Consider the following 288358-nt stretch of genomic DNA (forward strand, 5'->3'; position numbering starts at 1 on the left):
CTCATCTAAATTGGACAGTAGAAGATTGGAAAAACGTTGCCTGGTCTAATGAGTCTCGATTTCTGCTGCGACATTCGGATGGTAGGGTCAGAATTTGGCGTCAACAACATGAAAGCATGGATCCATCCTGCCTTGTATCAACGGTTCAGGCTGGTGGTGGTGGTGTCATGATGTGGGGAATATTTTCTTGGCACTCTTTGGGCCCCTTGGTACCAATTGAGCATCGTTGCAACGCCACAGCCTACCTGAGTATTGTTGCTGACCATGTCCATCCCTTTATGACCACAATGTACCCAACATCTGATGGCTACTTTCAGCAGGATAATGCGCCATGTCATAAAGCTGGAATCATCTCAGACTGGTTTCTTGAACATGACAATGAGTTCATTGTACTCAAATGGCCTCCACAGTCACCAGATCTCAATCCAATAGAGCATCTTTGGGATGTGGTGGAACGGGAGATTCTCATCATGGATGTGCAGCCGACAAATCTGCGGCAACTGTGTGATGCCATCATGTCAATATGGACCAAAATCTCTGAGGAATGCTTCCAGCACCTTGTTGAATCTATGCCACGAAGAATTGAGGCAGTTCTGAAGGCAAAAGGGGGTCCAACCCGTTACTAGCATGGTGTACCTAATAAAGTGTCCGGTGAGTGTATATATGACATGTCCCAGCGGCCTCCCTTTACTAATAAAATGCCCCTAGCGGCCTCCCTTTACTAATTAAATGCCCCTAGCGGCCTCCCTTTACTAATTAAATGCCCCTAGCGGCCTCTCTTTACTAATTAAATGCCCCTAGAGGCCTCCCTTTACTAATTAAAAGCCCTTAGTGGCCTCCCTTTACTAATTAAAAGCCCCTAGCGGCCTGCTTTTCCTAAAAAAAAGCCCCTAGTGAGCTCTCTTTACTAATTAAAAGCCCCTAGCGGCCTCCCTTTCTTAATAAAAACCCCCCAGGGCCTCCCTTTCTCAATAAAAAGCCCCTAGGGCCTCCCTTTACTAATTAAAAGACCCTAGCGGCCTCCCTTTACTAATTAAAAGGCCTTGCGGCCTCCCTTTACTAATTAAAAGACCCTCGTGGCCTTCCTTTACTAATTACAAGGCCCTAGCAGCCTCCCTTTACTAATAAAAGGCCCTAGCGGCCTCCCTTTACTAATTAAAAGGCCCTAGCGGCCTCCCTTTCCCAATAAAAAGCCCCTAGGGCCTCCCTTTACTAATCAAAAGGCCCTAGCGGCCTCCCTTTACCAATAAAAAGCCCCTAGGGCCTCCCTTTACTAATTAAAAGGCCCTAGCAGCCTCCCTTTACTAATTTAAATGCCCTAGCGGCCTCCCTTTACTAATAAAAGGCCCTAGCGGCCTCCCTTTACTAATTAAAAGGTCCTAGCGGCCTCCCTTTCCCAATAAAAAGCCCCTAGGGCCTCCTTTTAGTAATTAAAAGACCGTAGAGGCCTCCCTTTACTAATTAAAAGGCCCGGACCGGTTCAGAAATGCTGCGCAGCCTGTGCAGCAGACATTGTGATGTGCCGCTGCCCGGGCCCCTTAAAGGGAACAGTGCTGGACAGTTGGCTCTCCACAATCCTTGATCTGAACTAGCAAAGGTTAAAGGGGGTGTCCCACAAAGCAAGTGAGGCCTTATCCAGGGGATAGGGCCTAAGTTGCTGATCGGTGGGGGTCTCAGTGATAGGAACCCCATGGATCATGAGAACGGGGATCAGATGTACCCACATCGCACCCTTAACGTACCCCGAGATGACGGGAGCAGCTGTTCGCGCATCCACAGACTGCCACATTCTTCTTTATGGAATGGAGAGGATCGCTGAGCGTCATACTCGGCAGTCCCTGTCATCCCCATAGAGATGAACGGGCAGCCTTGTACACGTGCGATCGGTTGATCCGGTCATTTTGGGGTGTGGTGGGGGTACAGTGCATTCTCCTGATCCATGGAGGTCCATCACAGCGATCAGCAAGTTAGTGGATAGGGCCTAACATGCTTCATAGGAAAACCCCTTTAAGGTTCTCACACATTCAGAGCTTTGCCCCTCTCACCTGGAGCCTGTATCAGACAATAATAAAAACCCTGTGTGGACTATCCTCCATTGCTGGTTTAAAATTTGTATTGCTACCTCTCTTCTGTATTTGTAATTTTTGGCTTACATTTTTGACTTTCATTCTGTGTTTATGATTCTGTACTTTATATGCTATCTGGGTTATTACCAGATTTGTAAATATTACCTTTGTGTTGTTTGATTGTTTTGTTATGTATCCACACTTTGGCACAGGGAGAGACTGGCTTCATGGCTGTCTTGTATCGCCTAGGATAAGCAGAGGCAAACAGGCAGGGCAATTGGGAAAATAGAGTTTTAAGCTTCACGGTCCTGTCTGTTGTCCAAAAGTCCAGTGTACCCATTTTATTATGTCTGTATTGCTCACTAGCATTTATTTACAAGAAGGAACATTTGGACATAAAGGAAAAATGGCTGAACATACAAGAGTTAGATCCCGAACCAATCTCATATTCATGGGCATGAAGGGTAAAAAAAGGAATATTTTCATTACAAAAAAAGACAAATAATAGATATTGTTTGTGTAATAATAAGTTATACATTTTTCCAATACATTTGCTGTATCAGTGCTTTACAACAAGCAAAATCTCTGCTTGTTGTTTGCTTGTTGTCATGCAACAGGAAGCCTCATCGTTTACTTCCTGTAGATAAACACGTGTCCATTGGTCATGTGATCTCACACAGGAACATGGCTCGTTATAACACACACTGTAATCAAGGCTGTGTGATGCTAACATGGAGCGGTGTTTATATAGAGGAAGTAAACATAGAAGTTTCCTATAGAATGACAGCAAGCAGAGTTCTAGAAAAAAGTAAGAAATTGATACAGAAAGTATATTGGAAAATGTTATAACTGTTAAGTGCACAACCAATATTAATTATTTGCAGTAATGTACTAAAAGTGGACAACCCCTGTAAGTATTTACTCAATGTACTTGGCTGAAGTTATGGTCATTTATACGGTTAATTTGTTATTTTGGCGTAGAAATACAAATAAACTACTTTTATGTTGACACATTTATCTGAATATATCAGCCATGAGATTTTATGTGTACCAATTCCATTACCATTTTTTAAAAATCTGAAGTAACACGGCTTTGCTAATTATATGATGTAAAAAACATGGTTATTCCCTGCTGTGCTGATTTCCTCTACAAACTGCATTGTGGAATGTAAGTGACATGTGTGCTCAATATATTCTCGCTATGCAAAGAAATCTGTTCTAATCAATTTCATTTGGCTGTATTTGGCTCTCTTGGATGCGTTCAACAATTTTTAGGTGAAGGATTTCTAAAAACAGTGTTGACATCATTGTTTCATAGGTTTCCACATGTAGCACATTAGATCCATGATGAAATGTTTCCCAAATACCTCAACGAGTGGATTATACCTTCCAGTGTTACATGCGTCACATAAGTAGAAAAAAAAGTATCGATTTTCGACTTTTGTTTTATAGAGTGTGCAGCATCCTGTTGACCAGTCAAGGATTTTCTAGAGGAAATAACAGACTTCTCTAAAACACCAAATAAAGGGGATATTTATTAAACTTTCCATCAGAACGCACCTCATTAACTTCTAATCAGCTTAGGGCCTAAAAACTCCCTCAACAATCTTCTTTCCTAAAAATGGAGCCACGACACCAAGTGATCTTAAACCAGCGCCTTGTAGCAGTTACAGGCCTCTGAAGTCCTCAGGTGCAAAGCCTGGCAAAACACGTTCGGTAATTTACTACATGAGCGTTTTGGCAAACATGCTCATGTTTCCATGGTGATGGCTATAAGACTGTGGTGCACCTCAGTTCTCACATTCAGTGAAAATACAGCATTTCTTCCTCTTTTTTGTGACATTCATTTGCTATAGCCGAGTGATTTAGCCTTGTCACAGGCATTTCAAATCAAATTTCCAAGCTCAGCCTTTCATGTCACAAGGAGCAGCGGACGGAGACCCTTAAGATGCAATTTCAAAGATGATTCATTCACCAAGCTGAGGCATTTTGCATGTCAGTTCCACAGATGGAAGGGTTAATGTGTGGCAGCCTAATTTAACTAATTACAGAGGAGAAATTATAATGGCTTCTTAAATTGGCTGCCGAGAGCTCAAGAGATTTATTATAAATGCACAGCTAATCTCGGTTTTCTAGGAGTTTTACATGATTTGCATTTTAAGTTTTTATATACTTGGTATAGCTGGCAATATCTCATCACATTCAGGATGCTTGGCTCTTACAATATGAATGCCTGCTATGTTGACAGCCCTAAGCAAATATTTACTGAGTGTATGGAAAGGGTGGTTCTATTAAATGGAGTTGGGCACCCGTGTTTAGCTATAACAGCCCCAAATCTTCATGGCATGTCTTCCAAAATAGTTTGGAGCATGTTTGTGAGATTTGTGCTGATTTAGCCATTCAAGCCTTTGAGAGCTTAGACATAAATGTAGAATATGAATTTCTAGCTTCAAGCTCTTTATTTCTTCCAGAGACATTTAATGGTCAGAAGTTAGGACTATAGTGGGAGTGGAGGGGCATCTAGAGGGCCGTGCTACACGCGGGTGCAGATTACAGTGCAGTTCTAGGCAGGATCAGGTATAGAACTGCCTAGAATTGCCCTCCATAGTCATGCGGTTAGGACTATGGTGGGTGTGGAGGGGCATGGAGTGGTATGTGCCAAGTGCTGGAAAAGGCCATAGCATAACACTACACAATACGGCACCTGGTGTAGACTTGCCAGGCCTCCACACCCACCATAGTCCTGAGGTTAGGAGCCTCTTCATATATCCAGAATGACAAAAGGGGTGGGGGTGGGGGTGGGGTGGGGGAAACATGATGAGCCAGCGCTTTATAAATCTCCTGTGCTGACCTAAAAGGATTTTCCAAACCTAGACATTCATGGCTTATCCACAGCATATTAAGTACAACGGAAGATACAAGTCATGGCACTCACCAACTGTGCAAATCCTACTTTATCAAGTGCTTGGGTAATACATTCAGTGTGAAACAGTTATACAGAGTGTCAGGATTCAGAGTCTGTGGACCTTTTGGAACACCGCAGGAGATGGTACTAGCTGACACGTGGGACCGGAGTCTAAGTGGCCCCTGGTCTTCACCAGAGTCCTCCGCAAAGCTGAATGGTTTTGCTATGGCGGGGTGACACCAGGTCGTTCCACAGGTGCGACTAGGCCCGCGTGGCAGCCAAGGTAGCAATACAGGAGATAGTCTGTACCCGGGGTGACAGCGGGAAAACAGCACAGGAAGGCACTAGAGATGGGCGAATCGATTTTAACGGATCGCAATTCGGTTAGAATTTCAGGAAAACTTCGATTCATCACAAATCCGCAGTTTATGGTAAATCGTGGGAACAAAGTTTTTTTCCCCTCCTTTATTACCAAAATAGGCTCAAGCACAACATGTTACATGGGGCAGAGAACTCTGGGAAGAAGAAAGGAACACCCTCGATCACATGTGCAGAACTGTAAGCCAATCAGCGACTGGCAGGCTTATGTGATGTCACACAGACTATAAAAGAGGCAGCCATTTTGTAATCTCGGCACTTCATACCCCAAATAGCAATTCTTTTTTGCTGCTGAAGTGAATAGGAAGAATTCTGTGTAAAATCCACATACTTTCTGTATTGATTTCTGCTTCAATCCCAGAGTGTCCTTTTTTTGGGATCTTTATACCCCAAATAGCAGTTCTTTTTTGTTGCTGAAGTGAAGAGGAAGAATTCTGTGTAAAATCCACATACTTTCTGTAGTGATTTCTGCTTCGATCCCAGGGTGTCCATTTTGGGGGATCTGTTTACCCCCAAATAGCAGTTCTATTTTGTTGCTGAAGTGAATAGGAAGAAATCTGTGTAAAATCCACATACTGTTTTGGATCCACTACTGTTTGTTTTTGGCTTCAGCAATACTGATGGATTATTGACTGATGGAAAGCAGACACTGACAGTTGAAAAGAAGGGCAAAATGATCAGTGCCGTCAATGCAAAATTACTGCTGACACCCTCTCCACTCATTTGGGGGGTTTCTACATTCATCTGCTTTCAACAGAAAAGGTTCTGTCGTAATTTATGGAATCATCTGATGTCAGGGTAAAAAGAGTGCACTCTTTGATGTTATAGTGGGATCTTGGCCCTCAGCTCAGTCCTTTTGAGCTGGCACAGACATTACCTTGTGTGGCTGAGTTCCCGCTTCATTTATTTGGTGAAGTTGGCCTCTGTAAGTGCCCATGGAATTGAAGAGTGAAGCGATTCTAAGAGCGGCGGCTGTCATGTGCGTGTCATACAAAAACACAGCATTGTTTGAAGACCAAACGCATATTTGAGCATGGCACAACGAGTCAAATTGAATTTTTGGGAAAATTCAGCGAATCGGGTCAAACCGAATTTCAACAAATTTGCCCATTTCTAGAAGGCACACTAGGACTCACGTCACGAACACAGGAACAGACTGGCACACGGATCAGGAACACAAGATCAGGACCACTGGAACACAGGAGGAGGAACTGGAATGCAGAATACACGGGAACACACAGGAACGCTGGATACACACAGGAACGCTTGGATACACACAGGAACTCTAGGATACACAGGAGGGCTTTTTCTTCAGATGAATGGCTTGAATATCCAGTGGGGAATGATGGGAGCCGCTGGATTAAATACCGACCCGGAAGTGGACAGCGCCAATCACCTGTGCACTGGCCCTTTAAATCTCAGAGCTTCGCCGCGCATGCACCCTATGGAGCGGAGCCTAGTCCCAACGGGAACAGCAGGAGCGTGGAGAGGTGAGTCCAGAGCTGGGGCAGCGGGGCTAGCACAGGGGACACAGGGGCACCCTCGATCTGTGACATGGATTGCGGGGGTGCCCATGACAGTACCTCCCCCCTCCTTCGGCCTCCCCCTCCTCTTCTTGGTCCCAAGAAACCTCTGGAGGAGAGTCCGATCCAAAATGTTCTCTTCGGGGTCCCAGGATCTCTCCTCAGGCCCTAACCCCTTCTAGAATAAAAAGAACAACTTACCCCTCACGATCTTCATGTCCAGAACCTCCTTAACCTCATAGACATCTGGGGAATCCGCCTCAGGAGCAGGAGATTGCTGGGAGAAGCGGTTCAAGATGACTGGCTTCAAGAAGGAGACATGGAAGGAGTTCGGGATGCGCATTGATGGAGGAAGGCGGAGCTTGTAGGCTACTTGATTGAGGTGCTTGATTACCTCAAATGGACCAAGGAACTGGGAACCAAGTTTGTAGCTGGCTATCTTAAGCCGGACATATTTGGAGGACAACCACATTGACATTTGACCATTTGATTGAGGGTGGCAGAAGAAAAAGTAAGGTTGACTTGCAGCTGGTTACACAAGGAACGCCAGAATTTGGACACAAACTGGACTCCTCAATCGGACACGATGTGAAGTGGAAGACCATGCAGCCGGAAGATATGTTTGAGGAACAACCTGGCAAGCCATGGGGAAGACGGAAGACCTGGAAGAGGAACAAAATGAGACATTTTGGAGAACCGGTCCATCACCACCCAGATGACAGTACTGCCCAAGGAGACAGGCAGATCTGTGATAAAGTCCATTGCCACGTGGGACCACGGGCGACTGGGTATTGGCAATGGAAGTAACAGACAAGAGGCTTTGTTGCGGGCACAGGAGGAGCAGGATCCCACAAACTCCCGAACATCTGTGACCAGGTCTGGCCACCAGTAGTAGCGGGAGATGAGGGCCACAAAGCGTTGCACCCTTGGGTGCCTGGCCACACGAGAAGAATGTCCCCAGAACAGAATCCTCTTCCAGAGTGCAGGTCTAACATACATCTTGCCGGGAGGTAGCTGCCAAAGATCCACTGGAGCTGCAACAACAAGCTGGTCAGGAGAAATTATGTGCCGAGGAGCTGGTTCTTCTCCAACACCATTCAAAGCACGGCACAGTGCATCAGCCTTGATATTCTTGTCAGCCCGCCAAAAATGGATCAGCAGGTCGAAGCAAGAGAAAAACAATGACCACCAGGTTTGCCTTGGATTCAGGCGCTGAGCTGTCTAGAGGTACAGTAATTCTTGTGTACTGCCATTCTTCCAGAGCAAGTTTGATGGCTCTCTGGAAGTATGGCGGAACAGCTCTCTGTCCCCAATTGAATAATTCCTCTCAGCGGAAGATGAAAAGGTTTGTTCGTGTCAGGCCTAGTGAGCACAGGAGCCTAGGCAAAAGCGGACTTCAACTTGGATAAGGCCACTTCAGCAGCAGGAGACCAGACACGGGGATTGGCACCCTTCTTGGTAAATGCCACGATAGGAGACATCAGAGTAGAGAAATGCTCAATAAACTGATGGTAATGGTTTGCAAAACCCAGGATCCTCTGTATGGCTCGAAGGCCTTCTTGGCGTGGCCGCTGAAGAACTGCAGACAGTTTCGCTGGGTTTTTTCCAACTTGGCGTAGAGGTGATTGGCACGAAGTCGACCAAGAACTTGTCGTACGTGTGCCTGGTGGGACTCAAGGTCTGGAGAACACACTAAGATGTCATCTAGGTGGACCATGACACACGTATAGAGAAGGTCCCGAAAAATGTCTCCTAAAAGACAGCAGGGACATTACAGTCCAAAGGGCATCACCCAATATTCAAAGTGCCCGTCGCCCTTGCGGATCTGGAAGAGATTGTAAGCACCACGGAAATCCAGCTTGGAGAACACCCTCGAACCGCGTAGGCGATCAGAGATCAATGGCAGGGGGTAGCAGTTTTTAACCGTGATCTTGTTCAGCCCGTGATAGTCTATGCAGGGATGTAAGGAGTCATCCTTCTTGGTGACAAAGAAGAAACCTGCGCCAGCTGGAGAGGAGGACTTGCATATGAAACCCCTCTGCAGATTCTCCTTGATGTAGTCGGACATGGCAACCATCTCGGGTACAGAAAGAGGATAGAGAGGGAAGAGAGGCGCCCAGAAGGAGATCCACAAATCCAATAATAGGGACGATGTGGTGGCAAAGTCTCTGCATGTTTCTTAGAAAAAACATCTGCAAAGTCCCGGTAACAAGCTGGCAGACCCTCCAGAGACTTGGAAGACACAGAATAGGTCAGGACCGGAAGTGGTGCCACCATACATCAAGATGGCATTCAGGGCTCCAATGCAGGATCTCACCAGTCTTCCAATTGAGGACCAGAAGAAGAGCTGATGTGGAGCGAGGCAGAACATAGAAGGCCAGGTTTTCTTGGTGTAGGACTCCAACTTAAAGACGGATTGGTTCCATGCATTACTGGACCGGAAAGAAGCTGTCCGCTTACTGAGAAAATTATGAGGGGTGACTTGAGGGGAACCACTGGAATGTGATGCCGGGAGACCAGAGAGGCATCCACAAAGTTCCCCGCGGAACAAGAGTCTAGGAATGCTGAGACTTGTACGGGAGCCCTGGTACCGACACTGAGGAGCACTGGAACAGTCAGGCATGGAGAAGCTGAATTCCCACCTAAGGACGCTTCTCCCAGAAGCCCTAAGTGCTGGCGTTTCCCAGAAGTTGGGAACGGACTGGACAGGGCCCAATGAGGTGCTTGGGACTAGCAAAGTACAGGCAGAGGTTTTCTTAAGGTTTCCCAGGCATGAGCTCTGTCGACCTGCATAGATTCAACTGCAGACTGTCCGACCGGAGGCTGGAGCGGCTTTTGAAAAACCGGAGCCAACCGAAGGAGACATGGAAGCCGTACCAAAGGCCGCTCTTGCCGCAACTCTTCAGCTCGTTCCAAGAACTCCATGTCTATCTGAGTGGCAAAGGTGATAAGACCACTCAGAGTAGCGGCAGATCGCGGGCAGCCAATGCATCCTTGACCCATGAGGACTGTCCCTTTTTAAAGGTCGCAGATAAGACCGCATTGTTCCAAGAGAGTTCAGATGCCAAGGTGCGGAACCTGAAAGCGTATTTACCCACATATGAGTCTCCTTGGTGTAGGTTCAGTAGTGCTGTTTCTGCTGAGGAGGCTCGTGCTGGTTCCTCAGCCAGGACCAGAACTCAGCCAGGAACGTAGTATGGGTGGCCGTGACTGGATCGTTCCTGTCCCACAGAGGAGTAGCCCAGGTCAGGGCCTTCCCAGAGAGGAGGCTGATGATGAATGCCACCTTGGAGCACTCGGTGACAAACTGAGATGACATTAACTCTATTTGCACAGTTTGGAATTGCCATCGTATTTATCAGGCATAGATAGTCTTAGCTTAGGCTCTGGTGCCGGTGGACAGGAGTAGTCGCAGGGATAGATGCTGGAACTGCCGCAGGAGTAGTCATAGGAGCCTGATGCTGAGGCTGAAAGTCAAGCAGCCGTTGAAAGGCAGAAGCAACTTGGCCTAGAAGTTCTCCTTGGGCAGCAATCTGCTGAGACTGCAAGGCGACAACACCGGAAAGTTCAGCCAGTGTCCAATGTGGCTCCTTGGTGGGTTCCATGGCCGGATCCTTCTGTCAGGGTCCAGAGTCTGTGAACCCTCTGGACCACAGCGGGAGATGGTACTAGCCGACACCTGGGACCGGAGTCTAAGTGCCACCTCACCTAGTCTTCACCAGAGCCCGCTGCAAAACGGGATGGTCTTGCTGCGGCGGGGTACCACCAGGTCAGCAAAAACAAAAAAGGGAAAGTTGATGTGTAACTTGGATGACACAATAGTTTATTTACATAAATTCAGGACATTTAAAAATACTTCAAAAACCAGCAAAGCTGGAGTAAAGTACAAAATCAAAACTCAGAATACAATATACAAGGATCAGCTGTCGATAATGAAGCCATGTTGCTCCAAAATAATCAAATATATGATAGAGCTATCAAAGTGCAAATAGTATGTAAAGGAGCAAAAAGGGTATACTTGTAAACAGGTTGTAATACATATAGATGAAAAAGGTGAGCACAAATACAGCAAATATTTGAGGTTACATTACCCAGTAAGTCAGAAATGACAATGAATCCGAGATGGAGCGGAGAGACCCAACTGCTGGGCAGCCAATCAACCAGCATGCAGCCACTTAGCAAACAGAGGCATGTTTTCTGTAGGCATGGCTGTGATTGGCCAGGTGGGACATGTGACTCTGCTGTATAAGAGCAGGGTCACATGTCCAGGCACCATTACAGACTGGAGACAGAGCTAGGGAAAGGTGGCTGCTCTTCATAAGGTTAGACAGACAGGGACTTCTCAAACAGCATGACTGCCCTTTTCAGGGCACTTAGGTAGGAAGATGAGGCTGCTGTGATTATGGACAGGAGGAAATCTGAAAAAATTGGAATTTTTAGGGCACTGTGCAATAAGCTACTGATTACACACTGCCATATTAAATACCGTCACTGCAAAGCACAATTTGTTACATAGAAAACAAGCCCTCATACAGCTCTGCACATGGAAAAATAAAAAAAAATTATGAATTTTAGAAAGTGGGGTTAAATTCATAGTCTTAGTACAGTTTTCAGTTACAGCATCTCTCAGAAATATCTTAAAGGCACAGTCCCAGTACAGTTTTAAAGGAAACCTACCACTTCAAAATGGTCATTCTGAAACATACCTTTACCTTGGGGTATGTAAGCTGATGCTGGAGGTGGTCTTGTTAAGGCAGATAAATCTGCAGTTTCACCAAAAAATCTATTTTTACACTAATAAAATTACCCCATTTTGCGCACCTGTGCCCCTGACACAGGACGCTCGGCGCTTGGTCACGATCATAAGAATACACAGGCCTTGCATGTATGAAACTGCTCCCCCCACCCTTCCTCCCGAGAGCTGGTGACATCAACGAGCTCTCGGAAAGCACTGGCGCATGCGCACTGTATCTAATTTTGCACGGCCGTCCGCTTTGTATTGCCATTTTGGTTTCATCATCATATTCATGGTAGATGTCCTGTGATGGTCTACTGTCCACACCCTCATCTTCCAAAACAAGTTGTTGGGCATCTCAGAATTCTATGTTTGCAACTGGAGCAGGGGTACTTGGTGAACCTGAATATCGCCCACCTCACTCCTCACTAGTAAAAACCAATCCATGTGTTTGGTGCCAGAGTGCTTTGCTGTGCTTTTCCCCAAGACCTGATGCAAAAGATCCTCCTGTAGAATAGGAGGTGTTTTCATTAGCGATCTATTGGGAGCAGACATATATCTTCTGGGCACATTTGTAAACTCTGGGATCCAAAGTATTCATTATTGCTTTTCTCTGAAAATGTTTTCATTTACTGGGGGCTAAAAGGTTAAACCGGGTTACACCTCTGCGGTGATGTTGGATTTGTTCTGTAAAAGCTTACTCTTTAGCGTAAAACACATCATTGTTACAATATAACAATGAAAATCTACTGCATTTTAAAGTTAAAAAGAAACATTATTGTGTGATTATTATTCACTTTAGAATTCCTTGTCGCATTAAAGAATAACATTATGATATCATCTGGAAAGAATTCTGCATAGCAGTAAAGATACACTGAGGCTAGAAGACTGACCACATTGCAGAGAACGGTAATCCCAGCATCATTATGAGTTCACCATCTTCTTCCCGATGCATGTAAGTGCATGGCTTGTGACACAAATTCAAATGTTAAATCCCGCGCTCTGTCCGCATCCGTCGGATCATCCGACGGCCTGCCCCCCGATTTGTGTCGCTTGAAAGCCGGCGCGCCAAAATCCCCTTTAAAATGCGGCGCAAAACAGTAAACATCGGAAAATATCCGACGTTTGTGCGGTCCACGGAGTCTTCGTAAATGAGTCCCACTATGTTACATCTTAGTTCGTAATAATATGCAGACTTTAAATGTCAAATATAACAATCCATTGGTAAAAAGTGCTGAGCACATCTCTTAGGCAGCGACTTGTACATCTGTTGCCTAAGACTGACTGGCTCCTCCACTATCTCCATCACCAAGTGTTGATGCATACACAAATGTATGAACGTTAGCTTAATACAACCAACTCTAACATTTAACTGTTAACAGATGTTTTTTGCGTCCTTTTCCAATAACTTGATAAGTAAAAAGTTAGCAGGCACATATTAAAAACACATGATCTAATGGTTTTCAAAAAATAAATTACAAGCTGATACTGTAACAAAATATGTTTTACAATATTTGAAAGCATTCTGCCAAATATGTTCATGAGAGCCAACACCAGATGGACGTTTATCATCCTGATCAAGACTTCATCGTTTTAAGATCTCACATCCTAAGGAAATGCATAATAGGAAAGCACTTTACTAAAGCTAATCATATAACAATGCTTGGCAACAAAAAGCTCTCAGTCTGTATGAAATGTACAGCATGTTTGCAATAACCAATCCACCCGCATTGCCATGGAGATGTTTAATTATGCCATTTAATGTCATTGTGTATTTACAGCTGTAAATAAGCTTTTGGCAAGCAGAAATCTAGAGGCTATTACATTTTCTAATCTATGTGCAGGTGTGACAGCCTGTACTCTGTACAATGAATATCTAATTCTCAGAATATCAATCTTTGTTATCCTGTCCAATCCTGAATTTAAACCTTGTCAAACACTTTCATAGTTGGCAAAAATATTACAAGATACCAAAAAATGTCTAAATGTCATTTATGGAAAAAGTGGAGGATATTGTTACATGACTCCACCTGCAGGAGGGTTTAGAAACCATCAGGTTAGTATTAACATGAACATCCACATAAAATAAGGATACAAAATATAACATTATCTATCCAATATTCTGTGTAATGTCAATTATTTATTCATGTTATTTCAACATTCACTCGTGGAACCAGCAGACAATTTATGATATGTGGTACTATCCTCTAAGATTTCTTCATTTAGTATCAACATATAGCCATCTGGAGGAGTTCACAGAAAGTGCATTGTCCAACGATAATGCACTGTGCCGCGATTCACTAATATTGTGCACCCAATATCCTGCATGTGTCGCTTCCCCGACAGGGTTCACCATCCTTTAAGTGGTGCATGTAAGTGCATGGCTGGCGACACAATTTGAAAGTTAAATCCAGTGCTCAGTCCGAATCAGATGGATCGTCCGACGGCATGCCCCCTAATTTGTGTCGCATAGAAGCCAGCGCAGCTGTGCCAAAAAACGATAACATGCGGCACAATCCCAGAGCAGACACCTGTTAACTTCCTGTCCAAGCCGTGCAATCCCCGAAAAAGACGAACAGAAGTGTGAAGCGTGACCCTTAGTAAATGAGTGCCATAAAGATAAAAAGAGAACTATGGTAGGATCAACTCTGTTTACATAATTTGGGGCTAGTTTTTTGACATAGAGTTCCAACATCCCCATCAACTGATTCAAAAAAACTATCTAATGTACCACTGGACCATTAAATATCTATATTAGATGATATCTCTCAACAGCCAAGTATTTGATAAACACCTATGGGTTTTACATTGCAGAGAATAGCATACAAAAAGTATGAGTCCATGAGTAGAGGAAGATCATCGCAGAAGACCTGCACTGCTATTAACAAATTCAGGTAAAATTTAATGCTGAACCTCCCTACCTCTTTTCTCACATCTTAGTCTATCACCCAACCCACGCTCTTCAATCTGCCAGTGATATTAGACCTTAAATGGAACCTCCTACTCCCATCTCTAGGACTTCTCCCGAGCTTCAATTCTCTGGAATGCCCTTCCCTGGACTCTCAGACTAATACCCACCCTCCAAAGCTTCAAACGTGCTTTTAAAACCCATTTCTTCAAGCAAGCCTATCACACTAGCTAACTGCATGAAATGTCAACTGTCTCTTTACTAACCCATCCTGTGTCCTCCTCCTGTCTGTTATCCGACAAACACCAGATACATACCAAGCTCCAGACTTCTCTGCAGTCCCATTGACTTTGGACTTTGTATATAAGATGACACATTATGACTGGTTCAACCAGCAGGATTGTTGTTTATTACATTATTTTATACTGTTCCCTAAATGAGAATGGCTGGGCCATTATACAAGCTCTTATACCTCTTGTGTCACCCCCTCATCCTCATAGACTGTCAGTTCTTTTGCCATCCCCCTTATCCTCAAAGAATGTAAGCTCTTGTGAACAGGGCCTTACTTCTATTGTTACATATGACCAGGGTCGGACTGGCCCACCGGAGGATCCATCGGCCCTCCTTACCTCCGCTACGGCAGGGGCCTCCATCCCGATCTGAGGGTCCTGCAAGCAAAGTCGCAAGGGTCCACAGTGGGCGCCCAATATCTCCGCTCAGACAGGGGCCTCCATCCGAGGCCCCTGCCAGTGAGTAGTAGTACTTTACTGTGCTCATATATAGAGGATAGGAGTAGTAGTACTATGCTGTGCTCATATATACAGGATAGGAGTAGTAGTACTGTGCTGTGCTCATATATACAGGATAGGAGTAGTAGTACTGTGCTATGCTCATATATACAGGATAGGAGTAGTAGTGCTGTGCTATTCTCATATATGCAGGATAGGAGTAGTAGTACTGTGCTGTGTCCATATGTACAGGATAGGAGTAGTAGTACTGTATTGTGCTCATATATAAAGGATAGGAGTAGTAGTACTGTGCTGTGCTCATATATACAGGATAGGAGTAGTAGTACTGTGCTATGCTCATATATACAGGATAGGAGCAGTAGTACTGTGCTGTTCTCATATGTACAGGATAGGAGCAGTAGTACTGTGCTGTATCCATATATACAGGATAGGAGTAGTAGTGCTGTGCTATGCTCATATATACAGGATAGGAGTAGTAGTACTGTGCTATGCTCACATTTACAAGATAGGAGTAGTAGTACTGTGCTGTGTTGATATATACAGGAAAGGAGTAGTAGTACTGTGATGTGTCAATATATAAAGGATAGGAGTAGTAGTACTGTGCTGTGTCAATATATACAGGATAGGAGTAGTAGTGCTGTGATGTGCCCATATATACAGGATAGGAGTAGTAGTGCTGTACTGTGCCCATATATACAGGATAGGAGTAGTAGTACTGTGCTGTGTCAATATATACAGGATAGGATTATTAGTACTGTGCTGTGTCAATATATACAGGATAGGAGTAGTAGTACTGTACTGTGTCAATATATACAGGATAGGAGTAGTAGTACTGTGCTGTGCTCATATATACAGGATAGGAGTAGTAGTATGTGCTATGCTCATATATACAGGATAGGAGTAGTAGTACTGTGCTGTGCTCATATATACAGGATAGGAGTAGTAGTACTGTGCTATGCTCATATATACAGGATAGGAGTAGTAGTACTGTTCTGTGCCCATATATACAAGATAGGAGTAGTAGTACTCAGCTGTGTCGATATATACAGGATAGGAGTAGTAGTACTGTGCTGTCTCAATATATACAGGATAGGAATAGTAGTGCTGTGCTGTGCCCATATATACAGGATAGGAATAGTAGTTCTGTGCCCATTATTACAGGACAGGAGTAGTATTGCTGTGCTGTGCCCATATATAAAGGATAGGAGTAGTAGTACTGTGCTGAGCTCATATATACAGGATAGGTGTAGTAGTACTGTGCTGAGCTCATATATACAGAATAGGAGTAGTAGTACTCTGCTGAGCTCATATACACAGGATAGGTGTAGTAGTACTGTGCTGTGTCAATATATACATGATTGTAGTAGTACTGTTCTGTCCCCATATATACAAGATAGCAATAGTAGTACTGTGCTTTGTTGATATATACAGGATAGGAGTAGTAGTACTGTGCCGTGTCAATATATACAGAATAGGAGTAGCAGTGCTGTGCCCATATATACCCATATATACAGGATAAGAGTAGTAGTGCTGTGCTGTGCCCATATATACAGGATAAGAGTATTAGTACTGTGCTGAGCTCATATATACAGGATAGGTGTAGTAGTACTGTGCTGTGTCAATATATACAGGATAGTAGTAGTACTGTTCTGTCCCCATATATACAAGATAGTGGTAGTAGTACTGTGCTGTGTTGATATATACAGGATAGGAGTAGTAGTACTGTGCTGTGTAAATATATACAGGATAGGAGTAGTAGTACTGTGCTGTGCCCATATATACTGGATAGGAGTAGTAGTAGTAGTAGTACCGACGCGGCAGAAGTTGTTCGTGCCGCGTGGTCTGCAGTTCCCGCTGGAGATCTGCTGTCTCCGGTAGCGGGGACCTATGTAAGTAGGGTCCGCTGCCCTCATATAGGGCGCACCGGACTATAAGGCGCACTTTGGATTTCCAAGGAAATCCAAGGCTTTTAAGTGCGCCTTATAGTCCGGAAAATACGGTATTCATGAAGGGAGTATTTATTAGGACTTTTAATCAAAATATTTGATAAGAGGAACAGTAAATATAAGAATAATTAAGGAGAGCATTATATAAAACATAATTAATAAGTAGGAGCAATGTAAGACTGAAATGATTCATTGGAAATGATATATTATGAAAGTAAAGTTATTATGTAAAATTTAATTTATTAGGTGTATTGTAACATACTGAGGAGTCACAATGTAATATTTGATTTATTTAGAGGGCATAGCATGGTTTTTGTTATGGGGATATATTTGATATATGTGGGGAGCACAGTGTGGTCAGTTGTGTTGTGAGTGGTAAATACTATTTAGGAGCGCAGAGTGGGACATTGTTATCCAGGTGACATTATGCTGTAGTGACTGTGGTATTTTTAGTTACAGTGTGGAGATGTGCCACACAGAGATGAAAATATCTGGTGGAAAATTCTCCAGTGATAAAAAAAAAAAGGGAGAAGTTGTCCTGCAGTTCAGTACCAACAGGAGAAGACGTGTGACATGTGAGGTACTGAATCCCACTTCTGAGTCTGATAGCTGTAATTACTGGCTAACTGTCTAGACTATTTCTATAATGTCAGTGTCTAGTCTTCTTATGTGCTGCAGAGAACATACGGAGAAGGTGAAGTGTTATAGTTCGTTATTCTTATTGTTAAGTTAGTGCTAAGCACAATGCAGCCGCTGTGAACTCCTGTGAAATAACGAATATTTCTAGGTAGCAGTATGATGGGCCCCCAGAATCAATTTCTCTGGTGGGCCCCAGGCACCCCAGTCCGACCCTGCATATGACTGCTAGTATTGTTTGTAATATAGTTTCCTTGTATATGTCCCCTATGATTTGTAAAGCACTACGGAATATGATGGCGTATATAAATTAACATTATTATTTATTAAATATATAATGTATTCATGTTGTTCACAGTTTTTTTTTTTGAATATGTTTATTTGTTGTACAAATGATTTAAATGTATTAAAACACCCAAGAGCAGCTGACCAAATTTTTTTTGCTTCTTTTCATCTATTCAAATGGTCCCTTGTTCCCTTCAGAAATTTCTAGGTGGGTATATTTGCAGTCATTCAGCTACATGTTCCAGACCGGGCTGGGCCCTGCCTCCAGGCTATGCCGAGGCTATACACAGTGCAATACATCTGATAGATGAAAACGAGCTTGAACAAGTGATAAGAAGATGCTTGTTTAAGCCAAATTGTAAGAAAATTAAAATAATTAAAGTAAAAGTCCCCTAGACACCAACATTCCCTATACACATGTAATAAAGTATAAAAAAAACACAAAATAACAAATAAAAACCTCACATATTTGGTATTGCAGTGTCCGTAACAATCTGTATAATGAATCGGACAAAATTGTTCCAAAAAGTGATTAAAAAAAAAAAAGTTCTGTGCGCCAAAATGGTACCACTGAAGAGAGCAACTCAACACGTAAATATAAGCCCAAAGCCTGCTCTGTCAACCTGAGAAATACTAAAGTTGTCTCTGGAAAGATGGTAATGAGATTTTCTCTATATTAGTTTTTCCTCAGTAAAATTGCAGGAACCATAAGCATAGTGGTTCATAAAATAAAGATTGTGAAGTAAAATGCAGATAGTATCTGCACTTTACTTGACAATTCATGTTGCCCCGCTGCCCAGTAGTCCTTCAGTTGTGTTTGTCACCTGGCATTTTAGTGTATCATGATCTTTTGTAATGTTAATCATGTACAATAAAATTTATGTTTTTATTTGTATTTTTCCTTTTGGTAGTTTCTTAGTTTATACGGTTGAAAAAAGACACTTGTCCATCAAGTTCAACCAAGGAAGGGAAGGGATTGCATGAGGGATTTAGGGGAAACATTTCTATATAACATAGCCATCAATGTTATTTAGGTGTAAAAAGGCATCTAGACCCTTCTTGAAGCTCTCTGCTGTCCTGCAGATTGACAGGTCTCATAGTAAAAAAGCCCTGTCGCCTCCGGTGATTAAAACTTGATTTCTCCAAACGGAGACATTGCCCTCTCGTCTTTTGATTTGATTTAATCTGAAACAACTTACCACCATATTTTTTGTATGGACCATTCATATATTTAAATAAATTAATCATGTCCCCTCGTAGTCGTCTCTTTTCCAGACTCTAGTAATAAATCTAGTTGTTTTAATCTTTCCTCATAACTAAGACCCTCCATACCCCTTATCATTTTTGTGGCTCTACGTTGAACCCTCTCCAGCTCCAGGGTATCCTTTTTATGGACCGGTACCCAGAACTGGACAGCATATTCCAGGTGAGGTCGAACCAATGCCTTGTACAATGGTAATGTTACCTCCTTATCCCGATAGTCCATACCACGTTTGATACATGACAAGATCCGACTGGCTTTAGAGGCAGATGATTGACATTGTATGCTGTTATTCAATTTATGATCTACTAGTACCCCCAGGTCCTTCTCAACAAGGGACTCTCCCAGATTTACTCCACCAAGGACATATTTTGCCTTTGGATTATTAGCCCCCAGGTGCATAACCTTACATTTATCCACATTAAACCTCATTTGCTAAGTGGATGACCAAACCTTCAGTTTGTCCAAGTCCCCCTGCAGCCTATGAACATCCTCCATAGACTGTATTACACTACATAGCTTGGTGTCATCTGTAAAAATAGATGACACCAAGCTATTAATTCCTACCTCTATATCATTAATAAATATATTAAATAGTAGTGGGCCAAGCACAGAACCCTGAGGTACACCACTCGTAACTGGTAACCATTCCGAGTAGGAATCATTCACCACAACTCTCTGGATACGATCCTTCAGCCAGTTCTCAATCCAATTGCAAATGATTTCTGCCAAACCAATAGCCCTAATTTTACCCATCAGGCATCTATGAGGTACATTGTCGAAGAACACAATATCCACAGCAGCTTCTCCATCCAGCCATCTGCTCACCTCTTCATATAAGCAGATCAGGTTTGTTTGACAATTTCTATTCTTAGTAAACCCATGCTGGCTGTCACTTATTATATTATTTGATGTCACATACTCCAGTATATAGTCTTTTACTAACCCTTCCAATATTTTCCCTACAATGGAAGTTAAGCTTACAGGCCTGTAATTGCCTGGCGAAGTTCTAGAGCCTTTTTTATATATTGGCACCACATTTGCCTTGCGCCAGTCACTTGGCACCACACCAGAAATTACGGAATGCCTGAAGATTTTAGACAGGAGTACAGCAATAACAGAACTGAGTTCTTTAAGAACTCTGGGGTGTAACCCATCTGGTCCAGGAGCCTTGTACACATTGATTTTATTGAGCTTAGATTGGATCATGTCTACATTCAGCCAGTCTAGTATATTACAGGATGCATGACCCGCACTTGCACCACCCACGTCGTCAGAAGTTCTTTCTTCTATCGTATAAACGGAGCTAAAAAACCTATTTTTAGTATCTCCGCATTCTCTTGGTCTCCAGTCACTGATGCCCCATTTTCAGAATAAAGTAGTCCAACCTGTTCTGACCCATTTTTTTTTTGCATTGATATACTTAAAAAATGTCTTGGGATTTGTTTTTCGCCATCTGTCTTTCATTTTGTATTTTGGCTGATTTGATTTCCTTTTTACAGATTTTGGTAAGTTTTTTGTAAGTATTGAAAGCCTCAGGTGACCCGTCAGATTTATATTTTTGAAATGCCCTCTTTTTCTCATTAATTGCCCTTTTGACTGTAGCTGTAAGCCAAGCAGGGTGTAATCTAGCCCGTCTATACTTGTTACCTATTGGAATAAATTTAGAAGTATAAAAACCCAGGATAGATTTGAATTTCTCCCATTCAACATTAGTATCACCATGTGACAGAATCTGATCCCAGTTTATATATCCTGTAGTGCAGCCCTGCAATACAGCCCAACTAGTTTGCTAGTTATTCAGAGAGTTCCTCATTCTATCTTTATAGAATAGTTTTTCTATTTGATAGCCGTTTATCTGTAGGTTTGGTCTTTATAATAGAAAATGGAAAACAATGTGGGAACATTTGCTTTACCAAAGTTTCAACTAGGGTCTCATAAAGGCAGCCGCTCCTATTTACGCCTCCCTATGTCCCATGCCTCTTCTCAGCATGTCATCTGACCAGGGTGATGTCATCTAAGGTCCTGTTACATCTGCAACGTCTACCCCACGTATGTATCTGATCACATTAAATCACAGCAGCCTCCATGGAGGAAGGGGAGGAGTAGGAATCTATTGAGGCATGCTCTGAATTCATATAATTACATACATACAAGGGACTAGACATTCAAGATTTTACATGACATCACCCTGGTCACATGACATGAAGTGCCCAATGATGTAACAGAGCTCTTTCTCAATCTTTCACATAGCAACACTTTTTGTAGAAGTGAGACTTGTCAATCAGGAAGGTAGAGCAATGCAGGAACCAATGAATATATAGGGCTTCATTGAAATCACTTATTTGCAAACAAGATTAAACCTCAAAAGATGGCTCCAAGATCCCGTGCACGGCAGGCTCACCGGAAAGGTGTGTATAGAACAGCAACATAAACAAACCTCCAGCACAACGTTTATTCTGTAAATGTTAAATTCTTTATTGGAGCAGAAAATCCACTTACAAGGCACAAAATAGACTGGTTAGCTTGAAACGCATCAATCTTAAAGGACATCTTCCATCAGATCTATTGTTGGTAGACTGTCCTCAGCACACTGCAAGTAAAATGCTCTTGTTACAGGATGTTGTTTTAAGTAGCAGTCGTGAAAAAAAAAGAAAAAAGAACTTTGTAAAATATGATATGCGATATGGTCGATATCAGCTGAGTGCCTAAGGCTCATTCGCACGTTCTTTTTTCATGTATATGGCCGTTCTGGAGCTAAATAAAAGAACATCCTGCAGCAGGAGCAGGTAACATGCAGTGTGGATCTGATAGTAGATGTACTTTAATCAGTTTTTATGCTATTTTGTTAAGACTAAGACAAATAAAGTATAAATAATAGAACAGGAAACCAATAGACATAAGTATCTAGAAGTTCTGTACCAAATGTACTGAACTCAGCACATAATATTTTATTATAATATTATTAACATATAGTGTCACTTCTCCTGCCTCAATATAAAAATCAGAAGTGCATTATTAAAAATGAAATTTACACAGAACTCTATATATACACAACATTGGATTACATTATAATAGGGAAATTTCCGAGTATATAACATACTTAATAATAATAAATAATAATCTTTATTCATATAGAGCCATCAAATTCCGAAGCACTTTACTGAGTACAAACATTTATGTGGAACAATTTGAGTGAGGGCCCTGCTCGCAAGAGCTTACATTCTATGAGGATGAAGGGGTGACACAAGAGGTATACGAGCTTGTATAATGGTCCAGGCATTCTTTATAGGGGAACAGTATAAAATAATTTAATAAATAAAAATTCTGCTGAATGAACCAGCCATCAGCCGCCGTCTTATATACAAGGTCCAAGGTGAGTGTGACTGCAGAGAAGCCTACAGCTTGTTATCTATCTGGTGTTTGCCGGATAACAGACGGAAGATATAGGACATAGGATGGATTAGTAAAGGGAGAGATGACATTTAATACACTTAGCAGGTATGATAGGCCTGCCTAAAGAGATGGGTTTTAAGAGCATGTTTGAAACTTTGGTACATGAAAACTCAACATGTTATAAGCCTGCATCAATGTATGAACCTAAATTAATGTACAAGCAATATTTGGAACAATACCGGTAATAACAATTAGTTATTTTAGATTAGTTTGAGATTTTATTGATTAGATTTTAGATTATCAACTAGATTTTTTGGGGCATTTTTTTTTTTGCAGTGGATTGATGTTCAGATATATTGGAAGAAACATTAACATAATAAAAACTTTAACAAATAAAAAAAATCTCCTGAGTTTCCACATAAAGAAGAAACCTATGAGGCATCAGCGCTTAGTCATAGCTATCTGTGTCTGCAAATGATACTCTATAACTTTTCTGTGACAGATTTTTGTTGGTTATTAGCATTGTTGCTTTTCTTTAGTAAAGATCTTGTCTGGTAACAGCGTTTACGTTTCCAATCCACATAGTCCTGTGTGTCACATTTAAATTTGGATTTTTTGTTTTAAACAATGTCCATTTTTAAATTTGCGATTTAAATTTTTTAATTGCTAGTCCAGCTCATCAAAATAGATGCAGTATATAATTGTACATTATTTTGAAGATTTTTTATATCAATATGTAATTGGGTAAGTAACATCTCCTCTTGATCCACAATTAACATCAGAAGATTAAGAACAGTCTGTTTACAAAAGCGTTCCACTTTAAAACTATAACGCCTTGGTGCTGCGGGGTGTATGGAGAGAGCTCATGGGTTAAGCTCTCTCCATACACAGCAGTTGTCTGCTGTATAATACAGCTGACACCCTCCTGTTACTGACGTGGTAGATGCTGGCACCGATTGCGACAGTTAACCTGCCCGACCGCAGAACTTAACATCACATGGGCACCGGCATCTTGGATGGCCGGTTGCCGCCCCCATGACGTCATCATAAGGCGGAGATTGGTTGCCATAGCAGTCTACAGTCTCATTGAGACTTGTAGGCTTGCTATGTGTAATGATCTCTAATAGCCAGCAGATGGCAGGCTATTAGAGATGAGCAGTAAAATTGAAAGATTTAATTTTTTTAAATCTATTAAAACATAATCAAACCTATATAAATTTGGTATCCTTGTGATAGTAGCAAGCCAAAGAATAAAGAGAAAGTGTCAATTCCCTTTAAACGTAAGCCATGAGGGACCATTTTTTTAAATCAATATAAGAGTGGAAACCCACCATACCTTTATCTCTTTAACAAGAACATCCTCCAGCAAAAGCATGTCTTTTCTCAAGGTAACACAAAAACAAAAAAGGCCCAAGTCGTTGCAACGTCAACCCCTTCCCATACCGATATAACTGTACTCATAAGGTGCAGATAGTCACAGCACCATGACATACATTTACCCATGGTGATCCGAAGCAGTGCCCAGCAATACGTAAAATCAGGGCCCTCGCACTAACAGCCGGGATTCACGAGTCATTACTGGGACAATTGGCACCCTCCATGCGGGCACGGAGGGTGCGGATTATGTCTATGGCAGACATTTGGAAAATGTTAGTTATAAAGTTATTTGGGTAGTATTACCATCTTCTAGAAAAGCAGAAAATTTAGAACTTTGAACATGAAAACATTTTACAGAACTAAAACACAAAAGATAACATCCAAATAGTTCAACAAATTTGAAAAAAAACAAAAAAAACCAAACCAACCAACCTCAAAATACCCTGTATATGTTTAACCCCGTAATGACCAGGCCCCTTTTCGTATTAGAGTTTCCATTTTTCACTCTCCACCTTCAAAAATCTATGTTTTTATTTTTCCATGTAAAGAGCTGTTGAGGACTTGTTTTCTGCATAACAAATTGCACTTCAAAGTGCCGATATTTAATATTCCATGCAGTGTACTGGGAAGCGGGAAAAAATTCCAAATGCAGTGAAATTGATGAAAATATGCATTTGTACCTTTTTCTTGTGGGCTTGGATTTTACGGCTTTCACTCAGCCCCAGACAACATGTCTACTTTATTCTTTGAGTTGGGGCGATCACGGAGATACCAAATTTTGGCATCTTCTAGCGGTAATAACTTTTTTTATACTTCAGTGTACGGAGCTGTGGGTGATGTGTTTTTTTGCAATTTTTGATGACATTTTCAATGCTACTATTTTAAGAACTGTATGGCCTTTTGATCACTTTTCATTGAATTTCTTATATTTTTTTAAAATTAATTTTTTTAAAAAAGTAGCATATTCTGCTAAGGTGCTATTTTCTGCTGCAGGGTTAAACGCCAGGAATAACTATTATATTAGAGTGGACATTTTGGCAATACCTAAAACGTTTATGATTTTTAACTGATATAGCTATATATATGTATGTTTTATTTTTTCTTTACTATTACTATTATGTTTCAGACCCCCAAGGGCATTTTATGGTAGGATAAATCATTCAACCTATGCTTACACTGCCATACTACAGTGTGACAGTATATAGGGATTTTCCACATCATCTATTAAAATGTGCAAACCATACATTGTAAAAGAAGGGTTAAAACAAGATAGCCTCGGTTTAGCCTTTGTATGACCTGAGGCAATCATAGTAACCGATCGCGTCCCCTGATGGTTAACATGCGTTATTGGTGCCAGCAATATGCAGCAAACACCCACCTTGTATGGAGAGAGCTGTTCTATACTGCGGCAGCCGACGTATGACGTACTATTAAGCAACACGTTAGTAAAGGGTTAAGGGTTCCAAAGTTATAACTTCTTATAATGACACAGTGGTGATTTAAAAAACATCAGGCTTGGTCCCAAAGCCCTAAAATGCTAGGTCCTGAAGAGATTAAAAACCCCATAGCAACACAATAAGAAATAAAATGTAAAAATAATCTCCATATCTAATGTCCATTTATCTGAAAGGAGTCAGATTACATAATTCAGGGGCTACAAAACACAAAAGTTCTAAGAAGATTAGTTTATTGATAATGTCATTACCACAAAACATATCTTCAGATTAGTCAGACAACACAATAAAACTATACTTTGTTACAAAATGTAGATTTTATTTACACACAACACAGTATAATAAAAGAGTCATATCATAGATTTCATGAAAACCATAAAAAGTATTGGTGGTCTAAAACTAGAAAGATACCTAGCTTCACAAAAGCTAAATACAAGACTTACCTTTGCATAAGCTAACGGTTAGAAAGTCAACTAAATCATGGAAGTATATCAGCTACAGGTATAGAAACATTACACCTGACATGGCCAAGCTGAGGATATGCTCTCCATAGCCCAGTTCATTTTACTTCATGTAGAAGAATAGTGCAGGTTTTTCATGATGAAAACTGTCACAAGGCCTTGTTCACACAGTGCAGCTTTCTTCTACTCATTTGGGAAAAGTATACATGAATGGCTGAAAATTTCCATTCTATTATTTGATTGCAAGTTTTTTTTCACCAAACATTTGCAGCCAATTGAACATCCAAAACGAGAAAGCACGGAAAAGGGACCACACACACGTGTGCATTTCTTCCTACTCCATTCTACGAGAATCTGCTGAGCACACTTGCTAGGCAAACATTCAAATAGGTTTATATAGGCAGGGCAGGGAGTCCTCCACCTAGTGACACGTGGCTCACACATTAGTGGCCTGTACATCTAGAAGACGTGTAAGTTATATCCTGTAGAATACAGCTTATTCTGTATTGTGCAACCCAATGCTACATATGGATTATTTTCCATAGACTGAAGTAAAAAATTAAATTTTTTCACATATTTTAAGCATACATCTTCGGGATAAATAAATAGTTTCTCTGGTGCCATATTATAAATCTGTACTACACGGATCACTAATGAGTACGATTGTAAAGATTGTAGGAGCAGGAAAAAAAAAAAAAAAAAAAAAAAAAAAAAAAAAAAAGTGGTCACGCCAGATACCATATTATTAATAATTTAGGTGTTTTTTGTAGAAGACTTTTAGCAAAAACAATGGACAATGGAATATAGGGGGTTTCCACACATATATATCCTATTACGACACAAAAATGGCAAATTCAGTTCAAAGTCCCATACAATGTATCCTATGCTGTAAAACTACATTACGCTTTCCAATATGTATCCTTATTTTGGGAATAGGATGAGTCCAAAGATAGTGTAAACTAGATACATTTATTAGGCAGAATTGACAAGTTTATAAATTGTAGTAACAGGCAGTATAGAGCTTTAAAGGCCGTCTTGTCTATACATATAGTACAAGCACGTGAAGTCATTAGGGAGCACTAGAATAGATCGGCCTTTGTGTTCTCCATGTCATCCCAGACACCATGCTACTTTATGTGTACATTTTGATTTTTTTTTTTTGATTGGCAGGCTTGCAACATTCAGAATCCCTGCCAAACCATAATTGTTAATTAAACAATTCTTATGGGAGAAGATCAGAACATATGGAACTCAAAAGATTTAAAGGGCTTGTCTAGGATGGGTATATCCAGATTATATATTTTTTTTTTATTTAGGCTCAGCTTATACTTGCCTCAATCCAATGTGATGCGCTAGTCACTACCAGACCCTGTTGGTATACAGAAACAGCGTCCTGTGTTAGGCTGCAGCGTATGTGCTTTTGACGTGATGTCACCCCTGAGCCCCTGTATACTGACAAAGGAGGCAATGGACTGGAGATAAGGAAGGACCAATGTAAGTATAAGTGCTTACACCGCCAGGCCAATGGAATTAAACAACACCAGACAACTGCTTTAAAGATGTTGGTGTTCCTTTCTGAAAGGATAACATAAAATCAAAAAGTTGACTTGTGTGAACAGGGCCTTAATATTTCACAATGTGCCTAATCATTCACTTCACCAGGCATTACATTTAAGATTTTCTTTTTTCATTTACATAATCACAACATTGGCAACCAATTGAGAATATAACAAAAAAAAAAAAAAAATGTATGAAAAATCCCTGCAGTATTCTAGAAATAGTAAATACAGTACAGCACTTTTTATGTGTGGTTTATACAAATACAACATCTCAACAAATATATATTTTCTTCTAAATGTCTCTTAGACTAAAATCAAATTTATAAAAAAAAAAAAGAAAGCTAAAAACTCAATAAAAAAAACAAACCCCAAAACACTATGTAAAACCAATAAACCACAGATTAAGAACATTACAGTAAGCACTTTCATACGGTGTCAAAGGTTTGTTTTCAGGCTATATTTGACATTTCATGAAATCCATGGCATGGCTATAGCAATATTCTATGTCAGGCTGGACCCAGCATAGGATTCACATGAGAGCCTGAGCCTCTTGGTATATTAGGCAGATTGTGTGTCTTCGGGAAGGGAGTATCAAAACTGGTACACTTTGCAACCAGTTGTGGTAAATTTGCCTTATAGACTTTGTATTTGTCTTAAAAATTTCATCACATCTGTGCTTATGTAATGTGTATTTAAAAAGAAATTGGATAAAAAAAAAAAAAAAAAAAAAATCTCATTAATAAATGAACACATCTTCACCTCACTTTGCTACTCCAATGTTCTGGTTTAGATGCTGCCTGGATACCTACTGGACCTGGTGTCTAACAATACAAAGAACATTCTTGCTTAATCATTGGTACAGACAAATTTGCAGGTTTGCAGACGAATGGATATGTGGGTAACAGATTCATTTAGAATCACATCTAAGGTTGCAAAGGGGTTTTCTAGGAGAGAATTTTTTTTTTTTTGTCCAGTATGCCAAGACAATTGTGCTGCTGTGCAAAAACATACAGGGTGATCAAGCCGAGATATTCTTTACACAGCAGCTATTCCAGGGAAACTCTCTATTATTACTGAACAGTAAGAGACAGTTTTTTTTTTCAGAAAATGTTGACAGGGAAAACCATTTATTACCTTCTTATGCTGAAGTAACCTTGAATGGTCGAGGCTTAACTGCTGATTCTTCAGTAACCCTAATCCCTATCGCACTGAAGGCAATCAATAGTCTGTTTTGCAGACAACACCGCATTGCCTATTGGTCATGTATGGCAGCATATGCATACTTGGTGGCACTTTATAATAAAATAGACATCGATTTAGAACATTCATACCATAAAATAATATGACTGCTGGTGAACTCAACATTTTTGTTCTAAATTATTTTCTGTTACTTCAAAACAATAGAAATCCAGAAATGAATAGCTTCATAGACTGCTTTAAAATGACAGAACCACTTAGCTACATAATAAAAAAAGTCTATGAATTGCTATAGAATCAAGTATAGAACAAAGTTAAGTGGCAAATTGATTGCTGGGTAAAAACAATGGAATGAATATAACATCTAATTTCATAACCACAATAACCATCTCAGGCATAAATGATGTAAAACATGAATGTATAAGTTTGCACATTTTTTTGTATTGGACTGTATTTCCAAGTAGTCAGTAAAATTGGATCAGTAGAAAAACTTTTCAGTAGACCAAGGCACATCTCGGCACCAACCAGAATTTTCTCAGCATCAGGGGCCACTTCAGGTTGTCAAAACAAATGAGCAACATTGCCAAGAGAGGTCCTTCTCCGACTTTGTAACGTTGCCTTTTTCTGATCATGGCGTAGGCTCCGGATAGTGCTGTTAATCGCTGCCACACATGCTTTCCAGTCTTGGCCATTCTCCTTCAGATCAAATGCTGGGTAATTCTGCTGCAGGAAGTCTATAAAAAACAAACCAAACAGTACACTAAGACTAAAACAGCTATACTGAGGCAAAGTGAAAAGCTTTCTTTAGCCCCAGTTTGTATGTTAAGGCTCAGCCTCATTGTATAACACAGTTTTTCATGACACATAGTACTTCATGTTAGTAGTAAATTTTGGTTCATAGGTTTTGAATTTATTTATTTAAAAAAAACAAAAACCACAAAGCTAAAATTTGGCAATTTTTTGACAAATTCGTAATTTAAAATTTTTTAAAATGATCTGCTTTGGAGACTGACAGTAACTTATTTTAATGGTAAAACCAATATTGCCATCTCTAAACTCTGTTTTTTAAAACTCCTGTTATTCCTTTTTATTCCAAAATTTCTAAATTGAAATTTGTGGGATTATTTTTTTTTTAATAAGTTTGAAAAATAAAATTATTCAAGAGTAAACCCCTTAAACTATTTAAAACTGCTTTGAGAAAGATTAACCCTTTCAATGATGCATAGTAATTAAAACACAATGGAGGTGAAATTTAGAATGGTCTAATTTTGTTGGTTATGCACTCATTTAAAAAAGTACAATAAAGCCCAGAATGGGGTGGGTCAAACTAGAGTAAATTAGTACCCCAAAAAATTCACTTCTAAATAATAAAGAACAAATTACAAACAGTGATTTGAAAAAATGCTTTCTTTTATTAGTAAATCTACACGAGGAAGATGAAACTCAGAGAGTCTTAATGGTATGAACTTGGTCTCTGCATTGGTGGTCAGTCTGTGAAAAAAGAATTTGATCGTATAAGTGTCAAATAATGGTGACCTCGTGATAGTGTGGTGACGTAAACGTATTATCAAGGGCTTGATAATACGTTTACGTCACCACACTATCACGAGGTCACCATTATTTGACACTTATACGATCAAATTCTTTTTTCACAGACGTCAGTGCAGAGACCAAGTTCATACCATTAAGACTCTCTGAGTTTCATCTTCCTCGTGTAGATTTACTAATAAAAGAAAGCATTTTTTCAAATCACTGTTTGTAATTTGTTCTTTATGCACTCATTTAGCCATAGAATTTACACATTCCCAAAAGATAAAAGGATAAAACGTATCTTAAAATTTTTAATACAACGTTTCCCAAGTAAAGAGACATCCCACATGTGGACTTGTTGTATGGAAGCACAGCGGGACACAAAAGGGAAATAGGGCCATGCATCAGCCAGTTTTGTCCTATATGTAGCGGATTTTACTTTCCTCATTGGCACCCTTTTGTAGGCTATAAAATTTTTGTTTTTCCGTTTGTGGGGCCATATGATGGTATTTTTCTTGCGGGAAGTGCTGTATTTTTCAGTGATAACAATTTGGGGTTGTTATGCCCTGTTGTTGATAATTTACTAACTTTTATGGGGAGCAGAGGAGTAGAAAAGCATCAATTATGCAATTGATTTTTCCCTTTTTTTTGGTGTTCATCATATAGCCTAATAAAAGGTCTTATCTTTATTCTATGATCAGTATAATTACTGGATTACCATACTTAGATATTGTTTTTCACGTTTTACTTAAATTTGCAAAATAAAACCTAATGTGGGGGACAAAAAATATATCATTTTTGCATTGCCATCTTCCAAGTGGCATAATACTTTTGATAATACGACTGTGGAGTATAACTCTGGCCTGGTCTAATCACCAACAGTTTCATAAATCTCTCTAATGTGTCTGAACTTTCTAAAATTGTTTACTAGATCACAGATGTCACACTATTTTGCAGATCAGTAGATAAATGAGAAAACATTGTCGTCTGTCAGCTGAATGCACCTTTTTTGCCTCATGAAAGAGTTTGGTAGGTCATATGTATTATCAAGAAATGATAACTCATAATACTTTGACTATTATAAAAGACAAATAAAGCAACAACACATATACAATAACATGCAGTTCAAAAGTGGATGGATTGCATTAAAGAGTAGAACACAATACATTTACCTCTTAAAGCAGCAATTTTGTTGGAGTCTAATGGAAGGACACCACGTTCCACGTTTCCATAAACATTGCTTTTTACAAGAACTTCCTCTGGGAAGAGATGTCGGATCAAATACCTGGCAGAAAGTTCTGGACGAGACTTTCCTTTGCCAATATATATCACTGAGAACGGTAACAGCACATTTCTCCAAGGTTCACCAAAACTTTCTAAAGAGAAAAAAAAAAGTTTTAATATGTGTTGTCCAGTTTCAGCAAATAAATATTATGTATACATTTAAAATTTGTAAAATTTTCCAAAACAGATTCTGTATCAATTCCTCACGGTTTTCTAGATCCCTGCTTGCGGCCACTATACAGGAAGCTGGATTGTTTATATATAAAACAACGGTTACTGGTTTTGTGATGTCACACAGGTGCACAACACAGAGATTAATCAGAGCTGTGATAGAATGAAACATGCACCTGTGTGATACCACATGACCATGGGCTGTGGTTTATCTACAGGAAGTAGAAGCGGAGCTTGCAACTCTGAAATAGAATAGCACAATCCCTGGAAAATGTACATTTATTTAATCTCAAATCCCCAAAAATAAGTAAACAATCATTCTACATCTCAGAGTTACCTATGGGGTCTGAGGCTTTCTGTTTTGCAGACATTCCAATCCTCAGTGGTGATGCCCAGGTATCGTTCACTTTGTTATGAGCAGGTAAAGTGTTGGTCTGTGTAACATCTTGAACATCACCTGGAATATCCACCTCATTGTCCTCTTCCCGTGCATCATCAGAATCCAAGCAAATTGAATCATCCGGAACTTGAACTGTAGCTTTAGAACAAACCTACACAATCAAAAAGCAAAAAGTTAGGTCCTTTATTCACTTTAGGAAAAACTATTTCGGATGTAAACAATATATAGAATTTTTCACTCTGGGTACTGTCCTTGCCACACACTTGACTAGAGGATTGCAGACTACACATTGTGGGTAGATTCATTGGGGGAGATTTATCATCAAGTTTCTGAGGTAAAACTGTTCTAGTTGCTCATGGAAACCAATCAGAGCTCAGATTTAATTTTATAAACATATGTGGGGAAATGAAAGCGGAGCTCTGATTGGTTGCCATGAGGAACTAGAATGGTTTTAACCAAAAAGCTTATGATAAATTTCCCCCATTATGTCTTTTCCCCTAGTTTTGTGGCGCGCACACACATGCCTATATGGGCAGGCGGAGGATGTTAATCTTAATGAATCCCCTCAATTGTTTAGAGGATCCTTTCCTTTGTGGAAATAAAGGGTCATTTTTCAGCATATTTTTTCCCCTGTTGGGTGGCAAATAAGGTTAGAATTATTTTTAGTTTGTGTCACTGTCCAAAAAAGACTAAACCTTAGATCTCCTAAGCCTGACTGTCAGTTTGAATTGGTTGTATGATGATGAAAGAGGAAAACCTACTATATTTTTCTTTGATTCCAAATGCATGTATCGAATCAGGGCGTTAATATTTGTGGTGCAAGTTTTCCAGTCTTTTCCATTTTCGGCAAGATCACACTCAGGAAATATAAATGCCAGGAATTCTGCAAAAATAAATACAAATAAACAGTAGTTAAACTTATATTAAATAATATACAAATTGTGACAGAGCACCATGGGTATATGCCTGACCACCAAGAGGCTGACACTAGGTAGAAAAAGTTGTTGGCTCCACCTTGTGGGCTATACCTTCAGTCTACTTTCACACTGCCATGTGCTCACCTGGCCATACCCCGGCCGAGCACATTGTAGCGCGTTCCTTTACGCTCCACAAACTTGCGTGCGTACGGCCCCACTCGGCCAGTGTGACATGGGCTGTATGCTGATTAGTGCATGCAACAGCAGTTGGAGCAAAACATATAAAATAAACTCAAAATAAGAAAACTGAACAAACATGTCCTGAATCCACAGCAAATGCTTGGAAAACGACATAACATAAAAGGAGAGGATGGCATTTGTGTCCCCACTGCAGCAACAAGAAATGGATTTTATGGTAAATGCAGATATGCCCAGCACCATGGGATATACCAGAGCAGTCCCTTAAGGGAGGGGAACATGATGCCATGTGCACAACCTGAAGAACTTTACATCCCAGGGTGGAATTGGCAAAGGCCAGGGAACGAATTTGATAGAACTTACAGCCCTGTAAACCAAAGCGTGGCGACTCATCGTCCTATGGAGGAAAGAGGGGTGAAGAGTGCTCACCTCTCCCGGCCTTGTGTTAGCCAGGGATCCATCACATGGCCGTCTGAATGCACCCCAAGTCTTAAAGAATATTTTTGTCATCACAATGTGACGGCAGCTTAAGACTTCTGTGGTCAGTCCACTATTCCTAAACCACAGTGTGAGGATGGAACTCCAAGCATTATAATGATATATGATAAAAGGAACCCTTGCTCCTCTGTAGAACAGCAGTGCCAAACCTATCATGAATACAATGTCAGTACTGCACTTTAGTGGGGAAGAAGGGACACCATTCTCCATGACTGCGTCATTCATGATGAAGGGGGGTGGCATACCGGATGTGACGTCACCTCCACCCATGGGACTTGCCTGGCATTCTCCCATGCATGAGGGACACAATAAACATACAGGGTAGGTGGCGGCGCTCCAATTATGCCCCCACCTCATGATTGTCTGAGGGGGAGACAACGTGCTGTCACTACTAGGTACTCCTTTTGGAACAGCCCCCCTTGCTGTGTGCACATGGAATGGTGAGTGCCTTACAGTAGTGGGAGTGTCCCGAGAAGTTATAATTTTCTAATTGCACTGCCTTAACCCTCAGTCTAAATTAGTGTGGACCACTTTACTGTGCAGCGTCCAAGGGTGTTTTTGAATTCATGCATGTTATTCTACTGTTAAAGCCCTGTATGTAAAGTCCTTTAAGCGGGCCTCGGCTCCCAGTCCCTGAGGCTGAGCTAAGGAATAGGGAATGCTAGGGGCAGTGCTGACATCTTCCTCCTGACCTGGAGGTCTCCATGTATCTGAGGCTGGAATCCCTCTCTCTCTCCCCTGAGCATAGCCACGCACTTCTGATATCTACAGACCGGTAAGATCCAACTAACTTATTATATTTCAAGTGTGCAGTACTTTGATTTCACCAGCGAATATGCATCAGTGTAGGTTGTGCATTGGTTTCACTTGCTTTGAAAGGTTGGTAACCAAGCCTTTTGGGGTTTTGTTCTTTACGTATAGCAGTGACATATTGTTTGTTGGGGGGTTACACGTCTCAGATCCCCTGTGTGTGTATTTAAGTCTTATTTATTAAAAGTTATGTTTTATTACAAATTTCACCTCTTCTTATGCTGTGTTTTTGGTAAGTGAATAGTGTCTCCACCAATTTATCATTGGTGTGCTGACAGGGAATTGACACATATTGACTAGATTCCCATGATTGTTTCTTTATTGGAAGAAGTGGTCCAGAATTCATGCAGTGTTTATCACCTTTTAAGAAACCTTTCTATAAGAGGACAACCCCTTCTTGGTGGAGCTGTGCCACTCGAATCTTCTCAGTTAAGACATGTTCATTAAATGTATATATACCTCGAAGTAAACCTCACGACCGATAATGGCAATGTGGGTGACTGCATGCACATAAAAGATCTTACCACCTCCACGCACGGTACCTATGGTAGGTTCTACAAAACCTGGGAACTTGGACACAATTTCAACAATCTCCCTAATACATAAGCTTTCTCGTGGACTCAACATACACCCCTTTCCTTCTGGCTTTTGCCCCCACATATTTTTCAACCTTCACTGAGCTCCTTGTTCTACCTTCTCTAACTTTGTACTCTAATTTCTTGTTTTTTTGTGGAACCCTCTTGGGACCCCATAGAGTCATTGGGTATGCAGTATAAAATAAAAAGGATGAGTAAGTGGGCCTGGCTTGAATGTGGACTTTTTATGTATTTATTTTGGAAAAATATATTGACATTAAAGAGATCCTCCACAAAAACAAGACACACAAAACAAAAGCCCAATTTGATTAACAGTCAGTACAGCATCCAAGAGAAAGTTCTCACAATATACGAAATACAAACAATGTATAACCTGTAATCGTGAACTGTGTCATATGAACTGCAAATTGGATTTTATCTGTTTTACTCTACTTCGATAAAGCAAGAATGATAAAGATTAACAGTCAACATAACATGAAGCTATCCTTTTAGTTCTGGGTGCCTCTATTGCTTAATGTACCTCCCTTGTAGGGAGTCTCCCATTTTGGCAGCAGCCTGCCACCTGCAGAGCTTTTCCCTCCATTGCTCACAACAGGAGTCAGTAACCAATTGAAGGTGAAAATATAAGGCAATATAGGGTTCATAGTTTAAGCCTGATGTATAGATCTTTTTTTCTGTCCGAAGAGTCACTTTAACTATTCAATAATCATTCCAATGTACACTACCTCTTATTGCAGCAACCTTGTTAGCATCAAGTGCCATCAGTCCTTGAATGCTTGATCCATTGGTACCGCTCAACAATGCCTCCTTAGTGAACAATGCACGGACGAGGTAACGGGCAGCATACTTTGGCTGAGTCTTCTGTCTTGCTTTCATCAAGACACTGCCTGGGACTTTGATGTTCCGATTCGGATCTCCAAGGAACTCTGGAAACATGGCAATGGAAGTATAAAATATCACAAGCTGCAAAGACTAGAAGGCTAAACTACTAATCCAACACCACTGAAATAATGAAAAAGGTATCATGGAGTATAATGGCAGAGTATGTGATTTCTTGAGATAATCCCTGTAAAGGAGTATCAACTGTACACAGGAAATATTACAAGCTGGGGATAACAAAGCTTTATATACACTAGTCCACCTCACTACACAAAGTAGTAGTCATACATGCAATGCTGGCTCTACCTCTAGCAGCCTCCATTAGCCACATTCATTGCATACATGACCACCTCTAAATTTCTCTCCACTGTGAATTAAAATGGTGCTTGTTTCCTCATAATACAACTATCAGAGATCATAAATTCAATAGGTAATATCATATTTTCATAGAGAAACCTCTAAAGTAAAAAGAAAGAGTTATGTGTTCCAGCTACAAAATTAATGTACGGGAAAGTATTGTCACTCACCAAATATTGGAACTAGCTGAACTGAAGATGAAGGTAGTTCTTCACTGGTGATAATCTTTTGCCCTGTAATACTTGGCACCATCACTGGCTCATCCTCTGCAATAGCTACTCCAGCATTTTTCTGACTTATTGATGAACTTGCAAGAGGTGCAGTGATCATTGGAGGGGAAGAACAAGTACTTTCAGGTAAGGTTTCTATTTTTACTTCTTTATTATCTTCATCCGATACAGTAATGATGGACTGTAAAGAATGTGTAGATACAATGGTAGGTAGAGGTGGACTTGATCTGAGAAGAGTCTGCGGAGTCTCCTTTGGAAGAGATATTGAAGGAGCAGGATTAAACTTTGGTGAAATTAGATGGTGCAGTTTTCTCTCCTCATCTTGGTTTCGAGGTTGGCTTGGAGAGTTTCTCGGAGGCTGCAGAATCAGTGAATTTGGGATTCTTTGGTTAAGTTTCTGTAACCTCACATGACCTTGGGATGATGGCTGAGTACTTCTGGTTTGAAAATTTACAGGCCTCTGTGCAGCCATAGTAAAACAAAAGGTTAAAAAAAAAAAACAAAGTTTTATTTTCCATTGCATTTTTGATCTTAAAAAAATAAAATAACTTTGAAAATAACTTTGATGCTGCAGTCACGTGCTGCCCCACTCCCTCTACCTACATGTGCACAATTTAATATCATCTGTAGACAGAACAGGTAATATGACAGATCACACCTTGCACAGTCCCATTAGTATGAGATGGGTTCGCAGCAGGGGCGCAACTAGGAGAGACAGGGCCCCATAGAAGAATTCTGAATGGTGCCCCCATTTCTGCTTAAAAATATACATATTACACACGCAGTGAACCACATCGGTACTGTGGAATAAAAGGCTTGTCTTTATTTCAGCTAGGGTACATCATGTTTTTCGTAAGTATGATGTGTGGACTTACAATAAAATACACTCCCCTTTCACACCAGCCCGGGTTGCTATGGGGACGTTGATAGTATCCGTGCAATGTCTTCATGTGACGTGTCACATGATTGTGTCATGTGACTTTTAACTCCACCTACCATGGAGGATTTTGCCATCATCTAATGGAGGTGTACAAGGTAATGGAGGCTGGGTTTTCTGGTTGTCTACCTATTCCATCTTGCCTGCTCCCGGATGACCGGTGTTTGGGGGAGCATCTACATACTATGTACATATATATGTGTAATGACGTGTGTTGGTTTGAGATCTTGACTAAGACGCGATATCGTCGATCCATGTTTTTTGCTACCCGCGAGATGTACCCCAGCTGAAATAAAGACAAGCCTTTTATTGCACAGTACCGCTGTGGTTCACTATGAGCATCGCTAATTCTTCATGTGTTGCCATACACACACATACATGTTATGTAAATATCATACTGTACAACATGCAGCATAATATGTATATAAATGGTGAAAATCCTCCATTCTTCAGTATCAGGTCAGCTGACGGGGCCCCCTGATACTGCAGGCCCCACCACAGTAGTTACGCCCCTGGTTGACAGACTCACAGGAGTCAGAATGATTGCCTGGCAAAATCACTGAACCTACAGTTCACAAGGAGATATTTCATAGAAAGCAGTGGTATAGTGACATCTCTAGGGACACAGATTCATATGTAAAACACATATTGTGCCCCAGTAACAATTTTTTAGACAAATATGCAAATATGTTTTCCACAATGCAATAAGGAAAATATTGCCTTATTGAAGAAATTTTGTTTTAAGTTATGAATATCTTATTTACTAAAGGCCAAGTAAAATAGAATAGATAAAAAACTTACAGGCTTAAAATGTGGCTTCATCCGGGCATGATGCATCTCAGATACCTTTTTCTGGAGTAAATCCATCTTCTTATCCAATTTGAGGACCATTTCATACATAGCCTAAAATGACGTATTTTTACATTCAGTTGCATTTTGGTGAGCCAACACTTAAAGATAACTATGATCTGCTAAAGAAACTTGGTGTTGCATTGTAACCATGTTCACAATCAATTTTTGCATTGTTGTGATATTAAAATGTTCACTAGCTTAGAAACACTACCATTCCTTTAAACTTGGATCATAGGCTACACATTTACTTATGAATAGACCAATAGTACAGAACGGAGAAACAGACTACAGTAATAGTACAGAAACATAATACAAATACCGTATATACTTGAGTATAAGCAGAGTTTTTCAGCACTAAAATGTGCTGGAAAACATTAACTCAGCTTATACCCGAGTCTATATAAGTGTACTCACCTTCTGACGCCACCCCGGGATGTACACCGATGCTCTGGCTCCCTCTCTACGTGCGATGCTGTTGCTCGAGCTGTGACGTCAGCAGCTAGATGACATCACAGTGTGTGCCGAAGGTTGCGCACACACTAGAACGTCAGCAAGCCGTTGACATCACAGCTCGAGCGACGGCACCACACGGAAAAGGGAGCCGGAGCATCGTTGGACAGATGAGGACCTCCTGGCAGGCGTCGGAAGGCGAGTACACTTTTATTTTTCTTATAGGCTGGGCAGGGGCTGGGCTAGGACCAATGCATTTCCTACCCTTGGCTTATAGTCAAGTCAATAGTTTCTTCAGTTTTTTGTGTTAAAATTAGGTACCTCAGCTTATACTCGGGTCGGCTTATACTCAAGTATATATGGTAATGTGAAATCCTATAGTGATTTCCTTATAAAACAAGCTGGTGTAGCAACCAGTTAATAACCTGACTTTTCATCACGGTGTCAGCAGTTTTTACTATCTGGGAAAGCATCCATACATATCATTATTAATAATAATAATCATCTTTATTTCTATAGCGTGATCAAATTCCGAAGCGCTTTACAAATCATAGGGGACATATACAAAAATAATATTACATTACAGAGCACAAACATTCATATGGAACAATAGAAGTGAGAGCCCTGCTTGCAAGATACATTGGTGCATGTAAATCTGTTAATGTAACAGTGCATGTAATGACTATATACATAAATACTTGTATGTGTTTTAATACTATTATAAGCTCTCATCTCATACTGTCCTGTGCACTGTATGGCAGAAGTTACTTTGGTCAGGATGAGATGCTTTCATTTTTCTCTGAAACTTCTCTACTTATACCCCTGCTTAGATGCAACACTGTACAGTATACTGGTGCACAACTGCAGGAATATGAGAGTTTTCAGATCCTTAGGAGATGAAGTGAAAATATTTCCTGGAATACAGTTACTGATAAGTCATCAATATTTTTTATTTCAGCAAAACCCTTCAAACAATGCAAAAGCTGTGATTGTGTGGAGAAATAATGTGCTCATCCTTCGGTACCTGGCAATAGCTGAGAACTTCTGTGAGTGTAGGCATCTGTTCTCCAGTGTAAGAGACGTCTGATATGATGCTTGCCTGATGAAAAAGAAAAAAAAAAAAATGTTCAGGTCTGTTGCGGGGCACCACCATCTTTAAATTGAGTCTGCAGCTCTTAACATGTCAGAAAAAGAGGGAGAAATAGTCAGATGTGGCTTTATATTTTTGAAGAGTAAAACTGCCTCTACAAGCGTCGAGCAGCTACAATTCAGGGCGTCGAGCAGCCTCTGTGAGCTCTTGGGCTAAAGCTACTCCATGCTCGAGAATGAAGTGCCGTCCCCCAGGGATTCCATACTGCCTGTGAATGCAGTGGCACGGCCCTTGGAGGTGCAGAGTCTCTCTGCATGTTGTCGGCTAGAGGGAGATCCTGCAGTGCAGCCTACACAGGGATTTTATCAAGAAGTACCTAAGGTAAACCTTCATCTAACATCTCTACCTTACAAGGACATGGTCTCACTTTTTTTCTCCCTCCACTTGACCCTGGAGAACGATCAACCCAAGTCTATAACTGATTGGCCAGGATAAAATGCGAACACCTATGCAAAAATTGTGTAGAAGCTAACATGGGTGTATAAAATTGTCTACGCGAAACTATTGTCATTTACACCTCAAATGCTGTGCGCCACATTTATTAAAGGTTTTAGACCATTTTTAGGCAATTTTACATATGCTTGGTTATACAGTGCTGTGGCCTGCAGGAAAATGGTCCTTACGTCAAAAAATTCAATATTGTGGCACAGCAAACTAGACCAACTAATAGGTGGTGCAAAGAACAACTCTCCAGTCTTGGCTACCTTTACATGAATTGTCACGCATTGTGCGGCTGTACACACAGAAAAAAATAGATGTTCTATCGATCTTCTATCTATCTTGTGGCATCGTCCCGCCACCGTGTGCATATTGCGATTGTCGTGTGAATGAAGCCTTATACTGCACAAGAAGAATCATCCAGCATCAGACACAGTGATTAATCTGATCGCAACAACTGTCTAGTACTACTGTGCACTGGTTTAAAGACCAAAACATTAATACATCTACCCCAGTATATCCAGAAAACGAAAAGTGATCTGTGCAAAAATGCCAGGGTGGTGTCAATTCATATGGGAAGACGGCATGTTCACGGGAGTACAGAGATACATGAGATACTTGTGAAAAATCTTACCAATAGATGCAAAATAACGATAGAAAAGAGAAAACCAGACTTACATTCTCATATTCAGCCTCATAGTCATACTCTGAGTGGTTGATTTCTTCATATTCTTCACCTTGCATACCTATCTGCACACCAAGACAAAAGCGAATTCACACAGCATTAGTGCATTACAAAAAAAAATTAAAAAATGTAATGGATTAAACTAATGTGAAATAAGCTGGACAGAAGGAAAAATGGATAAATAAACAATGTAGATTCCAAGCTTGCTTGCATATGTACTTACAGGAGGGGCATCACATATATCCCCAAGATCGGGGATGAATGATTGATCAGGCAAGACACCAGACCTGCTCCTTACCAGTAGGAGCACAAGGTTTCATACATCCTGTAAGCCAATCCAGAAGTCAATCCAGAAGTCAATGCAGTGCAGAATGGAGGTATGTCCTGTACTCCTTTGACTTTTATGGGACTTTTGAATCCTGAACGTCCAAGTGGTATGGAGTCGCTCAAGTTAATGTGTTTGACTCTCCCCCTATCAGAGACCCCTATGTATATATAAGCAAATTCTTGTACATGAAAAATCCATTAATGGCCAATTTGTATTCCTTTGGATAGGAGAGATCCATAAAAAAAAGTTTCAGACTAGGTGCATGAAAACGTGTGTAGGGGCTAACGTGTTGTCACTAAAGAACCCCTTTAGATACTGTGACAATTTCATATTTTAGTATTTTCCCAACTATATACTTTTTTCTAGCCTTGCAATTATTGGGGTAAAGCGGATGCTAATGCTATAACCACTATACGTACCATCGTTTCTGACATCAAGTTGTTAACTTTCCGGCGTTTGTGTGGAATGCGAAATTCCATCTCCTCAGTGGCATTGACATCACTCTGCATGGCGAGGGGTAGACGATACGTGTCCAGCAGGAAGCAGTCACTGATTGAAGATTTGCATCTTCTAAAATGGAAGCAAAACATTGAAAGCGCCAAAATGCATAAAGGCAACTCTTCAGTATAAACTAGTGCCCAGAGATGTGCCCCTGCCATACCAGTGGGTACCCTCAGTCAGGGTGCAGCCCATGGCATGCAGAGGAAACCCAGGATGCTTGTCATGTAATTAAAGACGCGACCGCTAGTGGGCGCCACTGCCCCTAGAGGCTAGATGTGACTCTTCTGTATGGTGTGAAACAACCTCTGAGGGGGAATGGACACAATGATCCCTCGGGATGGGACCTCCCTGCCGCTCTCTTGTGTAACACGGAGTATTAGGTAGTGTCAGGCAGGGCTCAGGACGTACTATATGCAGAGGCCATTACTCCCCCTCCACCCATAGCGCACAATGTAAACAAGCTGCCCGTCCCACCCCCCGCATACACAGAACACACCGGGCGGGGTCACACCCCACATTTCACACACGGACACGAGACCACAAGCGACCGGCGCGAGCGGACACCGATCACGTATATCAGACCTGCAGCGGACGACGGCACACACCGAATCCTAATAGCTAAAGGACCTTTGCTGATGTCACGGCCACGTGATCAGTCACATGGGCGGGAGGGGCGGATCGCATTCGGCTCTGCTGTGAGCCCTGTACACTGGAGATCAAAATTAAAGATCAATTTCCTAAATGCCAAGGTCATTGTGTGGTCCTATGTGTGGTCCTCCCTATCATATGTGTAGTCCTACAGCCTAACATGAGGACAATAGCTCTATTTTAACCCTTTATAGACTTGACCCTTTTTCCATTTTTCATCTTCCACCTTAGAAATCAATCACTTTTTTTTTTTCCATGTACAGAGCTTTTCTGCATAACAAAGTGTCCCTCCTAGTGACAGTATCTAATATTCCATGCCTTGTACTGAGAAGCCAAATGTGGTGAAATTGTGTAACAAATGTATTTATGCCATTTTCTTGTGCGCTCCAAATGAAACCTCTCCATGTATTCTTTGGCTCAGTACAATCACGGAGATAACACATTTATATCGATGTTATGCTTTAATACATTTGAATTAAAAACAAATGTTTCCACTAAAACTTTTTTATACTTCAATGTACAGAGCTGTATAAGGTGAGCCAGCATTTTCATTGCTACCATTTTAAGGACTGCATGACATTTTTAACACTTTTTATAAAAAATTTCATGTGATGCAAAATGTTGAAAACGCAGTATTTTAGACATTTGGGGGCTTTTTTCTGTTATGTGGCGCATTGCCTGGAATAACTGTTACATTTTCACAGAACGGGGCTTTTGGACGCACCTAACATACTTAGCATTTTAATTGTTTATTTTTATATCAGTTCTAGGCAAAGGGGGTTTATTTGAACTACTTTTTTTTTTTTTTTTTACATTTTTCTTAAACTTTTTAAAAAAAAATTATTTTTTTTTAGGCACCCTAGGTTTTTTTCAAACCCCTGGGTGTCTGACTGCTCCTACCATATACTGTAATACTACTGCATTGTAGTACATATATGGAGAATTTGTTATAGATTGGAACAGTGTTACACATCTTCAGCAATAACAGGTTCTGGAGTTTCATAAAGACACCAGGCTAATTGTCGCTCCCCGATGAGGTGACGTCACGATCAAAGCCAAAATGGTCGCATCCACACGTCAGATTTTGACTGCCACTGGGTGGCTTTGCTTGAGGCAGTCAAAAGGTTAACAGCTGCTATCAGTGCCAGCTTTATTATAATAATTATTATTATTACAATTAGCAATTATTATCTGTTTGGTAACGAGCTTCTGGTGTTTTGCATGTAAAAAATGCAAAACACTGGGTGCTTATTACAAATAACATGCTTTTCTATTGAAGTGCATATACAATCAGGTCATCTTCTTACCTGTTTCTATGGATTGCATTTTAAACTGGGGGATATCACTTGGGGCTGTGTGTGACATTACTTGCGGAAGCTGGTGGGGACATTGTATACTAGGGGCTGTGGAGACATTATTTACTGAGGACTATGGGGACATCACTTACCGGGGGCTGAGGGACCATTACTTATTTATTATAGGGGCAATATTCATTATGTTATTTCAGTGGGGGGCATTATCTAGTGTGGTTATAATAAGGCGAGGAGTTCCTTTCAGTGGACATGATTAGAAAGGGGCCACTATGAGGGGACATTAAGTATAGGGGAATAGAGGTGACATTATTCAGTCGGGTCACATTGAAGGGGAATTAGTAGAGGCCTTATGTATTAAGAGTAGGTTGCAATTTTACATGTTAGGCCATTTGGGGAACAGTATTTTGCCTGTGTTTTCTGTAGCTGTAAAGTATAAGTACAATTGTTCTTGGTGCAAGCATGTGTGAGGGGGGGTTTGTACAGGAGTGGCCCTTAACCCAGTTCTTGCACGACCCAAGCAACACCCCATGCAAGACAGATGCAAGGAGCTGAGGAGCATATGTTGTGTGGATAGAGGAGAAGTTGTCCATAGTTCATTTTAGTGATGAAAGTAAGTTTAATTTATTTGAATCTTATGGGAAACATTATGTTCATTGAAAAACTGGGGAAAGACTGAACCCAAAGTGTGTAAAAACGTCAGTTAAAGGTGGTGAAGAAAGTGTCCTGGTTTGTGTAACCTCTCATACAGCTTCATGGCAGGGTGAATGCAAGTATGTATCAGAACCTTCTTCAACAACACGTGGTTCCTTCTTTGCATTCTTCACTGAATCAGCCAGCAATTTTAATGCAGAACAATACTACAGCACAGCAAAATGAGTCAAGTAGTTCCTTGAAAACGTTGAAATAGCTAACATAACAGAAAACCTCTGGAATATCTCTTGGGGACAAAGTTATGGTCAAGAAACCCACAACAGTCACAGAACTGTGGAAGAGACTGGAAGAAGATTTACTGTTTTTTCAGCAGAGAGCTTTGAGAGACTAGTGATGTTCTAGTGCTGCAGATGTGCTGAAGTCATTAAAAGCAAAGACCTGTACAGTTCCTACTGATTGGTGACTGTTGTAACCTTCAGAAAATGTATTTTTGAAATTTTTGTACAGTCATTCCTAATCTCTAATTACCAATTTGTTTTGCAAATAAAGGTTATATGTTGATATATTTTGGTAATTTTGTAAAACATTGGTCTAGTGGCATGGTGTATACCTTACCAATAAAACTGTATGCACCTATGTATATGTATGTACCATCCCCTGTGTATAATGTGCTGTATGTGTGTACATCGCCTGTGTATAATGTGCTGTATGCAGGGGCGGACTGGCTATTCAACCCACCGGGAACTTTCCCGGTGGGCCGACAGGTCCGGGGCCGATCTGGGGCCGGTGCCGCCGGTCTGAGGCCGGTCGGGCCGACTTACACACATGAGGACCAGGGGCGGACTGGCAGGCAGCGCAGCGCTGCTGCTACGCGCCGGGCCGGCGGCTGACAGTAGCGGCCGCAGCGCGGCCGTTGCCGGGCCAACAGGTGTACACAGTAGGCTGCCTGTCACAGTCTGCCTGTGACTTCGCTGAGGCCGGCCGCTTCACACGCTGACGCTGCTGCTACAGCGCAGCCCGTGCAATGACATCATTGCGCAGGCTGCTCAGCAGCGTGCGGAGCGTGAAGCCGTCCCGCGCTGGCACGCACAGACGTCATTTTACGGCTGTGCTGTGCTGCGCGCGGAGTGCTTGGGAGCGGCCGGAACAAGCGGAGTGGGAGTCTGAACCTCGTGCCAGTGCCAGCTAGGTAAGTTAAGTTTTTTATTTATATTTTTCACAAGCGCTGAGCCACTTGTACAGGGGGGTGGCCAATATTGATAATTACTGCCACAGTGCCACCATTATTTTTTTAAAAAATTGTGAGGTGATTACTTACTTCTTTGAAAGGGAGGGGGTATCAGAGCTGGACAGCCACAGATGAATATAATGGGGAGGGGGGGGGGTGGTGGATGGGGATTAAGACAGATGGGCACTGTCAGTGCAGGGATTATGAGTATATTGTGGGGGGGGGGGGGGATTGGGATGGATGGGCACTGTCAGTGCAGGGATTATGAGTATATTGTGTGTGGGGGGGATTAAGACGGATGGGCACTGTCAGTGCAGGGATTATGAGTATATTGTGAGGGGGGAGGATTGAGACGGATGGGCACTGTCAGTGCAGGGATTATGAGTATATTGTGGGGGGGGGGATTGGGACGGATGGGCACTGTCAGTGCAGGGATTATGAGTATATTGTGTGTGGGGGATTAAAACGGATGGGCACTGTCAGTGCAGGGATTATGAGTATATTGTGTGGGGGGGGGGGATTAAGACGGATGGGCACTGTCAGTGCAGGGATTATGAGTATATTGTGTGGGGGGGGGATTAAGACGGATGGGCACTGTCAGTGCAGGGATTATGAGTATATTGTGTGGGGGGGGGGATTAAGACGGATGGGCACTGTCAGTGCAGGGATTATGAGTATATTGTGTGTGGGGGGGATTAAAACGGATGGGCACTGTCAGTGCAGGGATTATGAGTATATTGTGTGGGGGGGGGATTAAGACGGATGGGCACTGTCAGTGCAGGGATTATGAGTATATTGTGGGGGGGGGGGGATTGGGACGGATGGGCACTGTCAGTGCAGGGATTATGAGTATATTGTGGGGGGGGGAATTGAGACGGATGGGCACTGTCAGTGCAGGGATTATGAGTATATTGTGGGGGGGGATTGAGACGGATGGGCACTGGCAGTGCAGGGATTATGAGTATATTGTGGGGGGGGATTGGGACGGTTGGGCACTGGCACTGCACAGATTATGAGTATATTTTGAGTATATCGTGGTCAGGTCAAGGGTCAGGGCAGGTGGCAAAGATCCAAGATGAAGTCCAAATCCGGGGTCAGCAACTACAGGTCCAGGCGCATGGCAACGGGAACACAGGCACATGGGACACAGCAACACGGGGGGACTCTGGTAACACAACAACATGGAGGGATTCTGGTAACACAGGAATACGGAGGGACTCTGGTAACTCAGGAACACGGAGGGACTTTGGAATCACAGATACACGGAATATCGCTGGGGAGCTTTTTCTAAGGCTGTGAGGCACAAAGATCCGGCAGGGCTTGCAGGAAGGCTTATATAGAATTTTGAGGAAATGAACAACGCCAATAAATGGCGCGCTGGCACTTTAAATTTAGAGAAGCTGGCGCGCGTGCGCACAGCTGACAGGTGTGAGACAGAAACCAGAACAGGTGAGCTGTGAGGGCGATGCGCTGGCGGGGGCAGAGGAGCAAGGGTGAGCCCACGACCCGTGATATGGGAGTTAGGATTTAGAGTATGATAAAAAGCACACCCAACTTACAGACAACCCCTAGTTACAGACAGACCCCCTCTGCCCCCTGTGACCTCTGGCGAAGCTCTCTGGATGTTACTATAGTCCCAGACTGCACTGATCAGCTGTAAGGTGTCTGTAATGAAGCTTTATTGATAATCCTTGTTCCCCATATATTACACATAATTAAATATTTATTCAGGGTGTGCTCAGTTGTGGTACAAGTGGTATGATTATTTAGGAGATCACTGTTATTCTAGTAACACTATAGTGAAAGTGACTGTGGTATTTTTAGGATCGCTTTGTGGAGATGTGATGCAAGGAGCCGACAACATCTGAGGGAGACTAATGCATCAACAAGTGAGAAGGAGGTGTCGCGTTGCAGTTCTATAGCCGTTGGAGTAGATCGTCACCTGTGAGTTACAATTCGAAATCACAATTTCGACAGTGCTGTGTAAAGGATAACAGTTTCTGCTTTACATGGAGAGAAAAGCAGAAGGAAATATTGGGGAGCATGCTGCAGTATTTCTTCAGAAAATATGGGGCAATGAAGTGCATCAGCCCTGTGGATAAATTACACAAGACTGCTGCACTCCATATCTCCATATTTTACAGCGTGCTCCCTCTCTTAAAGGACACGTGTCTCACTATAGCAGAATAGCTGCACATACTAATGTAAGAATCTCCCTAGCCCCCAGTTATTGCACTAAATTTCTAGCTTTATTGGAAAATATTGAAAAGCTTTGCCACATTGACTATCATTGTGGTCCGATCGATGGACCTAGCTTACAGCAGTCCATTTATTGTATTGTACTCATAAGGGGCAGTCTAAAGCTGTCTCAGGAGGCAGCATCAAGCCTGACATTCCCTGCCGGCATCTGGTGTGGGAGTGGCGGTCCAGGAGAAAATCTGAAAAGGGAGGGCCTTGGATGGCCCCCTTATATGTACGCTGGACCACTGTAATCTAGGTGTGTCAATCAAACCGCTATGTGCCTCAGTGTGGCACAGCTTTTTGGTATGTTTCGATAAAGCTAGAAATGTAACAGTGCCATAAGTGGGTGAGGGCTAGGGAGATTCTTACATTAGTATGTGCAGCTATATTGCTTTAGTGAGAAAGGTGTCCTTTAATTTACACAGGACTTCACCCACTCCCTCTTGGTAAAGGAATTCGATCAGGGCTTTGTGCATGTTATAAATGGAGTGGCAGCAGTCCTATATTAGGAGAAAGAACTGCAGCTGCTGTAAGGTAAAATATGGGGCTACAGGTTGCAGCATTCCTTTGGGTAGCTTCATGTTGTAAAAACAGGACTGCTGTCGTCTTATTACCCCATCATTACTCTAAAACAACTGCTACACATAGGGGGCAGTATTATAGTAGTTATATTCTTGTACATAGGGGGCAGTATTATAGTAGTTATATTCCTGTACATAGGGGGCAGTATTATAGTAGTTATATTCCTGTACATAGGAGGCAGTATTATAGTTATTCTTATCCATAGGGAGCAATATAGTGAGAGATCTTCTAGACCATCTTTGACCAATACAGCCTACAAGAAAGTCCACCAGAGAGAAACAGCCACTAGGATTTCAGAAAACTATTGGTAAGATAAATATATGGCAAAATATGCCTATTCAAAACACGCTCTACTACACAATATATAGTAGTAAAATATATTTAATTTAATAGATGGAGCGAAAAAGAAAACCCAAAGGTGGGGCCGAAAAATTACGCGAAAAGAAAAAACAGCTTTTGGCATCAGAAGCACAAAAGTGTTCTAAATTATCTGACTTATTCAAAGGCACTTCTGTAAGTGACATTCCACTAGCACAGCAGTCATCAGAAGGAGCAGTGGCAAAACAAAATGAGAGCAGCAGCTTTTTAATTCCTTTTGATACAGCACAAGAATCAAAGACTGGAGGAAAAGACGAAGCAGCGAATCGTGTACAAATGCCTTCTGCAACAAAATCATTAATAGAAGGAAGAGCAGCAATGGCCCATTCCAGTACAGAGTTTCTTCCTTCACCATGTGCAGTACAAGGAAGACAAGAAGAAACTGCAGGCTGCAGTGTGGAGTGGTCTTCTGTAACGCACACTTATAAAGAGGGGAGAGGAGGAGATTTTGAAAGCTCCAATGTTGAAGCTAAGGAACAACAACCAACAGTAGCGTTTGATCTTTTTGTTAGACCCAAGGAAAACGAGAGAGCTTTTTTTTTCCAGTTGCATCCAATACAACCTTTTGAGGATGACAGTCTACCATTTGTAGCTAAAAAGGCATTTTTAAGGAAAAATGGTTCCCAGCGTCAGTGGCTATCTTACAGCAGCTCAGCAAATGCACTCTACTGCACAATTTGCCTGGCATATAGCAAATTAAGTGAAAAGAGTGTATTTATAGATGGAATGAGAGACTGGATGCATTCATACCAACGAATCCTGGAGCATGAAAACAGTAAGCACCACACCTCTTGTGCAGAGGCTCATATGCAAACTTTGAAGCATAAGGACATTGGTGAATTACTGTTTCACACACAACAAGAGAAGAGAAGAGAGGAAATTAAAAATAACAGACAAGTGATGGAAAGAGTGATTGAAGTCATTAAACTCATTGGTAAGCGAGGATTAAGCTACAGGGGAAGTACATCTGAAGCTGCACATTCCTTATTTGATTCACTCCTAGACCATGGGAACTTTTTAGAACTAATAATACTGCTTAGTAAATATGATCCACTGTTGAAGAGACATTTAGACAAAGTCGTCAAGAAAAGTCAGCAGATACACAAAACAGGGAGTAAAGGTCGTGGAAGTGCATTGACCTTCTTATCAAAAACAATGGCAAACAATGTCATCCAGGTGATTGCCTCTTTAATTAAAAAGACAGTCGCTGAAGAAGTAAAAGAAAGTGTCATGTTTTCTGTACAGTTGGACACAACACAAGATATTTCATCAAGGGACCAGTGTTCACTTATAATTCGTTATGTTCACAAGCTAAAAGGTATCCAGGAACGTCTTCTAGCTGTTGTCAATTGCACAGACTCCACAGGAAGAGGATTCCTGGAACTTCTCAAGAATGCACTGAAGGCAAATGGTTTGGATATAAACCAGTGTGTTGGTAATGCAACTGATGGTGCTGCAAATATGCAGGGCATATACAGTGGCTTTTCAACATGGCTAAACATTGAGTCACCAGGACAAATTCATGTCTGGTGTTATAGCCATATATTAAATCTTGTAATTGGTGATGCAACCCGATCACCTATTGCTGCTACATCACTCTTTTCTCTTTTGAATCTGATTGCTGTTTTTTTTAAGGAATCTTTTAAAAGAATGGATGTATGGGATCAGATAAGTGGAAAGAGTGACACTGGTCATCACCGGAGGTTGCAAACCATTGGCGAAACACGCTGGTGGGCAAAGGATACAATAGTGACCAAAATATTTGGTTCATTTGGAAACCCAAAGAGTTCAATGTATGTTGATGTCATTCTGTCACTATACACCATTGAAAAAAGTGAACACAACTCACCTGAATTGAGGGCAAAAGCAAGAAATTTTAAAGAAGCACTTTTGCGATATGAAACGGTCATGACAGGATTCATATATTTGCGCATCTTTCAACTGACAACACCCTTATCCAAATACCTGCAAACAGTTGGAATTGATCTGCTAAAAGCACATCAAATGGTGATGGGTACTCTGGACCAGTTGAAAAAAATACAAAGAGACTTTGAAGAAATAAAAATTACAGTTTCTGGTTTCATTGTGTGGGCAACAGAGGAACTTGATCAGCGAAGTCCCACACACAATGTTGTTATAGAAGATTTCTTCCCTGCAAAAGTAGTACGGAAGAGAAAAAGATTGCCAGGAGAATCTGCATCCGAGGAACCAATAACTGATGCTTTTAAAGAGTTTGAAGTTGGTGTCCATAACAGGATATTAGACACAACCATAGAAAGTCTGAGGACAAGATTTGAAAAAAATGGTGAGTTGTTTTGGAACCTGGCTTGTCTGTCTCCTGTACAGTTTGAAGATATAAAAATCTCATTCCCTCATGATGCTCTTGAAAAGCTTAGTAAAGTACTAAAAAAATTTGATAATAATATTACAAAAGAACAACTACACTCAGAACTTGTGAGTTTGGCAAATAATTGGGACAGTTTGAAAGCCTCGCTACCTGAGGAATATATATTAAGGAAAGAAGAGGAGACACCAGGAGATGTTGACCTTACAATCAAAGAAAATTGTGAGGTGGAGTACAGCGAGAAGAAGTCTGTGTGCAAGCGATGTCAGAACTGTGCTGTGTGTGTTTATCTTACACTGGAACGCTACAACTTGTTTACTGAGGCCTATGCAAGCATAGGTCTAGCATACAAATACCTCCTAACCCTTTCAACAACTCAAGTGGCATGTGAAAGAAGTTTTTCAACATTAAAATTTATCAAGAATAGGTTGAGGAGCACTCTGAGTGCTGAACATTTAGAAGCATTTCTCCTCATGTGTGTTGAGAAAGACATTTTACAGCAGTTAGAGTCAGATGTAATTATTGATAATGTAGCATCAACAAGTACACTGCTGCGTAAGGAACTGTATCTACAGTAGAACTTTTATGTTTACCTCATATGCCAAACTTGTAAAGTTGTAAAGCCATGTGATCTTCGCATTTAGGTATTTAATGAATGTACTGTAGCATGGCTACAACTATGTTTTTGGTCAGTTTATAGTTGCACTCATTTAATTGCATACCACTTGTAGTGGCAGGTTTCTGATGGAAATACCGAGCACCAGCTCAGGGTGAGCTGGTGCCGGAGCTTATTTTTGTTAGTGTTTTAAACCGCGGTATCGCGGTTTAAAACACTTTTCAAACTTTATAGCCGGCGCAGGGAGGTACGCGCTCGGCGCTTACCATGTGCGCGGCTCTCCTTCACTTCCTATGTAGCCGCGCGCACGGTAAGCGCCGAGCGCGTACCTGCCTGCGCCGGCTATAAAGTTTAAAAAGTGTTTTAAACCGCGATACCGAGGTTTAAAACACTAACGAAAATAAGCTCCGGCACCAGCTCACCCTGACCTCACCCTGACCTGGTGCTCGGTATTTCCATCAGAAACCTGCCACTACAAGTGGTAGGTTTCCTTTAAAGAAGGGTATTTATTATGTTTTGTAAGTCAGTTTTCTTTTTCTACCCTCTTGCTACTCTTGTGGGGTGACATTGCTGGGTGCTTGGATACTATAAAAAATTTACACCAGGCTGGACCTGCTGTAGACTTAGTAATCCTGGCATTTGTTAGAAATGATCCAAGTGCAGCATGGAACTAACAGGCTACAAGTTTTTTGTTTATTTCTGTGTGCATGGCAAAGGTAAAATTAGGGTTGCACAATGCATCGAAACCTCGAAAGTATCAAGTATCACAATACTTATATGGGTATCATATTGCACTCAAAATTCTGGTGTTGGTGCAACCCTAGTATAAAGCCATGTGTTTTCTTTATTTGGGTGTAAACTGTGTATAACAATCAGTTATCCAGACATCCATGTTTTTGGCCACTTTATAATTTATTGTTTTAATTTAATAATTTAATTTAAAGAGTTGCTGTCACTTTAAGAAGTTTACAATGTTGATGGTAAGCACTGTACTTTACAATGTTTGTCCAAGTTTGCAGTAAAGTTTTTTTTGTTCTAATTCAGTCTAATGTGAGTCTCTGCTTGTGAAGCCTTAGAAGCTACTATTTAGAGATCTAAGAGTTATGACATTAGTAGCTGCAAAAACATAATTCTGACAAATCTGAATTAAAATAGATTACTTAGTCTTAAAACAGATATGATATTGTAAATCCTGAAGGTACATAAGAAGTATCAAAAGTGACAAAGTTTATTAATTCATCAAAAAGCAAAACATCCAGTTTTTATCATAACCGAGGGAAACTTTATTCACTGCTATTTTGCTAATCTTCCACCAATGACTTCTTGACCCCGCCCACCTGTGTTGACCACGCCTATCTAGGCTGGCCCCGCCTAAAATATAGGGCCACTTTTAAAAAATTTTCCAGGGCCACTTTTTTTTCCCAGTCCGCCCCTGGCTGTATGTGTGTACATCGCCTGTGTATAATGTGCTCTGTGACTTGTATTCTTGCATCACATCTCCACTCTACCACAAAAAAAATGAATTGATAATTGATTACTCACCCCTATTTCTCCATCTTCTTGCTGCAAGCTACAACCACATATAGACAGCAGGGTTACGACTTCTAAGCAAAAAAATGAAGACAAAGACATATGCTATATGACCAAAAAATATACAAATTTATTAGTATTATAATACACCACAACAAAAACAGACAAAGGTAAAAACATCTAAAAGTGTGTACAAAGCACACAAATCCAACCAAGCAAAGTGACCCAGCATATGATAGTGCTGGTCACTCTGCAAACCACCAGCTCCCCCTACCTACAGAGAGACCCCTCCTCTCCAAGAAAATGTGAAAATATATGCAAAGTACCGTGCTTACTCACAAACCAAAAAGCGGTTACATGAATATGTATGTGTATTTGACTGGGAAATCAATCCCAGTAATTCAACTGGGTAAGATGGGAAAAAGCACAGAAGAAACTGCATTGCCCTGGGTAATGATGCCAGCTCATAGAACTGGCATAAGAAGAGCAGAGCAGGAGAGGATCCAGGAGAGATAACTACTTGTCAGATGTACGCTACCTACCTGACTGAAACCATCATTGTGCACAGCGGTTATGCAACCCTGCAATGGGTGATTAGAGTAGAATTACTAGTAGAGTTATTATAATGCCATACCCACACACACACACATACATACACTCACCGGCCACTTTATTAGGTACACCATGCTAATAACGGGTTGGACCCCCTTTTGCCTTCAGAACTGCCTCAATTCTTCGTGGCATAGATTCAACAAGGTGCTGGAAGCATTCCTCAGAGAATTTGGTCCATATTGACATGATGGCATCACACAGTTGCCGCAGATTTGTCGGCTGCACATCCATGATGCGAATCTCCCGTTCCACCACATCCCAAAGATGCTCTATTGGATTGAGATCTGGTGACTGTGGAGGCCATTTGAGTACAGTGAACTCATTGTCATGTTCAAGAAACCAGTCTGAGATGATTCCAGCTTTATGACATGGCGCATTATCCTGCTGAAAGTAGCCATCAGATGTTGGGTACATTGTGGTCATAAAGGGATGGACATGGTCAGCAACAATACTCAGGTAGGCTGTGGCGTTGCAACAATGCTCAATTGGTACCAAGGGGCCCAAAAAGTGCCAAGAAAATATTCCCCACACCATGACACCACCACCACCAGCCTGAACCGTTGATACAAGGCAGGATGGATCCATGCTTTCATGTTGTTGACGCCAAATTCTGACCCTACCATCCGAATGTCGCAGCAGAAATCGAGACTCATCAGACCAGGCAACGTTTTTTTCCAATCTTCTACTGTCCAATTTCGATGAGCTTGTGCAAATTGTAGCCTCGGTTTCCTGTTCTTAGCTGAAAGGAGTGGCACCCGGTGTGGTCTTCTGCTGCTGTAGCCCATCTGCCTCAAAGTTCGATGTACTGTGCGTTCAGAGATGCTCTTCTGCCTACCTTGGTTGTAACGGGTGGCGATTTGAGTCACTGTTGCCTTTCTATCAGCTCGAACCAGTCTGCCCGTTCTCCTCTGACCTCTGGCATCAACAAGGCATTTCTGCCCACAGAACTGACGCTCACTGGATGTTTTTTCTTTTTCAGACCATTCTCTGTAAACCCTAGAGATGGTTGTGCGTGAAAATCCCAGTAGATCAGCAGTTTCTGAAATACTCAGACTAGCCCTTCTGGCACGGTGTTGCCGCCATGTGATTGGCTGATTAGAAATTAAGTGTTAACGAGCAGTTGAACAGGTGTACCTAATAAAGTGGCCGGTGAGTGTATATATATATATATATATATATATATATATATATATATATATATATATATATATATACAGTATATATATATATATATATATATATATATATATATGTGACATGTTATTTGTTTGACAGAATAAATCAATCCGGTCTTTGTTTTTCCCTTTAAAAAAAAAAAAAAAAAAAAAGTTATTAAACACAACCTATTAGATGCTTTCTTCTTTCTGCCATCTAAAGATGTGATCGAATCGTGCAGTTAGGTGATGGTATGCAGCAACCAATAAGAATCTTCCTTACTTTCCTGTACTTGGGAGATGACAGTTGGCATGTGACTGTGGTTGCAGGAAGATGACATCAAAGACCTCGAGACTTCAAGACTCAGCATCTACCCCAGGAGCAGCAACAACCCCTCAGGTAGAAGAATCCATGAGGGGAATCACTGGAGATGCAGTAATGGAGACAACATTGTAGAAAAGGTAAGGGAGCAGCCCTATGGTGGGATAGGAGACATTGGCAGTGGAAAAAGTATCACATCATGTATAGTAAGTGGTAGGTGGCACATTATGTTGTCGTGGGCACCTCAACAAACACAAGGAGGGACAACGTGAACCAAAGTACATTTATAAAGGGACACTTTTACAACATAGGGGAGTGGCATAAATAAAAGTAGGTGTGACCAAGGCTGCAGCAAAAACAGGAGTTAGTCATGTACAGTATGTGCTTGTCTCACTGGTTTTTGACCCTTTGTATTAAGTGAACATTCCTCACATTTTATAGTGTGTTTTTTTAAAATGCTTTAATCTTGTGACCAGTTTTTTGACATTTCATGTGTAATTTATTATCTACCACCTGTATTTGATATAATGTACTGAAATAAATTAAACCAACTAATAGGAGATGTAGACCAGTGGTGGAGAACCTATGGCAAAGGTGCCAGAGCTGGCACTTAGAGGCTTCTCAGTAGATGCCCAGGCCATTACCCCAGCATAGGAGTTTACCAGGAGGAATCTTTGTGCAGTCCCATGTAATATTAAGAGATGCTGCTCTCACTGCATTTTAAAGCGACACATTCTTGGCTGCTTGGGACTGCAGGACGAGTGAGGCTGGACGAGTGAACAAGGCTGGATTATCTTGTGTAACTTACAGGATTTATACATTTACCCCATTATGTCTAGTCTCTACTCATACTTACTGCTATAATCAATTACTACATCACATGAATGTAACTTTGGGGTGTTGCCCTGTCAGCATTTGTTCTTTTCTTATATCATGTATTACTATTTGCATTATTTGGGTACACTCATGCTTTATAATCTGTGGTGTGGACTGCCTTGGTGAGCCTGGTTATAAACAGCCGGCTCAAGAAGCTTTCAGAGAAGTGATCACATCAGGGGCACATTAAGATTGCCATGGGAGCGGCATTGTACGAATATTATAGCCCCTTTAAATTGTGAATTCTTTTCCTACATACTAGAATCAAGCTTCTTGGGGAATGGAGGATGTGTCCCTTCTGCCTGCTATGTATGAGGATATCATGGGTGAAGGCACTTCCCAGTATAGAATTGGTGGGTATTTTGGGTGGCCATGGGCCCCCCAGAAGGCTTTGGCCCGGGTCTACTGCCCAAACCGACTATATTACAATCCACTACTGGATCTCATATTACAGATCCCTGCAGGATGGTAGTTAGCATCATATCAGCTGTTGGAAAGTGACAGGACTTCTCTCTTATATTTATTTTGTAGGCCAGTAAATTGCACTTTTGGGGATCTTCATTTAACTGTATTTCTTCAACTGGCTAACACCATACAAACCTTTTGTTCTTGTGAAGTTTTATTATTCTCACCAAATTTAATTAATTTGCTATTATCTTCTTTTCAGCTGTTGAAAACTGACAGGACTTCTCTGTTATGTATTTTGTAGGCCAGTAAATTGCACTTTTGAGGATCTTCCTTTAGCTATTGACTTGAGGGAAGGAATCAAAGTAACAGGAGCAGACCCCCCAATATGGTAAGAATATTGAAAGGTTTCAATTCAATACAATTGTAATCTGTTGAATACAAAAATTGCAATCATCATGTATTAGAAAACTTGACGTCTTCTGATTGAGATTGCATTTTTTTTTACTAACCAAATGAAAAGTTTTGATTTAGTTAGATAAGTGCAATAAGACACAGAGTGAAATCTTAGACCAAGCACCTCTGTCAGGATCATTGGTAGTGGATTCTCTCTACAAAGTAAGCCGACACCTGGGGTTCTGGAGTCTAAGTGGTACCCGGTTTTCACCAAAGTCCGCTGCAAAGCAGGTTGGACTTGTTGCGGCATGGTACCATCAGTTTGTTCCACAGGCGCGACTTGTCCACGGTGGTGGCCAAGACAAAGTACAGAATCGTAAGGCAAGGAGGCCGAGAACGGCAGCACATGATCATAGTCGGGACCTAGCCGAAAGTCAGGACGGGCAACATAGGAGCGAGGTCAGGAACGGAATCAAGGTCACAACGGGAAATCAGGATAATCGCACAGGGCATCAGACAAGCTTTCTCTAAGGCTATGAGGCACAAAGATCTGGCAAGGGACACAGGATGCTGGGCTTTTAAATTTTACAGAGCTGGCACATGCGCTCCCTAGGACACGGGGACGTGCGTGCCGGAGCACTGGCACAGCGGAGACTGGCGCTGGAGCCGGTAAGGGTAAGTTGGCGTGCAGGTTGGCTCTAGGACACACGTAGATACACAGGTGCGCTCGCAACCCAGGATATGGGTCGCAGGCGCACCCGTGACAATCTCCTTGTGGCCAAGATTCCAAACAGTGGCGATTTAATTGAGGCACATAGTAAGGTTCGAACCCAAAATTTTATTGCAATATTGTTCCTATGTCATGGCTGTCTCACAGTAATATTAGCAGTGAAGGTTCAGGTCAAAGACCAGACTTTGCTGCATTATTGTAAAATAAAAAAGTATCATCTATTTTGTAGAATTTCATGGACATTGCGGACCTGTAAGCAAGACAGGAGATCAAAATCACATAAAAAGTATTCACGGACCAAATTCATAAATTTTAAGCACCAAAATAGAATTAGTAGACACCTATGGATGGCAAGAGAATTGAAAGATTTCCCTTCAATACAACTGTAAACAATCTGTTCAATACAAAAAATGCAATCATCTTGTATCAGGAAACTTGACGTCTTCTGAGATTGCATTTTTACTACTTTAGCCAGATAAAGTGCATGGAGACACTGGGGCAGATTTATCAAGTGTCTGAAAGTCAGAATATTTCTAGTTGCCCATGGCAACCAATCACAGCTCAGCTTTCATTTTACCAGTGCTCATGAATATTTTAAAGGGGAGCTGTGATTGGTGACATGGGCAACTAGAAATATTCTTACTTGCAGACAGCTTGATAAATCTGCCCCACTGAATGATCCAAATTCAAACAATATATGAACCAAGATAAATTAAGTTTTGAAGTTTTATTGTTCTCACCAATTTTAGTTCATTTTCTATTATTTTCTTAGCAGCTGTTGGAAACTAACAGGACATCTGTCTTATGTATTTTGTAGGCCAATAAACTGAACTTTTGAGGATCTTCAAAATGCAATCTCAATCAGAAGATGTCAGGTTTTCTGATACATGATGATTGCAATTTTTGTATTCATCAGATTGGTTACAATTATATTGAATTGAAACCTTTCAATATTCTTATTATCTCAGGGGTCTGCTCCTTTAGGAGAACTGGAAGGTGAGTACTCTGTTTATTTCTTTATTTTTTTTACTCAGGCAGTGGACAACTGCTTGTGCTCCTGTTTCTTCCACCGGGTTGTGCCCAAGGCCGTCGCTCACCCACCCAGTGAAAGAAATGGGCCTATACTGTACTTGATATAAATAGTGGCTAGCTTGGCAGCTTTGATTGCGTCAAGTAACATAGAGAATGTAAGGAACCAGCAGTGAAATAGTTACATGAACTTTATAGTCTGTGCTGTGAGAGCACTAAGGGTTAAAGCTTTAACTGTGCAGAAAGTGTCAGGAGGGCAGAAGGTGGGGAGAGGGGGCTGCAGAGAGTTGTATGACACACATTCATGTATAGAGAAAGTTCTGTAGAATCACAGACTGGGTTAAAGGGACCACAGGAGAAATTTTACTTCACCATACTGTGTTGGAAACTTTGGCATCCACAGTGCTGAACACACTGAACTACACACAGAGAGCACTGTCACATGACCTACCCTCTATCCAGGGTGAGCAGGGAGCAGCAGCCTAACCCCTCTATGAAACCATATCTCTATCCAGGAGACTACTGCAGGAGTAGGCTAAACTGAAAACAATAGCAAAGAAAATGTGGCACATAGGTAATCATTATAATAGGCATTGTTACATACATCCTAAGAGCTATTCATTTGTGAAACAAAATATATTTGCGTTTTGATTTGTGTTAAAGAATTCTTATATGATGTTAAAGAGCTATGCCATTAAACAAACAAAAAAAAAATAGTGCTTTCATTGCAGTCACGTTTATTTGCAGCTTCTATACACACTTCTATGTAATCAAACTTTTCTGACACATTTTAGAGGGGTTCACAAAAGGAAATTGTCACCATTTTTACTAAAAAATAAATACAAGACTTAAAGTGTTGCACAGTTCTAAAATATACAAAGGCTTAGATTTAATGTAAACTCTGAAAACATTTTACAAAAGAAAACATTTTTGCAACAATTGAAATTTAAAAAGTTCATATTTACAGATATTACAAAAAAAATACAAAATGGATGCAAGTCCATTAACCATTGTCGTTGTCGCCAGCAAGTACTGGTACCAAAACAGTAACACTGTCACCTCAATTGATATTCTTTATGATTTCTGTTGATATATTATACTTCTGGCCAATTGCTCATGAGAAGATAGTGGTACAAAGCATTGTTTTTTCATATGGCAATGGAGTTTGTAAAAAAAAAAAATTCAACATCAAAGCCAGAGTCCAAGCCTATATTTCAGCAATGTACTTAGTCAATGTTATTTGGCAAATCAAAAGTAAATTTTTACTTTTCATTTTTACCCATCAAATGCAATGCTACATGACAATGACTCAGTATTCATGAAAAAATTAAAAAAATTGCATAATAAAGAAAATTGTGCAAACATAACAATAAATTGGAAGTCTGGTGAAAAACATAGCTACCCTCACGCTTCCACAGTGATACTTCTTCTGTTATTATTGACCTGCTTACATGTGAAGATTAAGACCACAACCACCCTAAGTATTTGTAAACAAAATGAGCTGGTTAATAGAGTTCTGACATCTAAAAATAGTTGTATCGTATCAGTGATTATTGTCTTGTATCTAGCATCACCAGTATAAGCAGTATTATTATGCTACATGTTATAAGTCAGGCTTTTATTTTTTCATATGTGCACCAAACTATAGCTTTTTGGTCAGACCCATCTTAATTATTATTAAAAAAACAACTCCTATTATTATTGAAATGCATGAAATTTTCCTAGATTAGACATAATAAATGCCCCTTTTGGCAATTTGAAACTTTTAGAATGACCTATAAATGATACATCCATCTCTAAACAGTAGTAGTAAAATATGTAATTCTATAAAGATTGGCACATTTCACCTGGGCCATTACATATAATGTATGAACAGTAAGGGATAATCTGCATTCCATACTACACCATCAATTTCTGCTACAGATACAAGGCTTCCTTTAGCATATAAATAGGTGAAGCAGTTTCAAGGTGGCACTGAGCACTTAAGGGCAATGAATAGCCTACTTTCCTTCTTAGACATTCCATAGCACTCATTAAACAAATTGACATTAACTGAAATAAATACATAACAGGAAATCTACCATCAAAATCAAGCATGAATAAACCAGGAACACACACTCATAGATCCAGACACACGTAGCGTGACAACTTTTAACATTATGCCAAAGAGCCTCAAGGGCTCCTGTGGGTGTTCCTAGAGCCCATCAGTGCTGCAGATTTACAGGCTGTTACAATGAGAAAAACATGTGTCCCCACCCCCTGCATTTCCAGCGGCTGCTAGAAAGGCAGCGAGAGAGAGAGAGAGAGCAGAGGGTTGTGTGAGAAATATTCTGCTCTTTGTAACAGCCTGTGAATTTGCAGAAATAAGGGGTTCTTTAGCATGATTTTAGAAGAGATGAGGTCATGGATAACAAATTAAAGAAGATTACCACAGTCACGGTGCATGGATCTGTGAGTAAATGACCCAGGTTTGTCATGCTGAATTTTGATGAAAGATTTGCTTTAAATTTCAATCTATAACTCTTTGGAGTACCACTTTCTATTTATTTTGAGTTTGTATTTTTTTGTTTTGGTTGCCCTTGCTCAACAAATATGTGAACATAGCCAGCCTTAAATCCTACCAAAGCAGACATGGCAAATAACACACTGAAGATGCAACAGGATTATATTCTTTTATCGCGTCTGAATATTTTTGTAATTCAAAAGGGCCATAAATACATTATATACAGTTAGTATATTGTCTCAGGCTGGATTGGTCTAAACTTGGTCTAAACTCTCCATAGTCTCTAAGAGACTCATATGTGAATTATCTATTAACAATGCCATCAACGGATAAGAAACCTAAAAATGTATCATATGGGGGGAATGTCCCAATTTATCTTAGAATTACACAGTAAATGAGATTCAACATTAAAATCAGGTCACATAAATGTTACTTTTATTCTTATTTTTCCTTTCTGCCTAATGTCTCATATTTCCTTTAGTTTAGTCTATATTTTCAATGTTTGATTGAAAGCTGACAATGAACATGACAACTCTGTAGTCTGTAGTGCAGGCAATACAGGGGTCAGATCTTTGGATCTGGGTAATCTTAACAAGAGCTACATCTGTACATTAAAATTACTACCATCTGTCATTAGAACTGTGTTCAAAAGTTAAGAAGGCCTTAAATATTCTAATGTGCATCGCTGGACCTAAAGGAAGTATACAGGTCCAAGGTTAGGACAGATGGTAGTATCTTGACAGCTCATCTTAGCATACCTGTAAACAGACATAAATGACAGCAAAAATATGTGCATAGTCAAAGGGGGACAACCTAAATTTGCAACATTTGCAAATTTGACATTAAAGCACTGTATTCTAGGTAATGATTGCATTTAATATTACTTTATAAGATCAAGCCGATTGCCCAGTGCACAAAACTTCTAGCAAACCCTCCTTTGCCTATTTAATGATCTCTGACTGATTCTTGTCTTACAGTTACAGAACTATGCAACAAAACATAAAGAGTTAAAAGTGAAATCACTGTAAGCAATGTTTGCTAATGTATGGGGTGATGGTCAATGTATAAGTCGCATACATTATCTTGTAGTTGGAAATCCTATCACCGAAATGGATGATCGCTAATGTCAATAAAAAATATTTTGATCTTTAGTGATGAAACCATATGCCTTAGCTTTTATGTTTTTCTGTTATATTTGCACTTTTTTTTGTTGCATTTGAATATATTTTCAAAATTTTGCTCCTTTTAACCCACCCAGAAAAGTTTGCTGCAACTATTCTTTTCAGTGTTGTGCCTAATATATCTTTAAAATACAGTTATCACAATTTTGGGAGGTAAAAAGGTAAACTCCGGCTCAAGACTCTGCAACTTTTTATTGAAAGAAAAGTTGCAAAAAACATCAAACTCAAATGCCAAATATATAACCCTCTAATATAAATCAAAGAAGTCCAAAGTCCAAAGGTGTTCTGACTAAAGATAAATGACCCCGTATAACTTTTAATGGTGCAGTATGGGATGCCTTTACATTTAAACTCTTTAAGGCTGATAAATGCTATCTGTGCTGGGGACTTTAAAAAGATATAAGTGAAAAACCTTTTATCATTATAGATATGTAAAAAGCTTTTTAAGTGCAGGAATAGAGAAAATTACAACCCCCCCCATTTATGCAATATATTGTATATTGTAATATAACAGTCATGCATGTCAAAAATTAAATCTTAAGACTAGGAAACCCATACTATTCATTCTTTCTTTCCTAGATATAAATACTGGTATTCTACACAAAAGTATATGTACTAACCCAAGTTTTCCAAGTTTTCAGGTAACTGAAGTTCCTACCACACAAAGGGGAACAGTTGTTACAAGAAAATGATGTTTAAATCATTAAATATTAAAAACAACATCTCCAACTTTTATTTAAACCTGCTGGAGACCAAAACTCCTTTTCATACATTTCTAGCCTACATTATACCTTCTTCACCACTTACTGTCTCATTCTTAGTACTTAGTACTTAGACGTGTAAACATTACTTGGTTATCTCGGTTACGCATTGACGTCTGTCTTACATACTGTATATTCAAAAGTGCAAATCACTTTCTTAAAATGTCCACAATTATTCTTACAAAACTCAAAAATTTCAAGTATTATTTATGCAGTCTTTTTGCTTGCAGGTTCACTATCCTTTACTTCAAGTCAGTATCTATAGAAAAATGAAACAGTTTTTATATTGTGAATGTTTATCTAAATTCCAATTTCCAGGCTAATCTACAGATGGGGTGAATGTAGCAGTTGGATATATTTCACTTTAGTTTATCCCTTAACAACTTCCAGTTACAGATTTATTCCTACCATGTGTGCTAAAACACAATACGGCTTTTACAGCAAAAATTTGTATAGAAGAACTACTCCCAGAAGTAAAATTATGAAGACAAAAATTATCTGCTTTTGATGTTGCAGTAATGATTAGATTTAAAGGACATCTACCATCAGATTGAATAATCCAACTCATTATGTCTTTCGAGGCAAGGAACAACCCAGAACAGGAAAATTATACAATTTAGGCTAAACTGATAGTTGTTTAGGCTATGTAAGCCTGAGCACCTCTCGGCTCCACTGGCTTTTTATGCATTCATGCCCTTCATTCGCTGAGTCACACCTGGTCCCGTTGATCGTGCAGAGAGCCGGTGATGTCACGTGGCTTTCTACAAAATCTTGTGATCAACAGGTTGGACCAGGCATGACTCGGGAGAGTAAGTGGTGTGAATAAATTAAAAGCCAGCAGAAACAAGAGGAACTTAGATGACAGAAGCCTGAGCACCTCAGGCTAATTTGCATATTTTTAAAGAGTCTATTTTATCCAAATAGCACTGTTTTGGGTTATAATAAAAGCTGTTCCTAGCCCCTGAAGACATACTGAACATGTAAGTAGGACTGACCTACCATGGGTCAATATGATGGTAAATGTCCTTTGTCCTTTGATCCAATGAGTGTCAAAAAGGTTCTCTTGCATCATAGGCTATCCATGTATTGTTAATGGGGAGAGGTGAGTAAAACACTCATTCAGCAGGAGGAAGAGGTTTCTACTCTTGCTGGTGCATTGTAGACTCTTTAGTTGTTATCTGTATAAATTGTTATGCATTCCGGTTTGGATTTGCCTAGTACTCAGTGCTATTTATTTGAGTAGGCTGAGCTGCAGTATCCATTTAAAGTCTCAAACAATACATTTCATTATCATATGTCCCCTCTGCCCTCTTTTAGCACATTTAAAGGTATTTTTTGGGGGAAATATTCTTGTGAAAGACATTGGGTCTGTTGGGTCTGTATATAATCTAGGCTGCAAAAATTTGGGAAGAATGATTATCCCTGCTGACTGGCAGAGTGATTTATAAACTGGTGTGATAACATGACAAGTGGAAGCTTGTTCCAAGGGGAGTGGTGGTCTGCACTGCTGAGAATTACCAGTTTGTATAGATATGATATGTCAGTACAATAGCTGGTTTTATACTGCATGAATTTGGCAGTTTTCTATATATCACTTTTTACTCTTTGGGCCAATGTATTAATAATACGTTAAGTCAAAGCCATGGAAACAAATAGAAACTTAAGCAAATTAACAAGTCTCCATCTAAAGGGTGAATATATCACGCAACCAGCTTATTCAGGTGAACAGATACCACAAACCTGCCAACTAGAAGGAAAAGTAACAGAACTGTATACTTTCTATTGGAGTAAGGGACTGTACTTTAAATAGTGGTTATAACATACTGTAAATTAAAATCTACCAAAGCAACTGGTACACTGGGATGGAAGGAGGTCTAATTCACAGTAGCCATTGGTGAACAAAGGGTCACTATACAGTCTTCTACTGTAAATATCCAGCCATACTACACATCTTATCTTCAACAGTAGTCATTCTTCTGTATATAATAGTGATCTTGTCATTTTATATTCTGAGATTCCATGCACAGTAGAAAAGATGTTTTACAATATTATTTTGTGCTCACTTGTGGTTGTCACAGTTTTATTTATAATGGCACTTCCATCAGGTATACTGGGAATTAACAATGAGCTTTTATTGATTGAAAGACTTACAGAAAGCACCTCAAATAGTATTGAAAACTGAGTGCAAACATGACATATCTTTTATGTATCATACATGTGACCACTTTAGAAAAAAATCTCATTCACACATCCCCAATATTTCTAGAATGGATGGCTGTGAAGGTCACATATCACGCAAATTCGTCAGCGAATATATCGCCCCATTCATACACGACCTTAACGTTGCCACATAGCTTATATTCCAAACAGCTGTTGCAGAGCTAGGTTATATACACCCAGTGTTACTCTTCTGGATGTAATTGGCCTTGCAGTCAACATATCAGTGAGTAGGAAAAGAAGAATAAATGCTACAGTACTTTTCAAAGTCTTTTTACATTAGAAAAAACATATACTCAAATCTTTAAAAATGTACAAAAAAAAAAAGAAATTTGAGGCTGCTGAGTATTATAATAGTCATGGTCAAGTATTACTGTGATGCAGAACAGGATGATGGTATTCACAGAATACAATTACCTTTTAACCCTCCAAATTTATTGTTCTCTTATGTGCTGCAACACGTTATTTTAGGAGCATTCTGCATACTCTCCATGATTTCTAATGCCTTTATTCATTGGCTGCATATCCAATTTTAGTTCAATATTCCTATGTACAATTTTTATCAAAAATATGTTATTTACATCCTTTTCATTACTTTGAAAGTTTGTTCTATTATTTTAATTCCTAATGTAAAAAAATACTTATTTTCAAGAATTATTTTCTTCTGTTCTTCTGCTTATTTCCAAGGGAAGCACTTCAGCAAAGTTATGTTTTTATATTTAGTTTTTTTTTGTTTTCTGTAGTGATACTTTCTCATTTACTTCCCCTTTAATGTGGATTAGTTAAATTACTAATATACAATTACTACATTTTATAAAGAAACAATAGCTTAGGTAAACAAAGGTTTTCAGATTTCTAAAGGATAGGTAATTGCACTAGTATTTTTTTATCCATTGTAATTCTTTTCAGTGCTTTTATTTGTCCTTAACACTTACTGCACCCGGCAAAAAACATTATTGGGCAGTTTTTTTTTTCAGTGGAAATAAATACAAACCAATTTTTGTAAGTTTCCAAATAATAATTGAATTTGTTCCTAGAACAATATCTGGTATGTAGACATCCCTTCTTTCCTGTATTGGGCTGGCACATAAATTATTAGCCGGTGGCAATGATTCAGTTATTTCTTTGTGGCAATCAATCTATTGCACATGAACCATGATTATGGTCCTACGTTGAGCTTTGTGAAGATCTGTCATCGTGAGGACTGCCATCTGAATTCTCTGTCTCACCTTCAGAAATGGCCTGCATTGGAGCATTGTATAGCCGGCACCTAACACTGTAACGGCTGCTGCTTGCAACCGGTGGCACACGAGACCTTCCGACTCTAGAGGCGGCAGTCTTTGTTGAAAACCCTTCAGAAATGACCCTAGGAGAACATGGTGATAATGGTGAAAAAGCATCACTACCAGGGGACAACTGTCCAGGTTCTTCAGAGCTAGAGGAGTCAAGGGGTAAATCTCCAATCGACTTAGGAGTTACTGGGCTCTTCAGTATTTCTGTAGCTGACATGCGGTAACTGGTATCAGACCTGCTGCCCTTTTTCAAGAGGAGCAGCTTAAATTCTTCATTTGATGTATTTGATTTTTTGGCATTCCTGTAGATAAGACCTGCAGACCGCTGAGAACCTGGTGGTGTAGGCTGTTGGACTGGTGCAGGTGCTGGTGCTGGTACTGGTACAGGTGCAGATAATGGTAAAGCTCTTGTTTTGCTTTTAACACTTCCCTCTCCAGAATCTTTCCTGCCCAAAACTTTCCTTTTAGATCTGTATAAAGTACACATGTGAAGATGATGTTAATGATTAAGATCATATATATCTATATCTATATATATTATAAATAATATAAAATTTAAATCCTGTATACACTGATAGGTTTTATGAAATTAAATGTATTTCTTTGGAATGCTTTATTAATTAAAATTAATCTGTAATTCTATATCAAGCTGTAGGGTAGCCTTGGCTCTGACAATGTGGTTATTTACAGAGCTAGGGCAGAAAATTGATTCATTGCACCAAGTAATAGAAAGCTTAGCTTTGTCACCAAACAAATGCTATAGTACATTATAATGCTCATTACTTGAACAACTTAATTTTAACTTCTATACTATCAATGTATTTTACCTATGGATGACTGCAAATAGATCCTCAGTAGTGCGGGGTTTGTTAGGTGATATAAACACATCGTCACTGTCAGCTTGGGAATCCTCACTCATTGGTGATACAAGTGAGTCTTCGCTCATAGAGGTTTCTGTAGGAAAGATTGAGAACATTCTGTAAACTGGGAGATAGGAAAGGCATAAGAAAGATAAAAATAAAGTGTATTTATCCTACTTCTGGATCAGAATCACTCTTGCCCCCTGCTCAATAAACCAGTTTGAAAGCTAGTTTCAGGGCATGAGTATTTTGTAAGATATTGTATCGCCTAGTTATCTGATCCTCTTTTTCTAACAAATGGGTTCTTAGACTGCAACAATTTACATTAATTTTTTAACAGTGTAAGTAAAATTGACAAAGAATTAAGGATGGCCCAAAACTATAAATGAGTGGACTTGAGCTTCTGGAACCCTAGCCATGGCTTTGATTGGTCAAGTGTGTCCGCTTGCTAATAGCGTTAATTAGCAAGATTGGCTGTTTAGCAATATGTCTCGGACGTGGGGGCGCACATGAACGGGAACGCTGACACAACGCTTTTACAAACCCCAAAATACTGACAAGCCTAAAGTAGTTGTAAACAAAACATCCTTCCTGGATAAAAGGACACACGTATAAATATAATACAAATAAGAAATGTAATGCCCACACAGATTCAGAATGTGCGTGCATATTTTATAGGCAGAAAAAAATATTTGCCAATGTACAGGACTAGCATAATGAATACGATTTCACTGATTCTCATCCACATACTATTACCATAACTTTTAATTAACAATTTCTTACTAAATTAATAAGAACAAACCTTTCCATGAGATGTCATCAATGCTTTCCATTATGTCTTCCCCTTTGCTGTCATCTGAGGCACTTTGGGTAGGAATACCTGATACAATTTCATATTCCTGCTCTGGACATTCGTCACTGAGTGGATTTAAAGTTGAGATCTCTGATTCAAAGTTGAGAGTTTTTCCAGGCACTTTGTTATTGTTGCTTATGTTAGGCTCATTTCTGGGCAATGAAGACACCTCAGCACTTCTGTCTTTTATATTAACCCCAGTGTTAACTATTTTGACAGGCTCAGATATAACTAATGGTTCACAATGTAATTGTGATTCTTGTTCTGGTTTGAGGTGCCATTCCTCTTGGGAAGGTCTCTTTTGCTCAGTAGCAACATCACTAATATTGACAGAGTAATCCATTACATATTTTGTAATGGTTTCTGGTTGTGCTGTGAAAATAGTTTCTTCTATAATTTCTTCAGCCCGATACTTTGGATGTTTTTCTGGTTCGGTTTCTTTAGCTTTGTTAATCAAAGGTGCTGTAACCTCTGGTTTGTATAAACCATGTCCTGTAAAGAGAGCGCTTCCTTGGAAAAACATTTCTGGGCTTGTATCAACAGGTGATGCATCAATATATGGTAGCATGGCTTCCTCAGTAGAGAACTGGCGTAGTATTGATTTCCTAGGAGCTGGCACACTTGTTTTTTCAGGGGGATATGTCTCAACAATTATTGTAGGATCTTGTGTACACAATATGTTAGTGCATTCTTTGAGTCTGGACTCCCTGTTTTGCTTGTTGACTGATCTTAGATGGACAGATTTTAGCACTGAAGGTGTTATGGCAAGGGCAGGTGATGAGTTTGGATTAAGTTCATCCTCTGGCAGATTTTGATTGACATGGCTAAAAGCATGTACTTGTGGTCTGTATGGCAAAGGTTTATGCAACACATGAAGAGCACTTAGGTGATGATGTGTAGGAGGTATAGTTGGAAGTTCTATTTCTTTGCCTAGAAAGAGATTTCCACATTTAGATGGATGCTGTAAAGAGGACTTCCTTTCTGGGACCTTTGGTTTTCTTTTGTTACCACCAGGTGACAATGGTCCTGAGAAGAAAGGAGTAGGAAAGGATGAAGTAGGTGTTTCAGACTGACTTGAATAACCACTTGATGGAGATGCTAATCCAGCCAGCTTTTCTGGTGAAGCTAATTTGAATTCATTCTCAACTGAAGGAAGGGAAGGAGTGGTGGCAGGAGATTCAGGCTGGGAATTTTGTGACTCTGAACTTTCTGGTGATTTGATGCATTCTATGACAGTAGTACCTGTAGCAGTGCTTGAGTTTGATAAAGACCTATAAGGATCACTTGATTTCAAGTCATTGAGGAGCCACAGATCTGCATAGTGATGCTGTTCCCCTCCTTCCTCTTTATATGATGGAATTTCTGGAGTAATAAATTGAGTACTATTTGAATCATTATCTTCCTGACTGACCCAAGAAACATCCTGTTGGTTTGGTGGAGAAAAGCCTTCTGTTCTTGAAGGTGTATTTGAAATCTCAAGTGGTAGCATCATTTCCCTGGAGGTGTGAAGCACTTGCTGCACACTAGTTATCTTTGGTTCTTTCATGTCAGAATCATCTGTGTGGTCATCAGAAATTCTCAGAGATGAGCTTCGTTTTGGTGGTGACGGCTTTGCCTTTGGTTTCTTAAACGACATGTTCTGTCTTCCTTCTCCTCTGTGATCTCCATAATGTTGCCAAACACAGTCTGAACCCATGGAAGAAACACCTGTATCTCGGTCATTCTCAGTCCCTGACTGTGCATAGTTACATACATAACTTCTGTTACTGTTAAGACCACAGTCAAAATGCATGGAGGTATAGTATCCTTCATTGTCCACAGAGAAATGAGATGATGTATCTGCTTTCTCTGAAGCTGGCTTTTCAAGAAAACTATCATATGTGCCCATACTAGTAAAACTTGGGCAGCCAAGGCCATCTCCCCTTAAGTGCTGTGGGCTAAAATCTTGACGACACGATGAATCATGGTGATGATGAAGATAATTCCATTCACTGTCACTTGTGTTACTGTTATTTGGGTCATCAAGCAAATCTGCTACAGTTGATGTAAAGGAGCTTGCCCTGTGGGCTCGTATGCTGTCCAAGTGGTCATCATTGTATTGCTCAATGGTAAATAGATTTGAATCTTCACCTGCATGGGGAGCAGTATTTAAAGATAACTCAGAATCACAATGTGAAGACCCAGTCAGTGGGGGAGAAGCTGCCGGAGGAATTGTTTCTGATGTCTGGGATGGACACGTAGAACTGCTTCCACTCCAGTTACCACTAGATGACTGATGATCATCTTTGTGATCCATGTGTGTGCTGAGTAACACCCCAGCAGTAGAAATGGAGTGAACAGGGCTTCCAAATGTGTCAGAATTTGAGGAAATGTCACAACTGCCTGAATCTGCCATTCTAGATAGCCTTGATCTACCTCTCTCTAATGGTGGACTATGGTGAGAATATACTAACCCTAATGACTGGTGTTCTGGAGAACACTGACCAGTTAAGCCGCCTTGCTTCTTCTTAAGTGACCTATCTGATCCTGTTAAATAGCAATCATCTTTATAGTTTGAAGACTGAGCAACACAGTCATGTTCATTGCTTGCTCTAGCACCTTCTCTGGGAAGACTGCGAGAACGAATCCTATTAGAGACTGTTGTGGTGAACATTTGGTCTCCAGACTCAGTTAGGGCCGCAATGTTTCCTGCTGAATGAGAGAGTGACGCAACTCCTTGGCCTCTTTGAGCTCTGATTCGCCTCCTTGATGGAGCAGCAATTAGAAAGTCTTCAGTTTGGCACTCTGTATCACGAGTTCCTGATCTCCTATTTGAAGAATTTGCAATATCAGGATTGGTATGAACTATAACATTTCGATCTCGGGCTACAGGAGACTCATCGGAATCTGAAAGAAAGAAATAGAGTTAGAATACATGCATTATCCTAGTAAACAAAGAATTCAACAATAAAACAAAGCAATCCCTAAATAAAGTATTAATTATTATTTAACTGCTTCTTTTTGAGTAATTCTGCCTTGCTAATTTTTTTCTTAATAGTTAAAGTTTAGTGACTCTTTAGGAAACAATAAGCAGACAGGACCCTGTACCATGTAATTTATTTCAGCATGGTTGATATCAGCAACCTGTTCCATGTCCCATCATAGTACTCGTTTTGGATGTATTGTTGACTCTCAATATATATAATAATAACACAAGTATATTTTCATATACAAACTACACCTACTAAATAACCATATAATAAATTGTTTTATTACCCCTTGTTGTCAGCTACTGGGTCACACGTAGAAAAAAAACATATGATTTTGTAAAAGAGGTGTCTGGCATCATAACCATATATTTCTTGAAAGAAATGTGTGGCCTGAAAGCCAGAGAAATGTTAATTTATATTAATATGCAAAACCGTGTCTTCGAACACCATGGGCTTGACAGCATTGGTGTCCATGGTACCCTCTCCTGCCCACTTTCACAAGGGGAACAGGACACTCATGGTACACTAAGTTTCTCTGTATCCACAACAATGTAAGTATATATCCTTTTTTCCCACCCAGCCCACCAAGGGGTTCTCCAGGGTAAAACCTTTTTAACCCTCCCAGCTATAACTTTAGTTTATATGTGATTTTGAAGTTTCTTTAATAGATGTCCATTAAAAATTATATTTAGACCTTTAAATTCCTTTTTTAGGATTAACAATATTAATAAATTGTTATAAGACTTAATTAAACATTTGCGATTTTAGAGAAGCATCATCTACTGATATGATTTCTGACATTATATGAGATGCTGCATGGCTCGGCTGAATAGTGATTCCTGATGTTTTCAGTTTCTGCCCAACTGTCTCCATTGTTTTGTACTCATTTTAATATGGGACAATAGAACTGCCACTGGGTCTGGATTTTCTGATTGCTAAAGGGCATCTGCATTGCCCTAAGCAGTAATTTACACAATACAGTTATAACTGCACTGTTTTTAAAATCAGACATTTTTGCTACAGTTCTCCAGTTGTACAGGTAGGGCACATCTCATTTTCTGTTTAACCTGTAAAAACACAACCAGATTATGAGGCTTTTACTGCATCTCAAGTGCCCTTTGTGCAACACCCAGAAAATGGATTATAGGTGTTACATTGTTATGGGCAGACAATCAATTGAGAAACAGAAATATAGTACTATGGCCAAGCCACTGGTCAGCTCATGTCAAGCTGACATCTAGCTTAACATAGGATGCAAACCTATTTCTTGTTGAACTCTTCTAGGAATTCCTGATATGGTTTTTCTCCTCCTAAGTTTCCGTCTACGCTGCAGAACTGATTGTGAATGAACTAAGGAGCAGCGTATACTTGCTTCTCTGTCAAAACCAACACCTGCAAAAAAAATAGAAGTACTTATTAATTCTTTGTGGATATAGTAGTATATTAGTATAATATTTGATCTGTACATCTGGAGAACATATATTAATAAATTCAGACCTCTTTCAATGCCTTATTGTCTTAATATTTTAAAAATATATCCAGATAATTAAACTTTGGTTGTGGTTTAGGGATCATGTGCCACTTAGATGTCAGAAGTGTTGACAGTGTGGCCACCAAATAATAGATTCTTAAATTATGAATCAGAAAGAGGGTCAGAATTAAACTCAGTTATTGATACAAGCAAATGATGGAGGATGGTCTTGGAATACCTTTTTTATGGACACTTTTTGGCATCCCACATGAATAAAATAATGAAAGGGGTCTTCCGGGAATATGAACGCTATGATGCTATAAATAAATGAATGGAACAAAACTCAATGTCGTTAGTGACAAAATGGAGCTTAATTAATTTGATTTTATGATTCACAAAATTTTATGGCCTCTCTAGAGTAGGTGAACTTATAACCAAAATGGCCACCACTGGAAACTACAAGTCCCAAGTTCCTTTAGTTCTCAGTTACTCCTCCTTCCTCTTATGTTCAGCCCCCAGTGATGATCTAACAGACTGTCCTGCTCTGTTACCATAGTAATGATGTGTAACTTGCATTCCTGCACATCACCTGCCATACTGGATGCACTGCAGCCAACCGACTACAGCCAAACATAGTGGTGATCACATAACCTGCTTAGGCAGGTGCAGGACATGTGATGTGGACATGTGACCAGCGGCCATCTTCTGTCCTGTGTCTGCTCCGCATGGAGGAAATCAATGGACCGATTAAAGGGCCGGTAGGATTTTAATTCTTCATTACAGTCACTAGCATTTTTCTGCCAAAGGCATATTTCACTGACCCATTTGTACATGAATTATGCTGATTCCTAGAATACCCCTTTAAATTAAGTGATAATAATAGATTAGTAAGGATTATTTTTGGGGAAGAGAATATAGGTAGGTCTATATTTGAAGCACTAGAACGGGATACACATATGAAATGGGAGGGGACAATTTCTAAAAGTTGGAATGAAGTTAAAACAATATTGCGCATCGCGTGGATGACACTCCACCATGAAGTATCAGAAGGTACCCAGAGTAGCTTTTTGGAAAAGAAAAAGTATTAAATATATCACACAAGTGGTAGAAAATTGGAAAGTGATTTCATTTAAATTATTTAGGGAAAAATATGTTTGAAGCTGGTATTTACAACTCAGTCAAGCTCTTAAAGCAACAATATTGCATAAAAGTGTTAAGATAGAAACTCAGAAAGGGATAGAGTATATTAGAAATACAAATAAAAAAAGGGTTTATCTAAGATATACCGTATATGTTTTTGGTGAAGGAACATGCAGTTGGGTTTAAACATAAATCACAAAAAAACAATGGGTAGGACCGATCTCAAACATGGAATGGGTCAGAATACACAAAGGTGTGAGGTTGGGATCAGTAAATAAAAATCATAGAATCATAACCTATCACTAAGAGTTAAGCAGTTTGAAAAAAAATGGACACCTTGTGAAGTGGTCGAATATTTGGGGAAATTTGACATAGAAGGTTAAACAAATAAAAGAGGGGGAAGGAATCTGTGCTACGTCTCTCTCTGACCTTTTTTTTCTCTTGTCAAAAGGTTGGGGAGGTTGGGGGATTTATTTATGTATGAATTTGCAGAAGATGCGATTATGAGAATATTTATACTGCATATATGGTTTTATGAACAAGGTATCTGTATATACAAAAAGTTGTGGCAAGCAGTCTAGTTATTATTTTAGATGTACTGTATGAGTATCATTATCATCGTTATATGTATAGTAATTGTATTTTGTTTTGATAATAAAATTAATAAAATTTAAAAGAATTTTAAAAAATTTAAATCAAAACATTACTCTCACTCCTTTAGATTTTTTAAGAATTTTTGAAGAAGTGGCATGTACGGCCATTTGTTTCCCTTAAAGAAAAGGCATTCTAGAGACACTCATAGATCCAGGCACCGTGGTAGTTCTCGTATATTTGTTTTCCTTCTGAAATCAACATTTACAATTATGCTAATGAGTCTAAGGGGCTTCCAGGGGTTTCCAGACAAAAAATTTTTGGTCCCTGTGACAAATGGATTTAAAAATATTGGATTGTCAGAAGAACCAGGATTAACAATAAAGCTTAATTTATGACACCTAAGATAACTATTATAGCTGTTTTTTGTAGCCTTTACAGTAAATCACCAACATCCAGAGATCCGTTTGTGACTAGGGGTCGCCTGTAAATCGGGTGTTCTTAAGTAGGGGAGCGCCTGTACTGTGGGAGCTGTATATAGGGGAAAAAATTTGACTAAAAAGGTGAAAATACTTACCAGAAACATTGATAGGGATAATGCAAGAAGTGATCACTTGGGAATCTTGTTTCATCTTCTCCTCAGGTGTGGGGAGAGGTAATACTTTATTCCAGTTAGTCTGTTTATCCAGTGTAGATGGGACATTAGGGATTGGATTTTTTGGCCGCTGACCTAAAAGCATATCATCTTCCTCCTGAGGTGGATGGGCCTGTAAAATGAATACATGTATAATGAGTTAATGTTAGTACCTGTATAGTGAGCTTAACCACTTGTCGGGTTGTAATTGTCCTCGGTTTCCCATTCTCTTTTATCACCAGTGGTGATAATGGGAGCTATCCTTAGTGACAGCTCAGCTCTCTATTGTGAAGACTGTCCTGGAAGTGGAATCTAGAGAAGCCACATAAATGCTAATCCGAAAACTATTCCTTCAGATTTCGGCAACAGTGGTTCTTATACTGTACATACTACAGGATTGAGGGTACTTCTGTAAAAAAACTAGTCTGATCTTCTCAAAGAGATGTAAGTACTTATGTATTATCCCCTGACAAGAATTCATTATTGTATAGTTGTAACCACTTAAGACAATAATAATATACCTATCATATCTGTTAAGAGGGAAAACATGTAATATCTATACACATAAAATATAAAATAAAAATTGTTAGTTAGACAGCAGGTAAAGATACAATGGAAAAAGAAAACATAATACATGAGATAGAATAGAATAGAAAATATAAAGCAAGCAAGATGTAAAGGGAAATGTAGGATATATTTTCTTTTGATCCGTAAATGATGTATTTTACAATCCATGCTGTCCAAGTGTGCAGCCTGGGATCTTTATTACATGTCATTGTTTTGTACAGTTCACTCACTCGCTGAGTTAAATATAAGACTTGTGTTTTCATTGTAACTATTGCCTATTGTTTATTCTCAAATAAACATTCCTCTGTGTGGTGACTATTATTTTTACAAGGCACCATGGCTGACAAATCTTCACTTTCACAAACCACACACACTAAGAGATGTTAACAAAATCCATGGTGACACTTACCTTCGCAGTATTTTCAGTCCGTATAAACTCAATGGCACATAAAATGTGATTTTAAGCTAACTTTGCTGAAAGACCTAAATCTTTTTCCGTCTCCAACTTCAGCTTTTGTGTCCATTCCCAGCAGACATGAATAGGGCATACAAACTCCAAGTACAAAAGACTGTTTCCTAGGTAACATGGGTAAAAGTTTGCTGCACTCTAAAGGGAAATTCTGGAATGTGTTGTCAATTCCTTCCCTGAATTACAAAAGTTAATATCACTAGCATGTTGCCCTACACAGCCAACATGGAATGGTTTTATAAATATCACATACATGTCAGATCCATAAATAATAGTGCACTTATGAGTGATCTTATAAATTCATAATGGTTTCAAAGAAAGGTCTCATATGAAGCAGCTTTTAGAAAAGCCTTTTGGGAAGGAGGAGTCTAACTGGTCCACCAACAACTTGTAAACGGAACCACTCTAGAATATTTCGGAAACTAAATCCCCCACATGTTCTTATAGGACAATGGTAACATTTTCCAAATAGTGCTTCAGAGAGTCCTTTAGAACATAAGGCTTGTATTGCTGATGTATAAAAACATTTTTAAGGCAATAGGCCAACCTTAAAATTACAGACCATAATATTGTTGTGTAGTGGTCTTTAATAGCACCTGGAACTCATTTTTGTGGGTTTATACTGCTCTACCATTTATTTTCACGTGCAAATAATCTTTCCAATTAGAAAGGGGCTAGTTAGGACACCAATTGCAAATTACTTTTTAGCACCACCCCTTCAGCAGCACTATGTCTATGCTAGACACATATGTGTCATATAAGTCAGGGGAGCCATGATGCCAGCTTGTTTTAGGATGGTGATCCTAAAAGTTCCATTGTCATAGTCATTCAGTTACAAAGAATTAGTAAAGAATTGGAGGGGAGAGAAGAAGATAAAGGTAGTAAGAAGAAGATTAGTATAAAACTAAAGGACTTGGACAGTAGAACACTTCATCTTTCCAATACCTTTCTACTCCATGGGGTCAAATGGCAACATTCAGTGGGGGAGGGCGGACGGGTTCTGTTAAACTAAGAACATAAATGTGGGAATCATTAAAAACATGCACAGATGGTAAAAATAACCATAAATCTTAAAACTCAAGTAAAAAACATGCATAAGATGAATGAAAACAAGTGATCAATGAAAACAAAGTGATCATAAAACAAAGGATATATACTTGGGCACATTTACACTGGGTGGTGCTTAACCATGCATACTGTAGGGCATAAGGATATGTGTCTGTAGCTGGCAAACCAACAGAGTGTTTATGTGGGTGACATATCATTTGTTATGGGTTCTTCGTGTGACATGAGTAATCCATTAGATGTAAAAATTAAGTCACTGTATAGGATATGAAATGTAGTTCCCTGCCACAGGAAATACATTTAGAGAAGGTATAGCCTGACAGATTTGTCACAACACTGTGGCCAAATACTAATGCTAGCAGACTCCCCAATGTATTGACCTATTGAAATGAAGTATTTTCGAATTCTCTTTTGGCTCCGCTACTGCACTATTATGGGTTGGTGCAGTGAAGTGAATGCAACAGAGCTTTAAAGGGGCTGTCTGGAAATATAAAATCCTCTATTTGTATTCAGAAGCTGAAAGAGACGGGTGGCACCGCAGGGGAATTTATATTCCTAGACAACCCCTTTAAGGAGAAATTAGAGAATCCATGTGCCATATCTAGACAAAACACTATTTTTTATTTGTACCTGGAGCACGAGGTTGTCCAACTCAAACACCCTCCCCCTACTATATCGTTGTGTCTGCACCAGTCTTTTATCTAAGTTTGCACCAAAAAAGGGTCTTGTGAGCTTCCGCATGTATTTATAAAGTGTATGGGCCAATTTTGTGTCACAGTTGCGCTCTGTGACACTTTGAAAAACCATGCAGGTAAAGGGCGTGGTAGTAGTGTTTAGTCTGATTTAGCGGTATACTTATTACTGTATTGCGCCACAATTTTGTCGCAACAGCATGAAGAAAAGTGCACCAAGAAAAAAGTGCAGCTGTGTGCACATCCTAAAAAACAAGCCCTTGCACCACTAAGGAAGATTGCATCAGTTTTCATATATTTGGGCTATCCACACATATTGAATGCAACAATGTGTGTGAATAAAAAGAAAAAACTATACTCATCCTTTCTTTTTTTGCAAGTCCTCGGCTGACAACCTCAGCAGCCCTGGTGAATCCATGAATGTTTACTATGGGAAGATGTCAATAGTGACATGCTGCTTGTTTGCAACTTCCCACAGATGACCTGCAGTCAGATTCAGAGAGGAGGGGACCAAAATATGAGAGCAGGGGGCCAAAATTTGAAAGGCCACAATAAGGAGAGAAGGCCACAGTATGAGAGGAGGTTCCACAATATCAGAGAGGACAGGGAGTCACAATATGAGAGTGGACATGGGACCACAATATGGGGGGAGGAGGGGAACAATATGAGGGGGGTGGAGGACAGGAGGCCACAATATGAGGAGGATGAAGGCCAAAAGGCCAAAATATGAGGACGATGAAGGAGAGGGGGACACAATATGAGGAAAGTTGGACGGCAGAGGCCACAATATGAGGGGGTGAAGGACAGTGTCCACAATATTAGGGGGATTGGGGACAGGAGGCCACATTATGATGGATGACAGGAAGCCACAATATGAAGGCAATGGAGGACAGGGGGCTGCAATATGAGAAGGATAGAGGACAGTACACCACAATATGACGGGGATGGAGTACGGGAGGCCATATGAGAGAGGATGAAGGACATAGGTGCACACTATGAAGTGGATGGAGGACAGTGTCCACAATATGAGAGGAATGAAGGACAATGTCCACAATATAAGAGGATTGGAGGACAAGAGGCCACAATATGAGGAGTAGAAGGGAGAGAAGCAGGGGTACAGAAAGTTTGAGCATTATAAGTTTGGGAAGATAAATAAAAGTGGGAAAACAAAAATAAAGGAAGGATCAAATTAATGAGGGGACATTATATGTTGCTGAGTTGCATTATGGGGTATTACATGGGTCCATAGGGAGTTGGCCACAGAAAAGGGGCATTATTCTTTGTAGGACCATTAAGGACAATACTATACTATGTTTGGTGGTTTGGAAAAGGGCAGGACATTGAGCATGGTTTATGAAAAAAGGCCCAAAACTTGGGAGGTATGCAACTATTGAAGCTACAACAATGGTTACTTGAGGATCTATAGTTATGTGTTGAGTAGGACAACTCCACTGATTTTGAGTAGGTATGCAGGACTTTAAAATTGATAAGCTTTACTTATGGTCCTTCAATAATAAGTATTGTCTGGTGGATGTCTGCCTCTACAAATTCCAGCTGATAAGCTGCTTGAGGCACAGCTCCTATAAGTATGGTTAAAGTTCAGTCCCTTTTACTTTGTTGAGACAGAGAGGCAGTAATTCATAATACTGGAACTGCCACCACAAGATACAGAGCCATGCCCGGTAAACAATGAAATGGAGTTAATATTTGAGGGGTGGGGGAAGGAATAGTCAGATTCTTAACAATGTAATAATAATAGTTTATTCTCAGAAAAGCCCATACATTTAAAGAGTCCTGGAAAACCACTTTAAAAAACTGTTACTGTTTACACAAAAGTTGATGGAAAAAGTATCTTTTATAAGGGTTTTCCTAGACTATTATATTGATGACCCACAAACAGGGTATATCACATCAGACTCCCGGTTCCCCCACAATCTGCAGCTGAGCTAGTTATGTGCTTGACAAGCCGTGTGACTGATAAACATGATGTCACTGGCCTGGGCAGCAGAGGAAACCCCTCACAGTGTGCCACTGCCGCTATAAGCAGGTGATCGTGGGATACTGGACTCCCACCAGTCCTAAGGATCTTAATAAACCACTTTACGTGATGAATGTGGCCTTGCCATATTTTCAAGCAGAATGTTCTGTTTCCAGTATGTCCAGACCCAAAAATAATGGGTAGTACTTTTTTTTTGCTTTCTATCTCCAAACAATTTTTAAGTTATATTTTTACCCAAACAGAAAAATTAGACATCTTACTGGTACAATGTGATGTTCCTGTCGTTCCTTTACTTCACGTCTTTTAATAGTATGAGCTGCTGGATATGAAGGAAACGGAGGTGCGGCAAAACCAGAGCCCATAAACCGTCTTTCTCTGTTGTCTGCACGGGTCCGCTGCTCTGTTTATGAGAAAAGAGGAATATTTTTTATTATTAATAATTGTTATTTTGAGAGCTCTTCAAAAAATATTGCAATCTTATCCAGGAAAATGTAATCGAGACAACAAGACTTCTGAAAGCTTAGATATGCGGCATAATCCCGAGTTAACAGGGTCTGCATGTTGTTGTTCCTGTTTTCCACAAGATGGCAGACAAGCTTTGAAGATGTTGCTTAAACCAAGCGTTCCAAATCTAATCATTAAAGGGGTTTTCCCATTTCAGCAAATTATTGTTATTGTTTGTATAATAAAAATGTATACAATTTTCCAATATACCTTCTGTATAAATTCCTCACAGTTTTCTAGATCTCTGCTTGCTGTCATTCTATAGGAAGCTTCTATGTTAACTTTCAGTGGACAGAAATCTGACCATGGTCACACAGGTGCACGTCTCGTTATATCACACATCTCTGATTACTCTGTGTGATATAACAAGTCGTGCACCTGTGTGACCGTGGTCAGATTTCTGTCCACTGGAAGTAAACATTCTAAACTTTTTATAGAAGGACAGCAAGCAGAGATGTAAAAAACAGTGAGGAAAGTATATTGGAAAATTGTATAACCTTTTAGAATATAAACAATAACATTAATTTGCTGAAATGGGAACACCCCTTTAATTATTGATATGTGTTTTTCTTGCAACCATATAATTTACTATAATCAATCACTGATCTTAGCAAAATTTAGGCGAAACTGTATAAATGACTAGTGCAAGAAAACTTTGGAGTATACTTTTTAAAGGAAAAATATTTCTTTGTTGTGTTTTTATTCTCTTGTTCTACAATGTGCATAAATTATCCTAGATAGAGATAGATACAGAATCTGATAAAGTTTCTATCAACTTAACTCCTTATAGTAAGGCTACATATTACAAGGTGCAAGCGATTGGCCATATGCCACACCTTGCAGCCCATCTGACATTGGTGGGTGAGGGATGCTGGACCTGCCAATGTCCTGTGTTGCAAAAATGCACTACACCATGAATGTGCCCAATAGAAGACAATGGGGCTGTGAGTTAGCTGCAATTTGTGCATGAGACCTTATATTTACTTATTGAGATCCAAGGAGAGTTTTCTAAACATAGTCTGTTCTGATGCAGGGGTATAGATAAGCTGTAGCATCATCTATTGACAGTAGTTATGATAGTGTTTTCTGTAGAGGTGTCATATTGTAACCATGTCTGTCTTATTCATGATGTAAAAAATCTCAACAGAATTGGCAAATACCAGTCTATTAATAAGTCTACTGTGCTTAGTAAAATTTGCAGGATGCAGTCATGTTTACTAAAAATCCCTAACAAATATGTCTAACATAAACACGTGGTTAATAAATGGGTCATTTTCTGGTGACACATCTTTAAAAAAATTAACCACATGGATTTAGTGGTTTTAACACAGTCATATTTAGACACTGGCGTGTGCCCCCTGAAGTGGGATCTGTTCTTTATTTAGCTGTGAATGACTTATTTTTCCTGAAAAGGGACTAGTAAAATTTGCAAATGAGATTCAGGTGTTCCTGTGTACATCACAGAAGGCTGTTCTGGCTCCATCATCTGCTAATTATTCACCCCTTCCTTTGGCACTTATGCCACTTCTCTTCCTTGCCTACCAGAGAAAGGATCCTGTTTCATAGGGGAAGCTCCTACATGTAAGTAGTTAATACTACTACATCCATATGGTTGATTCCTTTTAAATTATAGCCTCTCCTTATCTATCTGTTGTGAAGAGAGGCTTTCAGACACATAGGAACATCACGTGCACAATAGAACAAAAAATAAAAAATATCAAAATATATGACCCTGAGCTGAAACATCAAAGAGGAAAGCAAAGCACTTGCTAGAAATTATGGTGATCGGAGGAGTAGGTAGTAGAACAAAGATTTCTTTGAACAAACTATGCTAAGTACAGGCAGTCCCCGGGTTACATACAAGATAGGGTCCATAGGTTTGTTCTTAAGTTGAATTTGTATTTAAGTCGAAACTGTATACTTTAAAATTGTAGATCAAGACAAAAAAATTTTTTTGCCCCAGTGATAATTGGAGTTTCAAAATTTATTTCTGTAATGGGACCAAGGATTATCAATAAGGCTTCATTACAGACACCTTACAGCTTATAATTGCAGCTTGGGACTAAAGTAAAGCATCCAGGGCGCTTCACCAGAGATCACAGTGGGCAGAGGGGTTCGTCTTTACCAAGGGGTTGTCTGTAAGTCGGGTGTCCTTAAGTAGGGGACCGCCTTTATAGAGGAATCACAGTTACTACCAATGGATTAGGGATGTTATTTGACACATAAGTGGGAAAATGACCATTTAATAACATTTTTTCAACATTGTAACAAAAGTATACCTTGCAAACCACACTACATACAATCTTTACTTAAAGGGCACCTGTCACCGTGTCAATCGTTTCCAACAAAACTATATATCAATATGCTTAGCTCCTTCTGCTGCCTACATATTACACTGCATTTTCATGGTAACAGGTTACCTTTAAATCTCCAAGCTCAGGAATTGATTAACAATGGAATAAATCTAAAAAACATCTAACTGATATTGTACTAGATGTTCTTGTCCCTGACAAGTACTTGGCATTCCTCATTTATTACATATGTGACATTTATTGCGATTTAATCCTATTTCCCCCAATTTCTCAACTTCTTTTCCTCTTCTCACCTGATTTATAGACAGGATAATGCACAGCTTGGTGGGAACTTTACAGTGTAAGAAGGACAGTGCACTACAAAAAGGAGAATGACTCTGCTACATGAAAGTTTTTATATATTTTTATAATTGCTGTATCACAACACAGGAGACTTAACTGTGGATCCTACACTAACTGAAAGTAAAACATTGTGAAAAGAAATGGAGCATTCATTGCTTCTCTTTTACCAATACTTCATACAGTTAGGGCTGTTGGAGGCAGACTACTTCCCTTTGACATGTGTATTGGAAATGCTTATATTCCATGGGTTTTAGATTATGTTGTTCTACCTTGAAATGCATTCTGTGCTAGTGTCCCAGAAATTGATAGGAAACGCATTTAAACAATAAAAATCAGTAAAACTAACTAAATCCATAAACTAACAAAAAATGCACCAAGAGATTAAATATATATAATTATTAACTTTACGAATACATTTTTATTTAAAACTAATAATTAATTTTATCATATGGCCTAGACCACATGAGGTTGTTGTTGTTCAATGGAAGCACGGCAGCATGTTACTAAATAAATCTGTCATTAAATAATTCAGACATATCTTACCCCTCCGCAGGGCTCGCAGACTTTGCTTGGCATGGCGGTGCAACTCCTCCACACAGGGGGGTCTAGTTGTAGGTAAGAAAATGTTTCTCTGCTGATGCCAGGATGTCTTGTAATAAACATTGAGTTTGCTCTCAGCATCCAGGTTTGAGACAGCTGGGAATAAAATAATAAAAATTACTTAATGGTGACTTTCTTTGGTCATTTTGAGAGAAGCACATAACATCCACAATACATCCTGGGGCCAATTTATTAATAGAAATGGGGAACTCCCCTTCCACCCCAAATACAAATGGCATACATAGCATATTTATTAACTGTTTTAGGCACTTCATGAATCTTGTCTAAAAAGGGGTCTGAAGCTAATGCGATATAGGGAGAAACACTGGTCAACAATAACGAACCAACACTAAGCCAACTGGATTATCATCAGACACATTTTATTGGGCTTTCTATATTTAAAGAAATAAACTATTTTTTACCATTTTAGTATAATCTACATAATTTTATGTTATTGCAATAAAAGGTCTGTGTAAAAAAGAAAGGCTTTCTTATCACTGGTTCCCTGTGGCTGCCAATGTGCTGTACATGTATTTGCTAGAGAAAAACAAAGAATACATGTAACAGATGAGAAGCTTCAAATGTCAGATGTAATTTATGGCTTTCCAAGGACTGCTATCTCATGTGAATACTTAACCCCAAAGCTTCCTCTAAGAGTGGAACCAAACTGTCTAGCATCAAAGAACTTTGCATGATGAAGTATAGCACTTGACTAAACACGAAGCAAGGTACCAAAGATCACTGTGTCCACAACAAAAATATACTGAATACTATATAACTGCTAATATTCTTGTCAGATACATCAGAATTAACATCTATCGCGTATTGAACATATCGTAAGAATAAGTACACTTGGAAGGGCTAGTTCACAGAGTATGGAAATGCTTAATGTAGCACACAGATATTTACCACACATATAATATCACTGTGACACAAGGCAGGCCCATCTTATGTATTATATATAATTGTTACCCATACACCTTCGATTGCTTTTACATGAATTGTCATTTGGGGTGACAGATATTCCTCCAGACCACTGTGGCCAATGATTCATGTGGTCTGAATGGAGAGTGGGCCACTGGAGCTAGAACAAGGTTTCATAGTTACAATTCAACATGTCCAATCCTTTCTTCCGTTGACAGAATCTATTGGAAAGAGTTAGGATGGATGGTGTCACTGAAGTCCGTATATTACTGCCTAACAGCTAAAAGTTTTCAAAAGAAAATGGCTATTGTGTGAAAGAGATGTACCTAGGCTTCTCTGTTATTTATGGCAACAATTCTGATGACTGTACAGTATAGCTCTGTCTTGAGTGAAGTGGCTTGATAACACCACTAATGGAATCTATCATTAAAAGCATGTTCCCCTGTAAACCCCCGAGCTAACCCCTGGAAGATACCAATAAAATATGTTTTATGCTGCAATACAATAGCGGGGCATATGTGTGTGTACAAATGTCACACAGTGGACAAAGCTGAAAAAAATTCAATTAAAGATCTTTTTATTAACATTCATTTTTAACAATTATTTTGCAATAAGACACCATGTTAGAACTTAATTATAAGCAATAAATCAGCATTACCTATATTTTTATATGCTTTTCAGTCTGCAGGCTAGCTGCCTTTACTAAGATTGGCCCACATTTACTACTGCACCAGTTTTCTGTCAGACTTTGCACGTTCTTTTATGTGCTTGCACAGATATTTAAAAAATGCCTGAACCACATATTTGTCACCAGCGAACCTATTCTTCATGTAGCACAAATTTTTGCACTGAAATGCATGTACTGGTGCTCAGTTGGACAGTTCGACACATTTATCATGCAAAGTGCGTCAGAAGTGTGTTGCACACCGATGCACCGAAAAAATGTTGGTGTACTCTGTCAGAGCAGTGCAGGGAGCGCCAGATTCATACAGAATGTGCACCAAAAATCCAGAATCCGGTGCACCCTGCACACTAACAAGTAAACTACACATAGTACAGTTTGCACAGTTTTTAGTAAATGTGGGCACACATTATATGATGTTTGGCTTTGCCTCCTATAACACGCCTCATTACACTACAAGGGGAGGGGGATTGCCTTATTACATGATGACATATCCATGTTACCAATTAATAGACTGCCACCAACATGCTGACAAAATGGCTCATGCCTTTCTGTGGTGCTCACCTATTCGTGTGATCTCCTGGTGCTATTTTAGCTAGTTAACTAAAAACTAAGAAAAATTTGCTTATGATGAATTACTAAGTTCTTGCTAATAAAACAGTTTGTTTATCCTGATGTTTTTGTACTCAATATTGCTATAAATATAATTAATTATGTAGAACCTACGTATATAGCATTTTTTGTGTAAAAATTATAGCAAAAAAAAAGTGTTAACAATGAATTAAAAAACACTACCAAAACTATTGTTAAATGCTATACAACACAATACAAAATACTAAAAAATACAACTTTTTACAAGCATTGGAAATCTTTTAAAGGAAATCTACCACATGGATGCAGTATTCTATACCACAATTACACGCAGGTGTAAGTCCCCTGAAACAGAATCTGTTCTTCTTATGGTATCATTTTCCAGAAGTCCTTTAAAATATGCAAATGAGCCCCAGGGGCTCCTGTCTCCTACACATAAGCCCTGTCTGGCTCCATAGTCTGCTAATTATGACTCTTTGGGTGGAGAGGGAATACTTGGTGTGCAACCTCGAACAGAGCCATACATAATTAGAAGACATAGAAGCCAGAAGGGACTTCTGTGACATAGACATGAGCGCCCCAAGGCCTATTTGCATAATTTTAATAGATAATTTTCTTCAAAACAAGGCCATTAGAAGATAATGGAAGAATGTATTCAGTTTCAGTGGACACACACCAGCCTGTAAGTGTGATTGGTGTAAAATACTGAATCCATGTGGTAGATGGAAACAGCTACAAGTATCTATAGTTCTTCACTGTGGATCCAGAATTAATAATAATAATAATAATAATAAGTCTTTATTCAAATAGCGCCATCCTGTTCTGCAACTCTTTACAGATCATGGGGCGCATATACATATAGTATTTGTGTAATTTTTAGCACTTCATCAGATTATGGCTTCTACAGTAAGTAAGCATTGAAGCTGGGGCAAGCAAGGACACGGCATGCTGGATTCAACATATGAAACCCTTTTCTTCCTGCTGATAGATAAGCCATTAACAGGCACATTTGTGTTTGAGGATGGATTATTGGACATCTGTATACCCCAAATACCATGGTAAGCATACAAGAAATACTACAAATAATAGCCCTATGACTAGTATACACCAAATCCTATACTTTCCAGTAAGATAATGATGCCAGATGTCAGTAATACAGAGCACTTTTACTCTACATATGGTGAATGGTAGCAGAGTCACTGATCAATATCATTTCCCAGAGAATAGGTTTTAGCATGTATGTGGCACAGCACTAAACCCTGATGTCAGGCCTTCACTACATTGAAATGCTGGAAGGTAGTTTGGCTTCTTAGATCATTCAAGCGTGTTTGTTCTAATAATAACTGTACAAAGGGCAAGCAAGATGTATTTCTGCTCTATTTATTTTGCTATATTTCATGGGTTTCCCTCACAGCACTGTCTGGTAGTCATGTTGTTCTCTCTGGATTTCAGCCATTGTTACATTAGCATCCTATATAACGTCTTCACATAGAAACCATTTTATTCTAAACATTTAGATGCTGCCATCACCCATAATTAGATCTATATTTTGATTCTTGCTGTAAGGAGGGTCCATATTTATGACAGGACAATGCATTGCTGTATATACATTGCACATGGATTTAGAGAATCATGAATTATTTTATGTAACATTGAAGGGGTAATGGGGGATAAAACGAAGCAAAATAAAAAAGATGTAGCAATGTCAGCTCTTTTAGATTCCCTTGTTTTTCCCAAAGCTCTTCTCATCCCTCATCCTAACACTGGGATGCCTCTTATAATGTGTTGTGACAGGCAGCACTAGAGAACACACAATGCGTATGTATTAGTAAAAACATGGAGGCATTCAATAATGTATGCACTGCCACACTGCCTTCTCCACAGCATCTTCAAACTGGCAGCTTAGCAGGAAGATACCAAGCACACATGGAAATTCATCTGCATGTCAATCATTAGATGGAAAATATTGCTATTTATACATACAAATAGCAGAAATCTTAAATATGATTTTATTAAAATCCATCTTCCTTTATGGCTATGCTATAAGCATATATCATACCTAGTGAAGTAAAATTAATGCATTTCTCTAAAGAAAACAGGCTCCATCAAAGATGTCTCAAGACACACAGTTTCCATTTACCAGGTTGCACTTTCTAAGATTTCATGGAGTGTCTTTAAACTTAGTAAGCATTTATTAGCTTGACAGTATCCTTATCATATATCTCCTCTACAGGGGTGGATTAAGACTGCCATGAGCCGGGCTGTATGAATATTATAGGCCCTACAAGTCAGGAATTCACTTGCTACATGTGGTACTAGAATCAAGCTTCTTGGGGAATGGAGGATGTGTATATTCTTCTGCTTGCATTCTGTGGTTTCAGGACCTTTAGAGGACCTTCAAAGGTCCTGAAATCTCTCTCTCGGTAATATATTGTACATTACATATAGCCACTCTAATGCTCGTTTATAAATCTACTATTTTTGATTGATATGTCATGACTTAAAGGGGTATTTTCAAGAAGACAAGATTCTTAAATGTACTCAGGAGAACAAAATATCATATTCTCTAATTCAATGTTATTAACAAAATACAGCATTTCACAGATATAACTCCAACCTGTCACTATCAGTCCTGTTGTACACAATTTTGGATGCTCCTGGACCCGACTCTGTGTCTTTTGAATTTAGGGTCAGCAGACATCTTGCTTGCTGAACTGAGCTGCTCTCTACTCTCTAGCTCTGCATTCCAGGAGGAACTCACACAGCACACTCACTTACTGTGGGCAAACAACAGCAGCATTTTGAGGAGAGTAAAGCTACAATCTACAAACAGATAAGATATTTATCTAGGGGAGGGGAGAGGGAGGTATATAGTAGAGCTGACAGTGTGTGCGTGTAGCTGAGATGTAGCAGTGATGAGAATGTTATATGCATGTCATGTATCTCATCATCGCATCTCTGATCTGTCTCTTTCTAGTGTAAGATACTAGTAGAACGTTCAGAAGGTAAATGAAAGTGTATATAAACCTGTACCCTGATAATCTAACCACATTGTCAGCTCACAGAACTAGATGAATCATAATGTGTCTGCTAGAGTGTCCCCTTCCACACCCTGGGATTTTGCACTGATCTCCACTGAGTTATAGGAGCTAAAACAGAAATAAAATTGAGTAAAATTGTGAAGTAAAGAGTTAAAAATGATCTTTATTGTGTATTACTAGGGGATTGTAATTTGAGAATTTTATTTAATGGGCAAATCCCTTTAATTGACAAACACAGTTAGCACATGTTATAGCAAAAAACCCTGTATCACAGGAAAGGGACTTGTTGGCATGTCCCCCAGTAGCCCGAGCACTATTGATAATACTTCTACGAAATAACAAACTATGTCTGACAAATACACAGTGCTCATATAATGTAGCTTCAAGCAATTGCTTATTTTTTTGCGAAGATAAGCAATTGATGTCTATTTCTCTGTACTTACTCCAGACACACTTGGAAATGATCTGTTACAAGCATCTGGGGCGACAGTGGAATGCCCCCTCTGTTCCATGCCCTGCTGTGTTTGTTAGTGATCCGCTTATTCAAGCAGTTGTATATGTATTGAGAAGCCAGAAGTAGCAGAATGGGGAGAAAGGAATCTGATGCTTTTAACTTTTGTATTTTAATTGTGGTTTGTACTTTTTATCTGGTTGGTTTAGAACTGGAAAGTTCAGCACTGTCGTCATTTGTTCTGGATAGGAAACTATGCTGCATAAGCTTAGACAGTAGACATTCATACAAGGACATATTTTGGACACCATGAGTAACTAATAAACCTGGTTCAGTGCAATATCACAAAGCATTCATTTTAATTATGATCACACCAAACCCAACAAAACAGAGGAATTTCCCAATGTTTGTAGATAGGGATTCAATGTTATAATGCAGAGACTCCATAAATCAACTTAAATTCCAGATTATCGAACACATTGAAATGCCAAGGAGAGGAGGGGATCGAGTTGTACTATTAAAGAAGCGTGAATCTTACTGGATTCACACATTACAAACATTACAACCAGGTGGACTCAATCGGGACTATAACATACAAAGCTTTTGTTGATCCTACTACATTCCCAATGTCTAATTAGTTTGTTTTTTACAGAGACGATAGAATTTGCCTGATGCTGACTCGTTGACACCACTACTAAGGATGGGTAAAAAAGCCTGTTCTCTGTGTGCTCTCTAACCTTTTTCCAAGTATCCCCCACCCTAAGTCTCTCATTTTTTCCAATTTTTCATCTTTTCTTGATTTTTATTTTTATAATTTTCCTTTCATCTACCTTTATTTTCTATTAATTTTTTCTTCATCATTACCTCTTTCCCCTTCATATACATTATGCCTCAAAATCCATTCTATACCCATAGCCATCATTGATGCCCAACATTCACCATAATTTTTCTCTTTAATTTTTCTCTTTAATTTTATACACCATGCCCCGATATGATCGACAACCCGGTACCTTCTCCCACTCTGTACTATATTTCCTTTTGCGTTCCATACTTGGAACGCGATTACCGCAACTCCGGAGACTACTGCGCATGTCCGCGCTTGCGTTCCAGCAAATGGAACGCATCTATGACAACTTCCGGTCCTAGACCGGAAGTTGCCGACACGATACCGGAAGTACACTCCCACAATGACGGCTTGGACTTTAAATAGCCGCCGCCAACAGGAGGAGACCAGCGCCACACTCCACTAAGCGGCACAGACCGCTATTCCTTCAGAGCAGCGCTACATTGCTATATGCATACCTCCCTTCACTGGTACCATTTTACAGACTGGTAAGCTGACCTCTTTCCTTTGCATTGTATTTCCTACAGGTGTTTACTTTAAGATTGGACCAGATATGCCTTTCATGAACCTATGAAGACCATTGTATCTATAGCCATTACTTGTCTTTAGCATTGTTTGTTACTACTAGACAACTGCAAATGTTGTACTATAATACCTATTTTGGAGCTTGCTCCCTCTTTTGACGCATTTTGATGTCATTATCGCAATATATCTGTGACTCATTTGTATATATGTAAATAGCCCTTTTTTGGTGTTTATATAACATTTCTGATGCACTTCTTTTTTGTACTATACTCCACAGAGTTTGATAAAGGTCTATTGTTGACCGAAACGTCACGTATAATAGTTTGTATCAATAAAAAAATTCCCTGCAACCTATACAGTGTGACTGGAGTCCAAGATTTTATTATAATGCAGAGACTGACATATATGAATTGCTAATATGATATTTACCGCTTTGGCTACCTATGAATATAACATACTCTTTGCACTATGGAATAATATCACTAGATGAGGACTGTTTGTGTATATCTAACAAATTATTATTATTTCATGGTACAGATTTCTTTTTTGGACACAGTAAATTTACAGAAAATCATTATATGGCTTATTAAGCTCCATACATTTAATTGTCATTTCCAATAGTAGTATTTCCCTAGACCCAAATCAAAGACAACCCAGCCACCATTACTGTGGTCTGCATTGTTGAGGGGGCTCTGCACTGTTGCAGAGTCCTGTGTCATGGACCAATCCCTCTGCTAGGGATGGAATTCCTTACACCATATTGAGATATATTTTAAGGAGTCCCTGCCTCTATAGTAAACAGCAGCCCCCAGAGTGCAAGTCCACAACTCATGTCCGACTTGTTGATCTGATGTTATAAAATGCTATAACAAATGGCAGATAGTAAAGTGATGAATTCAGTATCCAAAAAGAGTGCAATATGGACAATTGATCTTTATAGGTTTATCTAAGTGACCAAGAACATATAGAATATTTACTGTGAGATTGCATTACCATGTATATGCTTTCCAAATATATCATTTAACGTAGCTCCAATGTTGAACTAAACTTTCATTTTTAGTTATATTATAAATGTAGTTCTCTGTTCTTAGAATTATTACAGGATTCAGGAAAATAAAGTATTTTAATAAAATTTCAAGAAACCGTAGACAAAATATCCTAGTGATTAGGATACAAAATCGTCCATGAAATATAGTGATAGACTGGTCAACCAGCATAACCACAACAAAACATAGAAAAGTGTAACCAGTGTAACATATGTGCCTGAGAGTGAATAATAGAGGCAGTAGATTCATTTTTTTCACTTTTTTTAGGTTGCCAAGATCCAAGGATTGTGGTTTGTACACATATTTTCTTCTTGGCTTAGTATCTGTGGCTGGCATTAAGCCTGCATGGTTTGGGATGCTGAAATAACAGTTTGGATTTAACATATCAGAAACTATTCCTTAAAGCTGCTTAACTGAAGAATAAAAATAGAATACCCTTCATCAGAACCAAACATGATAAACTATAGGCACCATGACTGTGATTATCTTCTTATAGTGTTATCCACAACTTCCTTTCTTCTAAAAATCAACTTTTAAAATCATGCTAATGAGCCAGAAGGGCTATGGGTGTCATCAGAACCCTTCCATGTTGTTGCTAAGACTGTTAAATTCTGAAGGAGCATGTTCCTCCTCCCACTGTGTGCTCACTGCTGATGAGATTAAAAGAAGTTCAAGGGAGCAGGGGAGAGGTTGAGAGGGAGATGTGCTGCTGCAGTGTAAGAACAGCCCATTAGGCCAGAGTACAGAAGGCTCCCGTAACACTCCCAAAGACCATCTGATGCAATAGCAAAATTTTAAAAGTTGATTTTAGAAGGAAGGAGGCCATGGATAACCAATATAAGCAGATTACCACAGTGCCTGGATCTATGATCTTGGTTTAAGATGCTAGATTTTGATGGTAGATTCCCTTTATATTGGATGGAATCATTTGACATTAACACTTCACATTATTTTCACAGTATTTTCTCATACTTAGTTTCCACCATTAAAGCATATATCCTACGAGATAGTAAAGAAATGTGGTAACTAGTGTGATTGTGAATATCACTACAGAATAGTAAGTTGGTTAAGAACACCCCATTGGGATTGGGACCCACCCCATTGATTCCTAGAATGAAAGAGATACAAAGTTATATTATCAGTTTTGTGGTTTATAACCTTAATTCTTCATTATATTATTACTGTAAATTTATTGTCCTACTGTGTATTCAGTCATAAGAACTATTTTATAGTCATAATGTGAAAGTCTAATGCTTTTTTAGCTGACTGCAATGAATTACAATACTGATGACAATGCACCCCAAGACTTTAGATTGGCTATTATCAACACATGATCAGTGCGCTAAAAGGGGGGGGGGATTATACAGGATCTGGGCAGGCAGCATATGGGGACTACAATAAAGCAATATACTATCTGGGGGACCACAAGAGAGTGTTATACAATTAACAGAGCCAAAATTGTGTATTATACATTGCAGAAGACAAAGGATGGCAATATGCCAGGTGGGGTTCAAGAGAGAGCCATTATACCAAAGAATACCAAAAGTGGTGATAACGCGGTGTAGGACTTATTGGGCTTATAGACAAAGTTTGATATGTGTAAATTTGATTTGTGTGACTCTTTCCATCTTCTGAATTTGGACATATGCACACATCTATAAACTCTGCTGTAGATTGTATACATACGGTACATGCAAAGACACACAACAAGTTAGATTGAAATACTCAATTGCTTACTGTAATAGCTCTGTCAAATCACAAACAATGCTCAAATGTAGAAGGCTTTAGAGGATTGCAAACAGAGACAATGTAATGCCAAATTTATAGTGAGCAGTAAATAGTATAAAATATGGTTACATGTGGGACTGCATAATCCTTGTATGGTATAAATGAGGTGTTAGACAATGATAGGGATGAGCAACTGATGATTCTCATGTCATCAGTCAAAGAATATTTTATCTTTTCATAAATGAGGGGAGTCCTTGTTAACTATTTCGCAAAATTTATTAAATCATACTGAATAATTTTTGATTTTATAAGCCAATAGACGGAAAATAAATTAGAAGTTCAATATCATATGAGGCTTATTTGCATTTTATAACCACAGCATCCAGTTTATGTGCCTCTTATGCTACAATATGATTATGAATACATGTCATAGTGCTCCTATTGCATTTATATCACTGAAACTTTGTAAGCAACACAAGGTGAAAAAAATATTTCTGTATTTTAGTTTTCAGTCCTGTACATTTTCATGTTAAAGTCTGTACTGTCTGCCTATTGTAGCAAATATAGGAGCCATGGAAGGCACACTGTTTACCTAACTCGTCAGAAGAATTTTATATTTACGTATCTATTCATTGCTATTATAATAGACAATATATTGGACACTCCACAAAGACATATTAACCAGGTGTACCAGTAATGCCATTCTAATATATACTATCCTTGTTTTGCAATATCATTACCAGACAAAAAGCAACATCAAAATTTCAGCATTTCCATCAAAATGTTTTGATAATTCTGTGCAGCCTCACAAAATCAACATTCTAAAATAGAAAAACAAAATACCTCCACTCCTCAGCAAACAGCATCCTAGGGCCATGGCAGAGAACTCAGTTCTGTTTATTTAGGAAGCATTCCAATGCCCGAGAGGCTTCTCTTCTCTTATCCTTAACATAGGCTAAGTCCCAGAGAGATTCTCAGTGTGTTTATAGGCTGACCTGTTTTTAGTACAGAAGGGGTCATGCAGCAGTACCTGCTGGGATATTCATGATATGTTCATGTCCAAACATCTGCTAACCCTAGTGACACCCCTGCCAGATATCCAGATGGTTTAGCTCAAGAATTTGGTCCTTCTAATCTCTTCACAGTCCAGCAGAATGGCAAATCAGACCAGCGAGCAGTAATCCCACAGCTTTTACTCTCAATCACTCATGGCTGTTAACTCAATCCTGTACTCTGTTCAGTACTGTCAAAAAGACCTCATTGACTTGTTTCACTGCCTCACATAGGAGTCGAAGTGATCATGACATACTGTATCTTTCACAGCTACAACGTCATAATACATTGGCGGGCATTTATCAATCCGGGCACAGGGTAGTGCTGGAAATGTGCTATATTTTTCAGTGTGATGTAAGTTTTTGGTGCAAGGGAGTAATGATTTGGCGCACAAGAGCCAGAAAAGTGATGGATTTGCAGTGGTGCTAGAATTTTTTACCCAATTAAAGAACAGGTCATCAGTGTCGGAAAACCACCAAAATGGTGCCCCCAGCACTTAAATAAATAAGGCACAACAGTTTGAATCCAGTCTTCTGGATTATATGTTACATCACAGTATGGCAGCTATCTAATAATAGTACATAAACTGATGATAAGATTATATTTACATCTCTAGGAATATAAAAAAAACTAAAGAAAAGTGCAGATTATGATTTACATGTTAATAGGCAAATTGCCTGAAAAAAGTTGTGTATTTATATTATACCAAAATATGACCAATGTGGATTGTGTCCCCTTCATTACCCTAATCAGCCAGATGACTTTATTTAATTAATAGTCCATCAATGTTTTAACACTGGAGAACCCTTTATGGGCAGAAGTGTCTGCAGAGTGTGACTCCCTTCTATGGGACGCACCGTTCTCATGACCACACACATCCATGATCAGGGACTCCTCCTCTATTTTGAGTTGGAAAAGCCCTTCAGTAATTATTAGTAATTCTTCTTCCTTAACAAATAAACTCTGTAAAGATTTGTGACATAATGACAGCAAGAAGAAGCAAGACTTATGTATATACCACAACCCAATAGTCTTTTGTTTTAAAGCCTTGCATTTTCAGTTCCAGTGATAGCTCAGTAAAAAGTGTTTTTTTTAGTAAGTGATAATGATGTTGCATTGGGGCCAATTATTTCTAATCCCCCTTAGGAAGTTACTACACAGTTTCCCTTATGTTTTTCCACATAGCTATTTATTCTCCCGTTAATAAAAACTTCCCAGGTTTGCTTGAGGCTTCCCTTTGTGCTGCTCTCTGCATACAACATGTCCTATACATCATTTTTCACAAAAAAAAAAAACCTTGTGACTTTGCTCACTACTCAAGTATTAACAATTTTGGAAGTTGTCTAGGCACAAATTTAAAATGAAATGGACATACATGTAATTCACTTACACATCAAAGTTGCTCCCCATTCTGCCACCCCACTTCCAATGCTATATTTGCCATTTGGCACGTCTTCATGAGCCGAATTATTTTTTTTATCATATCCTTGGCAAGGTAACTGCCACAGAATAACAGTGTGTCTTAAAGGGGTTGTCCACTTTAAGCAAATAATTGATATGGTTTGTGTGAGGACAAATTATACAAATTTCCAAAATACCTTCTGAATCATTGCTTTGCGGCTTTCTAGATCTTTGCTTGTTGTCCTTCTTTCAGTGGATGTCACACAGGTGCACGAGCCATTAGTGACACACAGCTCTGATTACTCTCTGTGATACTAATGAGTCGTGCACCTGTGTGACATCACATGACCATCGACAGATTTTGTCCACTGGAAGTAAACATAGAAGCTTCTTATAAAAGGATAACAAGCAGAGAACTGAAAGTATATTGGGAAATTGTATAACTTTTCCAAACAATGTCAATTATTTGCTGAAAGTGGACAACCCCTTTAACTACAGGAGAAACTGCCCAGGGAGTCATAGGAAATAGAAACAAAGAATGTAATGGTCTTTAGGAGTGAGGAGTGACAGGGGTGTCATAATGTATGAGGGAATCGGAGGTTCATAGTATATAGGAGTGAGGCACATGTCTATAGGGATATGGGGAACATGCAGTAATACTCCGTAGGAATGGGATAATATCTATCGGATTAAAATTAATATATATCACCAAGAATTGGGGGTAATTGTAGAGTTTAAATGGGTCTTTAATTGGCCGGTCCTAGACAGTCCCTTTGACATTTTTGCCTTCTTTATAAAATTTGGAATTTCTACTTTGGTTCCAACTGAATGAAATATCTAAATAAAAACCTGCAAGCTTACCATAAAACCACAACATAATTACAAAGAAAATATGCTATTTACACAACAAATGTCTAAACATTCTATTTACAATTTATGGAGAAGTTTGCAGATTCATTTTTATTTTCTCTAGTCCATGTACAGCCAAGCAGCAATGACATTTGATCAGAGAAAATAAGCAACCTTGGCTAGATCAACATGATCTGCCCATTATTATATATCTGATTTTATGATATAGAAGAAATATAATAACATCTTATATCCAGAAAGCAGATCACCAAGATATACTGATGGGACAGAGGTGAGTGGTAGTGCTTTTTGATTACATACATGAGTTTATACTTAGCACACATTATAGCCTAAAGATGTAATATGCCATTCAAGATCAACTGGGAAACAAGATGGCAAGGCAAACAGGTTACATTGTGAATGGAGATGCTGCCAATATGTAAAACAATACATTTATTTATGGGTAAGCTATAAAAATGGCAGCTAGTCACTTGTCAATCATCGATTATAAAGAAGATTAACATTTACGAACGAATTCGATGCAAAAATAATATTCTCTGTAGAAACCTTTGAAAATCATCTCCTACTTAGTATGTTTTGGTTGTGACTATCATTGGCAGGATATCCAGGTATGATCATGAGAGATAAAAGTATAGCATATAACTGTTGACTTTTACCTTATCTTGGGTTTCTAATGGGAGCAGCTAACCAACTTATGGGTATCGGGTTCTCCTGACTCTAAGGATATTTAAGTGCTATTTTTATATTTAGTTTGTTTTTCAGAGTGTGGGAGATATATATGAATACCAATGCACATATTAGTTATTAATTGGTATTAATGTGACTATAGTGAAATAATTGAGACACACTAAGTAAGTTTCAGAAGAAATGGAAGACTCACAAATCTCACATATCTGTGAATGTGCTGTCTTTATATCATCTGTTTTTCCACTCCTGTGGGCCTCTCAACATTATCAGGACATAAAGCAGCAAAGCTTTCATGGATGAATCCTAACTAGGCCAGATCACTTTGGAGAGTGGCCAAGATGTTAATTTAATATTCACAACTGACCTGTTTTATTCCATAGAGAGCTGAGTAAAAAGTTGGGTGAAAAACCTTCCATAAGTTTGCTTGAAATGTGTGGCTGGAATAATGCTGTCCCCTGAAGCACAAACTGCAATGTACACATAAATAATTAATGCTACGTCTCTGCCACTTTCTTGTTTCATCAGCAGAAATTGAAGCCTGATGCTCAGGTAATGTCTATGTGCATATGTTTCAGTGCAATAAACTGGAGAAACCTCATCTCATGTATTTTGCATACACATAGAACTAAAAATAATTAATTACAGGCATTTTAACTGTACTTCTTAAGCTTAGCTGACTTTTTAAGCACAAAATTATTAAAACATAACTTGCAATGATAAAGCAATACCACATGTGCTGTACCAGCTATCATTCCCAACATGGATCCATTTATTGCAATAATAATATTGATTTTATATAGCGCAATCAAATTCTGTAGCTTTTTAAAAATCATAGGAACATATACAAATATAATATTACATTACATAGGACAAACATTCATATGGAACAATAGGAGTGAGGGCCCTGCTCACATGAGCTTACAGACTATGAGGATGAAGGGGGTGACACAAGAGGTATAAGAGCTTGTATAATGGTCCAGCCATTATTTATAACTTTACCCCCAAAGGTAAAGTGAATAAACCTACCTAAAGCTCTATCATTATATCTTCATCACTGGATCTCCACATACAACTGATGAAGCAAGCGGAACAAATATAGGGAGTTCACTATATTCCAATTGCTTGTATTGCTCACAATCATCAGGGATTCCCTGGCAGGATACAAATTATTTATTTCATAAATCAATAGAGCAGCTGATAACAGTAAACCCTAATATACTTTATGAAGTAACACAGCTTCTCTGTATCTTGTTACAACTATTTTTCTTGTGGTGAACAGTGTTTCTGAAAGCTCTGTCCACCTGAGGCAGATAAGGCAGCTAATGATTAACGCTTTCCGTACCTAGATCACATATTACTTGATGGTTCAGTTCTCTAAAATGATTAGAAATCTGTGAAGAGTTATTTCTCATTTTCACTAAAGACAGGTTACAAAAGCCCATTACACCTTCATTGCTTTCTCTATGCATTTGCATTACAATATAATTGTGTGTTATAACTTACCTTGCACCCTGACAGATTCCTTTGTGTAGTCCCAGAGGTTGTGCTTTGGTTTGGATGCATTTCGAAAAACAAAAACTCTTGGTCCCTACTTTTGTGCTCCTGTACAGCTCCTCCGGCACTGTCCAACTCCTTCACAGAGCTTGCATCCTGGTGAGCTGACATCAGTGGGACAGCGAGGAGCTGTACAGGAGCACAAAGGTGGGGGCCAAGAGCTGAGCAGTTTGCAGCACCGACAAGTCACATGTTTTTTGAAATGCATCCAAACCAAAGCCCAACCCCTAGGCTACACAGAGGATTCTGTCAGGGTACAAGGTAAGTTATAACACACAATTATGTTGTAATTAGAGATGAGCGAACATACTCGTCCGAGCTTGATGCTCGATCGAGCATTAGCGTACTCGTAACTGCTCGTTGCTCGGACGAGTATTTCGCCCGCTCGAGAAAATGGCAGCTCCCGCCGTTTTGCTTTTTGGCGGCCAGAAACAGAGCCAATCACAAGCCAGGAGACTCTGCACTCCACCCAGCATGACGTGGTACCCTTACACGTAGATAGCAGTGGTTGGCTGGCCAGATCAGGTGACCCTGGGATAGACTAGCCGCTGCCCGCGCTGCTCGGATCATTCTCTGTCTGGATGCCGCTAGGGAGAGAGCTGCTGCTGCTCAGGGAAAGGTGTTCTATTAGCTTACTGTTAGGCAGGAGTGATTCTAAAAGAACCCAACAGCCCTTCTTAGGGCTACAATAACGTTATAATTTTTATTTTTTTTTATTTGCAGCTAGTACCATATTGTGAGGAATTAGCAGGGGGACTTGCTACCGTTGTGTTTAGCTCTTAGTGACACACATATCCACCTCAAACACCAAAGTGGGAAAATTTATTAGGGGTTTGAGTAGAATTAGGCACAGTCTGCCAGTTTCTTTTTATTTTACGTTTATTTTTTTCATAACTCAGCGTCATCTCATCTGGCATAGTAGTGTGCTGTAATACTTGGCTAGAAAATAGCCATAGGAGAATACAAACGTCTTAATTACGCCTACAGTAGCGTTATATATATTTGATTTCTGGTTGATCTGCTGGTGGCTGTACTTGCTGCAGTGCATCTACTATCAAATTGGGAGCAATTTGGAGTCAGACTTGCGACCACTGTGTTTTAGTGACGCACATATCCATCGCAAAGACCGAAGTGGGAAAATTTATTAGGGCCCGGGGTTGTATTTCAATTAGGCACAGTCTGCCAGTTTCTTTTTATTTTACGTTTATTTTTTTCATAACTCAGCGTCATCTCATCTGGCATAGTAGTGTGCTGTAATACTTGGCTAGAAAATAGCCATAGGAGAATACAAATGTCTTAATTACGCCTACAGTAGCGTTATATATATTTGATTTCTGGTTGATCTGCTGGTGGCTGTACTTGCTGCAGTGCATCTACTATCAAATTGGGAGCAATTTGGAGTCAGACTTGCGACCACTGTGTTTTAGTGACGCACATATCCATCGCAAAGACCGAAGTGGGAAAATTTATTAGGGCCCGGGGTTGTATTTCAATTAGGCACAGTCTGCCAGTTTCTTTTTATTTTACGTTTATTTTTTTCATAACTCAGCGTCATCTCATCTGGCATAGTAGTGTGCTGTAATACTTGGCTAGAAAATAGCCATAGGAGAATACAAACGTCTTAATTACGCCTACAGTAGCGTTATATATATTTGATTTCTGGTTGATCTGCTGGTGGCTGTACTTGCTGCAGTGCATCTACTATCAAATTGGGAGCAATTTGGAGTCAGACTTGCGACCACTGTGTTTTAGTGACGCACATATCCATCGCAAAGACCGAAGTGGGAAAATTTATTAGGGCCCGGGGTTGTATTTCAATTAGGCACAGTCTGCCAGTTTCTTTTTATTTTACGTTTATTTTTTTCATAACTCAGCGTCATCTCATCTGGCATAGTAGTGTGCTGTAATACTTGGCTAGAAAATAGCCATAGGAGAATACAAACGTCTTAATTACGCCTACAGTAGCGTTATATATATTTGATTTCTGGTTGATCTGCTGGTGGCTGTACTTGCTGCAGTGCATCTACTATCAAATTGGGAGCAATTTGGAGTCAGACTTGCGACCACTGTGTTTTAGTGACGCACAAATCCATCGCAAAGACCGAAGTGGGAAAATTTATTAGGGCCCGGGGTTGTATTTCAACTAGGCACAGTCTGCCATTTCCTTTTTTATTTTACGTTTATTTTTTTCATAACTCAGCGTCATCTCATCTGGCATAGTAGTGTGCTGTAATACTTGGCTAGAAAATAGCCATAGCAATTGGATAGCATCGTTTGGTTTTAAAAACTAAAAAACACAAAAAAAAAACAAAAACAAAAAAAAAAAAGGTAAAAAAAAAATACAAGTTATAACTCTCATTTTCAAAATGTTTAACCCGAGGGCTAGGGGTAGAGGACGAGGGCGGGGACGTGGGCGTCCAACTACTGCAGGGGTCAGAGGCCGTGGTCCTGGGCGGGGTGAGACACCACCTGCTTATGAGGGAGCAGGGGAACGCCGCAGAGCTACACTCCCTAGGTTCATGTCTGAAGTTACTGGGAATCGTGGTAGAGCACTGTTGAGGCCAGAACAGTGCGAACAGGTGATGTCGTGGATTGCCGACAATGCTTCGAGCAATTTGTCCACCAGTCAGTCTTCCACGCAGTCCACCCATGTCACCGAAATCGGCACTCCTCCTGCTCCTGCACCTCAGCCTCCTCCCCCCCAGTCTGCCCCCTCCCAGCAAAATTTGCCATTTGAACCGGCATACTCTGAGGAACTGTTTTCTGGACCCTTCCCACAGTCACAAACCACTTGTCCGGTTGCTGATGAGCAATTTTCCGATGCCCAGGTTTTCCACCAGTCGCAGTCTGTGGGTGATGATGACCTTGTTGACGTAGTGGAAGAAGTGTGTAAAGAGGTGTCCGACGATGAGGAGACACGGTTGTCAGACAGTGGGGAAGTTGTTGTCAGGGCAGGAAGTCCGAGGGGGGAGCAGACTGAGGGATCGGAGGATGATGAGGTGACAGACCCAAGCTGGGTTGAGAGGCCGGGTGAACACAGTGCTTCTGAGACGGAGGAGAGTCCTCGACCAGAACAGGTTGGAAGAGGCAGTGGTGGGGCCAGACGGAGAGGCAGGGCCAGAGCTGGTGCATCAGCGCCAAATGTGTCAACTAGTGAAGCTCCCGTGGCGAGGGCTCCTGCGGCGAGGGCTAGATTTTCAGAAGTCTGGAGGTTCTTTAAGGAAACACCGGATGACCGACGGACTGTGGTGTGCCACATTTGCCAAACCAGGATCAGCAGGGGTTCCACCACTACTAGCTTAACTACCACCAGTATGCGCAGGCATATGAATGCTAAACACCCCACTCAGTGGCAACAAGCGCGTTCACCTCTGGCCGTGCACACCACTGCTCCTTCCCCTGTGTCAGCTGATAGTCAGCCCCCTGCCCAGGACCCTGCCACAAAAACCCCATCGTCACCTCCACGATCCTCCACAGCATCCACCAGCGTTCAGCTCTCCATACCCCAGACGCTGGAGCGGAAACGCAAATATAGTGCAACCCACCCGCACGCCCAAGCCCTTAATGTGCACATCTCCAGATTGCTAAGCCTGGAGATGCTGCCCTATAGGCTAGTAGAGACCGAGGCCTTTCGCAGCCTCATGGCGGCGGCCGCCCCTCGGTATTCGGTCCCCAGCCGCCACTACTTTTCCCGATGTGCCGTCCCAGCCCTGCACCAGCACGTGTCAGACAACATAATCCGTGCCCTGACCAACGCCGTTTCTGACAAGGTCCACCTGACCACGGACACGTGGACGAGTGCTGCCGGGCAGGGCCACTATATATCTCTGACGGCACATTGGGTTAACTTGGTGGAGGCTGGGACCGAGTGTGACCCTGCGGCTGGTCATATACTGCCGACGCCGAGGATTGCGGGGCCTACCTCGGTCCAGGTGTTTGAGGCCTACTATGCCTCCTCCTCCTCCCACCCCTCCTCCACCTCCTCCTCCGAACGACCATCCGTGGGCATGGCGCCATCAGTCGGTAGCTCTAGGCACAGCAGCAGTGCCGTCGCTAAGCGACAGCAGGCGGTGCTCAAACTGCTGAGCCTAGGCGATAAAAGGCACACCGCCCAAGAACTATTACAGGGCATCACGGCGCAGACTGATCTGTGGCTGGCACCGCTGAACCTGAAGCCAGGCATGGTTGTGTGTGACAACGGCCGTAACCTGGTGGCGGCTCTGCAACTCGGCAGACTGACACATGTGCCATGCCTGGCCCATGTGTTAAATCTGATAGTTCAGCGTTTCCTCAAGACATACCCCAATCTGTCTGATTTGCTCACGAAGGTGCGCCGCATCTGTGCGCATTTCAGGAAGTCCAGCACAGATGCTGCCACTCTCAGGGCAGCGCAGCGCCGCCTCCAACTGCCCGCTCACCGACTGTTGTGCGACGTGCCCACGAGGTGGAATTCAACACTGACCATGTTATCCAGAGTTTACCAGCAGCGCCGAGCGATTGTAGACTGCCAGATGTCAACTTCCACCAGAACTGGTAGTCAGGTCAGTCAGCTTCCTCAAGTCTACAATGAGGAGTGGACGTGGATGTCTGATATCTGTCAGGTGCTGAGTAACTTTGAGGAGTCAACACAGATGGTCAGTGGTGATGCCGCCATCATCAGCCTCACCATCCCGCTGCTTGGCCTGTTGAAAAACTCTCTGGTCAGCATGAAGTCGGAAGCTTTGCGCTCCTCACAAGAGACAGGGGAAGAAGATTCCCTTGTTGATAGCCAAAGCACCCTTAGGTCTGTTTCTCAGCGCATATCGGAGGAGGTGGAGGTGGAGGAGGATGAGGAGGAAGAGGAGGAGAATGTTGGCGAGACACAAGAGGGGACCATTGTTGAGTCCTACACTGTTGAGCGTGTATGGGCAGAAGAAGAGGAGTTGGAGGAGTTGGAGGAGGAGGAAATGGACAGTCAGGCCAGTGAGGGGAGTGAATTCTTACGCGTTGGTACTCTGGCGCATATGGCAGATTTCATGCTAGGCTGCCTATCCCGTGACCCTCGCGTTCAAAGAATTTATTCCAGCACCGATTACTGGGTGTTCACTCTCCTGGACCCACGGTACAAGCAAAATCTTTCCACTCTCATCCCTGGAGAGGAAAGGAGTGTGAGAATGCATGAATACCAGCAGGCCCTGGTGCACAAGCTGAAACAGTATTTCCCTTCTGACAGCGCTAGCGGCAGAGTGCGTAGTTCTGCGGGACAAGTAGCGAGGGAGAGTAGGCGAGCAGGCAGCTTGTCCAGCACTGGCAAGGGTACGCTTTACAAGGCTTTTGCCAGCTTTATGTCACCCCAGCAAGACACTGTCACCTGTCCCCAGTCTCGGCAGAGTAGGGCTGATCTTTACAGAAAGATGGTGAGGGAGTACGTAGCTGACCATACCATCGTCCTAAATGATCACACAGCTCCCTACAACTACTGGGTTTCAAAGCTGGACATGTGGCACGAACTGGCGCTCTACGCCTTGGAGGTTCTTGCCTGCCCTGCCGCTAGCGTCTTGTCAGAGCGGGTTTTCAGTGCAGCTGGTGGCATCATCACCGATAAGCGTACACGCCTGTCGACTGACAGCGCTGACAGGCTGACGCTTATCAAGATGAATAAAGCATGGATTTCTCCTAATTTCAAATCTCCAGCAGGTGAAGGAAGCTCAACCTGAATAATTTATCCACTCCTCCTCCTCCTCATTTTCCTCCTTCTCCTCCTCTTTCTACAGTAAAGCAGAGGAAACTGGCTGTTTTTTGACAGGGCCCACTGGCTCTAGGTATAGTACTTTATGCATTTAATTTTTCTGGAGGGCCACCGACACGGTCCTCTGTTTTAAACAATTTTTGGGAGTGCCACATACAGGCACTCAATCTATTCAATTTTTCTGGAGGGCCACCTTTCCGGTCCTCTGTTTTAAACAATTTTTTGGGACTGCCACATACAGGCACTCAATCTATTCCATTTTTCTGGAGGGCCACCTACCTGCTCCTCTGGTTTAAAAAATTTTTTGGACTGCCACATACAGGCACTCAATCTATTCCATTTTTCTGGAGGGCCACCTACCTGCTCCTCTGGTTTGAAACATTTTTTGGACTGCCACATACAGGCACTATCCAAATTGAATTGTCTCCATAGCAGCCTCCACACGTTGTCTCCATTGCTACCTCCAAAAGTCGTCCATATAGCTGCCTCCATACATCGTCCCTTTATCAAACGAGGTTTGTCAGGCCGAAATTTGGGTTGTTTTCATGGATTCCACATCAAAGTTGTTAACTTTGTCGCCACCCTGCTGTGTTATCCACAAAATACACTGGCAAACTTTTACCATTTACGGATATTATTTCAGCGCTTCTTGCGCATCTGTTTACATTCCCCTCACCCGCCATATCCTAAACTTATAAGAACGCTACTACACTTGATCTTATACAAAAGGTTCTTAGAAGTGCTGTTTGGGGAGTAGCCTAGAGACAGGGGCTTGGATTGGCGAAAGCTCGCCTAGCAGCGGAGCGCCAGCTCCATGCGCATCATGCGCTTCTTGCGCATCTGTTTACATTCCCCTCACCCGCCATATCCCAAACTTATAAGAACGCTACTACACTTAACTTGGTGCAGGCTGGGACCGAGTCTGACCCTGGGGCTGGTCATATACTGCCGACGCAGAGGATTGCGGGGCCTACCTCGGTCCAGGTCTCAAAGGCCTACTATACCTCCAAATCCTCCCACCCCTCCTCCACCTCCTCCTCCTCCGAATTACCATCCGTGGGCATGGCGCCATCAGTCGGTAGCTCTAGGCACAGCAGCAGTGCCGTTGCTTAGCGACAGCAGGCGGTGCTCAAACTGCTGAGCCTAGGTGATAAAAGGCACACCGCCCAAGAGCTATTGCAGGGCATTCCACATCAAACTTGTTAACTTTGTCGCCACCCTGCTGTGTAAGCCACAAAATATACTGGAAAACTTTTTTCATTTACGGATATTATTTCAGCGCTTCTTGCGCAGATGTTTACATTCCCCTCACCCGCCATATCCCAAACTTATAAGAACGCTACTACACTTGATCTTATCCGAAAGGTTCTTAGAAGTGCTGTTTGGGGAGTAGCCTAGAGACAGGGGCTTGGATTGGCGAAAGCTCGTCTGGCAGCGGAGCGCCAGCTCCATGCCAAGAACCAACTAACATAGTTTTAACTGCAGCACCTTTAATCTACTACTAGTTCACTGCCTCCATACATCGTCCCCTTATCAAACGAGCTGTGTCAGGCAGAATTTTGGATTGTTTTCATGGCTTCCATGTTAACTTTGTCGCCACCCTGCTGTGTAATCCACAAAATATACTGGCAAACTTTTATCATGTACCAATATTATTTGAGCGCTTCTTGCTCACCTCCTTTGGTTCCTCTCTGCTACCCATTGGTTTGAAGCCTGAGTCCATTTAGGGTATGTCGCCATGCCACTCTCTAGCCTTCCGCTGCTGCCGCTGCCTCTGCATGCCGTCCCCTATAGTGTCAGGGTCAATTATTGGATGTTTTAGATGCTATCTAGCTTCATTCTGTCACTCTGTCATGGCCATGCTGTTGCCCATAATTTTGGCATAATGGTGCGATTAAGCAGCCTCAGAGGCATCCATGCATGCTGCCCCTGCTGTTTCCTGTCCATTTCCGTGGTGTTTCCATCCTTTTCTGAGGTTCCCAGGTGTTTGGCCAAGCTTCCCTGTGCAGAGCCTTGGTCCCCTTGAAAAATGCTCGAGTCTCCCATTGACTTCAATGGGGCTCGTTACTCGAAACGAGCACTCGAGCATCGGGAAAAGTTCGTCTCGAATAACGAGTACCCGAGCATTTTAGTGCTCGCTCATCTCTAGTTGTAATGCAAATTCTTAGAGAAGGCAGAAAGGCATATTGGCAATGCTGTGTAATGGGCTTTTGCAACTTGTCTTTAGTGAAAATGAGTTCCCTGGTAAAAGGTTCCCTTTAAGTCATTAGGAAAATTATCAGGTTCTTTATCTGGTCAATTCTCAGCAGAGAACAAACAGATGGAAGGATTTCCAGAAGTGTCTTCAATAAGGAAGAAAGGCAGGAGAAGAATACTATCTTCTGCACTATTATTTTGCATGGCAATTTTGTCTTTGCTGCTAAGACCTATATACATGGCTGCAATGGTGATGTGTCTACATCCACACATCAACACTATATGGTTCAAGATTGCTGAGGCCAGCAATTGGCTGTAGTCATTATTTCTGTACATGGACAGTCACATAAACATGACACTGGCACTGAGGCCTGGAGCTCATTGCTGGAACTGGCATTGGGAATATTATATATGTGTAGCTTTATTTGTTATTTTATTGTGTTATTATTTGTGATCCCATGGGAGAATAGAGGGTTTTTAATGATTATACTTACCATTTTTCGTCATTACTAGTTTCCACCAATCTCCTGCAGTCGGCCGCAATCCTGGGCCCCTCTACCTGACACTGGAGAGAACTTTTACACTTCTCAATGAAAATGATAATTTCCTGCTGGACAAACCCTTTTACCATGGCTGATACAACCTTATAGGGGTATTCCCATTTTGGTAAATTAATGTTATTGTTTATATGATGAAAAGTTATACAATTATCCAATATACCTTCTGTATCAATTCCTCATAGTTTTCTAGACCTCTGCTTGCTGTCATTCTATAGAAAGCTTCATTGTTTACTTTCAGTGGACAGAAATCTGTCCATTGTGACACAGGTGCACAGCTCGTTATATAACACAACTCTGATTACTTTCTATGATACTAACGAGCCGTGCACCATGATCAGATTTCTGTCCACTGGAAGGAAACAATGAAACTTTCTATAGAGTGACAGAAAGCAGAGATCTAGAAAACCATGAGGAATTAATACAGAAAGTATGAAGGAAAATTTAATAACTTTTCATTATACAATAGCATTTAATGATGAAATGGGAATAACCTTTAATATAAAAAGTATAACATAGACCAAATAAAGTGTGGCTTGGCTCAATGTGACTATAACTAGACTGTTTTATATTGACCTGACATAATCCAAGTCTATTCTTCAAAGAAAACTGGCAACTACACTGGACAATGATTATGTGTCTAACCCATCTAACCACTATTTTGGAAGTTGGAGTAGTAATTTTCACTGCTGGTTATAACTGCTAGTCTTTGATCTTTAACAATGGGCGTGCTCTAGTAGCTCACAGTTCTCCAGGAAGATCCAGAAAATATGGTTTATAATAAAGAAACCAGCTGTTATATGAATTTTATCTGTATTGTATTTTACTGTGTAATTATTGTGGCTGAGAGTTGTACCTGCTTTTGCAAATAGTTTTAACCTTCCATTGAATATCTTGACATATCATTAATGTATACATATTGTTCATTTTCTTGGGTTTATTTTTACATGTGAGTTTATGGAGGGTATGAGATTTATTTTATTTTAGTTGTATTTAGGTATAAAAGTTTCTATTGACACTACTGGAATTTTTTTTACATCAAACACAAAAGAGATAACCTTAACTTCATTATACATAAATGGATATATGTCATTAATACATAATAGATGCGGGTGACACACACAGAAGAGGGGTCCGCTGACTGAACTGTACCAAGGTGCCCACAAATAGAATGTGACAGGTACCTTTAACATTTTCCATAGCAATTATTGTTATGATTCATGAGCCTGTTATAGAAAAAGATTGCAATTTAGGTCAATCTTTCTGATACTGCAAATTAGATGTTAATCACATCCAAAATTAGGTTATAGAAATCTGTAATATTTATCATACTGTAAACACATATATAATGTAAAGTGTAAAAACGTAACCATTTTCTTCTTTGTTCATATGGTCACAGCAGCACATACATACTTGCAGGGAACATTCATGTCTTGACTGGTCTAATAGTTTGGTTTGACTACAGAATGTCTAATGACAGATGGCAACAGTATGTGAGTCTTAGTAACATAATTCCTCAAAAATGAAAAACTAAGAAATGACTTAGAGAAGACTAGTGTGCATTAGAAACTACTGACTGGAAATTCTCTTATCCATAAGCCTCTGAGAGAGTCTGAAAGCGGACTAACACGGTTTACAGCCTGATATTTCTGCTGGATTTATTAATTCAGGCTAGTATTACATGCATGGTGTCTAGCAATGCATTATGACCAATATCAAAATCCTGCAATTAACTCTTAAAACTTAAATCTTAAAAATGTAATAAATAGATGAGCATCTGTAAAAATTTTATAGAAGCAAGTAATCAATAATGATTACAGAGGTGACGGACGTTGGGCTATAGGGTTTGTATGGTAGCATAAGGCTGTATGCCCCCGCCCCCCCCTACCAAAAAAAAGGCTATGAAGGAAAAACCGCTCTCAATGGTAAAATGAACATTAAATTACTTATTACTTATGGCTTTGATGATTATTGTCATGATAACATAAAGTTAGTGATTGCCTCACTTAATAGAAAGGTAAGTAAATTCTTCAGATCATGAATAAGGGCCACATGTAAAGGTCTGAAACCCATAGGTTTGGCTACATTTTACGCTATTATTGGTTTTTATATTTGTACCAGTATGGATTAAATAAAGGAACCAAGATTTGTTAACCATATTTTTTGTGTGCTGGAGGAGTAATATTCACACCGTTGGTCGATGCAGTTTCCCCCCTCCCTCTCCTTTGCTCCGTGCACCGGTTTGAAGGACTTCTTAGGTGGTTTTCAGTGCATCATAAGGTGAGCTGACTATATTTGTAATGTTTTCTATGTGAATGCAATCACATTTTTGTCAATGAAGTAAATTCTTGTCAATAAAAATCACATGTATGGGGGTGAAAAGTTGCTGAGCAACAGACATGTATTTTAGTGTATTGTAAAAAGTGAAGCAGACACTTAAATGATATAAGGGGGCTGTCCTACAAAATTCACATATCCACATATAGATGTCATAAGGGGGAAGCAGGCTCCAGTTACATCATCAGGTATATAATATCAAAGCCTATTTCTGACCATCTGATATTTAGAAGTATGCTCAGACTTTCCCTGGTGGCAGATGTTGGATCTCACTTTTTTTTAAAGGCCCAAATCATAGCTGATTCTACATGTGGATGTGGGTGTTGGGGGGAATAGTGCTTTGACTGAGCTGTGTGGGCCCAAAGTGTAGGTCAATGTTGCTTTGAACCACTACCAGATTTTATATGTTTCTACTGTCTTATGTTTAACAGACATACCACAGTGTCGAAGATGGGATTCCAATCATCATACGAAGTGATATATGATGCAAGGAGTAACTTCTTCCCCAGCAAAACAGAAGTGGCAAAATGAAACTGATAACATGAAATCTGTGAAAACAGAGCTTCTGTCGAGTGGGAAAGCAAGGAGTCTCATCCTGGACACTGCATAATCTGTGATTTAAGGACCAGACAAAGTACTGTGCATGCCATAAAGGATCATGGTCACAATCCAACTTGGAGGGCCAGATTTTGAACTGGTAATTCACACAGATTTTCATGTGAAGTATATCAATATTTCATGTTAAATACAAGAAGTTCCTGACTTACAGATGACCCTAGTTACAAACTGATCTTTCTGATCACTGTAACCTCACGGGAAGCTCTGTGTATGCTGATAATTTACTACAATTTAGTCCCAGGCTGCAATGGTCAAAAGTATGGTGTTTTGCAATGAAGATTTATTGTTTATCCTTCTACCCAAGACAACCCCAAATTTTTTAAATCCAGTTGTCACATGCATAAAAAAATATACATGTTCTGACTTAAATACAAATTCCAACAACTTAAGAACAAACCTACAGAACATATCTTGTGCATTACTCTGAGTTTGCCTGTAGCTTGAATACTGATATAAATGAGCTTTAAAGGACATCTGCCACCAGATTACTGGTGGTAGAGTGTCCTAATTAGGCTGCTTGTTCCGTCTAGGGCAGTGATTGCAAACCTTTTAGAGGCCGAGTGCCCAAACTACAACAAAGACCCGCTTATTTAACGCAAAGTGCCAACACAGAAATTTAATTTGTGATTTATACTCCCTTTTTTGTCACAGTTTTCATTGATACCAGCACTCTGAGGACACCAATAAAGCAGGAGATAGTCCCAGGTACAGCTGATACATTAAAATAGCTCTGTGCACAGCAAGTCCTGGGCTGTCTGGGACTGCAGGAAGATACCTAGAAGATACCTGCAGGAAGATGGCCTGAGTGCCCACAGAAAGGGCTCTGAGTGCCACCTAGGTTAGCCATCACTGTTTTTTACAAGTTTTCTGGGATCTTTTTATAACAAAATATTAACTTTGTAAAACAGCCGGAGGCACTCAGGCTAATGGTGCCTGAGCACCTCTTGGCTTCCCTGGATTTTAATTTATGCACGCCCCCCCCCCCCCCCCCGCTGCAAGCCTCCTCCTGTGGTAGATGTCCTTTAAAGGGAAACTGTCATCAAAAATTGGCCTAATAAACTACTACCAGAATGCAGCGTAACACCTTCTAGTTTTTGTTTCTTTCATGGCCGTGTGTCGTGGCACAATCCTAAAAACCAGTTTACATCTCACTTCAAAGTAGATTTTTTTTGGATGCTGCCACCACACTGGGGCATAACAGAAACAAAATATAGAAAGTGTTACACTGCTTGCCAATATTCTAGGTCAATTGCGGATGACAGGTTCCCTTTAAGGTAGACAGTAACTTTGATCTACATAGGTTCATCAGGAAAACATTTCACCTGACAGAAATTAGGACAGAATATGAAAACCTGGCAGTAATATAACCTTGGACTTTGGACTTGGAGCCATACAGGTATTTATTTCTCAATGCAAGTAAGGTATTGCCATAACTTTAGAGGTTCTCTCTATGTGGTTGCTACAAATGAACTGTATTTTTTATTAATGAAGACCTTCACCTGAAGAACAATAATGTATATAGCCTGGTGCCAAGAAGCCCATTCACCTGCCTGCTCAACTCTCAAGCAATAAAAGCAATTTTACAGCTCATAGACCACCCCTAGTTGGATATTTGTCTACCTAATTATATTATTACTGAGTGACAAGTTAAATGACCCTAGTCCTCAGTGAAAGCAACCCCTATGCCCAGTATATATCCTCTTCACAGATTATAAACTATAAATGAATGTATATTCTTTATTGTTGTATCATTACGAACATTGAATCCCTAAATTAACCTGTCTGCACATTTTTAGGTGACATTCTAAAAAGTAATTGTGAGTGGCAAATGACCCATGAAAGTCCTATTACCTACAATAGTTTCACTTTTTATAGGTAAGAACAAAAACTACTGAAAACTTCAATCATTGAAAAAAGGAAAGGAAAAAGACATTCTTTGCATACACAACATAATCCATGTTCCTACCTGTCCCATAATCAATCTGTCTCCAAGCTCTCTCTATGCTATGCTTATGGCTATGAATATGGCACTCAATGCTGGCTAAAGAAAGTGAGAATGAAAGTGAATGTCAGGGGAGGGAACAGCTCCATAGAAGTTGAACATTACAAGCACTTTCCTAGTGTTCTTGGTGTTCAAGTTACATATTATTTACCTGTTATTTCAATTGAAATAATGGACGTTAGTTGAACATGGTGTAAAAATGAATAATAGGCAGTTTCTGGTCTGTCTACCAGGAGTGTCAAACTAATTTCTTCCACATTTGAAGGACCACATCATCCATTTTATGGCTCCTTCAAATCATTGCGATGCAGACAGAGCATGCGGGAAGCCTAGCTGATGTGAAGATGACTTTAGTTTTATCTGTTAGGGCTATTGCCAAGCCTGAAGTAGGAGTCCCAAAACAGGTCCGTCCCGGAATATTGTGACATTGAATCTAAAAACCAGAACTAAGGGGGATATTTATTATCAGGCAGACTCATTTCAACCTTTTTTTTTTACTTTTTTATGCAAAAAAAATCCTAGAAAAAAATATAACTATATTTTTATTGGTAGTGAACCTTTAGAGTCAAGTAAAATGAGGTGGTGTATTGAATTTGGTCCTTATGGTTCAAGTGTGTGGTCCATACTTTCTTTAACATAAATGATGTCCTTTGATGTCCTATAGATGTTGCCACTTCTACAGGAAACCTTTTTTTACTGCTACGTGAAACAGCGAACAGCGCATCTTCTATATAGTGTTATAGAGATGTATTTATGGAAAGGCACTGTTATGGGGGGTAAAGAAATAGCATTCATTACCTAGGCCATGAACCCAGAGGGAAACTAAAGGTTACTATGATAAGATCAGAATATTATATTTGGCACATGATAGGTCCTGTTGCATTTTGTATTGGGACCCATTTAGGCCTTTGTTTTATGGGAACAGATTCAGTAAAGCTAAAAATGCATTGATTGAAATCCCTTCTTCTTCTTTGCTTTGAAGTCTAGTAGACAGTCTTTCTCTTACTTGGCAGCCTTCCATTTAGTATAAGAGAGAGCTGTCATTAACTGAGTAGGACCACCCACTGGATTTTTAAGACTAGAGTGAGTAGGGATTAAAATGAATAAAATGCAAGCTTTACTGAACCTGTTCCTACAAATCTATATACCAAGCACCTCCTACTCTACATACAGTAATGCTGCAAACTGCATATTCAATGGAAAAGGTTCCCTTTATTTTGATGTATATACAGGAGATATCACATGGCAATTCCAGTCCAAGGTATATTCTTGGATTTTAGGTTTCTAGCCTATCTTTGGGATCAAGTATCAGGGGAGGATCATTACTGCAGCACATGACAAAGAAATTTCCATGTGTGTGCAACTATTTCTGGTACTATAGCTTAACAGATACATCAAGTTGATTGTGTATTGGCAAACTTAAATCTTCTCGATCACTTGAGACACAATAAAATCCACCTTTGTCTGGTCTGTCTCTTATGTTTGCATAGCTTTTCTTTGAGCTCTAAGGGGTACATGTATCAAACTTTTTGCTTGCCTTTTTCTTTAATTTTAGAAACTTTTCATGGCGCATGTACTCATTTGTGGTACTTTTTTTGCTCCTAAGACAGTCTCCCTTTGACTAGTCATTGAAAGCTCGCCATTGACTAGTTTTCTGTAGTGTTCCCCGAGTTATCACCTGAATCCAGATGGGAAAGTTGCATATTTTGACCAAACGCTGCATGTATCAATAAGGAAAACCTGCTAAGATACATCTGACCGGCAGAAAGGCCTAGAAAAAAAAACAGACTGACAAAGCCAAACTTATGATACATGTGACCGCTTGTCTCTTCACTTTGAATGGAATTTGTGTAGTAAAGAAAAATACATTATACCGAAAAATAATAAATGTATTTTGCTTCTAGATCAGTCATTGGATTACAATGTGTTGGCACAGACACTCCATATCTTTGTCCAAAACATCAGCAGGAATGTTGGAACATTAACATGATATGCCTGTAGAGTTAATGGACATGAAGAGCTATCCAACCATAAGGACCCCTAGTATGCAAACAGCAAGTTTATAAAGATAAAGGCACTTTTATTATTGTGTGGCGCAAGATCTTTTTTCTGGCTCCCGGTTTTAGCAGTGTTTTGCACTGTGATTTTTATATTGTGGTGAATGGCCTTGATTTATTTGGTGCATTGTAAGAAGAACAAAATGAGTGTCAGAAATGACAAACCACAGTGTCCGGATTGAAAAGCTGCACCCAAATTGTGCGACAGAAAAAAAACTGTGAATGTCGGAAAAATTTGTTTTCTGTGGCACCAGTACTCTGTAAATATGTCAGAATAGGTGCACCATAGTGGGGACATGTAACTTATATTCCGTGCCCGAAATCAACACACCACATCATGAATGATACTTTCTTTAAGACATGTATTCTTAAGTTCCTCCACCAATATTTATTTCAAAGCTAAGCAATATATTACAAACTATAGTACAAGTCTTCAAAAACATCATGTTACCTCTCTGGCCTTCATTAGAAATAAGGGAACTGAATATGTCAAAAGTCTGTGACATATTACACCCCAGGGATACGAATGCTCCAAAATAGATAGAGTTATCCTGCGGTGATACTATTGGGATTAAAGCTGTATTGTCACTGGTGAGGCAGCAGAGGGCACAAGCAGCTTGGAAACATACACTTCAGTGCTATTTCCTTCTCAGAAAGTGGTATTTAGCAGATTTACATAAAAACAAATTTGAATGGAGATCTTACATTGTATAAGACTATGATGATTAAGACTAAGTATGATTCAGCTTGTATTTTGGCAGGGACACATATTCTACTTCCTATACTTGCTAAATATTAATGATGATGATTAATGATAATTAAATTCTCCATGATCTGTATTGCACACCAATCTCATGAGGGGACTGGATCCTTGCAATGAAGGGATTTCAGGGAAGCCCCTCCACTTTTTGTCACTGACACTCTCAATCATCCAGTGGATGGCGCTATGCAGGAACAAAAAAAAATAAGAGATGCTGAATCAGCAAAGTAGCCTTTCTTTCTCAGGATCAATGGAGGTATGTCAATATATGTTAGCAATATCTTATCCCAAATTTCATAGGCTCAGGCCTCATGCGCACAAACACTATTTTAGGATTTGTGCTAGCTGTTGTTTTTGTGGCTAGCACTTGTCCCCATGAATTTCTATGGGTTCTTGCCCATGGCTGAGTTAGAGCCATTGGGCAGGTCCTATTTTCCTATTGTTATCATCACAAGCCAATGCACATGGGCAGCTAACAATGATAAACAGGCTCTTCAGCACAATGTTTGTGTGCATTAGGCCAGCAAGTGTTATGATAGCAAATAATTGTTCCTCAACGTTGGGGGGAGATTTATCATACGCGCCAGAGATACTGTGCTACATGGTAAAAATAAAAACTCAGATATATCTATCAGACGGTGAAATGTTGTTACATCTGCTCTCTTGGATCTTGCTTGTTAGGCCACAGAACAAGAGCCCCGGTTGATCACACTGATCTCCGCCTTCTAATCACATGTGCCAGCATCGGGCAGAGTTGAGCAGTGCCAGCAGCTGCGACAAGATTTTGCGGTTTCTGCGATTGCCCACTTTCTGGCTGGTGATTGCTCAGTGCTCCCTGCTTTCCAGGATCCTGCTCTATTAGCCAGAGTGTGTGGCCAATAGAGAAGCATGGGTAGTGGAGATTATGTAAGATCTCCCTGCACCCGGGCTGCTAATAGTGGTTGCATGGGTTGCTTGGTTCCTCCCGCTACCTGGCGTGCTGCTCTGCTCCACCTCCTGAGGTGATGGAGGCACTGGTGAAAGGCAGTCAGGATGACTGAGAAGCTATTGTGCATGCCTCACAGCCTTCCTGATTGATCAAGAGAAGTGACTGGAACTATGCTATGCACGTTCACATATTCCCAGTGATTTTAGTGGCTGGAAAGCCTCCCTCTATGCACCTATTGACAACATGACCCGTAACTAAGGTTCAGTTTTATAGTTATTTATCCCCATGGGGGTCCATTTTTGAAAATTCATCTAAATTGAAGATATTTATACAGAATATACAGAAAAATAAATTTGACTAGATGGGAATACCCCTTTAAGCCTTTTGTTGTATCTGGTGGGTGGGTGGTGCGGACCTGGTGTAGTTTTGCGTAAAAAAACAGCGAACAAAAGTTTGCTCATTTGGCAAAAGAGTGCAGGCACGCCCCTTGCCCACCGCAACCACTGGCCGCCATGCCCCTCTATGCCCCCTCCACGCCCGCATGGCAAGGAGGCGGCGTATCTGCGCACTGCACAAGAATGTGTTATTAATCCACTGCTTCAATGGCAGAAAACTGGCGTAGAAGCAGCGATAAATCTCTCCCATTGCCTCTATATATCTGAAGTATAATAGTATCAATATATCTTCATATTGTATCATTTGTTATTTTATGGTTTAACAGCAATTGAAAATGTAGAAACAAGTATAACATTCCACACATTAACTAGAGATGGCGCTGTTAATCCAGATCTTAAAGGGGTTGTCCGAGTTTAAAAAAAAAAAAATATATGTGGCCAGGAGCGGGCTGACTAAAACAATAAAGCTGTACTTACCTTCCGGTGCCCTCCGGAGCAGCGCTGCATTCAGCATTGCACACAGCATTGTGTATGGGGGCCGGAAGGTTGTCGTGTCCGGCCGGAAGCTGAATGCTGCGCTGCTCCGACGGCCATGTTTGTTTACATGGCGCCCGGACCGGAGCGACAGCAGCGCTGGATACAGGAGGGCACCGGGAGGTAAGTACAGCTTTATTGTTTTAGTCAGCCCGCTCCCGGCCACATATATTTTTTTATCAAAACTCGGACAACCCCTTTAATCTCCATTGGGCGCTGAAAAAGCCTTAGTAGCAGCTTTTTAATTACCGTAATTAAAATTCAATTCATATAGGCATCCACAAATCTATATATGTAGCTACCTGTGTTTCCCCGAAAATAAGTGTCTTATATTAATTTTTGCTCCTACGAAGGCACAAAGTCTTATTTTAAGGGTTGTCTTATTTTTCCATGAACAAGAATTTACATTTCTTGTTGAACCAAAAAAATCAACATTTATTAATATACTGTAGTCATGTGATCACATACATGAGCACACCGATCTGAATCTTGTCAAGCATTTATTGTGTCCCTTCCATGTACAACGATTTATGATACATTTAACAATCACAGTATTTAAAGCTTAAAGTAAAGCTACATTTTTTATTGAATCACAAGTCATGTCAACAACTTTTCTAACATCTTTATTACTCTTCAAACTCTGAAAGCGTAGTTAATTTCTATTAGAATAATTTGCCCCAATCTCTCATGTTATAACAATAACACTATCCCATGAAGTTCTCACTCATGTCACAACTTCTTGCAGTATCTATAGTATAAGTAGATAATTTAGAGTATATAGAGTGGTAGGAGCTGCAGAAATGACTACCGTTAGGTCTTATTTTCAGGGGTATCTTATTTTAGGGGAAGCTGGGTATATACTGCAATTTATATGTGATTTGTAAACATATGTCATAATCTGTGTAGCCTATAAATAACTTGCATGAAACAACGCTGTGAAATATATTAGTCTTCCAGAGATTCCCATAAATTCCCACCAAATATATTTACTTTGGTGTTTAGGAAGAGACATTAGATATCTTGTGGAAACACCTCAAAACACATATTTTCACTGTATAAGACACTGCCCGTTCATGCCTGATGCCACACTACTATTTCTATGTAGTAAAACAGGAAAAAATGTATGGTCTTTTCTATGGGAGATATAATATACAGAACAATTACAGTTATAATTGTTAATATTTAGATATTTAACATACATACACATTTTTCCAGCACAATCAACATAAAATATCCAGTTTTTTTAGAGTACAAAATCTGTAATCTTTGATCATATCAGACCTTTCTCCATGCTTCCCGGTGACAACTGTTTCTAACTAGCACCTCTTGTTACACCTGGTTTATTAGCTGCATAGTGAAGGTGCTGACCTTTGAACTGTGACCTTAGGATCAGATTTCAAAATGGCTTCTATTCTTTGATTTGAACATGAGGAATGAAAAGATCAGAGCTCACTGCAATTAACCTTCACCTCATTAACTGTTTTATTTCTGGGATTCTGGTCTGTGTCTCTGTTTTTGTTATTAGGGCTAACAGAAATGAAAGCTATCTAAAGTAGTTTCTTGTGTTCTGTACTTGCTACTCAGGGAGGTCCACTCCCAATTAAAAAATTAGCAGCAGGTTACAATCTAGATGTTACTGAAGCATTGTAAACCCTAGTTCCAATCCTAATATAGACTAAACTGTTCTGTTACTGCCCACAGCCATTGTGGAGGCGGACACGCACGGAGAATGGGGCCAGCGGCAGCGCACAAGCCAGATACCTTATAGTATTAGGGCTCCTGGCTCAGGCATTGCTGCCGTGCCACCAGGGAATGTATAGTGCCCACCGCCAGCAGCTTAATGAAATCACTATGTAGCCGGCACCTTTCTGTAGGGCTGAGGACAGCTGCCAATGGAGAGACCAGAAAAGTGAGTCCTTTTTTTCTGTTCTTAAATGAGGGGACAAAATTGGGGACTTAAAAGAGAGGGTATTATAAAAGGGGACATAAGGAGAGGGGGCACTATAAATGGACGCATAAGGAGGGGGCATTATAAAAGGGGGCATAAGGAGAGGGCACTATATATGGGGGTATTATGGAGGAGATAAGCAGATGGGCACTGTATATAGGGGCATAATGTAACGGGCAATAGGGGAGGAGGCATTATAAAAGGGGTGTAATGATTGAGGGTATTATGAAGGGGGGGGGGGGGAATATAATGAGCGGGTGGTGATTAGGCATCGGGTAGAACCAAGTATATTAGTCCAGCCATCTAAAATTATTCCAATTTCTTATATGGCCGCATGGGAAAAGTAATTATTCACTCCTGATTTATATATACAAGAAAAATATGATCACCAAAGGAACCCTTTAGGATAACATTACACATTTACTGCGGATAAGGTTCTTCATAAAATGGAAAATACTTTTGTACCAAAGAAAAAAAGTTCAACGGGAATAGGATACAGAAATAGGTCAGGTGCCTTTATGAAGTAGCCAGAAGGACCATAAAAATCACTGTCTGGAATGTCCATCAACACAAGTGTATCTACTTTAACATACTGATACTGCAAATCCTCAACATAAAGGGCATCACCTTTGGTTTTAGGGCAGTTTTGTCCATGTGTCGCTAATCTCAAAAACCTGATGGGAAAGCAATAGGTTTTTAATAGTCTGACAACAGTATGTAAAGACATGTGTTAAAGTCAAGATACAATTTCATGGGTCATTGAGAAGACAACATGGGGGGGCGGGAGATTTACTCAGATGGAGTAAGCAACTATGTAGTAAAATAGTCTCTGCATGGCCTGCACTTTGAAATCAATACATCACCTTTAGACATCATCACAATTCTTCAATTCTATTTACAAATACCTGATAAATATATAGATTAGGATTATTTCATTTGGAGCTCAGGTTAGCAATGAAGCAATGAGCCTTTCAGTTATTACTCTTCACATTATTGAGGTTTATATCTTTCCAAAGAATTCAGGATGTAAGAAATGCCCTTAGTTATTCAGCTCTTTGCTCATAACATGGAAGTGATAAAGGCCTGCGGGATAGTATTAGCACCACTAGAAAAATCTCTCACAAAATGTATGTTTTTCTTCCTGACAAGTGAATGCAGAAGATATTATTCCTTTTTATGTTTTTCCCACTACTTAAAATGACTTAAAGTCAAATCCCATTGAGAGGTTGAAAAAGTGAGTGTGAAGTGTAAAGAACACACTGGCCTAAACACAATCGTATGGAAAGCATTCCTGCAGGCACATGATCTTCTTATCACATTTCCAAACTGTGAAGATGAGCCGCACCCAAAACTCACAACAGACCACTCCATTTACATCCTTTAACTTAAGCTTAGTTGAATGGCGACCAGTGTTTGCACTAAACACAAAAGAATTGGTGGTACCATCCAGTGTTATCTATGTGCTGTGTTTCTAATGTGATATTCATATGCTCATATAACTTTGAAATGCCATGTTTAAAAGAATTTTCTGATGGTTAAATCACCTGCAGAAAATCTTTTAAAATTCTAACAAAATCAAAATTTATCTGTAAGTCCCTCACAGATTGAGCACAAGGGCTCCATGCATGTTGGCATCAGTGCTACAGAATTGCGCTACAGACATTTTGGGGGTCATTTATCATATTTCCCCCTTCTCTGAGCTCTTTTACGCCTATTGTGAGTCTATTTTTTGCACCTGATTTGCCTTTGTCAAATAAAGATTTTTTTGCGCCTTATTAAAAAAGGCTCAATTCTTTGCACAAATCACACCATTGCCTTTCCTAAGCATGGTCTAGACTGGTGTTATTACACTATTATTTACGCCCATATAGGTGCAAATCAATGTTAAATAGGGCACCAACATCTGGAAGCAGGAGAAATACAAAGAAAATTGGATGAACTACTGAACAAAGGTACACAAAATAGCGCAAATACCCCAATGCGCTCAAAAAGTCACAAAAAGGCACATCAGACTAAGATAAATGACCCCCTTTTTTGTGTATTAACAATGTAGCATTATATAAAACTCTACCTTTGCTGTTTATCCATAATCCAAATAAAAGTCTAATAGTGGCTATTTCCGACACTTAAAACATGGAGAGCTGCCAGTGATCTAAGTAAAGTGCTTGTGTATGAATTTGATACACTGACAAAGAAAATAAAGGTCTTTAAGATAAAATTGAAAGGAAATTTCTAATTATTGAAAAAACATTAACATGCAATATTGGTGAAGTGACACAGATAAGTATAATGCAGCAAAATGAAGTTACTGTTGAAGCTTTTTAATGCTTGATTTTTCCCCCCCAAATCACACACTCTACAAGGCATCAATTCTATTACATCATATTCCATTATACATTACAAAATATTGAAACAGTAAGTAAAAATTTTGCTAAGGATCTATATTGCTGTGCCTGTAAGAGCAATAATAGGGAACAATCATTATCCCCAGTCCTGTTGGGGGGCATTTATTTAGCCTTTCAAACGAAAAATTTGCAACATTTTTTCTTCCCTTGCTGCGCCTCTTGTGGCTTATCGATGGGCGCAAAATTGTGGCACCGCATTTTCATCTGAGACTTTTCTGGCGTTTCTATTTTTCCATCTTGTTTTGCGGCACAGTGTTTGGCGCACAATTACAGCAGATAAAAGCTGGTCTAGGGAGTTCTTTTTCACCTTCATGTATGTGGAGACAGTTCTTATCCTTTTGGTTTGTGCGCCAAATGATGAATCCCTTGCGCCACAAACATCACACTGAAAAATATAGCACATTTCCAGCGCCACCCTGGGCCCAAATTGATAAATGCCCCCCATTGCCTCCAAACATTATTGTGATGGAGGAGGCACTCATAACATTGGCCCACATTTATTAAAGCATTTGCACCAGTTTTCTGTCTGACTTTGTTCTAAAAAGAAAAGAGCTAACTGCTTGCTTGTACCTGACAAGACAGAAAAAATGTGCGCATAAAGAGGCAGGCAGTGCCTAAAGGGGCAGGGTGCACCAGATTAAGGCTCCTTCCACACTTGCAGATAACGTCAGAGTTTGATCAGGGTGCGATCAGGGTTTGGTCAGTGAAAAACGCACATTTAGCATCAGAGTGCAATCAGTTTTCAGTCAGAGTTTGTTCAGTGTCTCAGTTTTTCACGCGCGTTTTTGATGCAATTGCAATGCAATTTCAATGCGCAGAAAACGCGCGTGAAATGGACTCAGGACTGAGCTCTATCTTTTCTATGGCAATTGATGCGTGAAAAACGCATTGCACTTGCGTTGGACTTGCAAGTGTCTCAGAGTGCAATGCGTTTTTGATGCATCTCCATAGACTTGCATGGTGCGTTTTTCACGCGCGTGACTTGCAAAAGTAGAGCATGTCGAGATTTAAACACGCGTTACAAGAAATGCGCGTGTGTGAAAAAAAAGTCTGAAAAGACCCATTGGTTACAATGGGTCAGAGTGCAATGCAAGTTCTGCGCGTCAAAAGCACGCGCAGAAAACGCGCGTGAAAAACGCAAGTGTGAAAGGGGCCTAATAAAGAATGTGTGCCAGTTTTGATAAATGTCGGAAACTCTACACAGACAAACTGCACACAGTGCAGTTTGCACTACTTTTGATCAATTTGGGCCATTATGTAGTTGCCCAGTACGACTTAAATTGAAATGTGTCAGAGGGCCTTGAGAATGAGAAAAATGTATACATATGACATTGATTCAGATTATAAATAATAAGAAAATTAAGTATTTTCTATATAATTACCGTATATACTCGAGTATAAGCCGACCCGAGTATAAGCCGAGACCCCTAATTTTACCACCAAAAACTGGGAAAAACGACTGACTCGAGTATAAGCCGAGGGTGGGAAATGCATTGGTCAAACCCCCCCAGTAGTATACAGCCTGCCAGCCCCCAGAAGAATACAGCAGCCCCCAGTAGTATACAGCAGCCCCCAGTAGTATACAGCAAGCCCCTAGTAGTATACAGCAGCCCCCATGTAGTATACAGCAAGCCCCTAGTAGTATACAGCAAGCCCCTAGTAGTATACAGCAAGCCCCTAGTAGTATACAGCAAGCCCCTAGTAGTATACAGCAAGCCCCTAGTAGTATACAGCAAACCCCTAGTAGTATACAGCAAGCCCCTAGTAGTATACAGCAAGCCCCTAGTAGTATACAGCAGTCCCTAGTAGTATACAGCAGCCCCTAGTAGTATACAGCAGCCCCCCTGTAGTATACAGCAAGCCCCTTGTAGTATACAGCAGCACCCCAGTAGTATACAGCAGCACCCCAGTAGTATACAGCAGCACCCCAGTAGTATACAGAAGCCCCCCAGTAGTATACAGAAGCCCCCCAGTAGTATACAGCAGCCCCCCAGTAGTATACAGCAGCCCCCCAGTAGTATACAGCAGCCCCCATGTAGTATACAGCCTGCCCCTAGTAGTATACAGCCTGCCCCTAGTAGTATACAGCCTGCCCTCAGTATGCCTAGCGAATAATAAAAAAAATAAACTTAATACTCACCCTCCGACGATACTCACCTTTGATGCTTAGTGGCGGCTCCCGGTCCTCGGCGGCGGCTCCTGGTCCTCGGCGGCGGCTTCTCTCTTCTATCTTCACGTGCCGGCAGTCGCGTCCATGCGACTTGCCAGCGGGCGCACAGTGCGATGCGGCGGTGTCGCCGCTGATGACGTCATCAGCGGCGACACCGCTACATCATATTGTGCGCCCGCTGGCAAGTCGCATAGACGCGACTGCCGGCACATGAAGAGAGAAGCCGCCGCAGAGGATCGGGAGCTGCCGCCGAGGACTAGGAGCCGCCGCCGAGGACCGGGAGCCGGATGGTGAGTATTAATTTTTTTTTTTATTAACTCGTGTATTTTTTTTTTTAATAACTCGTGTATAAGCCGAGATTAGGTTTTTCAGCACATTTTTTGTGCTGAAAAACTCGGCTTATACACGAGTATATACGGTAATTAATCATTGCTTTGAACACAGTTCAGATAACAGCATAACAACATAATGAAAAGTGCAGTGCAGTTTTACAAATGTGCAGAGTGTGCCAGATTATTGAATATTGGCGCACAATCTTCAATTACCAGGTGCACCCTGGCCACATCTTTTTTTAGATGCACCTTTAACATACAGCATGCCACACAATTCTGTCGAGTTACTTTGTTAAATGTGGCGCAAACAACGACTAAGCAATAACAATGCCCCTTTAAGTGCAATTTTTTTCTGTCTTGTTGGACACAGTGGAGTGTATGCTGTGTATAATCTTTATGTGTTTGTACATGCATTATGCGTGCATGTGCAGTATGTGTGTGTATTTGCTGTGTATGTGTATATAAGCTATATATACTGTATGCGTGTATGTCTGCTGTATATGTGTGTATGTACTGTATGAGCATGTGTAAATATGTGTATAAACTGTATTTGTGTATATGATGTGTACATACTGTATGCAAGTATAAATGTATGTATCTGTACATACTGTGTGTGTATATACTGTATGAGTTTATATGTATTGTATACATGTGTATGTATGCTGTATGTGTGTATACTGTATGTATGTGAGTGTATGCAATATGTGTGTTTATACAGTATATGTGTATATGGTGTGTTTATACTGTATGTCTAAGTATACGATGTACATATACTATGCGTGTGTATATAATGTTTATCTACTAAACAGTATATGTGAAAATATGTGTATATAGTGTATGTTTTTGTAATTATATGGATGTGTACATATTGTGAGTGCATATACTTTATGAGTTTGTAAATACTGTATGTATGAGAGTAGCAGAAATCTGCTATGGGGCCCAGCCTCTCCTAATTACACCCCTGATGGTCATGTTAAATATATACAGTAAGTTGTGAGAATTTGAGGTCAGAACACAAAGACAATGTATCAAGAAATATATTCCCAGTGGGATGTAAAGCAGTCTGTAAGTCTGATAAGCATAGCTATTTTATGCCATTTCTTGCCATTTCACATTTTTCTTTGCAAAATAATATGAATCCATTCACTCCTTTCATCTAGTAACTGTGGTGAAAGGATAAGAATATTCAGACTTGCAACTTGTTTGTTTAATTGTAATATCATAAACTTTACTCAATCCATAGAAAATCAAAGCAGAAGGAAATTCATTATGAACCAAAAGTAAAAGACAGGCATATAAGTATATGTATGTGTTTCTAAGAACTAAGGTTATGAGATGCTGGAAGTAAATTTTGTAACCAAATCCAGAACTTCTATGATGTGGTATTAGCATGGCTTTCTTACTATACTGTGGTTTGGATGTTTCCAGTTATACAGATGTTAATGTGTTTACATTCATATAGTCTCACCTCTTTAAACTCAGAGGAAAACCCACATCACGCATGGGTAAGACGGCTTTCACATAGCCTTCACAGACATATAACAATTCTCTAAAATCTCTTATTCTTGTTATTATATTGATGTATAATTATGGCCTGATATATGAGCTTGTGTCATTGTGGTCTATGGAGCAGCAATCTGATAAGATGGTGGAAGTGGAAACAACCTTAGAAATAGTACAGATTGGGAATTCATAAGTATTTCCTAGAATATTTGGGGTTTTAGCTACATATTTAAAATGTTATTGTATGCCAAGATCTTCACTTATGATAAATAGGATGTTATAAAACACTTTCTGTACTGCGATTTGACTTGTGTTTCACATTCAGTCTGGTGGCTTCCTGTTTAGGGATTGAGAGTTTATCTTTGAATGCTCATCTTCCATTCAGTTCAGTCTCTTTAGATGAGCTCTTTCATGGGTGGAGTAAAAACTATGCATTCTACTATAGTTTTGTCACTAGATATACAGGCGGTCCCCTACTTAAGAACACCTGACTTACAGACGACCCCTAGTTACAAACGGACATCTGGATTTTGGTAATTTACTGTACTTTAGCCCTAGGCTACAATAAACAGCTATAACAGTTATAAATGATGTCTGCAATGAAGCTTTAGTGCTAATCCTGGTTCTTATGACAACCTAACATTTTTAAAATACAATTGTGACGGAGACCCAAAAAATTTTGTCTGGGTTTACAATTATAATGCAGTCCCGACTTACATACAAATTCAACTTTAGAACAAATCTACAGACCATATCTTGTATGTAACCCGGGGACTGCCTGTATAACCATCACAGGAGGGTCTTCCATATTAACAGGGTCCTGCATAAGTCCTCAAAGATACTTAGAATTTCAAAATATTTGGTTCAGGCCTTAATCAAATTGGTCCAGTAACACTAAGATAACACTTACCATACCCACAGATGAGTGGTTTGAGGTAGCTTTCAGAACTAACACAAGTATCAGAGCTGGAAGCAAAGTTCTGATCTGTGTGAAGTGGTCAAGCTGGGTTACTGCAAGGGTAGGTCATCAATAGCTGTAATCTACATAATCGTAAGATTGACGATTGTATTGATAATGGCGTTGCATACAACACATTTATAGTTATTGTACATTACATTTTAGTTTGTAGTTTGAAATGAGGAAACTCTTTCTTAGATTGATTATATGTGATGTTAACCTAATGCTTTCAAATGGCAACCATATAACCCCCACAATGTTATTTTCTATCACAATGAAACCTTGGAAATATAAATTCAGTGGAATGCCACTTTTATTTCCTTGTTGACTACTTTAGTATAACAGGCAGCCACAATACATTATATCCTGGGTTTTAATACTTCATGAATCACAGGACAGGAACTCTTATAAAATTCAACAACATCAAGTTGTCTTCTGTTTGCTTGATAAAGCTCTTTTGGGTACAAGAAACTGTAAAGTTATTTGGCAGCTAAATGACCTTCCTGTTGAATAGGTATTCTTCACATAGAAAGAGTTGGTTACTAGCAATATTACTTGCTGTGAATATAGCTGAAGTAAAAGTGCACTTAGAAACTAGCTGAGGATAGTGGTTGCTGGGATGATTCAAAGGAATCAGGAATGGTTACATAAAACATTCCCATGAGCAGACCGCAGCCTGCCAATTACAGTGATCCCGAGCGCACTGGACAGAAGCTGTCTAGACTCTATAATACTCCATGGCCTGTTTAGGAATTGTTTTGATACATTCAGGATTTAAGGGCTAAGGAGATGTAGCTTCATATAGCTTCACCTAGCTTTTGTAATATAAGAATATATCAATTTTTACACTAAAATACTTTTAGCTTATATGTTATACACCATATAAATTAACTGTTTTGCCACACATAATAAATTCTCAGACCTCATTACACCACTGATAATTTGCATGTCATTGTATCAGATGAAATGGAAGAAAGGCAACAACTTTACCATGAAAAAATACATGAAAATATTCCAAGCCATGTTTTGCAAACTCCCCCGTGAAATGCACCGAAATAATCAAATGCTACTTGCAGCTTCATAACAAACAGTGTATAGAATTCTAAAATGGTGTAGACTCCATAGGTGTACACAATGATGTTGATAGAAACCTCTCTACAGCCACCTTTTTCATACATTTACCTCAATAGATGTATGTCAACTTGTAAAAGTCAATGAGGTGGTGCTGTTAATGTTGAGCAACCTAACACTAAAGGCCTCTAACAGTAAGTTATTTCTGTACCTTAAATTTCTCTTTCCAATTCTTCTTTCCTAATAATCTGTATTGAAGCCTTAAGGAACTTTCCTATATTAACTCTGCGCCTAACAATGTGTTAATAAAGCAAAAAGTACATTGGGTTGTACTGGGGAGTTAAAGAAATTGTGTGATACACAATGTATAATGTATCCACTGTATTAGTAAATAACATCTGATCACTGGGGGTCCAAGCCCTAGAACCCCCTCTGATCATGTCACTCATTTAATGAAGTGATTTTCAGACTTGATGGAAGCTCTGTATTCCATTTTTCATAACATTCCATGGTTGGAGGCCTTCTCTCTTTTACAAATGATATTTGGGAATCATGGTTTATCCCTATAACATAATTGGTCCGCATTTCAGTTATTTTGGTTCATTTGTTGTGAGAAATAAATGGCATGCATTCTTACTGCTCATGGGGTACTGCTTCAAATCCTCCGTGCCATTGGTTGTCATACTTTCTATGTTGACCTATTTGCCACAAGCTGTCTTGTCTTAGCCTTTTTGAATTGTGTGCTTTCTCTGTTAAGAGTCTTACCATGTAAGGTATTTGTGCATGAAATGTTGCGTTTTGTCAACCATCTTCCACTATCCAAACTTTAATAGGATTTCAGCCACATCAAAGCTTTACATACTTAGGAGTTTCTAATCCTACTTTAGCCCCTGGCTTCCTACCATTACATATCAAGTCAATTAGTTAAGAATTCATTAGTCAAGTCCTCAGATGTAAAAGTAGGACAGCTAACATGCCAAATATCCAACTAAGCTATTGTTTAGCTCTGCTACTATAACTTCATGATGCATATTAGTATTGCCAGCATAAACAAAATGCCACAACAGAATGGTTCTAGGGCAGTACCCCATGAGTCTTCCATTTGTGATATGTCATTGGATAATGGAAAGTTTGGAAAGCTTTCAAAAATAAATTATTTTGTAATGAAATTGCTTCATATGAGTGTATATGTGATGACATAAGACAGACCAACATAGAGACATAGGGGGTTATTTATCATTGGTTTCCCTTGTTTTTTTTTGTGTAAAATAGTCTCAAATTAGTCACATTGAGGGTTTTTGAGACTTTTCACAACTAAAAAGTCTCACAGGACTATAGACACCTCTTTATTAATATAGCCTAAACATAGAACTACTGTAAGTGCAACACCGCGCAAAGCCAGATTCATGACTTGAGACTTTTGCAAAAAGTCTCATAAAAAGTCTCATAGTGACTCCAGTCCCCTGCTGGTCTATGTGCTAAGACCTTTTATGCATTTTGAGACTTTTTGAAAAAAAAAAACCCAGACAGAAAATAGACCATGAGAACATTTATTAAAGGGCCAAAGCCACTTTAATGCATCTGATGGGCAGCGGAACAACAAAAATAGACATAGAACTGTCCCAAGGAGCTGCTCTAATGGTTAATAACCTCCATAATGTCACCAAACACCACAATACATTAGGAGGTCTAACCTCTGTTATGGCTGAGGTTGAATGAGAACTTTATGCTACTAGTTTGTACATCGGAATATCTTCTTGGATTTTATATGTTGCCATCTGCTATGACCTACATCTGAAACATTTAGTTGTGACAAGGACATTAATGAGGTCAAAATCCCATGGTTACAAATGCTGTGGATTACAACACCACATTAATGAAAAAGGCATTATTCTGGTGAGCCCTTTCATAGCTTTTTTGTAGCTTCATTAAACGGTAAAAATTCCCCCATAGGAAACAGATTTACTGATAGTAGAGGTTGCATCAGTTAAAGAGACAATGAAAAAATATAAGCTCACTAGAGAGCTTCATGAAAGTCATAGTAATAAAGCTAATATTCTTACTGTGCCTGTATTTGTGGGCCATACACTCCCTTCTATTTCCCAGCTCGTTGGTTACATGACCAAGAAAAGGACTAAAATCCCAAACTCGGGCACCAGTAAGAAGATTACCATCACATTTACAACCATGTATCTCTATAATACACCAGAGAAAACAATACTTTAGCAAAGTGTCCATTTAAATGGACTCTATTGCCAACTTTTACACCACTTAACCACCAGAACCCTCGATTAAGATGTGACTTATCCATATGCAGCATATATTTGTTCATTTAACAACTAGAAGCATGGTTATGGTGTCATTATAAGGATGATAATCTCACAAAACCATAGATACAGGCAATTAAAGATCGTTTCTAACTGCTTACCAAATGTTCATGATATGGAGACGAATGATTGTATTGATGATTGTTTGCCCCATACTGAAAATTCCTATTTTAGAATGTGAAGTGAATGTACCTTTAAGTGCAGCAGTTCAGTTCATGTTTCCATGGAGACTATAACATGATGATAATATACTATGAGGGTAGATGCTCTCCACTGAAGCGCAGGTCACATGATAGCAGATGGTCGTCCTGGCCATTGTGGTTTTGCTATTCTTAGCGAAACATTTTTTTGGCATTATTAACTTTTTAGTATCAAAATGGCTGTACAAGTGGTATCCTAATAATTACAGCCCAGTTCTCACTTGGCTACAATGCAGGAATTCCCTGGAATCAGACATGATATTACTGCCCCAGTTATTAAATGAATGTATGTTACTTACTGCAGGCAGAATATAATTAAATCATAGCACAGTCTGGAGCTGGTGGGGGTTGGAAGCCGCTGTGTATTAATTAACAGATGATGCTGTGATTTTCTGATTTTGATGAGTTACTTCATTTTGTTTAAAGCAGAACGGACTAGTTTTTTTTAAACCAAATGCCAGAGAATAAACAAAAAGACAATTCATAATAAAAAAGGAAGCCCATCTAATGAATATTCTTGTAATAACGCCATTATTTATGAACAACTCACCTCTTTTAATGATCAGCATTTCTGGATTTTTGAGACTATAACATTGTTCAACTTATTTATTATTGTACCATGATGAGAATTTATACTTGAATTGTTTGTTATTGCTCTATTATTATGTGTTTTTTAAAGACATACAACACAGCATTCCGGCTCTTAAAGGGAACATGTCACATGGAAAATACTGTCTGACCTGCAGGTATCATGTTGTAGAGCTGAGTAATGGCTGTAAGTCTCCAAATGCCTGCAGAAGCTTAGTCTCCGGTAAGGACTTCTACCACCAGGATCAAGGATTGTAAACCAAGTACACTTACATTTTGCTGTGTACCTGTTCTAGTAGGATCTGCTCTTCTTTAAGCTTCCTATTTTTCATTTTTTAAAGGCTCCAGGAGTCTTCTTGTGTCATTGGTCAGATGGATATAAGGTTTTGTGGAGGATAGCATCATTAAATGCAAGTAACTGCTGTGTGGGTGGGCGGCACAGTAAAGAAAAGGGGTTCAACCCGGTGGGTGCAGGCTATGGCGTGTCTGATCCAAGACCGCTACGTTCAACAGCAAATCAAAGAAGTAGCAGCACTCCGTGTCCAATTCAGGGGTGTTTATTCACCAAGTGACAGTAGAGCAACGTTTCAGCTAACTCAATGTAGCCATTATCAAGCAGTGCTTGATAATGGCTACATTGAGTTAGCTAAAAACGTTGCTGTACTGTCACTTGGTGAATAAACACCCCTGAATTGGACACGGAGTGCTGCTACTTCTTTGATTTGCTATTAAATGCAAGTAGATGTCTAAGCTGTGAAGGAGCTGATCCTATCAATAATAGACTGTCTGCCCTTTATTGCTGTGTATAGAAAGATAGCTATCAATCACTGACAGGATCACCTCCAACACTTTTCAACAAAAAAACAAGGGATCTAAACAAACAAATAATTGGTTATGTTGTTATGTTAAATATTCTCCCACAAAACTAGACATAATCTACCCATATGCTCCTTCTCTATAATAAACTGCCTGCAGATAAGATTACCTTTTCCATTAGATTCCATTTAAATCTACCATGAGGAGTCTACTATCAGAAGTAGAACTTGTGGTAGATTCCTCCTGCCTCTGCCCTAACCTGTAATTTAATAATCCTGGGACCTAACCTAACTTGTTAAAAAACTTAAAGTTTTTAAAAAAAGTTGGGTTAAGTTCCAGGATTATTAAATTACAGATTAGGGCAGAGGCAGGAGGAATCTACCATCAGATCTACTTGTACTTCTGATTGTAAACTCCTCATGGTGGGTTACCTTTAAATATGGAGCAAACTGTTCTTAACAATATAGACCATTATTGGTCTGAGGGCCGCAATGTCATGCCGCTCAAATTCAGGGGGCCGCACCAGCAACCTGCACTCTAGATGCACCAACAACCACAGGACAGCACTCCTGCCTCCCTAGAAACCAAATACTACATTTATACAGTAACTAATATAGGCCCCAGAGCAGACTACAATTATAGTGCACAAACCAGAAAATAATAATAATAATGGAAATTGTCCGAAGCAGATAATAAAGTGGAGAACCCCCAAGAGCAGGCAGTAATAATACCGGAGTCCCCGAAGCAGAAGTACAATAATGGAGACCCCCCCCCCCCCAGAGCAGACGTATAATATTATTATTATTATTATTATTATAGGAGAGCTAATTATACGGGGTACCCCCCCAGGACTGTCTATAGTACAGGAGACCCCCCCCCCCCAGAGCTGACTATAATACAGGGGGGCTCCAATAGTTGACCTATAATACCAGATACCTCACAATAAAGCAGCCAGGGACACATGAAGGAGACATACCATGGGGGAAAGAGACCAGTGGTGCTTTTTGTGTCTTCTAGTCCCTGCCCTTCTGATTTCCATGCCTGGCTGCTCTCTAGTAGAGACAGCACAGGTCTTTGGCAGCACTTCACAGGAGGGAGGGGGTGGTTTTTTAACACTGCACAGGAAGGGTGGCTGCCAGTGTTCAGTGAAGCCTCTATGTACTGTGGAGGAAGCTGCTATCCTGAAGAGCCATAAGTTGTAAATAAATGGTGAAGGGCTTCTATTAAGAAATAAAGATGCAGACAATGCAATTGCTATTGGGCTCCTGGAAGAAGGGTATCATGTCAAAGTTGGCTGAATTTCTTATTTAATGTCTGGTTAAAATCTGTATAAATGGATCTAAAACAATGACAAACATAAATAAAATAGTTGTCCTGTTTGGTTTGGTTGTGATAAACATTACAGGACTTGTAATTTTGCCTTTCCACCTCATACTCAAATCTGCTATTAAGGCCAAGTTTTTATCTATAATTGTATATGAAGGAAATGAACATTTACATTCAGCTAAATATTGTGCATATCAACATTACAGTCTGACACTATTATGGGACTTAATATAAAAGAATGATGTTATGGAAAATTATATTCATACTTTATGGATTTATTTTCTTTGTCTCTGTAGACTTCAGTGAAGTAGACACAAGTCCTTAAGAATAGCTTCAAGATATAGTTGTTTTTAATCTTTTGAGAACCATAAAACCAATCCTAGCATAATATAGAGAGAACACAGAACTTTGTTGGCTTCCTTCCTATTCTGTTAATCAAAATGTATGTTCCTCAAGTATGGGAAAGTGTAAGCCTTCTGCCAGAGCATATAAATCTCTAGGGGAAAAAGCAGTCACTGACGTAGAAGCTAGAGACATCTTCCCAAAGGCCAGCTCTGAGAAGAAGCATCTTGACAGTTAAAAGGAAAAAGGAGCCCCCAAAGTGAAGTGTCCTGGATTCTCTGCCAAGTGCAACCTGTATAAATTGTACTTTTATAATGTAAGTTTGCCACACACATAGCTGACTGTAAAATGATGGAGAATTACAACTTATACAACTTCACTGGGTGGCCATGGGGCCACTGGCATATAAAAATCATATATTTGTGTAATATCAAATGTGCTTACACAAAACATGATAAAAACTGTATATATATTGATGTAGTCAACCAGCACTTCTAGCCCGGATGTTGGCATAACGCAGTGGCCAATATCTTCTATTGGAGGGTGTAAATCAGGTACTCAGATTGGATGATGCCATCTTAAACTTTAAGACACATGTTGGTCTAGTTAAAGCCAGAATATTTACCCTAAAACATTGGTGCAATTCTGGTGCAGGCTAATGTTATACGTTTGCTACGCTTTATATCATATTAATCAATTAATCTTAGCCACACTCCCTTCTATTCAGAAAAACAAGCACGGATGCAACATTTGGTTGCAGAAACGCACCATGTTTTGACATATTTTATACCACATTCTTGGCACAAACACATTGATTCACATTACATTTTATTTGGATTTCCCCTTAGCGACATGGCCCTTTTTCATTTTTTCATTTCCATTTTTCACTTCCATCCTTCGCAAAAGCCCAAACTTTTTTTCCCTTTAAAAAGCTTTATTATTATTTGCAGGGAAAAAATGTACTTCCTTCTGTCAGTATTTATGATTAAAGATGAAAGTTAGAAAATTTTAATTTTTTAATAAAAACTGCAGTTATTTGGGTCTTTGTAATTTATGGCTTTCACTGTGCGGAACTTCATTCGTTGGGTCAATGTAGTTTTGTTATGTTTAAGTACCTTCAAATTAAAACTTTTAAAGAATAAAGAGGCTGGTTTATCAGTTTTCTGGTGTACAAGCCCGTAAATAGTCACAATTCCTGGCGCACAGCCCCTACTGCCACCTCCACTCTAAGTAATTGTGGAGGGGAGTGATGAAGGCCTTCCCCAGTGGCATAGTCGGTCAGTGAGAGGCGTTTCTGCACCTGCACACTAGCTATAGCCTGTGCAAGGAACTAAGGTAGAACTGCCCCACCAACACGCTGGCCACTGGATATACCAGGAGGATATATATCAGGTGCTTTAGAATGGGTATGATTTACATCATGCAGTGGTGCACCATGCCACAGCGCATGAAAATTCCTCCATAGTGTAATAGTATAATATATAGAGTAATCTTTGAGTGGAAAATTTTGCTTATGGGAAAAAGAAAGACTTAATCAGTTTTAAAATCCATTGGGTATTTTCACTTTCTCATGAGAGATTTACATTTTGTTTACACTCTTAGTATATAGCAGCAAGTGGTTTAGAATTTGTAGTTAAAGTTTTAGAATTATTTTGCTTTTTGCTATAAGGTATTGCATTTTGAAGCTGAAACTGTCGAAAGCTGTACTTGGTTTTGAACCCCAATGTTTTTAAGGGCTGCTCAGCACTTTTCTTCCTAATGGTAAAGAGTCATTATGCCATTAATAAATATAATAAATGTTATTTTTATACATCTGGTCATATCTGTGCCAACTGTTAATTAGATATCTAACACATTTTTACCAGCCCAAAACAATACTACTATTAACTCGGATACTACTGTTTGAAGAAAAAAATGGTTTACAGAGATTGATATGTTTATGATGATTTCTTTTTAGCTGCATGTATTCATATTTTTCATTTCATATTTTTTTCACTAAGAATTTACTGTAAAAATCTAGATATTTTACCTAGTAAGCTGCATAATGGATATTCCTGCACAAACATAATTACAATTTCATAGATAGCTTTGATTTCTGATTGCAGTGATAAAATATCAGAAGATTAGATCAGATTTCACAATGAAACATAACATTTAAAATAAGTCACAAAAGCTACGTGGATAAATATACCGGTACACTCTGTATATAAGGGGCCTGAAAGTGTAATACCTGCTTAATTCAATGATAATTAAGTCTGCATCTGCACACATTGTACAATAATCATAATAAATTTGGCATAATTTATCATGTCTGCTGTTGATGACTTTAATATCTACATATTTGGACTCATCGGCATGGTATTTTGGGCCACTGAACCCTCATGAAAGACATTTTAAAATCTAGTGACTTTATAGCATTTCAATTGAAAGCCAAAAGTTAAAAAGTTTGGCCATAGCAGTGTGTAATACAATTCTTCCAGAAATTAATTGATGACAAAATATGGTTTTGCTAAGATATTGTGAGTAATAAAGTGGGGCCTAGGCACGTCAACATGTGTCTGCTAAAGCCGCACATTCCCAAAGTTAGTCCTTCTGAATATTATCCAGGAAAATATAGTTATAAAATGAATATCAAAAACCGCATGGAGGGGCTAAAAAAGAACCACAACACTTAAAATATATGTATATATGAGTAATGAAAAGAGATTATAAAAACAATAATACTTATATTATATGTTTTTTTTCATATAATAATAGTTGTGTGCTTTTTCAATTTTGTACTAAATACATTTCTTCTTAGGCTTACACGGGTCGTGTGCTTAACGTTTCTTCTTGTGGCCAACACAAGGCCCCATTGCTTTTAATGTGCTCTTGCACCACGCTGTGGACTATATATCTGTCTTAATGGCTCGGACAGTCACATTCCCCTATATGTAACCCACAAAGTGCACACATTTGTGTGCATGAGGCCTAACAGAATAGAATAGAATATGGCAAATAAATAAATAGAATAGAATAAAATATACATGAATGTTAGCACTACCATTGTCAGTTCTACCAGTATTTACCAGGATTTGATATATTTTACAAAATGCTGATCATTGCAAATTCAAGGACTAATAGCTCGAGAGCTTGTAAGTAATTGGTCAAGAAAATATCTACATTTCATACAAAATTAATGTGTAAGAAGTAAACAGAAGAGCCTGTGTACTTCAGCATCAGCTAGGCCTAACGTTAAGTTACAAAAGCTCATATAAGCAAACGTAAGCTTGTGTTCCTTTTGACTTCTGCCAGAAAGCTGGACTTTTCACCTGCCCCAATAAGCTTCTTATTTGGATAGCTTTGTAGACAATGATAAAGAAGGCAAGGCCTTTCACAAACATCTTTAGTGAATTCCTTGATGAATTGGAGTGATCTACTGAAATTCTATGAACCGTCCTAAATCATACAAAGATGTGATTGTGAAAGCAGCCGGTATGTAACACTCCTTTATTAACATTCACCTAAATACAGATTAATGTGTCAGGCTTTCATGGTTGAGGCATATAAAGACAACTCATACATAAGTACCAGTTGTAAATAACATCAATGTAAGAGTAAAAAAATCTTTTGGCTTCTAACAATATATAAGAAAAATATATAAGTAATATATGAGAATATTGAAGGACCAAAATAAAAACCTGACCAATAAAAACTGTTTTAGTTTCCTGTAGCTACTAATCACATCACAGAGTTCATTTACCATATTGCCCTTTAAAAAATAAAACTGCCTTGTGATAGGTTGCTATAGGCCACAAAGACAAATTTGTATTATTATACTAGCCAATTTCTTTCAGCCAAAAGCCTCCTCTCAGATTGTGCCTACTGTTCTGAGTGGTGAGTGAGGGAGACTCATAATGTAACATAACATATCAAGTATTGTGCCCAACATTGATTAAAGTCAGCACAAAGTCTGATCTCATTAGCATAGCTCTAGTTAGAATAGGGGAAAATAAACTTGGAAGATAGTTACAGAAACCATTTGTCAAGGTTTGTAACAATAATTCTGCTGTAAAGCTTAGAACTATCCACTTGGTTCATCAAGGGGCCCTGCAGACATGCAGTAGAAGGCTACATTATTTGTTTTTACAACTATTCTTAATCTAAAGATCTTCCTATGAATCCACTAAGTTGTAGTACAATCTAACGCTACATAACATAAATACATAATGTGCGTTTCTGCAGAAAAGGTTCTCAACATCAGTGTGTGAATTGTTACTTTTTTGGCACTATGGCCTTATGCACCAGCTGATATTATCAAACTTCTTATTGGTTTAAAAAACAAGACCCAGAATAAATGCACATAGATAGCCTAGAGTACCTAAGCTTTTTAGCACATGGCCTTAGTCATGGTCTATAAAAACAAGAGACAGAATAACTACAAATATCCAGGCCTAGATATGGACTACGGTCCATGTACAGGAAAGCATAGGTCCCATAGGCTGTCAATGTGCTTTTATCATGGCTGTTGTTTTTAAATCACCTCAATAAAGAAGAAGTTTATGAAATTTACAGTGTGCTCATTTCACAATGGCACATTTATAATTCGAAACATATGTTGCACTTTGTAACAGCATTGGTCGAAGGTCTCGAGTCCATTGAGTAAGAAGTTTCCTACTATTGAATGAACATAATTTGCTAATGTTATTTATTGAACATTTGAGGATCAAAATGTAGAATCAAGTATCTTATATACCTAGCTATGGTGCTTATTATACTAAGGCTTCACATTTTAATGGTGTGTCCTCATAGACCCTGCTAATTCAATTGTCTAAGGCTACTGATGCATTTTTTATCCTCTCCCTCCAGCAATGTGTTCCTGATGCTCTTTATAGGCCTTAGATCATCATTCTCCACTCCTTTCATCAATGTGCTGGGAGAAGCTTTACTTTTGTTTTCCTGGTTGATCCCATCAGCCAGGGAAAAGCTCAGCCACTTAACAGAATCAGCAGTCATATTCCATTCTCACTCCTGCCTCCAGCCAGTTATTGTTCTGCAACAGGCTTCCAATCCCATCTAAAAAATATATAAGGACTCAAATATATAAATTATATGTATATAACTGACCCATGTTCGTTCCTTACCCACCATATTTATCACACATCCTAAAAGAAAAAATAGTTTTTAGTATACAGCATTATCGCAAAATAGATGTTTTTAATTTTTATTGTTATAAACCAAAATGTATGGTATATAGTTACACACATGGGTGGGGTCTTTCATATTAGAATTTTCCCTTTTTTCCCTTTTATTTTTGCTAATTTTTTGGGCTTATTTAATATATCAGCTTAATTCGTGACTTTTCCACTCACCTAGCAAAAATAGCTGCGCAAGAATTTTTCAGTGCTACGCCTAACATATCTTTTAAAACCAGATGTGAACATCTCAAATCGAGGTTAAAAAGTCGCGAATAAACTCCGATACTGACCAGACGTAGAAAAACTTTAAAAGAAGTTGAAGAAGAGTTTGAGACTTTTGTGCGACTTTTTAATAAAAAGTTGCAAGAGCCCTATAGACACAGCTGCCTATCAAACTCTAAGATCTATCTAAGATCTATCAAACGAGTCCAAAAGTCTGAAAAAACAAGAAAAAACATGCATAAATGTGCCGACTAAAGATAAATGACCACCATATTCTTATTTTATGCTGATAAGAAAGACCAAAAAATATGTACATTACAAAAATTTTAGAGACTGTACAAACTCAACATAAAATACACACCACTTTAGGTTAAAGGAGTATTCTGTTTTTGGTGAGGGTCTGATAGCTGGAACTCCAACCAATTACTTAATGGAAGGGTTAGTTTTGATGGTCAGCTATTCCATTCGTTCACTATGGGATTGATGGAGATCTCTGAGCATTTTGTGAGCATAGTTGGCCATCTATAGCAGTCCTACAAAATTGAATGTAGTGAACTTGCATGTGTAACTCGCCCCTCGTTTGAATTCTCATAATCACAGGGACCTTGGCACCCCCACTATCAGCAAGTTAACCCTAATCCTGTCTACAGGGATAACTAAATATATATATGAAAACATTTAAATAAGGTTGAAAACTGAAGCTTTGCTATTCAATGATACCTAGTTTACTAGTCAGGAAAAGCTGAAAACAACATGCTATAGCAAAATATTGGTTGGTAATTACCTTTACCATGAATACAATTATGGCTTCTTACAGCCTCCAAGTTTCATGGTTCCATAAAATGGCATTTCAAAACATCTGTGTTTGGTTGCGTGCCATTGTTTGCAACCAGGAGGATGTTGGCCGATGATCAGCACATTCGCCATACATTGACATACTGTTCATGCACCGCGCCTCACATCTTCATAACCATGCACAATAGAGGCAAATGAGGACCGAGAATTAGCCTCCATTTGTGCAGCTATGTGCATGGCCTATGAGACTATATCAGGAATATGGTGTAACCATATGACACCAAGGTATGAAGCTATGACTTCCAATGCCAACCAGTGTTATATTGTGCTTGAATATCATGCTTTACTAAAGAAGGTTTTGGGATAGGGCTTAATTGCTCCTTTTCACACCAACTAAAAGTTTGCATGTACAAAGTTATTTCTAAGTCTAAGTACAAGACCCTATGATATAAATACAGATAGTGTCTTGTTTTGCTTGGTAATTGTGCAATAAATAGAAGTATTAGCAGATCAGATACCGAAATGAGATTGATTTATTATGTGATTTCATTATTGGGACAGGAATGTATCGATAGGCTTAACAAATATTTAAATATGTCAGGGCATGTGAAGTCTTTACAGACAGGCCTTTGTTCTTTGCTCATAAACTTGGAAATTACCTGGAATATTGACCTACTATGTTAGCATACTATAATTTTTCATAATCATTTTAAATTGCATAGCTACTGGGTAATGGAGCAACCACGTTCTTCATCATGTTTACTTGTAATGTCCATGGCCTGAACAGAATGTCTACTGTCTTGTGTAGAAGAGGTGGAGCTCAATTTACAGTCCAGCAAGCCAAGTGATTGAAAATCATTTCTATTCTGCACACAGTAATAGCTGAGATGAAATAACGTGACGCACACACACATGTATGCATGGCAACCAGTAATTCCTTTTCAAACACAGCAATATTTTTATGACTTGTGACCTCTATCTTGGCAGGTTGTTCATGTATCATATTTTTAGCATTTCATCATGGATTTGGAATAGTAAATGGCTGTGAACAGACTACAATGAAAAGATGAGCCAAAAATCAGGCAGTGGAATTGACCATACTAGACTAAGCAATAATGGGAGAAAAAATGCTAAAGACAATATTTTACAATAAACTATTATGCTTAACCCCTACGGGACACAGCATCTTTTAGCCTAAAGGACGCGGACCCATTTTTCAAATCTGCCCTGTGTCACTATAAGTGGTTATAGCGTGGGAACGCTATGAGAAATCCAGGGGATTTTGAGATTGTTTTCTCGTGACACATTGTACTTCAAATTAGTTTAAAAATTTGGATGAAATCTTTTGCGTTTAGTTATGAAAAAAAACAAAATTTGGCAAAAAATTGGAAAAATTCTATATTTTCAACGTTCTAAATTCTCTACTTTTGATGCAGATAGTCATAGCACCCAAATAAATTCATAACTTACATTTCCCAAATGTCTGCTTTATGTTGGCATGGTTTTTTAAGATTCCACATATTTTACTAGAATGTTCTGAGGCTCAGAATTTAGGTATCATTTTTCACATTTTTTGTAAAATCACCAAAACCTGTATTTAGATGGACCTGCTCAACTTCTAATTGACACTGAGAGGCCTAAATAATAGCTAGACTCATAAATTACCCCATTGTGGAAACTACACCCCTCAACGTATGAAAAACCACTTTTAAGAAGTTTGTTAACCCTTTAGGTGTTTTATAGGGGTTAAAACAAAACGGAGGTGCAGTCTGAAAATTGTAATATTTTTTCACAATACACTCATTTTGGGTGGAAAATTAAACATTTACAATGGATTAAATTAAAAAAGGCTCCACAAAGTTTGATACCCAATTTCTCCCGAGTACACCGATACCCTATATGTGGTGGTAACCTGCTGTATGGGCGCACGGCTGGGCATAGGAGGGAAGGAGGCGCCATCCAGATCCGATTTGCTATGTCACATTGTACAGGCTATAATTTTTTTCTTTTTTTATTGAGGACCTATAGGGGCTTATTTCTTTTGCCACATGAGATGCACTTTTCTGGTACATAATTTTGGGGCATCTATAGCTAATTGGTGAGATTTAATTAAAGCTTTGTTGGTGGAGGAAATGAAAATCGTCAATTTTTAGGAACATTTTTATGTGTTTTTTTTTTGGCCGTTAACCATACCATAAAAATAGTATATTATTTTTATTCTATGGGTCGCCACGATTACAAAAATACTTCATTTATATATATTTTTTATTTTTTCCCATTTTTACTGAATAAAAAGCAATTTGGCAAAATTGTTGTTAATTTTAGCATCACCGTCTTTCATATGCATAACTTTTTTATTTTTCACCTCACAAATCTGTTTAAGGGCTTATTTTTTGCGAGAAGGATTGTTCTTTTTAGTGGTCTTATTTTAGATTGCGTAACTTTTTTAAATCACTTTTTAGAGCATTTTTAAAGGGCATTAATAAAAAATCATCTTTTTTTCAGAGAGAGTTTTTTGAGGTTGTTTTTTACGGGGTTCACTTTGCGGATCTAATAACGATTCTGTTTTATTATGCAGATTGTTACGGACGCAGGGATACCAAATATGTGGGGGTTTTGTGTATTTTATTCAATTGTACTGAATAAAAACTAATTTGGAGAAAATCTTATTCATTTTAGTATCACCATCTATTCATATGCATAACTTTTTTATTTTTTGGCTGACAAATCTGGTTAGGGGCTTATTTTTTGCGAGAACAGTTGTTATTTTTAGTGGGCTTATTTTAGAGTGCATAAAATTTTTTAAATCACTTTTTAGAGCATTTTTTATAGGGTATTAATTAAAAATTATCTTTTTTTCGGAACGTTTTTTGCGTTTTTTTCCTCCGGCGTTTACCGTGCGGGTCCAGTAATGATTCTGTTTTATTATGCAGATTGTTACGGACGCGGCAATACCAAACATGCGGGGGTTTTTTGTGTTTTTATGTTTTTTATACTTTATTAAGTGTTTTTATGGGAAAGTGACATTTTAGGGGCTTATATTTTTATGTATTAATTTTTTATTTATTATAATGTGTAGTGTTAAGTGTTTTTGCATAATTTTACTTCTACATACTTGAACTTAAACCAGTGATACTCTGATCACTGGTTTAAGTTCAATACACTGCTCTACAATACTATTTTATTGTAGAGCAGTGTAAACTGTCTAAGCATGCTTGCGCATGCTCAGACAGTTTGCAGTCAGACCCGGAAGGGTTCTGGCTGCCATGGAAACCGGGCAGCTCCGGGGCACATGCCAGTCCTCGGAGCTGCCCAGGAGAGGATCGGATCCCCCGGTAAGCGGCACGGGGGATCCGATCCATAGGGGGAAGACCCTTACACGCCGCGGTCATGCTTGACCGCGGCGTGTAAGGGGTTAACACCCGCGATCGGAGTCGGCTCCGATCGCGGGTGTTAGCGCAGGCTGTCAGCTGTACTAGACAGCTGACAGCCGCTGCTTCTGGTACCGGCTCCGTTCGTGAGCCGGTGCCAGAAGCAGGACGTTATAGTGCGTCCTGGTGCGCTAAGTATCTAGCCACCGGGACGTACTATAACGTCCTGGTGCGCCTAGGGGTTAATGTCAAGGTAAACTGTAAAACTGTAAAATTTAACTTAATGAATAACGGTTGAGAACATAGTAATGGCTGTTTTAGGCTGCTCCATACCTTTCAAACCCTTATCGTTTGATAGCTTAATTTTTCCAAAACTGAACTACTTCTCTTTCCACTGTCTACTAACCGACCTAACCCTGATCTCTCTATTTCTGTCTGTGATGTCATCATAACCCTGAGGCAGCAGGCCCACTGTCTTGGGGTTGTGCAGGACTCTGACCTCTCCTTTGCTCCGTATATTCAATCTCCTGCTCGCTCTTGCCGGATGGCACCTTAAAAACATCTCCAGAATCCGCCCATTTCATACAATTGAAACTTCTAAAACACTAATTGTTGCTCTGATTCACTCTTGTCTAGACTGCTGTAACTCCCTACTAATCGTTCTTTCACTTACTAAACTCTCTCCTCTACTATCTATTCTTAATGCAGCAGCCAGGCTTGTCTTTCAGACTAAATGCTACACGGATGCCTCCAGTCTGTTCCAGTCACTACATCGGTTACCAATCTCATTCAGAATACAGTTTAAATTATTCCCCCATCAACAAAGCTCTTCATAGTATTGCACCTTCCTATCTCTCCTATCTTATCTCAATCTATCTCTAATCCCGTGCTCTTCGATCCACCAGTGATCTTAGATTATTCTCTTCCTTAATCGAACCTTCTACTCCCAGGACTTCTCCTGAGCTTTGTCAATTCTCTGGAATGCCCTACCCCAGTCTATCAGACTAATACCCGACCCCAAAGCTTCAAACGTGCTCTTAAAACCTATTTATTTAGGCAGCCCTATTACACTCGATAACTGCATGCAACTTTAACTCTCTCTCTATTAACCAATTCTGGGTACTCCTCTTGTCTGTTATCTGGAAAATGCCAGATACCAAGCTCAGAATTCTCTGCAGTCCCACTGACTTGGGACTTTGTATATAAGATGGCGGCTGATGGCTGGTTTAAGCAGCAAAATTTTCATTTATTAAATTCTTTTTATTAATATTACTTATAAAATTGGCTCTTGTATCTCCTGTGTCCTCCCTTCATCCTATTGTATCATATGACTATTATTACTCTGTGATGTCTTATTTTCTGTCTATATATTCCCCAGAACCTGTAAAGCGCTACAGAATTTGATGGTGCTATATAAATAAAGATCATTATTATGATTCCTGAAGCACACCAGTAAACATCCCTCTAAATTTCTTTTTTTTTTTAAATCAGATATTTTTATTGAAATTTTTTTACTCCCCCCCCCCCCTTTTACAAACCCAACAAGTACAACATTGAGGGAAATATACATTGCAGCAAATATGATAATTGACATGCATATTCAGTGTTACAAATATACATTACAACCGAGTAATACAATCAAAAGTGGGCTAGACTTTATATTATATTTTTGCGATGTCTCCAATGCACTCCAGCATACGCAAATAAGTATAACAATATATGTCCCTCTCTACCCTACCCCAAGCCCCCTCCCCTATGAGCCAGCTCCCCCTCCAACACCCTTGATTCCAATTATTCTGTTTACAAAGGGAACCTCCGTTGCCTATTTCACCAAAGATAGCTGATATTCCAAACTTGCCCTTAGGCGCATCAGGGATGTCGATGGCAGGCCTGGTGTGTCCATCCACTTGCCCCATATCTTTTCAAATTTTGGAATGCAATTCCGTTTTGCGTAAGTACTATATTCCAATCGTATAATCGAGTTTAGACGATTTACAAATTCCCTCTCGTCTGGAGGCCGAGGCCTAATCCAGTGAGCGGCTATGACCTTCCTGGCTTGGTATAGAGAGCGCTGAATTGCGATGTTATTTGGTTCTGTCAGGTTATCGACCCTTAAGACCCCTAATAAACATGCCAGAGGGCTTGCTTCTATAGCAATGGAGAAGACTTTACGCAAAATAGACTTCCAGAAAATTGCCAGTTCTCTACAGTCCCACATCATATGAAGTATTCCCGCATCTTCATTACCACATTTTGGACAATCTGAAGTGGATCTAATTCCAATTCGGTACAACAGTTGGGGGGATTTATATGCTCTATGCAGCAATAGAAGGTGAGACATCCTGCGAGCTTCCTCTAAATTTCTTTTACATATTTTCAACTGCTAGATACTGTGTAGACCTCTAGCATTCAAGGAGTCTTACAAATGGAGTATTTGACATCTCTTTTTACAAAATAGGATAGATTGGGGCTTGATTTGGACTGGGCTCCATGCCTTCTGGGTAAGCAGAAATGTGTGTCATGCATGCAGTGATGCCATGCCATGCATTTTGTTTTCTCCCGTGATGCAAGGTCTCCTATTATACTGCTTTTTTCTGTTCTATTTTTTAAGCTTTTTGTATGCATTGTAATTTTCTTGCCTGGACCATTGATACAAATCAATTCCCCCTCCGGGGATCAATACAGTCATATCATATCAGTGCCACTTATTTACCTCGCTAGTAGCAGTTTTCCCCCTGTTTATCCTCCTGTTTCCCAGCCCCTGTCTTTTGCTTAAGTGTTTTACATGGTTTTGTGTTCCTTCCCCACATACTCTGGAGCTGTACCATACTTTATTGTAAATATATATATATATATATATATATATATATATATATATATATATACGTGCTACGGGTTTTTAATCTGCTCCACTATTTAAGTGATGTTATAGCGCTAATTATCGGCATCAATTGTTTTTGATATTGTGGATTGTCATTGTTATTCTTTGTCTATTTTGAAAAATTAAGAAACTTAATAAAATACAGTTAACCAATACCAATCAGTATTGTGATTCTATCATAGTTCTACATGTATATTTGGCTGGTAGTGGCTTATATGTAAGCTGTTAATTTTCATTAATAGATGGAAGGATTTATTTTCAAGCTTTTAAGGAACCAAACTATTACTATTCACTAAATAAATCTGCAACTTTCTAACTTTATAACATTATAAGTGTGCTATATCTTTGTATTGCAATCATTGTAGACTACTAGATGGACAAGTTTTTCCCATGACACCAGTGATACTCAGTGAGTAGGGTTTATTACATGGAATTTAGTGTCATTTATAAGTGAATTAGAGGTCCCAGAGTTTCCTTTTTACATCCATGGGAATTAAATACAGTACATAATGAATGCTATGATACGTCATAGTAGAACTATGCTCCCTAAGGCATAGAAAGAGATAAGGACACACACATAACGTATATTACGGACAAATTACAACATCATTCCTGCTTTTTGCCACTATACATTTACTTTTTACTACTTGTTTAAGTTCTACTGTTTCTTAAAGCCAAAATAATAATGTAACACAAAAAGTAAGACAGCCATCTATTATTGTGTATTGTTTTTCGAACTATGACTGTGGCTTGAGGTTAACCATTAACTCTGCAGTCAAGCTAAAACATCTGTTTAACTAAATTATGCAAATTATGATTTTCTTGAAAGGAATGAAAGGCATGAAAGGAAACCAACATCCAATAGTTTAGGAATACCACATATTTGGGGCATAGCTGTAAAGCCACCCACAGCTACTGAACACCTCTGAATGAGCTGGAACAAGACTATCCATATGTAATAAGCTAGGCATAACCAAATACACTTTAATAATAGAGGTTACAATGCCAAAACGTATACACATTGAATGTAAACCACACTTGGATTTAAACTGTCTTTATGGAAACTATGCTGGTCTAATGCTGGGTGGTCAATTTTGTGTAGACATTCTGTGCAAAGGCAATGGATAAAATGTAAAAATCATAGGGGGCATTTATCAGGGCTTCTATGCCAGAAAACTGGTGTAGAAGCCCTGAAATAATCACATTGGGCCACATTTATCAAAACTAGTGCAAACTGCAAAATGTGCAGTTTGCCTGTGGAGTGTGCAGAGTGCGACAGATTCATTGAAACTGGCTGGCTGAAGTGTGCACTATTATTTTTTGGTGCACTTTGTTCTTGCTGCAGAATTGTGGCACAGACAGAACTGTGGCACCTGTCAGTCATGAATGTGGCACAGACTCCATCTGAGGACTAACAAGCCCCTTTAGGTGCACATTTTTTCTGTCTTGTCGGACAGAGCACAGTCACTACACAAAACTGGCGCAGACACTTTATAAATACATGTGCAAGCAGATTGCACATTCTTTTCAGTGCAAAGTCACTGGTGCAAATGACTAATAAATGAGGGCCAATGCCTTCTAATCCGCCAGACATTGCAATCATTTTTCCCTTTATGCCGGCTCCAAGCCATGGGAATGTGGAGGGGAGTGTAGGGGGGCCCAGCTGTCGGCGGAGTGGAACGCCACGGGGTGTTTCTGCCACCCGCCTGCGCACTACATAGACCATGCAAGCGTCACCTTAAATGTTTGCATGATTTTTAAGGCAGCAGCCTGCCATATACATCAGGAATCCTTAGCCTTTCAATGTATCTGGCAGTGCCAGAGGGGCGGGGCTTCCATCATATGATAAATCTCCTACCTATTATTTTTCTATCTATCTATAGATAGATGTTTATCCAGTAAAGAAGATAGATGTAGCTAGCAGATGTGTAACTTGCAGCTGTGGAGCCCCTAATGGGTCACTAAGGCACCTAGTCCCACAACCACAGTCTCTGCATCTTCTCAAGTTACATGCCTAGCACCTAATGCAATGACTAAAAGTCATTGTGGAGAGAACAGAATGTGATTGCATGACATATCTGCAAAAAGTATACAAATATAAAAACATAATCAGACATTTCTCTAGACCTAGAAATATCTACAACATTTTTTATAGGAAAATGTATAGTTGAGCACAGAGGAGTAACACCCCACTACCACCTGAGCAACAAAGGGAGGGCTTGTAGTCTTATATTGTAGGATCTATATGATGTTATCCATGCTGCGACATACATATGTAGAAGTGGCATGACCAATTCTGACATGACCATCAGCTTTTCTCCAGAGGAAAAAAGGACTGGGCAACAGAATTTCCATCATGGGAGAGTCGGGAAGCCCCATACATATGAGATGGTTGTCAAAATCAAATTTGCATGTAATGTATGTGAGGGTTTAAAGGAAATCTACCATTTGATTTCATGCATTATGAACCAACCATACCTGTTTGTATTTTGTTTTGTTTGTTTTGTATCTATTAGGATTTTCCTAATGTGTCACTGATGTTTGTGCAATGTAATGTTTGTACTGGATCTGTGTTACGAAAATGGAAAAGTGGCTATTAAAAATCTGAATAAAAAACATTGGATAGACTAAGAATCCTCTGCAAGTGCCAAGAAATGTGACATTATATATTGTCTGTCAGTAAAAGATCTAAATATACAAAGGTGAGAACATCCGCCATAGGTCAGTTTGCTTTGGTGATAATACCGTATTATCTTTGCAAACAAGCTTCCTCCAACAATGCACATCTTCACTTATTGTCTACCTCTACAGATTCCAAATATCTCTTTTTCTATTTGAACAGAAGTTTCTGTTCCACCTACTAAAACTAAAAAAATAAGGCCAAGGGTGAAACAGAGTTCATATAGATGGAAGAGTATAATAAAATATGGATAAAGCAGCTGAAGCTTTAGTGAATTCCTTTCAAGTAGATTGTGTTGTGTATTAAGGTACTATAAAAAAGATATCAAACACATAACATCATAGGAATCCATAGATTGATCAAAATACTAGAGTGATTGAAGTGAAGCTCTCAATAATTTAGAAAGAATTCAAGAAATATACAGTATTTTTCACTATATTTTTTTACCAGTTTATAAATCTATGGCACGTCTTTACAACCCAGAATTACATGGCAGTTGCAGTCGCTCACTGAATACATTAGAAGGCCGGATCTTCATGCAATATATACGTCATACAGGGGGAACATCATACACTGCTCACAATGCTCCAGCATATGATAAATATCCCCTTATCTGCCCTAACCATGGTACAAAAAATTTCAATAAATGAATGATTTTCTTTACCTATAGTTGTATAGAAAAGCCTGGTTGAGAACACTTTTTACAGACGAGGAAAACATAGTCAGAGGAAACTTTTGGCCAATGATAACTAATAGGCACATTGGTGCTTTTGTATAGACCAAAAATGGATCCCAATGTGGTCTATATTTGGTGTACATCTATTATAAAGTACAACTTTGACATAATTTTGGATATTACTAATTCTCAATAGACTAGCAATGCTGAATTTTACACATGTATCAAAACCAGTGCAGTCTGTACTATGTGCAGTTTTCCTGTGAAGTGTGCAGGGTGCGCCAGATTCAGGATTTCTGGCGCACGTTCTTCATGAATATAGCGCCCCCTGCACTGCTCCGACAGAGTGCACCAACTTTATGTGTGCACCTTTAATACAAAGTGTGTGACACAATTCTGTTGGACACTGCATGATAAATGTGGTGCACAGTCCGAAACGCCCTTTCAGTGCAGAATTTTGTGTTGTGTCAGGTATAATGCAGCCGGAACACAGATGTGTCAACGACACCTCATAAATACATGTGACAGCAGTTTGCACAGAAAAGAACATGCAAATGCAAAAGACTGGTACGCGGGCTTTAATAAATGTGGACCAGAGTATGGAGCTGTATACATCTGGTGCACTGTGGCTGCTGACCCTCAAAAGTCTGATATTGAGCATAGGTGATTGAAACTAAAGTAAATGATTAATTCTATATTATTTCTGTAGTTTAAAACAGCAGTAACAAAATGTAGTGTCCTTCCATAATGGGTGTAAAGCTAATTTTTTGTGTTTTTATAGGGATGTTATCATTTTAGCAAATAAATATTGTACTTAGTAGAATGAAAATATATACATTTTTCCAATATACTTTCTTTATCAATTCCTCGCAGTTTTCTAGATCTCAACTTGCTGTCATTCTATAGGAAGCTTCTATGTTTACTTCCAGTGGATAGAAATCTGTCCGAAATTTTGTGATAAATGCAAACATTTTTTCCAGGACAAGGATAACCATGCCTCTTTTGCTACCTTGTAAGGCAAAACCATCAAGCATGACTGTCAGGAGCCTGATAACATAATATGGAATTAAAACCAAACCAGTATATTTATTTTAGAAGGAATAGATTCCCATCTGTAGACAATGCTGTTTCAATGTGTTTGCATCTCTTCAGTACAGTGTAGGGAGGTGGTTAAATGAGAGTCTTCATTGTCCCATCCTGGAAAACTAATTTTCATATATACTGGAATTCCAAGTGGAGCATCAATGGCTACAAGTCTCCACACACCTGCAAGGCTGCCTTAAAGGAGTTTTACACTTTCAGCAAATAATTGATATGGTTTGTTTTTCCAATTTCTTGTGGTTTTCTAGATCTCTGCTTGCTGTCTTCTATATTTACTTCCAGTGGAAAGAAATCTTTCCATGGTCATGTGATGTCACACAGGTGCACAAGCCGTTTTAATCACAGCGAGTAATCAGAGCAAGACCCACAAGACCACAAGACTCACAAGACCCTTTGACAGACCTCTATCCACTGGAAATAAACATAGACACTTTCTGTAGAAGGAAAGATCTAGAAAACCATAATGAATTGATACAGAAAGTATATTGGAAAATTGTATAACTTTTTCTTACACAAACAACTCCTTTAAGTGGCAAAGTCTCAGTAGGGAGAACTCTTACTCCCTGACCCTGGTCATGTGAAGTGACACTGGTGCACTGCTCATTATAACACACAGCTCTGATTACTCTCTGTGATACTAATGAGCTGTACACCTGTGTGACATCACATGGACAGATTTCTATCTACTAGAAATAAACATAGAAGCTTCTTATAGAATGTCAGCAAGCAGAGATCTAGAAAACTGTGAGGAATTTATACAGAAAGTATTTAGAAAAATTGTTCAACTTTTCATCATACAAAACAATAAAATGTATTTGCTGAAACAGGAAAACCCCTGGCTACATATATATTGTCTATATATATATGTACATATATATGTGTATATATATATATTCATTGAATCAATATATGGGTGTTTTTGTTATTACAATACAAAGTAAGGATTTTTGTCTGAAATATATTTAAAACTTAGATGCCACCATCGGAGTTATCTATAGAAATATCTTACCCTATAAATGCATTAATAATTAAGTGTTTAGAACAAAGAGCACACACACACTTACACATGCATGCACACTTTTTGTGCTTGGATAACTTAACAACTCCACTATGTATGTTTATTTGGCTTATATATTATTAATGTTAGAAAGGACTGTAGTTCAATTTTACACACAGTATAATAGTGGCAGAATTTCAGGTGCAGAATCAGCAAAAGTACAGAGCTAGGAAAAGGGATGTCACAGAGCTGCATTTAGATTCAGCCGAAGGAATCATATGTATCATGGTGCGATATTGTGCAACAATTGATATTGTGATCATTGATATAACACACCTATGTGGCTACATACAGTAACACACCTTTCAGCATAAAACATGTATAAAAATACACAGTTATATCATGTATCCATATAACAAATATGTTTTCATGGGATGAGGTGTAGTACAAATCTTTCTTATGATTCAATCTGTGGCTTGAAATGAATGAGCATTGGAGATGGTTATTATTTTTTGTCTTAAAACCTTTTGTGAATAAAAGTGGCACGTTTGTGTTATTTATTGATGAGAATCCCCACAATCAATTATTGATATTTTCGTGGCTATATTCCAGCCATTATTTTATTGATCAAAAAAACCCTTTCCTTTCCTGGCTGATTGGTCAAGAATGACTTTTGTAGTATTACCAGCCACTAAAAATATCTTATAACTTATGCTCTCATTTTACCACTGTTGTCAGTCTATAGATTCTTCATTTGCTGTCGCAGCATATTTGCTATAATATAGGTTTCAACAGTAACTAACGTAGATTCTTAGATATACTCTCACGTTCATGTTTTATTTTTTTTATCACACATTTAGAGAAAATGCACCTAATGTGTTTGCTATAATGAATAACGTATAGCTACTGAATCCCAACGAAATATAGGTAATAGTTCCTTTTAGATGTCATGTGTAAATTTTAGTACTGGATTCCATCTACAGCGCATGGGATCCTCTAAACTCATTGGTGTGACTGCATCCTTTGCTTACCCTTTAGCTAAGCTCTTAACTAGGTTACACATGCTAATTTATTGAAGAGGCAGCACTCCAAAATGTGTTGGAAAGGAGGTAAACCTTTATTCCCTGAACCGCGACGTTTCGGTGTAAATTTACACTTTTCTCAAGTATAACATATATATATATATATATATCCAGCTATTTAAGGACCAACCCATTCACTGATTCTTCTAGTGGTCCGCTGTGGTGAACGGTGGTAACAATAGGAGGAACGAAAACTGCATCCACGTGGGTCTGAACAGTGGGCTACTCTTATCTGGAGAATCTGTGGATTTGTGCTGTCAGCAGAACGGAGGACAAACGAGAACAATTATTGTGAACGTTTGGAGTGAAAACCTCTGTGAACGTCTATATATTTTTATTTCTTTCTCTTTAGCTCCGAGAGGGTTAAAGTTAAGAGTGCAGCACTACACCCAAAGAGCATTCACTGATTGGTCAGTGACAAAAGTGAACAAATATATAGTACAAAGCGCAAAATGCAGTACAGTATATCATAACAATCTATGGCGCCGATCGTAAAGTGTATAGATACATTGTACAATATAATCCACAGTGAAAACAGTATAAAGTGACATAGTGCTTTATTTATAAAACACGATCCGCCTATCGGTTTCAGGACCCAATCCATATATATATATATATATATATATATATATATATATATATATGACTTTAATACTTATTCGCTAAAATTAAACCATTTTGTAATATTGAATATCACAAATATAATCAAATGTAGTCAATATATCAATATAAGACTATATTTTGCTATAAATGCGTCATAAATATAGAGTCATCTGGAATCTATTGGGACCCTTCTATTGATTTCCTCCCCAGAATGATAGGTGGTCCATTGATTGTTGCTTCCTCCTTCTCAACATGCTAAGCTCTGGTAAATGAACATTTCCTGACACTTCTAGAGAAAATAAACAATGTAAAACCCCAGGCATTTAAAATAATCTAAGTCCCAACCCTCCAGGGTACCACTTAGTTTCCAGACTTTTCCAGTGCCGTCAAGCCATATACAGGGAATTAGAGAGCCAATGGAAACATGAATTCATAAGTCCTTGTGGAAAGCATAACTAAACTTTTAACAACATTATATAAATGAATAGTGTAGATGATAGCAGTAAACCTTGTAATATTCTTTATTAAAGCAAAATGTTCCTGTGTCCTTCTTTTATATCTGTTTTTTATATCTGTTTTTCTTTCCTTCTTTTAGCATAAATAAAAAAAATAAAAGGCTAAAATAATCTGTTCTCCTTTATCGCTGTATTGCATGCACTCTCTATAAAATGGATGCTTATAAATTACAGCAGCTAGCTAATGCAGACATCCATCCACTAGGCCCATAAATTAATTCTGGGAGAAAACAGAAAGTAATTTTGAGATGAGATGGTCTACAATGAATGTGAATCTGAAAGCTAATTTGCCACTTACTGAAGATAACATTTATCAGGTTGTAAGGTTACTGGAATATGTGTATGTTGTTACTTAGCAACATACTATATGAGCTAGTTGCTATATATCAGAATAATATCAGAATATCAGATTTCAAAACAGATTTTATTTCTTTGACTATGGAAAGATTTTCTCCTGTGCATTGTGTAGTGTATGAAAGCTAATGTTGATGAAGGTGTGTTTCCATCTAAAAAAAAAGTTTGAGATTTTGTCTTGTTAATTCATATTACAAATAATGTAGGCAACATTAAAGACAATATTGTACTGTATAAAACTAAGACAGTATGTAAAAAACGTTTAGTATTTATATGGTGTTTAACCCGATGCCTTCATACTTGTACCTATTAGTTGGTGAGTGGAAGGATTTATTTGCACAATTTTTACTGACAATTTGCATTCTCTGTGTTTAGTTTTTCATATGGTTCTAAGGACTTAAGTACATTTCAGTGTTAAATTCTTAACTGTGTGTTTCCAATGGCATTTCCCTTGTTAGCTAATCTAATTATTTTGTATAAACAACAATAAAATCTATTCTATACTATTTCTTAAATCCTGTTCAGCGTGGCTTCAGTTGTAGCCTAAAGAGCAGACTTTCTATTTTCTTATTATCCACTTTTAATACAAAATTTTAGAATTTATTATGTACTTTTTAAGTTATTTTACCAATATAATAGTACTTCCGAGTTATAGCGTGTTATATTTCAATTCTGTAATATTGATAGGCTGCAGATTACGCCCTACCATTGATAGTCGGGGGGGCGGGGGGGGCGGAGGGGAGGGGTCTGACTATCCGTTGGGTTGCATGGGGACAGTTGGATAAGAGAGGAACTTCCCTCTGTACTTGACTTCAAAGATGCTGCGGTCTGCATTGACTCCATTGACTCCACCATCTACCTTAAGGTCCCGTTCAAATACATGTCCATTTCATGGAAACTCATCTCAGAAAGGGTCTTATAGTCTAACATGGCATCATTTCTGGCAACAGGCACATCAATTTTGACACCAGATACCAAACTTTTCTTAAGAGAAAATAACTTAGCATGTTATCAGTTGATTTTGGCTTATGTGTAAAATTGCTGACCAAACACAACTGATATATTAGAGGGCACCTTTACAAGTTAAATACCCAGCATTTGAGTTCTTTTTAATCTTGTATATAAGGGGTAAACTGTATAATGAAGCAGGAATCCGCAATTAATGGTACAAATTAACTACCTACATGCTATGAAAAACATAATCTTGTGGTGCAAAATAAAAGAGTTCCCAAAACAAGTTTCTTTATCTAGTTCCTTCTAATAACCCACAAACTAATCCACAAAAATTGTAAAACCATTGGCACCACACCAACAATAAGCAAAATCTACTAAACTTCTATAGTTAATAAGACTTTCACTGCAATGGTTGTTGACTCTTTTAAAATTATTCACATTTACTAAAAAGAACAAGTTCATCCACTGAACAAGGTCACACCAGGATAACCAGACAAATATTGCTTGATTGAAGACTTTTACTTTTTTAACCGTTGCCCTTCTGTCAAACCTAGGTTAGTAATCCATTGTGCAGATGGCCATTTAGCTTGACCTTACACAGACCTTTCAGGGGGGTGTTTACAAGATCTATTTTAATGGGGGATGGTAAATTCTGACAGAAGACCCTTTACTCTATGTAAACTCTATATACTGTGCAGGTTTAAAAGTAGTACAATGTTATTTACGAAACCAGGTTAACCAAACCAAGCACAAGCACAGGCTCTGCTTGTCAGATGACAATTGCCATGCCTACCCTAACATTCTCCTTCTATGGTATTTGGAAGAGTCGTTTAAACTGAAAAGTATACTGCCCTGTCCTGCAAGTCCTGCTGAGTTTAGCAAGGGATAGTACACTTATACAATTAAACATGAAGTCTATTTTATCCAATTAAATACTGCAGAAATACTTATTAGTATTACAAAATACAAATCCAGGTGTATTAATAAAAACGTAAACTAAACTATAGTTTAACCTCTTAACGCTCAGCGTCCGATATATCGGACGCTGAGCCGATGCCGGTTCAGCTCAAGATTTGAGCCGAACCGGCATCGAGAAACACAGGGTGCCGGCTGTGACTGATAGCCGGCACCCCAGTGTAACACCCGCGATCGGAGTTGTCTCTGATCGCGGGTGATTAACCCGTTAAATCGCGACCGCGGCATCTAACATGCATCTGGGGTGTCTTTCCCCCACGATCGCCCCCCCCGAATCATTTTCGGGGGGCACCGATCATTGCTACGGTATCACTGGGGTCCGATCTGGACCCCAGTGTTACCTGCAGGAACTGCCGGTAAGATGGCGTCTGTGACGTCATCTTACTGGCAGAGTGCCACCCTATGCAAGTGCATAGGCTGACACTGATAATGACATGCAATACATAAGTATTGCAGGGTATTATTATGAACAAGCAATCAGATGATTGCTTGTTCATTTCCCATGGTGGAAAAAGTGAAAAAGTAAAAAAAAAAATTATTCAATAAAAAAATAAAGTAATAAATCACCAAAAATGCCCAAAAGCCCCGAAACATATAAAGAGACATATAACTAAAAAAAAAAGTCTAAATCATAACACAAACCCCACATATATAGTATCACCACGTCCGTAACAACCCGTAGAATAAAAATAAATAATTATTGAACCCGCACGATGAACGCCGTAAAAGAAAACTGTTATAAACCCTCCAAAAATTATGATTTTTACCTATTCAATCCCACAAAAAATGCTATAAAAAGTGATCAAAAAAACATATGTACTCTAGAATGATACTGGTGCAAAGTACAACGTGTCCCACAAAAAACAAGCCATCAACCAGCTCCGTAGCCAAAAACGTAACAAAGTTATGCCACTTGGAAGATGGCAATACAAAAATGATAGATTTTTCTCCACAATAGGGTTTTATTTTACAAATTTAGTAAAACGCAAAAAAAAAATATATTCGTGTCTGGTATCCCCGTTATCGTATCGACCCATAGAATGAAGATAATATGATTATTAGTCTATACGGTGAACACCACAAAAAAAAAAAGTAAAAAAACCAGTAGAGAATTGATGCTTTTCTACTCCTGCTCTCAAAAAGAAGTTCCTAAATTTTCAACAAAAGGTGATACCAACCCCAAAATGGTAACATTGGAAAAAGCATCTCATCCCGCAAAAAAAATGCCATCACATGGCCCTAATAGCGCAAAAGCGAAAATTTTACAGCCTTCAAAAGAGGCCAATGAGGAAAGTAAAATCCTGGCAGCTGCAGGGCGCTTCTTCCCTTCTGCGCCTCACTGTGTGCCCATAAAACAAGTCACGGCCACATGTGGGGGGTCTCTGCACTCGGGAGAAATTGTAGAACAAATTGTATGGTGGGTTTTGTATTTTTATCTTTTGGAAATGTGTAAATTTTAGGGCTAAATGAACGTATAACCGGCACAATTTGACTATTCTAAATTTCGCCTCCATTTTGATGTAATTACTATGAAGATCTCAAGGGGTTAACAATCTTCGTAAAATCTGTTTCTGATAGCTTGAGGGGTGCAGATTTGAAATTGGGTTGGTTATATGGGGGGTTTTAATGCTAAATATGTAAATTTTCATTCAAAACTGTATTTATCCCCAAAATAGTCAATTCTGAAAATCCGGAAAAGCACTATTCGATTTGTAAGCCACGTGACATCAAAATAAATTATCCAAACATTTCAAAAATGGTGAAAATGTAAAGTAGACATATGGGAAATGTTATTCAGCAATTTATTTAGGTGGTAAATCTATCTGCCTGAAAACGCAATGATTTCAAATTTCAAAAATGGTAAATTTTTCAGAAAATTCATCATATTTTCTTTTTTTTTGTAAATAAACGCAAAACTTATCAGCCAAAATTTACCACTAAAATGAAGTACAACATGTGGGTAAAAAACAATCTCAGAATCGTTTTGATAAGTAACAGTGTTCAAAAGTTATAACCATATAAAGCAACGCATGTCAGAATCCAAAAAATGGGACTGAGCCTTAAGCTGTAAAATGGCTGCGTCCTTAAGGGGTTAAAAAGTTGTTTCAATGTGGCTATAAACTCAAGGTATAAACAAGCTAATTAGACCTTAGACCTTATTCACATGGGCGGAGTAGTTTGCTCATGATGCAATGAGAGATGGTGGATACAATGGGGCAGATTTGGCATGGCATCCATTGGCAACCAATCAGAGCTCCCCTTTAAAATATTCAGGAGCACTGGTAAAATGAAAGCTGAGCTGTAATTGGTTGCCATGGGCAACTAAGAATATTCTGACTTTCAGGCAGCTTGATAAATCGGTCAAATGTGCCTCATTGCACTAAGCTGTGCAATATAGACCTCTATGGGGGCTGTAAGCTGCCCGCAATTTGTGGGGCTAGTTCACGGCCACATTATGCCGTTGTGTGCATGAGCTCTAAAGAAGACAATTTAAGAAGTTGTGAAGAAAAAAAAGCTGCAGAAAGCAACCAATCGCAGCTTTTATGTTATGTTGGAAGAACATACTTGTGATGTGGTTGGAATGGTTCATTTTACCCAAATTTTTCTCTTCATTGCTTAAAGTCTTTCTTTTAGCAAAACATGTCTGAGAAATTTTTTCCAGGGTTAAAAGAATATCTATTGAAAACCACAGATACAAACATCATAATCCCACCCTAGTATGTGCCAAATAACTAGCTCAGCATTGCTGCATTGACTAACTCTGCTTTAAATTTACACATTACATATATTCCACCGTGTTTCTCTTGCAATCTGCACTTGACTCTGGGACTTACATTGATCACAATGCCTGTCTTTATCAAGTCTGCCCTATAACCTTTGACAGTGGTTAAAAGACCTGTCTGCATTCTCACTTGGAATGGAATTCAGCTTGAAGAATTCTTGATCACTAGGTTCTTTTATTCTTTTCATTTTGATGTTCTTCAGACAAAACAACTCATTCTTTCTGTCTGCCAAACCTTTCGCTGACATCCTATTAAAAACTTAAACGTTCTGTATAATAAATAAGGTGTTTAATAGCATAGAATACAATGTTACTGCAATGACATTGAAGAAAGTCACCCTCTAGTTGTGGATAAGATTTCATATAGTAATAGCTCTTAGTTTTACTTTTTCTTCTCTTTCTCAGATACCTCATGTCCGGTGGTTTCTAAACACATGTATAAAACTCTATTCATTATACTTTTTTACTGCAGAATTCAATCCTTGGGTTAACCTTCAGCTACTAACCAGAATAAAGTCAACTGAAATCAGCCTTACACTGTAGCTGCCATATGAGAATATGCAATCCTCCAGAGAAAAGTAGTGGCACTCACCAGAAAATGATTGAAAAACAAATATCCTTTATTGGGTCAGTGCAGCAGTGCAGAGAGGACGCCAAGCCACGAGCTGGCAATGGGACGTTTCACGCAACTGCGCGCTTTCTCAAGCCATAGATTTGAGCTTGTGTCATTGGAGTTTGCGCGGCATTGAGTGACTATTTTGGCAATAGATACAGTATACATTGATGGGATACTGTATGGTACTGATGGAGCACTACAGGGATAGGCATTGTTTGTAAATATATGTATATGTGAGTCTATATATTGAATTGTATGGCACTATTCTGGCGCAGTGCAAAACTACTTTTCTGTGTACTGTACTGTAATTGAATAGCACTGAAGAACGTAATTGAAAATAGGAGTCGTTTATGCTGATAACAAATACTTTATTCTTTAACCACCAAACAATAATATGAAACAAACTCAGTTTAAAATATTAACAATGACTTACAAAGATGTCCACAACCTGTCCCTGCTTCCATATATATGCCTTAATCAATGCCATCCTACACATAAACTCCAATCTTCATGATCACTTCTGCTTGGCTCACAAACCATGTGCTCTTTTCACAACCTTCTCCAGGATTTCACATGCGAATCCCCCGCATTACAAACCCTAGTCAAGTTTATCAACGAAGGTCTCTCTATAGAGTATACATATATGAAGAAGCAGAAAAGTAAAATGATTAAGATCTCCCATACTTGGAACACCTTATCAAAACTTGTCACACTGTCCCCCAGCTTCCAAAACCTCAAGTGTAACCTGAAAATTCATCTATTTAAGATCACCTACAACATGCCTGGACCCCGCTACTATGTTCTCTTACCTAGTGTTCCCATCTACCCATCCATATCGACATCGAGCCCTCACAGGCATGGTTGTCCCTGGAGGTATAGTTTAATGTAGTTTTCTATCTATGTACTTCCATTTGTATTTGTTTAAGTGTAATCCACGGAAACTCTCAATGTAATTTACAGTTGAAACCAGAAGTTTACATACACTATATAAAAGGGTACATATGCATGTTTTCTCACTATCACATGAAATAAGAATAAACCTTTCCCGTTTTAGGTCTGTTAGGATTACCAAAATTATTTATGAGCAAAGGCCCTAATTTTTAGAGACATGTCCTGTGGTCTGATTAAAATAAAATAGAACTGTTTGTTCATGATGACTATTGTAATTTTGGAGGAAAAAGGGTTAAGTTTACAAGCCTGTGAGCACCATCCCAACTGTGAAACACAGGGGTGGCAGCATCATGTTGTGGGGTTGTTTTGCTGAGTGGACTTCACAAAATAAATGGCATCATGAAGAAAGAACTCTAGGGGCATGTATCACTCCTATTGCTTCTTTTTCTTTTTTTGTGCAACTTTTTGTGAGACTTTTCGCAGTTTAAGACTTTTTAGGTGCAGAATCGAGCAGCGTACAAAATTTAGCTGCTTCAAGGATTTAATGCAGTGTGCCGGATTTGTCTTTGTAGCCCAGATGTTTGTGAGACTTTTGGGCTCTGAAATTGTCCCATTCTTGCACCTACTAAGTCCCAAAACAGAGCATGCTAGACCCAAACTTACTTTTGGGAGCTACTATTTGGGACTAAAAATTTGAATACCACAAAAAGTTGCAAAAGTGAGACTAAACAAGCAACTCATCACATGTATCACAAAGGTGAAAAACCTAAGATACATTGCAATGATTAAGTAAGCCAGCTTCAGGAAACCTGCCTAGCACCCCCCCTCCCCACCCCCATTGTGTGGCAATAGTCAAGTAACATCTGAAGACATCAGAAAAGGCAGGTGCAAAAAGGTGGCCTACAAACATGGCTCATTTACATCAGTTCTGTCAGGAGGAATGGGCCCAAATTCTAACGAAATGTATATAAACAGTTGACCTTGCAGTGAAAATGCCTTAAAAAGCTATCTCTCATTATTTGGAAAATATATATAATTTTGGTCATCCTAATTGACCTAAAATGGGAAAGGTTTATTCTGATTTCATGTCAAATTAATTTTTTTTATATACATTTTTACAATTTTACTGAAGAAAAACGAATATAGAGAAAATCTCATTTGTTTTTTGTATCGCCATCTTTTCGGATACATAACTTTGGTTTACAGAGCTGGTTTAGAGATTATTTTTTACGTGTCGAGTTGTGCTCTTCAGTGGTACCATTTTAGCACTTGTAATTTTTTTATGATTATCAAATCAGATTGTTATGGATGCGGTGATTCCAGAGACATACTACTACATCTATTGTCGGTAAGGGGTTAAGGAGAGTGCTATTGCTAATTACGAGAGATTGGGGCCAATGATTCTTAAAGAAGTGAAGTCAAGAAATTCAGCATGAAATTCAGGGTTTGGAGAGTCATGATTAGGTTCCAGAAGATGGTGATAAGACTTAAAATACCAGGATTGGCAAATGTACCATGGATTGTTCTACATGGAAATAGAGTCACAAGAAATTCTTGATGGAATCCAGAGTTTGGCTGGTTATGCAGATGTTTGTGGTGACAGGACCACAGTAAATTAATAAATGTAAATTTTTTTTCACATTAAAAGTGAATTTTTGTTCACCAAAAAATAAGACACCATCTGAAAATAAGACCTAGTGCGCCTTTAGAAGCAAAAATAATTATTATAAGACACTGTAGGACCTTTACTTACCCGGCTGCTGGAATTCCCCGAAAGTACATTGTCCAACTCCAATGCACTGTGCCGCGATTCACTAAGATCGTGCACCCGATATCGAGCGCTTCCCCACTCAGGTCCGCTGGAGTTCACCTTCTTCTTCCTGGTACATGAAAGTGCATTGTCTTGCAACACAATTCGAATCTTAAATCCTACTCTCAGTCCGAATCTGTTGGATCGTCCAACGGACCGCCCCCTCCCCCCCCATGATTTTTGTTGCATGGAGGCCCGCGCAGCCTCACCACAATCCCCTGTTAAATACCTGTCCCAGCGGAAGAAAAATCCCGAAAACGACGGAAAAACCAACGAAAATGCGTCCACGGAGCCTTAGTAAATAAGCCCCACTGTCTTATTATCAGGAAAACAGGTTTCTGCTTGAAATCTTCAAACCACTGTATTTTATAAATAAAACTTTTTGTGAAATAAAAAAATCAACTAAACCAGTATTCTGCTTTTCAGAAGTATTTGGCCTCTTATTCTAATGCACCATACAATGGGCATAAAGGTGAAAGGTTCAGAAGACCATGAAGGGGATTCTACCCTCAGTTTGGGAAAGTGTTATATATCATTTACGAGTGCTAGGCAAATTTTAGTAAATTTGCTAACCCCTTTGGCCCATAAGATAATATACTATGTGGATAATGGTTTTTAATTTGCATTAAATGATCATTTGCTTTCATGGATGAGTAATATATACAGGAATTCCCATTTCTGATATACTCTGACACACACAGAGATATATAGCTTGCTTTGTCTTTTTTATGGCAAACATGCCAAGTAATTATCTGAGGTTGAAGAATTTTCCCATATGAAATCACCTGATCAAAGGAAACTGTAGCTCTGAGAAAACAAAATGTTAAGATCCCTTTAGCTGTTATCAAATCTTGGGTGGTTAAGATGTCAGTGACAGGACAAACATTGCACTTAATGGCTTGTTTTTGAAATTCTGTTTGCACAACTTATGAGCTCATACATTCTTTAAATCCTCAATTTTGTACATGTCTAAATTAAGGTGCTCTACAGAAATCTCATTAATAATGGATTAGCAGAAGCAAGGTGCAGTTATTCATTTTGTTTTTTGGAATATTCGGATTTAAATATATAGTGTATATACAGACAAAAAAAATATTGGGAAAAGGGTATTTAAACAGGGTTTAAACACAAAGATGATGTTGGATTAATCCGTTTTACAATAGTAATATTACATCCCTATACTGAGAGTCCATATTATTTAATACATGACAAGATTCTGACGGCAGTCAAAACTATGGCAGCTGCTAGCATGGTCTAGTTAGTGCGCAGACACGGAGCAGGAACATCATGCCCATTCTGCTGACACTTGCGCTCCTCTTTACGCCCCTCCTCACATTTTTAACATGGAGCAGGTGTAAAGGGCATAGTAATCACATGGTGATCATGGTGCCCAGTGCTATTAATAGAAGCTTGAGCCTTCTAGTATCAGTTCTTACTGTAAGCTGTCCTGGAGGTCCCATTGAATTCAATGGAGCACAGGAAGCAACTCACAACCTGCTCTTTTGACCATAAGACACAAGTCAAAAATGTGTCTAGTATAGTGACTACAAATAAATCATGCCAACTTAACTCGACAAAATGTAAAATGTATAAGCATGGTACAGATTCATTTTAAGCAGGCACAAAAGGTTATGGAATTATTAAAATCCTAAGGTTGGCTCAAAACTAAACAAAATTGTTTTTACAATTGCCTTGATAAATGACTCCCATCAAAACGTTTGTAAACTGTCTTAGAGATACATAGACCTTGTAAATATTCTTTTTATGAGATTCCTTTTGTCACACCTGTTGCTCCAGAGCACCTCTTCAAGCCTATAAACATGAATGTCCACTGAAATTCTGAATTTGGTTTCACACTGTTGGTTTCATTTACTTCTTCCAAACTACCTATTTGATCCTATAAATCTTGAGCATAATAGATGAGAGGTCATCCAGAACAGCATGCCATCTGAAGTGGGTCGTGGGAAACAGTGCCATACCCCCTCCTCATACAAAGCCAAGGTAAACCTGCAAACAAACCTCAGGATTTATTGGGATTCCTCAGCCAGTCATACAGTTTCTTTTTTTGTTATTATAAAGCAAGGTCTGGAATGATACACTAAGCAATACAACGTACTATGATTACAAAGCAGACAGTCTAGCCAAATATGTTATGTGAACGTCATGCAAAGCAAATGGTCAAGCGCTTTATTTTGTTTCAGGATCACGTAAATATTTTTTTGCAACGATACTTTTCTTTGCAGTTTGGGTCCAAAGACTTGTGCAATCATGCATAGCGTGTTTACAGCTATTGAAGGAGAAACGAGGAGTGCGGCTGAGTTGAACGGAAGGTTAAATCACAGCAGAAATGTACATTGGAAGACAATATAGTACAAGCAGTGCTGAGTTCACTAAATGTGGTCTACCTTCACAAAAACAAGACAATGTGATAAAAAGGATTGAAGAAAACTCATATCAGGCATGGGAGGATGATTTACACGTGTTTCCACTTAATGCCTCTCTTTAAGCTATTCTGCACTTACGGTCTAAATAACTAGGGCCCTGATATGGCATGATGAAAGTAAATACTGGAAAATTATGTAAGGCTTATATTATGTTTGGTCTGGAAATAGAATTCTACTGTACTGCTTTGCTAAGCCTGTGCTGTAACAATGTACAGTAAAGGCAAATGTGTGAACAGAGCAGTTTCTGGGTAATTTGTTGTACAGGGTGAATCTCAAAATACCCCCCCCCCTCCCAAGAGTATTAAAATATATACAATGTGCCTCGATTTTTTGCATAAACAACTCTCCACAAATTAAAAATATTAGAGACACACATTTATATACGGATTTTAGTATATGATGCCCTATCCGACTAAGTTACTTTACATATTGCTCTACCCGAATTAATTCTAACATATACAGTGTCCCCCTTTGAATTGCAAAGTATCTTTCAAAGTATAATATTGTGCCATTGTGTCATTAATTATTATTATAGCGATTTGCATATACTGTATACTTCTTTACCAGAACAACGCTTAGTACATAAATACAGCACCATTTTGGAGGTTAATACACAAGTACAGTGCTAGAAGAGAGCTTTGTACAGAAACACAGCACCAGCTCCATGCGCTTCTCCGGCACGCACACTATGACATCATAGTATGTGCATTATGGTGACGTCACAGAGCTGGGTTGGGCTACTGCTGAAGAAGAGGTAAGGAGACGAGTCACAGGGAGTGCCGGAAGATGAGTATTTTTTTTTTACTGGAAGCAGTGGGAGGTTGCTGCCCTCCTCCTCCCCCCCTTTTACTTCCTCTGGGCTTGCGCCCGAGGTGTCCCCCGCCAAATGGAAGAAACAAGCCTGTGCATGACAAATGTCCTATGCTCACAGGAGTTCAATTAGGGGTTTGTTTACCAGAGGTCTGATCATTGGGACTCCCGACTGATTATGAAAATGTCGGACCAAGTTCTCCATGTAAATGTAACGTAGGTGTGTATGCTCAACCTGTGTTAAATTCACTTCTATGGGCCATCTCGGACATAGATGCCCTGGAGGTGCCATAGAAATGATAGAATTGCAGGTCAAGCATTTGATTCTTTGCTCCTGTCAGTATGAGGCACTTCAGGGGACTTTTAGTCTAGTCTATCTCTAGCGAGATTCAGTGGTCATAACCCCAGCTATCTATCCTGTATAGAATATAATGTAAAGAATATAATGTAATATCTAATGTTGCAAAATGTAATGTTTGCCAAACCCACTGATTTTAGTGAGACCAAAGGACCCTCATCCTATTCTCCATTAATTTCTATGAGACTTCCTGCAAGGCTTACATGATGGGATGATCCTGAAAGAACCCTGTATAAGGCTATATTCACACTGCCGTTGCCCGCCCGTACCGTACCGTAGCGGGCAACGGCAGTGTACGGGGAGAGGAGGAGGAGGTGAGCGCAGCTCACCTCCGCCCCTCTCCATAGCAACCTATGGCGCACGGCGCCGTATTACGGGGAAAGATAGGACAGGTCCTATCTTTCTCCCGGCTACGGAACGGTACGGTGCCGCACGTGTGCGGCACCGTACCGCTCCCGTAGGGTGCCGTGCGCCCATAGGAGTGTATGGGGGACGTATATCGGCCGTATATATACGTCGGCCGTATATACGTCCCCCATACGTTCGTGTGAATGTAGCCTAAGGCAGATAACAGGTACATGCAGGAGAGTGGAAAATTCACAGGGGTCTGACTACGAAGATCTCCAACAATCAGACTTGTATTACCTATCATGTGGGTATGAAATAATGTCACTAATGAAAAAAAATAAAATAATTGTCAACTCTTCTCCTTGTGGACTACTGTATGTGTGTTAACCCAGACTGTCTTTTTATGACAAAAATGCTTTACTAATATGTCATATGTAAATTGATAAAAAAAAACTTTACACTAAACCAGGTACAGGATGGGTCCATAGTAGGCTTCACTAGTGGGCATGCAAGAAGTCTACACTTGACAGTTGCCTAGCAAGAACAAAATTAGAGAACATTATGCATGTGGTCAAACCTATCCCTGTACAGCCTGAAAAGGGACTTATTGCTAGAACAGAACATAAGTGCGGGTCACGTACTGACTATATGAATATCTGGCATTGTTATGCTATCAGGAAGTGTCCATGTATAAGTCATGGGAAAATGGTTACAGACATCAGTTACAACAAAGTTAAAAGGGACATTTTGCTCCTCCTAGTCACATAGTTGTATTTTCATTAGAGGCTAATAATGCATTTCGTATACTTATTTCTCAAGACTTATGTAGGATAAACAGCAGCACATCTGTCTTGCGGGCAGAAGAGATGTTTATATGGTAAAACCATTAACCCAGCCACGGATGGAAACTTTAGACACATACAGATACTTGTCCACACCCTAGACCACATTTAATATTGTTTTGCAGTTTCAGCATCAGCAATACAGCAGAACTATTTCCTTTCCTTAGATAATGCTGCTCTATAAATAAATAATAATAATAATAGATAGATAATAAAGTATGTTAGTAGCATGTTAGTTAGCAAGACTTAATTTTGTTGCGTTAAATATCATACAACATGATAAACTTTATTTGAGCAAGTTTTACATGACTTTCGAAGACTTGACAGATAAGCCTGCTATAATCTGGTGTCTTCTCAAAGAAATGTCCAAGAAGAAAGAAAACATGTAGCACATAGATTTCCTAGATTGTTTCATACATTATCAAATGCATAAGTGACCGACAGATCTCTATAAAGAAATGATCATATAAAGAAATAAACTATATTTACCGTATTTATCCCCTACTATAAATCCCCTGACACTCTGTATATTCAGCCTATCACTGGGCACTTTGGAGATGCTCGTATAACAGCCCATTAGGTTAGTCACAAAAGGTAGGCATTGGCTGCAGACTACTATAGCCATGCAGTTATATAAATTCAACAAGAAGGAAGACTCACCATTCAAAATCCATGGTAAACTGGGTAATAAAATATTTTACTAATTTTAATTCATTGTCCCAATCACAGCGATATGATTTTTAAAGTGCAATTAAAAAGTAAAAATATCAATCATGCTTGTGAGCCATGGAGATTATCTCCATAACTACCGTGTATTGTTATTATGTCAGTATGTGGTGACTGAGAAGAGATTATGGGGCCAGAGAATGGATTGTCATTACTCTGTCTCTACGCGGTAGCCACCAGTACTAAGGATTCAGCCTAAGGGAATGATTTTATAGTAATTGAGCATAAAGCTTGTTTGGTTTGAATGAAATATCCATTCACTGACCTCCTACCTCTGTCACTTAGTAAATGAGCAGATTATTAATAGCAATGCTTGGAATGTTGGAGAAAAGAAAAGCATGAAGTTATTGGATGAACAACTAGCAGTCATTGAATGAGACCATTAAAGTTAATGCACAGACCTGGTTCATTATAGGTTTCGCCTGAAAGTAAACAAGTGCTTCCTCTTCCAGATGTTTCTAAGCAATATTCCTAGAATGATCTGTCAGCCAGAACCTGCAGGAGCTTATTAGAGACAGTACAATGACAAGGTGGGCATTGAGTTGACCCTTATATTAGCCAGAGCTGAGGCTACAAGGCATGGCTACTCAACGCCCCAGTATCCTCTTGCGTTCTGCCTACCAATGCATCTTCAGCACGCAGCTACAAGGAGCTTTGCGCACTCGTCTGCGAAACCAGGTTATGTGCATGCGCAGAAGCTTTGGCTTCAGAGCTCGGACTGCACAGCCGGCGGCCTGCTTTGCAGACTGAAGATGCATCAGTAGGCAGAATGCTTGTACATGTGCTTGACCACTACTCTGTTCATTCTTTGGGAGACACCTATTCTGGTAGTTCCACCAAAGTGAACAGAGCGCTAGTAGCTAGTCTAGTAGCCCCGATCCCCTGATGACGCTGGTGTACCGGCAAAACATCGGGGGGGGGGGGAGGGTCTCATGTATGGTTTTTAGAGAGACATATTTGAGGCTGTTAATCTGTGAGGTCGCTGCAGAGATCCACTAAATGAGGCTCACACGTTGAGTAGATACTCACCTCCAAACGCTTACATAGGAATGATAGCAGCCTCAACATGTGAATTTTAAGACAGTAGAGTGTGATAGAATAAATTATGTTGTTTTTCACTAGTTAAATAAAAGTTAAGCTTTAGGCCTGACCAATAAGGCTTTTTTCTGTCTTAGGACAGTTTTGAAAATGAGCTGGTCTAGCATACACACTGTTGCTCTATTCATGTTAGAAGGAATGTGTTGCCAAATATCATTTGATAGATAATGAAATTTACCTTATTCCAATCTGTTTTTTATTTTTGTATTTCCTGTTTTGATTATGGGGGCTTAACCAGAATTATTGTATTTAGTGATATACTGTACTATAGAAATAGTCTTACCACTGAGGTCTAAGTTTTCTAGACATCCTTTGTGCAGATAGGTGGAGAAATTAAGCTGTGACATTGTCTATTGTCAGTAGTAAAAGTAATGATTGTGATGGTAATGATATCTTCTATTGTAATCCTGTCTGTGATGTTAATAAGGTGAATGCATAATAGAAAAACCCTACAGAATCACTCCATTATGAAGCTTATTGGCCAAAGTGAGAATGGTCAGATAACTAGCATTTTCTTACATAAAGATGGTGACTTTAGTACATAACATAGAAAACTAGGTTAAAAACACTTCTGATGGCACATTCTCTGGACCCCAGATATCAGACACTTATCACCTATCCTGTATATAGGGTCATAGTGAGAAAACCTCTTTGTATTTGAAAATGTATAAGTATTTAAGCTAAAAAGTGTAGTAACATAAACAATGCAGACCACACTCTGTATATACTGACTAGAGGAAAGATTTATTGGCATTTGTCAGGCTTTCTAACACCTTCAAAATTCTCTCTAAAAGCAAAAGAACTGGCGTAAAAGGGAAATGTTTATTTTACATATATTTACTTAAACAAGATAGTATTCACCATTTACACCTCCATAATCAGGTCGCTGAGTGCATTTTCTCAAATAGACCCACAAATAAATTTTCAAGGGCAACAAGTTGTCCGCTATCTCATGGCAGTATGCAAACCACTAATTGGAGAATCACTTCATTCTCAGCAGTCCTTTCCTCTGCCTACTAACAAGAAACAGCTGTTTAAGAAAACTTTGCAGGATAAAGAATATGGGGTGGTTGAGATAGTTATCCCCAACACAAGTGCGGGAGGCATTCCTATTTGTAATAACATCCAAGGCAGCACCAAGCTGCCAAATATTCATTAAAAGATACAATTTAACTCATTAAGATTTTTTGTAAAGTTATCACTTGAATAGAAATGTGAATTTGATTTTACAAAAATACTAACAGTCACATATACAAGAACAAAGTGTAGTCTTATGCTTAGCAGATGCATATTTTATCTATACGGCACAGTCAAAGCAGTTTATCCTAAAACAGTGTACCTCTAGTTTCTTTCAGTTATCAAGGTTAATAAAGCTTATAAGTTGTAAATTGTCATACGCTGTATTTTGTGGCTTTATATAATATGTTAATTTGAATTAAAAGGAGACAAGTGAGAAATGCATCATCAGTTCAGAATAGCATTATTAAGTGTTCATTGTGTAACCAATTTCTACTTAGCTATCAATCTAGATCCTTGTTGTGCATTGACACCTATAGAACAAGAGACTTTAGACTATATTGGGCTCTAACCAGCTCCCCATCTGGTTCTCAGCTTGTGCCATATGACATTTATTAGTCTTATATATTGTTTTTATCTAATGGTTAATGAGGTGATTTTGATTGCAAACAGATCAGGACATTAAACCTAAAAGCAAACACTTGTTGGACACTTTTCATCCAAACCAAGAAAGTTCTATGATAACCTGAATTTATTGTCCTTAGCCAGTAAGTGGCCACATATACTAGCTGACTGACATGGTTGGCCTCAGAGCATCCTGTTTCCATTATTCTTTCATTACATTATACACAACTGAAGAATTTAATGAAATATATGGGAGAAATGTTTCTTTGTACTGACATATGATATGAGAAATACTCACTATATTTATCAATTATCACTACTGTTGTGACCATTTTAAGCAGAATATGAAGTTTCTAATTGGCTACTTCTCGTAATATTATATTGGGATCAACATTTATCTATAGTACTTTATCTTACACCAACATGTGATACCAAACTTATGTATGATTCAGGCAAGTTAAAAACCACAGTTTTGGATGAGACCTAATGTTAGAGGCAGAGCTAAGATGAGGGGAAGGGCATGGTAGGCGATCTTCTGGGGAGTCTCCTTTGTTTCCTGGGGGCCACAGGTCCTGTGCTCAACAGTAATCAATGGTATGTGTGTCTTTAAGATGCATATACCACTACACAAAATCCCCTCAGGATCACCCCTTATACTACTGTGTTTTCGCTACAATGCACAATGTTGTTTGTCTGCCTAGGGCACAAAAATACAACAAAGAATGACTTTTTGTAAGAGCGTCCATCAAAAAACTAAATCTGAGATGGCATCTACAGCTGTGTGATCCTGCAGCATAAATTAACATACAACCTACAGTATAGGTCATTTTGCTCTGCTGGTTTTCATTGCATCCACTATTTGTACATTCTGTGTGGATGTTGCCTAAAAGATGTTAGGATCAGTGGATCCTCTGGACCACCGCGGGAGATGTAACTAGCCAACACCCGGAACCGGAGCCTAGCGGCACCTGGTATTCACCAGAGCCCGCCGCAAAGCGGGTTGGACTTGCTGCGGCAGGATACCACTAGGTCGTTCCCAGGTGTGACTAGCCCATGGTGGCAGCCGAGGTCGAGGTACCTTAGCGGATGACAATCCCGTAGACAGGTCCAGGTCCAGGGTCAGGGCAGGCGGCAGAGGTGCAACGTCAGGTCCAAGTCCGGGGTCAGCAACAGGAGGTCCAGGCAGGTGGGAACGGGAACACAGCAACACGGAGGAACTCGGGTAACACGGGACACAGGAGCGGGAACACGCAGGAATACACGGGAACACAGGAATACACAGGAACGCAGGAATACACAGGAACGCAGGAATACACAGGAACGCAGGAATCGCTAGGAAGCTTTCTCTAAGGCTATGAGGCACAAAGATCCGGCAGGGGACACAGGAAGAGGCAGGATTCTTAAAGGTGAGGTTCAGCCAGTGCACCAATTAGCGGTGCGCTGGCCCTTTAAATTTTCGGCAGGAGCCGGCAGTCCGGGGAAGAGCAGGAGCCGGGAGAGGTGAGTCCAGCGACGGGCCTGCAGCGGGGGCAAACGGGGGTGCACGGATGCGCCCGCGATCCGAGACAGGGATCGCGGGAGCACCCATGACAAAAGATAACAACTCCAAGGCATATTGTCCGATTTACACACACCTACAAAAATATATTTACCTAGTTACCCCATCAAACCACTATATCAGGACCAAATATTACTGCCATAATGTAACACACAGTATACCCCTCTTCCACAATACATAATGCTGCTGCATTTACAAACATAAGGTAGTTTAGGAACCAGGTTCCGAAGGGATCTCTGGGACCTGGGATATGCTGGGATTTTCCGGCATTTCTAACATGACTGTTAATAAAGATCATAAGACAGTAGAGACACTAATCATATTTCTCAACACCTAAACAAGTTACGGCATTCTATTGCAGAATTATGGACCCAACTATGTATATGAGCAGCGCCAGTCTACACTAGTCTATTGTGAATATTTGCAGAGTATTTTAGGAGCTGCAATGAAGTTCCGGGAACAAGTCCTTTTCTAGCTGCTCCTCTTTGTCGACATTACAAAGCATACATGAGCAGAAAAGCTTTTTAGAGGTTATAAACCAGATATACTATGTCTCAATGATTTCAAATAACAAAAGTCTCAGTTTGTAATTGTCATTTGCTGTAGACCATGACAGTATCTCAGAAATGTCTCCACAACAACAAATTTAAAGTGGCACACACATATGTACCTAAACATATACAGGCGGTCCCCTAGCTTTTTTCTGGCGAAGACATGGTAAAGTGAGACACGTGTGTGCTCAACATGCCATGTACAATGAACTTATGTTAGCCGCCATTTGTGTGGCTAGAATACACCCGCCATATACATGCATGAAACCAGACTAAATGGCTCCTGCATTTAGTTGTTTTTAAAAAAATATATATATTTAAACTGGATACAATGTATCATCTATAAATTACCTGCTTACAGAATCAGTGTAGATTATCCCCTTACAACTCTGCAATCATAATCCTCTAACAAACATTTCTTCTATATATTGATCATCACAAACGACTTGTGGAACTCAGTGGTGGTCCTTTCAAATACATCTCAATATAATCTATATAAATGCATCTGCTTTACTTTAATAGGAAATAAAGCGTTCTGTTTTAGCTAAGTGTATGCAACACTCAATAGAAAGGAGGTCTTCTTGGCAAATCTGTCTGGTTTAACAAATCTATGTCTGGCCTGTGCACACGAACGCCACTACTACAGCCTCTTTAACAGGAACAGAATTATCCCTTATTTATTGTGCAGTTGTGGCCTAAATCCAGACCCACGCTAGAAGGATCAATGGAGGGCTCACAACATCCTATTCAACTGTACACAACCTACTTGTCATCCCATTGGGAGTCATTGACTCGGACTTAACTTTATTGCAAGCAGACAGCTGGTGGGATTCAGCAAAAACATACAAAAGAAACAATTATAACACACTTTCACAGAAGCTTTGGATATGACAAATAAAAGCTCTATTGAGGTCCTTTATTCAAAGAGGATTGAAAAAACATTATTAATAAAAAGATCATATGACTGGCTGCCTGTGGCCTATGACCTTTGTTAGTTAGCCAAGTTAGTAGTTGGTTAAGACTGAAATATATAATTATTGCCGTATAACCCAGCTCCGTAGCCATATGATATTTAAACTAGTATTCAATACATGGAACTTAAAAACCTATTACTGTATGTTCAGCTTGTTAACATTGATACATTCCTTTCATACGAAGTCATGTATTGGCATACTTTTATTTGTTAAATAGCTTAGGTTTATTATACAGAGGTAAAAACGAACATGAATAGCCGTTGATCTTCCCATATATACACATACCAGTGTATTCAAGTAAGTGTGCTTGTGTTATCAAAGGTAGACATCTCTACCTGATAGCTCTGGTAGTGGTTCTTGAGAATAAATATTAATGATTTATTCTTAGGACAAGTCATCAACATCAGTTGCAGCAAGAGATATGGTAACTGGCTCCGTCCTATGTCCTAGGTCTGAAAACAGTGGCAGAAAGCTTTACTCAACTGGTTGGTGCAGTGCCAGGGTTTGTTTGATTCACCTAAAATAGCAGACTTTTTTTTTCTTTGCAAGCAGATTGTCCTAACTTCTGTAATACATTTAGTACAAATACTTGACACTTAGCTAATGGTTTATTAAAAACATGTTAAGCCCGATTTATCTATACGATATGGTATGTTGCCTAGTTTACTATTCAGATGTGCAAAATGTTGTTTTCATTTTGCATGCAAGAGTTTGTTATGTTTGAAGGATACATAGACAAGTTACTTCAAAAGCTAAAGTTTCAGAAAAGCAAAAAGAACAGACTTTCATTGAACTCTGTGTTATATCCCCCTATTGAAACCTTGAATCCTTTCTGGTGCTGACGAATAGCCCAGGGCTGTTTTTTGTAACAGAGTTCTGAAAACATCATACACTGCTTTTCCAAAATCCCTTAAGCCCTTAGAAGAGGAAGGAGAACAAAAATGGGCCATTACTTAATGTAGTAAACCGCAGAAAAGCTCTATTGTGTTTATAAAATCAGAAAACAGGAAGTCATAATCACTTTCGCTAAAAAGAAACAGAAATATACTATTGTCAGTATACTATTATGCCAGTACTGGACATGTTACCAGTGTATGTGCTCAGCTCTAATGAGGAGAGTAGGTAGGTGTTTGATCCCAAGCTCTACCTGTTGGACCAGCCAGTGTAACAATCCTGGTGGCATTATAGAAGTAATCGAAAGAAAAGTCTTGAGTAGTCATTTCTTATCCTGTTGGACTTCTACACTAACCATTTTAGTTTCACTCAAGCATGCAGGATTTCTCCACTATTTGATATATTAAACAAGGGATGTAAGGGATTCATCCAATTTCTAGTTGAACATAAAAGGGACTCATCCACTGGCTGCCCCAGCCTACAAGGAATTCATCCACTTGCTGGCCTAACATACAAGGGATTCATCGTCTGACTGGTCTATAATACAAAGGATTCATCCACTGGCTGGCCTGAGATATAAATAATTTATCCAATGGCTGGCCTATCCCACAAGTGAATCATCCGCTGAGTGGCCTATCATACAATGTATTCATCCACTGACTGATCTAACTAGAAGTGATTCATCCACTGGCTGACCCAACATACAAGGGATTCATCCACTGGTCTGCCTATCATACAGGGGATTCATCCACTGGCTGTCCCAACATACAAGGGACTCATCCACTGGCTGGCCTAACATACAAGGGATTCATCCACTTGCTGGCCTAACATACAAGAGCTTTATCCAATGGCTGGCCTAACATACAAGTGATTCATGAACTGGCTGCCCCAACCTACAAGGGATTCATCCATTGGCTGGCCTAACATACAAGGAATTCATTCACTGGATGGCCTAACATACAAGGGATTCATCGTCTGGCTGGTCTATAATACAGGGGATTCATCCACTGGCTGGCCAGAGATATAAGGAATTCATCCACTGGCTGGCCTATCACACAAATAAATCATCCGCTGAGTGGCCTATCATACAATAGATTCATCCACTGACTGATCTAACATACAAGTGATTCATCCACTGGCTGATCCAACATACAAGGCATTCATTCACTGCCCTGCCTATCAAACAGGGGATTAATCCACTGGCTGGCCTATCATACAGGGGATTCTTCCACTGGCTGGCCTATCATACAAGGAATTCATCCACTGGCTGGCCTATCATACAGGGGATTCATCCACTGGCTGTCCCAACATACAAGGGACTAAACCACTTGCTGGTCTAACATACAAGGGATCCATCTACTGGCTTGCCTGTCATACAAGGGATCTATCCAGTGGCTTGCCTGTCATACAAGGGATCCATCCAGTGGCTTGCCTATCATACAAGGGATTCATCCACTGGCTGCTCTAACATACAAGGGATTCATCCACTGGCTGCTCTAACATACAAGGGATTCATCCACTGGCTGGCCAAATATAAAAGGGATTCATATACTGGCCCAGATCTATTAAACTGGCTGTGCCAGTTTTCTGACCGACTTTGCACTAGAAAGAACATGCAATCGGATGTACATGTATTTATAAAGTGTCCACACCAGTTTTGTGTTGTGGCTGCACTGTGCCCGACAAGAAATTAAAATGTGCCGCCAAAGGGGCTTGTTACTGTTTAATCAGAGTTTGGAACACATTTATTATAGCAGCTCAACAGAATTGTGTCACCCACTGTATCTTAAATCTGCATCCTGCAGATCCATGAGACAAACTGTATTCAGTTCAGTTTGCCTCACTTTTTGAAACATGTGGGCCACTGTCTTTCCCAAAATGCTTGGGAGTCATGAGGGATGTATACATGGACTCTTCACACTCATACAGTTTTTCCACAGGGCTCCCCTACTTTTTCATCCCATTTCCATCACACCATAAACTTATTTTTATAGAGGTACAGTTATTCTGATGGATATTATACATTGTACATACAAAGCAATGGACCACTCTTTTCAAGGAAAATGGTAAGAACTATTGTAGGAATTATTTATTCACTTTGTATTGATTTGAAACCTAAAGACCCATTTATGCATGGGATGCAAACTATTTTTATATAGATATATATATATATTGTAAAACCAGAAAATTGTACAAGCCTTAGTGCAGTTATAGTAAAGCACCTCTCTATACACAGACTATCATAGCATTACTTGTTTTTACATAGTTGGTCTATTGCCCTAGCCTTTACTGTCAGTTAGAAAATTGTGAAATGAGCAATGGTCCATATATGTGGACAGGGTCTGGTAAGTATAATATTACCAGTGCTTGGGCTTCACATGCTTTTCTACAGAAAGCAGACAGCTGCTCCCATTTTTGGACATTGTTTGTACATTCACATCATTCTCAAAGTGTTCAGGCCTTGTGCTGCATTTAGAAACACTGCCAACCCCACTAGTGGTTGTAACCTCACAGTATGTGCATAGTTATTGAAGTATGTGAGCTCTGGCTATGTCACCAATGATTGTTAATGTGATATTTTATTTGAAATATTAAGATTTAACCTAGCTATGACTTAAAACTTTAATTTGCAAAATCCTAACGTGTTTTATAATGTATGTCTAATCATTCTGATGTTTCAATGATCAGAAGGGGCACTGTATCTACAGGCACTTAAAGTCCATAAATCTGGGGATTTGGGATAATAAATGCAAATTAGTTCTACTTGCTGGAAAAATTGAGCTGAGACATGTCTCTGCAAACATTGTCAATAATCAGTCATATAAGTTTCCAGACACTGGACATGAACACATTCCCCAGATTTGTCCATTGTTTGCATTATGCTGTTTCCTAACATGGCTGGAAGAGGCAATTATAAAGACAGCAAAGTGACCTGATGACGCTGACATTTTCTTTATTCCTTGTTAAAGGGAAGCTGTCACCAGGAGACACATTTTTAGCACTCCCCCAGTCCCCACAGAGCATAGTACATACACTGCCAAAGTGTTTTTGTATAAAAAATTGCTTTTACAGAAAAAAGATATGTTATATTGTACCTTTCATTAGCATGTGCTGTGTGACTAGGCAGTTGCCCCATGGGAGGGGCTGGAAAGGGTCTCCTGGTGACAGGTTCCCTTTAAGTTACTTAGAATCTCAGCTAAGATAAAAAGAGATTTGGGCGGTTTGCTAGTAATTGCAATTATTTCAGTACACCTGAAAACCTGATAAATGTCCCCCCATTGTTATAATGTTATAATGAAAACATGTAAAATCAGTCAACCCTATTGAATTGATATACGGATAAAAGAAAACTGCATATTGTTCTGCTGTATTTTAAACTACAAGAATCAAACAGACTGATTTCAATTAAAAGGATAGATTTAGTTACAATATTTAGTTACAATGGAAGTGAACGGCTGAAACATTTCTTCTTGGTTGTTCCCTGTAATTTGCTCATTAATGGTGTGGGTGAGGTGCACTTTAATAATCCCCGGAACATGGCTTTGAGCCTAGAAACTTCCCAGAAATTTCTCAAAATCAATCTACAGTAAAACACATCTGTTCCTTGGGTTTGCATACAGTTTACTGGATACTCAGCTCTTTGCTTGGAAGTGATACTCACTAAAATATTCCCTAAATGACTAATATAAATGGTAACAATTGCAAAATGTATGTTTTGCTTATAAACCTTGTACAATTACATAAAGTGTATTATATGCTCTCTATATAGAACCCTAATACTAATTTACAGTATGTACAATTGAGTAACAGTTAATAGTTTCTTTATGATTTTAACTATGGTATATATTGATTTGGTACATACGGTACATGTTAATTAATGTAAGAGCTTTGCACTTGTTCTCCTCTCCAGCTATTGGACAAAGACCTCATTTGTAATCATCATGCTTGTAGAGATGCCTGCATCTCTGATACTTGTTAAAGAAGTGTTCTATCATTTTTTACCTATACAGTGCAACATAGGCCATTTTGAAAGAACATTGTAGAAGTTTTGAATGCCTGCTTCAGCTGCCTCAAATAAGGTTTCTCTCATGCAACCTTTTCTTTCCATTGTGACTCAGGCTTGCCAAAGAGACTGAGTAAAGATGATGGTGGGGAAGTGTCATCACAGAAAGATCAGCAAAACAACTCTGCTGCACCATAACTAAAAGTGTAGAGATTAAATGGGAGAGGTTTTTTACGCCTTCCCTGGCAAACAAAAAACTGGTGGAGAGGGTAAATAAATTACTACAACAAAACTATAAAACACAGGTTAGATTTTTAGCAACTATCTGGAAATATACTGTAGGTGATGGAAGATGCTAAAATTCATTGGTTCACCTCCAATTAATCACAAAAGAGAGACGGCATTGGGTCTCCAAAGGCGAACCAGTGTTAGACTGGTAGAAAGACTGACTGGGATCCAGATGTGCTACCCATGATTATGTATTGATACAGCTCAGCGAGGATGAAATCAATTATGCTGCTAGTTTTATGTGTTTAACTTGGAAATGACAATTAAAAATGAAACTTTTTAAACATCTTTTTCATAACATTTGACATTATCTTAGAGTCAGCCTGCCCCCTGGATTAATGGTGGGTTACATTACACCATCCCATAGAAGAAGCTATGAAATGGTAAGGCTGTAGACATTACTACTACAGAAGTGTGCAGTGACAACAACTATATTTGACAAAAATAAAGAATAAACAAATAGCATATAACACCTTAATAAAATACATTTCTGTGCTAAAGTTGACATAACAGTCACATCATTAATACGTGATTACGACACATTCGCATATTTATCAATCTGTTTATGACAAGATTGTTATTTCTTTTAAGTGCATTGAGTGTTGTAAAAATCTGTCTATGCAAGAATACTGGAGTCATTTGCACCTAAAATGCTGTGCACCATACTGAAGGCTTTAGACCATTATTAGGCAGTTTTGGTAGGGGTGTATCTTCCATAAAAGAAAATAGCTTGTGTGCCAGAAAATTCACTATTTTGACACATCAAACTAGACCAACTAATAGAAGACAATGCAGAAAACAGTTTACCCGTATATACTCGAGTATAAGCCGACCCGAGTATAAGCCGAGACCCCTAATTTTACCAACAAAAACTGGGAAAAACTACTGACTCGAGTATAAGCCGAAGGTGGGAAATGGATTGGCCAACCCCCCCCCCAATAGTATACAGCCTGCCAGCCCCCAGTAGTATACAGCCTGCCAGCCCCCAGTAGTATACAGCCTGCCAGCCGCCAGTAGTATACAACCTGCCAGCTGCCATGTAGTATTTAGCAGCCCCTAGTAGTATACAGCAAGCCCCTAGTAGTATACAGCAAGCCCCTAGTAGTATACAGCCAGTCCCCATGTAGTATACAGCAGCCCCATGTAGTATACAGCAAGCCCCTAGTAGTATACAGCAAGCCCCTAGTAGTATACAGCAAGCCCCTAGTAGTATACAGCCAGTCCCCATGTAGTATACAGCAGCCCCATGTAGTATACAGCAAGCCCCTAGTACTATACATCAGCCACCAGTAGTATACATCAGCCACCAGTAGTATACGGCAGCCCCTAGTAGTATACAGCAAGCCCCTAGTAGTATACAGCAAGCCCCTAGTAGTATACAGCAGCCCCTAGTGGTATACAGCAAGCCCCTAGTGGTATACAGCAAGCCCCTAGTGGTATACAGCAGCCCCTAGAGAAGAAAGAAGACAGGACGCGCTGACATCGGGGACATCGGTAAGCCGCGCCGACATCGGGGAGCCACGCTGACGCCGGAGGGTAAGTATTTAAGTTTATTTTTTTTACTGGGTAATTTTTTTTTATAATAGACTCGTGTATAAGCCGAGGGGACGTTTTTCAGCATATTTTTTGTGCTGAAAAACTCGGCTTATACACGAGTATATACGGTAATTCTACTCTGCTTTGGTCTAATGACTAACACATTATTACATCTACTCCACTTTGTAGGCAATCTTATGACTTTTAGGTGTGATTTATCTTTTAGCATTAGACACATTTAGCATTTATCTGGTGCAGCATAAGGCTGTCTGTCTGACTTTGCATCTAACTTTTAGAAAGTTTTGATAAAACTTTCCATTGTGTACTTGTTCATGTTGGCTGTTTCACATTAGGAGACTGTATACACACAGGTTGTAACGTATACTGAGATTACTATTGTTTCTCATTATGGAACATTGCTGTTACTATACACCTGTGCCTCATCACTCACCAGACACAAGGGAATAATTTATGGGGTCTTATAGATCTTTCTAAATATCCGACACAAAACGCTGGACAATATAATATGACACTCATGTGTGCTCATTAAATATTAATATTCCCTGTCTAGAGTTAGAAAGTTTACTCAGGTATGAAATGAGTTACATGTTTTCTCTTGGGGAAAAGGGGGTTGATCTGTTTGTGTCTAAATGACATATATATCACTTTAGAATATTCTGGTGTCTCTAAAGATCTGTTGCAGGGGAAAGGTTTAAGCTATCATAGAATGTACAGTTCTATGCAATAAATGGTGCTCTATAAATTAAAGAAAATAATCATAATTAGTAGTAGTAGTATTAGTATGGCTCTTTTCTAGCAAAAAAAACTTTCAGAAAATGCTATTCTTGCTAAACACACTGAAACAATGTTGAAGTACAACATTCACCCCTATCACTGTAATATCCTACACGATACATATAACTCTTCCCCTAGTATACCCACTCCTGGTCACATCTGCTTTGTAATATAATATTAGAATATCTTACTTGTCTTCACTTATAATAAAAATACACATTTAGGATATGGACTTCTGTCACTTGTACTGATTCCATCACCTGAAGAATTCTTAGATAAAGGAAATCACATAACAGTATCTCATCCTCCGTAACAGCATTCCTGTATCACCTGCAATGGTGTGATGAATGCTTTGAAGTATCGGATCCCAGCTGTTGTGAACTTACATTATAATTAGTCCTACAATCGTCAAGACAACCTAGAAAGTAGAGCAGATGCTTATTGTCCTTGTAAGGTAAAGAGACCACTCTGTCGGAGCATGCTTTATTGCAGATCACAGGCCTGTAGCTGTTTTAGCCAGTTCTGTGATGCTTTGTCTGCAGAGCTTATTCATCCGCAATGGATAGTAAAATCCTCAATAAATACAGTATTAAAGTGCACTGTAACCCTGAGCTGAATCAAGGCATCCCATCCTGTTATCCAATAATCTGCTCTGTACTGACAATGAACCTCAAAACTTTAATGTCTACAGATCGAGTATCCTACTCTAGTTAGGATAGTATGAGTTTATTAAAAAATAGCCCACAATTAAATGTACAGCCATTTTTGTTTCTCTGAAAGAACAAAAAAGCACCAGACAAGCAAAAATGTAGTGGGGTTAATTTATTATAGTTTTTTTTTGTCTTTGCCTGGTGCAGTGTTGGCGCAGTTATGGTACAAATACTGTTTTGTGACTTTCCATTGCGCCAAATGAACATAGGAAACTAACTTTGACATAGACCCTGCTTGCACCAAATTATTTGTCTAGACTAGTTTTCACATTTTCACAATTGGACTGAATTTATGATTTGGAACTTTCTGTTTAGGTGCAAGTTTTGGAGCAAATTGACAGTAGTCCCCACCCTTGTCTATGTTCTGCGACTTTTGATGGTTTTTTTTGTGACTTTTCATGCAACTTTTGCAAACAACCCACATAGAATAAGACACTGCCAACAGATTTATCAAGGGCCAAAGCAACTTTAATGAATCTGACAGCAGCTGAGCTCCAATGACAGACATAGAACTAAGGTAAGGAGCCGCCTAACGATAAATTGCCCCCAAAGTGTTTCATTGTTTCTCATAGAATCAGTCCTTACTGTAGTGGCTAGCAGTCTTATCCTGGTAGCATCTTCATCAGTAATTTTAGCAGTCATTATCATACAGGATACTCTTGGCAATGCTGATCATATAACAGCTTACAGCATTCAGCACACAGTACAGCGGATGGTCTCAACACTTGGTTATTATTTTAACTACTTAAAGGGAACCTACCACCACGAATCTACCTATAAAGGTAGATCGGGTGGTAGGTGGATGTAAGGGACGTGAGGAGAGCTCTTTTTAGAGCTAATTCTCACGTCCCCGCTAACTTTTGGGAAACTTTATTAACCTAATATGTAAATTTAGTTATGCGGCTACTGGGGCGTGGAGTAGCCGGCTACACAGCGCGGCTACTCCACGCCCCAGTAGCCACATTACTCCTCCTACCCTGTTGTGTGCGGCGCGCAGCTCCTCGTAGCTGCGCGCCCTCGTCTGACAGGCCGGCTACTGCGCATGCGCAGTAGCTCCGGCCTCGGAGCTGGGACTGCTCAGCCGGCGTTCCTCATATCGGACGAGGGCGCGCAGCTCCTCGTAGCCGGACACAACAGGGTAGGAGGAGTAATGTGGCTACCGGGGCGTGGAGTAGCCGCGCTGTGTAGCCTCGTGCCGGCTACTTCACGCCCCAGTAGCCGCATAACTAAATTTACATATTAGGTTAATAAAGTTTCCCAAAAGTTAGCGGGGACGTGAGGATTAGCTCTAAAAAGAGCTCTCCTCACGTCCCTTACATCCACCTACCACCCGATCTACCTTTATAGGTAGATTCGTGGTGGTAGGTTCTCTTTAAGAGAATTAGGTAGACACCCTTTTTTACAGTACACTGGTATATCTTGTAGAGGACAACTAAACTATATTATCCACAATGCTATAATTAGTAATTATTGTTGTTTTTTTCCAATAATACATTGTCTTTTACTGGAAAGGCTAAACAGAACAGAAGGTTGTGGATGGGTAGCAAACGATTAGTAAAGGAAGTGTTAAGTTTATGTCCAACTCAACTTGGCCTCAGGGCCTCAGTGTACGCCATCTATGCACTCTTATTTGGAGGCCGGATCATGTCCTGTGGGTTTAAGTATAATCAGTAAGGAGTTGTCAGATAATTAAAATCCCAAATGCTTAGTCTGACCAAAAAAGTTAATTAAATCTCTACTCTCCATCTGTCTCTTTAACGTGGCCAACATGTGACACCATCAACAATACCTGATCTGAAGACTTTTATCTTGTTATAATAATACAATACTCTATATTCTTACAAGTATTATACAGTCACATAATAATAATAATGCTAATTAAAATTAGTAGTCCTAATATTTTAACCCTAAAAAATCCACGCTCTGAGGGTAATCATTGAAACATAGCTTTCAATACAAAAATTAAAAATTAGAAAAAAAATCTACATACTCTGATATCTATTGTACAGTACGTTTAATATTCAAGTTTCAAATAAACAATTCATACAATAAATACACTCCTGCAATATATTCACATTGGTATAAACTAGAATTCTGACAACACATTTTATGGGGCAATAATCAACTCATAACATAAACTCATAAATCATATGTATGGGCCTCAATTCTAATAAGAAAAAGAATTCAATGTAGGAGTTAAATGTTAAATGATCGTCCGAGTCATATGATGTTAAGGAAAATGCTATTACACAACTTGTAAACAAATTAGATGATAGGAACAGCAATACACCCTGATGAGAGATTAATAAACACAATAAACTATTAACTGTAGCAGCCTGCATACAAGTGAGAAGTACTATACAGATGACTTGCATGCATGCAGACTTGTGTATGTCTATAAATATGAAAGCCCCAAGATTAATTGCTATCGCAGATTATCACTGCATGAGGTCCATGAATAAAGAAGGGACCACCTGTTGTATACTCCCGCATGCAATTAATCCTTGATAGAAGTGAATTTGTATACAGTTTTAAGTAGACATCATGAGACTGTCTATGGAGCCAATGGTAAGCCATCAATGATGGGAAATAACCAAAGTTGTCCACATATTTATCCCTTTTTTATGGAGCTTACGTATCCATATGGGGAAGAAGCTGTTAAGGAATATATGAGTGACAGAGACAAGCAATTAGGCATGGTTACAAAGGAGTTTAGCACTGTAGAAGCATGCAGAAGAGCAGTGGCGTAACTAGAGTTCACTGGGCCCCGATGCAAAATTCCTAATGGGGCCCCTCTCCACCCTAAATGTGACCACTACTATTACTACTATCCGATAATTAGATAGAGATGGGCATTTTTATTGTGTGGGGGAGGAGAGGGTGTAACTTTCTAGCATGTTACATGTCTGTTACCGACTGTGGCGGTCATAAAACAGCGATGCATGGGCACTGCCATATTGGCTTTGTTTGTCCCTCACAGTGAGGTAATCGGGGAGCGATATTTGGCTGCCAGGAGAGCAAGGACCTTTCATTGTAACAACAACACTGCTACAAATTTTACAAATCTACAGTAATTTCTCCATATACTGCCGTAATGTAGTATGGCAGTATATGGTAGGATCGATCAGACAACCTACAGTTAAATTACCCTAGGGGGTCTGAAAAATAGTAAAAAAAAGGCTGCACTCACATGAACGTCTAGGGGGGTATATATATACGGCCGCAATTTTGGCAGCTCAAGGGCAGGTACTGCACATGGAGGAACCGCGGGCCCTTCTCTACCAGTGGGCCCAGTAGCACTCACATCCCCTGCGACTGTGATCATTACGCCCCTGCAGAAGAGTTGCTGTATGATATCTACTTATTACTATTTTCAATGATGGCTTAAAGTTGAGGTCTTGAAGGTGACTGATAAGACATGGCTGTGCAATACTAAGACTACTATTAAGTCTACCTTGCCCTAGTTTTAATAGGTAGTGGTATACTATAGTGGCATCACTTAATAAAAAAAACTAACAGAATGAATCCAGGAATTAATTTTTTAGGGCACATTACACTACAATTCCATTTATATAACTGAACTTTGTATCTATATTTGGTGAATCCTTGCAATCTCCAAAATAGCTTCCACCAAATGTCATTATCAATGTCAGTTTTCATATAGTGTTTGTTTTATCATATCTTTATCTGTATTACATGTTTTTCTAAAGCATACAGTAAAAATAATATAAAAGTATTATCTGCTGTAGGGAGCTAAGGGCAGAGATAACGCATCACAATAAAAAGTTAAAGGGGTTTTCCCCCCGGTGAAAAGTTAGGCCCTATCCACGAAATAGGGCCTAACTTGCTGATCAGTGCGGGTCTCAGTGCTGAGACCCCCACAGATCACGAGAACGAGGGTTCCGTCCATTAATCTCTATGGAGCTGACAGAGATCACTGAGCGTAGCACTCCATTTCTGTCAGCTCCATAGACATTAATGGGACAGAACGGTCATGCACGGCCATCTGCTACATTAATCCATTAATGTGGGACCCCTCGTGTTAGGGAGAATAATGTGTGGAGGTGTCTATTGGAAACATTGGAAGGAATGTGAAAATAGGACAACTATTGGTCAGTTGCATTTCCTCTTTTAGCAGGAAGAATGGACATGCTGTTTCTTCTAAGGATACTATAAGCTTAGGCCGCATTCACACGATCGTTGGGGGACGTATATACGGCCGCAGTTTATATGTCCCCCATAGGCCCCAAAGGCAATGGGCGCACGGAAAGGTACGGAGCAGTATAGTGTCGCACACATCCAGCACCATAGCGTTCGGTACCTGGGGAAAAGATAGGACAAGTCCTATCTTTTCCCATAATACGGCGCCGTGCGCCATGTATGTCTACGTACAGGGGTAGGGGCGAGCAGCGCTATGGCACGGTGGGCACAAGTTCATGTGAATTTAGCCTTAGCTGAAGACAGAATTGAAAGCCTGAACACATCCTCCTCAAAAGAGTTACAAATCAGAACACTGAAATAATAACTTCTCTGCAGTCTTCTCTGTGTGAAGGATAGCCAGAGGGTAAATGGCATATTGCTTTGGGAGACTGGATAAAACACATATCATCTCTCATATGGAGAATGATAAGAAAGCTGATGTTTGTTAAAAGTCTGAACGTTTTCATTGTCTGTCAAGTCAACATCTATATTTTATTAGACTGATGCATGTAATTCCTACCAACAATAAAAGTAAAATATGTGTTATATATTATATCTTACAGTGTTATCCATGGCCTCCTTCCTTCTAAAAAAAAAAAATCAACTTTGAAAATTATGCTTATGAGCCAGAAGGGCTTGGGGGGTGGTACCAGTGTCCATCTTTGCTGTAACTTCACAGGCTGTTACAGCCTCCCCCTCCGCCTATGCTCCCTCAGAACTTCACCCCTGGCTGATGTAAACTTACAGAGGTAGTTTCTGCACACAGTGGGAGTTGAAACTGTTCTGGAACAGCGTAGCAGCCTTCGCCCTGATGCCCTTCAGGCTCAATAGCATAATTCTGAAAGTTGATTTTAGAAGGATTAGGCCATGGATCATGCTTATCATGTTTATCATGCTTGATTTTGATGGTGGATTTCCTTTAAGTCATATTACCTTGTTTAATAACAGCAGATGGGTCCCAAATACTCCTATCATTTGCTTTCCCCAAAGAATGAAAGCATAAGTATATTAGTCATTTCTGAATACAGAATAGAGACACAAAAGTGTTTAATGGTCCATTTCAAGACCATGACCTCCACCTGCTTATATGGCTAGCTGGAGACATGATAATGCCTTCTAGATTGTAGGTCAACAATATCTTGTAAAAACTAAAGCAGAAAAGCGTGAGAAAATACCCTTGCATATACAATACCTACCCACCACCTTGACCTTAATGAGTATTAACTTTGGCCTATCCATGCATTTGAGCAAGTCCTGTCTAACTGGCTTTTAGTCTACTGACACTGAGTCAAACAACAAGGCTCTTTGTTTTAGAATTTACCACAACTATTTCTTCCTCCACTTTGGAGTCACCTTAAAAAAACATATCAGACATTGTCTTAAAGTACGGTAAAAATTATGTCACAACTATTTAACAGAATTGTAACATTCAAGGCCTACTTTGGGCATGATATGTTTTGGTAATAGTATGTTATAAATGCAGACTTGTACTCCAAAATACAGGCTGTAGTATAAAATCTCATTCTTCCCCTGGTGGACCCTGGTAAGACCATTGGTCTTACAATTACTGAGAGTGGTTGAGATAGTATTATATTCACAGTTTTTTCAGAGAAGTTGTCTAATTTAGAAAGCCTCTTTTCTGATTCTCTATCGAGCAGTTACTAGTAGAATTTTCAGCGAAAATTTACCCCCTGAAATGGGGTAATTGGTGTCCGCCTCATAGTGGGTTGTTCATATTGATCAAAACTAAAGAATAATAGATTGGGCACAATGGATTTATCCAGTATGTATCTAAGTATCAGTGTAGTCACATTACCTCAATTAGTACAGTTCATAGCTTCACATAACATGAGATAAAGGTGACATCTTTACTCCTGGGGTTGTCCATGCCAGACACTTTATCAGTAAATATTGTGAAGTATGCAATACACATCCAAGAGTAACATTTTGATTTTTTTTCAGCAAAGGTCTCTGGGAAGCTCTTTCTCAGTGGGGACTTTTTACGTGCCTACAGATTTGCCAGTTAAAGCACTTGATATTTCTGTACACAGAATCAAAGTGAATTAAACATGAAAGCAGATAGAAAGCATTGCTTAGCCAAGCATTAGCTGAAATGTGGGAAGGAGAGTGGGATTTGTCCAAAGTTTTACTCAAACACAGCAGACTATTACACAGTTTACAACGGCACATATCACTAAGCCACCAAAGGGAAATCTGGATTTAATCGGTGGCCTGAAAATTAAAACAGCACTGAGCAGGGCGACTTTATAGTTTCCGAGAACATGTGAGTCTAAAACTGAAACAAAGAAATGCAATTAGTTCCCAATAGTGGAGAAAACTGATAAAGGGATAACAAAATGAATCATATTTAAAACCTGTATGTACTGCTTGTTCCGTAATTCCATAATTTCTTGAAAAATGCATTATTTAACCCCTTCCCGACATTTGACGTAATAGTACTGCATCGCGGGAGGTGCTTTCCCGCAAAATGCAGTACTATTACGTCAAACTTCTGGCCGACATCTGCCTCTAACATGCCGCGTTCACGCTGACCGCGTCGTCTTAGGGGCATTTCAATAGGATCAGACCCCCCCGCGGCGCTTACCGGGGGGGGGGGGGGGTCCGCTGCTCTGATCTCAGCCCCGGGACTGCCAGTGCCCGGGGCTGCGCGATCCTCCTTCCAGGAGCCGGGTCCGTGCCTTCTGGCAGGACCCGGCTGTAACACACTGAGCATGCGCAGTGTAATACATCTGTATTACACTGTGTAAGCTGAAGAATAACTTGAACAAGCGATCAGTAGATCGCTTGTTCAATCTAACCTGTAAAAGTGAATAAAAATAGTTAAAAACATCGCATAAAAACATTTTTTAATAAAAAGAATTAATTAAATAAAGTTAAAGTTCCCTAAACACAAACATTTCCTATACACATGTAATAAAACCCACAATATCGCCAAAAAACCCCATATATTTGGTATCGCCGCGTCCGTAACAATCCGTACAATAACTCAGAAACATTATTGGGCCCGCTCGGTGAACGCCGTAAAACAAAACACAAAAAACTCGCCAAAAGTGTACATTTTTCATAAAATCTCTTCACAAAAATGTTCTAAAAAGTGATCAAAAAAAGTTATGTACACCAAAATGGTAGCAATTGAAAGGACAACTCAACACATAAAAAATAAGCCCTAAACTAGCTTTTAAAATTTTAAAATCACTTTGATATGTTAAAGCGTTCCGAAGTTATAACCATTTATAGTGACACAGGGCAGATTTGAAAAAATGGGCCCTGTCAGCAAGGTGAAAAGTGGCTTTGGCGTTAAGGGGTTAAACAGAAAGGTTAAAAAAAGATGACCATATACAACAGATATCTTACATGATCTTACTGGCATTGTTGTTGATTAGCTTGTTGGACCTAATAACATCCTCTCTGTATTTGCAAATGACACAAGCCCTGTAGTGTTGTACATACAGTACAGAAAGTTCGGTCAACAGGGTGACCTAGATAACATGGCCAAATGGGCGGCAAAATAGCATATGTCGATAATCGCAAGTTATTCATGTAGGATCAAGTCTGGCAACTGACTACAAGATATTGACCTGTATAATCAAATGCATGGCTTCTAGAGAAGTGATGTATTAATTGTCTATAGAGCACTTCATCCTAATAAGTATGTAGTATGAAAGATATATTCACAAAATCTCCAGCACAGATCAGCACACATGTCAGTCCATTCATAGTAAGGGAACAATATCAACCTGAGCCAATGAGTCCAAGGTCCCAGCTTATCAACTCACCTATGACCGATCCTGTGGATAACTATGTAACCATACAAAGCAAATTCACAGCTAGGCTTTACTTCACTTTGGGGCAAGTATTCAGTACACCTATGAGAATTCTACCCAATCCTTGAGTACATTGTTTCAAACGTGTCTTAGGGAGTTTCCAGATGTAAGGAAATCTTAGCTCATCGCCCTGCATTCCCAACTAAATACATACATGAACTACAAACCTTTGTGTTGATGCTGGTGGAAGTTAACTTTTTCACTTCATTGCACTTGACAGTTAATAGCAAAGCTCCGAGTTGTAACATCAAACTAGCTTGGTGCATACATTATTGAGAGACCTCCACTCCTTCTCGAATTACACTGGGGGCTTACTGTGCCATAAATAACAATAAATGCTTTTTCTTCAAATTGCATCAATTTTATTTTTATGAAGTCTAAAAAGGCCTAAACTCCTTAGTAACTGTTACCAGGCAAATGAGGAAAGCCGTTTTGATTATGAAGCAGCATTAAAAAGTACCGAGTGCCTGGACATGCTGTCATCATGGCACGCTCACTGAACAACACTGCATTATGAGACTCTAAGGCTCTACAGATGACATATGTTTTATTTTACTATTATTATATTATTATTTTATTTGAACACAAATCTCCATGAATGCTTCTTTATGTGTAAGGTGGACATCCTTTACAGGAAATCTACTGTCAAAATCATTTACTCATAGATCCAGCACCGTCACTGTGGTAATCTTCTTATGTTTGTAATCCATGGTCTCCTTCCTTCTAAAATCAACTTTTATAATTCTGTTAAGGAGTCAGAACAGCTCTGGCGGGTGTATCCAGAGCCTCTCAGTTCTGCAGCTTCAGAGGGGGTTACAATGAATAAATCAGGAGTGAGAGAGCAAGAGGGAGTAAGACATGTTCTGCTCATTGTAACAGGCTGTGAATCTGCAGCACTGAGGTGCTCAGGTAGCCTCCCGTAAGGTTCATTAGCATAATTATATGTTGATTTTAGAAGGAAGGAGGTCTTGGATAACAAATATACATAGTTTACCACAGTCACAGTACCTGAGTTATGAGTAGAGCAAGGACCCATGCTTGATTTTGATGGTAGATATTCTTTAAGCACTCCAATTTAGCCTGTTTTCTATACCTTTAGCTGTTCTTGCCACGATAACAGAAATTCCACTCTCTAACACTAATACAAAGGGTTTTATAGTTACTTTTGATAGTCTTACTACTAGAAGTGCTTGGTAGAAGGCCATCTAATATGTCTAACTGATTGGATGTCAGATGGATTATTTCACCACAAAAATTATGGCATATCACTACCGATGCATTACTTTTTAGGTTGTCAAAACCATTTGAACGACTATATGCTACAAAGATAATTCTAGAAATTGCAAAACTATTACAATTTGTCATATTTCAATATGTTCTAAAATATGTTTCAATAATAGGTAATTGATCATGACTTGATTTAATAGTGTGATCTTACTACTATAAAACCACAAGGTAATATTTTGTCCCCCAATTACCAACACATGCCAAAGGGGGCATTTGCATAGCTCTAAATGTAATACAACAGCCAACACACAAAAGCTATAATACAAAGCAAAAGACAAGTAGTGTGTCATGAGCCGGAAACACTAAAGTAACAATACATAATGCTTTATAAGTCAATACCAAGGGCAAAACATACATTACAGCAACATTAAACGGGTATTCCGGGAATATGAACGTCTGACACAAAAACCCATGATGATATAAATAAATGAGTACAACAATACTCTATGTCATTAGTCACAAAACTAAGCTTAAATAGTTTTGTGATCACATGACCTGCCACATGACCTGCCCAGGCAGGTGCAGGACATGTGATGTGGACATGTGACCAACGGCCATCTTCTGTCCTGTGTCCGCTCTGCAACGGACCGCGTGGAGGAAATTAACGGACTGATTAAAGGGTCAGTAGCCTTTTAATTCTTCATTACAGTCTATGTCATCAGCATTTTCTGCTAAGGTGATCAACTAATTACACATTAGCTCATAAACATAAGTGCACTTTTTAAATGGTTCTATATTGCTGTCATTTATTTTTTTCCTTTGCATCGACTAATAAAACATTATGCATTGTCACTTCAGTGTTGCCTCATGACACACTACTTGTCTTTTGCTTAGTACAATTACTGACACATCACACAGCACAACTATTGTCAATGTATAGTGCACACATTATTGAAATAATCAACTTATTCCAATTACTTTTCTCAATTTCAGTAAAGTGACTAATTCTCAGTTTCACTCGTAATTTATTTTGTGGTAACACTTGAACAAATTGTTACAATGTTTTTGCACCTTAGAGAGAGAGTAGCACATTTAAATACATTAGGTTCTGGATAATCGTGTTTTAGCTGCAGTATACAATAAATTCATTTTGTCAAATATCTACAATTTATAGTGTGCCCCAATGGAAAGACATTTGATTCAGAAGTTTCATTTACTATTTATCCACATCTTTGAGAAAAATATATCTACAGCAAAAAGACAGATTTAATCATTTATGGTCTATTGGAAGCCTTGATGTAGGTGACCCTTTTTCTAATCCCAAATGAGAAAATGACAGTAAAAAGCTGCTGCTATTAAATTCTGAGATGCTACTGTAGGGATAACACCAGATCCTGGAAGAAGCCATTAGATATGATTATAGTCACTGATGCGAACGGGCTCTTAATATCCATCTCTTTAGGCAGGTCTATCACAAATCTGAACTCCATACGACTTTCTTTTTCTAACCAATCCTGTGTCCTCCTCCCATCTGTTATCCAGCTAACAACAGTTACCAAGCTCCAGGACTTCTTTGCAGTCTCATTGACCTCAATCTCTGTATATCGTCTCTGATGACTGGTTCAAGCAGCAGCATTTTGTATTTACATACAAGTTCATCGTTCAATTTTTAGAAACAAAGGTGGCAAAATTAAAAACAATATGACATAAGGAAGAATTAAACTCAAGGTTTCTCTATATCTAATTATAGATGGGACAAGTTGCAGTTGAATCATCTCTATTTGGTAAACCTAAGGCCTCCAATATAGCCACAGTGGACACAACACTTGCGTCACCAACCCACAGCCTCATTTGTGAAGCCATCTTACTCTGCTGTTTCCCAAGGTTTTCCTGCTTAAATAAGTAGTGGGGAAAGCTCTTATCATTACTACGACTTTATGATACCTTCTATTTTCTTTTCTGGTTACATACAGATTTTCTACACAAAGAAAATATTGTATATCCTGTTCACATTGTTTCAGTTCCTGCACATAAAATAGAGAGACAAAAAGTAACATTTCACATAGTGAGCTATCATGGAAGGGAAGCAGGCAGTGGGCTGTTTCTTTCATGTTTTGTATGCTCTTATTTCATCATGTTGTGAGAAAAAATATGAGGGTGTTGTGTTAATTCCAGCTATGTATACTCAGTGAGGTATGATATAAATCAACATCATTCTGGATGTATTCCAGTATCCACAATGGAATATCTCATGTACAGGTATGAGGAAGTGATTCTTATTTATACATGTCTAATTCACATTTATCAAACAGATCATTGTGTCGAGAGAGTTTTATACCAATTTCTAGGACAATGAAAGTAACATCTGTTGGGACCCAAATAGATTCAGACTCAAATCGAATCTTATAAAAAAAATCAGCATAGCTTTAGCAAAGCGAATATTGAATCAATCGCTCATCTCTATTGATAATCTTTGCCTGTATTTACATTGGCAACACCCTGATGCCAGATGTTGGGGGAAAGAAGAATTTCAAGATGCTGATGCATTTTTTCTTGGACAAACTATACTAATACAGTCTGTTGAGTGTCTATTTGTGCTTTTTTTGTATTGAAAACACAGTTAAGCATGTGTATAGAGAGACTGAATGTCTGTGGGTAGCTTAGAGATGACATAGCTTCTGTACAATAAATATTCCAATACTGGAAACACGAGAATGGGAAGCTGCACAATGAACTTTATAAGCACATCTCCATCATGTGCTCAGTCATTAACCTCCCTGTAAACCAATTTCTTTCTTTTTATAGGATACCAAGTTTTACTAGTTGCATAATAATATTTCCAAAATACAGTTAATATATGGGAACAACACATGGTGTTCATGTTTATGAAACAAAATGTTCATGGAAGATGAAGAACAAGTCCTAAGCTTCATTTTCTACGCACATCAAACCCTCACACATCCAGTGTCATATAACAGCAGTAAACTGGCTTATAAACTGACTCTTTTAAAGCCCAAATTTTTTTTATCAGCAAGGTAACAAGAGGCCACTGAGCAAATGAAAAGTATTGAACAGGAATCCCATTCAGTATACTAACAAAGATTAGATGATATTGTGTAACTCAATTTCTTGTTGACAGCTGCCATTGGACTTCCGTTATTATCTTTCATTAATAACAGAAGTTTAATAGTTTCAATGGTCAATAGACAAATGTCTTTTCGTGACTGTCCGTTTGTACCAATTCCATTATTTGAGTGGAAAATTAGACGGCAACAACACCGCTATTTTATCTCAAATAACGGAAGCACTAACAGAGGTGGTGCCAGCGGACATTAACTGATGCCATTAAAAGTCTGTTGACATTTAACCAAAGACATTTTAACCACTAGACTTCTGTTATTATCATTTTAGTGACATAAGGTGATAACAGAGATCCAAACGCCACAAAAGGGTGAACCAAGCCTTATTCTGTTGCATGGGAATGAGGAATGAGTTTTTTTGCTTATGAATTCTCATATAGCCTTGTTGCGGAAAATTCACTTGGGAACAGAGACCGCATTAACACCTGTACAGCTGTATATCTCCATGTAGGAAAATTGGCATTAAGTTCACATATGCGCACCGTTAAAATGTCCTATTTTTCCTATAATACGGTCCCGTGCGACATATATCTCCATGGAGAGGGGCGGGGGTGAGCAGCACTCATCCCCTCCTCTCCCGTGTGCCAATGTGTGCCCTCTGTGCTACGGTATGCTGGGCACAACGATGTGTGAATGTAGCCTAAAGAGTATTACTATTACTGAAAACATCATACACCACCTCAGCTAAAAATACTCCTAAAACATTGTAAGAGGAGTATTTTTTACTCTCCTGGGAAAAAAAAATTGTGCAACCTCTGCATGGGAAAATGCTGGTGAGAAGGTTTGTTTGTAATTCACAAAAAATTACCATTACCATTACAATTACCATTAGGCACCATTACTGATTGTAATGTAGAATATTCACTTTAAGGCATTGGTGATAACTCTGTTTTAAGGGAACTGTGAGAGCTTCATAAGAACAACCGCCCAGCACATTATACATTATTTACATGTAATAATTGATCATGGTCCTTAAGTCCTTGAGGTATTTAATATTGGGCCTTCAACATTATAATAAAAAGAGATTAATTGCGACTAATAGGTCACACACATAGGAGACTAAATTAGATTTAAAAAAAACTGTTTGGTGAACATACTCTACATTATCAGAATCTGATAATTATCTGCATTATTATCAGAATTATTGGGGTTATTTAAAGCAATTGAAAATTAACCACATACACTGTATGACCTTCAGTAAAGCAGAAGGTCATTTTGCAAATTCTTCTACTTATTAATCATTTAGGGATTGGTGGTACTGACTGGAATACTTTTCTAGTGAAACTGGTTGCTATTTTAATACAGTCAAGAAGATTCAGCTGCATTTAGACTGGCATAAAAAAGTGATTACTTTGAATTACTTTAAAAATATTTTGCAAAAGGTAGAACCATTGTGCAAGCGTGAACATTATTCAAGAAAACAATGCATTGTTCTTGTCTATTCATGTGTAACACTCCACCCTGTCTTGTAAAGGCCATGTAGTTTGCAGTTAGCTCCAATGTAACAGTACAGCATGCTATGGAATAGTATGTGACAACTGAATCTGGGTCACATTAAACTTGGGTGACACAATAAACAGTCCCTCGGGTTATAAGAAAGTAGTCCGCAATTATACAAATACCATTCTCCTTACGCAGAGATTCACAAGCCTATGTTTTATGCTAATAATACAAGAACTATATAAATTCTTAGTTCTAGATTGTAACTGAGTTTTTTTGTATCATATAATCCTTTAGGCATACAATAGGTTAACAACTACTATTAATTGGGCATGAATCTCAGTAACCAATTGTACAACGGAGGCTGGTAATCCCACCATTAGTAGGTCAGACGTTATATTAATTATGTTGAAATTATGTTAATTGTATTGTAATTAAATTTTCTATAGACTTCCCTTTGTAGTGTCCAACACAATAACCAATCACTTTAAATTCTGGAAAAAATGTCAGCATGTTTTTCAAGTATTGAAAAGCACCACATTTAAAATAGACTTCTTCAAGGAAGTTTCTGCTTTCTGAGTTTAAAGTGTGGACACTGCTTAACTTACCATACAATTTATTGAAGACTCTTAACTTCTTAAAAACCACAGGGTTATTTTTGGGAAAGAAGCATGTCAAAGATGCATTATTGTGCTAGAATTCCAATACACGCACACCCCGGGTTAGGTTTGTTCTTAAGTTGAATTTGAAGTCATTTATTGTAGCTCCACAATAAATTATTTTTGTCCATGTGTCAATAAGATTTCCAAAATTTTCTTCTGTAATGGGAAAAAGGATTATCATTAAAACCTCATTACAGATACCCTACAGCTCATCATTGCAGCCTGGGACTAAAATAAAGCATTCATAGAGCTTCACCAGAGGTCACAGTAGGCAGAAAGGTTTGTCTGTAACTAGGGGTCGTCTGTAAGTCAGATGTCCTTAAGTAATTTGTACAAAGAATTTTTTTACACCATTAAGGCCCATCAGATAAATGAACCTTGGTAATCCAAGTGAAGCTTTTGGTATAACGCACATTGGAGGTCTGTGGTGAAGGCTTTATATTATGGTTATTTGATAGCCCAGTAAAGCTCTTGAACAAAAATTCTGGCATAAGACGAACGTTCTTTGTGGTGTTATTTATTAAATGCATTATTTATTTTAGCCAAAACAAAGATGTCTTTCTAGATACGATTAAAAAGGTTCAAATAAAGAGGCGTCAACTTTTGAGTCTTCATATGTGCCAGACTTCTTACTGTTTTCTAGCAACTAATGGTGTTAGGTGTTCTACACCATGTGTGCTAAAGTTAACAAAAGGGGAGAGTGTGTAACAAGATGCGTCAAATTTATCACAGTGTGTGATAAATTTGGCACATCTTTTCACTGCAGTGTCTAGGTTTACACAAAGCATTAGCAAATGTGTCACTGTCCGGGTTTGTATACCCAACATTGTGACACAGATTTGGTGAATATAATAACCTTCTATACAATGCCTAATAAGGTCAATGTCTATACCTAAATTATCTATCCTAGGTGCTATAATTTCACCATTACTAGATTTTATAGAAGCCTGTATTACTCTTCTTAGCTTGAGGCTAGTTCAAGATATTCATATCATAGTGTTCCTAAATATAGAGCTATTTTATTCACTTGATGTTATCTCACACTCCAAGAACATGCAATTGAAATTGGCATCAATACTGTATATATATATATATATATATATATATATATATATATATATATATATGAAAATAAGATGTGTGTCCCACTGAGGACATTTAATATGAATGAATTTGCCCAACATGTAAGAAGAGCAATCTCAAAATCATATGCATAGAAAATGCATGGACTACAGCATACAGAGACAAATTTTCCAGGACAAGGACTATGACTGCAATTATGGACAACCACTATCCTACAGCAAAGGACATCTGGCAGCTAAATTTAAATAAGTATCTTTCCCTGTCTGGCTGGCTAGAGAAAACATAACTTTCACATTCTGTTAGGCAAGCTGTCAGAATTCAGGCTTCTTTCTTAATGATATTTGTATGTGCTTAGCAAATACTGTGTCAGCAAATACACAGATGGAATTTGGCAGATATTCCCCATCACAAATGTGATGCCACTATATATGTATAAACATGCAAACAATGGGGGAGACTTGTAAAGCCAAACGCTCCAGCATATTAGCTTCATTTTCCCCAAAGTGGCCTGTGTCATAACATTTTTATACTAGTAGCAAGCGGCCACATTCTCTTCAGTAGGCAATATGGGGATTAATAAATTGGTGCACGGAAAAAAAGGTTTACAACTCCCTAGACTAGCTTTTAGCTGCTTTCTTTTTGTGCCACAAAAAGCGCCAAAAACCGTGTAGGAAAAATAGAACCGCCAGAAAACTGGTGGATGCACAAGTGGCACCAAAATTTTGCACCCAAAAATAGAACAAGTTTAGAGTCTCGGAAAATACCAATATTGTGATGCTGAGACTTCATAAATTCAGGTCCAAGAGGCGCAGAGAGGGAAAAGCCGCCAGTTTTCTGTTTGGAAGGCCATAATAAATGTTTTGGCTTAATATTCAAATGGTGTAGGGAACAATCTAAAAAAGGATGGATTACTTTTTTTTTTTAGATATTATACCTTATAACTACCACCATATAACAGCACAAAGCCTTCAAGGATTGCCTTGTTCACATGTCATTGTGTTGTTACTTTATGGTGGTAATATGGATGAAAAATGGAAGGGATTGATGATTTTAATATAGAAACAGAACTTTCCTTCACATTTCATGTAAATTATGATTTGCTGACTTCTGCTGTTGCTGAGGTTAGCTATTGACATGAATTATACATAATTAAATAATGAAATATTACTATAGATATTATACATTGCCATTACATTCCCTACATTTGATTCTATTCATTTGGCTTTTGTTGATAATAACTGTTTTCATACATGGATGTGATCTACTGTAGCTATAAATTGCCATTCTCTGTCAAATATGATGGAACATTGTGGATAATTAACAGACAAAGGCAAGAAAAGTCTGACAACTGAAATACATGAAGCTAAGACATGGCAGTAATGGATAGTAGAACGGTGAAACTTATCAAATGTTTAATAGTCTCCTGCTTATAAGGATATACTCTTCAAGAGCAGCAGCAGGACAACATATACAAAAGTATCTACCTAAAACATTTAGAAATTTTTGGAGAGATTTAACATGTTTGGACTGGTGTACAAGGAATGATATAGTCGCAATTCCTGGTGCACAAGCAGGAATTGCAACTTTTACCTATCTCCATGCCAAATGAGCTTAAAGGCTCACACGGTGTGGGCCATGCCGGTGCACTACCTGGCTCAAGGCCTGGTGTAGCCTCTTAGTATATGCGAAACAACCTGCTTCTTTGTGCTGTTGTAGAAATCTTAAAATGCAGGTATAAATATATATTAGGTGAAAGATTCAAGGTTTGGGTTGCCATACATGCTTAATATATACATATTCTTATTCACTCAGTGTGCATGTGTTCCCAAACGGAAGAGTAGTGACACTATGACTTTTTCTCCATTGGGAACAAAAGACTGAGCATTATAAGACTCAAGGCCTTAAATAATCACAATTTGAGATTATTTTCCCCCTATATACCACCTCCACACTTAGTGGGTGTGGAGGGGCGTGACTGAGGCATGACTGGGGGAGGAGTGAGACTGCGCACTTGCTATAGCCTGTGACCATTCAGCACGAGGAGCCAGCATATATGATATATGTCCCCCATTATATCCAATGCTTTCTCCAAAATCAGCTGTCAAGAGAGAGTAAGACTCCAGAAATTTAAGATGTGGGTTCTGCCTTACAAGGAGATCTTTAGAGGGTATAACATGGAATTAAATGAAATTTACTAGGTCTTGGTAGACTAGTTAACTAATGAAGAAGTAATGTGTTGGTAAAATATGAGTAATATTAGAAGAATAGCTATATAGACATTACCCAACTCTTTACAGAAAACCTGCACTGACAAAACATGAATTAGAGAATTATTATATCATAGCAGAACATTTTTCATTGTGTACGTGTGATCTGCTTAATGCTTGGTCTCTCACTATACAATTGATAATGAGACGCGTAATGAATAATTTTATCTAAGACTTGTGTTTCTGTAATAGAAGACTTTAACATATAGATTCTTACTACAACTACAATGTCATACTGATTCAACACTACTCACACCTGCACTGAAGGATACTTTCAGAGAAACCATTGCAGACTCAACTAAGAATAACTAATGGACACATTGACAGAAAACCAACAATTGTTTCCAATTATGAAACAATGGGGTCCAAAAGGCTCCATTGGTTTGTGAAATGAGACTGATGCATCAATACCATAATTTCATAGTTTGATTAACCTTTAGGCTGTATAAGCCTGGGGGTTTCTGAACTGGCCGTGCTTCTGCACCTTTAAGGTGGAGCTGGGCTGTCTTCAATCCCGTCCTTTGAGTCAAGTGCCAATTGCACTCAGCAGCTTGCCACTGGGGCACTAGTCCTTGATATTTTTTGTAAAGCACAAAGCAAGCCAAGCCTCTTTGGATTGCTCCGCATTCAAGACATTCAAGGTCCTTCTCAGTATAATCTTTTTTTGGCTAGTTTGGGTGATCATGGGCACCCTAGTAGGCTTGGGCCTCCCAACCAAACCGCCTCTATTATAATCCACTGGCGGGACTGGCAATGACATACGACTCCATGAGTGAACCATAGCACTGAAGGAGGTAAGTATAAGATGTTTTAATAGTCCCCCCCACCAAGCCATTTATCCTGAAAAACCCCATTTTAATTTGTACATAGGGAAGGTTTGTGAGTTCAAGGACACCACAATAGGACAGTTCTTCTACACTGCTATGAAATTATAAATTGTACAATCCACAAATAAGAATATAAAATGTTACTGATATTTACAATTTTTATTTCTTTTGTTGCCTTGTTGTCCTTGTAATTTGTCAGAAAGTATCATTCTGCCAGCAATCGACTCTCGGAAACAAGATGGTTGTGGAAAATGTGCACAACACTCTTTGGTGCCTATGGCAGATTTTGGCAACTTTCATTATCCAACTTTTTCGGAAAAGCTTTTGCCTTCCATTCAATGCACAGGGCTACTTAAATCAGTGCTGTTTTATTAGAGTAGACTGTCACATGTAAGAATATAACAAGTGTATCCAGGTATCAATAAACACCAGAAATGAAACCATTAACTATACAAATGAATGAAACACATGCTTCTGTCATAAAGAACAATGCTGGGACAGGAATACATAGTTGTGCTCTCATATGCAGATACATTTACAGTGTTTAACTAACTGGTGCTATGATGTACTGCACAAGCAGAGTGATTATCTTATGCAGACAGGGAACATCATGCAGGCCACAGTGTTACTAAATATGGAAGGATGTATGTTATGATCAGGAGAGACAGAAGATTAGAGGCAGTACATTGCAGTGCACATTGGAGCTATGCAATACAGAGCTGACATTTCTCTAGTAGGAAAACAATGTAAAATTGTATTTGGAAAAAGAAGAATAAATGCATTTCTTTTAATGCAGCAACATATAGGTCAGAATAAGGTATCATTGATAAGGTAAAATGTATGTTTACACTAACACACAAAGAAAACATGCAAGAGCTATGCTCTGAAGCAACTGTGTGACATATGTAGTTCATGGACTGTACTGCATTGATGTATGGTGCCTCCAAATATTAATTAAAGGAGGTCTACCTGAATTAAAGTGTTGATAGATTATGTTTAGGAAAAGCTGTGAATATCATATAATGCATACCTCCCAACTTTTGTGGAGGAGAAAGAGGCGATTTTTTTACCCACAGAAGCCACACCCTAGCCACGCCCCCTAACCACACCCCCTGGCCACGCCACTGCTCATACCTTCAACGCATCCACTGGCACCAATGTATATTTATGTATATAATTGGGGGGCATATTCCACTCCCCCTAGACAACGAGCATGTCCCCCCCCCCAGACAACGAGCATGCCCTCCTAGACAACGAGCATGCCCCCCCCAGACAACGAGCATGCCCTCCTAGACAACGAGCATGTCCTCCCCTAGACAACGAGCATGCCCCCCCCAGACAACGAGCATGTCCTCCCCTAGACAACGAGCATGTCCCCCCCTAGACAACGAGCATGTCCCCCCCAGACAACGAGCATGTCCGCCCCCAGACAACGAGCATGCCCCCCCCTAGACAACGAGCATGTCCCCCCCAGACAACGAGCATGTCCCCCCCAGACAACGGGCATGTCCGCCCCCAGACAACGAGCATGCCCCCCCCTAGACAACGAGCATGTCCCCCCCAGACAACGAGCATGCCCCCCCTAGACAACGAGCATGCCCCCCCTAGACAACGAGCATGTCCCCCCCTAGACAACGAGCATGCCCCCCCCTAGACAACGAGCATGCCCCCCCTAGACAACGAGCATGTACCCCCCCCTAGACAACGAGCATGTACCCCCACCTAGACAACGAGAATGTACCCCCACCTAGACAACGAGCATGTCCCCCCCTAGACAACGAGCATGTCCCCTACCTAGACAACGAGCCTGTCCCCCCCTGTGGCTGCGTGCCCTTTTTTGTGTGTTTGTGTTATTTTTGTCTTCCAGGACCGTGCCTGCTGTGGACTGCTTCGGATTCGAAGGATTACATCGATGACCGACAGTTCTAACAAATAAAATGGTCAACGAGGGTGTGTCTGCGTTTTTTGTTCAATAAAATTTTCTGAAAACGGTGTGATTATTTATTTTTTTGCGACACTCTTCATAGTTTGCCGTAGTAGTGGTGCCGGCTAGGTGACGGTGCTCATTACTAAGGGCTGGCCTTAGTGTTTGCCTTAATTTTTTTGGCAAATTCACACTAACGCCCATACCATTACCCTGGTACCCACCGCCACCAGGGGTGCCGGGAAGAGCCGGGTACAAACCAGTACCTGACCGTCTATAGATGGTCAGGTGCTGGGGCGGCTGCAGGCTGTTATTGTTGCGCTGGAATAGCCCCCTAACAGTGGCCTATCCCAGCTCAGTAATGGCAGGCTGCTGCTGCTTTTTTGTATCAGGCTGATTTGAAAAATAGGGGGCACCCCATGCCGTTTTTTCTTAAAATTTTTGACAAAAATATGCGTGGGGTTCCCCCTTTAAAGGGGGCTCCCAGGCTGTTTCCCCCATTTTTACAAAAAAATGGGGGGAAAAACGGCATGGGGTGCCCCTATTGTTCAAATCAGCCTGATACAAAAAAGCAGCAGCAGCCTGCCATTACTGAGCTGGGATAGGCCACTGTTAGGGGGCTATTCCAGCGCAACAATAACAGCCTGCGGCCGCCCCAGCACCTGACCATCTATAGACGGTCAGGTACTGGTTTGTACCCAGCTCTTCCCGGCACCCCTGGTGGCGGTGGGTACCGGGGTAATGGTATGGGCGTTAGTGTGAATTTGCCAAAAAAATTAAGGCAAACACTAAGGCCAGCCCTTAGTAATGAGCACCGTCACCTAGCCGGCACCACTACTACGGCAAACTATGAAGAGTGTCGCAAAAAAATAAATAATCACACCGTTTTCAGAAAATTTTATTGAACAAAAAACGCAGACACACCCTCGTTGACCATTTTATTTGTTAGAAATGTCGGTCATAGACGTAATCCTTCGAATCCGAAGCAGTCCACAGCAGGCACGGTCCTGGAAGACAAAAATAACACAAACACACAAAAAAGGGCACGCAGCCACAGGGGAGGACATGCTCGTTGTCTAGGGGTCAGGGGTAGACATGCTCGTTGTCTAGGGGGGGGGGGAAATGCTCGTTGTCTGGGGGGGGGGGCATGCTCGTTGTCTAGGAGTCGGGGGGAGACATGCTCGTTGTCTAGGGGGGGGGAATGCTCGTTGTCTGGGGGGGGGGACATGCTCGTTGTCTAGGGGGGGCATGCTCGTTGTCTTGGGGGGGGGACATGCTCGTTGTCTAGGGGTCAGGGGGAGACATGCTCGTTGTCTAGCAGGGGGAAATGCTCGTTGTCTAGGGGGGGGGAATGCTCGTTGTCTAGGGGGGGGACATGCTTGTTGTCTAGGGGGGGGAGACATGCTCGTTGTCGCAGTAAAGGGGAGGGGTCCTATGGAGCGCAGTAAAGGGGAGGGGTCCTATGGAGCGCAGTAAAGGGGAGGGGTCCTATGGAGCGCAGTAAAGGGGAGGGGTCCTATTGAGCGCGCAGTGAAAGCCATAAAAAACACATTTGATATTTTCCTTCCCGCTTCCCAGTACAGGGCCTGGAATATTTAATACTGTCACTAGGAAGTATAATTTGTTACGCAGAAACAGGCCGCACACAGCTCTGTACGTGGAAAAATAAAAAAGTTATTGATTTTTGAAAGTGGGGAGTGAAATATGGAAACGCAAAAATCGTTCCGTCAGAGTAATGGAGCAGACGGCCGTGTATGACCATTCTGCTCCATTACTGTCATAGAGCGATGACATGTACCTTATGTGGACCCCAATAGACCCCTCGTTTTCATGATCTATGGGGGTCACATCACTGAAACCCCCACACATCAGCAGGTTAAGCCCTGTCCTATGGATAGAGCCTAACTTGTATTTGTGGGAAAACCCCTTTAACCCCTTAACGCTCTGCGCCGTAGCTCTACGGCGCAGAGAGTATAAGGAGTGTGTGAAGAGGGCTCACGGGCTGAGTCCTCTTCATACAAGGTGAACCCCCACCGCTAATAACCGCAGTCGGTCATTGTCGCCGGCAAAGTTTTTTTTAGAATCGCTGTGCCCCCGAACGTCATCAGGGGTGGCGATCGTTTGCCGTGGTAGCCTCGGGTCTTCTTTTGACACGAGGCTACATGGCTTCTGCAGATTCGTTACAATGAGCCAGAAGTATTGCAGTATATGGTAGGAGCGATCTGACCATCTAGGGTTAATGTACCGTAGATGGTCTAAGAAATAGTGGAAAAAAAAGAAAAAACAGGTTTTAAAAATAAAAAAAATTTATAAAATATTAAAAATTCTAATCACCTCCCTTTCCCTAGAACGGATATAAAACATAACAAACAGTAAAAATCACAAACATATTAGGTATCGCCGCGTCCCAAAATGCCCGATCTATCAAAATATAAAAACGGTTACGGGCGGCGGTGACCTCCGAGGCGGGAAATGGCGCCCAAATGTCCGAAATGCGGCTTTTACACCTTTTTACATCACATAAAAAATGAAATTAAAAATGATCAAAATGTCGCACAGACCTCAAAATGGTAGCAATGAAAACGTCGGCTCATTTTGCCAAAAATGACCCCACCCCCAGCTCCGTGCACCAAAATATGAAAAAGTTATTAGCGTCAGAAGATGGCAAAATTTTTTTATTTTTTTTTTTGCACACATTCGTTTAATTTTTGAAAATGTATTAAAACACAATAAAACCTATAAATCCGGTATCACCGCGATCGCACCGAACCAAAGAATAAAGCTGAGGTGTTATTTTGAGTGCACAGTCAAAGTCGAAAAAACTGAGCCCACAAGAACGTGACACGTGCGGTTTTTTTAAAAAAAATTTCCACATTTGGAATTTTTTGCAGCTTCGCAGTACACGGCATGTTAAAATAAATAACATTACGGGAAAGTAAAATTTGTTACGCACAAAATAAGCCCTCACACAGCTCTGTACACGGAAACATGAAAAAGTTATGGATTTTTGAAGTTGGAGAGCGAGAAATGAGAGAAAAACCCTGCGTCTTTAAGGGGTTAAGGGATTAAGTATATGGTACAATAAAAACAGAATAGAAGGGCACTGGGGGGGGATTAGGGATGGGGGCAGGGGGTCTATGGAGGAAAGTGAAGTGTTTAACCCTTTGCTGCCTGCAGTCACTGTAGAGTACCTGTTATCACACTGCAGCAGCTGCACACACTCGGCTCTGCTTCATCAGACGAACTTCAGTGAGGAGCAGGAGGAGGAGGTGGGGGCAGGGAGCTATTGATGTAGCAGAGCTGGAGAGCTCCTGCCTGCACGGAGGCTGATTTCCTGGGGCTGCTGTGCAGGGGCAGTGCAGAGAATATGACACTCTGCACTGCTCCATCCATCCATCCATCCATCCATGTGCCTGCAAGTGGCAGCCTGAGGACAGGGAGGGCTCTGCCTCCCAGGGGAGGGGATGGGGGAGGTGCCGGCTCTGCAGCAGACAGCCCGGGAGCTGGAGAGGAGGAGGACGCTGCACCCCGCCCCCTGGCTTCTCTGTATCCTGAGCAGGACGGGGGCGGGACTCGGGGGCGGGACTCGGGGGGCAGGACTCGGGGGCGGGACAAAATGGAAAAATCCGTGAAAACGCAAAAAAAAACGGGACTTTCACTTAACGGTCCGTGCAGGCGGGACAAGGGTTAAAAAACTGGACTGTCCCGCCCAAAATGGGACGGTTGGGAGGTATGTATAATGGGGTAGCTCTTTAAGGTGCCAATGATGCAAGCACTGCAACTTATTCAATGGTTACTGTGTACACCTGCCTACTGTACACTTAGTAGTGTATGCTAGAAGTTTTTAGCTCTGTCCGTTCACTCTGTCCATTCCACTAATAAATGTGAAAGCAATCTCCCTTCAAACAACTAATCATGGTCCAAGAGTTGGGTCCCAACAAATCTGATACTATCCTTAGTATGGTTCATCTATTTTGTAATCTTTGAATACCCTTTATTCACTATTTACTAAAGCGACCCTGTCACCAATAATTTAATGTCATTTTTAACTGGTGACAGCTTCCAATAGCCTATGCTATGCTAATTTTAAAAATGCCTTTGTCAGCATTCTATATCAGTGAAGAAATAGAAAACGCGGCCACTTAAAACTTCTTCTTTATTTCGTCATCGGGTAAAAAGTACAGTGGCACAAGCCGGTCAGTGTAGATATTGCGACCAGAATATAATGGCTAAACATCTATGCCTGGGAGGCATTGACATACCATTGCGCCAGTTCTGTTCATGCAAATCACAATTTATAGTGTACGTGACCCTATGCCCATGTGGGCTTTTTTATATAGGGAAGACAATACGACCCCTTTATATCAGATTTAGCAAACACTGCTACTTAGTTAAAAGTAAAAAGGGTGCACCACAGCTCATCAAACACGTAAATAAAATACACGAAGGTAACACACAAATACTCCGTTTCGGAGGCATAGAGCATGTACCAGTACCACCGAATGGTGGGGATCGTCATAGGGACTTTTTGAGAAGAGAGGCACGCTGGATTAAGAAGTCTAACGCAATGGGCCCTCTGGGACTTAATGACAAATACGACATGGGTGTATTTCTTTAACTCAGTCAGAATAGTCATACGTGTGTCCTGATAGTCTTATGTCATAACTAGTATTACGCAATCGTTCAGGTCAGTCTTATATGTTCGTATTACCCCATATTGTTGGATTTTGCATACCTCTTAAACATGTTTTTACTACATACCTCTTATTCATAACGAAAATACGACTGATCCATTGCTTTCTATGCTTCTTACATGTATTCACAAAACGCGTTCTCTTTTTCAATGTGACTGTTTTTATTTTATTGCACAATGCTCTTTAAGAATATAGTATACTTCCGCTCTTGTCTAAGAGCGTTCTGGTTACTAGGTTACAGGGAAGTGACATCCCACCTACTAGATTAAGTACCAGGTGTGGATGCCACTCCACATACGCTAGAGAAAGCGCCGGACGGCACAAAACGGCTGTTGCCTTGTTTTACCCCCTGCTCCCACCTCTATCCTGACTGGCTTGTGCCACTGTACTTTTTACCCGATGATGAAATAAAGAAGAAGTCTTAATGGTGAGTGGCCGCGTTTTCTATTTCTTCACTATTATTTATTGGATTGTCTTAGGCTATACGCTGAGCACCACCTATACGCTTCCACCATTGTGTATGTCATCTCAGGACGATACGTCACTGCACCTAATATCTGTGTGAAGTTTCCTGGATAGTGCCTCTCTTTCTTCGCTTTCTGTCAGTGGATTCTATATCAGTATGGGTGAGTCCTGGGGGGAAGGGGAATGGGGGTAGGGGTTTAGCCGCAGCAGCCTTTGGCCAATCTTCTCATGCATTCTCCCTTTACTCGACATTCATCCAGCTCCCTCCCCTGCCTTCTCAGTGTACATGAGAGAGAGACAGCTGGAAGAGTGTGGAGGAAAGGAGACTGAGACATAGGCACTTAGACTGTTGCAGCTGCTGTCATTTAAAAAAGGGATTGGGGGGGTGGAATATTATTATACAGTAGGAATAGGGCTATATTGGAAGTGGGAGAAACAGTGAAGAATCCCTAATTTACATATTGAATGAAAATGCTATTTTAACTTTAGAAAAGGCAATCTGCTAAATCATCTGTAAATGACCTATGATAAGGTAAGCTACAGGGGCATATGGATAGTTTCAAGTGCTTCTCCTGATGTCAGATTCTGGTTAAAACACTTTACAAAAGCTCTTCTGTTTTTTGTGTAAACTTATAGTCAATACAACTGAATTGAATGTCCGTATAACCTAAACAAAACCCCAGCCCCATGTGTGCACTTAACCTCAGGCCCATAGCAACCATGATATGCATGCCAAGCAGCTAATATCATTATTGTAAAAGAGTTAGGATAGGAGCTTGTATCCTCTACTACTAGAAGTACAAATTTTCACCCTTTGTATTGTCACTACAGAATAAATGGCAATGGTAAAATAGAAATTACTTATAATTATAACCAAAGATGTAGAAATCTCTATTTGTAGCCCTCTTCTAATCATCTTGCTTTTTTACAGGTAAATGGTTAAATTTGTTTGTGTTAAGTAAACAGAAGAGAAATCAACATGTCTGACAAGACCTAATAAGGGAGGAGATCTGTTTATGTTTGCACTTTCCTCCCTTTAATTTGGGGTTAGATAAATACTCGGAAACCCTGGGTGGTCCAGACAAGGAGCTTACTGAGGCAGCTAATGAGAATATAGTTTTCCTGAGGTTTCTCATGCATTTGATGTAACGGCTGAGTACTTCAGGTTTTCTGTTCAGAGAGCTGCATACTTAACATGCAGTCCATATATAAATGGATGCTAGTAAAGTGAGATGAGTAGCACTTCAACCAGGCGAACACCTGGATTAGTGCCACAAGGCGCACACCTGGATTAATACCACCAGACACCCACCGGAATTAGAACCACCAGACACGCATCTGGATTAATACCACCATACACCCACCTAGGTAAATAAAACTCATTCTGATTTCCTTTATGTTTCATATAACTTTCTGGCAACAATTTGCAAGATAAGTAAATGAAGAGGCAATGATAACAATCCCTCTGTAGCAAAATGCATGAACGTTTTTCTGGCATTTTTTTATTAGAAGCTGCCAAAAAGGTAAATGTAAAGATTTTAACACATAATAGTGGAATATCTAGACATTTTACACCATTTAAAATATGTTTGATGCAAAATTGAATTTTTCGTGAAAATTATATTTGAATTTTACTATTATCAGTTTTTTAATAATGGGAGTATTTACGTGTACGTATAAGTTTTTGGGCAGGAAACTTTCTCAACATGCAGGTAATGGCCTGACTCCAGCAAGCAGACGATTTTTATTGTTCCTGTTATATTGTAATTGTATTACTCCTCACTGCATGAAACTATGTAAATACATTTTTCCTATGTAACTTTAATAACATAATTCTTTATTATTATTAAAGTACTTGTTATCCTGTGGGCCTACTTGTGCCCTCGATGTTACACAACCCTCAATATTCATCCTATGTCATGACTTTTATATTATTGATAAAAAGAGAAATGGAATCAAGTAGACTGTAGTACTGTAATATGCCCGTTTTTACATGTATTGACTGGACTTTTAAGCACCCTTCCCATGTTTGTGTAATTGAAGGGCAGCTAGAGTACAGACTATAGTATTTTACAGGTCAGTTGCAGGTCACAGTGTAAATAAGATGTGACTACAATGCATTTCAGCTGACTGTGGCTTACTTTTCACAGTGCTAATGTACAACCTTCCATAAGCTTCCTCTCCTTTCTCTACAGACAGACATTATAGCATTGAATTGCAGCAGACCACACCTCCCCCGCTTTACATTACAAAGGTGCGCTCCTAACCAGACATCCACGCACCAGGATCTTTTTCTCATTTTTCAGTCTGTGACCCTCAGATCTAGTGACACCACATAAATTGGTGAGAAATATAAGTCATCTGTTGTAGGTTATAGTGATTTCTAGCGAACATATAACATAAGTAAATCTTTAGAAATGAGTTTAAGGCGGACCTGTCAGGACTATTTTTGACACTGAACCACCCAAAGGTTCTTGTGCACTGGTGGTTTAGTGTCCTAAATCTTCCATTACCAAGTACCTATGGTATGTTATACTTACCTAATGATGTATCAGCCTGAGCCGCATCAGACCCATCTCTTGTGTTTCCCGCGCCTGCGCAGTCACTTAGTGAAGCCAGAGCCGTACACTCCAGCTTCATTGCACAAGTTCTATAGTTACGGCATATGTGAAATTGATCCGGGGTTTAGTACGGCGGTTTAACTAATGGACAGAGCAGGTACCAAGAGAACTGGATTAAGGTAAGAGTAAACTTTTTGGGATCCTCAACCAAAGCATGTCAAATTGGTCTAACAAAGTTCCCAATGAGAAAATAGTTGACATTTGCAAAATCAAAAGTGTCAAGAGCAATGATTTCTTTTTGCCCAGAAACTTTTTACCTAATATATGTTGGAAAAGCTTCTGATTGCTCCAACAGCACACTGTTTATTGGCCTGTTTCACAGGAGGGAAATTGGTGTAAGAAAATAGTTGTATGGTGTACTACTTGTTAAATGGAATTAACAGAGGCGACATGAAAGGTCTCAGTGTACCACAGAATAGTAAATACTACCACCCAGTAGATGGTTAATGGTTTGAACCACAAAAACCAGAAAGTATGTGAAAACTTTTCTAACAAAAACAATCTAATTTCAGCTTAAGTAAGCAGTATGGTTTAATTATGGACTAAATGACTGTCATACCAAAGGTCTGCTAAGTTATATGAAAATACCACATGAATAACCTATGTAAGGGTATTATGTTCTCTATTAGTTATTTGGTATGTGTGGCTCACCGAAAAAGAGGATTTGATCATTAAGAATTTGTATTACTTTTGTTGGCAAATAAAGTCTAAAGAAAACTATACATATTTATATAGGGTTCAGTATATACATAATGTATGCAGTTTATTTACATTTTGCTAACTATAACCATCTTATATTTATTTACGTTATAATGAATACAATGGTTGATATCATAAATCTGATTAATTAATTAATCAATTAATTAATTGGGAGTTTGAATTGAGCCCCCAAACGCCTTAGAAACACATTGCCGATCATGGAACAGAGAAGAAAACTTCTACTGTAGCAGACCATGGCATCTAAGGGGTTAAACAGCCTTATCGATGTTAACACCAACTGTGCCTGTTGCAGCAGGAGCCCAAATATCAGTTATTACAGGGCGTTAGCTGCAATTTTACTGCTGCCAGCAACACAACATAAATGTAAATTGTGGTGTGGTAAAAACAGATACAGTCAACATGTTCATGGTGGTGATGCACGGGGCAATCACCGTGCCCTGAATGTGCCCAATAGAAAGCAATGGGGTCATGAGTTAATGGCTGTGAGTAGCCCACGTGCCTTACAGTTACGACATTTCAGCAGGTTAGTGTATTTCACTACCGACTTACCACAGATGGCCATATTGTGTTGCCCTATACGCAGTATTTGTAATCATTTCTGCTTATAGTTCTACTTAGACGGAAAGAAAGCATTTAACTTGCACAAGATTCCTGTAGCTGCATTAATACATTTACTTAAACCACAAAAAATTTGAGAGAAATAATCTTCCCTGGGAAATCTGAATTAAGAGAAGATGTCCAAGTCTCACAATAAGGATTTTCTTTTTTCATGAGAACAATTTGGCAATTGAAGATGAAATAAGATCAGCTTGTGACCAGAGAAAGAACTCTTATGAATCCAAGATCTCTGCCCACAGGTCATAGACAGTTCACTACAGGAGACCAAGCAAAAAAAAAACAACCTGCAACACAGTGTGAATGATGACATATATTGTATATATTTATATATTTACCAATGTGTTCCCTGCTAACGCATATCACTATAAGCAATACAGACACAACAAAAGTCTCAAACTTAACATTGTGCATGTATATTGTAGAAAAAATGCAAACATGTTTCTATTTTTGTCTTCTTAATGTAAGAGGAACTGATCCTTCTCCTGAATCTTTCCTTTCTTTGTTAGGATTTATTTCTATTCCTAACAAAGTAAGATTTTGGCTATCTTTGTAATGTGAATCTCCATTGTGCTAGTCCTCTGTTATTCCTGTTAAAAGTTTATGAATAATTTCAACAAGTCGGTTTTACTATCCACCTTGTCATAGTAGTACGTCATCCAAAATAAATGAATCAAATACAGAATCATAAAATAACAATAATACTTTATTAAATATATCAAAATACCAAAAAACTTGGTGTCTCTACACAACCTACAACCTACTCTACAACCCCCCCCCCAACCAATTTATTTAGATGAATAACACAAAGTTCTAAAATATAGTATTGTAATATATTAGGTAATTCAATCATTCCCAAACACAGACATATTGATGCAGCTGAAAAAAAAAATAACATTTTAACACAGCCCATTCAGAAAATATTTTAAGATATGGCTATGGATTTTAGACTTGACAATGGACAAATGTTAGGTACAACGTGCCACAATTCCACATATGACAAATGAAGTGAGAATTATGACAGTGTTTCACGCATATTTTTACACTGCTGAACTTAGCAGAAAGTTGTTAGTAATCCTTCTTCAGGCACAACAGTGAGTTTATATACATTATTGCTTGAGATGGTAAGTTTTTTTGCTGCATGTTTAAATGGCAGGTTCTGTGTTTTATGAATGATTAAATGACAAGGGCTTATTTACGTCTAGCAAAGTGGCAGGTTTTATTGTGAGTGTAATGATTGTTCTGTGGATTTAGAAAATCGGTTGCTTTCTAGGTATCGAATTATTAGTGTTTGCTGTCCCAGTAAACTATCTTTCTAACACTTTCAGCATGACTGGCTTCATCAAACAAAACTGAATTAAAAGGCGTTACTATATCTCGAAGAAGTTTACACTAGGCATCTTGCTTCTGGGTGGATAGTCATCAAAGGAAAAGGTAAATCCTCTGACACAGTAATTTACTGTATGCATAAAACATGGGTATTTTTTCCTTACCCAATAAAATGCCCTAGGGTGCGAGGCTACATAAAAGAAGACATTTATAAAGAATTCCACTATTTAAAATTACCCTTTCTTCACAAGTATGGTATTTAGAGAAAATGAAGAAAAATGTCCATAGAAATGTCCATCATCCCACACCCACTTTTCTGTGATATCTAATGACACAAGCCCGTCTGACAATAAATGTCTGAATGTACTATTCATACTTCTTTAGGCTTTGATCTCGTCAGAACAAGCAGCATCCTGATGGTACATCACAGGAAAGTGGCTTGCAGTGAAGGAGTTAAGAGAATTTCACAGCTATCCTCCAAACAGATTAAGATAAACAAAGGACACCTCCTAATGAAGGGCTAACAAGTGCCACAACTGTACTTTGTATTATTGTTAATCTATTAACACCTCCATTGTGCTCAAACTGTCCATTATCATCTACCATTGGCAAATCCATCTTATTCTATTTGAATCTGCTCTTAATCATATGTTCCAGACCACTAAAAACATCATTGCGTCAAAAAATTTCACCAAATTTAGCTGTATATGACAACCTGCATCAATGTGTCACCACCATTAGGTTCCAAGCCAAGCTTGAATGTGCTCTCTATAGAGATATTGCTGCCATACACATATCTCACAAAGAGTTAAAAGTGATTTGCAAGGCCCCCCATACAGATTATATGGTAGGTATCAGCCAGCACTCCAATAATGTGTAGTCAGTCCAGATTAAGGGATCATTGGCCGAATGAACTTCCATTCCTGATCAATAAAAATAGTTCCTCACCCTATCCTTAATCTCTCACTGCTCCAGATACTACAGTATACTGTTCCCTGTTTTTGAACACACAGAAAATGTTGGGAGATGCCCACTCAACCAATCTTTACTCTGCCCAATGACTGGCTAAATAGAAATCTGGGTATTTTGTGTGTTTCAGGAGACACCAGGAAGGTGAGCATAATGGGGGTCAGTGATCAGTGTATAACTTGTAATATATGTGTATAACTCACATGGAAAAACCTTGTAATAAAACAAAAAAAATTACATCACAACAACATGAAACCCTTATATTCCATAAAATTAAATACTTTAAATACAGTTTGGAATCATAATGGACATTTTTCATGCCAATCAGATAAAGATCTAATGTCATGAATTCAACAATTTTGACCATTAACCCACAGTATATATACACATGAAGGAAACCGTATACAGGTAATTACATACCAAGCTGTATCATAACAATTCATAATATAAACCATTATATAATATATATACACAACAATATATTGCTGTGTAGAAATGGCAGGATTTACCACTAAAACCAATAAATACAAAATAGTGATTTTTGTACAGAATAACAAGCCTCTCAACTCTACACCATTTCCTTCCTCTCTTGTTCCACATTGTTGGCATATCTATTGTTCATTCTGCTTCTGTTTCCCTCACCAACTGTGAGAAGCTGAACTTCTGTTGTTAGCTACTGTAAGCTGGCTCCAAAGGTTGGGGCGAAGGATACAAAAGGCATCATTTAAGTCTTAAAAGAGTTCAAGCCATGGAAGGCTACAAACTGCTCTGACCAAGAAGCAATGACAACTATATGGGAGAACCAAATGGAAATCTAACCAGTAGAGAGACAGACAATTGTTGGACCAAAAGGTTAATTGACATTGAAACACTCCAAAGGCATGTATTAATGATACTTGATATGTGTAAGTATCAAGTAGTTTAGGAGTATTACTGGATTAGGAAAATACATTCTATGGGGCATCGTTTTATTGAAGAATTATGAACAATAATGTAGGTTTTTCCCTAGATGTGGGTAAATAGACCTGTGCACATATAAAAAGATATACACTCTACATGGTGACACTGCACATCATTATTGACAACTATTATTCTACCTTATTCCAATAGAAAAGGTATCATCCTGGATGTAAATATAAAAATCATTGACATGCTAAGAAAACCCTAAAATCATAAAGTTATGGATAATGTAAAGGAGTGTCTCTACCCTTTCTCCACATTACACATCATTAAAACTATTCATTGTGCTTTCACATCTGCTCATTCACACACAAAAGGCTGAAGGGAACATTTAAGCTTCTAGGCCTTGCTCTACTGTTCTTATCACAAAGGGACAGACACTGTTGTACCTCACACAGAGACATTGTGCAGAGGTAGCTCTATAACACTAGACACTGTCACATGCTTGACATATCTGTAGAAGTGGCCATATTACAATCTCTACACAAAGATCACTGTAGAAACACTGGAAAGCCAAGTAATGGAAATGTCATCCATGAGATGTCCCCTAATGAAATGTTATCTATCTGAAAAATCTTGAATTACTTTGGACAAGTTTGTCCTAGGACAAAGAAAGTCAACAATGACTTCTCAAACAAATGGTGTGGAGTAACAGCTTTCACAGTTTAGGGTTTACATATATCAATGGTGTTATTCCTGTGCCAGACGCACCTGATGGCATTCTGTGCACCAGTCCAGTGTCTACAGCCTAACATCGTTACACCAAAGTCTATCGCATACAAGATGACATCTGGCATCAAAACTTATGGGGCTGTGTTTTTGTATGTTTAATAAAAACTATAAAAAAAGGTATTGGATCCTTTCTGGCATATATTTTTCATTTGCATTTCTGGCCTACACTAGAGGAAGACTTACAGACATATCGTGGCCCAGCCTTCAGATACTTGATGCGATACTACATATTTAATAATATATATTGCTTTACAAAACTTGTCACAAGTTTATGCATGTAGCTTTAGCCAGAAAAGGGTCATCTTGTTCTGACTTTTGTATTACAAGTAAAAGATATCATGCAAGGGCTAAAGCACACGGCCAATGTTGGTTCATGCAGTGGATGCATTTCATGGACCTACTACAATGCCAAGCATGGAACTCCATGCATCATAGTGATTTATGATGCAAGCAGTCCTGGCTTCCCTACCGAATTGTAATCGTTTGGCGCTGCTGTTCTGACTTTGGGCATCATATATCACTGTGAGGCACGGAGTCCCTTCTTTGGCACTGTGATTCATTTAGGTATTGACCACAACCATGTGCTTAAGCCATTTAATGAAGATTCTGTTAATATGAGTCTCATAATTACATCAAGTGAAATTACTTTGTAAGTTTCCATCCCATTTGCTCAGAACTGCCTAGAATCAGTCCTTGAGGTACTGGAAATAAGATTTGCAGTGTTTCCCATCAAGGAAGATTCAGATTGCAACTTCATGGAATTCCATCTAACTAACGAGTCTAAAGTGGTTAGCCACTTTATCTCATGTTTTTTTGTAATTTGATCTCTAACTGTCCATTAATCACTATGACAGGACCTTATGATAATATTCACAAATATATGATTAAGGTCCTGGCCGGGGTGATTGTTTATGGACAGTTGGAGATCACGTGACCCTCCATCCGAGGCCATTTTATGGGCAGGAATGTCTGGCTGATGAGGTAAAAGACAGGAGGCTTTACTTTACATATCAATAAAGCAGTGCAGAACATTTAATAGATGTATATTAGTAAATTACCCTATATCCTTACAGACACATTACAAAACACATGAGGTAAAGTGGCCCTTTAACTTCACTAGAGGTTGTGGCTGGCTATGCCGTGTCTGTGGCCCACTGCTACAGCAAGCACTTGTGCCTGCCCAGCTAATTTCACTCCTGCAGATCAGGGGTCACAATCTCATCTCAGGGATCAGGCTATCATCACAATGAATGAATACCAGATGAACAGATTTAACATGGGGTGTGACCCTGTTCACAACAGGCTGTGAGTTTATTACTCTTTTTTTGTGGAATTTGAGTAAAATGTGCAGTCCTTCTAAATTTCATTACTTTTTGTGCCATAATGACACAGGCTTTTCTGTTTGTATAAGAGGTGATGAGGGCATAGTGTCTGTTTCTGCCTCAGGCAAAACAATGGCTGGGCACACCCCTTGTCCTTGAAGTTCTGTAATATAAAGGAATCTGTAATATGAAAAAGGATGGCATAATATTTATGATGTGTTGTTTGTTATTTCACTATGAAAGGGATTTCACCCCTTAAACAAAAACATAAGTGGTTCACCAAGAACCACAATTAATACATCCAGAAAATATTACTTTTGAGAATTTAATGTGTCCAGGACTCACAATTAATGGGCTATGTATTGGAGATCCTAGGGATCCAACACCATGGTTTGGATCAGGTCAACAGTTTTCTACATAAAAGTGATCGAGAAGCAGGTGGCTCCATATACTCTATTGCGGCTCAGCTCCCATTCATCAATTCAGATTCAGTTACCTGCACACAAATGTATACTACCAGTGTGTGAGGTCCATTCACATGCCAATGACAATAGAAGTAGACTGCCTGGGCTGCAAAGACTCACAGGAAAAGGACCTGCTCCATTTTTGCGGCTCCGGCAGTCAGCTCGTACATAGGGAAACCACAGCCATATGTGTGAGCCCTTTGAAATACATGGGGCTGAGTGCAAGCCATTGAAACAAAGGGCTAGCGCATGGCCAAAGACAACTTTCGTGTTCATGTAGCCTTAGATAAACTTTTAGACAAGTGAAACCCAAATCCACATCTTTTCAGATGCAGCATATAGAGATTTTTCTACCTCATTTGAAACAGATTATGTTACTGCAACTCGGCACAAAGCTGTTATTTCTTCCAACACCTGAAGTGCAAATGAAATGATGACAAATCCTGAAAAGCAATCCTGCCTCCTAATCATAAGCGTAACCCATTTACAGGACACATTGAACGTATGAAACCCTGTGTACACAGTACAGATTTCGTAAGAAATTCTGGAGAAGTTTTTGTTTTAGCCGTGAGCTCCACCCTAGTGAAAAATTATCCCGGGCAATTCTTTAACAAGGTATTTGTTTCTTTGAAGCAATGTATTCGAAATAAATCAAAGCTGCCTTAGAAGGCTCTGTCTCTGCACACAGTCTGTTGATGCAGCTGGGAACAATAGACGAATATCTTATTTTTGGAAAGAGATTGATGTTTAAAAGAAAAAATGGTCTTGGACAATGTAAGAAGAAATGTCCCACATTCTGAGAGGAAAGAGAAATAGATTAGGGTGTGCACAGACAAAAATGCCCTATGACCCAACACAATGATGTCAACAGTTTCTTTAAAGTGTTATACTACGCCTTGAAACTAATAGGAAAGGAGTATAATCTACTTTTTGATCTATATTCATTGCATCTCAGTCTGCAGTCACACAGTTTTTTTTTTTTTGGGGGGGTGGTGATTATATATTGCTCTTATTACTGTTTAGGAAAGCAAATGCCAAAAGGACACATGGTTAGTCTATAGGTATGTAAAGAAGCAAATGTTGGGAGAATGTCTAAACATTTATCAATGACCAATGCTGAATAATCCCTGTTCTATTGATCAGTGCCATAAATTTAGGATGATTGGCCACAGTGCAAAGTCTGTGCCAGGCCGGGCAAATATAATGTATGTTTTCTCATCTGGAAAATGACCTCTTATGGGCCCCCTAAGCATCTTGGGCCTTGTTGTGACCGCACCCTCTGCACTCTATCAAGTAACGCCCCTGCCATTGATTCCTGTTTGACATGTGCCAACATTACATGTGTTTTAATTGGCAAAATAATTTTTACTGGTAAAACTGGTAAATACATCCAGGAGGTAAACTTATTAAGAGCTACACACAAATAGCAAGAATAAAAAGCAAGAAGAATGGTAAACACCAGAAAAATCAGATATGAACTGTAAAGTGAAGCTGACCATCTACTTTGGCTGAACACCATGTGGTTGACAGCTATTCCTAACAACCCCTCCTCCTCCTTAAACACAAATGCATGTGTTTTCAATGGGTAGTGTGAAGTAAGTTATGTCCAGATATCTATGGCAGTTGAAAATGAAGGATCAGGCATATTAAAATGCCATCATGCCCTTCTTTTCCTCTGCATCTGTAATCGGGACGCCAACATACACATTGTCTGATTTGATTAAAATGGAAGGTGTGGCCATCATTAAAGGGGGGTTTCCAGGGCTAGAAATAGGTTATCAACTCTTTCCATCAGTTAATGATGTACACCAGTAACTGTGACCGAATCTTTACTGGATCAATAGGTATCACGGATAGATGAGAAACCTGCACTTTTGTTTGGGGTTCTGTGTTCATTCAGTATAGAAAATTCCTTAAATACAATCTTTATAAGCACATTTATGACAGGCGCCATATGATTGGCTGTTACTTCTCCAAAAAGGATATAGAAACATGCAGTGAAGGTAAAAGAGACCAATTGAGGTGATATGGGCAGCAAAAAAATGGGATGTTAGGACATTTATAAGCTATAGCTTAAATATTTGAACACACATATTTTGCCAGGTGAAAAAGCAGGGAACACCCTGGTAGTGAGCGAGCTATGGATATTGTTTACTTAAGGGCACATTTCCTTTTCCATCATGAAAGGTGAAACGTTCTAACAATGTCAATTACAATCATAACAGGCTGCAGATACATTTAAATTACTACTCTAAAGAAATTAATTTTACAACCAAAAAGGCGTGTTTCAGATCGTAAGCTCTCGGGTCAACTTGTCATACTCCTGTGAGCCATAAATGTGACTGCACTGGCTTATTATCCTCTAGGAGTAATATCATATGAGGCACAAGTGCACATGTCATGCACATGGCTGCTAGGAGAAAACCTGGCTTTGGCCACAGCCCTATCTATGAAGACTGCAGTGAAAATCTCCTCCTCCAGTGCATTCTCATAATCAGCCATATATAGCCATATATATTTTGTCATATCTCCTACATTCAGTATTTGCAACCTTTCCAAGGTCATGCTCAAATGAGTAATAGTCTGAAAATGTCTTTCTTTGCTTCTAAGGCTTGAGTTATTGTAAAGGTAGCAGCCATTCGTCCTTTCAGGCTGGAGATGCTCCATGTCTGGAGCCAGAGGAAGAGAAACGCCTCATGCCTCCCTACTCACAATTCGTGGGCTGGACTGCAGTATTAGACAGCATTTAAATGCACAGTATACATTGCATAGGCATCAATTATAATGATATGATCCTAGAATTCACATTAACATGATGTCATAGCACCTGCTGTAAAAAATGCATAGAAATGTGATGGAGCAGAAATTCCTGCTTCCTATTTTCTATTTTTTTGAAAACATCAGGATGTTGTATTATCAGAGCAGCGCTTTTAATATCAAAATGACCATGATAGTCGTGCTTTGTGATTGGCTAGCCGGAGCCTATCATCATGTAAACCATACCCTCTTCCTTCCTGTTGCTTAGGAGCATGAATGATCATTCAGCGTTGCCACCTCAATGTTGCTGAGATTTCAGTCCTCAGCATCTGCCCAGTGATTCCACAAAATCTGAAGCCTCTAGAAGGTTTATGTAAGTCACACACCACTGACATCACCTCTGCCTCACCATGACTGAAGCAGGTTGAGAAAAGTTATATATGTAGCCAAATATCACTGGCAATAGACACCTAAGACTAGAGCGGAGAAGAAAGAGGGCAGGTCTTGGGATTGTATTTGTCATTTTGACAGGGAAGGTTAATATGAATGTGCTACACACAGCTATACATAGTACACAGCTACTTGCCCTTTATCCATCAGCTTTAATGAATCTTATAGTCTATACACAGGACATTTTGTTAACCAAGTAAATGCTTAATACTGTCTGCACTTTCTCCACATATGCCACATAAAAAACACATCCAGCAGTTCTGCTTCTGTACCCAGCAACTGATGTCTATGGTAACAAGGGGATGGACCAAGCTGTTACTACTTATCTCAGAAAACAGATGAAAGATACTAAAGATGGATACAGTATCTGAAGCAAGGCCATTGCTATATACAGCAAGGGAAATCCATGACACCTAGTCACGCAAAGGACAGTTATTAATGGTATAATCCTTCTATCCACATGCTGGTGTTACAGTCAATAACAGGACAAGATGGCCATGTACTAAGGTGTTTAATGGCCACATTGCATAGAAACACATTAGATAAAAAGCAATAACTGCCATCAATTGATAAATAAAAATGTTGTATTTTATTAGAGGATAATATGTATCATATTTTAGGCGAGAGGCCTACGCATGCAGTAAGTTTTGTATTATCTGTTTTCTTTCCATCCAACACCTTATTTAGTTCTTTTTTATTACTGAGGTGACAGAGGAGGAAGCAGTCCCCTTGTCTTTGCTCATCACATTCAGCAGCTGCTGTCTGCTAAAGCAGCAATGCAGATTTCCCTCCCTTCCCTTGTAGCATCTGAGGTGATAATGAAACATTTGGAGACTTATTAGCATAAGATAAGCAATGGGATGCATAAAACTAAGAGTTCAGCGGAACACATGGAAATTGGGGGCTTTCTCAGTTCACCTTTTGCCTTTTTTTGGAGTTATAGCCTTATTGAAGGCCTGAACTTATGCCTGGACACACGGAAAGGCAGAAAGATGCTCAATACAGAATGCAGAATTCTAGTCAAGATGTGGTACTCACGCACGGTCTCCTGCTTTGGATCCAAGCTGCTGACAACCTGCTGGACAGTACCAATTTTCCCTTGCAGCGTTCGCACGCGCCTCGCTGTAACCTGAATATCTGCCTCCAGCTCATGGAAAATCGAGCAGGCATGCCGCGCTAAATCCGAGAGTTGACGTAAAATCCGTGACATTGCCACATTGCTGACAACGCACAAATCCAGAGTGGCCACATCTTTTTCTTTCCCATCTGCAGATAGAGGGTCCCTCTCTTCTGAGGGCACCTGTCCGGAGCTAGCCACCAATTCTTCCCTGGCATTCCCCCGGGGGTGCTGCTGCTTTTGCTCTTCCCCCTGATCCCGGCAACAGCTCCCCTCTACCTGGACGACAGCGTGCCTACACAGCCACTGGGGCTCAACAATCCGCTTGGCAAAGGGCATTGCAGATTGCCCTTCACGTTATCCAACAATAAATCCCTTGCTATCCAATCCTAAGGAAACAACATAAAATACCAAAGAAAAGGGTCAGCTCTCAGAATCCACCAGAAGAAAGCGACAAATACTGTAGCATTCCACAAACCAGTGTGCCACCCCGAAACTGGTCCAATTTTTGGGAAATATAAAGATCTCTCCTTAAATCCTAGCAGTTCCCATTAGCTGGTAGCTGGTGATGATCATAGCCATGGTTTGCATTCCGTGTGTGACAAGGTGTGAAGTATCGCAGTTGTGCACTGCTTCCCTGGATCCTCGCTTCCCTCTGGTCATCCAGTTGCTCTTTGGATGTGTTCTCTCTGCCTCTCTCTGTGCTTTCACCATGCCAGAGTGAGGCAGACTGAAAACCTGGAGGCAGGAATTCACATAGATGTTTGAATGGGGAGGAGGAATTAGTGAGAGACAGGGAGGGGGAAGGAGGTGTTGAGAATCCAAGGGGAGGAATCAGACTGTTTCACACAAGACTCTGCCTTCCTCCACCACATGGAGTCACTGAAGGGCTCGCTCTATAGCAAGATATTCTGCAGCAAAGCGCCTGGCAACTTCCAGAGCTGCTTTGTGCTACCCGGGGCCATAGATTCTACTTCTGGTTTTATATGTCAGATTCCAGATGCAAAAAAATCAGCCTTTACAGAACACACAGACAGGAGTGCCGGAGCCTGAATGGCATGGTACATTTAAAACCAGTCTGTGCGTATGAAAGTATGTGGATTTATTAACCTTTAAGCTACCTGATTAGTGTGAAACGGAACCAATGCCATTGTTAATTTTTTATTGTAGTTATAATTTCATTTCAATAATATTGAGAAAAATAAATCTTTTCATACAAAAAGCACCGCTTTACACATCATTGGGTACATTCAGTATACAAATAAAATAAGACATTGCATAGTATTACAATGTGAACATCACATAGGTGCAGACTGTAATCTCAGATTATCTCTGATTTCTAGAATGAATGGACTGTACAGAATTCAAAGGATAGTCTTTTCACAGCACCACTACAAGCAGAACAACACCCCTGCTAATACATAGACAGGCTGGTAGTTGTGAATAGCGCCCTCTCCAGGCTAGGAGCTGACGGAGGGAGTCATGAACCTTTTTTGAAGGTTTTAAAACCTGGTCATTATATAATAGCAGCTGTAGACTCTACCTGAACAATAGTTAAATGGGTGTAAGATATTAACCAATGAATTGGCTGTATTGTAAACTGGAGTGTGATTGGAGAGGTGCTACCACCTGACCAGGGGGAGTATAAAACCCCTGGGCAGTGGGAGCACAAGTCTCTTGAGAGCACTTACACTTTACCACCAGATCTCTTAGCACATGGACAGAGTGAAGAAAGAGACAGTGTTCAGTACACCTTCAGTACTGACAGAACCCAATCCCAGGACCAGAGTCAGGAGACTCAAATCCAGAGCTGCAGCTTTCACAGTTTGGACACAACTCCATCTCCATTATCCCAGCATGCATCTACTATCAGGCTGGTGCTTTATTCCTGAGGACCACTCTCCACTCAGGGGTTGCCCCAGGGAGAACCTGTACATCAGCCTCTCCTTCCATATTTCTTCCTCCGGTCCCCATACCAAGCATCAGCGCGCCCTATGCCGCAATTGCCAGCCTTTCCTGTATTCTGGCCCTCAGCTGCCTCCAGGCCCCAAGAAAAAGCTAGCCCCGGTGGGGGATGTTGCTGTAGCAAGCCCTGAAATCAACTTGCACTAGTAACAGGTATATTTACAAATACAGATATCTCCTCATTTTGACCATTATCAGTCTAAATAGATATGTAAGGCTATAATTGCCTAAAATTACTGCCATGGATCATATAAAATGAAAACAGAATCTGAAAGGGAAGTAAATGACTGTCCCAATGTAGAGAAAAGAAAACTATCAATCAGCTAAAATATTCAGGATGTCTTCTGAGCTGGCCATAGCAATAAAAACTGAATTATGATGGAAAAGGTATTGGCAAAATGTAAATATTCACATTTAGGAAAAGATCTCCCCTGTCTATAAGGAGAAATAATATTATGTATATTAGCAAGCAAACACCTATCAAAACGGAGCATTAACCTAGAGGAGGTATTGGTTATTGTACTGCTTATTCCCTTATATTGAGAAATGCCAGCTATTCATTAAAGGGGGATTCCCACAAAGACAAGATTCCTAAATGTACTCAGGATAACAAAATAACAGATTCTCTTATTCACTGTTGCTAACAAAAATTCAGCATTTCACAGATATAATTCCAACCTGTCTTTATCAGTCCTGGTGTTTTTTGTAATTTTGGTTGCGCCTGGATGCGACCGTTAATCTTCTGACTTAAGCATCAGTGTCAGGCACCAGGGGTAGTGGACCCACTGGAACACTGCGGACGATGACATAAGCCGACATTTGGGAGTGGGGTCTAAGTGGCACCCGGTTTTCACCAGAACCTGCCACAAAGCAGGTTAGACTTACTGCGGCGTGGTACCACCAGGTTGCTCCACAGACACAACTTTTTTTTAAAATTCCGCATTTTTTCTGAATCCGTTGGGTTTTTCGATGGCCACGCCCCCATTTCCGTCACATGCATGCCGGCGCTGATGTCGGTGCAAATCGGAAATATTCGGGTAACACGTCGGGAAAACGCGGATTAGGCCCTTAGTAAATTATCCCCACTGGATCTATTTTCTGATACTGCACTGAGCTTCTCTCTGCTTTCTGCCTGTAGCCAGCACTAGGACGGACACACACGCACGCACACCTCTTCTTAGAGAGCTGGCTGATTAGGCTCCACTTGCTAAGAAGAGCCGGCTCTTCTGGCTCCTGAACGGGTCCCTATTACATGTATAATAATATATGATGGCTGTGATAGAGGGGTGAATGTCATGTGTAATATGCAGCTCATGGATTTCATTGTCTCTTATTTCTGGTCTGCAGTAGCATAACAAGATATAAATTTAGGTATATGGAGGGCCACAATCCAAAGTTTGCATCAGGGCCCTCCATATACCTAAATTTTGCGCTGCCACCCCAGTCCCGCCCATTATACTTGAAAATACACATATACTCACAGCACCATACTCATACACCTTATACGTAGTGTGCAGCAGCCTCCACTCAGTAAAATGTCAGGCAGCAGCCTCCACTCAATAAGATGTCCGGCAGCAGTCTCCAATTAGTGAAATGTCTGGCAGCAGTCTCCAATTAGTGAAATGTCTGGCAGCAGCCTCCTCTCAGTAAAATGTCCTGTAGCAGTCTCCACTTAGTGAAATGTCTAGCAGCAGCATCCACTAAGTAAAATGTCGGGCAGCAGCCTCCACTCAATAAGATGTCCGGCAGCAGCCTCCACTCAGTAAAATGTCCGACAGCAGTCTCCAATTAGTGAAATGTTCGGCAGCAGCCTCCACTCAGTAAAATGTCCTGTAGCAGTCTCCACTTAGTGAAATGTCTAGCAGAAGCCTCCACTCAGTCAAATGTCCGGCAGCACCCTCCACTCAATTGTCGTTTTTATTTTTGACTCCCCACCTTCAAAAATCCATAACTTTTTTATTTTTTCATGTAAAGTTCTGTGTGAGGGCTTGTTTTCTGAGTAACAAATTGCACTTCATAGTGACAGTATTTAGTATATCATGCCGTGTACAGGGTGAGCAAGAAAAAAATTTGAAATGCAGTGGAATCAGTAAATAAAATGCAATTGCGCCATTTTCTTGTGGGCTTGGATTTTACAGCTTTCACTGTGCGCCCCAAATTACATGTCTACTTTATTCTTTGGATCGGTATGATCACAGCGGTAGCAAATTTATAAAGGTTTTATAATGTTTTCATATATTTACAAAAATTAAAACCTCCTGTACAAAAAAAATCTTCATTTTGCCGTCTTCTGGCGCTAATAACTTTTTATACTTCAGTGTACAGAGCTGTGGGTGGTGTCATTTTTGCACAATGACATGAAGTTTTCAGTGCTACCAATTTGATGACTGTGTGGACTTTTAAATTAATCAATGTAAAAAAAAAAATTTTATATTTAGCAAAATGGCAAAAAGGCGCCATTTTCAACTTTGCACCAAATGACTGAAATTAGTCCCTTCTATTAACATATCCAAGTTTTATGATATCACTTTTATGGATAATTATTAAAAAATGTGGCTGCAATATTTTTTTCCGGGTTAAACTCCAAAAATAATTGTTATTATATTTTGATATATTGGACATTTTGGGATACCTAACATTTTATGCACACTAGATATTGATCATCAAAAGACATTTTAAAAAAACCTTTAAAACAATTATATATATACAGACATCTTATTCACAACAGGATGGTAATAAAAAGACTAAAACTTGGCATGAAAACAAGACATGATAAGAGAGCCCTGCCTCTTATCTGCTTGTGGCCTCCAGGTCAGAGGTCATGAAGCTGGCATGGATCTTAAGACCACTGTGCAAGGTGTTAAATCTCTGCATTCATTTATACTCACATTCTTTCCTTTCACTCTATGTTTTGAAATTTCCATTAAAACAGTAATACACATATCTTCATTAGTATGGTCCTCTGGAGAAATGTGCAGACACTGGGAGATCTTTTCTTCTGTTTTTAACATCATATAGGTGCAAGTTCATCCTCTGATAAAGTCTCTGGCCTGTTTACCTGACATAAAGGCCTTTGGTGGGACACTGTTCACACATACTGAGGTACACCACATTGCGAGACCTGCAGGAAAATGTCCCCCTTGATCATATGTACCAGCTGTGGTTGTGGTACAGGCACATAGTCACCTGTGTGAATGTGCCAACACATTTTGCACCTGTTTTGCAGACAGGATGAGGTGCCATTTTGGGGGCATCAGGGCAATCAGGAAAACAAGTTGTTTTCGTGGTTGCCGGAAGGTAAGGATTGAGGGACTGGGAATATTTATTTTAGTCTTGCATGTTTATGAAGAAGTTAGAGTTCCCTGGCAATACAATTTAGGATCTCCAGTTGTGGGCTGTTGGTGACTACAAGGGTGACAACTAGGGCCTCCTGTTGATTCTCTTTATATGTTGGCCTGGCCTGGGATTCCCTGGGATGAGTAGTCTTACCTTGTGCTGGATGTCAGTTGGAAGCTTTTTGGTAATGTCAATGAGTTGTTTCATGTTGGACAGCTATCTGTTAGTTTCCTGGATATAGTTGGAGGTGTTCATTATGACTATTGCACCCACTTTGTTGGCAGGTTTTATGATGGTATCTGAGTTTACTTTCAGTAATCTAATAGCCCTTGGTTCCTGCAGGGTTAGGTTATACAACTGTTTCTTTCTTTACCCCAGGATTTTAGTTTTCCCTTTTTTTCTAAAGCGGTCAATGTACAGTGGGTACAGATTCAGACCCCTTTGTTTTTTTCACTGCAGTCAATTTGTAAGATCTAAAAAGTTCATATTTTTTTGTTCATTAATGTGCAATCTTTACCCCATCTTGACAGAAAACAAAGAAATGTAGATATTTAATAATTAAAAATCTAAAATAATTTAATTTATTAATTAACAAGAAAAATGAAATATTACATGGTCATGAGTATTCCGACCCTTTGCTCAGTATTGAATAGAAGCATCTTTTGGGCTAGTAGAACCATGAGTCTTCTTGGGAATGATACAACACACCTGGATCTTCCTTGCAGATCCTCTCCAGTTCCCTCAGGTTGGATTGTGAACGTTCAACAGCCGTTATCCATTCTCTCCAGAGATGCACAATTGTGGTTAGATCAGGGAACTGGCTGGACCAGACAAGAATGGTCACAGAGTTGTTCTGAAGCCACTGCTTTGTTATTTTAGCTTTGTGCTTAGGGTCATTGTCTTGTTGGAAGGTAAACCTTTGGCCTCTGGAAGAGGTTTTCATCCAGGATATCTCTGTACCTGACCACATTCATCTTTCCTTCAATTGCAACCAGTCGTCCTTTCCCTGCAGCTAATAAACACCCCCATAGCATTATGCTGCCATCACCGTGTTTCACTGTTGGGATTTTATTTGGCGCCTGATGACCAGTGCATGGTTTTCTCCACACTAACCTCTTGGAATTAACACAAAAAAGGTCAATCTTCATTTCATCAGATCTGATAATCTTATTTCTTATAATCTCCCATCTCCCTACTGCATCTATAGCACTCAGCCACAATGATCTTAGGGTTCTTCTTAACCTTTCTCACCAAGGCTCTTCTCCTATAGTTGCTTAATTTTTCAGGATTGCCAGGTCGAGGAAGAGTTGTGGTCGTCTCAAACTTCTTTCATTTAAGGATTATGTAGGCCACTGTGCTTGTAGGAACCTTGAGTGCTACAGAAATTTACTTGGGCAGCTCCTCAGACCTCATGATTCTCATGTCCTTTGAAATGCACTGTGAACTGTGAGGTCTTATATAGTCAGATGTGTGCCTTTCTTAATCAAGTCCAATGAATTTAACACAATTGGACTCCAATGAAGGAATAGAACCATTTCAAGGAGGATCAGAAGGAAATGGACAGTATGTGAGTTAAATATCATTGTCACAGAAAAGGGTCTGAATACTTATGACTATGTGATATTTTAGTTTTAGTTTAATAAATTAGCAACAATATCTACAATTCTGTTTTTTTCTGTGAAGATGGAGTGCTAAGTGTACATTTAACAGCAAAAAAAACCTCTTTTGATCTTACCAATTGGTTGGAATGAATCAAAGCGAGAACATTTCCGCACTCACTGTATGTATCCAGTTCTGAGCTGGCTGCAGGTTGTATGGTCCAGGAACATTTTTTGTGGGGTTGCTGTTGAATCTGTGCTGTCTGTAGAATCTCTGCCATGGAAATATTCTCTCAGTCTAACTCCCCCATGTCATTGCAGAGTTTAAAGGAAATCTACTATAAAAATTAAGTATGGATAAACCAGCGAGAATTGTATTATGCTTGTTAATATATTAGTAGCCTGTAACATATTTCTCACCTTCTTTTGCCATTTCATTGTTCCTGATTCTAAGCCAAAACAGACTGGCGACTTTTTATATGCAAACCACATCAAACATATATTAGCTGTTATTACAGTTTTGTTGCTAGCAAGAATCATTGGAATCTTTAAATATATCTGCTCTTTTATTAGAGAATGGGACTAACTGGTATGTTTAGGGTTTGTAATAAAAGCATGACATTTCACCAACATAACTCTCTAAAAGATTGATTTAATCTTTAAAGCGTCTTCTATCTGAACCTGTCTTGTCAAAGCAATCTTCTTCTATCAACAAGACATGCTAATTACTGTAACCGCACCTTGAAATATTTTCTATAAATAGTGTCAAATTATTCCCAAGAACAGATCTTTTAACATCTACAATGCAGATGATGAAATCCTTGCTGGGAGACATTGCAAATTTACATGCTTTGACCATTGAAAGCCCAAATCCTCCTTCCTCGCCCAGAAGGTATTGGGCAATGAAGTATTTTCCAGTGTCCACTCACCCATGTCTAGTAGGAAGGGTTGGCAAAGAAACAAGTTGACATCTTCAGTGCTTGCCTTCTTGATTTGGTCTTTGACTTCAAAGATGACAAGTACTGTACCTATTATGGAGACCTAAGGCTGGGTTTGTATGTAATATTTTAGTAACAATCCAAAATGGCATCTACTCTTTTAGGATGTTGAATATCCTTCCTTTATTCAATGACATTAGCAGGACATTCATTGCCTTGCAGAACACCCAAAAGGCACAACATTCTGATTAATTTGGAAATGATAATGAACTGAAAACAATGACTATTGTTCCGTAAGGTGTATGATTCCTAGTTGATATTTATATTAGATAGTGTAAACTATACAATAAAAATATGTACTTGCATTATTTCATTGCTCATAAACTGCAATACCAGATATTATATATATATATATATATACATAGACATACATATCAGAGAAGAAGATATGGCAACTGCAATAGGACACAACTAGTATCAGCAACCTACACTCACCGGCCACTTTATTAGGTACACCTGTCCAACTGCTCGTTAACACATAATTTGTAATCAGCCAATCACATGGCGGCAACTAGACATGGCATGTAGACATGGTCAAGACAATCTCCTGCAGTTCAAACCGAGCATCAGTATGGGGAAGAAAGGTGATTTGAGTGCCTTTGAACGTGGCATGGTTGTTGGTGCCAGAAAGGCTGGTCTGAGTATTTCAGAAACTGCTGATCTACTCGGATTTTCACACACAACCACCTCTAGGGTTTACAGAGAATGGTCCGAAAAAGAAAAAACATCCAGTGAGCGGCAGTTCTGTGGGCGGAAATGCATTGTTGATGCCAGAGGTCAGAGGAGAATGGGCAGACTGGTTCGAGCTGATAGAAAGGCAACAGTGACTCAAATCGCCACCCGTTACAAACAAGGTAGGCAGAAGAGCATCTCTGAATGCACAGTACGTCGAACTTTGAGGCAGATGGGCTACAGCAGCAGAAGACCACACCGGGTGCCACTCCTTTCAGCTAAGAACAGGAAACTGAGGCTACAATTTGCACAAGCTCATCAAAATTGGACAGTAGAAGATTGGAAAAACGTTGCCTGGTTTGATGAGTCTCGATTTCTGCTGCGACATTCGGATGGTAGGGTCAGAATTTGGCGTCAACAACATGAAAGCATGGATCCATCCTGCCTTGTATCAACGGTTCAGGCTGGTGGTGGTGGTGGCATGGTGTGGGGAATATTTTCTTGGCACTCTTTGGGCCCCTTGGTACCAATTGAGCATCGTTGCAACGCCACAGCCTACCTGAGTATTGTTGCTGACCATGTCCATCCCTTTATGACCCAACATCTGATGGCTACTTTTAGCAGGATAATAATGCGCCATGTCATAAAGCTGGAATCATCTCAGACTGGTTTCTTGAACATGACAATGAGTTCACTGTACTCAAATGGCCTCCACAGTCACCAGATCTCAATCCAATAGAGCATCTTTGGGATGTGGTGGAACGGGAGATTCGCATCATGGATGTGCAGCCGACAAATCTGTGGCAACTGTGTGATGCCATCATGTCAATATGGACCAAAATCTCTGAGGAATGCTTCCAGCACCTTGTTGAATCTATGCCATGAAGAATTGAGGCAGTTCTGAAGGAAAAAGGGGGTCCGACCCGTTACTAGCATGGTGTACCTAATAAAGTGGTCGTTGACTGTATATCCACAAAAGAGAAAGAAAGGAGGATCTGGGCATTTTGAAGGGGGCACTTTTTAAAATGTAGCATTGGTAGCACATAGTGTGAGTGTATTAATTCCCTTTTGAAGTATTAGCTTCTGCATGTTCATGTGGTATAAATCACTGAAAATAAAATGTTTTATAACAAATTATTAAAATAATTCTCACTGAAATGACCATTGTTCCATATTGCAGACAAATATACTGACTGACACTTTAGGCACACATTTGCAGTTCCAGGAGAGATACTATGAAGCCTAGGATAGTAATGTTAATAACAGTAAAATTATTTTCAGTGTGGTCACCCACTCAGTAAAAGGTTAACAATTAGAGATGAGCGAGCACTAAAATGCTCGGGTGCTCGTTATTCGAGACAAACTTTTCCCGATGCTCGAGTGCTCATCTCGAATAACGAACCCCATTGTAGTCAATGGGAGACTCGAGCATTTTTCAAGGGGACCAAGGGTCTGCACAGGGAAGCTTGGAACACCTGGAAACCTCAGAAAAAGATGGAAACACCACGGAAATGGACAGGAAACAGCAGGGGCAGCATGCATGGATGCCTCTGAGGCTGCTTAATCGCACCATTATGCCAAAATTATGGGCAATGGCATGGCGATGACAGAGTGACCTAATGAGGCTAGATAGCATCTAAAACATCCAATAATTGACCCTGACACTATAGAAGACGGCATGCAGAGGCAGCGGCAGCAGCGGCAGGCTAGAGAGTGGCATGGCGACATAGCCCAAATGGACTCAGGCTTCAAACCAATTAAAAAAATTCCTTTTGGCAAGGATAACGTGTAGCACTGTATGTATCAGTATTTTGCCTGGTTAAGGCTGCATAGAGGAACCAAAGGAGGTGAGAAAGAAGCGCTGAAATGATTTCCTATGTGAACAAAAGGTTGACGGTATATTTAGTTGATAACACAGCATGGTGGCGACTAGAGATGAGCGAGCACTAAAATGCTCGGGTACTCGTTATTCGAGACGAACATTTCCCGATGCTCGAGTGCTCGTCTCGAATAACGAGCCCCATTGAAGTCAATGGGAGACTCGAGCATTTTTCAAGGGGACCAAGGCTCTGCACAGGGAAGCTTGGCCAAACACCTGGGAACCTCAGAAAAGGATGGAAACACCACGGAAATGGACAGGAAACAGCAGGGGCAGCATGCATGGATGCCTCTGAGGCTGCTTAATCGCACCATTATGCCAAAATTATGGGCAACAGCATGGCCATGACAGAGTGACAGAATAAAGCTAGATAGCATCTAAAACATCCAATAATTGACCCTGACACTATAGGGGACTTCATGCAGAGGCAGCGGCAGCAGCGGCAGGCTAGAGAGTGGCATGGCGACATACCCTAAATGGACTCAGGCTTCAAACCAATGGGTGGCAGAGAGGAACCAAAGGAGGTGAGCAAGAAGCGCTCAAATAATATCGGTACATGATAAAAGTTTGCCAGTATATTTTGTGGATTACACAGCAGGGTGGCGACAAAGTTAACATGGAAGCCATGAAAACAACCCAAAATTCTGCCTGACAGAGCTCGTTTGATAAGGGGACCATGTATGGAGGCAGTGAACTAGTAGTAGATTAAAGGTGCTGCAGTTAAAACTATGTTAGTTGTATCTTGGCATGGAGCTGGCGCGCCGCTGCCAGGCGAGCTTTCGCCAATCCAAGCCCCTGTCTCTAGGCTACTCCCCAAACAGCACTTCTAAGAACCTTTTGTATAAGATCAAGTGTAATAGCGTTCTTATAAGTTTAGGATATGGCGGGTGAGGGGAATGGAAACAGATGCGCAAGAAGCGCTGAAATAATATTGGTAAATGATAAAAGTTTGCCAGTATATTTTGTGGATTACACAGCAGGGTGGCGACAAAGTTAACAAGTTTGTTGTGGAAGCCATGAAAACAACCCAAAATTCTGCCTGACAAAGCTCGTTTGATAAGGGGACCATGTATGGAGGCAGTGAACTAGTAGTAGATTAAAGGTGCTGCAGTTAAAACTATGTTAGTTGGATCTTGGCATGGAGCTGGCGCTCCGCTGCCAGGCGAGCTTTCGCCAATCCAAGCCCGTGTCTCTAGGCTACTCCCCAAACAGCACTTCTAAGAATCTTTTGTATAAGATCAAGTGTAGTAGCGTTCTTATAAGTTTAGGATATGGCGGGTGAGGGGAATGTAAACAGAAGCGCAAGAAGCGCTGAAATAATATTGGTAAATGATAAAAGTTTGCCAGTATATTTTGTGGATAACACAGCTGGGTGGCGACAAAGTTAACAACTTTGATGTGGAATCCATGAAAACAACCCAAATTTCTGCCTGACACACCTCGTTTGATAAAGGGACGATGTATGGAGGCAGCTATATGGACGACTTTTGGAGGTAGCAATGGAGACAACGTGTGGAGGCTGCTATGGAGACAATTTAATTTGGATAGTGCCTGTATGTGGCAGTCCAAAAAAGTTTTCAAACCAGAGGAGCAGGTAGGTGGCCCTCCAGAAAAATGGAATAGATTGAGTGCCTGTATGTGGCAGTCCAAAAAAGTTTTCAAACCAGAGGAGCAGGTAGGTGGCCCTCCAGAAAAATGGAATAGATTGAGTGCCTGTATGTGGCAGTCCAAAAAAGTTTTCAAACCAGAGGAGCAGGTAGTTGGCCCTCCAGAAAAATGGAATAGATTAAGTGCCTGTATGTGGCAGTCCCAAAAAGTTTTCAAACCAGAGGAGCAGGTAGGTGGCCCTCCAGAAAAATGGAATAGATTGAGTGCCTGTATGTGGCAGTCCCAAAAAGTTTTCAAACCAGAGGAGCAGGTAGGTGGCCCTCCAGAAAAATGGAATAGATTGAGTGCCTGTATGTGGCAGTCCAAAAAAGTTTTCAAACCAGAGGAGCAGGTAGGTGGCCCTCCAGAAAAATGGAATAGATTGAGTGCCTGTATGTGGCAGTCCAAAAAAGTTTTCAAACCAGAGGAGCAGGTAGGTGGCCCTCCAGAAAAATGGAATAGATTGAGTGCCTGTATGTGGCAGTCCCAAAAAGTTTTCAAACCAGAGGAGCAGGTAGGTGGCCCTCCAGAAAAATGGAATAGATTGAGTGCCTGTATGTGGCAGTCCAAAAAAGTTTTCAAACCAGAGGAGCAGGTAGGTGGCCCTCCAGAAAAATGGAATAGATTGAGTGCCTGTATGTGGCACTCCCAAAAATTGTTGAAAACAGAGGACCGGGTCGGTGGCCCTCCAGAAAAATTAAATGCATAAAGTACTATAGCTAGAGCCAGTGGGCCCTGTCAAAAAATAGCCAGTTTCCTCTGCTTTACTGTACAAAGAGGAGGAGAAGGAGGAAAATGAGGAGGAGGAGGAGGAGTGGATAAATTATTCAGGTTGAGCTTCCTTCACCTGGTGGAGATTGGAAATTATGAGAAATCCAGGCTTTATTCATCTTAATAAGCGTCAGCCTGTCAGCGCTGTCAGTCGAGAGGCGTGTACGCTTATCGGTGATGATGCCACCAGCTGCACTGAAAACCCGCTCGGACAAGACGCTAGCGGCAGGGCAGGCAAGAACCTCCAAGGCGTACAGCGCCAGTTCGTGCCACATGTCCAGCTTTGAAACCCAGTAGTTGTAGGGAGCTGTGTGATCATTTAGGACAATGGTATGGTCAGCTACGTACTCCCTCACCATCTTTCTGTAAAGATCAGCCCTACTCTGCCGAGACTGGGGACAGGTGACAGTGTCTTGCTGGGATGACATAAAGCTGGCAAAAGCCTTGTAAAGCGTACCCTTGCCAGTGCTGGACAAGCTGCCTGCTCGCCTACTCTCCCTCGCTACTTGTCCCGCAGAACTACGCACTCTGCCGCTAGCGCTGTCAGAAGGGAAATACTGTTTCAGCTTGTGCACCAGAGCCTGCTGGTATTCATGCATTCTCACACTCCTTTCCTCTCCAGGGATGAGAGTGGAAAGATTTTGCTTGTACCGTGGGTCCAGGAGAGTGAACACCCAGTAATCGGTGCTGGAATAAATTCTTTGAACGCGAGGGTCACGGGATAGGCAGCCTAGCATGAAATCTGCCATATGCGCCAGAGTACCAACGCGTAAGAATTCACTCCCCTCACTGGCCTGACTGTCCATTTCCTCCTCCTCCAACTCCTCCAACTCCTCTTCTTCTGCCCATACACGCTGAACAGTGAAGGACTGAACAATGGTCCCCTCTTGTGTCTCGCCAACATTCTCCTCCTCTTCCTCCTCATCCTCCTCCACCTCCTCCGATATGCGCTGAGAAACAGACCTAAGGGTGCTTTGGAATCTTCTTCCCCCGTCTCTTGTGACGAGCGCAAAGCTTCCGACTTCATGCTGATCAGAGATTTTTTCAACAGGCCAAGCAGCGGGATGATGAGGCTGATGATGGCGGCATCGCCACTGACCATCTGTGTTGACTCCTCAAAGTTACTCAGCACCTGACAGATATCAGACATCCACGTCCACTCCTCATTGTAGACTTGAGGAAGCTGACTGACCTGACTACCAGTTCTGGTGGAAGTTGACATCTGGCAGTCTACAATCGCTCGGCGCTGCTGGTAAACTCTGGATAACATGGTCAGTGTTGAATTCCACCTCGTGGGCACGTCGCACAACAGTCGGTGAGCGGGCAGTTGGAGGCGGCGCTGCGCTGCCCTGAGAGTGGCAGCATCTGTGCTGGACTTCCTGAAATGCGCACAGATGCGGCGCACCTTCGTGAGCAAATCAGACAGATTGGGGTATGTCTTGAGGAAACGCTGAACTATCAGATTTAACACATGGGCCAGGCATGGCACATGTGTCAGTCTGCCGAGTTGCAGAGCCGCCACCAGGTTACGGCCGTTGTCACACACAACCATGCCTGGCTTCAGGTTCAGCGGTGCCAGCCACAGATCAGTCTGCGCCGTGATGCCCTGTAATAGTTCTTGGGCGGTGTGCCTTTTATCGCCTAGGCTCAGCAGTTTGAGCACCGCCTGCTGTCGCTTAGCGACGGCACTGCTGCTGTGCCTAGAGCTACCGACTGATGGCGCCATGCCCACGGATGGAAGTTCGGAGGAGGAGGTGGAGGAGGGGTGGGAGGAGGAGGAGGCATAGTAGGCCTGAAACACCTGGACCGAGGTAGGCCCCGCAATCCTTGGCGTCGGCAGTATATGACCAGCCGCAGGGTCAGACTCGGTCCCAGCCTCCACCAAGTTAACCCAATGTGCCGTCAGCGATATATAGTGGCCCTGCCCGGCAGCACTCGTCCACGTGTCCGTGGTCAGGTGGACCTTGTCAGAAACGGCGTTGGTCAGGGCACGGATGATGTTGTCTGACACGTGCTGGTGCAGGGCTGGGACGGCACATCGGGAAAAGTAGTGGCGGCTGGGGACCGAATACCGAGGGGCGGCCGCCGCCATGAGGTTGCGAAAGGCCTCGGTCTCTACTAGCCTATAGGGCAGCATCTCCAGGCTGAGCAATCTGGAGATGTGGACATTAAGGGCTTGGGCGTGCGGGTGGGTTGCACTATATTTGCGTTTCCGCTCCAGCGTCTGGGGTATGGAGAGCTGAACGCTGGTGGATGCTGTGGAGGATCGTGGAGGCGACGATGGGGTTTTTGTGGCAGGGTCCTGGGCAGGGGGCTGACTATCAGCTGACACAGGGGAAGGAGCAGTGGTGTGCACGGCCGGAGGTGAACGGGCTTGTTGCCACTGAGTGGGGTGTTTAGCATTCATATGCCTGCGCATACTGGTGGTAGTTAAGCTATTAGTGGTGGAACCCCTGCTGATCCTGGTTTGGCAAATGTTGCACACCACAGTCCGTCGGTCATCCGGTGTTTCCTTAAAGAACCTCCAGACTTCTGAAAATCTAGCCCTCGCCGCAGGAGCCCTCGCCACGGGAGCTTCACTAGTTGACACATTTGGCGCTCATGCACCAGGTCTGGCCCTGCCTCTCCGTCTGGCCCCACCACTGCCTCTTCCAACCTGTTCTGGTCGAGGACTCTCCTCTGTCTCAGAAGCACTGTGTTCACCCGGCCTATCAACCCAGCTTGGGTCTGTCACCTCATCATCCTCCGATCCCTCAGTCTGCTCCCCCCTCGGACTTCCTGCCCTGACAACAACTTCCCCACTGTCTGACAACCGTGTCTCCTCATCGTCGGACACCTCTTTACACACTTCTTCCACTACGTCAAGAAGGTCATCAATACCCACAGACTGCGACTGGTGGAAAACCTGGGCATCGGAAAATTGCTCAGCAGCAACCGGACAAGTGGTTTGTGACTGTGGGAAGGGTCCAGAAAACAGTTCCTCAGAGTATGCCGGTTCAAATGCCAAATTTTCCTGGGAGGGGGCAGACTGGGGGGGAGGAGGCTGAGGTGCAGGAGCTGGAGGAGTGCCGATTTCGGTGACATGGGTGGACTGCGTGGAAGACTGACTGGTGGACAAATTGCTCGAAGCATTGTCGGCAATCCACGACATCACCTGTTCGCACTGTTCTGGCCTCAACAGTGCTCTACCACGAGTCCCAGTAACTTCAGACATGAACCTAGGGAGTGTAGCTCTGCGGCATTCCCATGCTCTCTCATCAGCAGGTGGTGTCTCACCCCGCCCAGGACCACGGCCTCTGATTCCTGCAGTAGTTGGACGCCCACGTCCCCGCCCTTGTCCTCTACCCCTAGCCCTCGGGTTAAACATTTTGAAAATGAAAGTTATAACTTTAATTTTATTTTTAGTTTTTTTTTGTGTTTTTTAGTTTTTTTTTGTGTTTTTTAGTTTTTAAAACCAAACAATGCTATCCTATTGCTATGGCTATTTTCTAGCCAAGTATGAAAGCACACTGCTATGCCAGATGAGATGACGCTGAGTTATTAAAAAAATAAACGTAAAATAAAAAAGGAAATGGCAGACTGTGCCTAATTGAAATCCAACCCCTAATAAATTTTCCCACTTCGGTCTTTGCGATGGATATGTGCGTCACTAAGCGCAAAACACAGCGGTCGCAAGTCTCACTACAAATTGCTCACAATTTGCTAGTAGATGCACTGCAGCAAGGACAGCCACCAGCAGATCAACCAGAAATCAAATATATATAACGCTACTGTAGGCGTAAGTAAGCCGTTTGGATTCTCCTATGGCTATTTTCTAGCCAAGTATGAAAGCACACTGATGAGATGACGCTGAGTTATGAAAAAATAAACGTAAAATAAAAAAGGAAATGGCAGACTGTGCCTAATTAAAATCCAACCCCTAATAAATTTTCCCACTTCGGTCTTTGCGATGGATATGTGCGTCACTAAGCGCAAAACACAGCGGTCGCAAGTCTCACTACAAATTGCTCACAATTTGCTAGTAGATGCACTGCAGCAAGGACAGCCACCAGCAGATCAACCAGAAATCAAATATATATAACGCTACTGTAGGCGTAAGTAAGCCGTTTGGATTCTCCTATGGCTATTTTCTAGCCAAGTATGAAAGCACACTGATGAGATGACGCTGAGTTATGAAAAAATAAACGTAAAATAAAAAAGGAAATGGCAGACTGTGCCTAATTAAAATCCAACCCCTAATAAATTTTCCCACTTCGGTCTTTGCGATGGATATGTGCGTCACTAAGCGCAAAACACAGCGGTCGCAAGTCTCACTACAAATTGCTCACAATTTGCTAGTAGATGCACTGCAGCAAGGACAGCCACCAGCAGATCAACCAGAAATCAAATATATATAACGCTACTGTAGGCGTAAGTAAGCCGTTTGGATTCTCCTATGGCTATTTTCTAGCCAAGTATGAAAGCACACTGATTAGATGACGCTGAGTTATGAAAAAATAAACGTAAAATAAAAAGAAACTGCCAGACTGTGCCTAATTGAAATCCAACCCCTAATAAATTTTCCCACTTCGGTCTTTGCGATGGATATGTGCGTCACTAAGCGCAAAACACAGCGGTCGCAACTCTCACTACAAATTGCTCACAATTTGCTAGTAGATGCACTGCAGCAAGGACAGCCCCCAGCAGATCAACCAGAAATCAAATATATATAACGCTACTGTAGGCGTAAGTAAGCCGTTTGGATTCTCCTATGGCTATTTTCTAGCCAAGTATGAAAGCACACTGATGAGATGACTTTGAGTTATGAAAAAATAAACGTAAAATAAAAAAGGAAATGGCAGACTGTGCCTAATTGAAATCCAACCCCTAATAAATTTTCCCACTTCGGTCTTTGCGATGGATATGTGCGTCACTAAGCGCAAAACACAGCGGTCTCAAGTCTCACTACAAATTGCTCACAATTTGCTAGTAGATGCACTGCAGCAATCACAGCCACCAGCAGATCAACCAGAAATCAAATATATATAACGCTACTGTAGGCGTAAGTAAGCCGTTTGGATTCTCCTATGGCTATTTTCTAGCCAAGTATGAAAGCACACTGATGAGATGACGCTGAGTTATGAAAAAATAAACGTAAAATAAAAAGAAACTGCCAGACTGTGCCTAATTGAAATCCAACCCCTAATAAATTTTCCCACTTCGGTCTTTGCGATGGATATGTGCGTCACTAAGCGCAAAACACAGCGGTCGCAACTCTCACTACAAATTGCTCACAATTTGCTAGTAGATGCACTGCAGCAAGGACAGCCACCAGCAGATCAACCAGAAATCAAATATATATAACGCTACTGTAGGCGTAAGTAAGCCGTTTGGATTCTCCTATGGCTATTTTCTAGCCAAGTATGAAAGCACACTGCTATGCCAGATGAGATGACACTGAGTTATTAAAAAAATAAACGTAAAATAAAAAGTAAATGGCAGACTGTGCCTAATTGAAATCAAACCCCTAATAAATTTTCCCACTTTGGTGTTTGAGGTGGATATGTGTGTCACTAAGAGCTAAACACAACGGTAGCAAGTCCCCCTGCAAATTCCTCACAATATGGTACTAGCTGCAAATAAAAAAAAAAAAAGTATAACGTTATTGTAGCCCTAAGAAGGGCTGTTGGGTTCTTGTAGAATCACTCCTGCCTAACAGTAAGCTAATAGAACACCCTAACGCTTTCCCTGACCAGCAGCAGCTCTCTCCCTAGCGGCATCCAGACACAGAATGATCCGAGCAGCGCGGGCAGCGGCTAGTCTATCCCAGGGTCACCTGATCTGGCCAGCCAACCACTGCTATCGACGTGTAAGGGTACCACGTCATGCTGGGTGGAGTGCAGAGTCTCCTGGCTTGTGATTGGCTCTGTTTCTGGCCGCCAAAAAGCAAAACGGCGGGAGCTGCCATTTTCTCGAGCGGGCGAAGTATTCGTCCGAGCAACGAGCAGTTTCGAGTACGCTAATGCTCGAACGAGCATCAAGCTCGGACGAGTATGTTCGCTCATCTCTAGTGGCGACATAGTGACCAAGTTCCATAATGTATCTGGTGAAACACCCCAAAAAATGAGCCTGACAGCTCGTTTGATAAGGGGACGACATGTGGAGGCAGCCATGGAGACGACTTCCATGATTAAGAGCGACAGTATGGGGCATTCATATTGCGCTGCTATGATTGAAACTTCAGGTCTCCAGCATGGCGGCGACAGATTATGTATCTGGTGAAACAGCTGAAAATTCTGCCTGACACAGCTCGTTTGATAAGGGGATGATGTGCTGTATATCCACTCGCGCTCCAGCGTCTGGGGTATAGACAGTTGAAAGTTGCGCATGGAGACATTGGTGGACGCTGTGGAGGATCGTCGAGGTGAAATGGACAGGAAACAGCAGGGGCAGTATGCATGGATGCCTCTGAGGCTGCCTAATCTTGGGATGGAGCTGGCGGTCCGCTGCCAGGCGGGCTTTCGCCTGTCCAAGCCCCTGTCTCTCGGCTCCTCCCCACCCAAAATGGGCTTGGGGGCCAGAAGTGTTTACTTTGAAAAAATTATAATTTTCAAAGCAGGCGGGGTCGTTTGAATATTTCATCTAAGAATAATGGAATAGCATAGAGGTTCTATTTTTAATTGTTTTTTCGGAAATGGTTCCATGATTAAGAGCGACAGTATGGGGCATGCATATTGCGCTGCTATGATTGAAATTTCAGGTCTCCAGCATGGCGGCGACAGATGGGCCAAGTTCCATTATGTATCCGGTGAAACACCCGAAAATTGCGCTGCGCTCACCTCCTCCTCCTCTCCCCGCGCTGCCGTGTGCCCGCCGTACTACAGTGCGGCGGGCTCACGGCAGTGTGAATTTAGCCATAGTTGGATCTTGGGATGGAGCTGGCGGTCCGCTGACAGACGAACTTTCTCCTGTCCAAGCACCTGACTCTCGGCTCCACCCCACCCAAAATGGGCCTGGGGGCCCTTTTCAAAGCAGGCTGGGGCTACAAACAGCACTTCTAAGAACCTTTTGTATAAGATCAATTGTAGTACTGTTCTTATAAGTAATTGGCTTGGTTATGGCGGGTGAAGGGGAATGTAAACAGATGCGCAAGAAGCGCTGAAATATTATCGGTAAATGATAAAAGTTTGGCAGTATATTTTGTGGATTACACAGCAGGGTGGCGACAAAGTTAACAAGTTTGATGTGGAAGCCATGAAAACAACCCAAAATTCTGCCTGACACAGCTCGTTTGCTAAGGGGACGATGTATGGAGGCAGCTATATGGACGACTTTGGGAGGCAGCTATGGAGATGATGTGTGGAGGTAGCAATGGAGACAACGTGTGGAGGCAGCTAAAAAGACGACGTGTGGAGGCTGCTATGAAGACAATTAAATTTGGATAGTGCCTGTAAGTGGCAGTCCAAAAGTTTTCAAACCAGAGGAGCAGGTAGGTGGTCCTCCAGAAAAATTAAATAGATTGAGTGCCTGTATGTGGCAGTCCAAAAAAGTTTTCAAACCAGAGGACTGGGTGGGTGGCCCTCCAGAAAAATTTAATACATAGAGTACCTGTATGTGGCACTCCCAAAAATTGTTTAAAACAGAGGACCGGGTAGGTGTCCCTCCAGAAAAATTAAATACATAGAGTACTATAGCTAGGGCCAGTTTGCCCTGGCAAAAAATAGCCAGTTTCCTCTGCTTTAGTGTACAAACAGGAGGAGAAGGAGGAAAATGAGGAAGAGGAGTGCATACATTATTCAGGTTGAGCTTCTTTCACCTGGTGGAGAATGGAAATCCAGAGAAATCCAGGCTTTATTCATCTTGATAAGCGTCAGCCTGTCAGCGCTGTCAGTTGACAGGCATGTACGATGCCTCCAGCTGCACTGAAAACCCGCTCAGACAACACGCTAGCGGCAGGGCAGGCAAGAACCTCCAAGGCGTACAGTGCCAGTTCGTGCCACATGTCCAGCTTTGAAACACAGTGCTCCCCTCTTCTGTCTCGCCAACATTCTCCTCCTCTTCCTCCTCATCCTCCTCCACCTCCTCCGATATGCCCTGAGAAACAGACCTGAGGGTGCTTTGGCTATCAACAAGGGAATCTTCTTCCCCGGTCTCTTGTGACGAGCGACTTCATGCTGACCAGAGAGTTTTTCAACAGGACAAGCAGCGGGATGGTGAGGCTGATGATGGCGGCATTGACCATCTGTGTTGACTCCTCAAAGTTACTCAGCACCTGACAGATATCAGACATCCACGTCCACTCCTCATTGTAGACTTGAGGAAGCTGACTGACCTGACTACCAGTTCTGGTGGAAGTTGACATCTGGCAGTCTACAATCGCTCTGCGCTGCTGGTAAACTCTGGATAACATGGTTAATGTTGAATTCCACCTCGTGGGCACGTTGCACAACAGTCGGTGAGCGGGCAGTTGGAGGCGGCGCTGCGCTGCCCTGAGAGTGGCAGCATCTGTGCTGGACTTCCTGAAATGCGCACAGATGCGGCGCACCTTCGTGAGCAAATCAGACAGATTGGGGTATGTCTTGAGGAACCGCTGAACTATGAGATTTGACACATGGGCCAGGCCTCGGTCTCTACCAGCCTATAGGGCAGCATCTCCAGGCTGAGTAATTTGGAGATGTGGACGTTGAGGGCTTGGGCGTGTGGGTGAGTTGCACTGTATTTCCTCTTGCGCTCAGGCATCTGGGGTATAGAGAGCTGGACGCTGCGCATGGAGACATTGGTGGATGCTGTGGAGGATCGTGGAGGCGAAGGTGTGGTTGTCGCATGGGAGGTGTTTGGGCCGGCTTCCTGGGCAGGGGGCTGACTAGCAGAGGCAGCAGATGACACAGGGGAAGGAGCAGTGGTGTGCCCGGCCGGAGGTGAATGGCCTTGGTTTCATTGAGTGGAGTGTTTAGCATTCATATGCCTGCGCATACTGGTGGTGGTTAAGCTGGTAGTGGTGGAACCCCTGCTGATCCTGGTGTGGCACAGGTTGCACACCACAGTCCGTAGGTCATCCGGTGTTTCTTTAAAGAGCCTCCAGACTTCTGAAAATCAAGCCCTCGCCACGGGAAACATTTGGCGTTGATGCACCTGCTCTGGCCCTGCCTCTCCGTCTGGCCCCACCACTGCCTCTTCCAACCTATTCTCATTGAGGACTCGCCTCCGTCTCAGAAGCACTGTGTTCACCCGGCCAATCAACCCAGCTTGGGTCTGTCACCTCATCATCCTCTGATCCCTCAGTCTGCTCCCCCATCAGACTTCCTGCCCTGACAACAACTTCACCACTGTCTGACAACCGTGTCTCCTCATCGTCCGACACCTCTTTACACACTTCTTCCACTACATCAACAATGTCATCATCACCCACAGACTGCGACCGGTGAAAAACCTGGGCATCGGGAAAGAGCTCAGCAGCAACCGGACAAGTGGTTTGTGACTCTGGGAAGGGTCCAGAAAACAGTTCCACAGAGTATGCCGGTTCAAATGCCAAATTTTTCTGGGAGGGGGCAGACTGGGGGGAAGGAGGCTGAGGTGGAGGAGCTGGAGGAGTGCTGATTTCGGTGATATGGGTGGACTGCGTGAAAGACTTACTGGTGGACAAATGGCTAGAAGCATTGTCCGCAATCCACGACATCACCTGTTCGCACTGTTCTGGCCTCAACAGTGCTCTACCACGAGTCCCAGTAACTTGAGACATGAACCTAGGGAGTGTAGCTCTGCGGCGTTCCCCTGCTCCCTCATCAGCAGGTGGTGTCTCACCCTGCCCAGGACCACGGCCTCTGACCCCTGCAGTAGTTGGACGCCCACGCCCTCGTCCTCTACCCCTAGCCCTCGGGTTCAACATTTTCAAAATTATAGTGTAAATTTTTTTTGTGTTTTTTTTTGTTTTTTGTGTGTTTTTTGTGTTTTTTTGGTTTTTTTAACAAAACGATCAGAAGAAATCACACAGCAACCACAGAAGATGATGATGATTGCTATGGCTAGTTTCTAACCTACACTGACAGCACACAACAGGATTTTGTGCTGTGCCTGTGATGACTTTCAGTTTTGAAAAAAAAAAAAAGTGGCAGACTGTGCCTAATTCAATCAAACCCCTAATAAATTGTCCCACTTAGGTGTTTGAGATGGATATGTGTGTCACTAAGAGCTAAATAGAACGTTCGCAAGTCTCCCTGCAAATTCGTCACAATATGGTATTAGCTGTACTACTAGTGCCAGCAAGGCCAGCCACAAGCAAATAAAAAAAAATAAAATATATAACGCTATTGTAGCCCTAAGAAGGCCTGTTGGGTTCTTGTATGGCTAGTTTCTAACCTACACTGACAGCACACAATTGGATTTTGTGCTGTGCCTGTGATGATGACTTTTAGTTTTGAAAAAAAAAATAAAAGTAAAAAAAAAAATCGTCAGACTGTGCCTAATTCAATCAAACCCCTAATAAATTGTCCCACTTAGGTGTTTGAGATGGATATGTGTGTCACTAAGAGCTAAATAGAACGTTCGCAAGTCTCCCTGCAAATTCGTCACAATATGGTACTAGCTGCACTACTAGTGCCAGCAAGGCCAGCCACAAGCAAAGAAAAAAAAAAATATTCTAGCCCTAACAAGGGCTGTTGGGTTCTTGTAGACTCACTCCTGCCTAACAGTAAGCTAATATAACACCCTAACGCTATCCCTGCAGCAGCAGCAGCAGCTCTCTCCCTAACGGCATCCAGACAGAGAATGATGCGAGCAGCGCGGGCAGGGGCTAGTCTATTCCAGGGTCACCTGATCAGGCCAGCCAACCACTGCTATCGACGTGTAAGTGTACCACGTCATGCTGGGTGGAGTGCAGAGTCTCCTGGCTTGTGATTGGCTATGTTTCTGACCGCCAAAAATCGAAACGGCGGGAGACGCCATTTTCTCGAGTGTGTTCGCTCATCTCTATTAACAATGTCTTTCCTAGAAACATAGAATTCTGTCAGTTTATCCTGACTTAATGTAAAACCATAAGTGACTAGTTTGTAGCGAGCCAAACTAGAGGACAAGTCCTTGTTGGGTAAAGGTCATAGACCTAGAGCCTGAAGCCATCCTGCTTCTTCCAGTAGAGCGGGTGTGGCATTCCAAACACTGAAACACAAGATCGGTGCTTATTCTCATCATTGTATATTTCCTTTTTATCCACTGCATCCCTCATCATCTCCATCAGCCCTTTCTAGCATTGAATAGGCACAGTAAGCCTTTGTTATGTACATTAGGAACCTTACATCATTATCATTAAAATTGTTCTCTTTTGTTTGTTGACTGCTTCAAAAATGTATGCAAATTAAAGGGTCATTTACTTCAGATATATCTTGAAAAAATAATAAACCTGATGTATTATTAATTAAAAGTTATCCTTAGCATAATTCCACATTTATAACAGGAAAGTTGGTGGGATTCAGTAGCAGTTGTATTTGGCCTTCAGTGCATGAAGGGGTCCAATGATCCTCTGCAGCACAGCAAATATGAAGACACTTAGCATTATCAACAGCCAATAATAAGCAGAGGGCCTGTTATATTTTGGCAGACAATTCATGTTATTTAAGTCTGTGACTGGGAGGTTTATTAAATGTATGGTAAATCATAGAACCATGTGTGGGTGTTTCCTAACTGACTACCACTGGAACTATGGCTGGAACTATGCAATGGTCTTAATCATTGCCACCACTGGTATGAAGGCAGAGCCTTTGGGGGACTGGAGTTCAGGACTCACTATCTTGTTTGTCCTCCCTGTCACAGTCTCAGGGGAATAGACAGTGGACTCCCTGGACCACCGCGGGGAATAACAAACTTAGCCGCAACCCGGGAGTGGAGTCTAAGAGAACTCCTGGTCTTCGCCAGAGCCCACCGCAAAGCGGGATGGTCTTCCTGCGGCGGGGAGTCACCAGGTCACTCCGCGGTGGCGACTAGGCCCGTGGTGGCAGCCAAGGTAGGGACACCAGGACCGCCACAGGACACCAGGACCGCCACAGGACACCGGGACTGCCACAGGACACTAGGACCGCCACAGGACACCAGGAACATGGGAACACCACGGAACACGGGAATCACCATAGGAACACGGTAACACAGAGGCGTCTGGAAACGCTCAGGAAGGCTTTCTCTCCAGTAGAATGACCTGAAGATCTGGCAGGGGATGCTGGGAGTCGCCAGGCTATATAGCCAAGCCAGGAATGCCAGAGCCAATAAGGAGGATGCTGGCCCTTTAAGGCTGGGAGAAGTCAACGCCCGCCCCCCCTAATGGCGGGAGCACATGACTGCAGGGAAGAAGCATGCGGCCTACACGCTTGGAGCCAGAGTGCAGGCCGGAGCCAAGAGAGGTAAGTGAGGGCTGGGGGAGCGGGAACCGCGGCAGCAGGCACGGGTGCACCCTCAATCCGTACCGAGGATCGCGGGTGTAACCGTGACACTCCCTCAATCCAATCCTTATTACAAACAACTTTCCTGCTTTATGTGAGAGAAGATCACAATGTATTATGTTCCCTTATAAAGAATAGCTGGACTATTATAAAAGCTCTTACACCTCTTATGTCATCCCCTTCATCCTCATAGACTGTAAGTTCTTGTGTCAACCCCTTCATCCTCACATTCTGTAACCTCTTGCGAACATGGGCCCTCACTCCTACTGTTCCATATAACTGTTTGTACTCTATAATATAGTTTTTTATTTGTATATGTACTCTATGACTTATAAAGCGTTATGGAATATTATGGCGTTGTATATAAATAAAGATTATTGTTACTGAGTAAGCACTGTGACTGCTGGGGCAGTAGTGGCTACTGGGAGCAGCAGTGTGGCTACTGGCAGCTGCATTGGCTAATGGGGGCAGCACTGTGGCTAATGGTGGCTGCGCTGGCTCCCAGGGGCAGCACTGTGGCTAGTGGGGGCAGATCGGTGACTACAAGGGTCTGCACTGGCTTCTGGGGGCAGCAGTTTGGCTATTGGGATCAGCCCTGTGACTGCTGGATACTGGGGGATTTAGGAATTTAGGATTAGTGGGCCTAGGTTTAGTTGGCTTAGGGTTAGTGGGCACATTTGTGTTCCCAGTGGTTATGATTTGTTTGCAATATAAATGCATTGGACAAAACGGATGAAACTCAAATGTGTTTTGTAAGTTTGCAACATTTTTTTGTCTTTTAACACTAATAGTGATAAATAACAATTTCACACACCACACATATACTGCTACTAAGTAAATGTGTGATGAAGCATTTTGACCAATACATTTCAAAACACAATGTAAAAGCTTTGTGTGAATGCAGCCTTAAAGGGAACCTACCACCACGAATCTACCTATAAAGGTAGATCGGGTGGTAGGTGGATGTAAGGGATGTGAGGAGAGCTCTTTTTAGCGCTAATCCTCACGTCCCCGCTAACTTTTGGGAAACTTTATTGACCGAATATGTAAATTTAGTTATGCAGCTACTGGGGGGTGGAGTAGCCGTCACGAGGCTACACAGCGCGGCTACTCCACGCCCCGGTAGCCACATTACTCCTCCTACCCTGTTGTGTGCGGCGCGCAGCTCCTCGTAGCTGCGCGCCCTCATCTGACAAACCGGCTACTGTGCATGCGCAGTAGCTCCGGCCTCGGAGCTGGGACTGCTCAGCCGGCGTTCTGCGCATGCGCAGAACGCCATCATATCGGACGAGGGCGTGTAGCCTCGTGCCGGCTACTCCACGCCCCAGTAGCCGCATAACTAAATTTACATATTAGGTTAATAAAGTTTCCCAAAAGTTAGCGGGGACGTGAGGATTAGCTCTAAAAAGAGCTCTCCTCACGTCCCTTACATCCACCTACCACCCGATCTACCTTTATAGGTAGATTCGTGGTGGTAGGTTCTCTTTAAGCAGTTTTTGAATCTAATGTTAGCAGTGGATCATTGGAGAGACTCCTGGGTCCAGTGCTGCTCTTTTTTAGTAATGTGCTAGGGGTTGTGGCCAGAAGTGTTAGCTTGACGGCACCATTAGGGGCAGAAGCACTGAGAGTGCCTAGGGCAGCATCAACACTAAATATGGCCCTGTTACCTATGCAGATCCATAGATACAACACCTATACCAAGCTTGTTACATACATACAGCACCAGAACCAGGTTGAGTATATTAATACAGCATCAGAATAAAGCTCAGTACAGAAATATAGCACCAATAACAAGCCCAGTACACATATACAGTATTTGAATCAAGATCAGTTAGAATCAGTCACATTATAACTATATGTCCGATTGATTTGTGCCAAATGTGTTGAATTCCTTCCATATGAGCAGCATAAAATAAGAAATAGAAGAAGTTAACTAATATTCAAGCAAAAAAAAAACCCTAACCACAATGTCAGGGACAAGTGGATACAATGATTGTACAAATAACAATTTATTCAAAAATACATGAACAATGATCACATTGGGGGTCATTTACTAAGGGCCCGATTCGCGTTTTCCCGACGTGTTACCCGAATATTTCCGATTTGCGCCGCTTGTACATGAATTGCCCCGGGTTTTTGGCGCACGCGATCGGATTGTGGCGCATCGGGGCCGGCATGCGCGCGACAGAAATCGGGGGGCGTGGCCGAACGAAAACCCGACGTATTCGGAAAAACCGCCGCATTTAAAAACCGAAAATGTGTCGCTTGGGGAGCGCTCACCTTCACCTTCTATGGGATGGTGCATTCCGGGGCGTTAAGATTATTTTCGGCGCTGCAGCGCCACCTGGTGGACGGCGGAGGAACTACCATCTTAAATCCCAGCCGGACCCGAATCCTGTGCAGAGAACGCGCCGCTGGATCGCGAATGGGCCGGGTAAGTAAATGTGCCCCATTGTGTTCAGAAACCAGGTCTACGCGGCACGAAAGAAAGCATTATGCTACAGATTGTACAGTAAAGCAATGATCAGGCGCAGTCACGTGCAGATTAAATGAACATGAAATGTCATGGATTTTTTTCTAGAAATTCTGGATTTGTGGCATTGTTTGGTAATTCCTCCTGGAAATATAAGGACATATTAACAACTGGGTGTTAACATTCCATGTAACACAGGGCTGTGCAACATAAACAAACTGATGGTGCCAATCATTCCTAATGATGCATCCATTTGACAAAAAATGAAGAATAACATCCAGGGTTCAAGGAGGTCTTGGCTTCACAAAGTTTTTTTGTAACCCTGCTGATTGATTATAAGTATTGAGTGACAGCGGCAGTCCACTAGATTGTATAAACTCTAAGTACAGCTGTGTTCTATGTTTGCAATTAAAAAGTTATTCTGGGAATATAAACAACTGATAGAAAAACCCATAATGCTATAAATAAATGAATACAACAAAACTCAATGTCATTAATCACAAAACTGAGCTTAAATAGTTTGCTTTTATGATTAACAAAATTTCATGGGTTTTCTAAAGTAGATGGAGTTATTTCCAAGATGGCCACCATCAACAACAACAACATCTCCCATGATCCTTCAATTCTCAGTAACAGCTCCTCCCTTTCATTCTCTATTCCCAGTAATGATACAACAGACTTTCTTGCTCTGTTACTGATAGGGATTTTTTATGCAGGGCCCCAACAGCCCTCTTGACTTTTGTAAGGTGAGTCCTAATTAACCCTTTCATGATAGAACATAAAAACTAAGACACACGTCCGTCTCTTAGTGTATGTCAAGATCTTCTCCAGTTTAATATCTCAAAATCATAATATCACAGACAGAAGAGTAGGCGTGAATAGTATACTGTAAAGTTATTGGTCATCAGCACATTCTGGGGAAAAAAAATAATTAAATGTGCTCAGTTCTCAGAGACCTTGTACACAGATATTGTTTATACTAATTTCCTCTGCCATAAAGAGATAAGTGGACTCCAGAATCATATTATTATGCAGCATCAAGGACAGACTGGCTTCTCATTAAATGTCAAAGGGTATTAGCTGACAGGCCAGCAAACAGGTTACATAAAATGAAGTTTGAATCATGACATTAACTTGACAATGGTCAGGGAACATGGCCGCTGCATTTCGATGGCTGACAGTAGTCAAGATGGCGTCCGAAACCAGTGCGATCTCCTTAACAGTTACCATATTAACGATGTGTAACTGCCATCACTGCACATTTCCTCACTGAGGTGACGTCTCTCCACAACACTGGCTATACTGTCAAATATAGTGATGATCAGATGACCTGCCCAGACAGGTGCAGAACATGTGATGTGCACATGTGACCATCAGCCATCTTCTGTCCTGTGTCTTCTCCGCAGAGACAAAGTCACAGGACTGATTAAAGGGCCAGTAGTATTTTAATTCTTCATTACAGTGTATGTCTACAGCATTTTCTGCTAAGGGGAGAAACGTTTTAAATAACAACTTATTACATATTAGCTTATATTTTAATGACCCATTTGAATATGAATTACACTTATTCCTGGAATACCCCTTTAAGATTAGTTGCAGTACAAAAAGTTCTAATGTAGGCCAAGCCTAATTCATACATTAGTAATAACAGTACAGTGCAAATGCTCCAAAATTGTTAGCGTATGAGTTATGTACTATTAACCCAGTGACTCACAGATCTAGAGATCTGATCTGTTACAGGAGTGGATCTCTTTTTTTCCCTCTCCATACATACTAAGATTGTCCCCATTGTTTATACTAACAGAACCCTCCTAGGTAATACTAAGTGTCCTCATAGTAAATGGTAACAGAACCCTCCTAGGTAATACTAAGTGTCTCCATAGTAAATGGTAACAAAGCCCTCCTAGTTAATACTAAAATCCCCATAGTTAATGGTAACAGTACCCTTCCAGGCAATAATAAGCGTCCCCATAGTTAATGGTAACAGTGCCCTTCTATGTTATACTAATCGTCCACATAGTTAATGGTAACAGTGCCCTACTAGTTAATACTAAGTGTCCCCATAGTTTGTAACAGTACCCTACAGTTAATAGTAACAGAACCTGCATAGTTAATGGTAACAGTGACCCATAGTTATTACCAACAGTGCCCCCATAGTATTTGGTGACAGTGCCCTCATAGTTATAATCACAGTTACCAGCATACAGAGAAAATATAGTGGATTACACATAACAGTAATTAAACTTTTACTTCATAGCTTACAAAATTATGGTAGACAACACAAGGTGAGAATATAAGGCAATACATTATAAAGTCTATGGCAAGATTGACACTTAGGTGACTCAGTGAGTGCCTCCTTATTTTGTCAGTTTTTGGCCTATTACCCCAGTAATTGTGTAATTTATTATTCTACCACTTATTACCCCAGTAATTGTGTAATTTATTATTCTACCACTTATTACTAATTTATCAAGATGCCCTTAATTATCTACAATTTTACAACTCCTGGGTGACCAGTTGAGCATGTCATATGCAAAACAGAAGTAAAAGCCACCCAGAAATTTACCACTGATAGACTGGACGATTTTCATTGCTACACAACACAAACTTTGTTGCACTTCTGTGGTAAGGTGCAAATCTGATGTACTAGACTATAACTACAAACTCAGTTATGCCTAGAATACGGAGTCATGCATGTTTTTTAAAGCATTTTTTTTCTGACCAGAACAACAGATGTCAATGTGTAGTCTGTTATTTTATATAAATTAACAACATATATTACCTGCTTCAAGTTTTTAATTGTATGTGGTTCGTGGAGATTGTTTGATTAAGCCCTTGGGGTAAATTCACACATTGATCTGCATTGAATAATGGCCAATAACTGCATAATAAAAGCACTTCAAGTCACAGTAAAACCACCAGATTTTTTATGAGGTTATGAACTTCTCAACTATGTGAATATACTCCAATATTGGAACTACAGTAAATGAGAGAAATAATTCAAACTTGGTAGGAGACCTATATACTGGGGCATGTTCTGGATTACAAATATTTACTGCTGGTAGGCCTAATTGTAGATGATCCCCTAACAGCTTGCCCCTATTTTAATGTGGGGAGGGAGCCATTTCATTTTTCCCCTTCTTAAGCTTGGGGGCAATTTGATTCATCTGCCTAGATCACCAAAATGCCTTGTCCTGACAGAGATTAACCAATTGCTGTCCTCTACACATAATTATATAATGAATAGCCCAAATGTGACATCATGCATTATATAAATGTTAGCTGAAATGACTAATTAATTTTTGATCAAGTTTTTAGTGAGAAAATTACTTATTTCACATTAACAGCAATACTAAAGAAAATCAAGCAAAATATAATGAAATATACCAGTCAAACAGAAGTCAATTTTCAGCACGGGGAACCTCATGTGCAGTTGAACTAGAGGCTTAGCACAGAGTGAACCTCATCTCGCCGGAACCATGATTCCTCAGAAGAACCCACTCATTTTAATGGGACCAGTCAACCATGTATTGGCGATAACAACATTCAAGCATTTTGGATTTTGATATGTTGTTGATCCTCTTGAATTTAAGGGTTGTCACAATGCATTTGGATAGTCTCTTGCTTTGCACTAGGGGGTCTACAATGTGGAGGGTCCAAAAAGTAAAGAGGTATACAAAACAACACACAAGTATTGTATTCAAATACAAGTCCCATGTTTCATTTAGGCCTTTTCAGCCTCTCTGATGTGGTGGTCAGTCATAGATTGCCTGCGTGGTCTGACATCTGCAACACATCACCTCTACTTTTTCCTCCTGTATCAATCAGAGCTCAGAAAAGCACAGCTTCAGACAGAGGTATGGAAAGGGGATCAGATGCAATAATGGGGTTGTCCAAGTTTATTAAAAACGTAGGGGGGGTGGTACTTGTACTTGCCTTCTCTGGCGCTGTCATGCCTCTGTTTATTTATAGGAGCAGGCACGCTAGGCTCCAACAAATTTAGTTTCAATGTGTATCAGGCACTGGAACAGAGGATGGGAGGGCATGCCAGGAAGTAGTCGGAATGGAGTGTGTCTGCCTCTGTAAAGGATCAGTAAAGAAGAGTAAGAGTTCCCTTTATGGAGAGTTTGCCAATTAAGGCATCTTCAATTGGCAAACTCTCCATAAGGAGAATTCTTACTTCCTGATCCTAGTCAATAGTGACTCATTCAGCCAACCCAGTTCCCTACACTGTACTGAAGAGACCCAACCAGCTTTTCCCACCCTGGAAAACTACGTTCCTCACTTTATCAGCTCCACCCACTGGACATTTATATCAATGACAACTATAGGAGAACTATAGGGTTTATTAATGATTTCCACTACTGATTTGTGAGAGACCCACACTTCTTTTGTTCTGTGGGTATTGTATAGTATACCTACACCAAGACCCTACACAATCCCACATGACCAGGCTAGATTAAATGGTGTCATTTGTTTTTCTAATCAGGAGATCTGGTCTATTGGACAGGCTATAACGTATGAGTTCAGGTTTCTGTATTACAAGATTTCCTGCCATTCATTCTGTTTGTGACCTCAGGCAGTAAGATTTACCTCTCCTTGTCTCAGTTTACTTTGACATAATTGGGGAAATGGTAGCCTCATATGACCTAAGCTTACACCATCCTACTGCATATGGGCTTTGAATTACAAATTATAATATAATAATAATTTTTATTTATTTAGCACCATCAAATTCTATAGCACTTTACAAATCAAAGGGGATATATACAAATATAATACAACATTACAGAGTACAAACATTGTATTTGCTAGGGGTGTAAATTTTCCGGATTGGCTGTTCACCACCAATCCGGCCATATGTCCAGGTCACGTGGCTGAATAAATTTGAAAGGCATTGAAATCAATGTGCAACACCCCTGCCAACATATAGGCAAGGTGGTAGTTGCGAACAGCACCCTCTCCCTGTCAGGATCTATCTGGTGAGTCTGCACATCTCACCCAGTGGATAATGCTAGGAGAACTTAGGTAAATTGCAGCTGTTGTATCTGCCTGGAAAGGCAACAGTTAAATGGATGTAAGTCAGTGGTGGCGAACCTATGGCACGGGTGCCAGAGGCGGCACTCAGAGCCCTTTCTGTGGGCACCCAGGCCATCGCCCCAGCACACCAGACTGGACACTGATAGGACACAGGACTGCTTCAAGCAACTTAAAAGATGCTGCTTTCAGTCATATATTAAAGCGATACTTACTTTGCTTCTTGGGACTGTAGGAAGAGGGGGAAGGAGTAGACAGGGCTGTATTATCTTTGGAGGACCTTCAGCTGGCCCCACAATTCTCTGTGTACAGAGGGACGCTGGAAAGAAGCTTAAATGATGCAAATTTTCCATCTTGTCCTTAGGAGGCCAATGTGATCAAAAATTGTTGAAGAACAGGGAGCAATAAGTTACTGCTTTCATTTTTGGTTGGCACCTCGCCATAAATAAGGAGGGTTTTGGGTTACAGTTTGGGCACTTGGCCTCTAAAAGGTTCGCCATCACTGATGTAAGTAGTTATCCAATTATTTGGCTGTATTGTACAATGGAGTGTGATTGGAGAGGTGCCACCTGACCAGGGGGAATATAAAACCCCTGGGCAGGTGTAGCACATGGTCTTTTGCCTGTCAGCAGTCTTACCTCATGTATAAAGAAAAACCAGAGTGGTGTGTAACACGGTTCATATAATGCACTACATGACGTAGAAATCAATTTTTATTGTAAAGCATAATTATACAACGAAACACCATAAAAACATTTAAAAACACGTTTCCATCAACGTGTAAAATCAGGGTATGGTTCTAATTACTGACCCTATATATGGGATGCACAATTGTTACACCACAGCACCCCTGAGGAAGCCACCTCTGTGGCGATACGCGTGGGGCATTTTTAGTCCCACACTACTCTCTTTGGCAAGTTAGTATGCATTATATCATGTTTTGCTCAGTGTCGGTGTTCTGTAAATTTTGGGCCATTAGAGCCTTGGTATTGATGTGGATTTAAATCATGAATTTCCTACTGGCATTTGAACATGGGATTATCTCTATGTAAATTTTCTACTTGCCACTTGATTTTGTAAAGGGAGAGTGTGGAGGGGTTATACACTTTGGTTGTATCGGAACCATACCCTGATTTTACACGTTGATGGAAACGTGTTTTTAAATGTTTTTATGGTGTTTCGTTGTATAATTATGCTTTACAATAAAAATTGATTTCTACGTCATGTAGTGCATTATATGAACCGTGTTACACACCACTCTGGTTTTTCTTTATACATGTTGTATTTATGGTGTGGGTTCCAATTTAAATGGACCAAATGATGGTACTTGCCATCTTATAGATTCACCAGTCTTACCTCATGGTCTGTCTTAGGTCTTAGCTTGTCTGATCCGAGGGTGAACGAAGCCTTTCTGCTGCCCGACGCGAGCCATAGAGAGATGCGCCCCCCCCAATATATGTAATAGCATAGAAAATAGATACTATGTGCCGCCATGAGGTATAAAATAGATACAGCGTGCCGCAATGTATTATAAAATGCATACAGCATACCACCATGTAGTATTAAATGCATACAGTATTCCGCCATGTAGTATAAAATGCATACAGAGTACCGCCAAGTAGTATAAAATGCATACAGCGTACCGCCACATAGTATAAAATGCATACAGAGCACTGCCGAGCAGTATAAAAAGCATACAGCGTGCCACAATGTATTATAAAATGCATACAGTATGTCGCCATGTATTATAAAATGCATAAAGAGTACCACCATGTAGTGTAATATGCATACAGAGTACCACCTAGTAGTATAAAATGCATATAAAGCCTCTGGAGTGTCTAAAGGAAGGTTATTAAGAAAGGCTGTGCCCTATAGCAGAATTGTGTTTCATCACTCCATATAGGTATAAACTTCTGAGACTGAAGTGCCCCTCATTGCATTTCCGGCTGTACACATCGGGCCACAAAATGGTAAAGAGTTGCCGCTAATTTCAAGGCTGTACCTGCTATTTAAAGGGTTGTCCACTAAATAATCACACACACAGTGGTTACGTATCAATTCTGCACAGGGTATGTGTTTTGGGCGCACAAGTCGTGTTATAATTTACACTGGGATGTTAGATTGTGGCCCGAGGGGTTAATGAATTGGCACATCACGAAAAGGTTTAGAACTGTCTCCACATTCATGATGGCAAAATAAAACTCAATAAACCAGCTTTTTGCTGCTCTATGTGTGCTCCAAAATTTCCAAGTTCCAAAACAATTTCAAAGCTGCGCCCAAAAAAAGAAATGGCGCTGCTGGCAATGATTGCGCAGTTAACCTGTTAGGTGATGCTGTCAGAGCCGACAGTGGCACCTAACAGTGCTTCTGAAATGAAATGGTTAAAGGACATCTACCACCGGGATCAAAGATAATAAGCCAAGCATATTTACATGCCGCTGTGTGCCCCCTCTGTCAGGATCTGCTCTTTCAGATTTTTATGCCCTTGGTTAAAAAAAAAGGTTTGTAAAATGATGCAAATGAGTCTGAGGGGCTTCATGCTCCATAAAGGAAATCTGCCATTTGATTTCATACATTATGAACCAAACATACCTTTAAAATTCTGTAACTACACTGATGCAGAAGCACATCTTGTTTAATCCCTGAGATGAGTGGTTTTGCTGAAAAACATTAGAACATTCAGGACCTTGGAGAAGCTGGGTTGGATTCAGCCTGCAGTTCAAAAACACATTATACTGAGCTTCTTGAACTGTCCAGACAGGACTAATCAACCTGAGCTGGATTACTCACACACAGCAGCTTGGGGATGGTGCAGCAGTTGATTACTTCTGCCTGTCAGGCACAACACAGTGATTACATCATTCTCTGGAGCAGTGCATGCTTAATGTGAGAGGAGAAGCACCAAGCCCCAGCACAGAAGTGATGAAGCTTCATTTTCATAATTTTATAATAGTTTTTTTCAGCAAAACCACTCAGATCAGGGATTAAACAAGATATGCTTCTGCATCAGCGAAGCCACAGCAGTCTTAAGGTATGTTTGGTTCATAATGCATGAAATCAAATGGTAGATTTCCTTTAAGGGAGCCTGGAGCCCCTCAGGTTCATTCGCATATTTTATAAAGCCTTATTTCCTAAAAATAAAGGCACAGGAAGCTTAAAGAAGAGTGGATCCTGGCGGTAAGTGTCCATTAAAAGAAAAATTGTCTGTGTTGCAATTAGCTGTAAATGAAACATGCACTGTGATTGGTTGTATGAACAGTGATAAGAAAATTGGAGTCTGAGCCAATTGGTGGATACCAGTGCAGGAGCTCCAGCAGGGGGAATTTTAAGACTGGTGTACTAATTGCAAGTCTTAATGAATTCGCATATTGTTGGAATGCAAACCTCATAGAAAATTCAATTCCTGACATCTTTTACTGTAGTTTATATAACCACAAGCCTAATGTGACCTGAAAAGGAGATTCTTTCTTTAATATGACACCACAGAATTGTTCTGGGTACTATTGAACCATACTACTATACTATTAAACACTAATAGCAGGAGTCCTTTCAGTAATCAACTTACTGCACATGCTGAGAGAGGAAAAGAAAGAGTACATAATAGGTGATCATTGTAAATAAATGGAAAATATTTCTAAGTTCAATACCAAGTGTCTTGTGGCAAGTCACTTCTTCAGTATCCAGCGCTGTCTGTTCCCCAATCACAGGCCTACAAGTAGTTGATAGCGGTGATCCTCCATATGGATGTCAGGAGCTCAGTGCAGAGATCCTCTATAACAGTGGTGGCGAACCTATGGCACGGGCGCCAGAGGTGGCACTCAGAGCCCTCTCAGTGGGCACTCAGGCTGTTGCCCCATGGCAGGGTTCGCCAGACAGGGATCCTCCTGCAGTCCCAGGACTTACCATGCTTAGCATTATTTTAATGTGGAGCATCCTGGTATACCTGAGGCTGCAGGAAGAGAGAGGAGGTATGGACATGGTCAGGTTTTCATTGGAGCCTCTCCTGTGCTACCCCTGAATCCTCCTGTTTAGGAGGCTGTCAAGGGAAGCCCCAGTGACAACCCAAATTTCCTCTCCTTCTGACAAAGATATTGGTGCCCTCAGGCCCATTGAAAGCTGTGGTACAGCATGGAGCAAGAAGATTTCAATAAGTTACTACTTGAATTGCTGCAGGTTTTGGGTTGCAGTTTGGGCACTTGACCTCTAAAAGGTTCACCATCACTGCTCTATAAGGTGGCAGTAGCTCAGTGTGAGGATGCTCTATATTCTGAATATCTAATATAGGTCTGAACCACCCATCATTTGCCAGCCCACCATATTTTACACGGATGAAAAATGTCATATGTATATGGATTCATAAAGCACAGGACTGGAGAAATCACACATTTGTGTGAATGTAGCCAAGTTTGGATATTGTTGTTCATCAATATGGAAGCTCAATTGCACTAGCTTATCAAGTAAAGAAAATCTGACAATAGAGACTGCATTGTCTCATTCTTACAATAAATTCCAGAGATAAATAATTGTGTCACGATCATCCTTTTACACTGAGAGAACCACATTGGGTGAGTGTGCACCCAATTTCCCTGATCATCTACAATATACCGTATATACTCAAGTATAAGCCGAGTTTCTTCTGAAAAACACTAACTCGGCTTATGCTCGAGTGTATTAAAACAAAAGTGTACTCACCCTCCGACGCCCCCCTGGCAGGTCCTTTTCTAGCCATGGATGTTCTGGCTCCGGTACCCTCAGCGCAATGCTGTTGCTCAAAATGTGAAGTCAGTGGCTCGCTGACATTCTAGTGTGTGCACAGCCATCAAGCTGACGTCACAACTAGAGCAACGGACCCCCCCCCCCCCCCCCCCGAGAGAGGGAGCACATTATTTTATGTCTTTAGTTTAGCCATCACTGAGTGTAGATGTAGCCTACAAGCTACTAGAGCTATGAGAGATTTACCCTAAATCATACTGGGGCACATTTACTAAGGGCTTTGCAACAGTTTTCTGATGCACATTCTTTTAGGTGTAAACTGCTTGCACGGGTATTTAAGAAGTGTCTGTACCACACTCCGTTTTGTGTCATCATGCAACACAAATTAGGGGGCACTCCATTGCTCAGTCAGGCCGTGCCCCAGATTTATCACGCAAAGTTTGTTGAACTCCCTATATTAAAGGTGCACCAAAAAAAGTTGGTGAACTCTGTTGGGCTAGTGCAGGAAAGCGACAGATTCATGATTTCTGTTCTTAATGATTCTGTTGCATTGAGCATTATACACAGACAGAGCACTTTTAGTGCAGTTTCTCACATTCCTAGTAAATGTGCCCCACTGACTACTGACTGCTTATTATTGAACCTCCCAGAAATTCAAATGGCATGCCTAAGACTAGTAGCCCAATGGGCCAAATTTATCAAAAGCCACACTATGTGCAGTTTGCCTGTCGAGTGTGTAGGGTGCGCCAAATTATTGAATATTAGTGCTCGTTTTTCAATTATCTTCCACACCTGCACTGCTCTGGAACTGTGCACCATCTTTAGTGGCACATTTAATATACAGCATGCAACACAGCTCTGTCAAGTCGCTGTATTAAATGCATGCTCATTTTTTCTTGTCGACACACAAACTGGCGCAAACACTTCTTAAATACATGTGCAAGCTGGGCACATGGGCTCTATGCTGCAGGTTCTGTCAGGCTCCATATAGCTATCGCTACTCATACACTTACAAATAATGTGAGCCAATCCTGATGATTTAATATAGAACAGTGCTTAGTATAATAAGATGCAAGCTTTATATGTGCACTGGAAGTCATGAGATGTATGTTACATTTTCTATAGACCAAGCATTCCATTTGAAGGGAGAAACATTTCTTTAATATAGATACACTAGACAGACTAAGTATTCCCAAACATCTCTCCTTTAAATAGCAATTGCACATTTGCCACTTGATGCAGATGGGGGTTGCAGAACAGGTGCAAACTATTGATAATGAAGATATTCTAGAAGTTGTATTATGATCAGAGAGCCATTTGTTAATGTCATATCTTAAAGAAGTTCAGACTTCTCCTTTGCTCTACATTATTTATATAAGCATATGGCTTTTCATATTATATATTTACATAGACATACCAGCTCATTTATTCTGCCAGCTATGTCAAAGGACTATCCACGGTACACTGAGAAGGAAACAGCTAATATATTACTTAAGGGATTAAAAGTTTGTACTCTATTTCCCACAAGGATCAGGTATCAGATTTGTCCTGTGGCATTCCATGCATTTACAATTTAAAGAGCTCCACTATTTAATGCTTGGGGTTAATTTGGGGTTTGTCTCCAGCTACTGTATGGTGCCTGATCACTCAGAAAACAGTTTCTTTAAAGGACATCTTCCACCAGGATCAAGGATTGTAAATCAAGCACACTGACATACTGGTGTTTACACTCTCTGACAGGATCTGCTCTTCTTCTTCTTATGCTCTGTTTTTTATTTTTAAAAAAAGGCTTTTGTAAAATTATGCAAATGAGCCTGAGCATCTCCAGGTTCCATAGGTGTTAATGGGCAGGGTCGGACTGGGGGGCCTAGGGCCCACCAGTGAAGTAGATTCTGAGGGCCCACCTACCTCTACATGGAAATATTACCTATATATTCTTAACCCCTTATCGATCCGCACCGTAGCTCTACGGCGCTGGGTCCTGCGATTAGCGCTCAGCACCGTAGGGCTACGGCGCGGAGGCGATGCCTAGCCGGCATCGGGGGTCGCGGGTTGTCAGTGGTAATCTACCGCGTACATCCCCGGGTAACACCCGTGGTCGGAGTGGGCTCCGATCACGGGAGTTTAACCCGTTAAATGACGCGGTCAGCACGACCGCAGCCTTTAACTTGCCTTTGGGGGGTGCCGATCGTTGCTATGACAACCCTGCAAACGGAGGCCCCTGCAATAGCTTCAGGTATCTGCAGGGCCAGATTAAGGGTCCCAGCAGTATGGAGCACCTCATTTAGGACGGGGCCCCCCTGCTTGGCAGCCAATGCGGGGCCCCTCTCAAAACAATATTTGTAACAAGATACCACATACTTAGACTACATTCACATGAACGTATGCCCGCAGTCCAGTGCTGGTGAGGAGGAGGGATGTACACTGCACAAACTGGGAAGGTAGGACATCTTTTCCTTGTGCAAGGAGAGGTATGATGCCACCCATGTGGGGACATATATACGACTGCAAGCTTGCGGCCTCATATACATCCCATGGACTGTAATGTAAATGTGGCCTTTTTAAAATACAATTGCCACAGAGACCAAAATAAATGTAGCTGGGTTTACAGTGATAAAGTATACAACTTACATACAAATTCAACTTAAGAACAAACTTGCAGAATCTATCTTGGGACTGCCTGTACTGTTACCAATTAATACTACGACAAGACCAATATTCCAAATAATAGCGCAACAATTTCCAAATAATCCCTCCAAACTGCGACCCACAGCATCACCACAACATGAAGAGAATACCAACATCCTGATAATGAAGACAAGACTCTGTACACAGACCAGTATTACCAATAATTTACCACATATAAACTCCACTTACTGATGAACTTTACCACCATATTTTTATTGTACACACACCACCGAGCAAGGGACAATATCACTAGTGACACCTCTGTACAAGCCCAAATACTAACATTACATCCTGATTATCACCACTACATAATGACTGGATAATACTGCAATACTATATGACAGTGATGGCGAACCTATGGCACTGGTGCCAGAGGTGGCACTCAGAGCCCTTTCTGTGGGCACTCAGGCCATCACCAGAGATGACTCCAGGTATCTTCCTGCAGTCCCAGAAAGCCCAGGACTTGCTGTGCACAGAGCTATTTTAAAGTGACAGTTCTACCTGGGACTATTTCTGCTTTATTGATGTCCTCAGGGTGTTGGTGTCAATGAAAACTGTGACAGAGAAGGGAGTATAAATCATAAATTAAATTTCTGTGTTGGCACTTTGCGATAAATAAGCGGGTCTTTGTTGTAGTTTGGGCACTCGGCCTCTAAAAGGTTTGCCATCACTGCTATATGATAACCTACACACAGACCAGTATGTACCAACATATAGAGACTACTGTAAATAGAGACAATATAGTAGTAGATCCCAGTCCTGCACAGAGGCCGCAGTGTTATCCAATGACTTACAGGTGACGTCCCTCAGGTTGTCTCCTCCCTTCTGTCTGATCTTCCAGGAGACTTCTTCCATCCATGACTCTCTGTGGATTTATAAAACAGACATGGTTGGCTTCATCCCATATGCACCTCACATCTGACCCTCACATACACAACTGACCACACTGTGCCCCCGCATATATTTTATATACCCTTCACCTCACAAGTGACCACACTGTTCCCCTACGTATATTATATACACCCCTCACACCACAACTGACCACACTGCAACCCCCACATATATCATATATACCCCTCACACCACAACTGACCACACTGTACCCCCACATATATCATATATACCCCTCACACCACAACTGACCACACTGCAACCCCCACATATATCATATATACCCCTCACACCACAACTGACCACACTGTACCCCCACATATATCATATCTACCCCTCACACCACAACTGACCACACTGTACCCCCACATATATCATATATACCCCTCACACCACAACTGACCACACTGCAACCCCCACATATATCATATCTACCCCTCACACCACAACTGACCACACTGCAACCCCCACATATATCATATCTACCCCTCACACCACAACTGACCACACTGTGCCCCCACATATATCATATATACCTCTCACACCACAACTGACCACACTGTGCCCCCACATATATCATATATACCCCTCACACCACAACTGACCACACTATGCCACCACATATATCATATATACCCCTCACACCACAACTGACCACACTGTGCTCCCACATATATCATATATACCCCTCACACCACAACTGACCACACTGCAACCCCCACATATATCATATCTACCCCTCACACCACAACTGACCGCATTGTGCACCCATATATCATATATATCCCTCACACCACAACTGACCACACTGTGCCCCCACATATATCATATATACCCCTCACACCACAACTGACCACACTATGCCACCACATATATCATATATACCCCTCACACCACAACTGACCACACTGTGCCCCCACATATATCATATATACCCCTCACACCACAACTGACCACACTATGCCACCACATATATCATATATACCCCTCACACCACAACTGACCACACTATGCCCCCACATATATCATATATACCCCTCACACCACAACTGACCACACTGTGCCCCCACATATATCATATATACCTCTCACACCACAACTGACCACACTGTGCCCGCATATATATCATATATACCCCTCACACAACTGACCACACTGTGCCCCCACATATATCATATATACCCCTCACACCACAACTGACCACACTGTGCCCCCACATATATCATATATACCCCTCACACCACAACTGACCACACTGTGCCCCACATATATCATATATACCCCTCACACCACAACTGACCGCACTGTGCCCCCACATATATCATATATACCCCTCACACCACAACTAACCACACTGTATCCCCACACATATCATATATAATAACCCTCACACCACAACTGACCACACTGTACCCCCACATATAACATATATATCCCTCACACCACAACTGACCACACTGTGCCCCCACATATATCATATAAACCCCTCACACCACAACTGACCGCACTGTGCCCCCACATATAACATATATATCCCTCACACCACAACTGACCATGCTGTGCTCCACAGATATATCATATATACTCCACCAGCTGTGGTCAAAGGGTTTAAACTCACAGGTTTGTGCTGACTCTGGGTGTTAGCAGTGGGCTATTGCTGCAATGTGCAGCAAAACCCATGTCTGTATGACAAGAGCTCGCCCTGTGCCCTCTCCACACGTGCTTAACGGCTCCATTCTGTAATATTACGGCAGGGAGCGTTTAGGGGTTAATATACTGGGCCACTCATGTATTATATATACTGGCCCCCTTAATTATTTAATATACCGGGCCCCAAATAAATTAAGGGTACTGTCACACATACCAGTAGCATAGGGGGCTGTGCCTCGGCCTGATCTCATTAGCGTTACCAGTGAAACTCGTGTCATTGTTCACGCAAATAGGTTGGGGCTGAGGCACGGCCCCTGCGCTAGCACTGTGCTGGAAAACACAGCGTTAGCGATACATGTGACCACACTCTTAATATACTGAGCCCCCCTCAATTTATTATTTAATATGCTACCCCCCCTTGTCAACCATTTTATATATTGGGCCTTAAATAATTAATAAATATACTGGTACCCCCCCATAATGAATTATTGAATATATTGCCCCCCATAATGAATTATTGAATATACTGTCCCCCATAATTACTGAATATACTGCCCCCATGATAATTGAATATACTGCCCGCCCAATTATTGAATATACTATCCCCCATAATTAATGAATATACTGCCCCCATTATTAAATATACTGCCCCCATAATAAATTATTGGATATACTGCCCCCATAATAAATTATTAAATATACTGCCCCCATAATAAATTATTAAATATACTGCCCCCATAATAAATTATTGGATATACTGCCCCCATAATAAATTATTAAATATACTGCCCCCATAATAAATTATTAAATATACTGCCCCCATAATAAATTATTGGATATACTGCCCCCATAATAAATTATTAAATATACTGCCCCCATAATAAATTATTAAATATACTGCCCCCATAATAAATTATTGGATATACTGCTCCCATAATAAATTATTAAATATACTGCCCCCATAATTAATGAATATACTGCCCCCATTATTGAATATAATGCCCCATAATAAATTATTAAATATACTGCCCCCCATAATAAATTATTGGATATACTGCCCCCACAGTGAATGAATATGCTGCCCGCTCCCTCAATTATTGTATATATTTGGCCCCCGGGCCCCACCATCTTTTACTGCTGTTAAAATAAAAAAATCTTGTACTCACCTCTGGCTTCCGCATCTTCATTCTTCTTTCAGCTGCCGGACAGGAAAGGGTGCGCGGCCGCGTGGTGACGTCATCACGCGGCCGCGCATCCAAGCTCAAAGAGCGATGTGCGCCGGGGTTGTTCTCCCGGCCACATCGCTCTAGTAATAGTGCTCGAGCGGCCCGAAATGGCCACAGCGAGCACTATAGTATCGCGGGCAGGAGCTTCCGGTCCGGATGGACGGAGGCCCCTGCCTTACTACTGGGTGTCGGCCGGGGCCCATGGTGGCGCCGAACAGATTAAAATTGGCGCTATTGCAGCGCCAGGCCGGGGCCTCTGCAAAATAGGCCGGGTCACGGCGCTGGTGCTCCAATAGCGCCAATCCGGCTCTGGGTGTCTGGGACAGGGGCCCACCGGGGAATACCCCGGCCCCCCGCCAGGCCAGTCCGAGCCTGTTAATGGGGCCCAAAGCCCTGTAGGCTCATTTGCGTAAATTTTGTATTAAACAAAGGGGCATAAGAAGCTTAAAGGGAACCTACCACCACGAATCTACCTATAAAGGTAGATCGGGTGGTAGGTGGATGTAAGGGACGTGAGGATAGCTCTTTTTAGAGCCACGTTACTCTTCCTACCCTGTTGCGTGCGGCGCGCAGCTCCTCGTAGCTGCACGCCCTCGTCCGTCATGATGGCCAGCGCAGTAGCCGGCTTGTCGGACGAGGGTGCGCAGCTACGAGGAGCTGCGCGCGGCACGCAACAGGGTAGGAGGAGTAATGTGGCTACTGGGGCGTGGAGTAGCCGCACAGTGTAGCCTCGTGCCCGGCCACTCCACGCCCCAGTAGCCGCATAACGAAATTTACATATTAGTTCAATAAAGTGTACCAAAAGTTAGAGGGGACATGAGGATTAGCTCTAAAAAGAGCTATCCTCACGTCCCTTACATCCACCTACCACACGATCTACCTTTATAGGTAGAATCGTGGTGGTAGGTTCTCTTTAAAGAAGAGCCGATCCCGCAAAAGGGGGCAGACACCAGTATGTCATTGTGTTTGGTTTACAATCCTTGATCCTGGTGGTAGATGTCCTTTAACCCCTTAGCGCTCCGCGCCGTAGCTGTACTGCGCAGCTTCCCACTATTGGCGCTCAGCGCAGTACAGCTACTGCGCGAGCGCATACTATTTTAGAATTGTCACCACGTCGCGAGACGTGGTGACATCGGGCTGAAATTTGGGTGACAGAGGCAGGAGGAGTTCCTGTCTCCGTCACCCGACCAATCAAATTGGTCCCGCCCGCCGATCGCCGTGATTGGCCAGTCAAACCTGACTGGCCAATTACAGCGATTTTAGGCTAAAAAACGTGCTTTTAGCACTTTCCTCTTCCTCCAGCGGCACCATTTTGGTTTGGTATCGCTGGAGAGAGGAAAGAGCGTTACTGTGTGCACCAAAATACACTTTTACACTATAAATAGTGTTCTGATCCTTATCTGATCCCTATTGTTCCCTACAAATTCCCATCCTATCTGTTTTTTCCTGTGTCCTGTGTGTTCCCTGTGTGATCGCCTTGTGTGATCCCACGTGTCTTCCGTTTTTCCCTGTCTGTCCCTTCTGAACCCAAACGCACTTTTCAGTGCGCTGTGTTAGCGTTGTTCTGCACTGGACGCACTTTTCAGTGCGCCGTGTGAATAGCGCTGCACAGAATCTTTAGCAATCTTAGCGGTAGTTAGTTTGTCTTAGGGCAAGCTAGGTGCATTTGTAGCGCCTTTTTGCGCGGTGCACATAGGTTTTTTTTCGGTGCCTGGTAATATTTTTTTCCAGAACGCCGTAGGTGTACCCGTACATAGCTACTTTTTGTGTGTGCAATCTGTGCGGCTGGTCCGTGTGGCTTGGTGTGCATTATCTTTTTTTTTTGTGTGCTATCTGTGCGGCTTGTCCGTGTAGTTTAGTGCGCATTATTTTTTTTGTGTGCTATCTGTGCGGCTTGTCCGTGTAGTTTAGTGCGCATTATTTTTTGTGTGTGCCATCTGTGCGGCTTGTCCGTGTAGTTTGGTGTGCATTACCTTTTTTTTTGTGTGCTATCTGTGCGGCTTGTCCGTGTAGTTTAGTGCGCATTATTTTTTTTGTGTGCTATCTGTGCGGCTTGTCCGTGTAGTTTAGTGCGCATTATTTTTTTTGTGTGCTATCTGTGCGGCTTGTCCGTGTAGTTTAGTGCGCATTATTTTTTGTGTGCCATCTGTGCGGCTGGTCCGTGTGGCTTGGTGTGCATTATCTTTTTTTTTTGTGTGCTATCTGTGCGGCTTGTCCGTGTAGTTTAGTGCACATTATTTTTTGTGTGTGCCATCTGTGCGGCTTGTCTGTGTAGTTTGGTGCGCATTATCTTTTTTTTTTTGTGTGCTATCTGTGCGGCTTGTCCGTGTAGTTTAGTGCACATTATTTTTTGTGTGTGCCATCTGTGCGGCTTGTCCGTGTAGTTTGGTGTGCATTATATTTTTTTTTTGTGTGCCTGCTAGACGGTTTATCCGTGTAGTTTGGTGCACATTATCTAATTTTTCTTGTTCTCTATTTTTTTTTGTGTGCAATGTCTCAGAAGACGTACACCGTGTTGGAGGCATATAACATGCTTGCCTCTGACACCGAGTCAGCTAGTGGGGATGATGGTCCCTTTTACCTATCATCATCCTCCTGCTCATCTTCCAGTGACCTGGAAGGACCCCCAAGAAGGCGCCGTAGGGTTCCAGGGACTTCTGCAATTGAAGTGCCTGGGACTTCTGCAGGAGAAGTGCCTGGGACTTCTGCAGGAGAAGTGCCTGGGACTTCTGCAGGAGAAGTGCCTGGGACTTCTGCAGGAGAAGTTTCTGGGACTTCTGCAGGAGAAGCGTCTGGGGCTTCCACTGACCCCACATGGGTAGCCCCAGATAATTATACCCCTCAGGTCCCTGACTTTTTGGGCCATCCTGGCATTAACTTTGACACGACAGGGCTCAGAGCTGTAGACTTTTTTAAGTTTTTTTTTGATGAGGAGCTGCTAAATATTATTATATTTCAGACAAATCTCTACGCTGCACAACATATTGCCCAAAACCCCACGTCCTTTTATGCACAACCCTACAGGTGGACCCCTGTCACTGCAGCAGAGATGTACAAGTATTGGGGCATAATACTCCTTATGGGGATAGTAAAGAAGCCTTCAATCAGGGACTACTGGAGCACAGATATACTGTACCACACCCCCATGTTCCGCATGGCAATGAGCAGGATGCGCTTTGAAGCCATCCATAAGTTTTTGCACTACACTGACAACACACAGTGCCCACCCAGAGGTGACCCCAGTTATGATCGGTTATTTAAGGTCAGGCCCATATTAGATCATTTTAGTGCCAAGTTTGCCCAGGCATATACTCCCGCCAAACATGTGAGCATAGACGAGTCCCTGGTACAATTCAAAGGGAGACTTCAATTCCGCCAGTACCTGCCCAATAAGAGGGCAAGATATGGTGTGAAAATGTATAAGCTGTGCGAAAGTTCATCAGGGTACACATACAAGTTCAGGGTATATGAAGGGAAGGACTCCTCTAAAGTGCCCCCAGAATGCCCCCCCTTCCTGGGTGTTACAGGGAAGATAGTGTGGGATTTAGTGCACCCACTGCTGGACCAGGGCTACCACCTCTACCTGGACAATTTCTACACCAGCACCACCCTGTTCAAGTGCCTCACTTCCAGAAATACTGCGGCATGCGGCACTGTACGCAGAAATCAGAGAGGTCTCCCTAAGTCGCTGCTTGGGCAAAAACTTAAAAGGCACGAAAGCAGGGCACTATGCAGCGACTCTGTATTGTGTGTTAAGTACAAGGACAAGAGAGAGGTCCTTGTATTAACCACAATACATGAGCACACCACCACCCCTGTCCCAGTACGAGGTGCCAGTACAGAAACCCCCAAGCCAGACTGTATTTTAGATTATAACAAATACATGGGAGGGGTGGACTTGTCTGACCAGGTGCTTCAGCCGTACAATGCCATGCGGAAGTCGAGGGTGTGGTACAAGAAGCTGGCCGTGCACATCATGCAGATGGCATTGTATAATGCTTATGTGCTGCATCGATATGCCGGCCAGAGGGGAACTTTCCTGGAATTTCAAGAGATGGTAATAAAGTACTTTCTTTTTGGAGACCAGGAAGGGGGGAGTGCTAGCACATCTGGAAGTGAGGCCACATCACGTATTGTACCAGGGCAGCACTTTCCAGGAGTAGTTCCCCAAACAGCCAGCAAGGGAAGGTCACAAAAGAGGTGCAGGGTGTGCTCCAAAAATGGCATTCGGAAGGACACCATTCATCACTGTGAGACATGCCCAGAAAAACCAGGGTTATGTATGAAAGATTGCTTCCGAATTTATCATACATCCCTGGATTTTTAGAGTACCCTGTTGTTACCCTGACGCACAGCTTATACATCATGCCGCACCTTCCCTTCTAAGCCCTGCCATGTGCCCAGCCTCTAGATTACTGTCCCGTATGCTTTACCCGGGAAAACATGCATCATGATTTTTAGGGTGTTTGTCTCCCATGGCAGCAGCTGGGCACAAAATGACATAATAGATATTTTTTACTATGCACTATCCATTTTGCACTTTTTCAGGGGTCCACCTGTGGGGTTAAAATGCTAACTATACCCCTAGATTAATTCATGGAGGGGTGTAGTTTCCAAAATAGGGTCAGTTCTTAGGGGTTTCTACTGTACTGGCCCCTATTGGCATCTACAAATCTTTCATGATGCCAAAAAGAAAAAAAAAAGTACAATGTCTGTGCTCCAACAAGTTATTCCCTTTTGAGCCCTGCCGTGTCACCATCCTACAGATTATTGCCTCCTATGGGGTATTGCCCTAACCGGGGTAACCTGCAGAATGATTTTTGATGTGTTTTTCCCCAGTGGCATGAGTTGGGCAAAATACTTTTGTCACTTCAATGGCATATTTGATAAATTGCAATACAACTGTTTCTCTGCACTACTCACTTTGTATTACATTTGAGCCAGCACCTTAGGGGTTAAAATACTCATACAAGCCTACATACATTCTTTGAGGGGTGCCCTTTCCAAAATGGGTTCACTACTTGGGCTTTCTATTGTACTGGTACCTCGGGGGTACCCCCCATTACCAATCTAGTGAAAACGAAGCTTGAAAACCTAAATTGTGCTTCTTTCTTCCTGACCCCTGCCGTGTGCCCAGCCTGTAAATTATTGGCACATGTGTGGTATTGCCGTACTCAGGACAACCCCCAGAATGATTTTTGGGGTGTTTGTCTAAAGTGGCATGGGTTGGGCACAGTATATGAGGCACAAAAATGACTTTTTTGAGATAAAAACACAATTTTTACTCTGCACCATTTACTTTGCATTCAATTTTGACCAGCGTGTTGGGGGTTAAAATGATCATACAAGCCTACATACATTCTTTGAGGGGTGCCCTTTCCAAAATGGGTTCACTACTTGGGAGTTTCTATTGTACTGGTACCTCGGGGGTACCCCCCATTACCAATCTAGTGAAAACGAAGCTTGAAAACCTAAATTGTGCTTCTTTCTTCCTGACCCCTGCCGTGTGCCCAGCCTGTAAATTATTGGCACATGTGTGGTATTGCCGTACTCAGGACAACCCCCAGAATGATTTTTGGGGTGTTTGTCTAAAGTGGCATGGGTTGGGCACAGTATATGAGGCACAAAAATGACTTTTTTGAGATAAAAACACAATTTTTACTCTGCACCATTTACTTTGCATTCAATTTTGACCAGCGTGTTGGGGGTTAAAATGATCATACAAGCCTACATACATTCTTTGAGGGGTGCCCTTTCCAAAATGGGTTCACTACTTGGGAGTTTCTATTGTACTGGTACCTCGGGGGTACCCCCCATTACCAATCTAGTGAAAACGAAGCTTGAAAACCTAAATTGTGCTTCTTTCTTCCTGACCCCTGCCGTGTGCCCAGCCTGTAAATTATTGGCACATGTGTGGTATTGCCATACTCAGGACAACCCCCAGAATGATTTTTGGGGTGTTTGTCTAAAGTGGCATGGGTTGGGCACAGTATATGAGGCACAAAAATGACTTTTTTGAGATAAAAACACAATTTTTACTCTGCACCATTTACTTTGCATTCAATTTTGACCAGCGTGTTGGGGGTTAAAATGATCATACAAGCCTACATACATTCTTTGAGGGGTGCCCTTTCCAAAATGGGTTCACTACTTGGGAGTTTCTATTGTACTGGTACCTCGGGGGTACCCCCCATTACCAATCTAGTGAAAACGAAGCTTGAAAACCTAAATTGTGCTTCTTTCTTCCTGACCCCTGCCGTGTGCCCAGCCTGTAAATTATTGGCACATGTGTGGTATTGCCGTACTCAGGACAACCCCCAGAATGATTTTTGGGGTGTTTGTCTAAAGTGGCATGGGTTGGGCACAGTATATGAGGCACAAAAATGACTTTTTTGAGATAAAAACACAATTTTTACTCTGCACCATTTACTTTGCATTCAATTTTGACCAGCGTGTTGGGGGTTAAAATGATCATACAAGCCTACATACATTCTTTGAGGGGTGCCCTTTCCAAAATGGGTTCACTACTTGGGAGTTTCTATTGTACTGGTACCTCGGGGGTACCCCCCATTACCAATCTAGTGAAAACGAAGCTTGAAAACCTAAATTGTGCTTCTTTCTTCCTGACCCCTGCCGTGTGCCCAGCCTGTAAATTATTGGCACATGTGTGGTATTGCCATACTCAGGACAACCCCCAGAATGATTTTTGGGGTGTTTGTCTAAAGTGGCATGGGTTGGGCACAGTATATGAGGCACAAAAATGACTTTTTTGAGATAAAAACACAATTTTTACTCTGCACCATTTACTTTGCATTCAATTTTGACCAGCGTGTTGGGGGTTAAAATGATCATACAAGCCTACATACATTCTTTGAGGGGTGCCCTTTCCAAAATGGGTTCACTACTTGGGAGTTTCTATTGTACTGGTACCTCGGGGGTACCCCCCATTACCAATCTAGTGAAAACGAAGCTTGAAAACCTAAATTGTGCTTCTTTCTTCCTGACCCCTGCCGTGTGCCCAGCCTGTAAATTATTGGCACATGTGTGGTATTGCCGTACTCAGGACAACCCCCAGAATGATTTTTGGGGTGTTTGTCTAAAGTGGCATGGGTTGGGCACAGTATATGAGGCACAAAAATGACTTTTTTGAGATAAAAACACAATTTTTACTCTGCACCATTTACTTTGCATTCAATTTTGACCAGCGTGTTGGGGGTTAAAATGATCATACAAGCCTACATACATTCTTCGAGGGGTGCCCTTTCCAAAATGGGTTCACTACTTGGGAGTTTCTATTGTACTGGTACCTCGGGGGTACCCCCCATTACCAATCTAGTGAAAACGAAGCTTGAAAACCTAAATTGTGCTTCTTTCTTCCTGACCCCTGCCGTGTGCCCAGCCTGTAAATTATTGGCACATGTGTGGTATTGCCGTACTCAGGACAACCCCCAGAATGATTTTTGGGGTGTTTGTCTAAAGTGGCATGGGTTGGGCACAGTATATGAGGCACAAAAATGACTTTTTTGAGATAAAAACACAATTTTTACTCTGCACCATTTACTTTGCATTCAATTTTGACCAGCGTGTTGGGGGTTAAAATGATCATACAAGCCTACATACATTCTTTGAGGGGTGCCCTTTCCAAAATGGGTTCACTACTTGGGAGTTTCTATTGTACTGGTACCTCGGGGGTACCCCCCATTACCAATCTAGTGAAAACGAAGCTTGAAAACCTAAATTGTGCTTCTTTCTTCCTGACCCCTGCCGTGTGCCCAGCCTGTAAATTATTGGCACATGTGTGGTATTGCCGTACTCAGGACAACCCCCAGAATGATTTTTGGGGTGTTTGTCTAAAGTGGCATGGGTTGGGCACAGTATATGAGGCACAAAAATTACTTTTTTGAGATAAAAACACAATTTTTACTCTGCACCATTTACTTTGCATTCAATTTTGACCAGCGTGTTGGGGGTTAAAATGATCATACAAGCCTACATACATTCTTTGAGGGGTGCCCTTTCCAAAATGGGTTCACTACTTGGGAGTTTCTATTGTACTGGTACCTCGGGGGTACCCCCCATTACCAATCTAGTGAAAACGAATGTTGAAAACCTAAATTGTGCTTCTTTCTTCCTGACCCCTGCCGTGTGCCCAGCCTGTAAATTATTGGCACATGTGTGGTATTGCCGTACTCAGGACAACCCCCAGAATGATTTTTGGGGTGTTTGTCTAAAGTGGCATGGGTGGGGCACAGTATATGAGGCACAAAAATGACTTTTTTGAGATAAAAACACAATTTTTACTCTGCACCATTTACTTTGCATTCAATTTTGACCAGCGTGTTGGGGGTTAAAATGATCATACAAGCCTACATACATTCTTTGAGGGGTGCCCTTTCCAAAATGGGTTCACTACTTGGGAGTTTCTATTGTACTGGTACCTCGGGGGTACCCCCCATTACCAATCTAGTGAAAACGAAGCTTGAAAACCTAAATTGTGCTTCTTTCTTCCTGACCCCTGCCGTGTGCCCAGCCTGTAAATTATTGGCACATGTGTGGTATTGCCGTACTCAGGACAACCCCCAGAATGATTTTTGGGGTGTTTGTCTAAAGTAGCATGGGTTGGGCACAGTATATGAGGCACAAAAATGACTTTTTTGAGATAAAAACACAATTTTTACTCTGCACCATTTACTTTGCATTCAATTTTGACCAGCGTGTCGGGGGTTAAAATGCTCACCACAACCACCGATAAATTCTTTGAGGGGTCTAGTTTCCGTAATGGTATCATTTATTGGGGGTTTCTATTGCACTGGCACCTCACAGGCACTGCCAACATGACATGGCACTCCAAATCCAAACGTGTGAAAACGGAGCTGGAAAATCAAAATTTCACTCCTTCCGTTCTCATCCCTTCTGTGTGCCCAGCCTGTAAATTATTGGCACATGTGTGGTATTGCCGTACTCGGGACAACCCGCAGAATGATTTTTGGGGTGTTTGTCTGAAGTGGCATGGGTTGGGCACAGTATATGAGGCACTAAAATGACATTTTTGAGATAAAAACGCAATTTTTACTCTGCACCATTTACTTTGCATTCAATTTTGACCAGCGTGTCGGGGGTTAAAATGCTCACCACAACCACCGATAAATTCTTTGAGGGGTCTAGTTTCCGTAATGGTATCATTAATTGGGGGTTTCTATTGCACTGGCACCTCACGGGCCCTGCCAACATGACATGGCACTCCAAATCCAAACGTGTGAAAACGGAGCTGGAAAATCAAAATTTCACTCCTTCCGTTCTCATCCCTTCTGTGTGCCCAGCCTGTAAATTATTGGCACATGTGTGGTATTGCCGTACTCGGGACAACCCGCAGAATGATTTTTGGGGTGTTTGTCTGAAGTGGCATGGGTTGGGCACAGTATATGAGGCACTAAAATGACATTTTTGAGATAAAAACGCAATTTTTACTCTGCACCATTTACTTTGCATTCAATTTTGACCAGCGTGTCGGGGGTTAAAATGCTCACCACAACCACCGATAAATTCTTTGAGGGGTCTAGTTTCCGTAATGGTATCATTTATTGGGGGTTTCTATTGCACTGGCACCTCACGGGCCCTGCCAACATGACATGGCACTCCAAATCCAAACGTGTGAAAACGGAGCTGGAAAATCAAAATTTCACTCCTTCCGTTCTCATCCCTTCTGTGTGCCCAGCCTGTAAATTATTGGCACATGTGTGGTATTGCCGTACTCGGAACAACCCGCAAAATGATTTTTGGGGTGTTTGTCTGAAGTGGCATGGGTTGGGCACAGTATATGAGGCACTAAAATGACATTTTTGAGATAAAAACGCAATTTTTACTCTGCACCATTTACTTTGCATTCAATTTTGACCAGCGTGTCGGGGGTTAAAATGCTCACCACAACCACCGATAAATTCTTTGAGGGGTCTAGTTTCCGTAATGGTATCATTAATTGGGGGTTTCTATTGCACTGGCACCTCACGGGCCCTGCCAACATGACATGGCACTCCAAATCCAAACGTGTGAAAACGGAGCTGGAAAATCAAAATTTCACTCCTTCCGTTCTCATCCCTTCTGTGTGCCCAGCCTGTAAATTATTGGCACATGTGTGGTATTGCCGTACTCGGGACAACCCGCAGAATGATTTTTGGGGTGTTTGTCTGAAGTGGCATGGGTTGGGCACAGTATATGAGGCACTAAAATGACATTTTTGAGATAAAAACGCAATTTTTACTCTGCACCATTTACTTTGCATTCAATTTTGACCAGCGTGTCGGGGGTTAAAATGCTCACCACAACCACCGATAAATTCTTTGAGGGGTCTAGTTTCCGTAATGGTATCATTTATTGGGGGTTTCTATTGCACTGGCACCTCACGGGCCCTGCCAACATGACATGGCACTCCAAATCCAAACGTGTGAAAACGGAGCTGGAAAATCAAAATTTCACTCCTTCCGTTCTCATCCCTTCTGTGTGCCCAGCCTGTAAATTATTGGCACATGTGTGGTATTGCCGTACTCGGAACAACCCGCAGAATGATTTTTGGGGTGTTTGTCTGAAGTGGCATGGGTTGGGCACAGTATATGAGGCACTAAAATGACATTTTTGAGATAAAAACGCAATTTTTACTCTGCACCATTTACTTTGCATTCAATTTTGACCAGCGTGTCGGGGGTTAAAATGCTCACCACAACCACCGATAAATTCTTTGAGGGGTCTAGTTTCCGTAATGGTATCATTAATTGGGGGTTTCTATTGCACTGGCACCTCACGGGCCCTGCCAACATGACATGGCACTCCAAATCCAAACGTGTGAAAACGGAGCTGGAAAATCAAAATTTCACTCCTTCCGTTCTCATCCCTTCTGTGTGCCCAGCCTGTAAATTATTGGCACATGTGTGGTATTGCCGTACTCGGGACAACCCGCAGAATGATTTTTGGGGTGTTTGTCTGAAGTGGCATGGGTTGGGCACAGTATATGAGGCACTAAAATGACATTTTTGAGATAAAAACGCAATTTTTACTCTGCACCATTTACTTTGCATTCAATTTTGACCAGCGTGTCGGGGGTTAAAATGCTCACCACAACCACCGATAAATTCTTTGAGGGGTCTAGTTTCCGTAATGGTATCATTTATTGGGGGTTTCTATTGCACTGGCACCTCACGGGCCCTGCCAACATGACATGGCACTCCAAATCCAAACATGTGAAAACGGAGCTGGAAAATCAAAATTTCACTCCTTCCGTTTTCATCCCTTCTGTGTGCCCAGTCTGTAAATTATTGGCACATGTGTGGTATTGCTGTACTCAGGACAACCCGCAGAATGATTTTTGGGGTGTTTGTCTAAAGTGGCATGGGTTGGGCACAGTATATGAGGCACTAAAATGACATTTTTGAGATAAAAACGCAATTTTTACTCTGCACCATTTACTTTGCATTTAATTTTGACCAGCGTGTCGGGGGTTAAAATGCTCACCACAACCACCGATAAATTCTTTGAGGGGTCTAGTTTCCGTAATGGTATCATTTATTGGGGGTTTCTATTGCACTGGCACCTCACGGGCACTGCCAACATGACATGGCACTCCAAATCCAAACATGTGAAAACGGAGCTGGAAAATCAAAATTTCATTCCTTCCGTTCTCATCCCTTCTGTGTGCCCAGTCTGTAAATTATTGGCACATGTCTGGTATTGCTGTACTCGGGACAACCTGCAGAATGATTTTTGGGGTGTTTGTCTAAAGTGGCACGGGTTGGGCACAGTATATGAGGCACTAAAATGACATTTTTGAGATAAAAACGCAATTTTTACTCTGCACCATTTGCTTTGCATTTAATTTTGACCAGCGTGTCGGGGGTTAAAATGCTCACCACAACCACCGATAAATTCTTTGAGGGGTCTAGTTTCCGTAATGGTATCATTTATTGGGGGTTTCTATTGCACTGGCACCTCACGGGCCCTGCCAACATGACATGGCACTCCAAATCCAAACATGTGAAAACGGAGCTGGAAAATCAAAATTTCACTCCTTCCGTTTTCATCCCTTCTGTGTGCCCAGTCTGTAAATTATTGGCACATGTGTGGTATTGCTGTACTCAGGACAACCCGCAGAATGATTTTTGGGGTGTTTGTCTAAAGTGGCATGGGTTGGGCACAGTATATGAGGCACTAAAATGACATTTTTGAGATAAAAACGCAATTTTTACTCTGCACCATTTACTTTGCATTTAATTTTGACCAGCGTGTCGGGGGTTAAAATGCTCACCACAACCACCGATAAATTCTTTGAGGGGTCTAGTTTCCGTAATGGTATCATTTATTGGGGGTTTCTATTGCACTGGCACCTCACGGGCACTGCCAACATGACATGGCACTCCAAATCCAAACATGTGAAAACGGAGCTGGAAAATCAAAATTTCATTCCTTCCGTTCTCATCCCTTCTGTGTGCCCAGTCTGTAAATTATTGGCACATGTCTGGTATTGCTGTACTCGGGACAACCTGCAGAATGATTTTTGGGGTGTTTGTCTAAAGTGGCACGGGTTGGGCACAGTATATGAGGCACTAAAATGACATTTTTGAGATAAAAACGCAATTTTTACTCTGCACCATTTGCTTTGCATTTAATTTTGACCAGCGTGTCGGGGGTTAAAATGCTCACCACAACCACCGATAAATTCTTTGAGGGGTCTAGTTTCCGTAATGGTATCATTTATTGGGGGTTTCTATTGCACTGGCACCTCACGGGCCCTGCCAACATGACATGGCACTCCAAATCCAAACATGTGAAAACGGAGCTGGAAAATCAAAATTTCACTCCTTCCGTTCTCATCCCTTCTGTGCGCCCAGTCTGTAAATTATTGGCACATGTGTGGTATTGCTGTACTCGGGACAACCCGCAGAATGATTTTTGGGGTGATTGTCTAAAGTGGCATGGGTTGGGCACAGTATATGAGGCACTAAAATGACATTTTTGAGATAAAAACACAATTTTTACTCTGCACCATTTACTTTGCATTCAATTTTGACCAGCGTGTCGGGGGTTAAAATGCTCACCACAACCACCGATAAATTCTTTGAGGGGTCTAGTTTCCGAAATGGTGACATTTTGGGGGGTTTTCTATTGTACTTTTACTTCAGGGGCTCTTCAATTACACTGTGGCACCACAAAATATTTGCAGCCAAATTGGCCTTCCAAATTCCCGGTATCGCTAACTCTGTTCTGGACATCGATGTGCGGGGAAACAGCAGCTGACACCCACATGTCTGGTATTGCCGTACTCGGAAGAAGCAGGGCAAGAAATTAGGAATATATATTTACCTCAAATTCCTTCTGAATGTATCCGTTTTAGGGCTAAATTGGAAAGATTGAAATCAAAAATTGAAATTTCAAAATTTCCACTCCATTTTCATATGCTTCCGGAAAAATAATTAAAGGGTTAACAGACTTCTTAAATGCTGATTTGAATAGGTTGAGATGTTAGGTTCATAAAATGGTGTTACTTGTGGGGGTATATAGTACATAAACCTTTATACGGCACTTCCAAACTGAATTGATCACCAAAAAGTTCGCATTTTTCAAATTTCAAGAAAATCTGAGAAGTTGCTACTAAAACTTCAAACCTTCTCACATCCATAAAAATAATGGAAACGTAAAACAAATTATGGATATAAAAAGAAGACCAATGGCAAAAGGTTTCTATCAAAAAAAATTTGTGGTATCACTTTTTGTCTAAAAATTATAACATTTGAAACTTTGAAAATAGTCATTTTTTTCAAATTTTTCCTAAATTTTTGAATTTTTACCCCCCAAAAAAGGAACGGATCACCGAAATGACACTACTAACATAAACTACAATGTCTCACGAGAAAACAATCTCAAAATCACAGAGATATCTTAAAGCGTTGAAAAGTTATTACCACAGGAAGAGACACTGGTCAAATTTCCAAAAAAAGTTGCGAGCCTTAACCTGCAAACAGGCTGCGTCCTTAAGGGGTTAATCTTACATGGTATGGTCACGACAGCTTCTCAATGAGGATTACTTTAAAACTTTTGCCATCTTGGTTACATCATATACAGTTATAAATAAAATACAAAGAAAATACTTATTCTTTTAATTTTAGAAGTGCTCTGTGTAAAACTAACCAGTATTATGTGCAAAGGGTATGCAAGGGTCAGAAGAGTCATGTCATCTCTAGGCCTCTAATACTTGGTCACTCATCACCTAAGCAATGTCATGTGAGAAGAATGACATTAAAGTATTATCCCTAACTAATAGATCATGTCATCACTTTAAAATCATATCTGGCCAATCTCTTGTCCCTGCAATGCTCTGACACTAAGTTCTGCCTGCAAAACTTTGCCCCAGCTGTGCAGGGGATTGCAGCATGTTGTCCGAGCACAGTCCTTCCTCCAGCCCTCACTAATTACAATAATCATTTGACATCCTATCATTAAATACGAGTCACATGATGGATTTTGAAATAATAAAAATGTGTCAAATGTGCAAGAGTAAACAAATAGATTTATTGAGAAAGTAGAAATATTGAGCATTAAATAAATGTTTTTTGTTATTTTTCATGCAGATGTTTTATTAGTCCATGACATGAAAGGTATTTACGATGCAGAACATGATGTCTGGCAAGCTCATTATGGGGTGTATGCCCAGTTCACAGCCTTTGGAGGTAACAGTAAATATGTCAGATCAAAGATAAGCCAACTGCAACATTAGAACCATGGATATGAGAGTGATGGAGCACCAAAATGCTCTTCATGATTTGTTGACTTCTCAATATATGAACACACAAGGGGAAGGAGTAGGCTGAGAATATCATTTATTAAACACTAGTCCTAAACTGGATTACATGTATCAAAACATCCCATCTCATTGTTGCAATTACAATTATAAATGTTATTCTATTTCAGAGAAACTGGGCAACAGTGGTCGACACCTTAAAATGAATTGAAGACAAATTCCATAAAATCAAAGTTTGGCAGTTGGGAATTACTTGAATTATATGACTAGTGTTGTCGGTTGTACTTTGTTGACCCACTCTTTACACTGTTCCTAAGGAAAATATTCTGAACAATGACATTTGTAGTTCAGAACTTTTCCATATGGGCTTCCCCTTTGAAGTTCCCTTTTGTGTTATGCTATCAGACTTGACTTGGAACACTAAAGTTTTGTGACTGTGAGGTCATATGAAACAAGCATGGGGAAATGCTTTCAATTTCTATTTGATGAAAGTACAATCTATTGTTGAACTGCAAGACAGAATGGCTATCACCCGTGAATGGCTGTTATTTTATTTATTAAACATACTCACAGATAGACAAGGTTAGGGAGCATATGTCCAATGGTGTAGCTAACAGGCCGCACCCATGGATGAGTGAGCAATGTTACCCCACAGGGGCCTGACCGCTGTCTGGGGGCAATTGGATTCCCAGGGACCGGAGTGGTTGATGGAAGTGCAGCCGAGCACCAGATTTGTCATGGTGGTTTGGTCCTCTGGAAAAAGCCTCATCTATGCCTGTCAGGGCAAGCAGGGAGAAGCAAGAATAGGTGGGAGGCTGCAATGTAGATAAGGGTTCCCTCTTTGTCACTTCTGGTATGTGTAGTAACGGATCCCTCAGCAGATGGTGAAGGGGAAGCCCGTGATCTTAGAAGTAGGCCAAGAAGTAAACAGAACAATGGGAATCACGGTTCCTTACTGCCAGCAAATGATCACTATTGGAAAGCTATAGCAGGAATTAGTTGTTAAACTAAGGGGACCTCCAGCCATAAAGATGACAGGAGTTTAAAGGTGGCATGGGAGAGCCAACCAGGAAACTAATCAGGGCTGCATTTAGTAATAACTTGTTTTGCAGGACGTTAAAAGTGAAGTTCTCTCTAGATTTCCAACAATTGTCACAGGACAAATCTTGTAGAACAGAGCACACCCATGAGTCTGCCTAGCACCACATCCATGCTGTCATACTGCATATACATGCTATAATTTTTTGAAGAAAGTAGTTTAGAAGTTTAATAGGAGAAAGTGCCCCTCTCCCCTCATTTTGTTTTGTACAAAAAATACAATCTATGACTAGAATCAATAATTATTATCCCTGTCTTTCTATCTAGTTCCCTTTTTCTAATGCCTGGTACAGGGTTGAATCAGTTCTCTTTTGGACTGGAATTAGGGACTATGGGTTTATGTTTCCACTACCGAAAGCCTCCCCTTTATGGTGATGATGGCACAGCTAGTGATGACCAATTAGATCTGCATAAGTCAGACACTGAAGTACTACTAGGCTTACTTGTAAACCTGAAGTAGCTACAGAAATCTACAGAAATACCTGGAACCAGTTACTTTCTGGTACCTTTTTTTACAGTGGTTAAAATAGTAGTAGTTAAAGATGAACAGGCACCATGCCATAGAAGTATCATCCATTATGTTATCTGCACATGCAGCAGAATTGCTTCAGAATTTTGGCAGCTGTAATTCCACAGCCATTCCACAGGCGACATAAACCAACAAAGTTTGTTCACCAGAATCTGTAATATGTAAACAATATTGCAATATTTTTTCACAAATTTTAAAATAAATTATAATGTTTAAATACTTAGTTCTAGCTCAGTTAAATTCAATATCTAATATCTTGCAGGGTCCACCATATCTGCTAGATGTCTGAGTGTACTGATGTCTTTATATGCCATGACCAATCAATTCTCCGTTGCTCTTTGCTAGCTCTTTGTTTACAACTGAGCATGTAGATATCCATAAAATTACTAACTTGGTCTTCACATTGAAGTTTGTTGGAGAAGTCTGTCATGATTTGTAATTAGAAGCTTGAAGCATGACCAGCCCGGCTTGCTCTGTTGTGTCTGAATGTGATGACAGATGGCTTTTCATTTCTGCTAACATTGTAGCTGTGTTAAAGACACACAGAACTCCAGTTGGTCAAGACTTTGTTTTCAGCAGAGAAAAATTAACACTGTGATGCACATTAAAGCGAACCTGTCACCAGGAATGTCATTTTTAGCTGGTATAAAGTTCCAATAGCCAATCCATTGCTTCCAACCGTTCCGGATTTGGCAGGACAGTCCACATTTTGTCCTGCCTCCAGCTGCCTGGACCAACATCCTGCAGCCTCTGTACATGTCTGCTTCTCATTAGCAGACATGTGTGAATGTAGCTCCTCCCCTGGGCTGGGCCCACCCCCTCCTCCAAGTGAGATCAGAGTACCGGCATCAGAAAAGGAAGCAAGACTGGGAGAATGAGGGAAAAATAAGTAACAACATTTTTTGGTTGTTGTTTACTACAGTTTGCGGAAGGGGGTGGGGATCACCATATGAAAAAGATGGAGGATAGGGGGCCACAATATGGGGGAAATAGAGGACAGGAGTCCACTATATGAGGGAGATGGAGGACATGAGGCCACAATAAAGGAGCAATGGAGGACAGGGGCCACAATATGAGAGCGATGGAGGAGATAGGCACCAATATAAAGAGGAGGGGGTAGGATTAGAGAAAGATAGGACAATATAAGTTTGTGGGGTCACAGAAACGGGGGATAAAATGAGATATGAGATATTTTGTGGGTCCATAGGGGGGTTGGCCATAAGAAGTTGACATTATATTATGTGAGAAGACATTTAGTTTAATAGTATACCATGTACTCTGGTTGGGCAATAGGTGAGGCAATGGGTGTGGTCTATGGCAAAAAAATTATTTTGCTAAAAACACCCCTTTTATTCTTCTTTCTCTCTGCCAAAAGTTGGATGGTACCCATTCTAAATCATTTTAGTAGTTTAATACACATTACCTGTATGTGTCTGTGTCTCCTTATGCATTCTTCTTCTACTCCACTCCATCCCCCCCCCCCCTGCCTGCTCAATGCACATAGCAGAAAGTGGGGAGGGGTGGTGGATGAGTGTGGAGGAGAGGAGACTTACACTATAGTAGTATAAACTACTGAAATGATTCAGAATGCTGACAAAGGCATTTTTAAAATCAACATAGGATAGGCTATTGGAACCAGTTACCAACTAAAAATCACATTCTTGGAGACAGATTAGCTTTAAGCTACTAAAATATTTGCTGCATGTAAAGACTGATGTTATCTATCTATCTATCTATCTATCTATCTATATATATATATATATATATATTTGTCAATGACAGGACGAATGATAATTATTCCAATGATGGATCTTAGATTATATTCATATCTGCATTGGAAGCTGATAGGATCATACTTCATTTTTGATGGAAACACTAGATCCTTATTCCACATTACTTTTACTGACAAAGCAACTGACACTGGCAGGGACTTAATGAGATTTGTAGAACTCTTCTGGTGCCCATTATTGCATGTATCTATCAAAGTGTTGTCACTATAAAAAACAGAAGTTTATTTCTGCTGCACTATAGACTCATACTGATTGTTGGTTTGCATCAGTCTTTATATCAGACCCGCCATTAACTGTTTTAAATAAGCATGAAGATCAATTATTAATAAATAATGTATATAAATCCATTTTTTGTATCAGTGTGCAAAACCCTTAAAATACTTACGGTACCAAAGCTAAACAGAAGTGAGTGTCATAAACACAGCCCCAGTCAGGGCAGCAGTAGGTCATTAAAAGGGTATTTCCATCTAGATGTTTTAGCTATTTATGTTTCAGTTGGGAAAAACCCTTTAAGGTTTTGGCATGTTATCCTTTCCTTCTAATAGCGGGAAAACAGCAGCATGAACCAAACCTCCGATATCAGTACCCTATTTCCCCGAGAGAAGAGAGTGATGAAAAACAAGCCCAGACACCTGGGTAGAAATGCTATTTGATATCTAGATGATTATTGTGCTTTAATCCTATGCTTTTGGCTTGGAATCATAATATTACACAGTGGCTTCTGGAGAAGCAGGTGGTCTTTCAACAATCCAAGCCCATAAACTTTGCATGGGAGGATGTTCCCCATCTTCCATTGTTACATCTCCCACTCTCAGCTGTAAAATTTAGACATTCACACTGCTGCAAGGAGGACATATATATGGCCGACGTATATACGGCCGACGTATATACGGCCGATACACGTCCCCCATAGATGGCAATGGGCGCTTGGCGGCACCGTACCGCTCCGTGCCTGGGAAAAAGATAGGACATGTCCTATCTTTTCCCATATTACGGCGCCATACATCCCTATGGAGAGGGGCGGGGGTGAGCAGCACTCACCCCTCCTCCTCTTCCCGCGCGCTGCCGTTGCCCGCCATGCTACGATACGGCGGGCAACGGCAGTGTGAATGTAGCCTTAGACTGGAAAATTTAGACTGGAAGAAGAGCCTTTTACATAGTAAAAAGTGATACTTTCATTACAAAATCATACTGAATTTTTATTACACTTTAGCTGCTAGAAGTTAGAAAATGTCTTCCCCAATGGGATAATGATCTGAAGCATGAATAACACCATTAATTTAATGACTTGCTGGTTTATTGATCATCACTGAGCCATATAATGGGGTTTCCAAGCTGGTGTTAATCCTACTTATGGGGTTGCATCTTATTCTGGTGTTTTGGCATGAACCCACAAAACATACTGGAATTGTGGTTTCCTAAATTTAGCAGCATGTTAACAGTGCCATAAAATAAATAGATGAGTATAAATTTACTTGATGCTATTTCAGCAACTGTAATTTCCCTAGCGACTTTCTTCTGGCTACTTAAAGGCAGAATAATGCAAATGAGCCATAAGTTTGCATTATTGCAAACTTTCCTGCAGAAACCCAACACTTTTCTTAGATTGAATGTGCAACAGAAAGTATGTACAAGCCACATAGAAGCAAAGATAGCAATCTTTTCCATTCCTAATTACGGTGCATCGGACCACTGGTATTTTACATCATATTCTTCCATCTCCCTAATCTGAAGAAATATGCTGTGCTGAAAGGTTCTTATTTCAATTATAGTTAACCTTTCCAATTCAAGTTATTTTTATTAATATACACACAGTTTCCCCATTGAGGTAGGGGATACTGGGACTCCAAATCACTGACCCCTCCAGTTTTACAATGAAGTGGGACCTGGATTGACAGTGACCAATCCGCGAGGCTGTGCTGCCAAAAAGTAGAACAGGTCCTATTACTGCCTGTATTGTGGCATGGCCAGAGAGCTCCCTATTGAGATGAAAAACATGTAGTTGCACAGGGCCTAAGTGTCTATATACTGTGTCTACTGTTGTGTGTTTATAATGCAAGTGTTTTTAAATATATAGGTAAAATACATATGTTTGTGTGTAAATATGTGTGTATATAATTCATGTGTATGTATGTGTATGTATAGTGATGAATATGTATAGTATATACATATACAATATGTATAGTAAAGAATATATATGTACAGTCAATGTGGATATACTGTGTACAGTAGTGTTTGTTAATAATGCATGTGTGTGTATGCATTATATGTATGTATACATATGTACACTGTATATATAATGTTTTTGTTTATAATGAATGTATATGTACTTAAGTGTGTGTATATAATGCAAGTATGTGTGTATATGTATCATGTATATATATACTGTATATATATATTGCATGTGTATGTGTGCATATATAATATATGTGTTTATAATGAATTTATATGGACTGTAAGTGTGAATATACTGTGTACACTAGAGTGTGTTTATATTTCAAGTGTGTGTGTATATGTATTATACATATGTATGTGTATATTGTGATAAGGCACAAGGTATCGTGGTTGGGGGCTGATAAGTGTCACTGTGGTGCCTGTCCTCAGGGGAGTAAGCCGCTAATCTTTGTCAGTAAACTAAGGTTGCTGACACTTATTTAAAAGTAGTATAGCTTCTTGCTGCAGCTGATCCAGGCCGGTTTTTACTGGAGTAGTCTGAGAGCTTGGTGGGATGAGGGCCGGTTCTAGACAAAGTGGGGCCCTGGGCAAAACTAAAAGTGGGGCCCCAAAATAAAACTATTTTATGACCAGTCACAGTCAGTAAGAGACACCCCCCCCCCAGTATGGTAAAACAAACTGGAGTTTTGGAGAATTTTATAGGAGATAGATAGATGATAGGGAGATTGATGGGCAGCATGGTGGCTCAGTGGTTAGCACTACAGCCTTGCAGTGCTGGTCAACATCTGCAAAGAGTTTTTATGTTCTCTCTGTGTCTGCGTGTCCTCCGGTTTCCTCCCACACTCCAAAAAATTACTGGTAGGTTGATTAGACTGTGAGGCCTATTGGGGAGAGGGAACGATATTTTCTGAAAGCAGACACTTGCCCCATTTTCAAAATTGCATCAAAGAGTTTATAGACAAAGGCGCTTTCATGCAACTTTGATTCGAACTGAAACATTTTACAAAAAAATACTTAAAATTTTACTTTGATGGCAACAAATGTGCTCCAAACAGAAAATATTTACCTTCACATCTCCTGAATGTAATAGATGGACATGTGTAGAGTTCACAAATGTCCCACATTGATCTGTACACATAAATAAATCCACATAATATCACTAAAACTGTAATAACTAGATATCTTTTTGCAGCTAGAAATTTTTACACAGTCACAACCTGCAAAATATATCAATAAAACAGAATAAAAAGTAAATGCACCATAAAACCTATAGAATTTTGAAAGCAGACAACCAGGCCATGCATTTGGCAATTAACATTCAAAATTTCCTCTAAAATATGTACAAATCCAGAATACTTATATAAAGGAAATATAATTTCCTAAAACAGTAAGTTGTGAGGTGATCATACATACCCAACACCAATATACAGTATTCACCAAAATATGCAGCAAATGGAACTGCAAAAAATTCACACAGATATACAGTATCATTGTATGTTCCTTACACAATGGTCACCCAAATAAATAACTATATATCCATTAACCAAGCTAATGAGATAATAAAGTCACGTTTAAATTTGCGCCATTGTATTAACCGCACAATAACAGAACCCTCTGCGCTTCATAAGAATATGAGTTAGAACGTCATAACATAGGAGTAAATAATGGAGGATAAAAACTTTATTCCAGAACATGTGTGTGTTTTTGGTGTTACATATAACTTTATGGGCATGTTCTGGGTCACGGTGTTAATATGTAGCGACGTCAGGCGAAGAGAATCGAATGTGCATCGTGTGTTCTCAGATAGTTCTGGATGGAGAAGGGTTAAAAACACAAACATTAGTTGATATTATTCCTTCTCAATATGTAGTAACATATCAAGTGAATATTTCCATTATCTGTGAGGTGCAGCAGCTCCTGTGTCCACCAAATGCTCCCTGCAGTCTGATGGCTAAGAATCTGGAGGGGGGGGGGCACTTCAGCCTCTCTGACACTTGAACCTCACTTCTTTTTTCTTATGGAAGAAGAGAGTCTCCTCTTTTATATGAATCTAAATTTGTGTTACTAAGTTTTAGGAAAGCTGAGATATTAACTGTTGAACTGCCGTTGGGAGTGATTTTTATATATAAAAATGGCACCTGATATTCTCACTTTAAACCTGAATATCTTTGGATCCATGGCACCTAGAAACAAAATTCAAGATTCATTTGAAAAAAGAGATTCTCCCCTTTCAATTGCCACCTTTGCCTACCCATAGCGCCGGCCCTGGGTGGGATGACTGCTCCCATGTATCCAGACCAGGTCTTGCCGTGCATTTATTAGTCTGGAGGTTTAGCAGAGCTGAGAGTGTGTGGCTCCAAGCCTAAAGTGTTGGTCTGGTGTCCTTCTTCTGCTGTGGTCTCAGGACTGGGTTAGAGACGATAGAGGAGCTTTTTAATGCATGTGTGTGTGTAAATGTGTCTGTATATAATGTATATCTGTGTATATATAATGTAAGTTTAGAATGAATTTGTATGTGTATATACTGTGTAT

At 40.4% G+C, this 288358-nt stretch overlaps 2 protein-coding genes across 5 annotated transcripts; both read right to left on the reverse strand.

Moving 5' to 3' along the window:
* Positions 1-25835: 25835 nt before the first annotated feature.
* BEND2 (BEN domain containing 2) lies at positions 25836-42552 on the reverse strand. The gene is made up of 11 exons (XM_072136309.1): positions 42533-42552; positions 41966-42116; positions 41212-41283; positions 39970-40044; positions 38445-38546; positions 36647-37166; positions 35966-36166; positions 32983-33104; positions 32159-32372; positions 31539-31742; positions 25836-29570 (listed from the first exon to the last, which is right to left on the reverse strand). Exons 2-11 carry the CDS (start codon positions 42053-42055, stop codon positions 29398-29400), a joined length of 1773 nt encoding a protein of 590 aa, XP_071992410.1. The 5' UTR covers positions 42056-42116; positions 42533-42552; the 3' UTR covers positions 25836-29397.
* Positions 42553-61782: 19230 nt separating this feature from the next.
* Positions 61783-222224, reverse strand: NHS (NHS actin remodeling regulator). Of its 4 annotated transcripts, none has more exons than XM_072136310.1 (9): positions 221429-222224; positions 84068-84220; positions 80627-80766; positions 77556-77618; positions 75518-75707; positions 72999-73130; positions 68719-71655; positions 67884-68010; positions 61783-67526 (listed from the first exon to the last, which is right to left on the reverse strand). In XM_072136310.1, the coding sequence occupies exons 1-9, from the start codon at positions 221844-221846 to the stop codon at positions 66932-66934; spliced, it is 4755 nt and encodes a 1584-aa protein (XP_071992411.1). In that variant the 5' UTR covers positions 221847-222224; the 3' UTR covers positions 61783-66931. The 4 variants fall into 4 exon arrangements, with proteins under 4 accessions (XP_071992411.1, XP_071992413.1, XP_071992412.1 ...); XM_072136312.1 differs by lacking the exon at positions 221429-222224 and adding an exon at positions 94800-94953; XM_072136311.1 differs by lacking the exon at positions 77556-77618.
* Between the last annotated feature and the right edge of the window lie 66134 nt (positions 222225-288358).

The sequence above is a fragment of the Engystomops pustulosus genome, chromosome 2 (genome assembly GCF_040894005.1).
Source record: "Engystomops pustulosus chromosome 2, aEngPut4.maternal, whole genome shotgun sequence".
In the NCBI taxonomy this organism is placed as follows: Eukaryota; Metazoa; Chordata; class Amphibia; order Anura; family Leptodactylidae; genus Engystomops; species Engystomops pustulosus.

What these genes read in the sequence shown, in the direction of transcription:
- BEND2 (XM_072136309.1), bottom strand. Translation starts at nt 42,055, where the DNA reads ATGCAGAGTGATGTCAATGCCACTGAGGAGATGGAATTTCGCATTCCA. An exon ending in ATGAGGCTGAATATGAGAAT is followed by an intron (nt 40,045 to 41,211) that starts GTAAGTCTGGTT and finishes CTTTTTCATCAG; the next exon opens with GCAAGCATCATATCAGACGT. An exon ending in CAAGGTTGCTGCAATAAGAG is followed by an intron (nt 33,105 to 35,965) that starts GTAGTGTACATT and finishes TTATTTTTGCAG; the next exon opens with AATTCCTGGCATTTATATTT.
- NHS (XM_072136310.1), bottom strand. Translation starts at nt 221,846, where the DNA reads ATGCCCTTTGCCAAGCGGATTGTTGAGCCCCAGTGGCTGTGTAGGCAC. An exon ending in TATCCCTATCAATGTTTCTG is followed by an intron (nt 73,131 to 75,517) that starts GTAAGTATTTTC and finishes TTTTTTTTGCAG; the next exon opens with GTGTTGGTTTTGACAGAGAA. An exon ending in AAGAGTTCAACAAGAAATAG is followed by an intron (nt 71,656 to 72,998) that starts GTTTGCATCCTA and finishes TCTTTCTTTCAG; the next exon opens with ATTCCGATGAGTCTCCTGTA.